The sequence below is a fragment of the Oenanthe melanoleuca genome, chromosome 2, assembly GCF_029582105.1.
Source record: "Oenanthe melanoleuca isolate GR-GAL-2019-014 chromosome 2, OMel1.0, whole genome shotgun sequence".
NCBI classification, from domain to species: domain Eukaryota; kingdom Metazoa; phylum Chordata; class Aves; order Passeriformes; family Muscicapidae; genus Oenanthe; species Oenanthe melanoleuca.
Window position 1 is genome coordinate 127155757 of NC_079335.1, and position 288358 is coordinate 127444114.

Sequence of the window (288358 nt, forward strand, 5' to 3'; positions counted from 1 at the left end):
TGTCCAAGGCAGCCACATTCTTGGTGAAACTGTGTTATCTGTGTCCCTGTCTTGCTTTCCCAAATGCCCTTGACCTCCTTGAGGCTTCTTCCAATGGGAATATCCCACACAGTCTTCAGGACACTTACCTGAAAATAGAGGGATTAAATCCTACAGTTCCTCTTTGCTGTACAAATCCCTATACTGGGATACACATGGATGCACCAAAATATGCCTTTGTTAAGTAAACACACTTAAATATCTGAAGCCTACTTGTTCTTCTCTCTGGATGGGCCCACTTCACATTTCTTATGGAGAACTGATGTTGAGCAATCGTGGCAGCTTCCTGCTGTCATTATAAAAGAATAAAATGATGAAGAAATGAGGAACAAGGAAATCATCCCAAGGGCCATACAGCAGTAATACATTCTATGAATTGGTTTTCAAATTATTTGTAAGGAGGAGGAAGGATAATTAAACTTGTGTATCTCTATTACTCTGCAGCATAATCCCAAGGGCTAGTTTAGGTTAAAGCACACTCCACTCACAGTGTCATGCAGCAGGATTTTGCTTCATGCTGGATTAGATCTCACAGAATCACAGAATATGCTGGAATGGAAGGGACCCACAAGGATCATCAAGTCCAGCTCCTGGCCCTGCACAGCACCATCCCCAGGAGTCACAGCCTGTGCCTGAGAGCATTGTCCAACACTTCCTGAGCTCTGTCAGGCTGGTGCTGTGACCACTGCCCTGGGAAGCTGTTCCAGAGTCCAACCACCCTCTGGGGGAAGAATCTTTGCCTACTATCCAACCTAAACCTCCCCTGACACAATCTCTGGTCCTGTCACTGTCGCCACAGAGCAAAGATCAGTGCCTGCCCCTCCTCTTCCCCTCACAAGGGGGTTCTAGACTTCAGTGAGGTCTCCCCTCAGTCTCCTCTAGGCTGAACAGACCAAGTGACCTCAGTTACTCCTAACAGATCATCTTCTTATTAAAGCCTCCTTTGGATGCTCTTTAATTGCTTAAAGTCTATTGTGAATTGTGGCACCAAAGCTGCCCCCAGCACTGCAGATTCTCCAGCTTGGGGCACTGGGACCCCCTTGGCCCATCTGTTGATGACTGTGGCAATGAATATGTTAAACCTCTGCCTTGTCCATGTCCCTGACTGTGAGGAGACCATCCTCATCCTGTAATGAGCTGATATTAGTTTTACACTGATGCCATTAATATATTTGAAAAAACTCTTTTTATTGTCCCCCACAGTTTTGGCCAGCTTCAGCTCCAGGTTTGACTGCCTGAATTTCCTCTCTGCAGTATCCCTGTATCCTTGCTGTGTTACCTGACCCTGTTTTCACTGGGAATACACCTTCCTTTTTGCCTTTTTTCCAAGAGAAAACTCCTGTTCAACCAAGCTGGCTTTCTGCCTCACCTGCTTGACTTCTGACTTCTGGGAATTGCCTGCTTAGGAAGTGCTGTTTAAAAAGTGACCAGCACTGATGGACTCCAGCATCTGCAAAAACATTTCCAGGGGACATTACTTACTAATTGCCTGAGAAGCCTGGAGTCTTCTCTCCTCATACCCAGAGCTGAGATTTTGCTGGTACTTTTCCTCCATTAACAGAGATTTAAAACTCAATTTCTTCTTGGTCACTGTGGCCAAGACAGCTGCCAATCTCCACTTCACTCACAAGATCCACTCTGTTGACAGGCAGCAGATCAAGCAGGGCATCTTTCTCAGTTGCCTCCCTTAGGACCTGTTCCATTAAGCTGTCATCCAGGTTTTTAGGAATCTCAGAAGGGAATGAGGCAAAGAAGTTCTCTAAAGTGGATGGCAACTGTGTTAGATTCACAGTAAGAAATACCTGCTCTTCACTGTTGACTGTACAAGGGCTTCAATGTTTTGGATGCAGCTGGGTGAGAAAGAAGAATAGTAGAGTTCAGGGCAAATAATAAATATGTACTTTTCTGGTTGTGCTACAGTAATGTAATTGCCACCAGGTTAAACCACATTTCAAGTGTCATATCTGTCTTTTTGCAATGCCTGGGATGCTGAGAAATGCAATTTAACTTGAATAAATTCATAACTTTATTGTCATCTGCAGTAAATCTTAACTGACTCTTTAAGGTTCCTCTTCAGTTCCCTACAAGTGATTATTTGACTGCCTGTCTTCTAATCTCGATCCATACTGAATTTTAAAACAATAAAAATCATTCAGATTGCTGAGTCTGTGATAAGAGAAACATTTCTATAAAGTTCTCAAAGTGCAGATTGCCTGTCCTTATGAATTCTCTTGCTTGCATGGCTTAACCCCAGACAGCAGCTCAGCCCCAAGCAGCTCATTGCTCACCCCCCTCGTGTTGGGATGGAGGAGAGGACTGCAAGACTAAAAATAAGAGAACTCGTGGGTTGAGATAAAGACAGTCTAATGGGGACAGCAAAAGCTGCACATGCAAGCAAAACAAAGCAAGGAAAACATTAATTCAGCACTTCACATGGGAAGGCAGTGGTTAAGCTGTCCCCAGGTAGCACAGCTCCATCACACATAACAGTGACTTGGGAAGACAAACACCATCCCTCCTAACATCCCACTGCTGCATTCTTCCCCAAAGCTTTACATGCCATACATGATGCCATACAGTCTGGAATGTCCCCTGGTTCTGCTGAGGTCAGGTGTCACAGCTGTGTCCTTCTCACCTTCTCATGCACTCCCACTTGCTGATGGGGTGAGGGGCAGAAACAGCCTTGACTCAGTACAAGTGCTGCTCAGCAATAATGAAAATATCCCACTGTTACTAGCACAAAATCAAAAGACAGCCCCACACCAGCTACTGGGAACAAAATTAACTCTATCCCAGTCAATACCAGCACACATCCTTACTTATAAGCATGATTGATCATTGTACTATAGGGCCAAACTAGATGAATTTAAACAGCACTCCATCTATGTGTAGAAAAAAGTGACATAAGACTATATAGTTGTGGTTACAGTTGATAAAGCTAATCCTCCCTGGAGATTTTTATTCTAGGGAAACAATTATGTACTCTGAATAAGCCCATACTTCCACAAGTCTTTAGAGAAAACTTGCTGCTCATTTCGAGGACAGGTTCTGTGAAGGCCATTGCCCACAAATTTAGCTTGTCACTGTATTGAGGTTATTTTTGCTCTTGATGTTCATCCACTTTTTTTTTTTTTTTTTTTTAATATTACAAAATTCTTTAGTACAACACATATTATTTGTAGAAGAAAGGGATTTTTTTTTCATAATTTCCACTCAATTTATAAAAAGTATTTATTGGTTCTTTTATTATGCTTGAAAATATACTGAACTCAGCCAGAAATAAGTGCAAGTTTCAAATGTCTGTCTTAGCTGAGAATGGACACTGGGTAGCTGACAAGTGCTAACCTGAGCACAACAGATTAGTCTAGTCTGCAATTTCCTTTGTGGATTTACACATAATCATTGCAGATAATATCATATACTAATTAAAATTTGATCAGACTTGGGGTTAATTTTTTTTCATCTTGCATATATTTAAAGAGCTCAGCTGACTATAATAGTACATTAATTCCTATCAGTTGACTGTCCGGCAGTTTCTCTTTGCATTTGCTGTTACTGCCAATAATGTATTTTGGAGTCTTAAAAAGTGAGGGAGGAACTGAGACTAAAGCAATCAGTAAAAAGGAAAAAAGATCTCAAAAGCATGATGGCAACCTATTGTTTCAGTCAAAGATCTGGCAGTTGCAGGAACCTGGTTAGCACTGCTGCAAGACAAATGCAGCTGTCCATTCCTGGTCTGCAGGTGTTGCAGGAGGTATTCCATTGTCTGACAGCCAGTGTTTTCAATCAAAGTAATTATCTCCTGTAGGAAAAATAAAGTGTTCACCATGTTGTTCTAACAGCAATTACCCATCTGTAACAAGATGGGCACTTGGAGAATACCATTAAAAACTGAGCTTCTGACCTGTGGTCATTAGATTTTCCTTTTTCCTTTTCCCTTGATGTCAGGTGCCTTCCTCACTCTCTGGCTAATTCTGGCTTCTGATGCTGTGTGCTTTTGAGAGTCCTGGAGACACTGCCTGAGCCTTGAAAGGCAGTTTTGTGCAGAAGTGAGAGAGCTGGCTCTGTTGCCCTGGTGTCAGTGGGCACTGAAATGACAGTGCCCAACCTGTCGTAGCCCAGAGGATCGAATATCAGTGCAGTAGGAAAGAGAAAGCATTCACAGAAACCAAACTGATCTAAAACTGCATGAATGAGGTTTAGTCACACATTAAATGAGTTCTACCTGACAACTTCAGAAACAACAGATTGCAAATCTAGAAGGCAACAGCATGTAGCAAATATGCCAGTTATGTTCATTTCCAGGTAAAGGATTATATGTGTGATTTATTTAATGTCAACCTTGCAGGCAGCCAACCTTTAACCATTTAGTGCAAAAGGGCTTTCTGGACCCTTCTTTTACCATCCACCCTTAGAGCTCTCAGTCAAGTTAACTAGAGGTGGGAGCAGCCACTGTCCCTAGAAAATCACACACCTCTTGTATTTGTCATAGCCATAAAAAATCCACACACTGCATCAAACTGAACAAGGCACTTATAATCTTCCCTAAGTGCAACAGAAGGGGGTTCTCAAGGACCTCTCACTCACAGTTTGAAGTCCAGAGGCAGCTGGCAAAAGAGATGGGAGCAGGGGATTTTATAGAAATGCCTCAGTTCCCAGCCTCTGTGGGGATCACTAAGACACAGAAAATATGTCAGAAGTAAATGATTTCAACATGACAGAATTTGCCGGATTTAGATTTGGTATTAGGAAGAAATTCTTGACTGTGAGGGTGGTGGTACACTGGAACAGGTTTCCCAGAGAAGCTGTGGATGCCCCATCCCTGGAACTGTTTGAGCCCTGGTTGGATGGGTCTCTGAGAAACCTGGTTTAGTGAAAGGGGTCCCTGCCAGTGGCAGGGGGGTGGAACTAGATGGTCTTTAAAGTCCCTTCCAACCCAAGCCATTCTATGGTTTTACAGTCTGGTGTCCACCTGTGCTCCTTGGCTCCTGCCCTCCAGGTGTGTGCCAAGGGTCAATGACTCATGGTGTTCAGACCCTGAAACAACAACAGTGCTCAGCAGCAGGTGGGATACCTTGCAGGGATATGCATTATTTTCTTTTTACATTTGGAATTCCACTCTTACTGTTCTCCTGAGCCAAATTCCGGTCACATTATGTTTTCCACTGTATTTCTTGTGTTAGATAAGTTTGCACAACAATTACAGAAATGTTAATTAAGAAGTAGTACAGATTTTCATTTAGTGAGTTAGGGCTATGAATTTTTTTTTTGTGTGTTGCTTCAGTTCTTAAATTTGATTGCTGCAGGAGACAGATGTTCATATACGTAACAAATGGAAAACTCTGACAAATTAATTGACTGGCAAGCCAGGTTCAGTGTATACATCTGGTTTGTAATGAGTTATAATTAAAAAAAATAATTAACGAGGGAAGTAACTATGATTTGATCATCAAAGTTTAGTCAGGCAAGGTGACCTAGGTGTGAACAGAAGAGTAACAATTTGCTAACTGTGATATCACCTATCCACATCCCTCACATATTCTGTTAAATTAACCTTTGCCATCACAGGCAGGCCATTGTCTGGTCTCTTCAAGCTCAGATGATCATATCTAAACTCCTTACAAGGAGCAGCATCATGGGCTGGCCCACAGGAGTTAGATGGTTCAGCTAACCAAAGGCACAAGGGTTCAACCAAGCACCTTGGCTTCTTCAGAACTATCTCAAAACACCTATTTCCCTCCTGCCAGGTCTCTCCTGCTAGCAAATTTGGTGTAAAGGAGGTGACCAGAAAGATCCAGGTGTCTCTGCCTTGTGCTGTGCTGCAGCATGGAGGTGCCTGCATGGTGGATGCTCAGGCACATCAGTGACTTGCCCAAGATTACTCCTCTAGGTTACAAACAGGGCTCATATTCTTACTGATTGTTTATTTTTATATGTGAAACATATAACATATAACATACATAACATATAACATATAACATATATATATATATAACATATATAACATATATAACATATATAACATATATAACATATATAACATATATAACATAACACATATATAACATATAACATATTTTTCACATGATGAACCTGTTCATTCTCAGAATATGAATTTGATTAGCTGTCCCATTATATTTACACAAAACATTGTGGATGATTCACCCCAGCAAGGTGAGATGAGAACTTCTAATCCTGCCTTCCTAAGAGTAAAGTTCAATGGTGGACATAAGAGATTTATGACCTCAGTTTACAACGTTTAACATTTAAATATAACAAGTTGTGACTTTGGACAAGGAATTTATATCAGGAAAAGAAAATATTTGCTCTAATGTACATAATGGAAATATACTTTTTTCAGCTGGTGGTTCTGGATTGATGAGTAGCAGAGTGTTTATTGTTCTGCACTGAAATACATCCCATCTCAAAACATGGTATTGCTGCTACACTTACCTGCTACTCTTTCCTGCTTACACTTCTCTTGTTTTTTGTTTTTTTTTCTTAAAAGATAAATGACTTTGCTCTCAGAAAGTGCTAGAAACTGGTGACTTCCCCTGATGCACTCATCTCCCTGCATTGAGAATAATAGAGAAAAAAAGACAGACTATGTTTGTATGTTGGACAGAGAGTTGTAGCAAGTATAACCTTTTTGATAAAACCAGGAAAAAAGAGCCACAATTCTGGCCTGAGTGAGATAATGCCTCAGGACTTTATCTCAAAAATTGCATCTTTGGCAAGAATTCTGTGGATTCAGTCCATAGCATCTTGTTCTTTAGTAGGCTACTTTCTAGGAAACTGGAAAACTGTATGCATACCAACGTGTAGAAAGCTGTCAAACTGACCATCCAAATCAAAAAAAAAAAAGAGGTGCTCTTAGTGTCCCAGAGAGGTATTTCTCACTTCTTTCTCACTATATCTCCCTAGTTTCAAGGCTGCATTTTATTTGCACAAAACTTAAATATTCTGTGCTTAGTGCATGTTTGTCTGAAACACTGGCAGTGAGCCTAGAGAAAAATGCCACCTTGAATCATATTACGTGGTGCCATCCTACAGGTACAGCATATTCCAGTGTGACACAGAACAGCCCAATGCACTCCTGCACTAGCTAAACAAGGAAACAGATAACCCATAATTTCATACAAAGTGCCATTGGTAGGAAAGACACTGCAGAAGAAAAAAAAATATTTTTTCTTTTCCAAGAAATAAAGTCTTTGATTCTCTTTCTCTTTTAATCCTTTTATTTAAAGGTACATACTCCATTCAGTGATTTTTTTTTCTAGGAAAAAGACTGGTAGACAAGACCAGAGTAAACTGAATGCAGAAAGATTATCCTCTCATCTGTCATGTCAAGAGTCCAGATATGTGTAAACCAGATTTCTCAATCTAGGCAGTGTCCTTGGGTTGGCTGCTGGTGCAAGAAATGAGAAGGGACTCCTGAGTATACAAACACCTCTGCTTGGGGTGGGTTCCCATGACCTTTTAATTCCATGCCAGGGATCTTCTTGCTTTTACACATCACTGTTTTTGCAATACCTGGTCACTTGCTCAGTTGCTATAGCCTTCTCTCTAGAGAAGATAAATAGTTTAATTCTTGAGAGGTCTTGTGTCTGGAGTCATACTCATTTTGCTGGAAATGTAAAGAGAATGAAAATATATAGCAAAATTTCTTAGAGTAATAGAATCAGAAATAACAAGGGACAAGAAGGTTCAGAACTTAGAAGCAAGAGATGGACACAGATAAGGAAAATGGAATAAAATTAGGTCTAAGAGCTGAAATAATGGAAGGGAAGATATAGTATCTATTTGGGTGAGGAGCCTTTTCTGTTAGAGGAGCTCTTCATGGCCATGGGGTTTCAGTGCTATTTCTGACCTGCAGAGTTATTTTCCAGCCTGCTCCTTGTATTTGAGTGGTTAATTTCCATGTTTCAGGAATCCATGCTTCAGCCAGCTGCTTTCAGGTGTATTGTTCACCAAGTCATCTGAGAGAAAGGTTCCTGCTGAAGCAAAATATCTTCTGGAAATTAAATTAGAAGTCCAAGTTTGGCCATGTCCTGGAGAGAAGAAATGAAAATTTTTGGATGTAATAGTGAGCTGTATTTGAAGAAATACTCAAAGAAGAATATGATTTTTGAGCAGCTCGTGAAATAACTTATGTTAAGTAGCCTCTTCTTAAACAAAATTACTTAAAAAGAATTGCTTAAACAACACCCCCCGCCCCCCACCCCCCACCCCACACCAAGTTTTGTTAATTTTAACTTCCAGTGTATTTGTATGTGTTAGGTTTAAAAAAAAGTTCGGAGTGTTTTGGGTGAAATTTTGGTTCACAAGTGACATCTGGAGCAATGAAAAAATGTCAGAAGTGCCATCATGACATTGTGAGGTATTTATTTATATTTCTATCTCTCTCTGCTCCTTGGGAGTCATCCTCAGTAGTTCACAGCAGGCAGCAAAAGCTTTCTTTGCTGACTAGTTGTGAAAGGAAGGGAGTTTTCATAAGCAATAAAATAATGAGATACCTTTGGAAAACAAGCCCGTAGAATTGTTCCATCTGCCCATAAGATATAAGAATTCATAAAGCATTTCAGTAGAACAATAGGAAATTATTTTAGTGCTATTTTTAATTCTTTCTGCTGTGCTGATTTACTTGTGTGAACAAAGCAACCAGAAAACTGAATAAGTTTGGGCCATCAATAATCTGCATGCCAGCAAAGCCCAGATGCTCATTGTAAGACTTTGCAGAAGATGATAAAATCTATAATTTCCTTTAAATTCATTACAGTTTTGTTTATTGAGCAGAAATGTGCTGCTTAATTATTCATTCTTCTGCAGAATCTAAGGAAGATCCTTTGCCCTGCTTTAAGTAGCAGGTTCAGAGCTCACTTAAAGTGTCTCTACATAGGTGACCCTCTCTAATGATTACCTGGAGCAAGAGGAAATTATTAAGATTCCTATGAGAACAAGTTAAACTTGTTTTTTTTTTTACTTTTAAATAAGAATACTTAATTCTGTTGTTTCTTCTATATATTGTTTAATGCCAGTGAACAGCAGTTTCATTTTAATGCATGAGTACTAGGTCAGTGAGTTTTTCCTGCCAATCTATCCTGCTCTCTCTAACACAAATACCTTCAAACTCACAGTCTAAAATAACATTTCAAATCCCTGACACAATACAGATGAACTTGATTACTTTATATTTAATTGAGATTGGAACTGGTATAAAAAAAGCAATGGAAAATATTTTTGTCACCTGACAACTGATATAAAACAGCATAATTTTAGCTATCACACATAGTTGATTTGTTGTTGATGCCATAGAAAAGTTTATATTTGTACTTACCTACAGATATATGATGAGTGCATCACTCTGATCCACTGATGCAGAAATTTAATAAGATATGTGGAGCTTAGCAGAAGGAAAGGAACTCATCAAAGCCTGCATGTGATCAGTTACCATAATGCAAATTTTATTTTAGCTGTATGCATACATTAGATGTCTTCAAATGCACATGCAAATATGCCCAACTTGGAAGGCTGATATAGTGTAGAATATAAAAGCAAATTCAATTGGTGCATCCTATTTCTGGCAGTAGCAGCCTGATCCTAAAAACCCTTAGGGCCTCAATGTGACAGAAGCTGGCAGTTTATATTTTAAGCATAGATCTAAAATACTGTATATTTTTGCATTATGACAATTTACACTAGAAAGTGAGAGATAGAATCAGTGGATGTCTGTGTTAAAGGATTATTCAGGTGGAAAACATGATCTCCTGAGGAACTCAGCCAGGCAGACAGAAATTTAAACTGGTCACAATGAATTAAAATGGTAAAAATAGAACTGCAGTAGAGCTGCAAAATTTGGATCTGGTCTTAGACTTCAAACACTTCTAAATTCTAAGTCTGTTCTGCACACCTAAAGTGGCAGCAGCAGCAGGCCCAGCTGCCAATGGCACAGTGTGGGAGCCTGGAACGTTCCAGGAGTTGCAGAGCACTCATATACCAGAGTTTATGAGTTGTCCCCGTCAAGTTTTGACAACAGCATCCATAAAATGGCAAAAATGTCAATTCCCCCTCAGTGTGTGACAAGTGTAGATTTAGTTAGATCAGATGACTGATGATGCACTCTAGGGGTTGAGCCATTCAAATTATGGGATCAGGGTGACAGAAAGTAGACAGAAATCTACTTCAGCTGGTGCAGAAATGTGTCTGTAAACAGATACAGACATGTATGAGAACGTTGACATTTTTGATTTTTGAAGTTTTCCACAGGGATTCTGTTGCACACCTATTGCTTGAACCTTATTTTAGAAATTATCATGCTTACATCTTTGCATTAGCAGCTTGGAAATGATCTTGATTACTTATTTCTAAATATAAGACTTCATGTGGTGTAATATATGCTCTGAGCACATTCCAATGAATTGTTGGGTCCTAATGGGAGCTACCTGAGAAGTTTGAATCTTCAGGCACTAACTGTAATGGCTTGGCAGCTTAAGATATCTATAGCTTGGCAGCTTTGAAGATATTATAGCTGATGCCATATCCAACTGCTTTTTATTCTTCCAAGACAGGCATAATGAGTCCCATGTACTGTATGAAGGTCTTCCCCACCTTGGCATGAGCACCATCTGCTACAGCTGTACTCAGTTTATAGTAGCTCTGTAGGTTGCTTAAATGGATTTTTATATACTTCAGTGTCACAGTTTAAAGGTAAAATCTCTAGTTATTTGGCTCTGAAAGTAATACTTCCAGAAATATGGGGTTGAATGAATTAATGCAGTAGAAAGTCTGTGTACAAAGAACAGCATCTACAATAAAGCACAGACGTTAAGGCAATCAGCCCTGATTACATGCCTCCTCCACCATGGGATTTATGTGGATGTGAGAGCTGTCCTTCTCCTAGATTGTGTCTTCATGCTCATTTAAGCACAGCAGCCCACATTAACTAAAGGGGGTTAACATGCCCATCTTTCTTTTGAAGGGCAATTTGCTTTCAGAAGCTGCTTGGTGATCTCCATGCTGTGTTTTTCTCAGCTGGGCCAGGCTCAGCCTTTAAAGCTTTTTTCCATGCAATCTGAGCAGTGCAGCTGCCCCTCTTAGCACATTCCTCTCATTAGCTACAGCCTGGGAGCTTTCCTCAGCTTCCCCTGCTGCATGGAAAACTCAGTTCCAGGACATCTGCTCCCCTGGGGACCCCTCCTGCCTTCACATTTCCTAAAAGCATCCATTCCCCATATTTCCCTGTATTCCCTCTGGTCTGAACTACGTCAGGAAGAGCACAGAGTTGACCAGCATGGGTTGAGAAACATCCTTTGCAGTGTTGTTTGGCCACAGATTTGTGCAATAATGATTCATGGAAGAAGGCCATGACACATCATCATCTTATGTCTATTTATCACTGTCATGCTCTGACATGTCCTTTGCCCAGGATTTGTAGAAGATGCTTTAATGGTTTTTGAGAGAAGAAAAGACCATGATCTGACTATTATTTGCTGTAGCAATTTCAGATTTTCAAAAGAAGAATCTTTGAAGGTTCCCTTTTTTGGCCTGTCATTTTCTTTCTGTGGTTATCATTTTAGCCACATTTGTTACTATGGTTTTTTTTGGACTCTCATCAAGGATAGTCCCACACATTTCTTTGAGAAAATCTTTTAAAATGTTCCATAGCTGCATGTCTCATTCATTTCTAGCAGAATAAGCTGATGAAAATAGAAACTGTAGAGAATGTTAATGTGGCATACAAAAGGTATTAATGACTTTTATTACCAACTAATAGCACTGAAACCAACCAATCTGACAATGAAGCAAGTATCTCTATCTGAATGTGAAGAAAGAAGAAAAATGCATAAATTAAAAAATTAAATGCAAGAAATGAATATGGTTCTGTGTACAAATATATAAGATTTTGTCATTTCAGCTGAAAAAATAATATGAAGCAAATAATCTATTTTAATTTAAGCTTTTTAATTTTATAAGTTGGTTATGAATTGCTTAAAAATATATCTTATATTTTTTGCAAAATATTTCGGTGAATAATTCTCTTTAATCTCAATCTCTTTATAAATAGCTTTCAATAGCTTTTTATAAATAGTTTTTATAAATAGCTTTTTTCTCTCTTTCAATCTCTTTATAAATAGCTGAAAATAAAGGTTTGACATTATTTCCATCTTGCTTTCCTCTTCCACTCTTTAGGCAGGAGTAGTAGCTCCATTATGATGAACTTAGCTTTAACGATTCCAGTTTCCACTTTCAAAAATTTCCAGATGTCCAAAAAAAGCAATATGTATCTTACACTGGTGACCTATTTTGAACTCTCCAATGTAGCTCAAATTGCCATGCAGCCACCTCACAAACTCCCTGGGGAGAGGTAAGCACCTACCAAGGGTGATTCTAGAGATGCTGAGGGAAGTGGGATGAGCCCAGGTTAAGGACTCCAATTTTTGGGAAATACAGGGAGTAGACAGCTAAATTTTATACAGTCCCATTTAGATGGCCAGAGTCTTACATGCTAAATGTAATCAGTAAATTGTGTGTAATATCTACAATGCAGAGAGCTTTCATGGCAGATCTGTTAACACAGAGTGCCAAGGGAGTGCTGAGGTACCTGCAGGAGCCAGGAGTGCCTTTGGCTGCTGCTCTGGGAAACTCTGAGCACTGGGTTATGGAGATGGAAGGAACCAGACACCAGCACTGGGCAGCCTGCAGGCCACTGAGAATTTCAGTGGTTGCACAGGGGCTTGGGTGCCCCATAATCAGCCCTAAGGCTGAGCCGGTATTTCACTCAATGTTGAGTTTCTCCATTAAGTACTGAGTGCTTATATGTGCTTATATGCTTAGACTTGAAAACTGTTCAGCAACATGCTGAGTTTGTTCCTTTATTTATTTATTTATTTTTGAAGACCAAAGAAATTCTGAGAGAAAGTTAAAACTTTTCCAAGGAGTTGACTGATAGGACTGTGCTATAATTTTCGTGCAATGCTTTCAGTTTTCTGAAAGGAGTTTCAGTTTCTGAAGCTGCTAAGGAGGTTTCTCAGTTTGAATCTGTCTGATTCAGCTGTGTTGCAGTGAGAAAACAGAAGCATCTCTGATTTCCTCAGAGAGATAACAGAATACAGGAATTGGATTAAAATCTTCAGGTAAAGATGTATTTATAATGAAACCTTCATTTTTATTATAAAATTATTTAAATATTATAATTTTATATTTAATAATATTATGCAATGATTTTATAATAATTAAAATATATTAAGCCACATAGACATGAAATAGAGGTGTAAGCTTTAGTTTTAATAAGTAAGTAAGTTTAAGTAAGTAAGAATATGTTTTAAGTGTCTTAAAAAACAAAAGCCTTAGAATCTGGTGTAAAAAAGCTTCAAAAACAAGCATCAGTGGGAGCTCAGAAACACAGCTCTAGATTTAATAAAAATATAGAAGAATATTGCTTATATTCTTCAGATAGAACAGATAGGTTATATATACAATTATGAATATTTTCATATTATAGAACCAGAATTCTAATAGGTTTAGAAGAAAATGCTTCAGATTCATGTTTTTAGTTCATCAGGTAATTTGTAAATAAAAATCCATGTATTGTAGTGAGAGCTCTCTCTTGCTCTCTCTCTTCCTTCACCATCATTATCACTTCCACCACAGAGGAAGAGGAAGAACAAGAACAGAAAAGAAAGACCAGGCAGCATCTGCCTCTCGAGACTCTGTACCAGGCTGCAGTTTCTGCTTCTAATTGGGACTCTATGCCAGAAAGCTTTTAGCATGGACTTAAAAACTTTGGACTGTTTGTCTTTTGAGACTTTACAATGAACAACTTTACAGCAACCAACAACTGCTCTGGCCTCTTGAAGATATGAAGCCATAACAATCTCAACACTGCTGGTCATACCTGTTTCTACTACGAATTTCTAAAATAAATCTCCTGAAAGACTTTTAGGAAAAAAAGAAATTCCACATTAACCCATATTCTAACTTCTAAGTTTGTTTGAAAGACAAAGTCTTTGAAATGTATTGCCTATAATGGGATTTATGTAGCTAAAACTCTCTGTGGCACTTCAGAAATAGATCTTTAGCAAAAGTCTAACTCCTCTACTTCCAAATGCAGATGAGTGATCTCTGAAAAAAGAACTGAAGAAACATTAGTAGCTAAACAAGCCTTTGTGTCCATTATGAAATGCTTGTAGTTATTAATATTTTTTCATCATTATCCAGTGTTGTTTGTCCTAGAACTTGACTGGGAGCAGACATGGAACAAAATATCTTTGTAAAAGTTACAGCCTACTCTGTAAAAAAAAACCTACTGGAAATGTTTGTCTTAATTTTATTGACTTCAGTAACTGCAGCTCCTTCTCAGGAGTAATCTCTTGTCTGAGATTACAAGTCTATTTAGCTTTATCCATCACCAGTCTGACCTTTCCTTGGGGTTCTCTGCACCCTTTGGAATGAACATACCCTTTTCTCCAGATGTCAGAAATCTGACATTGCTCTTCAGACTTTGCACTCTTTTATCTTTATTTGCAGGCAGTCCTTGTGCTCATTTCCTTCCTTCTGCTGTCCCATTTCAGCATTCTCACTGGCCCTGAGCATCTCAGGATCTCTCTGGTGAACAGTTAGTGCAGGCTGGCAACACTGAGATGAAAGGCAAATTTATTCTGAACTCATAAGCTCTAATCATAATCCATAATAAGATTTATTATTAAATGACACCCTGACCCATTTAATTTCCAATAAAAATCACGTAGCAACTGCTCATCTAACATATCACTTAAAAATAAAATCAGGGAATGTAGCATTTGAAAAATATGTGGTGCAGAGCTAAGAGAGGGGGACTCATGGTGGGAAAGCTCATTGCTAGGGATTAAATTTATGTCAGCTGTAGACATCAGTACTGCAATTACAGATGATATTGATAAAAGCATTAAGTGCTTTAAGTCACAGAGATCTTTCAAGAAATTACTAGTAAACTAAAAAGGATCACCTCATATTATTGTCAGTGTTTTTTTCCAAATCCAGTTTCTCAAGTGTCTCAGGGAGAGAGAAACTGAAAACTCTCCTAAGTACTTCAGGTGAGGGTTACATGCTAAGGATAAGACAGGGAGAATCCAGTCCTATAAGAAATGGGAACTTGTCTCAGTGGGCAACTAGCAACTAAACATGTAGTCTTAACTTGGTTATCTATCCCTGGATCAAATTTGGTCATCTACCCTGAATTTATATGTCTTTATTTGGAACCTAAATTAAGAAGGTCAACATTTAAGCAGAACAGTCTTTGCAACTCTACCTTCAAACCTGTAGTAGCTGCTCTAGACCTCTGGAGAAAGCAAACTCACTAGAAAATGGAGTGCACTTTCAAGAATACTGTCAGAGAAATCCTGGTATAAGCAAGAAGCAAGTGTTTTGACTTTCTTTGATGCAGATGGGATTTCCAATTCATAACAATGCCTACAGCTGAAAGACAGCATTTCCTCAGCAGCTTACACCTTCTCAGCATGAGGGACAGGAGAAAAAACTCTCCTGTTCCAAGAACTCTGCTGTATTTCACCTGTGAATATAAGTGGCAATTGATAAATGATATTACCTGCTTGTACATCTTTGATTTACATGCAAAATTCTATGCCTTTGGAACAGGTCCATGTTTTTCTGCTGAGAGCCCCAGAGCTGGGTGCTGTGTTCCAGGTGGGGTCTCTCTCACCAGAGCACAGCAGAGGGACAAAACCTCCCTGCCCTGCTGCCCACGCTGCTTTTTTGTCTCTCTGGGCTGTGAGTGCCCATGGCTGGGTCATGTCCAGCCTCTCACCCACCCCTGAGGGCTCTTGACCCATTCCCCACCCAGCCTTCCTTGTGCTTGGAATTACCCCAGCCAGGTGCACAACCTTCACTTGGCCTTGCTGAAGCTCCTGAGGTTGCACAGCTCCACCTCTCAGCTTCAGGGATACAGTTTGTGTCAGATGGAACTGTACAACCTCAACACACACACACACAACTATTTGTAATAAATTTGGTTGGGTTTCCCACTGGGACTGGAAGAAAACAGGCCATAAATTAATTGCAAAAAAAAGATGAATGTGAATTAAAATTCAACCATTTTTGTGTAGAATATATTGCTTTAATAGGAATGGTTGGTTTAAGGTTGTCTGAAACTAATTATCTCATTCTGTTCTTTATGACTTATTTATCAGTGGTGCTGAATTTACTCATAGACAGCTTGGAGTACACAAAATAATGTTATATAAAAATGGATAAATATGTTTAATTTATTGATTTGCAAAGGAAAAATTTATTTGGTCTAAAATTTTTATTGGTTTGTGAGAACGAAATATTGATTTTTTTGTGTAATATAAGTTTCAGATGTGCTCTTAAGCAGAGGCAGCAGAACTGCTTATACCACTTGGTGGAAGTCTAACAAGCTTTTCAATCTTATCTTTATTTTGAGGGTTTCATAGCTAGGTCATAAAAAATGAGTTTGGGCTGAATCTTCTTTTAAGACAGTTGTGTATCTAGTGCTTGGCATCTCAGCCAAGAGTGCTTTTAAACACATTCACAAAAAAGATTGGTCACTGTTAAGCTGTACATGTTTAAACTAAAAGCCCATTAATGTAACTGTAGATTTATTTCTGTCTATAATTTCTGTAATTGGCAGTTTGGTACCTTCTGTGTTTTCTGTTAAAGACAATAATGCATTCATTGAAGAACAGTAAAAAGTGTGTTAACGTTACCACATGCTTTTATAGACAAGCAACCTGTTGACTTACAGCTCATCCTGGTGGTCCTGAAGACAGTGGGAGCATTTTCACAACCTGAAATATTAATGAGTTAATTCCCCCTAGCCCTGGGGCAGGGAAACTTTCAGGCACATCACAACAATCTGCCCCAAACTCAGCATGGCAGCAGAGCAGCTCACTGACGTGCAGATTCCTGTTATTCCCACACACATTGTGCCTAGTGTCTAGAAAGAGAAAGGTAATGAGCTGCATTCACTGTGATTCTTTATTTTTCTGTGTAAAATACATATTAAGATGCTTACTTGGCATAATAAGGTTATACACTTCCCACCAGGAAGTTAGCTTTGCCAAGAATAGGAAGTTGTGGACAACTTTATTTATTCACATATTATATCCCAGTCAAAGTAAGGTGGGTGATTTGTTTTTTGTTTTGGTTTGTTTTTGGTTTTGGTTTTTCCCTGCTTGTACCAAGATTTGCTTAGCAACAAACAGGTGGGATCTGATCTCAACTGGAAGCTTACTAGATTTAACAGTAATGTAATAGAAATTAATTTGCAGGGGATTTCCTTCAGACACACACACTTTTAATATATTTGTCCAATTATGAATTTTGGTTTTATTACGAAATAGCCAGAAGAAAGAACACAATTGAATGGAATTAGATACACTGTGTCAATTATGTCTCTGTCGATTTGCTATGGTTCCAAGATTTTCTAGAATGCCTGAGACATGACATGTCACTGCATGGTAGATTAATTTGGTCCCAGAGACTGGCCAAGGTATTTCCAGCTGCACAGACAGGCTGGACAGAATGTAACCTCTGTCACATCTCAGCTCAAAAAAGAGAGTTTTACTTGCTGCAGACATGCAGACACTTGTTTTTTACCTTCCTTCAGTCTTCAGTGCTCAGCTGGAGACATGGCACTTTTGAAGTATCCACTGATGGGTATAAGTAGCCTTACAAATAGTACAGCAACAGTTCTGGGACCACTGAAGCTGAGTAATTATATGACCAAAAGCCTTGTGCCAGAAAACAATACAAATGAAAGGTAGATGGAAAAGGATGCAATAAAATACAAGGTGACAGGGAAAACAGGGATGAAGTGATACTTATCATGGCTTATCATTGAAGATTTAAAGAATTATTAAAGAGTGAATAAATGACACATTTGTAGATCCTACTGTTAGATTCTTTACCAAAAGACCTGCTATACAATTATTTGGGGAACCTGACAGATGAGTTGTACATGTAATTCTAATAAATTGATCAGTGCATAAAAATACTCAGGAGGATATTAATTCATTCATTGGAAAAACCACATAGATAGAATAATTTTTGTAAGGAATATTTATTTTCAGTTCCATTTAAACAACCCACTTTTTTAACACATACTAAAATTTTTAGGAAACATTCTAAGAAACTTCAGGATTATAACCACAGGAATGAATTTAACGTATTTCAGTTCTGGAGATTAAAATACAGAATATGTTTGCACCATTCTGCATTTTATTAGGTTGCTGCCTTTTGGTATGCTTTACATTAAAAATACATGACTGACACTCTTTATACCAGTAAGCCTTTTTATTGAAAAAAAATATTATTGCATTAAACTACATTCCCAGGGATTCCTTGAATAAGCTAAAAAAAAAGTCGCATTGCATGTACAATAGTGCAATTCACTTAGCTACTGTATAATATAAAACACTTTATACAGAGAATACAAAACAAAATTACTAGTTTACATATTATACTAGCCAGAGTATTATCCAGTTTTAAATATAAACTTGACACTTTTAAAATCAACTTGATCAAATGGCATTTTTATGCAAATCTGCACAACAAATACACGTGTTGAATGTATTCCAGAAGTGCATCAGATTAAAAAAAAAGAGTCCCAAACAACAGCAACAAAAATTTACCATGGTGTAACTCAGGAAATTTTTTAAATTGGAATTTAAAGGTGTGGATGATGTCTTTCCTTGGATTATGTATCAAAAATACACAATCAAGCTAAGATAGATGATGAACTTGGTGTGTGTATATCACTGCCATAATGACACTGTAACTCTTTTAAAAATCTGTTTATATAAACCCAAAATTTAGCACGGCTCCATACATCAGGCTCAATAATGCTTTTAAGAATTATAATGAAATATATTTAAAGTACATTACTGATGAAAAAATATGGCAGCTAGAGAAAAGATATAATTTCAGCTGTGTCAATAGCTTTATTACATTTCTCCAAGAAAATCCCTTCTGTGCACAAAGAATGGTATTGGACATTGCCTTTGTTTGGAAATCAGTGGTTACTGTTTTTCTGTTGTGCTCTTCCTGTTCTTAATGTCTTTTATTCTCCCCATTAAAACATCTTAAAGCTCTAATTTCCATTGTTCCAAGAATTAAATTTAATCTTCATTGCCAATTTATTTGCCTTACCCTGTTGGTATGTACAATGGTGCTCAGAAATCCTATGATTTCATTTCTTTTAGAGTCCCATTTTATGGTGCATACATCAAGGGAAACAAATACATCTATTTTCCATAAATGATCTATGTAGTAGGGGATGGTTAATTTTGATATGTTCAGGTTTCTTGCCACAGAAGTTTCTACAGTATTAACAATGTCTGTTAGAAATGGAATACAAAATAGGTGTACACACATTAAAGATGAGATTAGCCCATCATTCCTTCAGTTGCATATTTTTCTTTTGGTGTTATCTACTCAGGATAGAAATGAACTCTGGTACACAATGAGGACAGCTGGGTTTACTTCAATAGAGATGAAGCTGGACAGAAAAATTTAAAAGCTGGTGGGGCTGGAAATGCATTTTTTATGCTGGTATTAATCCTGGACTGCTGGTGATGGCCATGCAACCCAGTCAGCTCCTTCTAGGGCACAGCTTGACCTGCTACTTTAGATATCCAATTCAGAATGTTTCTACAGAGTTATGACTAGTGTTTCCAAGCGGTCCTTGGAATGAGTGATCTCCACCCAAGCAAGAAATGATTTTTAGAGATGCTAAGTCAGAATAACTGAAATATGTTTGGTTCTCAGAAAATAAAGTATTGGAAGTACAGAAGCTATATGTAAATTCAAATCTTATTTTGGGTAAATTTTCAGCCAAAATTGAAAAGAAGAATTGTTAAACTCTGGAAGCATTTAGTTCTACATCCTTCCCAAATAAAATTTTTGACTTCCTCAATTGTGAAGTAATAATTTCAATTAAAGAATTATTCTATAATTTAAATGAGAAAATTTACAATTTATATGCTACTTACATACAGATAAATACACTAAAATGGCATGAATCCATTTTGTTAATGAGACTAAAAAATAATTTGGGAGTCAAACCAAAATAAGTTTGAGGATGTTTGTGCCACCAATCTTTTGCAACACTGAAATGTTTTGCTTCTGCATAGTCTCCATAATATTTTTTCTGATTTTTTTTTCAAAAAATCAGCTAAACCATCAAATATTTAAAGCTACTTTGAAAATAAAAACCTAGCAATCAAAACTTTTAAAGTGATTGGAAAAGTTTGGCATATTATCAGTTTATGCTGAAGAAGCTCCAGAAAGACAGAAAAACAATTCTATTTTATTGCAATGGATCAATGTATTTTGATTAAAATGAAGAAAATTGGTCCTGTTGTATTTTAAAGACTTATTTGCAATTAGATTTTTCAGCTTCTTCAGGTAGATGAATATAATGGAATAAAATTCCTCCAAAAGTTTTTCAATATGGTCTATATTGATTCTGAGAGATACATTTTGTGCACTACCTTAATTGCAAATGAATTGAAATAATTTCAAGTGTTTTTAATCCAAACAAACAGGTACTGTCTGTTGAATACCTCATGGTCCAATTTTATTGGGAAGCATGCCTGCAGTCTAACCATAATTATGAACTAATTTCATGCTAAATATCCTGTGTTCAGTTAGAAACATTATAAAAAATGTCAAACTATGCCATTCAAAACCTTCACCTCTTTCCAGACACACAGTTATTATGAACAATTTCAGCCACACATTACTCTGAAGGTTGGATACATGCATTCAAACGTTGTGGATTTGTAATTTCAATTTACTTGTTGAGAGTTTGGGAAGCCATGCGAGAATCTTGACACGTTTGTTTAGATTCAATGGACTTTCAAATGCTGAGGACTTCAAAAATATTTCTCTGACTCTGAGCCTGTAGACCCAGTTTTTGATCAGAATGCTACTTCTGCATCTTTATGAATATCAGCATCATTTTATAGGACCAGCCAATTGTTTCTGTTGTTTTTGAAAGGGATGAAAATATTTACACATTCTTTGGGAAAGATTCTGCCACACATGAGCTCAGTTTGGTAGGAAAAACATGTTGCAGTTTTGGCCAAGGACCTCTGAGGTTCAAAGCCAGCGCTGTCTGATTGGCAATTTTGGGCTGCTCTGGCTCACCCTGATGTACCCTGTGACACAGCCAGACACAGGCAGTGCCAAAGAACTTGGCTTCTCAGTGAGCCTTCTTGGATTCTTGGCTCAGGGAGAAAAGAGGCAGCCTGCTTCTGCCAGCACAGAGCTCCCTGTGCTAAGGGAATATTTGTTATGTACCCATGGTCTGACTGCAGTCCCTTTACACTGTCCAAGCAACATTTGCAGTGATGAAATCACTAAAGTTTCTTCAAGATGTTGTTGTGATCCTCATCTTCTAGTTAACTGATCACCCCTCCCTCTGAGACTCCCCAGTTTACTCTGCCCAGGAGACAATCCCAGGGTCTGCTGGTCCCAGGCACCTTATTTTTTGCTCAGTCTAAAATACCTTAACCAAACCCAGCACCATTTCATATACAAAATCAGGAACTCAAATCTTTGAGGTGTGTCAAGATTGCTCAACTTTAAACTGTGCTACTTTAAATCCCTCATCGTGTCAATACTGATACCATTTTGACTGAGTGCTGTGGTCTCTTTCCTACTGACAGCCATAGACTTCACTTCACACTATTCTTTTAAAACATTCTGTAGAATGACACTGGCCACCCATCCTTCTTGTGACAGTATCACCAAAGACTTTATAGCAGCTTTTCCTCAGTGAAACAAGAATAAAATCAACATTCATATGCTCTCAGCCAGATTGTGGACTTCAAAATCATTGCTGTTGTGCTCTCAACAGCACAGCAGATTTCCCCTCAGATGGGATTGAATGTTGAATGTTTAATTCTATTTAAATTTTGGATTGGAGCCATGGTGAAATCATTTGGGCTAATTTAAGTAGCTAGAAACACTGAAAACTTCTTTTGCTGCAGGTAACTGTTGGGTCTGGATGGAACAAGAATAGTGATGGGGCTCTTGTCCTTGGAATAAGGGATGAACCAAGTGATTTGGGTGTAGAGCAGAAGGTGTGGCTGTGTTCAGGTGTGGTGTGAATAAGGCTGGGATGTACGCAGCGTGGGGCAGTGCGGGGAAAGTGAGCGGGGAAGGGTGGAGGGGAGTGGTAGAAACCAAGTGCAGCGGGTGTCCTGTCAGCAATGCAGGATGGGTGGGAATAAGGGCTGGTGCCAGTGGGGACAGCGCTATGGGGCCGAAATGGGCCTGGGAGAGGGGGTGCAGGGGCGGCAGGGAGAGGGGGCTGCCGTGGGGATGCACGGACGCAGAGACAGCGAAGCGCTGCAGCAGCGTGTGCTGGATGGTGGTGACTGCAGCCTGCTGCTGGGCAGGGAGGGCAGCAACTGCTGGTGAGCCAGAGAAGGCAGCTGGTCCCGGGGCAGGCAAAACTTTCAGATGTTTCGCCAGAAGTTGTTTCTGCATGTGCTGCTGGGCTTGCAGCTGCAGCAACCTGTATTTGTCTACTTCTTCTGGAGTAAACGTGATAGGCTGCTGTGTTAAAGGAGGGGAGGTGGATTTACTGTACACTTCTAGGTCATTTAGTGTGTCACCATACTTCTGCATAGCATTGTCACAGAAAGAGTCTGAACTGCCTTCTGCCCGGTTCAAGTCCATGTTTACATCATGTAGTTCTTCTTTGGTCTCTGTTGAATTAGCAACAGAATATCTATTAGAGGGAAAAGCACCAGGGAAATCATTTGGTACTGGATCACAGCTTTGTATAAAGGGCTGCATTTCACTAATGAAGAGATTGGTTTGTTCCTTTATTGCTGTGTTCCTTCTTATGTTTGGGTTCTGATAGCCTGTTTCAATTTGAATTATGTCTTTAAGAACACAATGATCATAATCAGTTCCAGGTGAAAGAGCAACATTGGTTATCTCTGATGCTTCCCAGTTGTTTATCTTCACACTGTTTTCCAATGAACTGATTCCATTATGTCCCATGTCATTTTTACCTATGCTTAGCACTTTCTCTGGCAAAGGTAACATTGCAATGTCATCTACTGATGATGAAAACTGAAGAGCAAAGTGACTTTGTGAGCGATCCTTTAATTCTACTGCACTACTGATTGAAAATCTCTCTGAATCATGCATTTGTTCCTGGGTTTTCTTAGATTGCACTCTTTCTAAAAGCAACTTGGCTGTCATTGACTTTCTTTTTCCCCATATGTCTTTTGCCACGTTTTTGGAAGAGCAGGTGGCAAAGATTTTAGACTGACTATTCCCATTCAGGGAGTTGGAATGTGCAGTTTCAGCTTTTCCTGGTTCAGTGTTAGAACCTTTTTCAGCATCCTCTTTTGTTGTATTGTCACTGTTGTCAGTCTGTTTTGAGAAGGATCCTGAACTGCTGCCTCTTGATATTCTGCTGCTCAATGATCTTTCACTGCTTCTTGAATCACTGGTGGAACCACTTTTGGATTTGTGGTAGCTTCTACTCCTACTATGCACTTTGCCAAAGTGCTGACATCTACATCTGCTGTGTTTACACCTGTCTCTGATTTGCAAAACTTTATGTCTTGAACATCTTCGATATTTAATTGTGCCACTCTGAATGCAGTTTTTAGTTCTGTGACTCCTACTATGACAAAGATAATCCTCATCTGTATCATCTGAAGTGAAAATACACTTGTGCTTTTTGTGTTTACATTTGTGCCTTTCATCTGTCTTGCTTTTTCTTTTACAACAACAAAGTAAATTATTTCTTCTGTGATGGTTTGATGTGGGACTCGTGTAGCTCGTGTAGCTGCTTGTACTGCTAACTGAAGTGTCAGAACAGCTGGAATGTCTGCTAGATGAGGACTTTTGAGGAGATGGGAATCTCCAGCATCTCGTGTAACTTCCACATCCTTCATTATCTGAACACCTGCTGTTTGAACTGGATTTACAACTAAAGTAACTTCCACTAGAGTCTTTTCCACTGTCACTTATGTCACTGCTGCAGCTGACCACATCTTGAAGGGATCTGGAGTCACTTTGGTTCTCATATTTTTCTTCAGAATCAACTAAATGACATTTTGCAGATCCAGATTTTTTAATCCTAGACATGAAAGCAGAAAAGGAAATGCTTTCATTTCTAATGTTCTGAGCTTTTCTTTCACAGCCATGGAAATGATCCTTTAAAGGTCTTCTCAGTGTTGTTGTATAAAGACTTTTTTCTGTTACATAATCCTTTTGTGAGACATCAAGGTAAGCAGGCACTTTGGGTATATTTTCATTCAAATAATCTGCAATGCATTTTTGACCATTTCCATTCATTTCTTTCCCTATGTCTGACTCAGCTTTTTGCTTGGCCTTTCTTGGCTTTAGGGAACCTTTCATCTTCTTTGGTTTCAACAACTGATTATCTCGTTCATTTGACATTTGCTTGTGTTTTATTAAACCTGAGGGTTCATATTCATCTGCAGTCTTATTTTCAGAGAGCTCTTTACAGCTTGCTTTGTTTGTTTCATGCTGTTTACCTTCCCTGTGATTTAAAGAGAGTCTGAAGTCAAAATACAATGGATTACAGCCATATGAAATATGGGGCTCAGTTTTTGTAAACAAAAGTAATTCTGTGGGCCACTGCAGAGCAGTGGTGCCATCTTTGCTCACTACATGGAGGAAAGGCAATGCCTGGGGCTTGACTTCTTTAACCACCTTCTCCTTTGCTAATGTTTCCATATTTCCATCTGTTGTTTCTGTAATCTTCAGAGGTCTTTCCCTTTTTATCACTCCAGAACTGTCATTGATGTTGTTTGAACAGGTCAGCTCAGGTGCTGGCTGTCGTGGGAGCTCAGATGTCTGGTCTGGCAGGTGGGCATTGCTGTGCTTGCAGGTGTTCAGCTGTGCACAAAAATTGCTAGCATGGCATGAAGATGAAATGGGAGTTTCTAAGAATTGTACTTTGCTCTCTTGCTCTGTTTCTTTCAGTGAAGCAGAAAAATTCAAATTTGAAAGTGGTATTTTGACTTTAGAAAATGAAGGATTCGCTCTGAATTTTTCTTCTGATTCCCTATCACTACTTTTATCATTTTCCTTTAGTATTTTAGGTTTTGCAGCTAGGTGACTTGATGCACTGTTATCCAAATCCATTTGGTCTTGTGTAACAGGTGACTCTTTATCCAAGCTTGCTTTCAGCTGTTCCTCCAAAAGTGTGACAGAATGACAGCCCTCAATTGTTTGCTTTTTTTTATGGTTGGGGGACTCACTACAATCATTTCCTTCCTCTGAGTTCTCACTGAAGACTGATGCTGAGGACTCAAGCTTCAAAGGGACCTTTTTGGAGAATGAAAAAGACACTCCTGCCCTTTGAGAGATGTTGTTTCTGTCTGGGAACATTCTGGAGATGTGATTTCCAAGAGCACGGTGTCTTTCAGCTGGGGGATGGTGCCTGCTTATAATAAGCTGCTGTTTTTCTAGGATGCTTTTGGAGAAACCTTGTCCTTCACTTGTGATGGTTCTTTGAGAACTTGCTGTGAACTTGCCACCCTTGTAGAGGAAAATGCCATCTGGGGATTGCTGCTTTTCCAGGACTAATCGGGGGGCTTTAAGCAATGGTCCACTCCCAGTGATGCTTTAAGGTAAAAAAATAAAGAAAAAAAGAAAGCTGTATTAAGTAACAAAGTTATGACAAAAATGCATTTGACAATGTCTGTCTGGTGAAGGAGGGTGACACCCAATTTTTTACAAGGCAAAGCTAAGATTCAACAGGGTAAATGTGCAGTTTATCTTCACTTTGGGCTTCTGTATGGGCAAGATTGTATTTACACATAGAAAACTGCAAGTTTTGACATCAGCACATAAATGTTCTTTTTCGGTTATGGCCATGCACAGGAAGAGCAGATATTGGTTTTACTCTGAATTTATATTTAAAGGAACCTGATCTGTGGTAAGTCTTGGTTTTCTGAAAGGCCTCTGAAAAGGAAATTGTGCCATGTTCCAAAACAGATGCTTCCATCTGGAGCATCTGCAAAATCAGAGTCAAGAAAAGAAAGATAAACATTCTGCTTGCTTAGGAAAGAATGTTTTTGTTTTACTTTTTTAAAGAGTAGATTCTTATTTTGTCTTTAAATTATTCCACAATAAATTACTTTCAAAAATATCTAAAGAGATATTAATACTAAAATGGTCAGCAAACATTGGTGGGGAAAAAAATCTCAACTTCACTGTTCTAATTATCAGCCAAAGTCAATGATTTGACTTTGCCACATTTTCTGTGTTTTACTTCCATTAATTACATTATTCCTCTTTTCAAAATATCTCAGATTTTAAATGTGATTTAATTTTCTTGTCATAAAAAAAAAAAAAAGTTACATACTAGGGCCTTAACAAAAATGGCAAACCACTGATTTCTTGAAACAGATAATTAACTGAGACTGAAATTACTGTTGCCATTTTCCATTAAAGATGTGACATTAAACATAAAAGTGTTTTTCCAAGATATATTTTAAACACACATTTCATTAGACTAATTATCTGTATTTGCTATCAATGCAGTACTAGAGTACACTAACAAGAAAAAAAACTGGAGCAAGATTAAATAAACAGTTTGATAAAAAATATAAAACATTTTAATTAAATGTAAATAAATTAAAACTGTTAGATCTACATATAAGCTATCTATAATTGGCAACCATATTTTATAAATTCTACATAAGTACATTGATCTTCAACAATGGGAAAGGCAGAAACACTCCTTGGAGTAGGGTTAACTCATAATATGAGAATACTTGCACATTTCAGAGAGTATATTTGCATTTGCCAGAAATTCATCATTGGGAGATACAAATTAACCCCTATTTGTACATTAAGAAAAAATTATCTCTTGGAGAAGGCATATAAAAAATAATTTTCAGAGTCCTCTTGGAATAGCAAAATAAATTTTTTCTGTGCACAAGATCAGCAATAACTTTGTTGTCAAATTGAATTAGCTTCCTGTAAGGCACTGTGTTGGAACCTGAGGGGCAGTACCCAGGGATGGTAACAATTGTATGTGTGTAGACTTCTGCTTGCCAAGGCAGATATTCTGTTTTTTCTCAACAATTGGGAGTGCACCCACCAAACCTCCCCACCAAAATCCAGGCACTCAGCCTCCCCTATTAGTGATCACAAGGAGGAGTAGAAAGCTCCTTCTTTCCACCCTCTGTGCAGAATATTATGGACTCCTGGCTCTTTCTAAAAGCAAACCTGCTCTTTCCCTCCCAGATTTATTCTGGCTTTCCAATTATCACCAACATTATGGGTCTGTCTGAGGCTGCATCTTCAGGTGCATGGGCATAAAGGAAACTTCCCACAGGCAGTTATGTTTGTTTCAGCAGATTTGTATGAAAATGGAATTGTAATCATAAAAGTGATGTATTAGCACTAAACTGTTATATTTCAGCAGATTGCTCAAAAGAAATTACATAGGCCAAAAAGAGTTTGTAATAAACTCAAGGCTGTTATTTCCAGGGTACAGTAGTGTTCAGATGAATTTGAAAAACACCAGTTTATTTATCTGATTAACTCATGGTGATATAGATTAATATAAACATTTGGTCTGATGGCAATCTATTCTACTGAAGCATTTGATGTCATTAAACAAAAGAGATTTCTCAAATTCAAAGGTTTGCTACTGCAATCCTTGTCCTCTATCTATTTTGATATCAGTCAATAGAGCTAACAGTATTAGGCCAACTTAATTCAGTTAATTACTTGCTTTTCATTCAAGTTTTCCTGTAGAGAAACTGAAGAATAATCCCAGTATCTTAAAAGTAGTAAAAATTCTCCACAAAGTGTTTATCCTCTCCCATTAACTTATGATCAAATGTTAAGACAGCCATACTAATCTCTTCAGATCAGTTTGGATAAGATAAAATGGTGGTATTATAAAAGTGCCTTCAAAACACTCCATTTAGAAGACATGAGAAGAACTACAGGAGAGAAAATGAATAACTTTCAAACAGCATAAAATTAAGTCAGGGGTTTTCGATGTTTGGTTTGCAGGGCAGGATCATTTGGTGTTAAAGACAGCTGAGAACAGGTCACAGTACACACAATCTCTGTACATTATATTGTGTAGGAGTAAAAATATTATAATTTCTTCTGGAAGGAAGGAAAGAGGACCTTTTAAAACCTCATACAACTTTTAAAAACTTGCCATTCTGATTGCTTCCGTAACTCTGCCAGCTGGTGGAGTCTCTTGAGTGCTTTTTCCTGCTTCTTCTCATCTTTCCATGACTTTGAAGCCACATTTCGAGCAAATTCCCTTTGTTTTAAATCTTTCAATCTCTGTGTGAAAGGAATATAAACAGAAGAGATTAGAGATGTACATAGCAAATACAGTTCCTCTAACTCAATTTATTCACTTTTCATGAAGTTAGTATGTAAATGGAGAGTAAAAGTATACTTAAAATACTACAATAGTGAGAAGAGATTGAAAATGTTAATCTTCCTTAAGAAAAAACATAATTTGTCCTCTGCTATTTAGCTGATAAATGCCTACATACGAATGATAGCTTTTTTGGTTTCTAATGAATACACAAATGTTCTGTTGTGTACAAATACAGACACAGAACTAGAAACCATTCAATGAGGTCAACATTTTCCTATTTTATTCATCCTGTTGAAATGTAATCCCCAGGCATATACTGGAATAAATCTGAGCTCCTATATGTAATATATTTTATAGTTCTCTACTTGCATATGTATACACAGACATGTGGGGGCTTATCTGTTGCTTTTGTACCTTTTTAAGGCTGTATTATTTTCTCAAAGGAAAGAACCACTGTCTGAAATATTTGAAAAGGAAAATCTTTTATAGTTATTTTTACAATTTTTTAATCTCCTCAGTCATCTATAAATCAGGTAATTGCTGTTGGAGAGAGCAACATTCTTTGCCTTTATTGCATTTCTTTATTGCCTAATTTTGCACTAGTGATAACATAAGGAAAACTAAGGAGAAGACATAAACTAGAAAGAGTCAACAGCATCCTCTGTAAAAACAATTGTCTCTGAGTTCACTGTGCTCTCTGAGTCAGCAAGCCACATCTAACCTTACAGCTCCTCAGTTCAGATCCATCTTTCCATACTCCATGGTAGAAATGCCTTCCCCCTTCCTCACTTCTCCAGTTTTTCGGGGAAAAATGTTTAGAAGTTGGGAGGGAGCTCAGGTGTACTCAGCCAGATGCCCAAACTGGAAGCTTTGAGGACTGGAACTGAAACTAAACTGCTCTTTCCCTTTCCCCTTGGTCCAGACAGGGCTGTGCTCATCTGTGTAATTCAGAGCTACTGTATCAACACCATGAAATGCTAAATTTTCTGTGGAGCAATTTTTGCAAAGTAGATTTGAAGAAAGGTTTTGATATCACAGCCATTTTTAATCTGCTGGTCTTTGAGCATCTGTGCCTCTTTGACTGTCCACCAGCACCTAGAGATGAACACCCCAGTCTCTGCCATCATCTCATGCTGTTCTTTCACCCCAGCAGGGCCAAAAGCCAATATGAATCATCAGGATAAACTGAAGGCTGACCAAGCACTGTGAAAGCAAACACTGCTTTCTGCAGCTCAGGCATGGGGAGCAGTCCAGCCATGGCACTGAGCTGTACACTGACCAACATGCACCTGCTCCTGAGAAACAGGGCTGGAGGCAGAGTCCTCAGCTTGTAGAGGTCAAGAAAATTATAAATGCACGAGAGAATTGCTTTCTGGAGAGAGGTCTAGCTTTTGCCAATAGATTACAACAAAGCAAATGGGTGAAAATCACCATCTAGAGATGACAGCTTCTTTTTTGTCCAGATAAGATGAAAGAATCCAGTTAGTGGCAGTGACATAATATGACAGAGAGGTAGAAAAACACTTGGTGGACACAGGCATACAAGGTCTGTGATTTAACCATTTCATCAGAACTATCTACAGTTTGTCAAATGTTTCTCTGTAAAGTTTTTATCAGCCCCAACCTCTAGTACTTCATTGGACTAGACTCTGAAACAGGACAGCTGCAAAACCCTCTTTAAAGCTCTTGGAAAGAAATGGTTGCTCCACCATTTTTAGCTCTTACCTGACCCTTTATGTGCCCTCTCTCACTATTCACTTGTCCCTTGCCAGGCCAGGCTCATAGCACTCCATTCCCTCAACCTCATTGTCTACAATTTACAGTCAAATGGATGAATATGTAAGGCAGTGCTACTTTTGGTTCAAAAAATAAGTTTTTCACATCATATATTAAAGCCAAAGCTGAAAAAAGAAATTAGAGAATCTTCCCAGAAGAAATCCAGATGACCTGTCATCTAGGTAATATTTACATGAGTGTAGAGGTATTTTAGCTGTAAGAATCCTATTCTCCACAGAAAAATATAGGTACTCTTGAGCCTTATTAACATGTCCAATGTGAAGAAAGGGCAGAGAAACACATTTTAAAAATGGCCTTTAGGGTGGCTTGCTATATTTTAGCTGTCACCAGGAGCTGTTCAGCATCACACATAAAGCATTCATGAGGAAAAACAGAAACACTTTCTACCTGACAAGGAAACAAAGAACAGTGTGAAACCACGAACTAGGGAGTGCAGTACTGCAAAGCAATGCCATTTCATTTCTTTGACAGTTAGGATGATAATCAAAAAAGCAAATGGACCAACACTAAGAATAGGAGTTCCAGCAGTACTTTTTGCTCTCTAATGGCATGCAGCATGTGTCAGAGAAGTAGAGAAAAGAAAAAGAAATGTAGGTAAGCAGAGCAGACAACTCATCAACTGGAGCTGAAATCCAAGAAATCAAAAGCTCTACAGTCTGAGGAGAGAAAGGGCTCTCCCTGCACATCCCCTCAGCAAAACAAAACAAAGCTGCACTGCCAGAGCTCCAGTTAGAAGTCATAATGAAATTTGTCAGCTGTGCTGGATAGATCATGGGACTGCCTGCTGAACCTGCAAAGCCCTGGTTTTCTTCACTAATAACCTGTGCCAGACTTCTGACAAGCACACAGATATTTTCTGCAGGTGGGGTACAAGAGCATGCAATTGAGCAGGTATCTGAATGACAGCCCCAAGCTCAGCAGACATGCTTGAAAATTAACACTGCTTTACACAGCAGTTGCATTTTTCACGTAATTAGGTACTTAACAGGGCATCCAAATAGAGCCATGTATAACAAAATATGATTTATTTAATAGCTTCTTTGTGTTCTGTCTTTCACCTGCTACAAATATAGTTGTCATGTAGTTATATTTCATTTTTAGACTCATGTTCTATTCTTTCTAAGTTTTTTGTACACATATGTGTGTATCCATATCTAAAGTAAATCATCCACTTTTTTTTTGTAAACACCTACAGAGAGTACTAGCAGACCAAAAAAATAATGTTCATTGCTATGGAAAGATTTACTTGTAGAACTGGTCTGAGTCCCATTGTCTCTTCTGTCTAAGACTCAGTCAAAAACTGCTGAATCTATGCTTTTCCTCCTGGAACTCTGGTATGAATCACCAGGAGATTTAAATGAGTTAATGGAGCTGCATCTTCACTACCTGCTTTTGCTAGACATCAAACAACAGCAGTCAAATACCTGGAATTAACAATTTATTCTCATTCTTAATGTCAGGGGGTTTGTGTTTTGTTCTTTTTAAAATTGTCACTTTATTTGGACCAGTACTTGCTTTGCACTGACCTGTGAGCACCTGAATACTCACTGCTGGCTGCATTTGCAGAACTGAGTTTGCTTTCTATCCAGAGTTATGATCCTGATATCTCTTCTTCCCTGTGCAGGTAAATGTTTACCTGGATTGCTATGGCTTCAGATGCCTTTCTTCACAACCACTGGGAAGAAATAAGCACTTTAGGGACCTAATCACCTGTTTTTAAAGCAGCTGTCTAAAACAAGAGGGATAAAGTGAAATGTAAAAGTATCTCTTTTTATTGTGTACAGAGATTATTGAGGGTGTCTATCCTAATTTCTACAGGGTGTTCCTCTATGGAGGAGACCCCGCTGACCTCCCAGCCTTTACACCCATGCAAACATGGGCAGCAATCCAGAGGAGCTGGATCCCACTGCTCTGCTGGAAAGTTGGGATCTAATTGCCATCAGTGCAAGGTGGTGGGAGGAATCAAGGGTTTTGTCAATAGCCCACCTGAGAATTTGGGACAAGGGAGCAGATCTTTGGTGTAGGAGGAAAGGAGAATGGCATAGCTAAACCAAATGAAGAGGCAGGAAGGAAATGGAAATGTAGTGGAAGCAGGGCAGGTATCCTGGGAAGAGCATAGTGATGCTGCTGGGCTGTCAGGAAGGTCAGGATGCAGCTGGAGCTGATCTTGGCAAAGGATGAAAAAGAATAATAGAGAGAGCAGTAATTTCAGCCAAATAAATAAGGTTAAAGAAAGCATACTGCCAAATAAAGAAAGCAAACAAGACTGGTGAACTGGTAACAACAAATGAGAAATTTGAGCTACTCAGCAACTGTTTTGCCTCATTCTCAACTGGCAAGTGTCTCAATTTGAGGACCACTGGAGTATGGCCCTGGGAGACAGTATTACTGCTGAGTATTCTGCCAGGGACTGTGTCATTATATAGATTTTACAGGTTCTCAGTGTTAACTGATTCAGATTCTGGGAAAAAGAGCTGTTGTTGCAACTACACTGAGTAGCAAATCCTCTTCTTTTTCAAGCACTGTAACTTCATGGAGGAAAATAGAAGGTATTTTTGAGAAAAAAATAGCTTTTTATGTATTAAGCTAGAAAATGTCAATTTAGTATAAATTATTTTTTCCCCCATTACATTTAGAATATTTTTGTTCTGGAATACCATTCACAATGCACCCTCCTAACTACTCATCATGCATTCCAGCCCCAGGAATAAATGTGTATACCACACTAAGTGTATGTATTCTGTTATATTTAGAGAGCCTTCTTAGAATTGAAGTCCTTGAACTAATGTAAGTGTTTGAGTGCCTGATTTGCTTTAAAGATTTATTTCCACTCAGCAAAAAGGCTCTTTAATTAGTTCTGACCAAATTCACCATAGAAGGGTTAATAGAGGTAAAAAGGAATGTTAATTTCAGTAATTATTCTCTTGCCTGTAACCCTAAAACTGGAACAAATGCAATATTTGTAAAATGATTTCACACTGCAAACCATCAAATGAGAATGGTAGTCACTAGAGAACATAATTAAACTTCATATATAAAGCTTACAGTGTTACCTTGCTAAGTGAAAGTGGGTAAACAGCAATGAAGGAATTTGCCTTTACTATGGTAAGCAATATCCTAAAAATAAATTGGAAAAGCTATTATATAAAGGAATTAACAATAAGAGATGAAGCTCAAAAACTAGCTGATAAATTTTCATTTGTTTTACCCATAAATAGCTACAGAACTCTTTGAAGTGTGTGAAAATAATTATTTGTTAGGGTATTTTATACTGTAGTCAGCTGTAACAGATTTAATATTGGCAGGAGAAGTAAATGAGAATACAAAAAGAAAATATCCTGGTGTGATTGGATTAGGGCTTGAGGTGTTTGAACCTTTCTTAGATCAAAACCACCATCATATATTTTGTTTCTTTTTTCTTCTCCTTTAAGCAGCTAAAAGAGAGAAACTGGCATTACAGATCCTGTGCAAGACTTGCACCTTTCAAAAATTTCAGAATTTATTGTAATCTTATTTTTAAAATATTTAAGACTGCACATGTTTTTAAAGCTTGTCTCACCACTTTGTTTATCTTTGTTTTAACTGTAGCAGGCAGCATAAAAAAAATCACCAACATTTTAATGAAAACAGTGAGAGTCTAAATTATAGAATTCTACAGATGACACGAAAACCTGGCCTCAATCTTTCTTCAATGTGGTCAAAACACTTTCAGAGTAACAAAAATGACAGTAGAAATGTCCATACATGGATTTTAAATAAAACTTTTCATAGACAGACCTCAGATTTCTTACAAAACTTCATTTTAGAAATAAATAAATGAAGGCATAGAGAGATGGAGTGAATTCCAGAAAGAGCAGAGAGGAGACCAAATCAACATTTACAGGTATATGTGCTTAATTATCACCTCTAACTCTTCGTGCACTCATTCAAAAAAAAAAAAAAAGTCAGACATGTGAATTAAACCTAATTTTGATTTATCTGTATAAGAGTCTGATTCTTGGTAACTCTGATAATGCTGAGGAGACATGAACAGACCATAAAGGATGATCCTCTTCCAAATTACTGTGCCATGTTCATAGTTTACACAGAGGAAAAGTTGACACAACCACTGCACAGTGACTTTGAAGTGCTCTACAGGAGAAGAAGTCCATCACTAAAAAGAGATATTTTAATAGGCACTTGAGATAAATATAACCCTACTTATAGTCAACAGTCATTGAACTTTAGCTGAAAAGCTACAGACTGGGCAAATGTTTATGAAGGATATTGGAGGGAGTTGAAGCAGAAGCCTCATCAAATATATGAAGGAAGTAAAATATTGCTTTTTTAATAGCTATCTACAGAAAATATTGTAGATTGTGGCTTTTTTTTTTTTTTTACTCAGTCTAAATCAAAATATTCTTTCTTTTGTATTTGCTTAAAGTAGACAGCTCTTCTGGATGTTAGGATGGTTAAAGATAACCAGGAATCTAGCAGCAATTCTATTAAAAAAATGCCTGCTCAAAGTAAAGGAGCTTTAATACATGACATTTTCTTGCAGTTTTGCTCAATCAGAAAAGACCACCAAGGAATTTTGTAATCATCTAATCAAAATTTCTCACTAACACAAGACAGGGGACATCCAGATAAATTTATGAATTTAAGTCACTTTGACAAGAGCTATTTTCTATAATCCATAATAAATTAAATGAATTACATTAAAATTCTTCAACATTTTATGGAGACCCACATCAGTCATGCCAGTATTTTCCCTGGCACTAATGTGAGAATGACAGATTTTCTTATTTATTCTTTTTAAATCCTAATGCATCATCTATCTTGATGTTTTTTGTTCTAGTGCTCTGAGTCTCATTAAAAATCAAAATTAATTATTTGGAGAGTTTATGTCCTGAACCAGCCGAGACAAAAATATTTATTCTAGAATATGTTGTTTAAGGTCCTTCTTAACTATTGATAGAGTGGTACTTCACAATCACCATAGACATCACAGCTAAGGCATCTAGCTTTGGTCCAAGTATAGAACAGAAATCTCTATTGAATAGTCTTTTCTATATCACTGCTAACAAGTAAACAATTTTGGTTTGAACCAGAAGATACTTTATGTTCTCAATACATTTTCAGAAACTTTCTTGCCCTCACCTCTAATGACTACAGATTTTTCTTTTGCCCTTTTTACTTCCTCCATCACTTCTTTTCCAATTTCTACACTTGTGATTTATAGTATTTACCATCCATTCTTCCTTTCTCTCCTTTATTATAAATTTAAGACAGAGAGAATTGACTTTCCTTCTAAATGAGATTAGCTGTTTATAACCTATTTGGTCTTTTTCTGTTCTGGGATTTGGGTTCTTAAACCATCTGCCAAGTGCTCTTTGAAATTTCTTTATTCTCTCTCACATCTTTCTGTTTGATTTTCTCCTCCTGGTTCATTTTACAAGCTCATCCACCTTTATTATATTAATTCCTGAAAAAAGTGTATGTTACAGTTTGTTATTAATACAGATATATGCAAATATTTTATTTGCATTCATTAAATACAATTGTTCTCTTTTATTTCCTGTATGTCTGTGTTGATCAACAGAATGCTAATAACATATAGACTAAAGATCAGCTTTAATGAATATATTACTATTTTTAGAGATACATAATATGGCTGAAGTGTATTTGTGCTATTCTTGTCATAAGGGTGGCCCACAGAGGCAGCACATTCAGATGGAAGCCTTTGATTGTTGGAGGCAATCTTCTGAGAACACATCTGAGTGTATTGTACTGATTTTTAAAAATGTTATTTTCATTATATTTTATAGTTTATTTAATTATTTTCCAAATTTTCCTTCACATTATTATTGTGTGTTCTCTCCTTTGATGTCAGTGTCCTTTCTTCCCTCCACTTGGCTTATTCTCTCTCTTCCCAGTTAAACAGCTTTTCCTTCTGAAATAATAAGAGCAATAAAGAAGTGCTTCTTAAGAAAATGCAGTGCACCATGGAAAAAAAAGACCAAACCATGAAGAATGAATGCCCTAATTTTCCAGTTTATAAAGGCCAAGATATTTTGGTCCTATCTACCTCCCTTTTTATTGCCATGTGCTTAAAATATTATTTATTTGCAACTTGTGGTTTATATTTTGTCCTTTTGAACTTACTGGTGTGCAACATGTCACTGAGCTGAAACTTGACACACTTCAATTGTGATGCTTTGATTTAAAATTTTTAACAGCATTCTAGGAACTGCTCCCTGAAAAAAGAGTAGAAATGAACACAATATACTTTTATAAGAGCAATCCTGTACTACTTTTCTTACCCACTTATATGTTCTGGAGTTATGGGAGGTAACATTTAATGTTATCCTCTCAGCCATGCTCCAGATAATGTCTGCTTGTATTCACTCCTACATCTAATGATGCTGTGAACACACCTAGACAAGTATTTCATGTAGACATGAGCAAGTTTAATAGTCTAAAGACGATACATCACTCACTGCTTCTGAAATATTATGTCACTTTTCAAATTCTTTCCTATCACTTGACACAAAGAACTTGCTAAGCAAACTTTACTACTCCTATTTTCATTCCTGTAAAATTTAAAGTTGCTCTTTTATTTATACCATGGTTTCTTATCCCAGTAATCCATACTTTTCTACACCCCTGAATTTTAAATCTTTCTTTCAAAAAAAGGAGAAATACCATGATTATATGTACTGAAATTAAAAAGAAACCTCTTAATATATGCACCAATGCAGATACAATATGGTGATAGTGGTTTCACATTCTTTAGACTAGGTGAGTTAAAACAATACTGGGAACTATTCTGGAGACTAGGAGAAGTAGGGCAGCTGGGTTAAATGTTATAATTTTATAATTTCTGAAAAAAAATTGATTGTTATTTCACATATTATAGGTTTAGCTTTTAGAGTGACCTTCCGCAACAATAAAAATAATTGCATAAGAAAAAAAGGTTTCATTTCCCTGAAATAACACAATTTCTATAACAATTGCTGTATACTTCTGATGCACTCCAAATCTAGATGTGTTAGGCTATGACTTGTTTTTTGACATGTGTACTGTTCCAATTTCTTATTATTTTCAAACTTAAAGCCAGGATCTTAATTCTTTTTTTTCCCATTTTTTTTTTTAACTGAGAAAATGGACATTATGGTGTGCTAAATTTCAAAATGGGAAGCAAATCAGAATCTGACACAGTTTATTGAGAGCCAAGATTATGTCAATGAATTGAATGTTTGGTGTAAGTCAGACTCAAATGATATAAAAGTAACAGGGAACTCAGAAAAGATGGTCATTATGAGCTGATGAGAAGAATTAATATTGCTTTGAAGTAAAGATGGGATTAATCTGAATATTCTGGATTCCTTTTGAAAGGTAAAAATTGCATTGCACCTTTTAGGCACTATTTTTGGATGCAAGTATATTTGGATGCAAGTACCACAGGCTCACAGAATGTTCTGAGCCAGATGATTGGGTCCAGCTCTGGCCCTGCAGACTCACATGGGGTGCCTGAGCATTGCCAAAAAATTCCTGAACTCTCAGGCTTTGTGCTGTAACCACTTGCCTGGGGAGATTGTGTTCCTTAATAAACTGCATTGGTTTACCCCTGAACAGGTATTACTTTACCCTACAGTTTCTCAATTAATTATGATTTGATATTCACACAATCTGGGCTAGGATGGGAGGTGCAGGGCAGGTTCAGAACACAAGCCATACTTTGTTTTTCTTCTGCCAGAAATGATTTAATTCTTTATATTCAACCCTGTTGAAATCCACAGATCCCAAGTGGAAAGTGTAAACACACATCAACTGAATGTGACTTTTCAACATAAGTATTTAGGTTTCTCTTTTGAAGGAAGCAGTATTTAGAATCCAACAACATGCTGAGAGCTGAAAACAAGCCAAGAAATACTAACTATAAGCATAATGTATGTCACAGGGTTCCAGGGAGTGTCTGTCCATTCCTCTATACTAACACACTTGTTAAAAGAACTGCTACTGAGCAGAAAGCCTTGATATCTGGGATTTCTTTACTTTTTAGTATTAGTGAGAGAATAAAATTCTGAATATCTATATAAAAAATTACAATATCAAGTGGTTTGATGTTCATGCATCTAAGAGCAATGCAACATAAAGTCTTAAATTGCAATTTTCATAATTTCTGTATCTCAAGAATGAAAAAAAAAAGGTGTGGTTGTGTTATAATTAATATTATGAAAGTATTATTACATACCTTAAAAGAAATTTTGAAACTTATTTTTCTAAAGTAACACTGCTGAAGCAAACTATGGCAATCTTTATGAACCATTTCATATTGATTGAAACTAAATGATGTAAAACTTCTGTATGAACTATAGTTTTGATCTTATCACATTCTTGAGTAACCATTCCACTCTAAAAACATTTCCTGAAAAATTACTGTTTAGGCTTGTTTGGTTTGGTTTGGTTTTGGTTTGGTTCCTTTTCAACAAATATATATTTTTTACTGTCCCATCACCTGCATTAGTATATTTGTTTGATATTCACCTATATTTCTTTATTTATTCCCTTGAAATTTAATCTAAGAATTTGCGTAATGAGCCCTTGTCTTTTTAATGGCTTCTGATGAATTAAATATAAAATATAATATAAAATTGTAAAAAAATGTGAAATGATAACCAGTCTGGTTACCTTCTTTATTTTTCCCTTAGAGATATATTAAAACATGTTAATTAATGTATTAAATAAGAAAGGATAATAAGTTACTAATCTCAGCTTTTTTACTGCTGTCTTGGTGATGCATAGATATGTTTCTATTTTGCTTTAAAATATTTTTTTCTGCTAGGAATGCCCCTTAAAGATGTGCAAGGGACTTTGTAGGGCTCCTTGAACACAAACATAGCTGAGAAGCATGACTTAAAGCTCCACAGGAATCAATTGTGCAGCTCCATTCTTGCATATTAATTACTGCTTGGAAGGTGCAGGCATTTTAGAAATGAACAGAGCTATAATAGATACAGATTCTAGACAGATGTTTATACTGCCAGATATACTTTGTGTATGTCAATGGGATTAAAAGCATTATCATTTTTTTCAGGTGAGGGAAAGTTATCAGCAAGTTTAAAAGTTGTGTAGAAGGCAAGAGAAATGTAATTTGTCTGTGAACATTTAACATTTAACATACAGCTAATTGCTGTATTTCCAAAAAAACTGATTATGGCACAGGAGTGCCTCAGGTAAGATATGTGCATGGGTGGCATGTCCTGTGGAGCAGGTTCCTTAATCTGGTTAACAATACCTTATTCTGAAAGTCATTCCACAAATAGGAGTTCCAGTGGGCACAGGGTCACCACAGGCAATCACAGCATCTGGCAGAGCTTTGCCCCTCTCACCTCACTGTAGACCCTGACCTTAAAATGACACCAGGTATTGCAGATCTAGTGATTTAACACAAAAACCCAGCCAACAGTGCAGGATGTGTGGCCTGTGCCCAGCATTATGCAATGTTTGCCAGTCTCTGGAGCTGGCAGGGAATGCAATGCACATCCTTGTTCAGTCCTGCCCAGTTCCTGTTAGTTCATGGTGAACAGACAGTTTCACATTTTGCATAGAAGTAGAGAGCAAACACTGTTTATTCTGCTTCTTCTGTCCTTGTATCTGGTATTTAAAAAGTGGAAACAGTCTGAATCCCTGAATAGAGAGATGTTTAAAAGGATAGCACCACCCAACAAAAATCATCTTATTTATTAAATAATACACGTATGGCTTCATTCTGGCTGCCCTAAAGGTTGACAGGGAATAATAATCTTAACATAAGTATTTAGGTTCTACATGCCTAGCTCATTTAATTAAGTCATATTCTATGTTGTGTGTGGATTAGCTCTTCAGAACTCAGAACTAAAGAGGAATATGTTCAGTTTGATAATTGTTTTTTGTACTAGGATAAAGAAGTATGACCTGGTCAAAAAATTTATTTTTTAAAAATTTGAATGGAATGTTTTAGGAAGTCTTTTGTTTCAATTTTTTGTTTTTGCTTCAATTTTTTGTTTTTGTTTCAATTAGCATTGGTTACCATATTAAAAAAGTCATAACATATTGTTTTGATTAATTTAGTGTTGGGATCTTTTTCTTTGTCTGTATTTTAAATGGCAGTAAAGTCTGAAGCAATGGGAAATTATTTGAACCAGACATGCTGAGTTTCTAGCAGGTTAATTGCACCTTCTATCTAAAAATTGTAGAATGTATTCCTTCATTTTCTGAGTGAAAATTTATTGAACAAAATTAAAATAAAAAATGACACTTTGAGGGGTAATTTTGTATTTTTCTGTGGTTTGGCATGATCAATTTTAGTTTTGTTACAAACGTAATCCTTAAAATTCCTTGCTTATTTTAATAAGCCATTACACTGCATCAACCATTCCTCCTGCTAGGAAAATTACTTTTAAAACTTTAGTAATTAAAAAGTATACCATCTGAGAAGAATGGAAAGAACAATAACACAGGCATTAATGAAAAGCACTTCCTCTAACTGACATTCTGGTTATTGCTATGTCTTAAATGCCAAAATCTGATAGTGTACTTTTGTAATTCTATATATAATGAAATGCTTAAGAAAAATTCTACAGTCATTGGACCATCATTAACAACTATGAAATTAGGTGTCCCATGGGTTTTTTTCCCAATTTAAAGAGGGTTAAATTGCTAATTTACATGTTAATTAGCATTCACTCTAAAGAACACCAAATGTAATTCCATAGCATCTATCATTTAACAATTTAGCTTATCAAGACATTAAATTTAAAAGAAGCTCTGCATTATTTGCAAGAATTTTTTTTTGGAGGGCTAATGATGAAAGGAATCTCATTATTCTAAGTAACATGCAATTTAAAAAGGATGAATACTGCCAATTTATTTACTTTATCACTGAGTAATAGGAAAGCAGCAGAGCGTTGGCAGGGCAGCATGTTTAACAGTTCTTTCAGAAGCTCACTGATCTGCACAGCCTGGTGAGGTTATAATAAAGAATTGTTTCTGGTGACATTTCTCTGGAATGTGTTGCCTCAGGTCACTCCTAATCACTGGAGTGTGCTCAGTGGTATTTGATAATTCTGCTTCTACTGCTCTCAGCTACTCTGGTACATGCACTTGCTCTGGTGTGCAGTTGAAGCATCTCTGTGTAGCAGACCTATAAATACAAGCCTTCCATCATGCCATTTAATAAAATATTGCATGATATTATAAAATGAGCATTAATTTTGAGAAAATTTCAAACTGGGGAAATAAATGTTCTTAGTTCAGTGAAGCCACAGAATTATTGTGTTCTGTCCTGCTTTTGTGCACATGTTGTACAGTGTTCCTGTACCTAAAAGCTGTTGTCATCATGTTTTGCTTTATGTTACCCTTATTTGCATTAGTTTCTGTGATGTGACACAACCTGGTTGTTCCCCTGAACTCTTACCCTGAACTGCTACTTCAGCATTTCAAAATTGCTGGATTGCAGGTGCTCAGGAGCACAGCAGCTGTGATACAAATATGTTTTTTTGAAAGGCAGGATTTCTCTGTGTCTAAATAACAGGACAAGAAAATTTTATGCTTATATTATCTAGCAGTAGTAAAGGATGAAAATGTAAATGAAAACAGCATTATACATTCCATTTTTTGCTTTTTTTCCAGACCCCAGCCATTTTTATGTTGTGTAAGTCCTTTGTATTATTTCCAATACCACACTGTGTGCCAATACAACATCAATGGTGCTCTCTTTAGCAGAGTTAGAGTTGTGAAATGTGGCAGATTCACCCAGATTCACCAGTTCCTCATCTCTAAATGCAATGGCAGACATTGCCAGCACTAGGTGGCTGACACAGAGTTTCCTGCTATGCTTTATCCTGCTATTTCTCCTCATTTACTGATTTTCTCCTGGTCCTTCCTCTTGTAACTCCTTCTCTCTTGTCTTCTAATTTCTGAGCAATTCTTCCATGCCTTGCTGTTCTTGCAGTTTCTGTCCACACCGATTTCCAAAATTGCTTTCCCAAACCCTCTTGTTCTTCTGTTCCCCCCTCATTTCAATCATCTGTTCTTTTGCAGGCAGCAGCTGCAACCCTTGCACAAAACAGATTAAATTCTAAAGTCCATCTTCAGTACTGGGTCAGGGATGTTTCCTCAGTGAAAACAACATGCAACCTGAGATTAAAGATTTCATTAAAAGGCAGATACATTAAAGCATCACTTTAGGGTGTCCCAAATTGATTCTGAAACCTTCTCACTTTTTTTATTCTTGACTTTGCAAACACTATGTCTTTTTACTGTTATTTGCTAAAGCTTGTGATCCATAAACAACATTTCAGCCCAATAAACAAGAGCAATGGAAAGCTTGTTCTTAAAATACAAAGTGTTTGTAAACCTTAATTATTAGTATCACAATCAGTTGTGTATCTAACAATCCAGCACCACTGGGATAATCTAGTTTGTAATCAAAACTAATTTTGATATAAGAATGATGAATGAAAGGGGTTAATTCACATGAAAAAATTCTGAAAGAGTGAGAAAACTTTTTAAATTTAATTTTGGAAAAGGCAGTGTGAGAAAAGCATAACTATTCAGCAAGAAACTATCAAAAATCTGCTCATTGGGAACAGTTACAGTCAGAGTAGAAGTAATTTTGGGAAGTATGAACAAGAATATGAACTGAAAAATCAGTGCATGATCAACAGCTGAGAAAGTGTGAATCTATAACAGGGATTAGAGAATGCAATAAATGGCACAGGAATAAGTAGCAACAAGAGAATTGCTAGTTTCACAATGAGCAAGAAAAAAGTGTCTCTTTAAGGCAAAAAGACACTGAAATGATAGGATAGACTATAGAAATTCTTTGCTCTTATCTTTGGTCTTCATATAAAAAGAAACCAGACTTGTCTAGAAACGTCAAGAGTATGCTGTTTATGTGCTTAAAAGGGTAGAGCAGAGAAAATGGAATTGTTATTTGTATTGTAGATTAATGAATAAATAAAGTCACAGTTGAAAACCCCACAGCATCCATACCCCCAAATTCAAGAGGAAAAAATGTTGCAAAGAAGCAGAAGTGTCTGACAAATGTTATACTGGAAAGAGGTGATAATTCTAAATAAGTAGTATATAGAGTATAGTGGAGATAGTTAAAATATAAACTGGTAATAGATTTGTCTAAAGTTACAAATGACCAGGCATTTCACTGAAATTAAAGAATACTTTGTGGAAAAAAATCTGCAACACTGTTGACTGTATTGAATCATAATGTCAATTTTCTGAGGTATGTGTCAAAAGCATCCAATCTGACTAAAGATATTTATGGTAAATATTCTGGAGATGGAAAATATAAGTAGTAATAACTTTCATCTCTAACACCCCTCTCTTGTAAAACATATGCTTCATTTTATGAATTAAAATATTTTTATTTCTTTCTGAGGGAAATTTCTTTTGCTTGTAAGGCTATTTCTTAGAAAGTTCACAGTTTTCAGGACTAGATCTAATTTTAAGCCCTCTAAAATTGCACACATATAACAATTTTTGTACATCAAAGTTGCTTTGGAGCATAGACTTACTTTTCCTCCAATAAACATGGAGATGCTGGAAAAACACCCTCAAGATGAACTAACAAGACCTCAGCATTTCCACTCATTCCTGGAGCTTTCTCTGAGTTAACTTATCAGTGTGTTTCTGGGTGGCAGCAGCAATGCTGGCTAAAATGTAAGCATATTTGCTAGCTTTGATGTTTAACAGGAGATAAATCTCTGCCTGAATTAGAGTTTAAATCCACAAGCACCATAAAGGCTTATCAGTAAGTGCCAACAGCTGTACACACTAAATCAGGCTCTCATGCCAAAATATAACCAAATGCTAGTATGCATGGATGTAAATACTAAAATACAGGTATGTGCATGTAAACTAGACTAGACTGAAACTTCTGGTCACTTACTCAGTACTGTCTGCTTCAAGGACACTAAAATTTATATTGTGGGGTGCTTTTTAAAGGTTTTTGTTAGTTTGTGTATTTTTTTTCATGAGAGAATTTAACTGTATGGTTAAATTTTGACAACAAAACTGAATACTTGCTTTGTCATCAGAAACCCCAAGATGGCAATACAGTCTTGTTTTTCTTTACTGCTTATACCTATTATTACTATTATCATCCTCACAATTATTACATTGAAGTACATGGAACAGATTTGTGATTTTCTCATTTGCTGACATCTAAAAGCCTTCCTGATTGCTGACAAAAAATTTGCAGCTCCAACTACTTCCATGTTAACTGAATGAATGAACACTGTGCATGAACTGGAGTGATTAAAAGATCCATTTAATAATGTCAACCAAATAGATATTTCTGCTCAAGTTTGGCTTCATTTTAAAAAGGCACAACCTGGTCAAAAATAGCTGCACTTATATATTATTTTCAGCTCAGCCTACTCTCACCTATATTGCATTTTCAGTAGCAGCCTATCTTGGTTATCTATATACCTATACCCTGATCACTTTTGAGTGAATTCACACCGGGGTCCTTGTGCTTGTCAGTGCTCAGATGGCTTTGGCAGAGCCAAGGACTCTGTTCTGATGCAGTTAACTTTTGCTGCAGAGAATGCAGAGGGCAAGAGAGAGCAAGTGTCCTTCACCTGGATGCTTGAGGAGAGAAACTGCAGATTTATCAAATGGCTGCTCCTTGTGACTGCTGCCCCAGACTTTACAAAGTCATAGGAAAAAACACAAAGTAAAAAGCTGTGAATTCTAGTGGGATAGCTGATATGTGGTGGGCCAATGAGAGATGTATGCACAGGGCTGTATGGTGATGGAAGATTAGATTCTCCCAGGAAAGTCACCCACACCCCTGCCCAGCCTTGTTAAGGATCAGGTTTAACAACAGAGGGCTCAGGTGAAGCTGGGTGGGAGTGCAAACTTCCATCAGACAGATTTTCTGTATTTACTTTATCCAACACTGTGCTGGGAGAAATTAATTTCCAATAGCTGGTAATATCAATGAAAATTTATTGTATTGTGTCAGGGAAAATGTTGGGACTAATGCTGACAAGACAACCAAAGGAATAAGAATTCCTTAATAGTGAGTCAATGTAACTCAAAAATAGATAAATAATATTAGAACTCTCCAGGATTGTTACAGTGTTAGATGATAATGAGGATGTAGGCATTGATCTTTGATGGTCTGTCAAAATTTTATGCATATATCTACACAATACATCATATTTTTGTGTCTATAAATTTGAAGGCACATAGCAGAGAGAGACAAAGTATTTCTGAGTATACTGCTCTAGAATAATCTGACACAGAAAGACAGCAGAAAGGCCATTTATGCAAACAAGGCCAGACTATCATCATAACATTTTTCAGCCTCTAAGGAGAGGGAGGGCAATGGCACCAACTGACAGGTCCAGGGCTCAGCACTGCCTGCTATAACAACTGGTCAAAATCATCTATGACAATGGATCACAAAATAAAATAATATTAAAAATGGATCACAAAATTAATTTTATGATTATGTGGAAATTAAAGCCACAATTCTTTTAATAAAATCTGTTTCCTCTGGAAGGCAAACAAAAGACATGATTAAGCACTCAGTGCAATATCCTTTTTCCTGCCTTTCTATCTTCTCCAAACATCATTGCCACTTTAATACAAATTGTGAAGTAGTAGCATTTGAATGGGAAATCACATGGGAGGACTATACTGTATTGTTACTGAGGTGCAAAGAGTGTCTCGTTTTAATTTACTCTCCTTTAGAAGAATGATGTTTAGAACATATCCATACAGATTAATAAAGCTACCCTCAAATTACTGCTGGGAAACAGGAAACATACCTTCAGAGGAAGAAGCTCTTGTAGTGGCTAATGCTCCTTCCAGAATAAACATTTTGCAACCAAGCTAACTAAACCCACAGGAAACCATAAATTAACTTTTTTCTTCTTCTTTTTTAAGATTACACTAACAAAAGCATGGAGAGTGGAGGCTTTTCTGTGACTGACTATAAAAGTCAGAGAAAAGGGTACACCTACACTATTCCTAGAGACAAGCTAAAGCTTTTCCCAGCCCAGGCTGGCCAGGTAAGAAGTGAGAGGGGAGAAGAGAGTGAATTAGCCTGTCACATCAGGAGGGTAGCCAGCTAATCCTGCACTAACTGAGCTTCTGAGCTGCATCTGAAAGGGCAGGATGAGGTGAGCTTGCACGGCCAGTTGATATTCTGTCTGTGTCGTGCATTTCTGTGCAGACCCTTAGCTTCTAGCACTATGTCTGGCAGCTTTTAAAGCAGTAAATTTATCTGAAAATTAAGAAGAGTTTTATTGCTTAAACAAGCCCTTTTATAACAGAATCCCGCCAAAACCTCCCCTGCCCAACAGCCCAATCATAGCTGGTGCATGAAGCAGGCTGTTTGATTTAGCATAAACTGCTTTTTGCAGGGGAAGTGTGTGAAGAGAAAGAGCACAAATGGCTCCATTTGAGGTCAGATGCATTTCTGATGACTTAAAAAAAAATAAAAAACAGCTGAAGGGTGAAAAAATCTTTTGTGCAGCAAATGGGGATTTATTGGAGTTAGAGTCACAGGTTTAGAATCTGGAAAAGCATTTGTTTTGTGTTTTTATAAACATTTTTATGGATTAATTAATGGAATGGTGATGAGAGGAATTGCTTTTGATTTAATACATAAATGCACATCTCTGGTTTGGGAGTGATGGGACAAAAAAGTCCCATTATTACCCATGGGTAGCTGACTGGGATGCTTCAGCAGGATGGTTCAGCATCTGATAAGTGGGCAAACCTCAGGCAGTTTTTAAATGAAGTGCTGTGATAGATGCACACAGAAAATTCCAGGGTGATTTACCTCCTCTGAGATACTGCAGAAGACAATAAGATTGCTTTCAGGGAGAGAGAGGGGTTTTGCCTTTAGTGTGGCTCATTTTATCCAACATTATAATTTCTAATCCTCTGCCAGAAATGCCTGCAACTTCTAATGGTTTCACATGTTTTTGGGGCAGCTCCTACCCCTGTGAACTCACAAGTGTGATCACACAGAGGACACAAATTCCCTTGCAACTTGGATACATGAGACACACGAGCACTTAATGCAAGCACTAGCAGAAACAGGAGGAAAAGATCCATCTGTGGAATCCAGTTACATGTGCTCAGCAGGCAGGTCAGCAGCTGTGGCCCCTCATTTCAGAAATGTTCACTCCTGTGCAATCCATTTTCTTTAAATTCTGAAGTGTTTATATGAACTGATTGCATTTTCCTTTCATATTGCCAACTGAAACATGGATTTTGCTAAAATTGGAGGAAAAACTGGGATGCAGGAAATAAAGTTAATAGGCACATATGGGTAGAATATACCTACCACATACAAATATGATAAAATTGATAAAAAAAGTGATAAAAAATTACTATTTATTATCTTTTTCCAGGAATCCAACATCTCATTAGGGATTGTTTTATATCTGTGTTCTGGGGACAAGACAAAATGTATTTCACCTGAGAAACATTATGAGAAATAGATTTTAACTTCAGAAACAGGTGGGTTTTCTTAAAAAAAAAAAAAAATACTTTTCTGCCCTTGAAATAGCACAACCAGCTTGAAACAGCATGGTCATATCCTTATTGTAAAAGCATGAAGAATAGAGGCTTTTCTGTGACTGGGAGGGTCAAAAGAGGTCATTTGAGGAAGAGATCTTTTCCCCTGCTTGTGGCTTTTAAGCAATTCCACATTTAAATATATCAAATTAAGTCCAGACATTGATATTAAGCATGTATCTAAAACTACAGCTGGAGGTCTTTCAGTCAGAGTAGCTTAAAAGAAATTGTGATAAAAATGAATATTTTAGTGGAAAGTAGCATTGTAAAGTTGAAAACACCAAATGATGAATTGTCTTCTACTTGGGTGAGTTTAGAAACCTCCCACAATCAATGAGGAGGGAAGAGAGACAGTCACAACACGCAAGACATTTATCAGCTTTACCTGCTTGTGAGCGTGGTCATAAGAATTGATGTGGTTGTCAAATTCCTGGTGCTTGTGGTACTGCTTGTCACACAGTTCACAGTAGAAGTTTGCCTTCACGTCCTCCAGGGCCTTGGCTGCAGCTTTCTCCTTCTCAGCAGGGTCCTGCAAAGGCAGAGCACAGGGAGGCACTTCACCTGGCACGTCAGCTCCTGCTCTTCCCAACAGCCTCACTGCCAGCACGGGAGCTGCAGCACCACATCCTTCCCCAAAGTGCCAAGGAGGCTTTGGGCTTTAACAGGATTCCATAAAAGAGCTGTGTGTCCTGGGGATTTGTTCTTACTACCCATTGTAGGTTCTGCAGTAAGAAAAGCAGAGAGGAGTGGGGTGCAGGGGATGTCATCAGGATTCTGCCCAGGAAAGCTGAGCAGGGAACAGCCCCCAGTGCTGCCCTGTTAACTCTGACACCTGCCCCAATAGCTCTTGCAGGTACTATTGCTCACTAGAAATAAACTAGTTTAATCTGGTGCTGTGACACAATTTCTTTTGTGTTCAGCTTTTTGACTTCTATGAAATATTCACTGGGGCCAGGCAGCAGATTGCTGTGGCTGGATGAGATTTCCCTGGAGCAGAGGCACTTTTGCAAGAACCTTTTCTGTTCTTCCTGACACCTGCATGAAGGGACACACCACCCTGCCCAACCAAACTAAAAGTTACTCTTGCCTGTCTGACACAACCACTGAGGAGGGCACATGTCCAGGCTCATGCAAACACAGCTGAAAACTGGGAAAATACATACATTCCTGCATGTCTGCCTTCAGTACCTTCCCAGTGACACAAGTGAGGGCTATGGAGTCAAACAGTTCAGTTCAATACATAATACTAGGTAAAAAGAGAAAAACTCAAGCATAGGAGCCAAAAGTCACTGAGCTCAAATTAATGCACTTAAATAAAGGGCCTGATATGCAAAATTGGCAGCAGCCTCTGTCAATCTTATTTCTTTTAAAAGTCCTTCATTATACTGTTGTTATTATTATGACACTTTCTTAAACCTTTTGCATTAAATTGCAAACTTCTGATATGGAAAACAAGAACAAAAAAGTTGGTAGAAGCTATTCATTTTATATTCACATTGACAAGCTGATATTTCTTGAGTGTATGTAATATATTGCCAGGGATTGCAGTAATTCATCATTTGCTGTACCATTTTACTCTCCCAAAGAAATGAGTACTTTCTGCTGCCAGGCTTTCCATGCTATGCAGTTAGGTGTTTTTTTTTCCCATGCTATGCAATCAGTGTTGTCTGCTGTCCACATGCTGTCACCACTCTGTGTGACAAACTCAGAGCACACGAAATCCAGGACATGCAGCACATCTGGGACAGCCTGTTCCCAGCACATCCCATTGCCCAGCACTGCTCCAGGGAGCAGAGCAGGTGGAGGATGGTGTTTGGTATGGCAGATTAATAAAAATGTACATTTTGGGCCCTTCAGAGGGGGAGGGACTTTCTAAATGACTGACATGATTCAGATCTGAGACTTGGCCAAGCACCCAAGGCTGGCTGTCAGTGTGAAACACTCAATTTTGCTCAGCTCTGTGCTGTGAGCTCTTCTGTTTTGCCCTGGTCTTCACACCCTCAGACTGCTGTGAGCAGGTCTTTTTTTACACCATAGTTTTGGAGTCTGCCTTTGTTGGTGAGATTAACTTCATCTAAACTTGGCTGTCTAGAAGTTAAGTGTATGGGTAAGACAGTATCATAAGCTTCTTCTGTAAGAAATAGAAAAATGCTAGACATTGCCAAATGGTTATTAATCCCATCTATTTCAAAAACCCATTTTAGGATGAGATTAAATTCTCCAGAGGTTCTATCTCTCTCTGACCACTGCAAGCCTCTAAATTACTTACCTGGCCTACATCCTTAATTCTTAGATTGCTGAACTCAAAGATAATAAATTCCATTTTGTATTTCTTTAGATTCAATTCTAAATCTCCCTATGAAACTTGCATGAACTGACCTACTTGAAGACAGGAAGTCAAAGGGGAACACTATGCCCAGAATTTTGATTTTACATATTATAGGTGATACCAATGACATGCCAGTTCCTCCCAGAGGGGAGACATGCAAATAAATCTCTTTCCTGGAAGCATATAGCTCAAGTGGATCAATACATCATAGCACACTCAGAAAACAACTAACCTGAGCTAACATTTCTCCACTTGAGAGTCTGCTCAATTACGGTAGTTAATCCTTGATTGTATCAGGGAGAAATATTCTCACAATCAAATAGTTAAATAGCTTTCATTAGTTATTTAAATTTACAGAGCCCATTAAAAAGTGATACTTTTCAGCTTATGCTTCAGACCCATTGTTTTGCTAGCATTAATTATTCACCAGGCCTTTGATATAATTAAAATGCATAAATTAGAATGTGGATGCAATAGCATTAATTATGCAGAGACGTCTTCCCTGAAAATCAAGTGTTGGAGGCAACATATTTTTATTCTAAACTGGTAAAAATGTAACTTTTGCACACACTGGAAGCCAGCCAAAGCATAATTACCTTGGAGGAGAGGCTGTTTCCGTTTTTTTTTTTTTTTCCCTTTTTTTTTTTTTTTTCCATTTTTTAATTTTTTTTTTTTCTCTCTGAACTGTCAATAAAATGTTTACAACCTGCTCCATCTTTCCTTCTGCTGAAGGAGAAGTCTAATTGTTTGGGTGAACACACCACATCACTCTGTAAAGCACAACTGAAACTGCTGCTTGTGAGCATTCCAAACTGCAAGTTTATCTTTCTCAGCAGAAATTAATACAGTTCCCTTCACATAAAGATGTTTTAAAATAGCAACAAGGCAGCTCCCAGGTGCATCCTAAGATAATCATGACTACCTCCATTGCCTTATTGCTTAATTATGCTTGTCTACCATGGCAAAAGATGTAACTTCCTGCTTGCTTATCAATCAGATGCAGGGAAATTGAATGCCACATCACATACTTTAGAAAGGTCATGGATTTTTCTTTCCCTACAAAGTCTAAGAACTTCTAGCACTAAGGTAATTGTGCATAGTCAAATGAATTTTCACATCCAGACTTCCAATATCATCTCATTAGGATTGTACAGAGTGATGGTCTGGCATGATAGATGTGATCAGATGAAAGAAAATCCATGGAGTTACACCTGCAGAAAGCAAACATGATTATGGTGGTCTGATCACACAAATGCAGACACAGGCAGGCAGGCAGGAAAGATGCACCAACACACTTTGAACTGTGGATCTTCTGTGGTAGGGAATATATGTGTCACAGTCTCATAAACTTTATTCTGGATCATGCCCTCCTGAGTAATGGCACAAAGCCTGGCTAGACATGTGTACAATTGTAATACAATGGAAGTTAACAGTTCTGTACTTGAGTCATGGACAACAGTGGTGCCATTCCAGAAACCATGGATTAACCAACTTCTGTGCTGCTGGGTGCACTCAGTGCAGTGTATGAGGATAAACAGGCTCAAAATATGTCTCTGAATGCATTTTTTCTAGAAGCTCCAAAATGCTTCCATATTATAGATTGTAATTGCATTCACATCAGTTTGACCCACAGAGACACATAACTGTAATAATTGTTTATATATTGGGTTAATTAAAAAAAAAATACTTTTCTAGCATGTTAGGCTAGAAATGCTTTCACTTAGCAGCTACTTTTGCAGTATGATTCGTATTGTGAAAATGCAATTAATGGTAGCTGACATTTCATTTTCTAATATAGGGGAAATCAATGAAAAATCCCATGTAACTGAGTTTTCTTGAATGTTGCCACTGACATCTAGTCAATTAGAAACCATTTATTAAATCCAGAGTCTGTAATAGATATTTAATAGACTGCATGGCCATTAAAGGATGCTGATCCAGAGAAAACAATACCACAATTCTTGTCTCAGTAACTGACAGTAAATATATCTGAGTGTTCAAATGTACTAAGGTGAAAAGTAGGTCACTTGATACAATAAAACTTAGAGATGCAATTTTCTACAAATCCCTGGATTTCTATAAATATAGTGGAGTAAATGCACGGTGCTTGTAATAGAATATGAGAAAAATGCAGCATCATTAGCCTGCTTTTGATTACCTATTTCTAAATTGGAATGCAAAATTAGTGACAGAAGGGCTAACTCACATTAATGCAGAGCTCAGTAAGTACCAGACTTCTCCCTCTTCTGGGACATAAGCAATCAGAGTTTGGTAGCTTAAATATAATTGTGTGAACCAGATTAGATATGAATGCAAGTTTTAAATACTTAAGCAACTACCAAAGTGCCTCTTGGGGATTCTCAGGCTAGAGGTTAAAGGAGAAATTGGACAAATATAAGCACATGAATTAGCACATGAATAATTTCAAACATATTTTCATTAGTGATTTAGGTGACAAAATGAATTGTGATTATGTATGAAATCTATGAATGATATTAATTAACAGCACAGGGCATACAAATGCTTTAGGGACCAGGATCAAGATTCAAAATTACTGTAATATTTTTCAGATATGATCTTAAATCAGCAAGATAAGATTCAGCAAGATGTGTGTCAAGAGCTGCACTTTGGAGGGAAAAATCACATTCATCAATACAAGATTGGGAATAGCTGAGTAAATGCAAATGGAAGGAAAAAGGTCCAAGAGAAGGAGTAGAAGAAAATCAAATGAAAGTCAACAATGAAAGTCAAGGCAAATCACATTCTGACATGTTAATAGTACTCTTATAAGTAAGATGCTGAGGGTAATTATTCCACTTGATTCAGTATTGGTGAAATGTCAGCTGTAAAATACTATTTGGTACATCTACACTAGCAAATAACTTGGCTTCTAGAGTCTGGCCCTCTGTCATTCCCTGTCCATGTGTGATAGCTCATTCTCAGGCTTTTTCATTTCATAGTTCCCTTTGAGATAAAAATGATTGCAGCTCCAGAATAACATTCAGTGCAGGGACCACACTCTACAGGCAGCAAAGATGAGACACCACCGACCTCTCCATGCCCTGTACAGTCTTATGAAAACCCAAATGATTTTTCTCTAAAAAAGCAACTCTTGCAAGCCATAAAAACACATGCAGCATCATGTCACACAACAACTACCCCAGCAGTGGTGTAACATAGCACTTACACCTCTTCATACAGACTGAAATAAAAACAAATTTAATAATTACACCTAATAGCACCAGACAGACTTGGGGATACTTAGGGCAACATGGACAGTTTGCCCTGGGGAGTATTTGCTTTTTGGGGAAGACCAAAGTGTAGATGAAACCTTTGGGACAGTTTGCTTCCCACAATTCCAGAAAGATATAGACGTACTTGAGAGAACTTTGAGCAGAAGTGTGGGGATAAGGGGTTTTAAAGTAAATTACATGCCTAACTTAGGCAAACTAGACCTCAATCTGTAATTAATATTTTCATTGGATCATTACTGTGAGCACTAGCAAATAACGTTTTTGAAGGAAATATATAGAACTGCTCAGGCTGGCAGAGAACATCTCTGGGTGTTCAAATGTTTCCATAGATGTGTAGAAACAGCAGTTGTAGAACCTTCATTTTGAGTGCTCCTTCAGCACACCTTCCAAATTCATCAGTTTTAGGGATATCTGCACATAATTTTTATGTCCTTATATATTTTCTTCTGCAGCTAGAGTGAGCTAGATTTTAAAAGATCTTTAAAACTCAGCAGGCAGGTGATAGAATGCAGGAAGTAATCAAAGTACTTGTGTGCAGTGTGAGACTTGAGTGCCACAAAAATGTCCTGTTATTAAGATATGTAACTGAACATCAGGCTGGTTAAAATTAATGAACTTTTCCCTGAAAGCTCTCTTTTTTTTTTTTTCCTCTCTGGAGAAGGCTGTTATCTTACATGAAGACTTTCCTAGGGAAAGTTTAGCTGTGGAGATAGAATAAAAAGCAACTGATTTGTTCAGCTGCAATAGCTGGCAGTACAGAACATTTTCATTTATCTCACACGGGTTCTGCCATTCTGCACCCTGAAAACTCAATGCATAGTTTCTGCCACTGCAGGATCTACACTGAGGATTTACAGAGCAATCTAGTGCACAGGATTTTTTTCTTCAGAGGCAGTAAATGCTGCCATTCTCAGCTGACTCACAGAGGGCAACACCTAACTTCTGCAAATAAATACATCTTCATATTTTTCACACTCAGCCAATTACTGCAACATTTTCAATCATATGCACATCCATTTGCTGCTAGAATGCTGAGAAGTGCAATGCTTTTAGCAGCTCCTATATGTCTCTCAGAGTACAGCCCTGCTGGGAATAATAGGACATGTAAAACAATTATTAATCTATTTACTATCAAAATCATCACTGCTGATTGGAACAAACCTTATCAGACAGAAGAATTCAAAAGAAGATGAGCAGACCTAGTCAGATCTTCAGAAAATCTTTTATTTTCTAAGACACATGGTTTCTTCTGGTAACTTTCTAAAGGAATTGAACTTTGAGATTTTCTATACTCATTTTCAACTCATTATAAGTGGAGCATAAAACTGCTAAAACTCTTTGTTGTGGATATAATAGGGCATTTTTCAGACATCCCAATGTGATTCAACATTTTTCTCCTCATTTTCAGAAACCAGTGGAATTGAAGGAGCTGCATGCATTAGTTTTCTGAAAATGTGATCAAGAGTTGACCTGAAAAGGTAATTTGGTACCTAACTGTGAGTTACACACAAAATTATATGTATTCAGTTTAATTTTTGGAAAAATATACAATTAATAAAATTTGAGCATTTACATAATTTTATATTGCAGAGGGAAATATCTAAAAGGAAGTATGTATGTATGTTTTGACTGGGATAAAGTTAATTTTCTTCATGGTAGTTTAGTTTTCAACTGGGGTTAAAGCATGACAGAATAATTATCAATATATAATTTATTTATCTGAGGAAAAACTGCCTGGAATTGCATGCAGTGCAGAAATAAGAGTTCTGGGATAAAGCCAGCTTAAAGAGGATATTAAAAATGGAGTGGAAATAACATAAATGGAAAGAAAGAACAATTTGAGAAAATCAAGGAGTAAAATGGAGATCAGAGATGAGTAGTGTCCCCACAGGTCCAAATTAGGAGCAATTCTGCTGATGAACATCACAGATGACACAGTGGGATGAAGTCACCTGCAGAAGGTGTGCAGATGACAGGAAGCTCAGGGGTGGGGTTGACTTGCCTGAGGGATGGGATGCCATCCAGGGAGAGCTGGACAAGCTCAACAACCTCATGAGGTTCAACAATGCCAAATGGAAGGTCCTGCACCTGAGTGAGGACAGCCCCAATTGTAACAGGAGGTGATAAAGCATCTCCTCCCCTGTATTAGCCAACTACTGAAATGAAGATTAAAAAAAGAAATTAAATTGAATGCAACAAATACACAATTTCCAAATACACTGGGAAATACACTCAGGCATAAATGATATATATAAATGCTGCAATATATTTAGGCTGGAATACATAAGGTTACTCATTATCAGTGGAAAAGACTTAAGGATAACTTTCACATTGAAGTTGCAGGTGTCATTTTAAGATGAAGCAGATATATTTATGAGGAGGAATATATGATGTGATTTGATGACTAAATTTGATTTGAAGATCTAGGAAAATCTAGAGATACACCAAATCTGCTAAATGATTAATGTCTTGCTGCTTGATTTTTATCTCTGGGCCTCATTGCTAATCTATGCCCTATATTAATGCTAGCATTAGCATTTGACTTATGTCTTTGAAAGAGTTTCCAAGCATAAAGTCATTAAAGAACAATTTCAAAATACAAACACTGCCATTAAAGAACAAAAAAAAATTGTTGCAATTCAGTAACTAGAGCAACAGCCCTAAGAAGATGAAGAAATATGACTCAAGGACAGCCTGAGAACACAAAGGGCATCAGGACTGTCAACACTGCTGGTGGTAGAGGCTGAAACAATTCCTGGGGTAACTGGAAACAGATGTGGGTTTCATACACTTAGAATTATATTCCAGGCATTTAAAAGAAAATTTTAAGAGCTTTGTGGGTAGGATTAAAAAGATAAAAATTATAGAAGATCTCAATATATTTCCAACTCCTCTGCAGCTATGGTTCACTGATCTTACATATCAATATGACTGTGGAAAAATGTAGGTAGAATAGAAATGGCTTTTTTAAGTTGGACAGAACTGTTCCTGCTATGGAGAAGAAGAAGAAAAAAAAATCATTTTTTTCCTTGTAGTCCCACTTCTCTGCACAAATGTGAGTCCTTCAGTGAATCTGATTGTGACATTTTTTTCTGCCTCTATTCAAAGTCAATTCCTTCAATTTGTTCACTGATTCATACTCCTTTCTCTCTCCTCCTCTCAGGTGATCATTTCTTTTGCTCCTTTTCTCATGAGTGAGGTATTATCAATTAATCTGAAGAGTTAGTCCTCCATTTATGTCTTGCCATTCTTGCTTTTCCACTTGTGATCTTTAGAGTACAGTGTGTGTTCTAGCACTGCATTTAATGGAGTGATGTGATGTGTTTCTTTGTCTGTCACCTCTTTTCAGACTAAATGTACTTGACATTTTTTAAAGATCTTTGTACATTTTGACCTAAATGCTTCTTCTATAAAGCACATGTATATATAACTTATATGTAGTGTCTTTCATATTTGAGCTAGCTAAAAGTACTTTTCAACAATGATTTTGATCATTGTTTAGGAAATTGTGTAGGAAACAAGTATTTGATGTGAGCATAATAATAGTTACCACACAACTCATTTATGGCTGTTAGAACCATTTTTATTAAGTGCCTTTTTCACAAAATACAGGCTAACCATATCAGATAGCACTTTATAGTCTTTAATAACAATAGCATTAAACATTTAAATCTCTCTCTTTTAACTTTGTTGGACCCTTTCTTTCCAGATACTGCAATATTAAAATCAGTTCTTGTAGACTTATTCAATATCATAAATGATGCAATATATCTAATATCAGTGGATTTCTTTGCTCATAGCACCAGAGAATAATTTTTAATTTTATGATTAAATACTAATATACTATTAGTAAATCTAGATTGGTCAATTTATTTCTTATATTATGTATATTTGCAATCTACTTCAGAAAATGTCTTACAGGGTAAGCATTAATCATATATTTTAAGTATATTTATATCATTCACCTTCACTTAAAACACATCTGTAAGATACTCCATCATTGTTGCATTTTGTAGCATTTGATGACAAGTTTTTAAGCAGAAATCAGGGTATTTCTGGACCTTAGCTTTGCATGGAAGGAAGGAAGGAAGGAAGGAAGGAAGGAAGGAAGGAAGGAAGGAAGGAAGGAAGGAAGGAAGGAGGGAAGGAAGGAGGGAAGGAAGGAGGGAAGGAAGGAAGGAAGGAAGGAATACTTTTTCTATCTCTGTTTTAGCCAAGTGCCTATGGCTTGAAATTCACCCTGCAGCACACAAGGCAATTAAAATTAATAGATTTTTAACACAACTGGACACTCAACTTGTAAATTAATGACATCCTTATGGCAATTTCCAAAGTTAAACTCTCTGTCATCCCATATTCTTCAACCATGATGCAGGAAATAACTGCCTGGAAGGAGTCCCATTATCCAGGTGCCAAGTGGTTCTCTTCAGTTTTCATGCTCAGTGTACAGTCACTCCAGGGGTACATGACAGAATCTACATCCCATGGTATCCCGTTCAATTTACAGATGATCCTGCATGACTTCACATCTTTATTCTCTTGCCCTCTTTTTCTTCTGGTCCTTCCTTTCCTTAATATTAAAACCCAAGACAGAGGATCCTGGTCCCTCCTGCCAGTTTCTGTGTTTACCAGGCTGTATAATTGGTAGTGATCTTCATTAATCACCTGTAAGTCTGCAATAATTTTGATTATTTATTCATAGAAAACATAACTGGCCAGAATACAGCTTTAGAGTAAATTCCTGGCCTTCATGAGGATGTGGAGAAACCCCCATGCTCACAATCATCTGTGATATGTTGTGCCATTTGCCATCTTCTTTTTCTGTGCTGTCACCCAGGTTAAGGACATGTTGCAAAAAGAGCATGAAGGGCTATCAGAAAATGTTGGCCTAAAATGCTCCCCCCTATCCTCCTGTCTTGGGAAGTGCCTTCCCAGGGGCTGCAACAAGCCCCAGCTGTAGCTGCCTCCATCTCCAGCCAGGCTCTAGCATGGCCCAGCATGGCTGGACTCAGTGGAAGCTTTGAAACTGATTCTAATGAGACTGTAATATCCAGCTACAGCAAGCATAATAAATGGGAAAACAAACAAAAAGGAAGATACAATTTAAATCAAGAGGGGTTTACTGATACTATTAAAATTAATAGGAGAAGAGGGTGAGCACATTCTTATAGAGACAGATTTGAAAAAAACCCAGACAAATCAAGATGTGGAAAAGGAAAATAGCTGTTTAAAAGACTACATTCTTTTTCCTGCTGTGGTATTTTGTGAGTAAAATACTAATATGTTACAAAATTGATAGCAGACATCTATGGTGCTGTTGAATTCATCATGTATGACTGTTGGTATTAGGAAAGGAACTGTATCATGTATCATGCAATTTATAATAAAATATCCATTTCTGGGACACAAGAGATCTTAAACAGATACTTTGTTGAACAAATAAAAGATGATCCATCCTTATCTTCCCTCAAATGAATAAACTATATAAGATAGAGCTAATCCTGTCACAAGTACTTGGTTGGGAATATGTTACCCAGATGTAATGAGCACTTCTAGTGCTGCTGTGGAGACCTGAGGCTTCCTGAGACAACAACTCAAGCAGCTGATTGCTGCTTGATGCTGTAAAATGAGCTCTCCTGGGGTGCCCATTAATCCCACGAATTTACTGAACACAGGGCAATGTAGAGGTGCTGGATTTCAGAAAAATGAGCCAGGCTAGCATGTCTTGAAAGAACACTTCTGGCTTCACCATCACCTATTATAAATACAAATAGGGAGTTTCCAGCTCTAAGCATACCATCATTAAATTTCTTGCCTTACTGTGTCACATTTCCAACAAATGAGTCTTGAAGAAGAAGTGACTGAATTATATCCATTACAGACTCTCTGGATTCTTCTTTATTTTTAAACTGTAATTCTGTGTTGAATGTTTTATGATTTTAATGCAACATAAGTGAATAGAAGTCGTTCCTAACTTTGATTTTTATAACCTGTTAGTCCAACCATTTGTATCATGAAACAATGCACAATCTTATTAGGTAGTGGTGAATTTCCTTAATGAATATTAATACAAGTGTGTAAGCTCTCTAACTCTTGATCTAATTAAAATAGATGAATCAATGAATTAATGATGAGACCTTTCCTTCCAGTATTTGAAACCTACATAGTAAACTGTCTGTTCTTAACTAAAATGCAACAAACCAAAAACTTGAATTTAATCTCAATTGTTTGCCAGTGGCTTCACTGGAATGATACTTGGTTACATAACTGTTTGTATGAAAGCAGAAGCAAAGGAACAGCATTTTCATCTGAACACTCAGTCATATGGTCATAGTCCTGAAAAGGGCAGGGAGTCAGGCTTCATCATCCTTCTGGGCCCCTTCAAACTCGAGGTATTATATGACTCTATGATTCTTGCAGAAACACAGTGCTCTAGTGCATTGAGAATTCACTGAATTGCACAAGAGGGTCTGGGGACCACACTCAGTGATTCCTGTAAAGTCATGCATGAGCCCATAATCAATCTGAATGCAATTAATAAACTACTGGGTAACTGTGATTGAGTTGGTATTTAGAATATGAATGAAAAGTTTAACAAAGAATTAATGTGGATGGGCAGAATAAACCCCAACAACTTGGAATAGCAATTATATTAATAAGCCTGGGGGAATGATGTCATATGGTGTTTTTCTTATAATTACTTGCCTTCAGCACAAACTTTTATTGCCACAGTTTCTAAACCTCATTATTTTGTATCCATGCCATTGACACTTCACTGCTTACATTTTGGTTCAAAGCAACCTGCTCTAGTGCATTTTCATGTCTGGTGGTTTGGGTCTAGTGCACTTAACTTTGATCCCTGAACAGCTTTTCACTCCACTGTCAATAGAGTGTCTGGAAGACCCAAAAGGAAATCAGGCATTATGGGATGTGATGTATTAATGTGTAGCTGGATTGTTCTGAGCTGGCTCACACTAATATCAAAAGATTTCTGATGGGACATGTGCTCTCACTAGCACAAGTATTCACAACCATGTCCCACAGATGTGGGGAATAACACAAGTACACTGTAGAAATGTACAGGGAATAATATTTTTGTCAGGTCTCATTACCTGTATTTAGAGATAGTCTCCACCCTTTTTAATATAAATACTATACCAAGGGAAATTTCTAAAAGCAAAAGTTCTGACTCTATTCATTAGGGCTTTGACTAGTTTATTCAGGAAGTTGTCTGTAGTAATTTAAAAGCAATCAGGACTTCATTTGCATCATGACAGGTGTGATCAAGTGAGATTCAAACTTCATAGCAGTTACTGCTAGCCTCAAAATTTACTTTTTCCCCATTTGAGAGGAACACAGCTCCTAAATGCTAGACATTTAGTCGTATTCAGTGACCTCTATACAGAAAATTACAGTTATGAATTCAGTACAAGATATTTCCATATATTCAAAATACTTATCCTGTTCTAGAAGAATAACTCTGACAAGTTTTGCCTTAATTTTGCTCTATATGTTTAACAGAGAGAAATAAAAAAAACCCAATTATATCCATATGTGATATATATGGTCACCTGTGTCTTCATCTTTAAGACAATTTGTCATACGGTTGCATAAACTTATATTTATTATTTAACACATCATTCTGAAGCTTGGCTGTCTTCCACAATGAGTACAGTGCCAGGACTTTGGCCTCATCATGCTCACCTTTACTAGTACACCTGCAATATATACTTGTATACCTTCCTGGAACCTGTAGGGCTGCATTGACCATCTCAGCTGTTTCTTGTGAGCCCAGAGTAAATCCAGCATGTTGAATGTGATATCATTTGGAAAAACATGAGAAAAAATGGGCCTTTATGTGTCCTTCCTCAGGAATTGGGATGCCTTTCTAAAGTAGCTAAACAGTTCCTTGCAAACTTGGCCTTCCTTTCATGTCTTGCCTACTAAAAGGTGAATTTTCTGCTCAATTTGGGAACGTGATGCTACATTTATTCATGTCCCTTTTCTAATCACCAGGAGGACAAAGGAGTTCAGTACAACACTTTATGCTTCCAGCACCATGGAGAAAGTGAAAGCAAGCACTGAATGACAGGAATAAGATTTGCCTATGGGTTTGTGGCTGTGCCAGAAATAGCACCTCATATTCCAGCCTCAGCCCAATGAACAGCATGACTACATCTTCATTAATTTTAGTGACTGAAGATATCTAGAAAGCATGGAAAAATGTGACAAGGATTGGAACATAAAGGAACAAATTACCAAGTACCAGAGGAAATGTACAAGGGAAAAATATAGCCTTGGAAGACGATGGAAAGAAAATCTTCATGCTAATTATCTATCTGAAAAGAAACCTCAGCATGTTGATAAGCATTCTTCAACATTTTTCTGTTTAGTGTCTGCAGCATAGTATGTGTAGCATAACTTCAAATCTATTTCATAGTTCCATCTAATATATGTGGTACATACATCACATTACTATACTATTGCAACAGTAGTAAAATAATGATGCAAATATGCTCTATATAATATCAAATTAATGTTAATATTACATTACTAGATTTTTTACTATGTTATTAATATTTTAATTGATATAGGATATTATTGTATATAAGTGATAAAAATTTGGCATCACTAAATCTAAATAATGGTTCAACATTATACTCTTTTATTATTATTTTATTATTATTATTATTGTTACTCTCCCTGCTACCAATTTGGCTCTCCTAATAACCTGTATTTTCACAAATCACTCCAAGTAAACATATAGTGCCATGGCTTCCTGTATAGTTTTAATATCTTGACATTTACAGCAGAGTGCAAATTTAATAGGAATGAGTATTTGTATTATTTTAAATGTAAAAAAATATGGTTTTCATAATTTTTGATTTTATGGGTAATGTTGAGAAATGTCTTTTTTTCAGTTTGTTTCATTTTTACTGAAGATGCCATAAAAGAGGGGCTACTTACAATAATGGGAGTTTATGACAAGTTAATCTTTTAATAATACATTTTTCCCTAGTTTCTCTGTTCCAGATTTTAACTTGGTCTAATAATAAATATAACTATTTTGGCTGCTACTTAAGATAAAACATGCAGAGGTCCATGAACTAAAGTACTTTCTTCAGTAGATAGTTCTTTAAAATTTCTATTCATAAAAGTCATAGTTAAATCCTGGCAATCCTTATCACAACTGTTCAAGATGTACTGTTCTAAAACAAGCAATTGCTTGGTTATGCATGCATAATAAACCCTCTTACTGAATTTGCTTCTCCTTACCACTTCATTTGCAAATGTAGTACATGCTTGCATGCAGAATAGGATAATGAAATTAATGTCATGCTTATATTTTCAATAAACAAAAAAAGTAGTCAGCATACAATAAAATAATGGAAAATTAAAGTGACAAAGCAAACAAGATATTCATACAGCAGGCATAAACCCAGCCCACTTCGGGCATTATTTAATTCAGAAATTATACTCCTGCCCAGAAAATTTATCATCTATCAAACTTAAAAAAAAAAAAAAAAAAGAAATCTGGATTTTTTTTTTTTTTTTGCTTAAACACTAATTGCCCACCAAGACATTTTCTGAAGTTACTTCATTTCTGCTCAGATCCAGCTTTTGGTAATTATCTGTATAGCCCTGAAATGTAGTGATGTGACACTGGCATCTAATTTTGGAATAAATTCTACCCTGCAGAGAAAACCTACTTATGAATCTCTGCCCTGCCTTGAGCAAAATTTAGGAGCTTGACTAGTGTTCTGCACTGGGTTGAATTCCAATTACAATGAGTGTCAGTGTTCAGATTAAAAAAAAAATAAATAATCAAAAGCTATTGGAGGAAAGGCAAAGGCTGGAGCTTGTCTGAATTAGCCACAGCTTTAAGTGGAGTTTAAACTTATTTTCCCTTTTGTTTGCAAAGTCATGCAAAACAATCTGAAGGGAATTCTGAAAACTCATGCACAACAGTGGCTTCCATGTTTGCATTCCCCTTGGTTTCATTGAAATAAGGCTTCTTTCTTCTAGTCCCTTCAGCTGTCGAGGACATATGGGGCTGGTTGGACTCTAGGATCACAAAAGCTGCTCACATGCTCTTAACAGATTCTGGAACCTTGTGTTTAAGTACAGTGGAATCATTGCTCTGGTATAACACCATCTGTAGTTCAGCCAGGGCACTTCATACAAAAGATTTGAGATTCTGAAAGCAAAATGAAATTAATTGTGGTGCAGGCTTGAGAAACTTAAAATATCTAAATTTCGGGCTATTTACTTTTTAAACCTATTTATAATAATAAAATAAAAAAAAATGAGGTGCCAAGCAGGGGCTCTTCAGGGAATGTGCCCACCTCTTCCTTAATATTTTGGATCAGAGCAGTAGGAATCTTCTGAAGCAAACCCAAAAACCTTCTCCTTTCCTGCAGGTTGGCTTGGTTCACAAAGCAGCTTTATGTGCAGCTGGCTTTCTTTCAAGGAAAACTGCAGCAGCAAAAGAACTGCTCAGGGCACATGCTAAATGTGCCTCAACCACAATGGGAACATAAAGGTGCAGACTAACATTTCACCCTGCAAACACCCTCCAGCCACCTCTGTAGTGGGGACCATGCTCCTAGTGAGCATCCTAAATCTTGTCCAAAGCAAAATGTCTGAAAAAGGTTGGTGTAGGTGTCTCAAAACCAGCCCTTTCAGTACACAGATCCACTCCTACTAAATGGAATTACTTGTCCATGAAGACAAGTCCTGGCTCCATGGTAGTCAGAACAGATCCCCCTTTGTAATTCCCCCCACCAGATTCTCTACCATGTTTGGCCCTGGCTCACCTGATCTCAGTAGAGCACAAAGGTTTTTCTGCATACAAATGCCCCCATACAAATGGGGAATTTGTAAACATATTGTATTGTACACTTCTTCCTTGGGTGACAGTTGGGTTGTTAGACTTCTCTCTACCTTTCTGGATTTCAGGGGTTTATGTTAAAAATAGGAACAATAGCTTGCTGAGTTGTGTTTAAAAAGCTCACTCCATAGTCCACACTGCATTCATCCTGTCAAGAAGATGGGGTCAAACACTGGGGCTGCTCTGTGTAGAAGTGAAGGACAGTCATTAACAGCCTGTAGCTTTAAAATAGCACTGAAAATAATGTGAGCCCCCAAAGTGAATTTTTCCCCTCTTGCACTCAAGAGAAGAATAATCTCTAACTTACACAATAAGTCTCTGTGTTTAGGGGCTGATTTTTCTTTTCCATCAAGAGACACAAATATAGCTTAGGATCTATAAACTGAACATTTTGATAACACTGCAGTCAGGTCAATTGAAGTGGAACTGGTACAGCAACATTATCAAGCATCATTTCAATAGTGTGTGGCTGTCTTCCAGGGGTGCAAATATCATTACAATATAGCAAAGCAGTCTACGAACCAGATTAGCTGAGCAGCCACTATCAGCACTCAGGAAAATAATATCAGTGCCTGACTTCACCTGGTTGAGTGGTTTAAATGTCCTGCCTTTCCATACTGATGACTTTTGGCACCACTTGCACTATGAAAAAAGCATGATTTTGTTTGATGTAATTATAGAACCATAGCAATTTTTGATAGAGAAGAAAAGACATAGAGTCCAGGTCATCTTGTCCATCTCCGTGTGACTACATGAAAGTTGCCTGGCCATGTGCCTGAAGTATATTAGAATAACACCTGCTTTTTTGCCTCTCTGTGGTTTTCTTTATTGGATTTATTGGGTGGATTTCAGATTCAGAGCATCTGAGTTCCCAATAGCAATGCTATTGGAGTCTTTACATAGGGAAAAGACTAGTAATTTGTTTTGGCAGAGAAGAATAAGAAGAGAGATGTTATTTTTAGAAATGTTCAAAAGATTTTCCTCAGGGTTTAATCTCCCCAGCACAGGATGTCTCTATGCAGGAGGACACTTTGGCTTGCTATGGGCAAGTGCTTTCCTGCAGTCCAAAGCTGGCAACCTGGCTTGGAGGCAGTCAGGAAATTTGTACTGCCAGGTGGATTTTGAAGTGATTCAGGTGGATTTTGAAATGATTCAATACAAAGAACCATTTAGAGGCAGAATCCTTCTTAACCAAATTATGCTTTCTGTCCTTAGTTAGCTTCACAGTGTACAGAGTATAAGCTAGATATGCTATATACAAGGCTCATTGTGTCACAGAATTTGGGCTTTTGGGCTGGAAGTGACCCTAGAGATCACACCATTCCAATTCCCTGCTGTGGACAGGGACACCTTCCACTAGACCAGGCTGCCAAAGTCCCATCCAACCTTGACACTGTCAGGGATAGGGCATCCACAACTTCCCAACACAACCTGTTCCAGTGTCTCACCACCCTCACTTTAAAGAATTTCCCCCTATTATCTAAATCTAATTCAAACCTATCCTCTCTCAGGTAAAGCCATTGGCCCTTTTCTAAACATTACATCCTTTCTTGAATCCCCCTTTAGGTACTGGTATGTTCTATATGTTGTCCCTGGAACCTTCTCCAAGCTGAACAATCCCAACTCCTTTTCACAGAAGTGTGCAGTGCTCTGACCATTCCTGTGTCCCTCCCCTGGACTCACTCTTACAGTCCCTGTCCTTCTCGTATACCCTACATACAACATCAGCCTATAGTAAATGAGAATTTTTTAGGTTTCCCATTTGTTCCTGTAGTGTTTTCTTGCTTGGAGCAGTGCTGCAGTAGACATTTGGTTGGTAGTATAACACTAGTTTTACCCTAGTTATAGGAATGAATTTTTACTAGATGTTGTTTTGCCTGGGGTGAATTCTGATGTAAATAATGGTGTGCCACACATACCATGGATAGGTGATACAGCACAGACTTAATTTAGTTATAAGAACATCTACCTCTTTATAAAAGCTTCTACCAATAAAATGTCATCATCAGCTTTGAATTGTATCTTTATATTTTTCCAAGGCCACAGAGAATCATGCTGCAGTACATTATCAGTCTGTAGTCTCCTGCTATTTGCACAGCAGTAAACTTGCATGGTTCCATTAGCTTGCTCGGTTTAGGCACAAAAAGATCCAACTGCAGATTCAATACCAGGGCAAGAAAAGCTAGAAAACAGATGCTGACCTCTGGCACCCACAGAACATTTCCACACTCAGTTTCCCATTATCCTGGAGGGTGTTCTCATTTCCAGCTCCAAGAAAAGTTTTCCTAAGAGCAGTGACACAGAGCACTGTAAGAATGATTGCTCCCATGGACTGCCAAAGAATTACTTGCAGCTGAGTAAGAGAAGATGACTTTAACAAGATAGTCCTACTGAGCACAAACTTGTGTGGTCACTAGTGCAGGCTTTGGAAAGGCATTAACTTCCTATGTCACCTGGGGGCAGGTGTGTGAACGTGCACTGTCCAGACTCTGCTGTTGCACTGAGTCGAGTGCTGGGGCTGGTTCTGCTGCCCACACACATTCACAGCTGCCTGATATGTGCTCAGTCCTGCTCTGTCAGAGCATCAGTGTGCTTCAGATCCTCTCTGCCACCTGAGCAGCAGCTTTCACCTTCCATGCTCTCAAAGGTGAGTGCATCTAACATCTTGTCAGCAGAGTATGGGCTGTGGGAAGCCCTGCACTCAGGATCCCCTTCAGGGCAACATGAGCTGCTCTCTAGACTACATGGTGTGTTGGCCAAATGCTTAATGTGAGATTTCTACTTCCTTTTGAGATTCCTGTGGTATCAGTGCATCCCTACAGGGTTGTTTGATGCACTGGAGTCCACTCAAGACTCACACTTTTCCAGAAGAGTTGTCTGGGAAGCAGATGGAAAATCCTTGGGCATTGGAAAATGTCACCAGATGAGGAAGCTCAGGCAACTGAATCCTGCCAAGAGCCCGGTTCTAGGGAACAGATATTTCTAGATGTTTCAGTCTGGAGATGAATGTAATTTGGAAATGTGGATCCAGTGCTTACTGCAAAGGGAAAAACTGAGACCTTTTCAAATCTTTTCTGCTGGCAAGAGAAAGAGGTCAATTCCATCAGATTAGGACATGAATTTGGAGACCTTTTCATTTTTTGACTCCCAAACTTTAATAACTTCAAACCCTCTTCTGTGTTAGGTTGCAGGTGCCTGTATTCCTAGTAAAGCATGCTAGTGAAAACTTTTTCTTGCACTACCCTTTTAACTTCTCTGACTATCCAGTGAATAGGGGAAAAAACCCCATCTTCTTTATTTTTTTTTAAAAATCCTAATTTCTAGGTCATTTTTTACTTTGAATTTTCTAACATCAGTAGAGACCAAGCATCTCTTCCCAGGTGGGATGTCCCTTGACAGACCTTTTCCCTGGGGATGATGGAACTGTCAACCCAACAATGGGTGAGGGACGACACTTATTCTGCAGCTGGTCCTACACATGCAATTCCCTTTTATGTTAGATTAAAGGAGAATGACCAGTGTGACCCCATCAGTGTTCAAATAATGTGGAAAGCTGGTTCTGCAAGTTATTTTTCATCAGAAAGTCCAGAACTCCTGCTGTTAATTCAGGACGAGTAGGTACTTGTAATGTTCTATCACTATTATGGTAAAGTAAATGATAATAAAAAGGAACTCTTCAGAATTTTTGTTTGTAAGGATAAATTTGTTGGTGTGGCTATATTCTAGCCATGGGGTTTTTTGGTTAAAAGAAGATAATGGACTTTTAACAAATTACAGGTTTTACTGATATTTCATGAAGGTCTGTTGAACTGTTTGAGGGATGCCAGAGTTCAGTGTGTGCTATATAATCACACAGCATACCTGCAATTTTCCTCTGTGAATACTTGCAAGCAGAGCAGAAATGAAGAGAGTGATTACTCTTTGGGCAGGTAATTTTGAGTTACTATGTACAATAGCCCAGATAAAATCAATTCCATATGCATTACTCTAAGAAGTCTGCATGGACAGCTAAAGTCCTGGCCACCTTGACTGCTCAAAACAACATTGTCAAATTTCCTTTTTTAATAACAAGAAAGAAGTGTGACAGTTCATTTTTTTTTAACTCTACCCTCTCTTGGTGTGTAATATTTTGTTCAAATACATTCTAAAAACTCTTCTCTTTCTCTAAAAACTCTTTCTCTTTTTTTCATAAAAAATGACATACAACAAAAAAAAATGAGACTACTTTTGAAAATATAAAATGTTAAGAAAATAGAGAGATAGATAGATAGATGATAGATAGATAGATAGATAGATAGATAGATAGATAGATAGATAGATAGATAGGTTTAGAGATTAATACTAGACATGCTATCTTTAGTGTTCTTTATGTAACTGTGTTCTGAATGAAAATCAACCTCTGCTTCCTCTGCCAAAAATCAAATATTGTTACATGGAGTTGAAAACAATCTGAGAACCTAAAGATTTCTTCATCCCATGCTTCAATAGGGACATATATTCAGAATTCAGGCTTCCAACTGTGAAGTAGCACTGGCTTCAGCATTTCCAAAACTGGTTCTACCAAAGGCTTTAAACACTGACAAATCTTTTGTCTCAGCCTTTCAGTGGTCTGTGGCAAATGGAGCTCTACATAACTTTTATAATAATTCATTAGTGCTATTAATTTGCTGGGCCCCACTAATTTCTCATATCTTCAGAAATACTACATAGACACATTTGTAGAACATTAGAAAGATTATGAAAAAAAACCCCAAAATAATACCAGGAGGCAGGAGCAAAATTTCAATGTAAAAAGTTCTATTTGGAACAACAACAACAGCAAAAAAGGGTAAATAACATATCCTGGGGAAAAAAGTTCAGTTAGCAAACAGAGGGTAATTCAGTCATAAAATAGGTAGAGATTTGCTAAATCTGGAGAGAATATAAATGATCTAATTCTAAAAAGGGAGTGACTGAAATGTACTGAAAGCACCAAAGAAATGGGAAGTTACTGACTCAGTAATTTTTTAAATTTCTGAATATTATCATGCTTTTTAATTTAATCCTTTGTGATCCTGGCACCTTCAAGCATTTTCCCTACCTTCCTCATGAGGTTTCGTTTTTCCTTCCGGATGATTCCAAGACAGGAATATTCTGCCTCTACATCATGACTGGGACAGTTCTTCTTCAGATGCTTTTTATGAGCATTTCCTTACTGTTGGGTTCTAATTTTTATACTTTCTCTGCTCTCTTTAGCACATCTGGGCAAACAACTTGGTGAAAGTATAAGTTTATTTCCAACAGCAGACTGCAAAACTAGCATGCAGCTAGTGAGAGCCCTTTAAAGAGCCCATTCTGCTTTCTGGTTCATAAATCCAGCAAAGTAGACTTAATTGTAAAATCATGCAAGGAGAATTTATCTAGGCTGCTCACAGTGTCTATCCTACCTCCCTATCTCCCTTACATCACTGAATTGAGCATTACACTGGTGGGAGGTAGGGAGAGAGAAAAACTCACTGGTCTTGCTGGTAAAAGTATTTTTACTTGTAGAATGCACGTACTAAAATGAAGATCATTTTAATATAAAGATTATAATTAAAAAAATCTGCATTTCAGAACACAAAAAGGTTCCAACAAAAAAACAAACAAACAAAAAAACCAAGACAACAACAAAAACAAAACAAAACAAAACAAAACAAAACAAAATAAAATAAAATAAAATAAAACCCCAAAAACCCCCCCAAAAACCTCCACTGGCAATATCTCTTCTGTTGCACAGGATTTGGTCTCAGAATTATTATGAATGTTTCTGACACTGTCTTTATCTGCCTCACTGCTTATGATGCAGAGAAAGAAGGACTGATGAGAAAGGGTAATGGAGAGACAGGATCAATAAACTGAATGCTTCCATGTTGCTACATTTTTCAAAATAGGGCTGCCCATTCTACACACTTGCTGATTTCTGTTTGTTTTAGTATAAAATACATGATAACATGCAGTGATTGCTATGATTTTTTCTCCAGTACCTTAGAAAATACTAAAAGTGCTTGAATCAGCACATACAGAGACATGGAAGTACTTCTCTCCTCATACAGATTAGGCAGAGTTTGAAATTATACAGTTTGAAAAACTCACAGCTTTTTATAACTCCATCTTCTTTTCTTCTAAGCAACAATATTTGCCTTCTAAAAAATACATTCCCAAAGCACATTTTTTTCCTGTATGTTCCACAATGCCCACCAAACTTACAAGAGACATGTCTGAACTTTGATGAATGACCAAGCATGAGAGCTTTAACAATAAAGTAATTTCTAAAACTGAAATGTGACCTACAACAGTGCCAGCATGCCAGAGGAACCAGCTCTTAATACTCCTGGAGAAGAACAAAGAGTGGATGAACACACACATTCAGAATGGTCCTATCAAGCTTCTAATGTGTTTGTGTCACCTACATTTTTTGGGCTGCAAAAAGTGAGACCTATTTTAGTATTTGTTTCACTAGCATCAATATCAAATAAAAATATCAAAATAAAATCAAGCATAAAATAAAAATCAAATAAAAATATCAAGCATACCATAATGCTCCACTGCTAATACACACCTAAGCAATGCATTTATAGTTTGTCAGAAACTTTTAGAGATTTAAGGAACCTCGGGTGAGTCAGTACTAGGAAAATTCTCATTAATAAACATCCCTTCTTCATAAGCACTTCTAGTCTGTTCTAGGTGCACATCAAACACAGGAATATAATCAAAATGGCACAGTGGAAGTTCCTACATGTGAAAATATTGGACAACATTATGTGATGCTGCTGCTGTGTAATTACAAAGTCAAACCATCAGCAGTCCAATGTCTTTTTACAGCCAGTTGAAAGAGACAAGGCACAGGGCTGTGCTCAGAAATGGGTGAAACCTTGTGATGACATGGCCATGTTGGCTCTTTGATCCTTTTTGTTTTCACCAGTGCAATACTTACACATTCAGGTGCCAGTACAGAAAATTATACAGGTCTTGTAATTCATATAACTGTTATTACTTCACAGCCAAATCTTGTTCAAGTATCTACCACAACCAAAAAAATGCTGCCATAGAAACCATCTTTTTTTGCTGCCTTAGCAATCCACTACCCAGCAATTTTCCATACTAATATAACAAAGAATATGCAGAAGTCTATACTTTTGCCACAGTGTGTGTTTATTTATAATTAGATGAATGTTAAGAATTGCCTATGAAGACAATGATGTCAAATCAATAAGTGATGCTAAATGGCAAGTAAGACATTGACCTATATAACTATATAATCAAATTGATTATCCCAGCATTTGTTGTTTGTGTAGTTCAATATTTTCAATGAACTAAAATGTGAGATTTTAGTCTAGTATAGTCTTCTGTTATTTGGCCTGCATTTCATTGCTTCCTTTTACTTCTGGAGATTTAACATTAAACCAATAAATACAAGGTAAAAGTACAAGTAAATTTTAAATAGTAATAGTTGATTTTCCGTGCCACTGCTCATGCCCAGTTCTTGTGCCCTCAATACCACAGCCACTGTCACTTCACAGGGCACTCCCAAGCCCCCAGCACCACGACAGCAGAGGATGGCAAGGCACCAAGGAGGGCTCCCTGTGCAGCTCCTCTGCACTCCACAGTCCCTACACAGAGCTAAGCAGGGAGAATCTGATCATGCTCCTAAATATGGAGTCCTCTCCTTGAAATACATCCAGCCCAGAATGGGCCCTTTGTGTGCAGCAATTCCCTCCTGCCAGTCAGTAATTTTGGCTCTTCTGGCAGATGCAAACCACAGTGACACTCTGGAAGGGCTGGATCATGTCTGGAGCTGCACCTGTGCTGGCAGGCAGAAGGTCCTTCACTTGACCAACACAACTGCTGTTGTGAACATTCAGTGAGCCACACCAGGCACTCAAAAGGTGTGTTTTATTCTGCTCTATGATGAACAGTAAGTCCACAGACCTCACCTGCTTTTTTTCCTGGAACTTCAGATACAGCAGATTAAGCTAAAGTTACATGTTCTGTACATGCTATAGCCAAGCATGTCTTCATCACCTTTGTTGAATTTCTTATTTCACCTTCCTTCCCTGCTCAGATGTGAGAAATAACAACACTGCACAAGATAATATTAATTTCATTTGCTTTCCATTTTAAAATGAGGACAAACACTACCTAAAACAAGTTCCCAGTGCTTTCACTGTTTGAACTACAAGTGAAAGGAAAGTCACTTATTAATCTTAAATAACTTGACATTTCAGTTTTAATAATCAAAGTCTTGTCAATTAAATAATATTTCATCATACTTTACAGATTTCAACAGTACACAGTACTCTTTAAAAAGTCATGGAAGTTCAGATGGAGAAAATGCAATCTGCAAGATGGGCAGTGCTATTTAAGCCACTGCTGCTTAATTTGCATGTTTGTTTAATTGTACATTGTTTGTACAATTTTAACAATCAGGAGAATTTTAATGAAGAAATAGAACATATTTACTCTGTTTTACCATTTTAACCATCTAATGTTATACCTCTGACTATTTTCCCTCTGTCATTAATAAAGACTAAAGGATTCAGATAAAAATAGAAGGAAGAAATGCAACAGAATGCCTTCTGTTTATTATTTTATTAGAGTATAATGTGTCTGTTGTACTAGAGCCATTGGTAGTAAAGCAGGTGATTCCTTATATTCTATTTGATATTAGACATTCCATCCTAATCTACCACTTTACTTACAGAGACAAAATCAGAAGCTCACCCTGCAGGAGCAATGCTTATAATTTTCTGAAGGGCCTCTATTGTATTCCCTTTTTTCAGATGTGCAAGGATTTGTGTGTCAAAATTGTCCAACATAGGAGAGGCGTGTTTTAAAAATTCACCCCAAGCTTTTAGTGCCTCGGGCCCCTTTATCTAACAGCTTTGAATTACCTTGTGTCATTGGTGTCACAGGATGTTCTTGAGGGTATAACTGATTAAATGGCACAAAATCTAGCAGTGATGGAGCAGCTTCCAATGCAAGGCCATTAAATGGATTCTCGTGCTGTCAGGGTTTCTCTGAAGAAACTCTGAAGACCAGAACAGATTTTCAGTAAGTTTTAAAAAACTTTAATGTTTTCACTCTTGGTTTATAATGAAGCTATTGAAGTTGGCCCATTTAATCATCCTTCAATTATATAACTCTTTCTTTATTTGCCTCTCCTGGGGTGACTTTATGATGCTGAATTGTATCCCCATTTGTCTATTTAGCACAGAAATAAGTTTTGCACCTTTGATAGTGAATCTGAGAGTGAAGAGGGGAGAAGGAGAAGCACTGGAATGTCTGAGGTGGCTGTATCAAAAACACAGAGATAAGAGCTCCAGCATTTTTTTTCTGGTCATGGGCTGTGTTGTCTGCAGTATGGACAGCAAGAGAGAGAGCTCTTTTAGTTAGTTTTTAGCTAGTTTTTTTTTTTTTAGTTCCCTGGACTGTGGCTTTTCTTTTTCTTGGAACTGACTGGCCTGCTCTGGACTGAAAACCCAGAACACTGGGAGCTCACACCTGTGTCCCACCTGGGCTGGGATGTGGCATTTTCCAGAGCAGGAGGGACTGAGAGAGACTGAGTGAGCTGAGCTGCATCCCATGGCAAGGACTTTCTGCATCTGCCATCTCTTCAGAACAGTGAGAGGTTTTATTGTTTAATATAATTCATTTTTTTAATGCTTGTTAAATAAACAGGTTTTTTTCCACTTTTCTCCAAGGAAATCTTTTTTTGAACCAACTGGGGGAGGGGCTGCTTGAATCTGCTTTCTAGAGGGAAGTTTCCTCCCTTTGGAAGTATCCTCCCAAATTTGCCCTAAAACAAATCAAAAACAAATTTCAGAGCATGATAACTCACAGTGATTATACAAGTGGAAAACAAGCTGAAGTGCTTTCAAGGTATTGGTTTGGCAGACCTCCTCTTTCAGTTCTTGAAAGAAAAGAAATAATTATAATTATGTGGCAATAAACACATTTGTTTGGATGTGTTTGAGCATAGTGTCTGTTGAATGACACTCATGAAATATCTGTTGTTACTGTTAAAGCTCAGCACAGCTTATGCTCCTGTTAGATATTATCTCTCAGGAGATCTCATTCTTCTTTGCTTTAAGCCACATTCTGACCTCATCAATGTCTATCTCTTAGTTACTTGGATTTCAAACTACTTTCACACTTACTTTCAGGATCTCCCATTTGTTGGGAGATGGTTACCTCTAAGCATGTAACATCAGCATCCTTGCCTCAGGAAACCTCTCCTTTGCTGTAATGTATAATAAATAAATAGATAATAAATAAATAAATAATGAACAATAAATAAATAGATGTTTTGGCTACAGATGAGGTATTACCTCACTGCCCTTTCCCTGCCCCCTTTTTAAAAATTGTTTTCCTTTTTCTCTCTCTGTCTCTACATATACATATACATATACATATACATATACATATACATATACATATACATATACATACATATAAATGCTGTTTTTTTTATTTAAATTTGAATTATAACAAATGCAGGGCAGACACCTTCTGGCTGTTTGCATGCAATTTGCCTCAGAAGCCTCCAGCTCCAAGCCTGGTAGTCCCAGATGGTACTGTAATAAAAACAATAAAGATAATCTCATAATTCCCCAGGGCATCAGCCACAGATTCCACATGCAGGATGGACTCTCTTCCTCAGCATTGATCAGACTTTTCTGTCGAGACAAATGCTCTGAGGAGACCAGGAATTTTCAATGTTTTTATGCCTTTTGCTGAACCTGTGCATGGTAAGTGACAGACAAGGGTGGCTATCACAAATCCACATGCACACACACACACAGATACATGTATACACATTTTCTGAGCCTTGAGTGCTATGAGAATTTACTGCTCCAGCCCAGGTGTTCAGCTTCTGCACCACTTCAGACATTTCCCTCAAATCCCTACAAATACCTGCCTACTACTTGCATATCTAATAGAAAACTGCTGAGTCCTGAAGCTAATCCTCAATGCTACACCTACAGACCCAGGGTGAAAATTAATTCAACATAATTCCACTATAAGCAAATTGCAATTGATGGAAAGATCTAATTGTTCTGATTCAACCATCCAAAAACACATTTGGCTGCAGACTGGGCACTGAGTGGATACTCACTTTGGACTGCCTTTACAGTCAATGAAGAAATAGTTCTTCCTTTGTGAAACAGGGGTCCTAAAATAGATGAGATAAACTGTTCTTAGTGCTTGGGGCCTGGAATGAAAAAAAATTAAATGCTTGATTTTAGGTAACTAAAGTTAAATGAGATTGATCATTCTGGGATTGTTGTTTGCCTGGATTGGTCTCTCCCCTGAAGATGTGTGCCATTATTTCAGTGCTGCTCCTGAATGTCAAGTTGTGAGGGTGGCCTGTGGGGAGATTATGACTTTTTGTTTACTGTGCTCTGTAGGGAAATTGTGACTTTTTGTTTACCACTGCATGGCTAGGTTTTATAGATGATTATCAAACCTGCCTTCTCAGTCAGTTTATTTTGGTTTTTTCTTTTTTTCCTAGTAGAGTCTTTTAATTACATCTTATCCCTAGAGCTCAGTAAACCTTCAAATTCCTAATACTCTTACAACAAGTTTTGCAGTCTAACAAGTATTTAATTTTGATCCTCTGTAAGGAATTATATCTCCTTCTGTGATAACAAATGTGAAAAAAAATTAATTTTTACCCTCAAATTTTCTACCTCTCTTTCTGGATGATTATGTTGTAAAACATAGATCATCTCAGCATTTCTGTCCACACCTTGATGTCCATAAATGTGGAATGTCAGGGCTGAAAAAATGTTAGTAATGGATAATAATTTAATACTTCATGGATAGCAGGTTGAAACACATAATTTGGAAACTTAATGGCCTCTGTAGGTCAAGACTGAGACAAAGCACACTGACTGTCCCCATTTATTCTGGTACCTTGCCAGCACCTTCATAGATGTGTTCATAGATTGCAGTGGTGAGGAAGGACCAAATCATCCAGGAGAACATGGCTTTGGCCTGGATATCAGCACCAACCTGAATTAAGAATTCAACTTTCTGTGATTTAATTTGTTTTAAATCAATCAGAAAGAAGGAGACATTTTTTGGGAGATAGGTATATGAGCTCTAGTCTTTGATTAAATACCTCTGATAGGTACCATTAACCAGTGGTTGTAGAATTAAGGGATTCCTTTAAATGGCCTGTATGATATGAAGAAGATTATTCATAATGAGACAAATATAGCTTTTTGTTGTTGTTGTTGTTGTTGTTGAAATTGTTCAAAATAGTTTGTCTGATCATCCTTTATCATTTTGGGGTAAACAGAGAACAGTAGCAATGACAAACTCATTTGTGACCTCTAAGATTGCAGGAATATCTATTTCCACCAATAATGAGCTTGTCATCTGGGTAATCTGCAGCAATTACATGTAAATGCACTTTTTCTATTGAAAATTCTAATCAATATTTGCATATTTAAGAAAAAATGGTCCATGAAAGCCCAGAAATTAATGAGCAAGTTGGCCAGAAATGTAACTCCAATATGTCAGGAAAGCAATAAGTTCTCTTGCAGAATTAATACCTTCTCTGAAATCAACTAAAACCCACTGTTACAATTTTTAATAGCTCAGTATACCCAGTGGTTTTAGGAAAATTTGAAAAGAGACTAATATCAGTGCACTTCTTTAAATAAATATTTAATCCATGACAATAACTGGAGATATTTTTTCTCTGTAGAAATTCTCAAAGGAGAAAAATGCTACATTGATTCTCTTATTTGTTATGAAGTGTAGTTTGTCAATTGCCATAGCCTAAAGTTTCAATTTAATGTTTTTGGATTTAGAATCTTCTGTGTTTCTGACATTATTAATTTATTAAGGTTTTGAGACTTTCCATTGAAAGTATTTACCAAACTGGCAATACTCTAACTTTCTATTTCCTTTCATAATCTGTACTGTCTGCAACTGCCAAATCAAATTAGATGTGCAAATATTTTGGTTCTAAGCACTACATGACACACTGAAGTGCAAGTCAAACAGTAAATAAAAATAGACATTTTTTGCCAGTTTTTAGTGCCAGACTTTAATGACATCATAAACCTATTGCTCATCCTGCATGCTGCTGCCATATCAAAATAAAATACAACTTTATAAGAAATAAGCATTTTGGGAGGTTTTTTTCCCCCCAAGGGCAGAAATTATCAAAAAAAAATAAATCACAAACTCTTTTGCCAAAAGAATGATATTGATTATACTTTTCATTTCACAGTTTTTTCCAGAAGACATAATTGCTAAATGGATCGACAGTAAATTGAATATCAGTGTTCCCCTCCCTGTACATTCAAAGCTCTACAATTAACATAATTAAACTCATTAATTATTTAATTGTTTATATTGCAGCAGTACTCCAGAGTCTTTATCAAAATCTGGCATAAACACAGATGAGCAGAGTGTTCTTGCCTAAGAAAGCTTAGGTAAATATTGTGAAGAAAGAGTAATAACTACAGAAACTTTTTCCTGGAATTTGGGAAACACATTGACTTTCTGGGATTTTCTCTAGACTTAAACTTGTGTCCAAGTGCAGTCAGATGAAGTCCAGTCCAGTTTATCATTCTTCCTTATTTGTCTTGCAAAGAGTACCTTTGCCACATCCAGGATTAAAATGATAACAGCAAACATCAAAGTTAAACTGAAAGTTCTTTAAAAATTCTGATCCTGTGGTAGATGAGAAAATTCTATCTTCTGTTCATTCAGGCAAATAATATTTTCTAGGATAAGTAAGGGAAGATAAACTTGGTCTATGCAAAGAGTAAATTTCAATGAAATTTGACATAACAGAAATATTATATGATAATTATTGCTACCTTTACTGAATAATTCTGGGAGACATTGAGCACTGAAGTGAATTATTTTGTGAGATGAATGGAATGATTTTGTCTCATCTGTCAAACCAAGAAATTGATTTTACTCTTGGACTAGAAGATATGATCTTAATTGATTATCATTTTAGTATAAGGTACAGCTCAGTCTTAAAATACTTGGCAAAGTTTTATTTTTCATTGAACAGAAACTTTTTGAATGTATCTCTAACTAAGATAAATTTAACTAGTTATAAACTAAGTTTATAACTAGTTAAATAAGTCATTCACCTGAAATTTTCATTCACCATGAAAATGGATTAGTAGACAGTACACTAAGCAACTCAATATTTTTGTACATTGCCCTTGCCATAAAAATCTACATACTTCATGACACCCTTAGTGATTTCTAAAATGTGAACCAAAGATCTCTTAAATACTTTTCCAGTTATTGCTGAAACCAGTTCAAATATTCTCTTTCTCAGAATTTCAAAGTGAAAAATAAGATCACAATAGAGCCATCACCCAATGGAGAGGGACTAGTAGTGAAAAGAAGAGCTGCTAATGTTCTCTTATGTAATAAATCTGAAGTACCTTAGCAATGTGGCTTATCACACCACCAGGGCAATTCCAGAGATTTTCACTACCTAATTACAAGAGATTTCCTTGCTGGGTGAGGGCACCCAGGATGGTCAAGTTGGATCTCTTTCCCTGTAAGGAGAGGTGAAGGACCTTGGCTTGGAACCCTGGAGGAACCTGGCAGCAGCTCTCCACAAAGGGCTGATGGAGGAGATGGATTTGGCTGCTTGCAGAGGTGTGGGGTGGGAGGCTGAAAGGCAGTGGGCACAAGCTGAAAGAAGGGAAGTTCAAACTGAACGAAATGAAAAACTTTTTCCCAAAGAAAGGGATAAAACAGTGCCACAAGCTACCCAGAGAGGTTGAAAGTTCTATATCTTTGATATTTTCAATACCAGAATGGACAAGCACTGTGCAACCTGGTCTGGACTCATATCTGACCCTGCTTGAGCAGGAGATTGGACCAGACACCTCCTGAGGTCTCTTCCAGACTGAATTACCTTGTGGTCCTACGGTTCTGTGATGCCAGCCTTCACATGCAGATATCAGAAACCACAGGAAATTCATCAAACAACTTAAAACTGAGATAAATACTTCAATCCTACTTGAATCCTGCATGGCTATGGCACTGAGCAGATATATTATGTAGGCTTAACTATTATCTGACATTTTTATACATTCAGTGAGACATTATTATAAATACAAAAGGCAATTAAGCTTCAAAGAAAATTATTTACAAAAGAGGAACAAATACAGTTAGTGAGATATATGGATTAGTAAAAGAAAGTCTATATCACTTAGAAGCATGGCTGTATATAATAGGGCTGTTTGTGTTCTTTATGGCCTACATAAAGTTAAGTCTGTTTGGGTATCTTAGCTAAGTATTTGCATATACAAACATTTTAGATTTTTGAAAGTGCTGGTTCTATATAATAATTTCGTTTTATGTATTTTAAACTGCATCTCTATGCTACTGTTTCTTCTAGATTTAAAATATGGATTTTAGCTCTTCCATTTAAATTATTCTAAGAGCTAAGGAAGACATTATTGCAGTATTGCTTTAAGCATTTGCTTGCTAACAGAAGGCTGTAAGAGGCCAACATGCATTTGGTACTATTGTGAAATTCTTATAGAATGCATCTGTCTCAGCTATTAACCATATGAGATTGGTTCAGCAGAGATTGCTGAAAAAGAGCATATTGATTGCTTAGCTCTGCTGTCAAAGGAGTACACTGCACAGTATTATAATGGATGCAGATTACAGTGATTGCTGTTGAACAAGAAACTTTTGAGTGGCTCTATTTATTTCAAATGCTTTAACAAAAGCAATTTGAATGAGCCAAAACACAGGTATTTTCCCTAAATTACTTTCAGTGTTCTAGTTTTTAATAGATTATATTTCAGAAAGTTCTGACAAGTAGAGTGCTGATGACTTCTGTACAGAATGGTAACTATGTTTTTGTGTGATAAAGCTACAAAAAATGTATTCAGCTTAATTGAGAATAAAATTCAGTATTCTTTCAATAACTCCTCCTCCACCATCCCACATTTCAACAACATTATTTTGATAGCATCTTTAAAAATATGGATTTATTTAAGGTAGCACTAAACCACATATTTTTGTAATGTAATTAAACTGTAAATATTACTGTAAAATTAACTATAACTATATGCCCAACTTTTTATCAAACAGTGGGAAAGGGACAGTTCTAAATATATTTAACATTTGGCTTTGTACTTTGAACAATCCTAAGTTATCAGAATATAATATGAAACATGACTTTATGTATCTCAGCCTCATTATCCTGGAGGTTCAGAACTGGCAATGAGCTCCATGTGAATTTCCATGCCTATGTAGTAAAAAAAATAGAAGTTTTTTTAAGAATTAAGATAAGGAAACTGTCAGGAGAAAAAAAAATTCCTTTGCATGTTTTCCATGTCCACACATGCAGAAATCTGTCCTTAGCTAAGAAACTCGTGGTTGACTTGACCTGCTCTCCTAAAAATCTTGATAAAAAAATAATTAATTATGGTACTGTGTCAAATTAATTGTCTTCTCTAACCAGAGCTGTAGCAAAGGGAGTTAGATGGAGTCCACCAGAAGCATCCTATGGATAGGAGAAGCAAGAAAAAAAATACATTCCACCACTCCTTGTTCCTCTGCTCTGATAACACAAAGAAGGAATGCTGGTCTCTAGTGACAGCATAAACCAAAGCAATGTTTGCTCTTGGAGAGAAACAAAGGAAAACAGAAGAAAAGCTGAGGAGATGAACATCTTTGCACACTGGCTTTTGCATTAATCTGCTAAGAAGTGAAGTTGGCTTTATGGTTTTAGGTTTATCAGCCTTGTTGAATTCTGATAAAATATCTGGACTCCTTCAGCTTTCTGGAATTTCCCTCATCACCCAATAGTCACTTAAATATTTCACAGCTTCAGCAAGACTGAAGACTTTTAGCAATGAGTGGGCTAGGTCTGGTGGTCAAAAAAACCCTTCTTTTTTGTAGATTACATCTTAGTGTTTCGATTAATGATTGATAAAAGAAGAGATGGACTTTCTTATCTCACTTTCACTTCCTTCATACTCATTTGTTTTACTCAAATAGGTGTTTATTACATTTGTCTTCTTTGCATATTTTTAATATACAAATTTAAAATATATTCAAAATGTGATTTTTGTATACTTACATGTTATACAACATTAACAAAATGTATTCTATTTATAATGTATTTTTCAAAGCTTGTAGGCCTTCAATCAACAAGCTGCCTTTTTTTCTGCTTCTTTGATCTTCCTTAAAAGACTCTGTAATTTATATTCCCATACTTATTTGTTAATTTTTATGACCTCTCTTTCCCATTTTTTCCCTATTGCTTTTCATTGACAATTACTGTCCTTTCTATTGCCACTGGGCTGCAAAGGACTTTTTGAAGAAGATATCTCAATAAGACAATGCAGTTTTCTATCTATTAGACAAATCCCTTTTCATACCCACTTGCACTCAAAATTTTCCATATGCTATTTTGTTGGTATTCACAATTTTTTCTCCATTTTCTTTGGGTGTGGTAAGCTTTTCTGGAGTACCAAATATACCTTTATCTGGCTAAAACGATCTTTATTTTCCTCTTCCTACCATAATCATATCTTTATCATCAATGTCTAGGCTGCCACTAAGTTCCATCCAGGGATTAGTTAGTTTTTGCCCATTAGGATACTGAAATCAACTTTAAAAAAAATTTTAACAGCAAATTGTACTAATATAGCTAGTGAGGCTAGAAAGAAAAATACATTTTCTTGCTTGTCTCCTATAAAAAAGAACCAAATCAATTTCATCATACTTGTTATGATAAAATGTGGGCCAAGGACCAGCTCTGAGTCTGTGTATATACTGTGTATATTTTACCCATTTTTAGTTGAATATTATTCATTGAATACATTATTTAGAAAATGTTGCTGGTTTTCAATGAATAATTTATTCAGTTTGGTTGCTATCTTAGACCAGCTTTAATTATAACCCACAGTGCAGTGCTGAAGCAAAGAGAGATGAAAAAAGATAAGCCCATCTATTGCTGGGATGCTTAGAGACTTAGGGCATTAAATATCATCCATCTAAGCTGAAATAATAATCCTGATATTTTCAACTTGCATATATTCTCTATTGTCACTTTTAAGTATTTTTGATTTAGTCTCTTTCTCCTTTTTTCCCCTTCCTCCCTGCCTTCTGCCAATTTTTGCCTCCTATTTTCCCTAAATGTCTATTCTGTCTTTCCTGTCTCTTTTGTATTTCACCTACCCCTGTCAACACACCCTCATTTTAGATATAGATTAAGGGTAGTCCAGCAGACTTCTTGAGAGTAAGTGAATCCTTCATAAACAACTTCTAAATTTAATAATTTTTCTCTGCTGATTCAGCTCAGTGGAGTGAATCTACAGAAAAACATTTCTAGGAGATATTTTATTTCTTTGTACGCTTCTGGTAAATGAAAATGGTTCTATGGCCAGTGTATTTTAATAGTTCCCATATGAAACCATCATCTGCTCTTGTCCATCATTTAACTCAGACTAGAAAAAGAGTAAATTTAATGAGTTAGTCTGGCAACATCCACGAATTTATAGAGGAGAGAAAGAAATGCCAACACATACAGAGATCTATGTGCCAATCTTTAGGCAAGCTATAAAGACAGCTTTTCTGAAGCAAGTAGGTATAGAAAACAGGACAGGCTGATTCCAAGTCAAGCAGCAATCTGTGTAACTGATGGCATATTGGCTTAGAAAATTACTTAGGTAGTTGGTGCAATATTAGAAATAATTAAAAATTACAAGAGAATAGGAATGCCTGTGAACCAGAAGAATGTCTTGATTCATCACAGTGCTTTTAAATGAACTTCTGTGCAATATCCTAGTGCTGATGTGGATACTGCTACATTTACCCAATAAGGGAAATCTAAAGCAAAGACCCAGGATGACAAGCACAGTGATTTGAAAATATTCATATTTTAAATGTTTTCCAATGTGGACAGCTGGCTACTATAAAAAGCCTCCACAAATCTTGTTCTTGCCCTCAATGGAACGCAATTTGTAAAGTTTTGTAATTTTTGAACCTTTCTCTGTGCTAGAAACATTTCATACTGGATTGTTCTTATGCAGGAATAATATAGGAGAACTCAAATGCAATGCCTACCTAGATCAGGTTCCTGGGCACTGTAAGAATGCAAATAATAATAGAAATTAGATAAAACCACCATTAAAAATGGTGGTTCTCTGGTGGTTCCAGGAGAATAATATAGAGGTGATTCTTCTGGAGACTCAGTAACTGGTTAGAACAGTTAAATATAGTTGCACCTGGAAGTTGCAAAGTACCAGCAACAGCACATGATTTATTAAGCTCTTAACACCTGCAATTTAATGCATTGGAAGGCAAAAGAACCAAGGTCACAGTCCCATATCTGTTATATGTTAAAAGTCTGCCAATAATGTAGCATGTGAAATTGTGCCTTAAAGGAAAACTTAATTGATTAAAATAAAATAAATGTTTCATTCCCCCTCTCTGATTAAACAGTTAATTGCAAGAGCACTGAGCATAAAAAACATATATCAATATGTAGATATGAATATATACATATTGAGAGGCACAGCACTTTTCTTATACTATACTTAGAAATAGATTTGAGAAACTCAAGATCTATAAGAAGCCCTCTCCAAGAAAATGCTGTTTAACACTACAAACTCTACCTCAAAAATAATCTATAATTTTTCTTTCTAGAAAACAGATTTTTCCTATTTCTTATCTGGAAAACCTGACCTACTGATACAGCACATTGCTAGCATATGTCTGATTCTTCATCAACATTTTTTTGACAATAAATATAAGTACTATTGTTCTTGGAAAACCTCACCTCATTTCAGAAAGTCTCTACAAAGATGGGAAAATTGAAATGGTTACACAGAAATTGAAACAGAAATATATGAGTTTAGGTAGCTATTTTCCACATTTCTTCTTTATTTCCTAACTTGATGCCAAGGTTTTCATATAAGCCGTGCTCTAGTAACTCTACAAAAATAAATCATAAAATGTTGCCTATTTTAATTATGACATCTGTTCTGCAGCAGAGTATTATTTAGGTCAATAACAACAGCATGGCTTGGTGTCACAGCTGGATTTGTATCATGAATATAATCATCAGTAATTTATTAATGGATTTTCTTTAATAATTTGCTGATATTGCTTCTCTTGACCTAAAAAGAAGAAAAACACTCTTGTCCATCCAAACATTATTCTATGTGCAACCAGCTACCGTTTATAGTTTGCAATTAAAAATGTAATCATGAGCTCCCCAATCCATGTCCCACAATTATTAAATGGTATTTTCTTTAAAATTGGCAGTTTATCAGACTCCTCAACATCATAGAAAAAATACAGTACCTTGCACACTAATTTTTATAAGACAAGTAAATGAAGCATAAAGATCTAAATATCACACATTCTACAGCTGTAGAGTTGTAATTGAGAACACAAGACAGTAATAAATCTGCTTTAATAGAAGTATTATGAGACCACAGGTAATTTTTGAATAATATTCGAGTACCTGTATCATCTGTTAGGAAAAGTGCAGTGCAGGCATGTAGCTTTTAAACAGAAAGCCAAAATCCCAGCTGAAGAGCAGGACAGAAAATGAGAACAGTCCTTTTCTGGCTGCCTCACCAACTGGCTGTTGAATTTTATGGGTAGATTAAGTCATGGAAGATTAAGACAGAAGCTTTGCTCAGAGAACCTACCAGGCAAGAGAAAGCAAAATACAGCACTCCATTTACAATAATGTACCATGTAAAACCAGAAAAGCTGATTGGCAAAGCAATCATGTTTAAAATGTCCCTAAAGACTATAAATAAAACACTATTATATTTTATACCAGAGCTCTGTGGTATGACACCAACCCATTAACTCAATCAGAATAACGACAGGAGGGCCAGCAGAATGATAAAGCCATTCTAATGAAATGCAGACTAAGATTAAAAAGAATTAAAAGTGACAAGTAAAATCCATTAAAGGACAGCCTTTAGCTACTGTAATCAAAGGATTATTACTTTTCTTGTCAATTAACAGCTGTGTGTCTATTTTTTCAGGCAACATAAAAGACTATGCCAAGTGTCAAAAAATTATTATTAATAGGAGGCCTTTATTTTTATTTATTTGGCTCGTGCAAGTATGTTGCAAGATCTCCAAATGAATCATGTACACAATTTTAGAAGCCATAACACATAATTAACCACAGCATTCTGATTCTGTGTTATTATTGCCCTTAAAACTGAGTTTTACTGAAGAAAGAAAGCAATTACAAATGGAATAAACTGCAAATGTATTAATAAATGCCTTTAATTTATGTAGAATATTAGAAGCATACACATGCAGAAATGTTCTGTTTTTCATTCCTTGGCATTATTTTATCTACACTTTGCCACAATGTTTCACATGGCAGGACATTCCACCAAGGTTGGATTTTGCAAATTGCATAGGCAAATTAATTTTGTGTTAATTAATGTTGAAAATAATTAACAGTAAGAAATAAAACTAAAAAAAGTTTAAGAGGAAATAAAATTCTTGAACACAACAAATCAATTTGCACCTTTGCTTGGAAAATGTCATCCACAGGTCCACACAGATTTTTATAAACATAAAAAAATTAATTGCAAAGTATTTTATAATTAATATTAGACAATTAATACAATTAATAATGCTAATAATGTTAGCAGATGAGGTCAAAGAAGAGGTCGCATAAAAATGTTTTTCTTCTTTCTTATGTATTTATATTAGTGGCCATCATCTGTTTCCATCATCTTTATCAAATTTCCTTTACTTTACACTACTTCCAAATTGCTCTAACTGCTTTCAGAATGGGAAAAATTGTGTTGTAGTTTCATGTTTAAAGACATATGTCCTTTCCTCAGACAGATTATGGCAGTTTTTTGCCATTCATCCAGATTTTTTTCACCATTACAACTTTAAATAGATGAATGAATGTCCAAACTGATTCATCTTCTACTAATTCTGCATTTCTGAAACAAGCAAAAGAGTTTGCAAAGTTCTGTAGAGACTAAGAGAGAAAATTAAGACACTGTAACATTTCAATTACATCCACTTCAATCTACCCTGATGAAACAAGAGTAATCATGAACAAAACATCACCCCAGCCCCATCTGCACTCTCTAAATAAATGTCAGGATACTTTGTTCCCCCAGTACTTATCAAAGAGCACAAGTTCCTCAAGGGCTGATAGACTACATTCAGAATTATGCATAATCACATCAATTGCAAGATTGATAGTTGCTCCTGTGAGAGGCATCTGAAAAAGTAAGTACAAGTAAGAACCTTTATATATTTTCTTACTATCCTTACTTAAATCCTATCAATATGTTGAAGATTATCAGTGAGCCACAAGATTGAATTTTAGGTAAATTGATTGTTCAGATGATTTATTTGTCTTGTATTTTTAAAATTTAAAACCATTGAAAGGAAGTGTGCATTGCAGTGAAGCAGGTGATGGAATCCTACTTCTTTACATAGTATTTAAATCCAGGGTGGAAATTTGTCAGTTCAGAATGATAGGACATTATTTATTATAGAAATTATTTATTTTTGCTGAAACAATTAATGAAAATGTTTTCTATGGCATCATAGGAAGAAAAAAAAACCCAAAAAGCTTTTTTAATCATTAGCATCTCCCTGCAAGCAAAACGAAAAAAATCTGGCATTTTTATGAATTATTATTTTCTTTCACTTCACCTAAGAAGCAAAGGGAATGAAGGAATGATATAAATTCAAGTAAGATTCCTGAGGGAGCTCTGTCTTTTATCACATCATCTGTGTCTAATACTGTCAGCAGGCAATGTTATATTTTTTCCTGTTTTCCTGTACATTATCCTCCAAATTCTCCTTTCCTGGGTTGTTTAAAGTGTTCTGCTTGCTCTGCTCTTGGATAGTTGTTTTCTGTGGCTCACTGATTTTACCATATAGTGCCATGACCTTTGGAAATCTTTTTTCCCCTCTTTGAGTCTATTCTCACAGCTGCTTTGGAGAGGTCTGTTCATAGTCTTTTCAGACTGCCCAGAGGAGTTTGTTCAAATCTCTGGAGACAAGCACAGCACAGTTCTGGTGAGAAGCACATCTCTTAGCTGTGTGACATGTTTCACAGACAAATACTACAGAGAGTTTTCCATGCTCTACACAGAGCAAGTAGATAGGAGAGTATCAAAGATGTGTGTTCCAGGAGCTCCTGGAGATGCTTTTGTAGAATAAAACACTTTGCAGCTTCTCTTCCTGGGATCTAGGTATGTCAACTTTCCCTAGCATGTCCCATTTATTTTCAAAACAATGGCAAGGATAAGTGTTCTCTGACAGTTATAAAATAATGTGTAATTGTACTAAAGTGTGGCATATAATGTGAGAAAATGAATAACAGGAATATGAATAAAGTCTAGCTATGCCTAGTTGCTGCAAAAAAAATGATATTATTTTCCATTTTGTAGGACCAGCTTTGCTACCAGTTCCAAAGTTATTCATATCAGAATATTTTGCACTACTTCATCTGTAATTTCTTTTTCCTAATCCTACAAGAAACTGTTTGAATAGCATCTGGACAAGAGAAATATCTAAAAAGAGAGGGCAAAGAGTATTTATAGATCCAGTCTTCCAGTGATGGAAGTTACTTGGTCTTTTGCCACAATTGCAATGGCAGTAAGACCAGACCATAGCTGTAAATTATTTTCTATGAATCCTGAAGAATTGGAAATCATTTCAAATGGCACTAGTAAAAGTTCAGTCTCACAAGGAGCAAAATTTGATTTGAACATGTCTAGAAAGATCCTAGGTGTTTATAATTCATTTTCTCCATTATCTCATGCATAATTTTTTCCTTTACTTTTTTTCTAGAATTCTCTTAATAACCACCACCTAATATGGATGGATGGATGGATGGATGGATGGATGGATGGATGGATGGATGGATGGATTGATGGATGGATTGATGGATGGATGGATGGATGGATGGATGGATGGATGGATGGATGGATGGATGGATGGATGGATGAATTTGTTGACCTTCCATCACATCAGTTTTCATGCACCAAAACATGTTCTATTGTTTTAATATAGAGTTGCATGACATTTTTCCCCTACCAGAAATCTAATTAATATCAGTGGCAGATATTTTCAGATTTATTGTGCCAGATTTTTTTTTTTTTTTTGACAGACGGTTTTCTTCCCATCTTTGTTTTACTTCAGAAGGATTAAAGTTTCTATTTATACAGGGGCTTTTATAGATTATGTGTTTTCTTGCTGATTAAGTTTATATACCATTTTGTAGGTCAGATGCCTACTTGGTCCTAACTGAACTCTCTGAGAAATCTGGTCTCCTAAGGACAAATTCAGGCCAATGCAAAACAAAGTGTCTTCAGACATTGCCACATTATATTTACTGGGTGGCCATCCTTTGTGTATTTCAACACATTTTCCCTTTCTCTGGCAGAAAAAAAAAAGGCATGCAGTAACAGAGGAAAAAAGCTTGACATTTATCTGAGGGTTTATAAATATAATGAAAGGTTTGAAAATCTGGATCAATAATTATTCATTCCTGCATCATTGTCAACCCAAACTGCCCTTCTTAGGCCCTTCAAACACATCCTAAATACAAAGACAAACATCCTTATTCTGCTCAGCAAGGCAATCTACAGAACAATCTGCATGTAAAGTGCTGAAGGGTGTTCATCACTAGCAGCAATCAGCTTGTACCCAGTCTACTTCTGCAAGAAGTGCTTTGAATTACTAAGTTGAACTTCTGTGAAAGGGACCTGCTCTTACTTTCAGCCACCTGCTGTTGGGAAAGGAGCTGGGGACACCACAAGCAATCAGGATTTGGGATGATTTCCCCACACTAGACAAGAACCTGTTTTCTGCCAAGCAGTGAGGAGCCTGCAGACAGCAGACCCTCACTCAGATGAAGCTGTGGGTTGATGGCTGGGCTCTGTGGGTGTCAGAATGAGATCCTGTACCTGGAGCACCTTTACCACCTCCTGCCAAATCACCTGACAATGAAATTGTCATCCACTGCTCAGACTCTTTTCTTCAGAAGTGTCATAATTTTTACACAGGTGAGAAATTAAACCTCTACCTGTCTCAAAAATTTTAAAAGTGCCCAGCTTTGCTTGAGAAGATATTTTTTTCCTGCCATTTCACTGAAACTCAAAGTGAAACAGATGTCCAAGGTCCACACACAGTTGACACAGAAGCAAATTTCTCTGAAAATCCGTTCAATATCTAGCTATTTGGTTTAAGTATGCCTGTAATATTTATAAATGTTTTAATCTTCATATCAAACAGGAAAAAATTGTGAGTGAGGATAATCCTTACTCTTCTTGAAGAAATTGAAGTGTGATCTGGGCTTCTGTCCTTTTTTATTATTTAATTTTAATATTCCTACAGTGCTTGTGACTTCCTATGACCTACCAAGAACATACTGCAAGATAATATTGAAATGCAGTAGCCATATCCCAAATACAAGACAGAAACTAACACTGATACAGGCAAGAAAAGCTGTTTTAGCTTGTCCTGACAGTCAGAAATATTGTCTGTCTTAAAGTCTCAATGCAGCTCCTATGTTTAATTTTATCACACAACTTCACAGAGAAAAGTATTTCAGTATATCCAAGTTCCTTGCACAGTGCAACAAGTAGTGAGCATGAGATGACTGAGGTCCCAACACAGCAACATGCTCATTGAATATGGTCCAGAGCATTCTGTAACTGATGAACCTTTTTGTGTTTGGAGTTGAGATTTGTCTCTCTTGCAATTTTTTGGAAAGATGAGTCATTCTCAAGCAAATGAAACACTTTGCACACCATTTCACTTCTGTCATCCACTATTAAGGGCTGGCATATCTTTATCCATACATTTTGTGTAATTCAGCTATTCCTTATGTTCCTTTCCATAAAACACACTTGTGCTGTTGTCACCATCAGAATCCCATAAACTGTGATAGTGATGAAAGGGTCAGCAAATAACAGGGAATGAGGATAAGCCTCATGTTCAGCAAGATGAATGATTTATTTACCTAATATTACTCCATGAAAGTGTAAATACACAGGCTATTATTTATTAGGGTCCACTTTACAGTTAACAAAAAACATTTACTTGAGTGCTAGGACTGATTTTGAATACCATTGCTAAGAAGAATCCCTTTACTGCTCTCTCATCCTATATATACATGGCAGGAGAGATGCCTAAAGGCAACTTTTAGATGGCTAAATCCATATTACATAAATCCTCCCCTACCTGCATGCATCTCTAGGCATGTACTTTGCAGTGGAAGAACTTTCATGTCACACTTGAAAGTTATCAATGAAATTATGTTGCCTAACACTTTCTGATTACCCATGAATTATTTCAGGTATACTGATCAGTTAACTTATTGGAAAGACTTGAGCTTTAAGCTGGCAGAAATCATGTTCATATTATTCCAGCTCAAATTTGCTGGCCTTCCATAGGCAATTTTTCTACTTAGTTTGACCATGCTAACTGAGCTGTATTCTCTGAACTTTCTGATAATGATTTTAACAACTTTTGAAACACTGAATATTTTCTGGCTGGAATAGGTGCTGTAGCATGTGAATGTTCCAACACTGACTTTTATGTCTCATCTTGCATTTTTTAAGTCATGCACATAGAATTGCTGCCCATTTCCCAGAATGCACAAACCCCAAATATTCTTGCAGGATATCTGATATCAAGTCTTATTTGAGGATAAGGAGGTTAGCTTTCTCAGCTCCCATCAGACTCAGTGATACAATACAGAAGAGAAGGGTGACAAGACATAACAAAAGGTTCAGCAATGGCCTGTCAAGTGCCAATCACTTCAGCAATTTTGGACCAAGCTTTGAAAGAGACTAAGGAACTAAATGCATCAAGATCATATTTTTGACTAACATAATGTTGTCTTATTGTTTTGTTGACAGGAAAAGTTTCTGGCAGCTCTTTGGCATAAAAAGTTTTACTCCTTACATCTCTCTGAAGGTTCACTTGCAGCAGTTCCTCCTCCTCTGTGGTTCATAGCAAAGGTAAAACTGGTGACTAGGATTTATTGCCAGAGGAGAGAAAGGCAGCACACTGTTTTATACAGAGGTAAACTTCAAATTGAACTGCATTATAAAGCTCATACATTTGCAGATGGTTATAGATATATTTAGCAAAAACAGATTATGAGTGGGAAGGAAGCTGGTCATTATTTGGTTGTACCAAAATGATTGATGTGGCTGGAGGGGGGTGTTAGGGAAATCTCAGGGTGCTCATGGGCTGGGAGTGATGGGCATCAGCAGCCATGAGGGCTTTCCTGAAGGGGCAAAGCAGGATCCCACAGCTTGGGCCCATCCCATCCCAGGATTCAGGGCACTGGGGCAGCCCCAGGCTTTGGGCACTGAGCTGGGACTGGGCTCAGCTGGGATATGGGCTCACAGGCAGAGCTGGGAGGAAAAGGAGCCCAGAGCTGCCACAGGGTGGCTCTGGCAGGGAATGATGCTCCTGGGAGTGAAATGAGCCCCAGCAGGAGCTGGGCAGGACCATCAGGACTCTTGATGCCCTCCAGACTGGGACAGCATGGACCAGCTGAAAACCTGACCTTGTTAGATATCTTCACTTAAAGTTGAAGCCCAACAGGTAACAATGTGGTAAGGAAACTTGGAAGCTTATCATTCATATATTACATTTATATTACATATAAAAAACTTATGTGCATGTCATATGAAATTTATATCCAAATGGTACAGCTGGACTATCCTGAGGATAGGAAAGCTGGAAACAGGATGAAAAACAAAAGCAGCTATGCTACACAAAACAGTTTGGAACCTGTGGCAGACGAAAAAGGCCAGAGTTTAATAATAGTCATAAATTATGTTTGTCATCAGTTTGGATATGATAACATAAAGATGGAACAGAGAAAACTTTTCAAATTTTCAGCTGGCCAGCCAGTGTTACACGAATAGTTACAATGGTTAGCCCACCTGGACCCAAAGCCAGGCTCTACTTGCCTCAAGGCATCTCATTGGAATAACAGGATTAAAGTTTGCCATTTCAGTTGCCACAAGGAAGAAAATGAAAGTCATTACAACTTCTTTGTGTTTCATATCCTTAAGGGAAGGTAAAAACTATTTGAACTGAAGGGCAGTGCTAGACTTCTAAATGTGAGTACTAATAAAGGTCTAATGCCTAATAAAATTGTTGTGGGGTAAAAGAAAGTTGGATATTGATGGTAAAATACTTTACAATGAAAAAAAAATTATGGAGATATTCACTAATAGCAGTGGCAAAACAAAATTCAACTCTTTTTTACGTTATAAAATCTATCCCACACACAATGATTACTAGAATAACTAGAATTTAAAGTGAGGAAATTCAAAACATACCTTTCTTTAAGAAGCACTTTAAAGTATGAAGTTGGAACTGTTAATTTGAGCAGGAGTACATTAAATTGCCAATTGTAAGATGAGAGTAAACATTTATGTGCATTTTTCAGAAAGAAATATATTGCCTTTAAAAAAAGATTAACAGGCTGGTAGATGAGTCATTCAGCTCTTGCACTGATGAAACCATAAGTCATAAGATGATTTATGGCATCTATGGGGTGAATACCAACAAAATAACATTTTCATATCTTGAAGATTTTGTCTATATTTTAAAAAGAAACATTAGAAGCTTTTCAGAATGTTATAAATTTCCTACTCTTTTCCCACAGGTTTTGGTGGCCTCATTTAAAAATTGATGTTATAGAAAGCAATATCAGAACAGTTTTTCCTCGTTTTTGCTTTCTGAGAAGTTTAAGGTGTTCTCAAATTGCTTTGGCATCAGTGTTAGCAGAAACACACTTTCAGACAATATCTTAAAAATAAAAAATTAGTAACATTGTGCCTGACATGAAAAGGGTTATTAATATACTTAAATTACACTCGAACTTTGTAATATATTAGGTGTCCCATAAAGAAGGAATAAGACATGTACCAGAACAAAAAAAAAAAAAAAATTATCTTGTCCACATCTGTTTTGCAAGGACAAGGGCAGCTATGCCTGAAATGAATTTTTTTTCCCTATAAAAATTACAAAAAACTGTCAATATTGCTCATTGCATCTCTTTCAGCAAGCTTATTCCAAATGGTTACTCATTTTAGAATTCTTTTCCTTTGTATTTTATTTTGTGGTAATTTAAGCTCATCTTTTAGATTAAAACATGAACAAATAAGTTTGCCACTTTCCTCTCCACTGCAGCCTCTAAAAGATTGTCCCAATATTCAAAATATTTAAAGAAATATATTTGTCTTCTAATAAAAAAAAAGAATAGAACTAAAATGTTGACCCCATGTAGACACTCACAACACTAATTCATACATGTGCTACCATTTTGTTGCAAATGGTCCAACTTACCATAGACTGAAAGTAACTTACTTGATTTTAATTTAAATTTTCAGCTGAAGAACTTGATAACAACCTTGACCAAAGTAATATTTCCTCACTTGTGGGCTCCAATATAATTTTGACACATGTCAGTATAATACTCTGAGCTCTGTCATGTTACCAATAGTGTGGCCAGCAGGAGCAGGGCAGTGATTGTCCCTTGGCACCTGAGAGGAGTAGCCAGGGGGGGATCCGTCCCTTCTCCCAGGTAACCAGGGACAAGGAGACAGAAATGGCCTCAAGCTGCACCAGGAAAGCTTAGACTGGATTTAAGGAAAGATCTCTTCACTGAAGGAGCTGTCAAGAACTGGCACAGCCTTCCCAGGGGAGTGGTGGAGCCACCACCCCTGGAGGTGTTTAAAAGCTGTCCAAATGCAGCACTAGGGACAAGGTTTAGTGATGGATGTGGAAGTGTGAGGTTAATGGTTGGACTAGATGACCTATAAGGACTTTTCCAGCTTAATTGATTCTGTGATCCTCTGATTCAATATTTGAATACTATCAATGAGATTTCCTCTTTCAGGAAACTTCTAAGCAATCTTAACTTATTACTTGTTTCAGAGTTGCTGTATTGACTTACTGAAGCACATATTTTTACTTCTTATTGTTCATGGTCCTGTGTAGCATGCTCTGCATGTAATCTTATTACGGAACTTAAAATAAAAAGCTGAAATCATTTAGCATTGTTCATTATTTTACTAAAAATTTAAAATGAATATGATTCTTTCAAAGTAAATATTTCTCTATAAAAATAGAATCACTTTAGGATTTTGACATCAACTGGAAAAATAATTATTAATATTTCTATTTTCACTAGATGCTTCTTTCCATCATATTGATTTACACTCATTTTAGAAATACTCTAATTCTAGAGTACAGTAAAAGATTTTCATTAAAGAGATATGACTTTTCATACTGGAATCCTAAAAGAAAGGGAAAGAAGATCTAAAAGGCACTCTTAAAAACTCATGCTTTTATCTTGTTCTATTATCTTGACATGAGCTGAGCACAGAAAATGGATGATATGATCTGAGCAGGGTCAGGGTTTGATCTGACCAGGGCAGGCTGTAGTTCTACTTTTCTTTCTTTCTGCAACACCCCCATGACTAAATGATCTTTTATTTTGTTAAAAATAGCCACCTCCCTTTGATTTTAGGTGTCTGACAATTTCTGCTTCATGTTCTGCCTTTTGCTATTGAGGTGTTGCTGGTTCCTCTTGAATTTTAGGAGCTATTTCAGTACATTCAAATTGTTCAAGACTAGGTTGTCTTGTCTCAACCCTATTTATCAATATCTGTCTGTCTGTCTATCTACCTATCTGTCTGTCTGTATATCTATCTATTTATCTATCTATCTATCTATCTATCTATCTATCTATCTATCTATCTATCTATCTATCTGTCTATTCTTCCATGATTCTGCTGCCCACAGAACATCTTTGTTTAACTAATACACTACCTTCTATACCTGCTCCAGTAATTTGCATATTAAGGTTCACTTCTTTGGTTTTGTCTAAAAGAAACTATTTAAAAATAACAAAAAACCTGCCATTTTAATCCTACTTGTCTTTCAAGCATAAATTAATTATGTCTTTTGATCATAATCTGCTCTTTCTGACCAATTTTTTTTTTTCTTATATTAGAGCAGAGAATAAACAGTGCTCTCACCAGAAAACCTGAGATAGATTTAAGCAGAACAATAGCAAGATTATGGGTTTTGAAGTCTCAGGAGTATTCCTGACCATATATGTAACATTTATACGAAACCAATTCTAAGGTCGTAAGTCAACTTTTTCTGGAAATTTCACATTCCTCTTGTTATGGAATTATATATATATATATTTTTTTTTTACTTTCCCTAGGCTTATTTTAACCCAAGCAGTTTTGAAATACTGATAAAATATACAATTGCAGCTTTCTTCTGCTTAAGCTGACGAATTTTAGCAAGCAATTTGGGATAAGGTTTCTTTCTTGTTTTTCATAAATAATTGGTCAAACATTACTATTTTATTTCTTAAAAATTCCCAGGAATTTCACACTTGATTAAGTAAATCTTCATAAGTGCAACAGCTGAATGAAAATATCTCAAAGTCATTACTTACCTGTTTATTCTAAAAAAAGCATATTAATAATTTGCTATAATGAAAAAATAATTAAAATGTATTTTCCCCAAGAACAACTGAGCCACCACCATAACTGAGCCACCACCACTTCACAGGATAATGCTGCCAATAAAATGTTTTGGTGTAGTAAATGGCTGAATGAGGTGCACCCATTGCTCCCAGGCCATTTCCAGATCTCCTTGGCACCCTTAATGGTGACTTTGCTATGTTCCACCTTCATGAAGGGCTTGCAGAGCCCCACACTCCCCCTGACCTGCAGAACTAAAGTCTTGTTTAAATTTCTTTCAAGCTCATAGCAAACTGCAGAGCAGTTTGAGACTGAACAGTACCAGATTTTTTGTGGTAGTATTAGGGAAAAGTTAAAGTAGCCAGAGATTTTCATGCAGGAGAAGGATTTAACTTCTGCACATTCTTTCACAGACATGTAGCTCTTCATCTCCTTATCAACCTTGAGTTACACAGGCTGCATTTATTAGTGTGTAAGACTCCTCTATGCATATCTTTAAAATGACCCTCATTTTACTTCAAGACATTCAATTGTTCCTTGTTTTTCCTATTAGTATGCCCCAGTGAACACAAGCATTCATCACTAGAAATGTCAGACATAACTGAGAATTTCTTCAAAAGCCATTTTTTATTACACACAGACAGAGAGAAAAGAAAAAAAAAAAAGAAATTGATATTTTATATAGCTTCAGTTTTCTTCAATGTGTCCTTGATTTATGGTACAGCTGTCCTTGATTCCTTTGTTTGAGTTTTAAATGAATACCTGCTATTTAAAGAGTGCACAATATTATGTACATGTAGATAGCTACAGATCCTCCCACATGCTGCTTAAAAGAGAATTATAAAACAATGACAAAATGCACTGTCCTTTCACACTGAAAATCTCACTGTATAATCAAGACTGACTTCCCTCATGTATGCAGTGTGCATTTTGTTAATTAGCTTCCTTCTGGCACCTCTGAAGCAAAAATCAATTTTTCACAGGATCATTTTTCCCTCCTTGTAATAAGTAACACTTAATATTTGCTGGTACTGTGATAAAATGTATTTCGAGGTATTTTTATGGAGTACTAAATTAAATGTTTCAATTAGAGCTTCAGTGAGCTGCTCAGCAAAGATTTGAATGATCCTCTGCAGGCCAACCTTAAAAAAATCCCCAGGCCGATATTTTCATGCACTCTATAAAGATGTGTCAGACTTGCAATTAAAATAATTCCTTTTTCTAAATGAGCTGAGAGAGATCATATCTCTTTTGCTCAATTATTCCTATTTCTACTACTTTTTCTTCTATGCTCTTATACCTATGTGACTCTGGAGCAAAAAAATAATGTGGGAGTTTGGAGAGTAAGATTGGAAGTTAGGATCTGTGAGCTCCAACTTTGGAATATGCAAAATAAAAGGTATTTTTGATTGTTTTGTTGAGTTTTCCCAATGGGCAGGACTCTCCTACACCCATCAGCTGAACATCTCTTTAGACTTTCTCTACGAGCATCCTCAGGGTCCTGCCATAAATCCTTATCCTAAGACTATTGTTTCTTGCCTGATCTCTTTTCTTTGGTCTTTAGACTTGTCATTGCCCCCTTGAAACTGTTTTTATCTGCTGTCATTAGGAATCTTCCACATCTGTCGAATTTGAGCTTTGAACACTGCAAGTCTGATGAGAGAGTGTTTCTAAACCTTTGCTTACTGAAGACTGGGAATATTTATGACATCTTTTTTTAGTTTCTTTATTCTTTGGGTTTTTTTCCTTCTTGGTGGCTAAGGACTGTGATAAAGCAGATGGTTCCTGTAAAAGTCCTAATCAATTTGATAGGAAAACAGCCACAACATTTTTTTCTATTACACAAGGTATGCAACCTACTCATAATAAAACTGAAAGTAGCTCAAAACATTTTCACTTCTCCCAGTCATGCCTTTCAGGATTCAATCTCATAAGTCTTCAGAAACACAAAGCAAAACTTTTTTTTTTTCAAGCAACTTTTCCTTTATAAAATTGATTCCCAAATGAGAAACATTAGCAATGCAAGAAGCAGAAAAAAATGGACAGAACTATTGTGCAAAACTTTATGCAATTTTACTGATTTTACATTAGACCCCTTAAGTGTAAGATAAATTTCTGAGATGACCCAGTGCCACGAGTTCAGATCTCTTAGATAGCTCTGAGGATCAAATTCATCATTCATTGGTAGTATGTGTATTTAAAGGATGCAAATATTAACCATTTATCAATAATTTTGTGGGGTATTTTTTGTAAGATCAGATTTTGGTGGGGTATTTTGACCTGTTTTACATTAATTGTGCTTTAGACAAGCACTCAGACACACACAGCTAATGGATTCTACAGGACACTGGCATATACTTAAATATGTGCTTTATTGCTGCCCTAAAAAGTCAAATTGGAAAACAAAACAAAGGAAGTAAAAGGGAGAAAGAGAAAAATTACTGTACATTTCCTCTCCCCATAAAAGGACATTTTCTAAACTAGTATGAAAAAATCAAAAGTATACACAACTTTATAATCATGAGGTCAATAAAATGCAGCAATTTTTACAGGATACTCAAGAGACATTGCAGAATGAGAAATTTTTATGAATGAAATTATATGGAAGTAAATCAGTAGCTTTCATAATGATCTGAGAAAGATTCTTATCTGAAGCAATTATAAAGGAAAACAGTCATAAGGACAAAATCTCCTAATAAACATAAAACATAAGCTAAAGACAAACAAAATGTCCAGAATAAACACCAGTGTTTTTAGACAAATAATACTCTACCATGTAATATTTTCTGACACTGACTAATGTTTTCTTTTTTGCATGGGTAGCTCATAGGCACTCTCTAAGAAATTATTCTGTTTAGAGAGACTCAAGCAGCAAATAAACTTCAGTTGAGTGCACTTAGCTCTCAAGAACTGCACTAGAAATAAAAACAAACATTATTTAAATATCTAATCAGATAGATATCTAGTAAATGTGTGCTGCACTGTTAAATTGGCTACATCATACATATAATATATATCCTGTTTACCTTGTATGCAAATGTTAATGTGTTATTTTAGTGCACTCATTTAATCTACACAGTAGAAAATATGCACAAGAAACAATTTTCCACTTTGATGAAATATTGGGTTCAATTCCATTTTTTTGTGATCTAGGCAATTACACCAATCCTGAGAATGTCTTAGTCATTATCTCTCTCAACTTTAGCATTTAATTTACAAAAATAATTATATTTATATTATTTCAGTATCTATGTTGAGAGAAGAGCTGTTGCATTTTTCAATGAAACACTATTTTCATTGGTTAGTTTCTAAAATTCTGCTAGCAATATGGCTGAAATCAAATTAATTATAAATGTAACTAAAAGGATGTCACAAGGTTAGAAACACCAGTAAACCATGTGTCACAGCAAACATCACATTAAACATGCTTTCAGGATTTAATTCTGAAGATTTATGTCACTTGACTTATCTCTTCCATTTCAAAGTCTGCATATATTTCCCAAGACATAAGCATTATAAAAACCGATTATTGCTGCTAAAAACAATAGAGGATTTTTTTTTTGCTAATAGCACAATTGGTTTCCCAAACAGGAAATTAGAAACAGCACCCTTAGGAGTATTTTTGAACTACAGTGAAATGAAATAAAACTCCCTTCATTGCTATTGACAGAACCTAATAAAATGCTTCACACTAAATTGCCTTTGATGCATCTGAACATAAAATTAATTATGCAAATAGTATAATATCTTATCTCTATGGATAATTACAACTGTAATCATACTTATGCTGGGGTTTTCTCTTTTCACAGGTGAGTCTGTCCCCAAAGTGGTGTGAAATAAAACTCTGCTTTTACCTGCCTTGTAAGTGCCTGGTGTATCAGAGAGGGGCTGAGCCAGGAGAGCCCCTGAAGCCCATCCAGTTCAGAGCTCTGCTCTGGACAGGCTCAGCTGGGCAGGACACTCAGGACAGTGCTGTCTGTCAGTGTGTCCAGGGATGGACACAACTGAGCAACCTCTGCCAGTACTCAGTTACCCACACAGCAGAAAAAGATTTTCATAATGTTCAGACAGAACTTCCTGTGTTTGAGTTTGTGCCCACAAACTGAGAAGACCCTGACTTCACTATCTTCACAGCCTCTCTTCAGATACTTATACACATTGACCAGATTCCCTCTGACCTTTTCTTCTCCATGATGACCAGTCCCAGCTCTCTCAGCCTTTCCTCTTGAGAAAGATGCTCCAGTCCTTGCAACATTTTTGTGCCCCTTTGTTGGACTCTTTATACATCTCTTTTGTACTGAGGTATCCAGAACTGGACACTGTACTTCCAGCAATGAGGCAAAGCAGGACATTGAGGAACTCCTCCTTTTACATGACATCTGTCATCCATGCCCATTCACAGAAAGCCTCTATTTTCTATTTTCTAGCCTTTCTTTTCCTTCTAGCATAGCTGGATGGTGTCTGTGATAACTCTTGCCAAGATTCAGCTCCAGGTGGGCTTTACCTTTCTAATTCCATTCCTGCATGCTCAGACAGTGTCTCTATTTCCTTCTGGCTGCTTTGATCCTACTGCCTCTGTTGTATGATTATTTTTTTTTGTTTCAGTTTAGTCAAAACCTGCAGACTCTCTGCACCTGTGCTAGACTTCATTTTTGATTGTTCTTGGTCTTAGATTGTCTTTTCCTGCTTCTCAGCACTAAAGCAGTTCCCAAGCATATGGCAGGAAGGCTTGTGCAGGTGATGTTGCAAACACATGATCTCATGAAGAACACAACTCTCCACTGTGCTGAGAGAGCAGGTCATCCAGGGCAGAAATTTTCTGCCCTTTTTTACCACAAAGACCATCTCATATCTCTTCCTCCAGAGTTCTCCAACTCAAACACAAATGGTTCCAATATGCTGCCATTCCAGACACTGTTTGCACATTTTCCTGTGTCTCATGCACTCATTTTAAAAGACAGCAAAGAAGAAATAGGAGCAAACAAGATACCTTGAACAAACAAATGCATGTCTCACAATCATGGAACTTTTGCCTTCTGCATTCCCCAACATGCTGTCCTTGTTTATTGCCATCCCTTACTGTGTTATGTGCAATTTAGATTGCATGCTGCTTGAGGTAAGGATCTGTCAGATTTTATTTGTCTGTACAATGGTATGCACACCTATGGCACCATAGAAATAATTAATAATAACAATTTATGACAGAGCACATGGTTACTAATCATCACATATTGTGCTCACTCTGGTAAGACAAAAAAAGCTTTTCTAATGTAAGTGGAATAACATGCACTATTTCTTGATAGTTGTCTTTTTAATATATTATATGTATAAGCATGAAGGATTTCTGAAAAAGGGTTCATTCTTCCAAAGCTGATCTGTATTTCCAACTTTTATACTTAAAAAATATTGAGATTTTCTTCAAAATGTACTTTTTGCTTTATGTCCTGAGACTGACAAACCAGTTCTGGTAATGCAAAGATTCTACTGTAATCACTGTGACACATAACATGAATTTTCCACACAAAATCCTTTACTTAACAGGACAGGAGAAATTATTTGATATTTGCAGACATAAACAAAAACACAGGAGTCTCTTCTCTATATTAAATTAATTTGTTACAAAAATTAGCCAAGTATCTGGTGTACTTCAGCAAAGAAAAAAAGCAAATGTAAAAGGTCACCTATAGATTTTACTATCCTTTTTCCAATATGAAAAGAAGATACTGAGTTACTCTTGTAGGTAAGAAACTTTTACATTTACACCTTAAAATTTACCTGAAGTCACAACTCTGGAAAACAACTATATACACAATGTATCTGAATCTCCTTTGCAGTTCATAATTTGCCCACTAGTCTAGAAAAAGAATGTTTAGATTTTTGTAATTACAAATATATTAAAGAAACTACTGTACCAAGGAAAACCTGGTTTACCAATTCTTAGGATGGAGTTCGTGGAATGGAAATTTCCACAACACAACCAAAGCTGAGATGTTTCTTTCAGAAACACTGTGCAACTATATCAACAGAAAAATCTCTGAACTAAAGAGCTCCAAAATTTTCTAGATGTGCAATAAGCTGTTTAGAAGGAAACAACATTTTCCCAGACAACCTGATAAGAAAATCAAATTGCTGAGAATGGTCTGCAAGTACCTCTGGAGTTTATTTCCTGTGGACCTACATATTGTGTTTTCAGGCTACGAAGAAGAAAGAAGAAAGAAGAAAGAAGAAAGAAGAAAGAAGAAAGAAGAAAGAAGAAAGAAGAAAGAAGAAAGAAGAAAGAAGAAAGAAGAAAGAAGAAAGAAGAAAGGAGAAGAGGAGAAGAAGAAGAAGAAGAAGAAGAAGAAGAAGAAGAAGAAGAAGAAGAAGAAGAAGAAGAAGAAGAAGAATGAGAAGAAGGAGAAGAAGAAGAATAATTTTTTTTTTAATAATTACATCTGTAATCCACTAAGTATACATCTTACAATTATTTTTCATCTCTCCAGAATTAAAAATATTAAAAATGCATCACAGGTATGTAACACTGCAGAGGAAAGTCCAGCTACCAAAACTGGTGAAGTATAAAGAGCAAACATCTTTAGATAAAAAATTTTGTGCATTATTTGTGGTTGTATTATTTGTTTTTACATGTTTCCATTGTGTGGAATTCTATAGTGCAGTTTGTACTGAGTTTTTTAAGCTGCAGATTCACTGTTTACTGACAGTTTGCTCTTGATAGCACATAATGTTGTTTCCTTGGTTAGACTTCTCAGGACAATGTCTTTTCATATTTCAACACCCTTTGCAATCTTTTGTAACACCAATAAAAATGAATAATACTGACCTTTATGAAGTACTTTGACTTCTGCCAAGGCATGAAGGTTGTTCTCTACAGAAGTCCCATGTGCTGCTTGTACACCACTAACAGAGATTTATTTTAGCTCCTTTACATGGACCGAGTTTCACACCAAATTAATTTTACTAACTCATTACATAAATTTTATCTTGTTCAAATGATATTTAATGTCTCTCATTTTTGTGGCATAGATTGTAATAACTTTAGTCACACAAACGTCTGCTCTATTATGTTTTGGTTTTGGTTTGGGCATGACCAAATTTGCTTTTCAACTATCCATCAATTCCTTGCTAACTGCTAAACAAGATATGTAATATAATACATGTCAATCTTTGAGAACAAACTCATCAAAAATATGAAAGGAAACAGTCCCATTTTTTCCTTGTTAGGTTGATCAATGTACACATCCATAGCTTGGAGTGAGGAAGGGAAATGGCAGGAGAGCTTTGTGCAAGCTGCAGTCTTGAGGGACAACCTTAGGAGCAACAGCCATCCTGTTATGCTGGGCAGAGAGGTCCCTTCCCTTCCCTTCCCTTCCCTTCCCTTCCCTTCCCTTCCCTTCCCTTCCCTTCCCTTCCCTTCCCTTCCCTTCCCTTCCCTTCCCTTCCCTTCCCTTCCCTTCCCTTCCCTTCCCTTCCCTTCCCTTCCCTTCCCTTCCCTTCCCTTCCCTTCCCTTCCCTTCCCTTCCCTTCCCTTCCCTTCCCTTCCCTTCCCTTCCCTTCCCTTCCCTTCCCTTCCCTTCCCTTCCCTTCCCTTCCCTTCCCTTCCCTTCCCTTCCCTTCCCTTCCCTTCCCTGAAACTTCCCTTCCCTTCCCTTCCCTTCCCTTCCCTTCCCTTCCCTTCCCTTCCCTTCCCTGAAACTTCCCTGAAACTTCCCTGAAACTTCCCTGAAACTTCCCTGAAACTTCCCTGAAACTTCCCTGAAACTTCCCTTCCCTTGCCTGTCACTTCCCTGAAACTTCCCTGCCCTGAAACTTCCCTGAAACTTCCCTGAAACTTCCCTGAAACTTCCCTGAAACTTCCCTGAAACTTCCCTGAAACTTCCCTGAAACTTCCCTGAAACTTCCCTTCCCTGAAACTTCCCTTCCCTTCCCTGAAACTTCCCTTCCCTGAAACTTCCCTTCCCTGAAACTTCCCTTCCCTGAAACTTCCCTGAAACTTCCCTTCCCTTCCCTGAAACTTCCCTTCCCTGAAACTTCCCTGAAACTTCCCTTCCCTTCCCTGAAACTTCCCTTCCCTTCCCTGAAACTTCCCTTCCCTGAAACTTCCCTGAAACTTCCCTGAAACTTCCCTGAAACTTCCCTGAAACTTCCCTTCCCTGAAACTTCCCTGAAACTTCCCTGAAACTTCCCTGAAACTTCCCTGAAACTTCCCTGAAACTTCCCTTCCCTGAAACTTCCCTTCCCTTCCCTTCCCTGAAACTTCCCTTCCCTGAAACTTCCCTTCCCTGAAACTTCCCTGAAACTTCCCTGAAACTTCCCTGAAACTTCCCTGAAACTTCCCTGAAACTTCCCTTCCCTGAAACTTCCCTTCCCTGAAACTTCCCTTCCCTTCCCTTCCCTGAAACTTCCCTTCCCTGAAACTTCCCTTCCCTTCCCTGAAACTTCCCTTCCCTGAAACTTCCCTTCCCTTCCCTGAAACTTCCCTTCCCTGAAACTTCCCTCTCTGCTCCCTCTCTTCTCCCTGTGTGGCCTTTCAGGAGCCACAAGTTCTTGTCAGTGTAATTTTTCAAGTTATGATTTACAGTCTTGATTATCAGAATTTGGTATGTTATTTTCAAATTGAATGTATTATTAAAAGTATTTTAAAAAGCAGTTTGTCTTTCTAACTGTGTGGCATCTTTCATATAGGGATTGTATTATTTATTGGTTTTTTTTCTTGATGTTTTACAAAGAAAAAACAGCTCAGAAGTGAGGGGTGATATGCAGGTATCTTTAAGACTTGAGCACAAATTTCATGAATACTGAAGATGGACAAACATGCAAGAACTTTAAAAATGTCTGTTTATAAATTGAAATTTATTTATGACTCAATTCCAAAAGAAGGGGAAAACAGTGTCCTCAGAACAAAAGTCTGAACCAAAATAACATATGCAATATAAATATCAGATTTGACCCATGCTAGCAAGATCTTTTTCCTGAAGGAGATAGAAACTTAAAAACAACTATGACATTTACATCTCTTTCCTAACTGGAATCTTTGCTGCTTTTTGGACAAAGCCACCTCAGGGCAAGAACCAAAGAGGTGTTCAATCATATACACAAATACTCACAAATGAGAGAGGATGGGAATTGGATACTTTACTCAAATTGGAGTAAAGTAAGGTAACTACAGAAGGACTACCTGTATTTAATGTAGGAACATTCTCTGTCACTCAAAACTAGCTTGAATGCACCCATACCCATACTAACAAATACCTTTTTTTCCAAGACAGAAAAAATGTTTTCTTCTCCTTTTAATAACTCTCCAATTGTGCTCTGGAACTGTACAGGAAAATACAAGCTGGCCTGGGCCCAAATGGGTTCCAGGAATAATTCTAAAATTTAATAGCAGAGATAATTGTGATCCAGTGCCTATGGATGTTTCCTGACACTACTTTCTGTATGTGTACAAACACAGACAAAATGTCTGGTTTATGTTTCTCAGGGCTCCTGTGGAAATTGGAATAAGGTCTTTTAGATTTGACAGTGCACATGGATTAAGTGACTGGACACTGGACTTCCAAAAAAAAAAAAAGGATATACATTTCCAAGAATATTATAATAAATAGGCTGCTGAATAGAGAACACAAGTTTAATAATAATAGGTCTGTTTCTTTCTTGTGTTCTCCTCATAGTATCTGTAAATAGTCCTTAGACCTGTCAGTCTGCATGTCAGAAGCTGAAAAACACTGTTTCAAAATAATCTGACATTCATAAACAGACTGACATAAGAGAAATTATGTGTCACATATATGGTAGATGATTAAGTGGAAAGCTACTGTACATGTTCAGCTCTTAAGTTTGATCACTTGATATAGGATTTGATATCAAAATCATAATTTGGTGCTGCTTTGCACATGCTGTGCCATATTTAGAAAATGGCTGGTGGTCAAAACAAATGAGAGGAGACATGAATAGGTGAATATAGGTGCTTGGCAGCAACAATTTGCCATTTAAAAACTTAGGAAGACATAATTAGCTAACTGTAACCATAGCTATTATCTTCTTCTGAATAGTATATTTGCATGCAGTTGCAGAATTTATTAGCTTTTTTCTAAACCATGGTTCAGATCTTTAGCAGAAGGTAAGTTTAATCTTTTTCAAACTCTGCTCTCAAAATGGACTGTTTCAGGGCTGTCTGTCTGAAAGGCAGAATTAAGCAAGGAAAGATTAATCCAAATTTTTGTGAGGGCAGAAGCAGAAGATTCACATCGAGCTACAGGCAGGGGATTTTATTGGCATTTGTGTAGTTACACAAAAATCAGTGTTGTTTAATTGCATGTTTCTCACTAATAAGAAGCCTTAACTTAATAGCTTTTTTCCCTGACCCTGTTAAAGAGTTAAAGATTCACAAAGGACCTTATTTCAAAACCCTGTACTCTGATGCAGTGTAATTAATAACCATAAGTTAAACACACTGCTCCCATTTACACCCTCAGCAGAACATCCATGGAAATGGGAAACATTTACACAAACCAACAAGAGGTACACAGTAGAAAGTCCAGCCTCAGCTGATGTGCAAATATTTCCACTATATTTTAATTTTGCATTTGCAATGTAGAACAGGTAAGGCCTGTCCTCAAATAATGAAGGCAGAGGCATCAGAGAGAGTGATCAAAGTGGAATGAGACATCTGGGGTCAAAGCCATTCTCTAAATCAGACTAAGTGAGGACCTGATCCTGTGACTCCTCTTCAAGGAGAGATACTAATCAAGTTACATGGGATAAAAATCTTCTGCTCTTTTAGGTTTCTTTTAAAAATAAATTACTTTGGCACCCAACTCAAGTTAGAGGACAGAACAGTGATCTTAGATGGAGGAGGTTTTACCCCCAGGAATATCATTCAGGTACAATCTTGTCTCCTTAAAGAGGCCAGCACACAAGTAACACCCCTCTGAAAATATTTTCTTTTGGTGAGCTAAATTCACTTCTAAGAATGTCCTCTCCAGTCATCCAGCTCTTTCCAGGTATTGTGAGGAGCCTGGAGTCTAATGGGAGATGGAAAACTACATGATGGGTGAGTATGAAAATTAGTAAGCTTGGAACTTAGAGAGGATTTGGCAGTAAAACTCTTGTTATTCCTATTCTATAGCCATTTCTGAAATTTCAGCAATATATAAGCACTCATTTTCATGAAAATCATAGTGCTCCTTAGTGCAAGCAAGACTGAAGGCTCCAGCAGCAGCAGATTGCAACGCTTGGCTTTGATGGACTTGCACACTTTTTCTCCAGGATGACAGAATGAAATGGTTGTCATATTTCTGGGTGTTATTTGAACAAAAATGCCATATTATATCCAGCTTTTCTGCTTATCACAGCTCCTCCTATCAAAAAGAAAGAGCTGCTGATGTGTGGTACTGCCAGGGTTAGAAATATCTTGAAGGAAATATCTTCTTATCTCTGCCACATACACCAAGTACTTTTTTGTGTCTGTGTACAGAGACATAGCATTCATAGCACTTATCTACACATTTTCTTATTCTTAATAAGCCTCAGCATTTGTTTGTGGTATCCCAAGCTTTGGTTGACTCACTAGAGGCAGAGGGGCTCTGCGTGGCAGGACCAAGAGTGCTGATCTCCTGCCGGCCCCTCTTGGTGTCAGTGTCCAGAACACTGCAGCACAGCACACAAAACAGGAAAAAGCAGGGATTCTATGGTTTAGGCCCATTGTTTACTGACCAGTAAGTTTATTAAGTTTAGTAAGTTCACTGTGGAATGCAGAGTTATAAAACCCCTGAGCTTATGGAACTGAGTGTAACACATCACTGTTGTCTGCTTCATGTTGTTAAGATCCCCAAAAGAAACAGATACTTATACAAAGACCTTTTCTGTAGTGAAACCCCACCTGGGTAATTACCCCTCAAAGCTGATTATCTCTGTCACTTCAGTCACAGGACTCCACTGAACCTTTCATAATGGCAATTTTGTGGAGAAAATAGTGTTAAGGTCCAGGGTGTCTTTACTACATATTGAATGCTCTGTGGCATTTTAGGGTGTTAGGGCTCAGCTGCAGCAATGTCACATGCCTGAGACAAGCATTTCATACAAACCAGTTGTAACAAAACCCTGTAAAAAGTACCTGTGTGGCTGTTTGAGTTCACAGACCCACAGTGTCACTACCTTTGCTCCATCAGCCACAGATGAGTGCACTGTCACATTTTGCACTGCAGCAGCAGGTTTCTCCGACCAAGAAAATCCATATAGAAGGCATTTGCTGACTTTGATTTTTTCCCTTCTAATATCTATAGCAAGATTCATCTTTATTATTTGGTATTACACAAGCTCTCAGTTACCCAGGTATAGATCTAAAGGGTCAAGTTGTGAGGCACACTGAAATATTAATATCTTTCTTTACAAACACATATACTCTCAGGGTATATCCAACTGTAATAATTTATATTACATCTACATTCACTGATCAAAGAGCTACAGGCAGTAAACCTGTACTGATTCCATGAATCCCACACTAATTGATTCAATAGCAGCAGTTACTGTTTTCACAGCCAAAGCAGAAGAGGATCTGACATCTCTCCAGCCATAATGCTCATGGTTTGGGGCAAACTTCTTACTTTAGTAGCTGAAATCAAGCCCTTAAACTTTGTGCTGAAACTTATTATGGAGGCTTAACAATGCAGCCACTAGCTCACACTTTCCAGTGGGATAGAGGGAAAGAATTGGAAGGGTAAGAGGTTGAAAAGCAATGGGGAAGATAAAATCAGTTTAATAGGGAAAGCAAAACAAGGAATTGATTCATCATTTCCCATGGGCAGGAAAGTTGTCAGCCATTTCCAGGAAAGCAGGGCCCCATCACACATGGTGGTTACTTTTGGAGACAAACTTCATCACTCCAAATGTCCCTTTCCTTCCTGGTTTATATGCTGAGAGCATCACCATATAGTCTGAGATATCCGTGGGTGAGCTGAGGCTAACTGTCCCAGCAGTGTCCTCTCCCAGCTCCTTGTGCATCCCCAGCCTGCTTGCTGCTGTGGTAGCACAAGAAGCAGAAAAGGCTTTCATGCTGTGTAGCACTGCTCAGCAATAACCAAAATATCCCTGAGTTATAACCCTGTGTTTTCATCACAAATCCAAAACACAGCCCCGTAGCAGCTACTGTGAAGAAAGCAAAACTTGTCATAGCAAAAACCAGCATGCTGATAAACACTTCCCAGTTCATTTTCTTTAAAATTAATGTGTGTTTGTGCCTCAAGAAAGGCAAACCACTCTACACTAAAGCAGGTGAGTGAAGCACATACATACATGGTCCAGTACTAGTCTTCAGATATGGAAAGGTGGTTTTATTCCTGTAATTTCTGTGATGCTGAAAAGCAGGAATAACACACGGTCCCCCATTTTCAACAAGATGAGTCTAAATTTCTTCAGAAAGTGTGGTTAGCCCTTTTAAAAATGGTATTAACTCTAATAAATAAACCAAAATATATAAATATCTACTTGAAAAATTTCTATAGGTTCTTTAAAAAATTTCATAGGTTTTTTCTGCCTGAATAATTAGAGGATTTTCTTCAAGGAAAGCAATTTCCCAAACTAACTTTTGAAATTTGGTCTCATTATACAAAGTTGAAATTTAGAAAACTTCAGTAGGATTTAGTGAGGACAATGCAGACTTTTACCTGTGCAAGACAAAATAAATTGTGACTCATATCTAAATATAAAGACATATTTTTGAGTGCTTAATATAGACATTTTTTCCTATTACATCTCCCATAAAACCAGTAGGAATTAAAAGGAATTTTAGCCATGAAAATGAGTTCCCAGTTTGTACAAATATTTAAATTTTTGGGTTTTTTTAATTTAATCTCTATTCTGAGAAAACAATGTCATCTTAAGAAAGGAGGAAAACAGCCCAGGAACAATTTCAGGATCTGACTCTACAGCTTAGATCCAAAAAATGCTTTGACACCTATACCCCACTGATTTAGGTCAGACTTATGTGTGACAATATCTTTGAACATACTTTGTGTCTTCCTGTATAAAAAAAATTTGTTGCCATCCAGGTATTTCCAAAAGGTTCAAATTTTGGTGATATTCTGTACAACTGAAAGAAGCAGGAAGTTCTTTTATGGCTCTATTGATTTCAGTGGAATTTCAATCACTTTTAATCTTCCATGGACTTTTCCCTTTAAAAAATAGGAAACTCTAGGAATAAAAATGTTTCAAATAATAAGAGAGCAATGGAATTAATTGACTGAAAATAATACTATTGATTTCTAGGGAAAGTACTGTAGTATTTTGATATTTTCTTTAGCCTCCCAATTTATATGAATAGGGGAAATTAAATGGCACAAGCTGACATTTAATACATGTAGTAGTGTTCTGAAACTGATGCCTTTTTAAGCAAACTGCAGAACACCAAAAATAGTTAAATAATTAATGAATTATGAAACAAAAAGATGGTTGCCACTGAGAAATACCTTGAGCTTAGGTAGTCTACTGATAAACATATCAGGAGTGGTTTGTATGGGTGGTGGCTCTCACACTGAGCCCAATGCTCCTTTTCCCCTTCAGCTTCCACCACCTCTCATGAGCAGAAAACCTGTCACCATGCCCCAGCTCTGCAGTTTCTTGTCTGGTCACCTTGTCCCTGCTGTCCTACTCTCAGCTTGGTCATGCTCTGGTGGAAATGGCAGACTGAGATTTGTGACCTGCCATTGTCATTAAAGTTAGAACCTGACCTGATTTCTCATAGTTTACCAAAGGAATCTTCTACCTCCTGAAAGGTTTCTGCACATCTCTGAGGTGGAGGGGCAGCTTGACCTGGGTAAATATTGTCTCCCTTTGGAGCAGCTGGTAGTCTGGGCAGAGCTAATACATAGCCCAACAGCTTAGGAAATCACTTTTTGTGTCTGGAAAGGGTGGCAGGGGAAAAGACTGAAAAGCAGATACACTCTTGAATCAATCATAAGGACATATTTATTTATGCTGCTGGCAAGTGTCCAAATCCACCTGGGCTCTGAATGAATTATGCTCTCCAAAGCTTTTGCACAAACCTCTAGATTAGTCATGCTCTAAATGAATTGCCCATTCAGCACCACAGGCTCTACCTGGCTGCTTTCTAGTTAGAAAATGTGTGTGGCAGCCTGAATGGACAGAGTAGGTTCAGCTGGCCTGCCTTAGCACTCTTAGTGTCCCTGCATCTCCATAAATTACAATTTATCATGCCATGAACTGACTTTGGCATGGTTTATCTCAAAAACTCTTTCATATACCTGGGCAGAAACATTTTCCACTTGCACTTAAGGAAACTGAGCAATTTGGTGCTTATTCACTTATATGTTTACTTTACCACTCAGAGTGGGCTAGCAAGATACATCTGTCTGAAAACTTATATTACAATCCACCCTCTGATATCACAACATTTAGTATTCTTCCCTTGAATCATAAAGTCTAGTCAGCCTCAGATGGGAAAAAAGTTTTGGGAGAAAAAAATCAGACAGTTTCTGTAGTGGAAAGGAAAGTTGAAAGAAAAATTGATGGTAGTAAAAATACTGAGAAATACCTGGGAATGGGGGAAGTCTTCAGTGTCTGAAAAGTCAGAACTTTGTTCTGAGAAGGAGGGAGACAAAGATACTTGAGAAAAAAAATATGGAATGCAAGAGCCAGTTATGAGATACTCACTAAGACAGAAAGAAAGGGGGGATTATGGGTGAAAAGAACATATTTAGGGATGAATTTATATGGAAAGTAGGACTAAAAGAAGGTTCCCCAATAGCATGAATTTAAAAAATCACATAAAATGGCATCTTGAATGGCTCATCATTCTGGAACTGACATTATGCACAAAATGAAGGATTGTTTTGGCTGTGGCAGAAGAGAGACACAGACCTAGAGTTAGATTCCTTGGCTCTATCCACACCACTGCTAAAGAGCAGTCTAGAGATGAGGTAAGGGCACAGATGCTCCTTCACCTCCAGCCCCACAGCTGCTTCCCAGAGTGCCTTCAGCAGGCTCTGGGGTTGTGATGTGGTGGGGTCTGGGTGCTGCAGGGTGTGTGCACATGGGATACCCACACTGGGACATGGCCCATCAGGGCCAGGCAGCTGGGCTGCTGCCTGAGGTGTCTGTACAGCTGGGGCTCAAATGTCAGAGCAGCTCTCAAGGGACAGCAGAAGCAAATTCACATGGCCCCAGGGTCAGGGTGTTTGAAAGTTAGCTATAACTAACCAGCAGTTTTCTCTACACTTCTCCTGAGCATTGATTAAAATACTAAGGAGGGTAGCATGAACTGTGAGAAAACAGACTGTGTGAAAAGCAAATGTGACTTGAGAAGAGTGCATCAAAGCAAAAAGCTGTGCTGATAACCAATCACTCAGACAGCAATACTGTCTCCATAGTGTGTGAGCAGAATAGAAAATTCTATATGTAAAGTTAATTCTGGCTTCATGTCATATCACAAACATGCCTGTTGTCAGCAATCGTAAGTGGTGATAAGGAGAGCTTAGATGGTTCTGGCATTTTAATGTCTCACTCTTGTATTTACCAGAACAGTGAGGTTTTATGCCAGTTATTAATCACTTCTTAGCCAGAAGCAGCAGACTCCTTATTCCCCAAAGTCTGTTCTCAGTTAATTGCACTCATGAGTATGGCAAATTTAGAATTATTATTCTTCAACAAATCCTTCCAACTCCCTGGCCAGGAAGCTGGTATGAGAGCCAGGCCATATAAGCTACATTATCACCTCAAACTGGTCTAATACTTTAATGGTGCTTTTCTAGCTGTTGGTAACTGACATCTGTCCTGTCAAAAGGTGGGATTGAACATATGTATAAATAAAGTAAAAACTAGTCCTCTATTAAAGCAGAATGAAAATTGATGCTACAATCTATTTAGCACTTTAGCTTTATAGAGTGTGCTTTATGAATCCACACACAGAGCACATTTCAGGAGAAGCTGTGCCCAATCAGGGCAGCTAATGGTAATAACTGATTAACTCCATTTCTTTTGAAGGAAATACATTATCTCTACACTTTGGAACTGGCTATTTCCATTAGCCATTGTTGTCATGGATTGTTCTTAATAGTCAGCCTGAAAAAAATTAGTTATTGGTTTCAAAGTATGCCTTTGGGGCCAGATTCACAGTTGGAAGAGGTCTGCAGATTTTTTATAGGCTTATACTGCTTTGCTCTGATGTTTACATGAAGTCTCATTCTGATTTAAATGATCTGAAGGAAGCAGTGGCAGTCATTAAACCAGCAGAATTTTCTTTAGTGCTCTCAGTATTTTTCTGTCAGAGGTTAGATAGCTTTGCTGCTTGACTGAGTTGTAAGAACTGGTTTTTCTTTTTTTTTTTTTTTCTTTTTTTTTTTTTTTTGTGAAGATAAGTGACAGTGTCTTTTACATCCAAGGAAGAAAAACAGGTTTTAAGAGACCAATTCTAACTCTTAGATAGGGTCTCCCAAGTGACATTCTCTCTGAATGTACTGACAGACCTCACAGCACTGAACTCTATCCCCACACTTCTGCATTACCACAGCTCAGATCCTCCTGCTTGCTGCTTAACAGTGGGAAAGACTCACTTACTGTAGGGCTTGAACAATAACACTGCAGTAGATGAAAAGATTCATCTGATGTTGGCAGACTTTGGCTCAGGACCTGCTCCCACTGCACACTGTGATAAAAGGGGTGAAGGTTGCTTCGCTGGGCTTTATCTTGAGCAAGGATGCTTTTCCTGAAGGGTGTCACAAACAGCAGCTCTCAGTGTCAGTAGGAGACATGAGCTTGGAGAATTGCCTAGAAGTGATCAACTTTTAAAAGGTTCAGTCAAATTGTAAAAAATTCAACCCTAACCTCTTTTCACAAAGTCAGGAAGACAGGAGATGGTGGAAAACTCTGCATCAGGGAAGACTTCTGTTTCAAAGGCTCCTGCTCAGAAATAAAACCCAAATAGCATAACCCCAAAAGTATGACTGCAGCAATGTAAAAGAAAAATCTGGTCTGAAAGATGGTAGTAGCCATGGTTACACACACATACACACCCCATCACAACACAATGGTCCTGTCACCCACTGCATTGAAAAGCTCTTATATCCCCACATAATGCAAGTCTTGGGAGGAAAAACAAGAGGCAAAACACTGAAGCTGTTCAAATCAACAAGGCACCCAGCACCACTTAAAAACTCAAGAGTTTCAACTATTTGGAGGAGGAGATTGACTGTTCTGTAGGTCCACCCTCAATTTTAGAAGCACATCTTAAGAAACACAAGTACTGCTTACTTAAGCAGTAATATTGCAAGCTATTATAGGGAAGCAAACTGAGGAAGAAACCCCAGGATTGCCTTTTACATATCAGGTAACTCCACTAATGGGTAGTGCCAAACATTTCTATTTGGACTGTATAAGGCCTAAGAGCTTTGCACGTGTCTGGAATTGCTGGTTTTTTATAGCTTTGCATAATAAATCAGGGCATCTACAGAATACTTCAGAAATGCACTCTGCAACAACTCTCAGGGCTTGTACAGCTGCTGAGCACTTTCTAAAGTAATTTTCCCTAGACTTTCAATGAACACAGATGGGCATACTGCTCCTCCAAAGTACAAGATGTGCCTGAGTTGGTCCAGATCTTCCATAGACTGCATGGGTGGTTGGGAAATCCCAGATGGGGATGCTGCTGACCCAAGGGCAGCCAGTGCAAGTCTTTTTCTGTCCATGTTTCATCCCTGAGGGCCATGGCACAGCTGCAATCTGGCCATCAGGAATCCAAGCTTTTACCAGGCACATCCTTTTCTCAGCTGGGCCCTGCTGATGGCTCCCAGCCACAGGAATGCAGCTGTACAGATTTGGGACTGTGCCTGGCTCAGGGCTGGGTTTGGAGCATCTGTATATCTGCTTCTGCTGTATTGGCTGTATTGGGAAGCTTTAACCTTTTCTGTACTTCAATTAACATCGGTGAAAACACAGATTAAAGAAGTTTCCTGCTCTCCCTGAGTGTTCTCAGGCAAAATATATGAAATACTGGATGTACTTTTCTTATGAAGCACAGACTTCTGTTGGCATGCCTGAATCAAGAAGAATATTTCAGTGGCATCCTGAAGCAAGTGTTCAAAATCCTGTGACATATGGAGGTGTGAGGTTTTGCTTATATGAAAAAGCCAGAATGGACTGTTTTCCTTGGGACTGAGTTGCTACCACCACCAGGAATCTTTTATTTAATTCAGCAGAGCTTGGATCACTCAAGAGTCTTAACTGTGAAAGAAAATAATTGGCAAAATCCCCAAGTTTTGCTGTCACAGTCTGACAATAGCACTGCAAACTGCAGTCTTTATGCAGAATAGTACAAATCAGAAGTTTAGTTCTTGCTGTAATTCTCTGGAGTATAATGTGGCATCAGGGGTCCCAATTATACTCAGAGAGAGCAGTTTTCTGAATGGAATTAGAGAGGAAGCCATAGAACAAGGTTAAGGGTATTTAGATTCTACAGTTCAAGAAAAATTACATCTATCATATATGGCTCCTGGGAAAAGAGTAATTGATCAGAAAACATGTTTTTCTAAAGCTTAGTCTCCCCATGACTTTGTTTAATTTTGAAACATAATCCACCCTTAAAGAACATCCAGAAAGAAGAAGAGCCAACACCCTCACCAGCTAATCAAGATTCTTAATACTGTGTTTGCTGAAGATCAGGCAATTGCTTGGATTTAGGTAATTATCTGACTTATGAGCCTAAAGACATTAGGACAAAATCAAAAGTGGTGCAAACACAGGTACAGGGGAGCCAATGTTTTAAATTTTTTAAAATATAAGCCCACAAGAGGAATGCAATAGATGGAATATAAAAGGAAAATAAACAAAATAAAGCCTTTTTATTTATTTTCTGGCAACTCTAAAATAGTGTAAATTAAAATAATGCTTCCTTCCCACCATCTACTCAAATCCAAACAATCTCATAATAGTTTTTTGATTGTAACTACTTAGTCACTCTCTTGCAGTAGTAATAAATAAATTATTTCTGAATTTGGGTCCATAGTGGATGAGACTTCAGACAACTAAATGTTCTGTCAAAGTCTAAACTAGTTGTTGTAACACATTTCCTAATCAGTGCAGGGGAGTTATCATCTCTGGCTGATGATTTATCACAACAGTGTGAAAAATCTATTTCAGAAACATTTTCTGGATGTGCCTGCTGCTCCTAAGTGATGGCTAGCTGCCTCCCAATAGTATCAGAGTCACAACAGGGTCCAATCCATAAATGGAATTTCCTTTAGATGAAAAAATTTTACAAATAAAAAAATGTTTTCACTCTAAATCAGAAAGAAATGTCAAAGTGTCATCAGTTTTCACAGCGTGGGAGCTACAAGAAATATAGAATAAGAAATATTGAACTGTTTGTTTTGATCATATCAAATTGTCACACTTTGCTAATTTTAAAATATCTCAGAAAGTCAAAAGCATTTAAATAGCACTGGAAAAATAAAAATTAATATGAATTACTGGAGGTGAACAATGTGGTCTGCCAATGTGAAATAATCTCTAAATATGTGATATAGCAACTAAAATAAAACTATATTGGTTTGAAGAGTCCTAGCAAAATTATGTTTTTTTTCTATTGCACATTTTGAAGTACAAAGAGCATTAGTTGCAAAACGTGTCTGAAAATTTTATCAAAATAAGAAATAAAAAAAAAAAAAATGCAAACAAAGTGCAGTTACCCATTTCCCAGTAAGTTTTGGTTATAGCTCATAGAAGGCTCTTTGCTGTGTGGATGGCAGCTGCCTGTGCAGAAAAACTCAATTTTTGGTGCATGTTTCAGCTCTAACTGCTTCCACAAGCTGTGGCAATACTTCTGCATCTGCCATCCCTGTAAGCAGGAAATCTCACCTTGTTATGAAGCATCATTATTTTGAGAAGCGAATGGGACAGGGATTCCAGTGGTCTGTGTTTCCAGCTCTAGAAACTACTGTTAAGTGCCAACCAACAGGTCCTTCCTTTACAGCTGCCCTGCAGCAGCAGAGGGAGGGCTCTGTGCAAAACCTTGACCTTGCTCATGACACCACCATGCCAAGCAGAAATGCATTCCTTGCTCCCTTGGAATTTGTATGAATACACATTACCTGACTTTTAACCAATCCATGGAGTCTTAATTCAATGCTTCCTATTAATGAAAAATATTTGACTAATAAACATTGTTGCAACAATAAAATTGAGACTACAAGGCTAACTCTTTTTCAAACTAGATTTAAGTCTTGATGAGATTGAATTTCATGTTTTCTGTGTATTACTAAAGGTCTACAGCATAGAATTTCCAGCCAAAGATTTCCTATATAACCTTATTTTTTAATCAAACTTTTGTACTGATTAACCAAGAATGTGAATTAGTATTTTTGATTTTCAAGCAGCTCAGGTGAAAAGCAGCTGTTTTCTGCTGGAAGAAGACACTTGATATGAGAAATTTCACTAAAGAGACAGTGTTCCACATAAAATAAAGGTGAGACAATCTGAAATAATTCACTGAAACACATTTGACAAACCTGACATATTGCCTTTGATGAGGACATCTTTCCCAAGCTACAGGACATAAAGCCATGTGCGCTGACAGGGATGAAGAATATTTAATAATTGTGCTAGAAAAAAATATAATAGTTTACAGCTCCCAGCTGCATGTCCTGTTTTATCCCTTTTTACTCAGTGAATGGATGTAACAACAATGGAGCTAGAGCCATCTCTCTCAGCTATCTAAATGCCAAGTCCTCATCCATGAATAAGTGATGGGTGTTAAGTACTTATCTAAGTAGGGACAAAGTCCACATTTCTAGGTGTCATAATAATTCTCTCTTTAGCCTTACATCTTTTACATTAAAAGTATTCTTTTGAAATTAAATTTCTACTGTAGATCTGGGGACTGCCTTAGATGACCCTGAGCTTGTCCTTTTCTTACAGCTACATTGGATGGTCTTATAGGGAATATTACCTTTCCCCACCAAGCTTTTCTTCCATTATTATTCTTAGAACACTACAACTGCAAAAGCACTAGAGCTAGTTTCAATTATTTCAGACAGCATGAAACAGCTTTCATGGGACTGAGAAAGCCTTTACTCAGAGCAGCCTATAGTGTGGCCATTATGATGTTCTTTTGGGACATGAGGGAGTGGGTTGAATCCTATTAAGTAGAGGAGACAATTGAATCTGCACTTCCTGCAACCTGGGTGAGTACTTTAATCACAACTTATTGAATAAAAGGTTAGGGGAGGATCACCATTGGCTTCTCCAGGTGCATTTCATGAGAAATGAATAATAGCTCCCTGTGTAGTAGAGTTTCAGTTTTGTGAGTCCCATTGGCACTAAAGTTGCAAGTATTGGTGGACAGCTTAAGTCCAGGCACCAAACTCAGGGCAACCATCTAAAAATTTAGTGACTGAGCGACTAACTAGGAAACCTAAGACTAAATTCTCCAAAAATGTTAAATTATGCATAATTTTCTGGTAAGCTGCTAACTTCAATATCCTCCTTTCTGTTCTGAAATAAAATATGTAACCCATGCTCTTTGGGATCTAATGCTACTGAGTACTGCTAGTGGATACAATTCAGACAATTGAAAACATAGATTTTTTTTTTGCCATTACAACGAAAGACACCACTTTTGTTCACAATTCTCTTTATCTATTAAGTAAATTAAAATAATCTTCTTTACATAGATTTTTACTTCAGAGATTCTGTGATAGCAACTTAAAATACAATTTAATTTCATTAACTTGATCTTCATAACTTAAACAATTGGAGATGGATTTATGGGTCATGTGTACATAATTTATTGTTGTATATTGCATAACTTGTAACCAAGTAAATAAGCACAAAAGTGCAAATCCAATAGTACCAGACATATACATGCTTTTTCCTATCTAGCCATATATTTTCACCATAATCATACAAACAGGCAGAGATTGCAACCAATGACACTCACACAATTAAACATTCTGTGCGCTCCAGTAATAGGACCAAATGCTTACAATAGTCCAGTTTTCAATAAATTATTTAAAATATTTTGCTCCAGTATTGCTCAGAATTGCAGAGAAAACTCTGCAGATGCCAGGGTGTAACCATGGAATTCAGCCTTCTGTTTCCTAAAAGGCAACAAAGACACATTTTCAAAGCTGTTCTAGCTCGATGTTTGAAATGCAATGGAATACATTGAGACATAAGTTTTTTTAAAATCTCACACTTTCATCCAGCCCTAAAATGTATTTGACATGCACTGAAATGTCAGTAGCATTATATGAGATAACTTGATATCACAAGCCATGGTGCCATAATAGTAAACAACCTGGGAATGGGAACTGGAGCAGCACGCATATCTTAAACTGCAGAGTGTCCTTCAGCTGCTTACAGCTAGTTATTTTCTTTGCTGTCATAGAGATATTCAGCCTAGATACAAGCTCAGCTTTTGAATTTACCGATTATTTTATCACTCCTACACTTTTCTATACCAAATTTCTTTATAATTTCAGTTGCATGCAGCTATACTTGCTCCATTGGGAGTAAAGACACAGGAGCTTGTAGTTAGACCATTAGTGTGAAGGTAGACTTGAGTGCTCAGCACCATGCTGCCACAGAACCCTCTGATGAGTGTGGAAAACTCACTCTGGAGGTTTCAGTTCACAAATTATATGCAAATGAGGCTACTGTGAGGTTTGTGAGGTGTTTAGCTAGTTCACTAAAAGGGCCTTCTAAATATCATAAATCAAATTTTATTTCTAAATTGAGTCAGGATTTAATTTAGTTAACAATTTCATTGATGGATTATATGGTCCAAAGCTGTCTATACTGGAAACTAAGAGAGCAAATGTTTTATAATAACCCCACTGGAAACATTACACTGCCACTTTACATCTGTTTCCAAACCTATTGGTCAATTACTCATTGTCACATCAAAACAGCTCAACTAGCAGTGGTAAATTAGTGTACATCTTGTCTTGCAATGTCATAGCCACACTGGGAGACTGAAAAATATGCATTGCATTTAGATATTTTTATTCTATGTATGTCCAGTATTGATGAAAAGCATCTGAATATAGTCAGCAAGGTATGACTCTTGAAAATATCATTTTTCAGCATTGAAAAAAATTGTTTTGGTTTTCTATCAAATCTGCAGAAATACTCTGAATTTCATGCTCTATTTTCCCTGAAACTCTGTTAGAATGCTACATCGTTCACATCTGTGACTCAGATTCCCTCATCTACAGAAAAGACAAGGCAAAATATTTGTTTTACACAGAATTCTATGAAAACTGTAACTCTCACTTGCAAGAAATTGAGAAAAAACTATATCCTTAAAAAAAAAGGAAAATCAATGACAAAATCTCCCAACATATACCCAAATGTAACTGTAATAATAAATATAAACATATATAAGACTTTATATGTCATTTTGGGAAGAATTCTTCTGTTCCAGCTTTCCTGTCTAAAAGTTTATATTTGTATATAATTTAGGCTTTTTTGGAAGGATGCAGTCATTCCCAAAGGATGATCCCTTTTTGCTGAAGAAAAGTACCCTAAAAAAGAAAAAAATGAAACCATTCTCTGGCATACCCATTTTCTACAAAGAGTGCTATACGTAGCTTTAAGTCAACTTTCTTTAGACAAGGAAAACACTCTGAAATCAATCCTATTCTTTGACTTTCTCTAATTTCCCCTCAAGGTCAAGGTTTCAGAGCTTCATGTGCTCAAAGGTGGGATTCTAGGCAGCATCAGGGTGGTTGAAGTTGGGATAGGTGCCCAGTGGTGAACAAGCTGAGCTTCCCCCAGGTGCCACACTCCAAAGGAACATTTCTTCCTGATAAATCGGAATCTTTGGAGGACAAAACCTTCCAGCAAAAAATTTCTGATCAGTTCTAGTCTTCAACAGCACTGATTCCTTTTTGTTCATTAATTGCAAGGCATCCTAGATAGATTAAATGCTTTGATTGAGCCTTATAGGTGCCCTAAAGACCATAAAGCAGCTGATCTCAAACCTGACATCTCTTGCATCACAATTAATCGAATTTCAGTGTAAGCTGAAAACCTGGCTGGCCAACACTCCCAACAGAAGTGATTCCCCAGTTAAGATGTCTGTGTGTAAACTGTTAATTGGCTTTTCTAACTGTGTTCAGACAGCAAAGGAAAGATCTCACATCAGCAGGGGTCGGATTGAGTGATGATACTGAAAAAGGCAAAACTAAATAGCAAATGTGGGAAGAAACAGGCATTACAGTTAGACATTATATGAATAAAGGAAGAAAAAAGATGCTGAATGCACACAAAAATTAGTCTAGATAGTCTACCCAAAAGAGACATCAAGATGATCTTTTTAAGGGAAAAACTGAATCTCTAAAGAAAGACTGTAAGGGAAAGAAATTTCCTCTGAATCAGTAGTTGTTTGCATGCTGATGACAGCTGCATTTATAGTTAATTACTATTGGTTCCAAGTTTAATATTTCTTAGTCTCCTTGACTGCCCTCTGGTTCCCTTTACAACTGTGCAAAATACATAACTAGTGTTCCCAGATGAAAAAAAAAGTGAGCTGAAATATTGATTTTTCAGTTTCCTTTTCCTCTAGTAAAAGATAATGAGCAAAATTCATCACAGGAATAATTAGTAGAAATTATTCCTATTGTATTGTAAAGCCAAGTGACATTTCATTGTTTATCTGGAGGCTTAATGATGATTTCTAGTGATAATTACTGAGCTTTCAAAGTTTTTTGTTAATGTGCACCAGATTTCTCCGTTTATCAAAACTCAGAAAGTATACGACTGTATAAAAATACTTTAAAATAGGTCTCAACAGTTGAGCTGTCCTGAATGGAAAAGTAGTTTTCATTTTTATATTTTTTTAATGTTTCCAACCCTCAAATCCTTCTCTTGAAATCTAGGTGTAAGAATTAAAGCTCTACAAATTTTATTACAAAAATTTAAGAACGGGCCTTGATGATGTACATCATGAATAATGGCAATGAACAACCACAAGAACATGAATAGCTAAAGAAAAAATAAAAATAAATAGGAAATGTTTAAATTCTTTCATGCTTCTAAACTTTTTCTGATTTAGTCACACACATCTGCAGTACCAATACAGTAACAGGTAAATCTTATTTCACGAGTTCCTGCAGCACAGATGGTGCAGAAATGCTTGAGACAGGACTGATGAAGCCAACTGTAAAACTCCTGCAGCATGCTCAGTTCAGGTGCAATGCAGCTTCCACCTGAGTGTGACTGCTTTCAGGGCAGTACTGCACATGTACTGGGTTACAGACCACTACCCATCTGAGGAACTTCTAAGGTAAAATGGGGAGAAGTTTACTTATCTAAATTTTAGAATCATGCTCCTAGAGGGACAGTTATGGAGGTGAAATAGAGATCATTAAAAATTAAATTGAAGAAAAATGTGTAAAACTGTGTAGTAATACTGCTTTATACGTATTTCCCCAGTTATTTTTTTAACTATTTTTTTTAATCTATTGGAGATTTTAAGGTCAGACAGATTCATCATCCAGTGTGATCTGTTGCTTAACTCAAGCCAGAGAAACTTTTAAAGGATGCTTCTTAAAGCAGTATCTTTACTTTTTTCCTATGGAAACTGAAATAAAACTTTACTGGTTTTGGAAAAAAATATCAACATCAGTAGGACTCCATTATAGTTGTCACCAGTTCCAAGTCAGCTTCTGTCTTTGTTATTCTCATTTTCATTTTGATCCATCTAATTAGCATGCTATTTCTCTCTGTACTTTCAAGGTCAACAGTTATACTACTTTCTCCTTTTTCTCATTTGTATCCTTCCAACTTTTTTCAAGGTCTTAATTAGTGGCTGAATAGTCTTAGATTTAAAGGCTACTCTGATTACAAATTTGGTTATCACAGTAAGAATAAAGTGTTTTTCAAAATCTCAAAACATTGTCAGTGGCTCATCCCATCCATTTTGGAACAACTCAAGTCCAAAAAAGTGACATGTTGTTGTCCAGAAGTTCCAGATTTTATATACATCAAGTTAAAGCATAGAATCATAGAACACTTTGAATTGGAAGGGACCTTAAAGGTTCTCTATTCCTAGCTGCCTTGCCATGAGCAGGGACACTTTCCTCTAGGCCAGGTTGCTCAGGCCCCCATCCAACCTGACACTGAACATTTCCAGGGATGAGGCATCCATAACTTCTCTAGGCAAATTGTTCCAACATCTTACCACTCTCACAGTAAAATATTTATTCTTAATACCCAATCTAAATCTACTCTTTTTCTGTCTAAAGTCAAGATCCCTCTGAAGGGTTGCACAGCACTCGGGGGCATCCGCCACTCCTCTCAGCTTTGTGTCACCAGTGAACTTGCTGAGGAGGCATCTGTCTCTTCAAGTTAAGCAATTCTGGGCCCAGTATCGAACCTTGGGAGATACCAGCCATGCCAGGCCTCCAACTAGACTCTGTGCCACCAATTACAACACTCTGGGATCTGCCATTCAGCCAGTTCTCAATCCACCTCACACTCACCCAGTCCACGCTTCCTGAGCTTGCCTATGGGAGGCAATGAATTTGTCTGTGGAAGGATGTTGTGAGACTGTGTTGAAAACCTTGCTGAAGTAGAGGTAAACAGTATCCACTGCTCCTCCCTTGTCCATCCAGGTAGTTGTTCCATTGTAGAAGATGATCAGGTTGGTCAAGCATGATTTCCCATTAGTGGTGCTGTGCTGACTTCTGATCACCTTCTTGTGACCCATGAGGACAGAGAGAGCCACCAGAATGAGGTGCTCCCTCACTTTTCCAGGAAATGAGGTGAAGCTGACTGGATGGTAATTCCACAAGTCATCCTTTTTTGCCCCTTTTTGAAGACTGAGGTGACTTTTGCTCTCTGCCAGTCTTCAGATACTTGTCATGATTGTGGCTGTCTCACCATGGTATCCACCAAGTCTCTCAGGACTCATGAATGTGTCTCATCAAGGCCAAATCACATCAGTTAAATTTATTGCAAGAACATCACATTGTTCATTGGTGCCAGTAAAAGCACATGTTCTAGGGACAGTACTGTATAAACTATCCATCCTAATACTGGGATCAAGGAAATTCTAATCATGCTTTTTTTAAATCTGCATCAAGTGGACATATTTGCTATCCACCCAGAGCATGGCAAGTGGTACAATACACCACACACATAGCACACAAACTGAGGCCAAACTTTGAACTTTTGAATACAATTTTTGAATTATTTTAGTTTGAATTTAAGAATTTAAGACAGCACAAGGACATTTTGATGTGCCTAACTTCACAGGCACAGCTAGATGTTTATCATTAGAGGGAAGGCACACCAGTTATGGGAATCCTGAAATAGCTGTGTTTATCTTCCTGTTTATGCATTATTCAGATCCCAAAACCCATTTTAGCAGAAAATTAACACCAAGGTGAAAAATCATTAGAGGACACCTAGCACTAGGATCTGGGACTGTCACCTGACTGTCTGAAGAGACACAAGTCCCTGGTTAAAATCAATACCTCTCACACACTTATCTGTTCATTTCTGAAATAATTAATATTCTCTGCATCCATGGATTGGTGACCATGCTCATCAGGAGGAAGCAGTAGCAAACCTTTTGATGAAGCCAAAAATGGGATATCCTTATATCTCATTTTAGACAAGCTTCTTGCTTTGACTCTCCATTTAAGAACACATGAGCTGGTAGATATGGTTGCAGTAAAAACATTTAAACAAGTACAAAGAAATTCACTCACATAGAGATCCAACAGAATTCTTGCTCTAAACAATCATATGAATTCCAACAAATTGTAATTACTAAAAACCAGTGCAATAAGGGAAGATATTAGCTCTTACATTTCATTGACCTCTCAAGCCATTCAAGCATATTGAACTTGATTCACATGCTTAGGAGTTTACTGTGAACTATAATATCATCTCACTTACTTCTAATTTTCATTACATGTATATTAAAATTAGACATAAATACAAGAGCTGCTTTCAAGCCAATAATTGTTTTTTGATGTTAGGCCCACTATCATCATAGCCTCAAACAGTAAACTTTGATGAGATTTAGCCAACTATTAAGGCTATTAGCTGAAACGTGAAATTGATTTCTTTTTCCCATTACATTAACCTTCTCCTTTACATTCAGTGGTTTCTTACACAGGGCAAAGTAAAAGCAACTTGATATTTAAACATGGCAAAAATGAATATAGGACATCTTGTTATAAGCCACATGTTACTGTAATAACAAGTTAACAAAGACTTCTTCAGGATATTCAGTGCTAGCAACAAAATGAAATATTTGTAACAGCACTGTAGTGGAAAATGAATTGGATGGCACTGAGAGAGCAAATGTAATTACTAATAAGCAGGATTTATTTGAAAAGTTTATGAGATATATGACCTGCAATGCAAAGATATGTGAACAGAAAAGAAATGTTCTTGTGACTATAAGGCAGGGCAGAATTAAATCAATTTGTTCTGCCCATTTATCTGAGGCTTTTATAATTAGATTGATGTATTAATATCGAGGAGGAAAGCTTCTATCTTGAATGTGGAAGGATTCCCATAACTACAGAAGGGAGCCTGTAACCCTGTCATTATTAACAGGGAATTATTTCATTAAAATAGAATGCTAATTTAAATGCATACTGCTTTTACACACACAAAAAAAAAAAAAAAAACCAAAAAAAAAAACCCTAAGAGCAGAATATGAACAATGATTTCATACATACTAAAGCTGTAGGTGTTTTGACAGGATAACGTACCTTCACCAGCAGAAACTGTGTCTTGAACTTCAGCATAGTATCCATACAGCTGCTGTCCTCACATTAATATCACAAAGATATCTCCATAGAAATATGTGAATTCATGAATCCAAAATGTATTTAGTGTTGATTTCTTATGTGTACAAAAGACATCCTTGAAATGTCAGCTCCTCCACCTTCTAATTCTGTTTCCACAACCTCTCAAAAATTCCACTGATCCAATAACCTCGGTCAAAACATAAAGCCGCAGGTTAATTTCATTTTTTTCAGTACCTAGAGACCTTTTTTTTTCTCCTTAAGAAAATATCTAAGGGGAAATAGTGCTTGTGAAGAAACGTGCCCTAACCTTTGCATCTAGAGAGAGGAGACCCCAGTTTTGGCTAGACTGATGCAGTTGCCCTAGTGATGCCAGGAAAACACGTGTGAACAAACTTTGAACAAACGTGTGTCCCCAGCTCGTGTCCCCTGCAGCACTCCCATGCACACACAGACAGCCACAAAGGCACCAGCCCATGCTCTGAGCATGCATCTGCAGGTGAGGGCAGCTGTTAAACCAGACAAAATGCTGCTCTCTGAGTGCCATGGTGAGAAGGGAGACATGCAGAGCTCTGCACATCAGATGAGAGGGTGAAGCTGCCAGCTGGACCATGTTGCTCCATGATACCAGCAACACTGGAGCTGAAATAAATTCATAAAAGGCATTTTCTACTCCACCATCAACCTGTTCATGCACAAGCTGAGTATGAAGAGGGAAAAGCACTATATTTTGCAGGAAAATAATTTTTTTCATTTTCTCAAGCATCACTCAGAGACAGTGTTTCTAAGATTTCTGAGTATGATGAAGGGTATTGGTACTCACTGTACCATTTGCAATTACCAAATGTCACTATTCAGAATTTTTCCCATGTTCCCCTTTCCTTGCTGCAGTCTATGATTAACACATGGTGTTTTCAGAGAATACCCAGCCTACACTTACTGTTTTGCTTTCATATTTTTCTCCTTATTTATCTTGTTGTATTCCTGAAATTGCTTTGCTATTTGGGGACTTAGAAAAATTTAGTTTAATGGAGGTATTTTAAAAAGAGGTTAGCTGGGCTTCCTGGGCCTGTGATAGAGTGAACTCAGACATAATGTGTTTTCCAGTGACTCACTGCTGGTGTTCCAGTGGTTATCTCTAAATACCAATAAGGCTGTGGGACCACTTCCAACTGGAAGATGACATGCCAGCAGGGAATACATGGAAGCAAGTTTGCCATCAGGGATACCATGCCATTCCTTAAAATAAGCTGTGAGGGATCTAAACTAATGCTGTAGTGTTTTGGGTGCCCTTAACACACACCTTATGCCATCAATGCTAATAGGCAGAGTCTCATTTGTAAACCCATGCCAGCTTTCACATGGAAGAAACACACATTAATGTGAGGAAAGAAGAAAAAGATCTTACTGACAATGTCACAGCTTAGAGTTTTGTCAGAGCTAGGGAAAACAGCATGAATGTTCAGTCACATTTTCAAACAATCTGCTTTTGACCTTGTTTAACTTTGCATGAACATTTGGATAACCCATAACACCATATTTTACTATTATCAATATTCATGTAAAGCAAGCACTAAGTTTTTATGCTCAAATATTTATAGAAAGTGGATTTTATGTTTGTTTTCTATAAACATTAGTAGAGTCCTGGTTGTTAATGTTAATGCTTCCCCATCAAGAATGAGAAACAGCACTATGTGTCTTGTGCAACCATCACAGTTAAACAATACAGACAATACTCCAAAAGAGGTCTGTAGACCAAATGAATCATAGAATAACAGAACAAATCTGCAGAAATAGTCAACTTATATGAGCTTTCTGTCAATGGAGAGAAAAGCAAAATGTATCAGATTCAATTTAAGTATTAATTATTCAGCCAACTCTTTTTGCAGACTTGGCTTTCAGCATTATTATTTTTCATGTTAGACTATACTAACTCACTTCGTACAAGTTAGGAAGCATCTGATCTATTATTTTTATAAATTATGTGAACACAGTGGTAGTGCTGAGGGCTTCTGTTCTTCTGCTACTAGCAATTAGTTAAGAAAAAGACTTCTGTTGAGGCAGTAAATAAAGCCAACTAAATATGAGATGACACTAATATTATTATTTCCATTTTACTGTCGGTAAAAGAAAACCTTTAAAAATCGACCATTACCATGTTTTTAAATAGCATGGTGGTAGATCTAAAGATCTAACCAAGTTTTCTAATTATTAATAAGGTGTATCTAGACAGATTCCATTTTCCTAATATGTTTTATAGTAATTTTAAAGATCCATTTCATCTTTTCTACAGAAGCTTCTTGAAATCACAGGCATTGAATAAAATTCTGCAAAATTATGTTGCTTCCTCTAGAGGTTACATTTTTTAAAACAATTGCCTCCACTTCATCCCACAGTATCTATGAGGAGTATTCACCCTGACCTCTGTACCAGGCTGATTGTTGTACACCCTGATGGGGTTTCAGAGCTCCTTTCCAAAGCCAGTCCCATGCACAGGCAGGACATTTTTGGCTGTGGTCACACAGCTTTTCGAGCCCTGCTCACTAGACTTGCACTGTCACAAGCACCCCTGTAACCAGATTCAGGTGACAGAGCCCCAGTGAACCTGCAGAGCTTCAGAAGAGTGATACAGGACAGCAAAACCAGCACCGAGCAGGGAGAAGGAAGCTGGAATGAGAGTAGCCAAATCTGTATCCTCATCCAGGTTTGTCCTTCAAAAGAAATTTTTGGAGTAACTTCCATGTTGCCTCATCAGCAGCTTCACTGAGATTCTGTTAAAAATTTCCCTTTGCACGGTGTTGTCATAGGTTAAAAACCATCATCACATGATGTGTTGGCACAGTCACTTTATCTCAGCTAGATGGACATCATTTTGGACTGCATTTCCCACAAGATGTTTCTTGTCCCATTTTTGCACTATCCCCAGATCATGTTCAATTTCAAATTTAAACAAAAAACTATTTTTAAATCTTAACTTCATACTGATGGCAAAGCCTACATATCCAATGAAGGATCTTAAAATCTGACTGTACAGCCTTGCAGACCCTTTATTGCTAAGACCATTCTTGTTAAAATTCAGGAAGAGGCAGTTATTGGCCCCCTGGATCTATTTGAGTTTTACAGCATGGGGCAGATTTTCTGACTGGAGAGGGGAGTTATTTTGGTAGCAGATCAGAATCCCAATTTACAGGGACCATGCTACATCAAATATCTTCTCACACTGGTGAATTCCATTGTGTTTGCACACTGCTTATTTTTAGCTGCTGTCATTGATATTATTACTAGAGACAACATAGGTCCAAAATGTCCCTTGCACTTAAGGAAAAATAATCCTGGGATTCCCTGCACTAGGAGTTTTGCCCTTATTTTTTTCCCATGTATTAGTGCATTCTCAATCAGTCATCCCCAATTAGTCCTGCTGATTTCACACACTTGTGAAAGTCACACTTCTTATATCAAATTTCCATAGTTCCTGCATCTTTGTAAATACTGACTTTTACAGAAAGGGAATTTTTTATGTGTAACCAAGTTCTCACTTGGGAGTTCATTTTATTTTAATAGTCTTCACATTTCTCAAATAAGCTTCTCAATTTTCACCCTTAATTAGTACATTATCCAAGTAACAGATCACTCTACTTAAAACTGTTATTAAGCAGGCTGCTAAAATGCAGAAAGATTGGTAGCCATTGCTGAAAGCTGCCTGATGAGAAAAAAATAGGAGGTAGTAAATAATATGGAGATTCAATCAAATAGAAAGCATTAAACATTCACTGAGCAAATTGATCACTATTCAGCCAATATCTTATTTTTATTTATCTGCCATTAAATAAAGTGAGAATTAATCATTTTTCCATTGTGCCTGAAAACATTTGGAGAGTCAGAGCTGCTGCACCAGCTGCTCAGCTAGCAGGGTGGGAAGGTGAAATGAAGTTGCTGGGCATGGCTGGAGGCAGCACTGACCTATACACAGGCTGTGCTCTCCCTCAAGTGTTCTGTACAGGGTTAGGTAGATGCCATTCCACCCAGGCTTATCAGGAAAACATGAATTAAACCTCTGAGCATCCCTTCCCCTCCCTGGGCATGACACCACAAACATCCCAGAGGAGCAGTGGCTGCTGTGGCTGCTGTGACCATCAGGGCACAGCAGACCCTGGTGCCTGCACTGTGATCCTCTTCACAGCTGCTGCCAGCTCTGCCAGCTCAGAGGAAAGTTTGCCCTCCAATTCCAGCTCCTTCACTGTGTCTTTGCTGGTGGACACATGGTGTCCTTTTTTCCCATTTGTTTTTCCTCTGCAATCTTTTCAGGATTTCAGCGCTAAGCGGTGGTTGCTTTTAGTCACAAAATGCATTAGTGGCTCTGTGCAGATCATAGTGGAAATGATTTTGTAGCCAATGGCAGTCATGAGGGAGGCATAAGGAATTATTTTTGGGAAGTAACTCTGGTAAGGAAGTCACTTGTGCTGTTGCTCAAGTGTTTTTAGTACTCAGGAGCAGGCTATGTGAGGGAAAAGCTTTTCTTTGCATGGGGTGCAATACTACAGGGGACAGAAGAGCTACTGAATATATTAAGGCAGGTGATCTATCCTTCTCTCACCATGTACTAGCTACTATGTCATACATGCCAATTAGTGTGATCAGTTCACATGAAGACTGATCTCCTACACCACTGAAGTCTTTGAGAGGAACATATATAACAAGTTAGGTTATCTGCTATCTACTCCAGATAGAAGACAAAGAAATCTTTGGGGTGGGCAGGGGAAGGGGGCTTTGGGGCAGGGGTCTGGGTGGGTGAGGGATGCCACAGAGAAGCACTTCCCACTGTCAAACAGTGCTGCTGCTGAAACACTCCAAATGCAAGCCCTGTATTGAATATACGCCATACCCTGGGATTTCCCACCCTGCTATGCTCCTCAGACCTTACATGTGCACACATCTGCTCTCAGCTGTCTCAAAGGAAGGCTGAGATATACTGTGGTGCTTGCATGAAGGAACTGGCATTGCAGGACACACAGAGCTCCAGAGCTGGCTGCAAAGGCAGAGCCAAGAGCCATCCATGTTTCCAGGGAGGGTCATGGAGTGCTGGGGTCTGAGCACACAGCTGGGCTGAGAGATGGCAGGGGATATTTCCACCTTGCTGGCATGGGACCAGCTTTCAGACAACTCTCTGCTGTGGCACTCAAGCCTGGCAGGGAGAACCTTTTATCAAAGGGTACAGGTGTTGTTTTAAAGGTAAATGGCTCTGAGAAGCAGGACTCTCCTTTGCAGTCAGCAGACATTTAGTGCTACTCTATACGATGCTACTTCCTTCCATGGGTTGCATTTTGAAGCAAAATATAAAAACAGTATCCTCTGAAATGGGTACCTGTTTGGTATTCCCTCAGCGACTGTGAAGTCCTTTTCACAGGAGATATTGCTCAGAAAAGATTTATGAAATGTGGCAGGGCAACATCAAGGCCTTAGAATCATTAATTTAAAATGCCTTTCCCCTTCATCCTCCCGTGTAAATTGCTGAGCAATCATGATTTCTTCTTACCTTCTGCTCTCAGTGATACAGCTCGTGTCATGCCAGGATCACAGTTCCATGACATTAATTATACACAGCCAAGATACACTTTTTATTTTGTGCCCCAAATGGAAAATAGTGCAAAGGAGCACTGGAGACACTGGCTGTGCTTAGGGAATTTAATTTCAGCTCTATACCTTTTTAAAAAACCTGTGGCTTGAGAGATCTTTCATTTTGAAAGTTGTAAAGGGGTCACTGCTACATTCAGAGCTGCTTACAGTGGAATAGCTTGAAATACAGAATAATAATATCATGAGAAAATTTCTTGGACCTGCTTACTTTTGTGTAAGTGAAGGTAGATGCCACGGCCAAGATAACAATCTGACCCTAACCTACCCCCCTTGGTGCAGTAAAATAGAACCATGTAACTCAGGTGTAACAGAGCCAGAACACCAGGTCAGCTAGTCTGTCTCTTCCTAAGAGAAGAGACATCTGTGGCATCTGGTACATCCTGCAGAGTGAACAACTTGCATCATTTTAACTACAAATTCATATTTTCAGGTTCTACCTGTACAGCTGCAAAAATTTTCACAGTGCATTAGTCTGAATTAAATATGTTATATAGAAAGAGACCTTTACAGGGCCAAATTCAGACACACACCCAGAGCAGGACAGATGCTGCATGGAGAGCAGCTGACTATGCACACAGGCACTGGACTATCATGCACCTTCTCTCTCCTGTAATGATCCCAGCTCAAGGGCAGCACCTCCTGAGAAGTCTCCCCTGGATCAGCATGGCAGCAGTTTTCAAGATCCACTGTGGTCCCTGAGACAACTCTGCCTAGGATGCAGCTTCCAAAGAGGTGCTGGTGCTCATCCAAATGCCTTCAGGTGCTAGGTGGGGGAGAGCCCTCAGCAAAGCTGGAAAAAGCAACTTGAACCTCAGATGCCACAGGCATCTACACCTCATCTGCAGCCCCAGGGCTCACACAAAGGCCAGCACCAGCCAGGTCCTGCTGCTCCCACAAGGAAACAGGAACTGGCAAAAAGAAAACAGTGACCTGAGATGCTCCCAGAGTACAGGCTACGAGCTCACACAGCTTGGCACATCCTCAAGCACAGCCTTGTCTCTGAAGGTGATTTTTCACCTGGGGAGCTACACAGAGCTGTGTATGGCTCTGTAGCATCCTTTGCTTTGAGGGTGGTACAAATGGAGAATGAATATTTTCACTTCAGCAACCATGACAATCTAGATAATACCACATAACTTTCTTCCTGAGCTCCTTTTTCTGAACTTCTTTTCCAGTTCTGTCAACATCTATCCCAGGCTACTCTGAAAAATGAAGAGTGCTGCTGCACACAGAACTAGATGCTTTCTAGATGAGGATTTAAAAAGAAATTATAGACCTCTCAGCTTTCTAAAAATCTATTTGTAGTGTTTTCAAGAAACATTGGTGACTTTTAATTACTTTTTATATAAATATTTTCCAATTAATTTTTCATTATTTATGGATCTTCTTTAGCTTTTGCCTTCCTTTAATTCTGTGAGCTTAATGAAACTCTTTTGTAATTGATCTATGAAAGCAGGTTTATCACAGTGTTTTATGAATCTGACATTTCCACACACATGAAATCCCAGGCACTGAAAATGCAGTGATTTACTGGCAATCTATATTTTATAAAAGAATAACAGGAAGGAATATAATGGCATAAGAAGGAATCACACACAGCCAAGACCTGATCTATTGAATTACCTTCTGAAATTTCTTAAAACATATAAGTAGCCCATTCTAATAGATCATCAGAACCAGCCACAGATTTTGCTTATTAGAAGGTCTTTCCTACCTGGTTATTACATGTGCCTTTAAAGTTAGCTAGTAGAAGAAAAAAAAATAAATTCTGCTTTCCTAGAAAAAAATTGAGATAATTTTCCTTAGAAATATTGGTTTCAGACTCCTAGATGTGCCCAGAGGTCACACCCACAGAAGCAGGCTGCTCCTGGCTCTGGCTGTGACAACATCCCTGTGATCCCAAGGGAGCCTGGAGGGAGCTGAGGGCAGGGACTTGAGGGTCATGGATGGGCACAGGAGGGGGAGGAGGTGAAATTCTGTGGGCCTGGGACAAACCAAGCAAAGTAATCCCACCCTGTCCTCAGGAGAGGCTGCAAATCCCAGGCACAATTCAGGCCTGGAGACAGCAGTTGCTAGAGGGAAGAGCTAAAATTTATGGTAAAGATTCAATTGCAGAGTAACCAACCTTACCTTTTTAACCTGTGCATGTGTACTTTATGTCTTATTGAGCAGATTCAAATTTCTTCAACTTTTCAAGAGCAACCAGTTGTTCTCTGCAATAACACAAGAACAACCAAATTTGATATGTAATGAAAACAACAAATGCTATAATGGTGTTATGCCAGTTTAGCTATGCTAAGCTTTTACTGCATCCTTTATTCCTACATTATATTATAGGGTTTTATTTATTGGTGATTCATATTCTTTCTTGTTATGATGCATATGATAAAATGTCTATGTATGGGGAAAAAAAATTAGAAGCCTGCACACTATTTATCTCACATACAACACTAGACTCTGAGATGTTTAATGAACTGAAGGATGTCAGACCAGATAGTAAATTTCCCAGTTGCTCAAGTAGCAGTTGTTTTTTCTGATTTGTGTTTATCTGCCAAGCTCAAAGTAGCCATGATCAGCTCCCTTGCCTGCTGTATGTGCTTGGGTACCCCTGATGTAACAAGTCACAGACATTCAGACTGTCACTGATCACACCAGAGAATGGCATTTAGACTGCTTTGAAGAAAAAGCACTAGCTGTTCTTCAACTTTGAGTAGACCTATTCCTATAGAATATAAAAGAGCAGCATGAAGTCATAAGCCAAATAGAAGAACCACTGACTACTGAAGAGCAGCTGCCTTACAAAAATCCCCAGGCTGGCTCTGCTGGGGATGCTGTCTAGTCCACTGCATCCTGAAAATTTCAGAAAGAAAGATCAACTAACAACTTTAGAGAGCTCATATGAAAGAAGAATGGAGAGCAGAACCAACAATCACCAGGACATTGTGGTATATTGAGAACTCAAAATAAATAGATTTGAGTGCAAAAGAAATAACTGCAGTAATTTGTCATCTGCTCTCTTCACATAACTGTAGCATAGGACTGTGATCATAGAGAACTTATGTTCTCTACCTGCAGTCCAATGCTTGGAATTACATTTCTTTATATTGGGGACATATTTTTAGTTAAAGATCTAGCACTTCTCTGAGGAACCAGTACTTATCTTACCTCTTTAAAAGTACTAAAAATACTTATTTAAAGTTTGAATTTCACAAGCCACAGCTTCCAGGTACTGGCTTACTTTGTGCAGCTTGCTAGATTAAAAAGCCTACCATTATCCATTGAAAAGGTTAATCTACCTGTGTTCTTATGTTTGTGCAGCAGAAAGGGAGAGTTTTATCTTCAGACCAAGATAATAGTGCTATTTAAAAAATATAGGTAGCATAGAAAACCAGAAAATTATATTCAGAACATTTGTCCAAGATTCCCTTCATAAATAAGTTGGTAACATAGCACAAATGCTTTTCATGGACTGAACATGATACTATTATGAAAACCTCCCTTTTTTTCTTTTTTTTTTTTTTTTTTTTTTTTTTTTTTTTTTTTTTTTTGCATATATTCTCTAAGAGAGGTGAAAAACCTGCAATTTTCTCCCTGACAATGCAGAACAAAGAAAGGAATTTTTAACGGTGATAGGACTCATGGAAATTATCTCCACTCATCATCCTAAGATAAAATACAGGCTTATTGTAATTAAAAAGCATATTCTCATAAATAAACCTATTGCAATGCTATTAACTCTCAGATTTCTTTAATACAAATATTTGAAATGTTTATTAATGCATAATGCTGACAAATTTTGCTTTTGTGTCAAGGTTCAGTATCAAATACAAACTTCAAAGAAGATGTATGCAAATTACAGTCAATTAGTGTATTAGTCTTTTGCAGCCAGGTTTTGCAAAAAAAAAGTCTCATTAATGTGTTGAGGCAATAGGAAGCCATGTTATACATGTTGTCTCCAAAACATATTAGTTACTGAAAAAAGCAAGAAAATAACCACAAGTGCATGATACCTATTGCCATCTAAAAATGTTCCATAGACACTCACTGCTCCTTATTTTGTACACCTGTTGAATTGTTTATTGTGTGATTTATCTCTTGCAAAAACCTAACTTATTCCAAGGCTGTGGTTGCTAACTGTCTTTGCCATGTGTAAGTAAAGCAAATGCCTAAATCTGCTGTCTTTTCATGGCATGGTGACTGTTCTCTGTCAGCCTCGGGCAGTGGTGGCAGCTCACACCACAGGGACAGCAGATGAGAGCTGTGTCCCCATGGCCACTGTGCTGAGGGCAGCTGGCACTGGGCTGCTTTGCTGGCTGGGGTCCCCAGCTCCAGCACATCATCAGAAAGACCATGCCAGGTGTCTTCTGCCACTGCCTGTGAGTGAGAAAAGAGCAGTTTTGCCTGTGCCCTGGTGCCAAGAACACCTGCAAGTTTCAGCAAACTCTGTCTTCTCGATATTGGGAAGTCAGATGCAGCTCCCCTTTTCTGAGATTCCTTACAGGTCTAGGATGGGAGTAACTTCAGCAGCAAGTCAGGGAAATCTAGAAGGAAAGCACAACTTCAAGGCAATGTCTTTTTCTTTGATCTTTCACATCCTTTCCTCAGACTCTGGGTAAAACAATTGAATTTGCTTTTATCCTGCAGTGATTTTGGGAGCTCCCCCAGGTTCATGCACAGAGGGGGTTGCTCACTAGTACACACCATGGCTCTGCACAATGTCACCAAAGCCCCCTGGCTAAGGGGCAGCAGCAGCACAGCACACTCTGGTGACAATGCTCTGCTGTCCCTGGAGATACATCCCAAACAGCTGCCAAGTGAGGGAGACAAGCAGTCTCTGTCTGCTGTTGTAGCCTCCTTCTGCAACACCCATTTGTATTCACTTCTGTGATCCACTTGGGCTGTAATTAAACCAGCATCTCTAACTGGGTACATTTAACTATATGCTCTGATGTTTTTGGAGTTAATAAGCTGAAACAATTTTGACAGCATTTGCACTATACAGGCTGAGCTGTCAAAAGGTGACCACAGTCCTCAAAAGACAAGAAAAAAGAACGAGTCCCTCTTTTAGGTATACCTGCTTCTTTTCCTTCTTCCAGCTGAAACTAGAGGCCTGGTTTCAAGCCACATTTGAAAGCATGAAGGCAGTGCTACAGGACAGGCCACTAAATACTTCCAATGCCTCAAATCTGCTCCAACATGTGTAGTAAACATGAGCAAGACACAGCACCTGTTAAAAGAAAAGGTGCCTACCTGCTTACTCTGTACTATGAGCTCATTAACCACTGGTTGCTGCACAGGCTGAGTTTGATCTCTTAACTTTAGCATGTAGAATTTAAAAGGACAGGATTAATAGAATACATGGGAGATACCCATGACTGATGCTCTGCTTCAGACTTCTGATTGGAAGAGAGCAAGTTTTTAATGAGAGTATTTTCCAGCCAAGAAGAATAGCTTCATGCTCAAAGAAGAAACAAGAAGTTTAAAACTTCTGGTTTACTCATTTTTTTCAGAAATAAAGCTTAGCTGAGACAAAGCACCTATAGCCTAAAAAAATTAATTCAATAAACTCACTTTCCTTTCTAGTAATCTAAATGACCTGTCCTTCCTGTGTGAGACAAAGCCATATACTCAGAGCTTCTTACACCTAAAATATCTTTGAGAGCACAGAGGACAGTATCCAGATTTCTCATTTGCTGTTTTTTCAAATTGCCAACTAGACCAAGTGGAATGTACCCAGCAGCAGCCACACTGCTGCAGACAGATCCCTCTCAGCTGCCTTTGGATGACGGCAGCACTGATTTGGGAGAGCCCTGCTGACATGACCAGGAAGGGCTGAACCATGTAGGCACTTCTATTACACACTGCATAGGTATTTTTCTGAGGGAGTTTGCAGCAGCCCAAGCTCAGATATTCTCCATCATTCTCAGGCTATTGGATCAGCAGTGCTCTTGCAAGGAAAAGCACTGAGAGAAGATTGAGTAAAGTTATTGCAGAGAGGTAGCCAGAAAGACTGTGACCTCCTGCTGCAAATTTCAAATCTGAGGCAGCACATCCATTCTCCTCTTGACACCAGCCATATATTTTCAGGAGGTGTGCTGTATTCCAAGAGACAGAAAAGAAGGACAAGCTGGAACTTCCACCAATACCTTCCACCTGTGAGATTTTCACACTTGGCAGCTCCTGTTATTCCTTCACAACCACCTCTTCTCAATGCAGTTAGTTGCAAAGCCCTCTGAACCATAACCTGGAGGACAGCCAGGCTGTTGAAGGAAAGTCCCTTTGTGCAAGCAATTAACCATATCTCACATAAAAGGTAGTTTTAATGTGGTTCCATCTGACTTTTTTGGGTTATTGTTCAGATAGGGCATTAAGATCTAACAAATTGTCATCATTTGCATTAATTGGCATTTATATTAGAGTTAAATGCAGATGGCAAGTGCCTGCAGGCTGGTTTCCTTATCTACATTTGCCATTCCACTATGGCTTTGTAAATCATTGCTTTCTAACTGTTGGAGAAACAAAGAATTGAAGAAGCATCTTCTAAAGATGGTGTACTTACTTTCATGAAATAGTTGATTTTTACAAGGACAAAAGAAATATATTTTTTAAAGAATCCTGCACAATTTCACTGAAGAAGAGTCAGAGAGAGGATACTGTACTCAGCAAAAGCAAAATCTTTAAAATGAATAAACTGTGTGTCCTGGTGCAGGTTCTGCTGACAATTCTCCACACAGAACAAACTCCATTTCCCCAGCTGACACAAACTGGGAGCAGCAGCATTCCTCAAGTGAGCAGCATAAGGGACACTGGGTAACTCTGGGTGAGCCTGAAGACTGAATTCCCCAGACCCCTTGGGAAATTGTGGGTTTGCTGAAAGCACAAAATCTGAAATTCAGAAGCCTGGAGTAGGCAGAAAGGCAGAGGACATGATCAAAATAATAACTCATTGTCTTGTCACAGGGGGAGTCTGGGCAGTCCTGTGCTGCATCTGCAGCTGAAGAGCAGCAACTGCCACACATTCCCATTGCTCAAATCCCCAGCTTTTCACCCCTTTTTCTGTTTCAAATATGTGATGATACTAAATATTTTCAGCCAAATGAAAGTTTGCCTTTACTAGCAGAACAGATGTTATATGCTCATCAATTTAAATTACTAGATACCTAAGGAAGAAATATAGTCATCCACAGTATCTAAAAGCAGATGAGTTATTTACCATATTGCTAGTTGAAACATGTTACTGTCCTCCCCATCTCTTTATTACCTGTGCAAAAGTTTCTGATAAATTAGTTGTGTTACAATGGCAGAACATAAATATTTCGGCTAGGAATTCTTAAACTAGATGAGCCTGTCTGTAAATTCCCCCAAATGTGGGAGCCACTCCCTAAAAAAATTTTGTTAAATCTCAGCACATAGATAGCACAGGTCATATAGCTATGGATGTAAATATTCCAAAGAACCAGAGCATTGCTGATTACCACCAAAAGCTCCTAATGCTTTTAATCCTCTTTGCTGCTCACAAGGGTGTTACCTCTGTGATCCTCACCTTCATCAGTGATTTATTACCCTGAAATCTTCTGTCAGGTATGATTCAAAGTCTGCAGTCCTCCGAAGCTTGGTTTTGTAATAAATTTATCACATTTTTGGAATGGTAAGTTGTACAGCAAAAAGTTCTTCAGGATTGGTTTTGAGGACATTTTTGTTAGAAATTAAAAAAAAAAAAATTAGAGACTTCTTTTAACAAGACTGAGACAGTATTTTGATTCCCCATTTTTATTTCTAAGCTCATTCTCTCCTACTATTTTGGAATTACTGTTATTAAAAGAGTGCCTGGCACCGCTCACTGAGCTCAGAGCCTCATTTATTGCCATTAGCCCAGCAAAGGTGTATTGAAAAGTGTGGCATTCATCAAATGCAATTTGCCCATCTTAGTTCTTTATTCTTTCCCTACAAATGCTCTGAGTAACTCTGATTTTTCCCACAATTTTCTCTGAATCACTAATTATTACATTTGATTTCCATTAATATGAGCAGCTAATATTATTTGAAACAGTCTGTCAGTAGGGCAGACCATCTTATTTTATAGATCTCATATTTGTATGTTTTCCAAATATAGGTGTAGGTAATTGTAGCTAATTAGTGTTTAGTGCCAGGTACCAGCGTTACAGCTCTATAATATGTATATATATATGTGTGTATATATTATATATATTTGCACTTAGCTGTAAGGAACCAGTTCTTTTCAAAGCATTTAAACTCCTGCCTCAGACCTTTGGTGCTTTCCTAGCTAAAGCCTAATTCTGTGTATTTGTTCTCCAGACATGTTTTCTAGATGCTAAGGCAATGGGAATAATGTCAAATTGGGATGTTGAGAAACTGATAGCAAATCCACTCTCTCTGAAATTAAATTTAATCTGAGCTTAATAGAAACCCTCCTGCAAGAAGGTTTTTCTCTGTTCCCACTGCCTCAGATCCCACTGCACTAACACTGCACTCAAAGCTTGTTTCCCACTGTAGGAAACATCCATCAGGAAGTGGAATAGTGCACAAATAAGCAACTTCCATTACTTATTCTAGTACCAAGTCAAGATTTAGATGACATTAACAATGACAAAATTCTCTAAATTTTTGTGCTCTTGTGAGAATAGAGGGATGCAAACATTGTCCTTGGAAACAGCAGCTTCACAAGAATGGGCTCTGTAGATCTGTGTAACTTATCCTCATCCCTCTGAGCTGATGGAAAATTTCAAGTGCATTTCAATCAAACAAGTTTTTCATTAGAACTATCAGAACAAAACCACAAAGGTTTCAAATTGGAAATGCTTCCTTCAAGTAATGAAGACATGAAGTTTAGCTGCCTGGTGATTCCAGGTGTAGCTTAGCACAATGACTTCTGTGAGGACCAGGCACAGCATCTGCACCAGCTAGAGGCAGTGACACATGGGGTAAGATGAGCTGGCCAAGAATCTCACCTGCAGGTAGGACTACAGAGGGGATGCAGCTGAAAAATAGCTCAGTGTTTCTCAGGAAAATAATTTCTAAACTGACAAATCTCACATGACAATTCAGAGTTGGAGGATGAAAAGGCTGGTCATTGTATTTCCCTTACTAAATACTGTTAAAAATTATTTTCTTTGTTTTCCTTGGGCAGGTGGGATATACCATAAAGATTTTAAAATTAAAATAAGGTCTCCATTATAGACAGAATAAAAAGAGTGGTGTGTAAAAAATGATACATTTTAAAAAACAAAAACAAATCAACAACCTTACTAGAAGTGTAAAGCATAGTAAGAAAGTGAGTCATTAGAGAAAAAAATATTGCAATTTAACTGGTAATTTGTTTCTTGAATTCTTCTTTGTAGGAAAGAAAGACACTATCATTGACTAAATTCAGGTTAATAAAATAATTGTTTGCTCACTCTTTATGGAAGAAGTTTGATTGATGTTCTGAGAAGCACAATTCATCATCTGAATTTTCTGCTCAGGATTATATTGCCAATAGGTCCCTCTAGCAGGAGGCATAGTTTCTGTTTGTTTTCCCCCAAGCTGTTTGAAATTATAAACATATGGTGAAAACATATAACTATATTATGTCAACCCAAACTGGAATGTGAGTTTGTAACAGAATCTTCTCTAAAATAATTTAAACAATCTCTGTGACTTCAGTCTGACTTAATCATCTTTTGGACTTGCCTTTCCCTTTTGTAAATGAGATCCAGTGTCTAAAGAGGCAATATATGCCAAGTTCCCCATACAGACACTGACATGCTGCCAAATGCTGCCCAAAGCAAAGTAAGTTGCCTTCCATGGAAGTTCACCCACACTAAAGAGAATTATGTTTTTCTACTTTCACTGAAACTGCCATACGATCCTTCTGTTTAATTTGAGAAGACAGGAATAACTTTGTAGCATAACCCATGTAATAAAGGAAACAACTTCTGTTGGGAGTCCTTCATCTTGTAGATGTAGTTTAGAGAATAAAGACAGCTGACTTTCTTAAAAAAAGAAAAAAAAAAAAAAAAAGGCAAGTTAAATCTGCCTGATATAGTGGCTCAGCAGAGGAGAGCACAGACTCTACTGAATTATAAGCATCATGGTTGATTTACCAAGCCACTGCCTGGATTTGGGAAGTAAAGCAGTGGTTAGTCCTGGCAGAGCTGCATTATCTGCTGATGCATCTGCTGTGCTCCATCAGAGCTGGACACTCAGCACCATCCTCAGCCACCAGCACCTCTGGAGAGCAGTGACTTCCATAGGAGCCCTGTCTGCTCCCCCAGGATGGTGAATGTTAGGCTTTTCATTTTAGATTAACAACAGGCCAATAGGGCCCTGGGGGAAAAAAAACCAACCTTAGCAGAAAAATAAACAGAACTTTAAAGCAGAAACCAACTGGGAGCAGACAAATGCTGTCATTGCCAGGTTGACCAGCACTGAGAGTGGCCACAATGCAAGACAGCCACAGAATGTCACAGACAAGGGACCAGGACCAGCTGCAGCTCACAGACCTTGCTGAGGTCTCTGGCTGCAGAGAACTGGGGGATGAGGGTGGAACAGTGTGGTTTATGGTGAGCTGAAAGCTCTGTTTGAGCAGCTTCTGCCATGTACCCACACTTGATACAGACAGCTTCCTCCAAGGTGGTCCCAAGCCCAGTCTCTGCTCCAGCTGCTCCTGAAGCACTGCTCTGGACCCTGGGACATGGAGGAGAGAGGACAAGGGTCTGTCACCACAGTGGATCATGTGGGAGTGTGCAGACAAAGTGTTTGTCCAAAAGGAGAAAAAGCACAGAAACCCCCTGGTCTCTGTCCTCCAGTCAATCTGCAAAACAGGGATGAAAACAAAGGAAATTTTCTAAGATTTGGCTTTTCTTATAAACATTTTGCAAAACAAATTGCAGAGATTCTTTTGTTGTCTTTGCAAGTGAATGGCAAGGCTTTTACAATTTTGCTGGGTGTTTTTCCCTTAGTCTTTTCTTCAGTCATACCTGCACACAAGAGAATTAGTGGAAGTGAAGCTGGTCTAGCAGCAGGAAAGTTGCTGCTTTACCTGTGTGTGCCCTGTCTGCACACAGGGAGGGATGCTGAAGGCTGATAACTGAGCTGCCTGCCTCTTGGGCTCCCCATCCTACAGCACCATGGAGACCAGGTGCATGGAGGTTACTGAACAGCAGGAAAGATATTTTTGTCACCTAACTTGAAGCATTTTGTCACCTTCCTCTTCACACAGGAATAGCAGCAGGTAGAAGAGCATTTGTCAAAATTAGGGTAAAACTTGTTAAGGGCTTGAGTGCCTTTTATATGGTAAATTTGATACCCTGTGACAGATATAAAACACTACAGATTAGCATTTTAAATCTAGGAGTCACTTTCTACACAATTGAAAACTTAGCTACATCACACAGTGTCTTGCAAACTCTCAGGCATTCTGTAGCAGCTTGATTTGTTCAAAATCTGGTGCACAAGAGCCACATTTTGCAGAAGGGCCCTACTGTTATGGTTTGTTAACCTGCAAATAAGTTTCAAGATGTGAAAAAAACATTTCAAGATATACCCTCTATTAATTTGACATGAATTTTTGCACCATTTTATCGAATGATGATCTGCCCAGTTTAATTTATTGTACAGAATTTAGCCTAGTGGCCAGAGTTATTTTTGCTTATTTTATTGCCAAATTCTTCAAAGATGGTTTGGAATATACCAAAGATTACTGCAACAAATGTTTTTGTGTATTAGTGCACACATGTGAGACAATATTCTTCAAACCTTCTTTCCTAAAATTATGGTTCTGTTCTTCATGTACCTTTACTTTACAGGACTTCACAATCCCTATAATGAATGGGTTTGCAATGACTTGGAAAAGTCAAGCCAGTTTTGTTTCATTTTCTTAATAGTTACTTTTGAATCTAACCTTTGGTATAAGCTGTAAACATGCTGTCTCCCAGAAAATGTCTGATATTTTCAAAGATGTTTAGGTTAGCCTAACTCTACATCACTGTTTAGTGAAAACATTAAGGGCATATTGATTTCCATAGTTATGGATAAACTTGTGAGAATCTCATCTTCATCACTTATTAGGTTGTAACTCTGACTTTAACTCCGTTATTGAAATGGAAAATAAAGCTTCTCTCAGAAATTTAAGATTGGACATGCACAACTCTATTTCAAGCCAACAGATGAAGTGGCTGAGTCAGAGACACGGAGAGCAGCACAGGTGGCAGCATGGGTAGTGCCTGAGGATGCAGGGGGAGTACCTAACCCTGGAAGAGTCTCTTGGGGAGCTCAGAGCACCTTGAACCATAGGAAGGGCAGGGTTGGGGATCACCAGGCACCCCTTGGTTTGGGGAACAAAGCCACCCCTGTTCTGCTGCTGCTCTACTGAGTGCCAGGCTGCACTGCCTTTCCAGAGCAAAGCTTTTGAAGTCCAGTTTGTGAAGGCTGTTTTGATGGTGCCAAATCCATCATTATTTCCATGATTTATATGGCTGTCAGTGACAGGGGTAGTGTGCTATGAAAAGCTCTGTTCCATGGATGGGACATAGTCAGTGACAGCAATAGCTTCCTCCTGATGATTCTTTCATTTAACCAGATTTCCACTTACACCCTAAATTAGCACTTGTTTCCCAAGAGTCTTCACTACACCCCACCATAGCTCCTATTGGCTAGGACATTTTCTTAGTGCAGCTGAAAAGAGTCTTCAAATATGGAAAATTACACCTGATCAATTTTTTAATTTTGTCGTTTGATGCCAAAATTTCACACAGTAGAATAAATCCCAAGTAAAAACCAAAAAAATCAGCATGAAATAAGATAGTCAAGGTGTCCTTGCTGATTGCAGGGGGTTGTAACTTGATCACTTCTCAAAGTCCCTTCCAATCCAAACTATTCTATGGTTCTGTAATATGCTAATTGAAATAATAGACATCATCAACTTCCTCTATGTTCATACCAAGTTTTCCTATTAGAATGTAAAGATTATGGGAGACCATACACAGTGTAGTTACATTACATCAAATGATTCAACACATTAAGGTAAAAACGTTCTGAATTTGATATGGTTTGGTTTGGGTTTATATTTTGCCAGGAATTAAATGAAGTTTTTAACAACCATTTTAAGCTAATGCTTTGTAAAAACATCCTTGATGACACAAATTAAGGGGTATCCCATAAAAGTCTCAAGTCATGTTGCAAAGCCACACAGAAATTCATCTGAATGTATGTTTTTTATATGAAAGAGAAAAATTACTGGATTCTACAACCACAGTGAAGGAGAAAAGCAAAATCATCTCATTATAGGTTAACCAAGATAAACTGGAAGAAAAAAGCTCAATTACTTCCTATTTTTTCTCCCTCAGTGCTGTTATACTTTCTCTTCTAATCTATCCTGGGTGTTTTCTTGTTTGTAACATTTCTAATCCAGTATCTGGCATACCTATAGATGGAAAATACTTACATTGAGAAGTGAATAATCCAGCCCTGATACAACTGAACCTAGCAGCAGAATAGATATAATTCCCAGAGAAGATAAATGGTGTACAACCCTGGGCTTATTTGTATATTTATATTTATTTATATGCTTTGGGCTCTACCCCCTCACCATTTCCAGCAGCACACACAGCCCAGCAGGACCTGCCTCTTCCATAGCCCAGACTTCTGCATGCAGACAGCAGTGTCAGATTTGCTCACAGAAATGTTCCTCCAACCTCTGTGTTGGCCAATGTAACATGAGGTTTTCCAAAATAAATAAGCTCTTCTACTATAATTTTATGTGTATTTTTCACACATTGAAATACCATTGCCCTCTTGACTCCATGGCGTATCACAAATGCAAGTTTTGCCCTTTAAACAACCTTTTGCTGTTTTTCTTCTCTCCCCTTTCTGTTTTCCCTTGTCAGTTTAGCAGGGACTTGATTTACTTTCTTTTTTCCATTCAATATTTGTCTTTCTTCCCACTTCACAAGTGTCACAGCATCTACAGTTCATTGTATTTGATCAAGTTAGATCACATATACATAGTGAAGTCCCTGAAACACACAGGCACTGCAAGATGAATTAAGGAGGTCACACAAGCTCTTAAAATCATATTTTATGAAACCAGCAGAAAAGCCAGTGGTAATAAAAGGCAGTGAAACCACAGATTCTGCAGAAAGTGACTGCTATGAGGCAGCAGGCTGACCACTGCTTATTGCCTGCCAGCTAAACAAAATGGGATGCAATTTATTATTTGCTGGCTTTTCTGCCAGTCTGATAAGATGCAATCCACATTTCAAGTGGTGAGGCTGTGATCTCCTTCAACTGTAACATTTCCATTGCAATCACTGAATCTGTCCCTCTGCCTCACTCCAAACACTCATGTGCTAATGGGAAAATGTTGAGGGCCAATTCCCATATGAGTGTCTAGAAACTTGCTACTGATGTTGAGAATAGCACTGTTTTCAGCAAATTACCAGATCCTTTCCACACCCCAGGAAAAAACTGAGGAGTTTTATCCCATCTCTGACTTATTCTACTTAACACAAGAAAGTAAAACCTTTTTTGCTTTTCTGAGTTAAGAGAACAGGGAACCAGGAAGTGCCTCAGCTTACAAATGTGTCAAAACCAAACCCACATTTCTGGCTGGAAGTGCTGCCCTGGGGGAGGAGGTTGCTTCCCACAGTGACTGCAGCACCTGCTGTGTCTGGAGTGTGTGAACAGTAAATGTGAACATTTCCTGAGATTTAGTTCAAGCTCCAGACATCACAAAGCAAACACAAGTCACTGCACTTTGTGCACAAAAGAAGGGTAGGTAGGGTTTATACAGATGTTAAAGGAGATTGTTGAGAGGAGTTTGTCTGTGGTACAATTATTGTGCAGCAGCTGGAAAGAGAGGTGGTGTCCATTTATGTGCACATGGATTTTTGCTTGTGTTTGCAAAGTGGGGCAAGTGCAGAAAGATGTATTTGCCTCTCCTCAGCTTTTGGAAGTCCAAAAGCTGCAAGTCCTCAAAGTCCCAGGGGACCTCAGAGAACACAGGACCTCTGGGGCTGGGGGGTCTCTACACCACCACAGCTTTTCTAGAGCACATGGAGTGGGGCCAGGCAGACATACTTACCTTATTGTTGAATTAGCAGTAAAAGTAAAGTAAAAAAGTAAAAATAAAAAAAAAGTAAAAATTCAACGTAAAAAAAGCAGTCATCACAACCAAAAAATGACAGGGTTTGAGCCCAAAAGACCAACACTTCTTTGTGCAAAAATGAATATTCAGTAACAACAAACACTGCTCTCACCCTTAATGGGAAGTATTCAAAGATCAAACTGTATACCAAAATTCCATAGACTCAGAAATAGTCAACAAAAGTAACTGTTCTCCCAAGACACAAATCAGTAACAAAATGAGCCAAGATGGAATTGACAGCTGCTAATGGAGAGTGCAATCCTTCTCACAAAATTCAACACAGAGAGGAAATTTAGCTCTCAGGAATAGGTGCTATTTATCATTTGCTTGCAGTTCCCCAGCTGATCAACTCCCAGCTGTACACCAACTAAACACCAGGGAATTAACTCAGCTTTGATATGGAGTAATCAGTCTATTTGGTCTTTGAGCTGCCTCTCCCATAATCACAATTCCTTAGAAACACATAGTATTATTTCACTATTGCACCAACAAACTCTAAAAATTGAATTTAAGCCAAAATATTGGACGGATATATAGCACTGGATTAGATTAGAGACCACAAGCATCTCTAGCATCACTAGTCATAGATGTACTAGTTAATAATGTGCTGCTCAAAACACAGAGAAATTTCTGAATGGCTGAACTGCCATAGTGTGAAATAGTCAACATTGCTATGGACTACTTGAATGACAAAGAACAAGCCCAGTCATGGGAAAATATTCTAGTTTCCTGGTGTTCATCTGCTTTCACTGAGATTCTGTCTGGTTTTACAGAAGGTCAAATGCTTCAGCCAGAGTGTATTTGATATACATTTCCTACTGTGATTATGTAATATATTCACAATGATTTAGAGGGATTGCAAACACAGAGCTTCAGTTCTCTGCCATTTATATGTGACACCAACTTGCACAGAATGAAAATATCAACTACATGTCAGCAGTCAGTGCAGGTTTACAAAACTTCAGACACTGCTGTAGGCTGACTCTGTTTTTACATTTATACACATAGACACCCCAACCAGGCACCTTATGGCTCCATCCTCTGACACCACGACAGACATCTCAATTTTCCTCTGACACAGCACAGTAAACCTGTGGCCATCTCAGTCATAGGCTCCAATGCTAGTGAAAAAGAAAAGAGTCACAGAGGCCAAAGGAAAACAATCCATTTGGATGTCTTCCATGTATAAGTACCAGCTGTTGCAGCAGGGAGGTATTAGGATTTTCTGCAGAAAAAGAGCTGCTAAAATGTGTCTTACTTCCCATTTTTACCTGTAAATACAGGCTTGGGTCTCATTTGTTTGTTTGCTTTTCTTACATGGGCTCCTATTCTGTCATGCACTGACAGTCTTGCTCAAAAAGTTAATTAAATGCTTAATATATATTACAGCTTCCTTCCATTAGTATTCATTTGTAAAAGCCTGAGTCAACTCACCCATTAAGTTCAGATACGTATAATTTGTTCTTAATGTATGCTCATTATTCGCTATGAAAATAGGAAAGAGATTTCTACATAAGCCTTTTATTCAATACAATTTCATGCACAGCCAAATAGGCAGAGCAAATAGCACCAGTTCTGTTTTTGAGTCCTTGCATCATGGGGGTTAGGGTTACAGGCACATGCATTGCTACAGTGCAACCTGAAAACTCGTACATCAGCAGATCACTCGAGAGCATACATTAAATTGTGAGCTGTCAAATGTGTGTCAAGTGTTCCTGAGGCAAGATGGCTCGTGTCTTTGTACTTCCTATTTCCAACCCAGTAATATCTTGAATAAATACTTTATTAAATATGTTAACTAATATTTTGCTCTAAAATTACAGGCAGTTATTTAAAGATTAAAATAATTTAGTAATTATAGTAATTTTACAATTTAAAGGATACATAATTGCTATTTTGACAACCAGACAGAAACATTATTCCAGGGGAGAAAAGTATTTCTTCTCACCTATCTTATGTTCTATCTGAATTCAATAATTCTCCAGCAGTGAACATTGGCTAACAGTCCTTTGCCAAAAATAAATCAATGAATCCCCTTAATTAACTAGTAATGCCCATGGTAAGTTAAGGCTTCTACATCTGCATATTTTAGACAGTGACAGCCAAAGATTAATGTTCTTGTCCTTACCAGCAGCCTCATTCAGAAAAAGAGCAAGGTGCATGCTAAACTGAATTTCTCCCTCTCCTCATTCACTTCACTACCCCTAGGCACTCAAGGCAGTCCTGCCATAATTTTTCAGACCAAAATTTCAGAGTTCATGAGACTTCTGCTTTTATAGAACAAACATCAACCACATAATATGAATGATCGACCCAGAATAGTACTCCTCTTATATGAATCCGAAGTTTCCATCCTTGCCAAGGAAGTTCAGGACAATCAATGCACAAAGCTTGGTGTGATTTTAGTTATTACTTTGGACAGCAAAGATAAAAGAATGTAGAGTGAATTAGTCAACTTTTTTTTATTTTTTTCAAAAGAGAAGGGGATTTTGTTTTTTAATTTTTGGATAAGAACTATTTTATAGTCTGGATGTACCAACCCTTCCCTTTGAACCTGTCTGAAGTGTTAATTTAAAAATAATCATATTGGTAGGTGCAGAAGTGACAGGTCTCAAACTGTCAGTTAAAAGGACCATAAAAAACCCTTAGAAATTAGACAGCTACAACTACTTCTTGAAATTTCCTTTTATCTATGTATTTCCAGTAAGTTCAGTGGTCATAGAGGTACTGCAATTACAGTCTTGAATTTTAAACCCCTCCTTGTTTGTAAGACAAGAGTGACTGAAATAGCCCTATCCAGCTGAATCTCCCAACCAGAAGAAAACCCAAACAGCTTTCCTAACAGTTGTTTCCAAACTTTTGTGAATCCTTTACTCACATTTTTGGGTTTTTTTACTCCTGAATGTATAAAAATTTACTAGGTAGGAAAAATTAATTCAGAATAAAAGGACATCTTTCAATTTAAGCAATAAGGAGATACCACATACACTAATGTCTTAAAGGGTGATGCTCTTGGGTTTTATTTAGAGTATGGTCTAGAAGAGCGGCCACAAGATGAATGAATGCCCAGCAAAAGAATACTTCAGGCTGAGGTGGCTAAACTGGGATATACTCATGTGTTGACTCTTTCAAGCTACACCTAACACAGAATTGAGGGTGAGATGTGAAAGGGTGCGTGTGAGAGAAACCAAAGTTGGCTGGAGGGGAGAAGGATGTTGCATGGTCTCTTCCCTCTGCACTGTAAAAATCTCACTTCCTACTGCAGGAGCTTTTTCCCAGCTGCTTTGTTTGCTCTGTGATTACATGTGTGAGCAGCCAGAATTTATGAGTTCACACAGGTCAAGTGAAAGGCTAAAATTTTTTCATTCCAAGAAAATGACAGGAGAGAGGGTCAAGTGAAAGTTCAAGTCAAAGGCTGTGAGAAGTTAAACACAGATGAGCCAATAGCTCACATGTGGACATATCCCAACAACAAAATGCTTCTACACTTCCTCACTAAATTTTTCAGTTTTCTGACTGAAACATTTTAGACCCATTAACGTGATTCCTCTAGTAGTGCAGACAGGCTTTTTATGCAGGGATGCCTCTGGAGATAGGCTTGCTGGAGGAATATTCCTCTCTATCAGGAGAACTGTCAGAGGAAATTACTCTAATACATGTGCACAGAGCTCCTCCAGAAGAGGAAGGCTGCTCCCTTATGGGGAGATGAATGGAACCTCAAGGATGTTGTAGGCTTTGGTTATTCCCTTTTATTTCTTGCTTGAAGCACTTTTAGATCATGTTAGGAGATTTTAAGAACTAGAAGTAAATGAGAGCTTCCATTTACTTTTCTGGTAATTTAATGTTTGGCAAACTGGAAAATATACAGATTAATAGATCTGCCAGGTTCAGAAACATCTGGTTTAGCAAATTAATGAGTCTGCATGGAAAAGAGGAAAAACTGCACTGCCATTACAAGCTATCCTTCCCTAACAGGTTACATACACATTAGCTGAGAGTCCTGTCCTTCCTCTCCAGTGGGGGTTTAGAAGTTCAGCAATGCAAGTAAGAGGATTTTTATTGACATCAGTGATTTCTGTGGTCTTTGAATAAATTGTCTTGATGCTGCCCCAAGAAGATCAAAATAGCTTTAGAAAATTCTTTTTCTTTTGAAGTTAAAACAGTAACGGTCCACCAGTGCCTTTCATATTTCCAGTTTGCTACACATGCCTGGAAAAGGGGAGAGCAGGATCCAGAAAGGCTGTAATTGTTTTCCTGCTGAAGTTTCACAGGTAGACCCACAGAGACTAGTACAGAGGAAACTGGGAGGGCCCTGAAAAATATCATAAGCATTGTGAAGACCTGCAGACCTGTTGTGTCCTGTGAGGTTAAGACCTCCAGTGCTCTGGGCACCAACTTCACCAGGTTATGTTCTTAAATGAATGAAAGAGTTGCTAAAAGGTTATTTATTGCAGGAGCACATCAGTGTCAAAGGCACAGTCACAGACATCAAAATCCATGCTAAGTTTTGGTATGAAGTCCCAAAGAGAAGCAGAAGCTGCTCCTGCCAAGGTCCTGAGAAGCTGATGTTGCTGCAGCAGCTCCTGTCTTCTTCTTGGGTGTTGGTGATGGTGGAGAGAGAGCAAAGCAAAGCAAAAGCAAATGGCAGAGCCAAAAAGCAGTAGCAAAAAGCAAAAGCACTAGCTCTCCCCAATGCATGCTCTTATATAGAATCTTCCCAACAAGCTAAGACACAAACTTGGACCACCACTCCTTAACCTGTTAGGATTCTGGTTTCTTAGCACACCAGGTTACTTATAAACTACGCATACAACCTATCTTGTTCTATCTGAAAAATGTAAGCAATATTCTAACTACAGCTCTATTATGTCTAAGTACTGTCTAAAACTATATTCCTGGAGCCACTGAAAACACCAGTATGTTTTTCAACCTTCACTGGAACTCACACTGCTACTCTGGCATTTGAACCTTTCACTTACTAAAAGCACTAGAGCTCCTACTAAAACTTACTGATTCACTTACTTATCCTAAAACTGAAACTTACACCTCTACTTTATGTATGAATGGCTTAATATACTTCAATCCATCCAAAGGCTTTAAAACAATCCCTGCACTCTGATTTCTCTTTGAAGAATTCAGAGACCCACGACTCACTGACTCCAACAGCGTCCCTTGCACAAATGCACTCTCCTCGTGCTGGTGTGATGCTCATTTCCTTCCCACCTCTGGGTCAGTAGCTCCTCAGTCTCACACCTTTCCAGGGGAGCTGCCCCTCAGTCTGTGCCCAGCTCTGCCAGGCACACAGAGCAGCAGCTGCTGGCTCACTGAGCAGGAGCTCCAAGGGTGCCCATCCCAGGTGTGTGTTCCCACCACAGCCCTGCTCCACAGGTGTCTCTGCTGGCACTTAACCTGCTGCTACAGGGTTACAAACAAAGAGAATAAGGGCAAAAAGTCTGAGGCTGGATCACACCCAGGACCTTCCCCTTCCAAGCCCCTGTGTGACTGCTGCAGGCATCCTTGGGAAGGCTGGGTCTGTCACTGCAGGGAAAGCCTCTAAAACACTTAAAAAGATGCTCTTTTGCATGATTCAAATGGGTTTTTTTTTTTTTGCATCACAGACAGTACATCTTTCCAACTCTTCTTTGGAATTGTTGGCATGTTTAAATATGCATTATAAACTAATATGACACTTCAGTGAGATAAACACAGTATTTATCTCACCTAACAGACAAGAAGACAGTTACTCAAGCACATTCCGGAGCCATTAAAAGTTCAGGGTCTGGAAAGGGATCCTCTTCTCCTGCTCATCAGCTTGCAGGTGGTGCAGAGTCAGCAGCTTGCCTCTCTGGGAGCAGGAGCAGGTCTGGTCTGCTCACATCCCACCACCTCCAGTTACATTTCCAAACTAACAGAAATATTGGGAAAAATTACTCTGCTTATCACCAGTGACTGAAAATTACTTTTAGAAGCAGAGAATGTCATTAGTGACCTCACAGAAAAAAAAAAAAAAAAAAAAAAAAAAAAGAGATAAATATGATGGGTGGGTTAAGCCTGCACCATGCAGAGATAGCCTAAGGCAGTGTCTGCACTTTATCAGCTTCCACTGACTCAGTATGTTTATTTTTTTTAATCTGCTTGTTTTATAGTAGCTAAAACATTTGTTTATAGCAGCATTTTTATACCAAAATGTTAATTTCCATACATAGGATCTGAGCTTTAAATTACATAAACACAAAGAAGGGAGAAAGCATTCTGAGAAAGACAAACACAAGAGATACATGGAGGTCAACAGATTGCAACTGTAAAATGATTAACCATGTCCAAGGTGCCCAGGCAAGCAAAGTAAGGCCTCCCTGCCCACACAGACAAGTGACAACAGGGGCAAGGTAGAGGCATGACATCCACATTTTATGATCCAAATGGAAATCAAGCCAGACTGCATTTTAGAGATATAAAGCAAGATGCAACAACATAATTTAAAACCCAAGAAAAATAAACTTTATTGGGTCACATAAATATCAATGCAGATTGATTACAGGGGAGCTAGAATATTAACAAGCCAAGCAAGTTCACTGTCTGCTCTAAACAGACACAACTGCAGGTTAGCATGCAAATTCCTTCTATTATTTATACAGTCCCAGACAGTTGTAGGATATTGCACACTGCACAGAATATTAGCAAAGTCATAGTCACGCAGAAAAAATGAAGAAAAAAATACCCTCTAGATTTTAACTCTGGCTGAAACCTTCAAAGCAGACCTGAGAAGTGACAACAGAGCTCTGTGAGTTCCACACAATGTGGCCACACATGCTCCAGCTCCCCAGCCAGGTTAGTTTGTGCTCAGGTTCTTTACATCAGCTAATTATCCCATTAGGAGAAGTGAAGAATGGAATGATGACTCCAAGACTTGGCCTACTCAGTGAGAGAATGGGTAAGTGAAAAACAGTGACCAAAACCTCCAAAATATGAACAGAGCTATAAGGTCTTTTCAGGACATTTTCTTCAGCTATTGCTTATTTCTGGCACTGGGCAATTAAAAAAAAAAAAAAAAAAAAGAAGAAAAAAAATATAACAACATTCCTAGAAAGCTCAGAAGAGCTTACAAGAATTAGAACATTAGAAGCACTTTAATGTGAGGCTGTGTATCAGCCTTGGACTGAACCAGTGAAAGCATAACACTCCCATCTGCTTTTTCTGTATCTCTTACTAAGATAGCTCTGTATATCTTAATAGTCTGAGACTTTACAGTGACTAAAAGTCATTAATAAAAGAAGAATGGCATAGATTTTTTTGTGCTTATCAAAGCTACTATGAGCATTTCTATTCTGGCAGGTGAGAAAATGTTGAAAGATAAATAATTAAATTAATCCATTAATTTATGTATTATGTACAGGAGGTGGCATTATAATGGCTTTCACATTTCCCACCAGGATACAGTCTCTGCAGTTTACATTGCAAGTACACATTTTTTCCTTGCAGTCATAATTTATCTCACAATTTCTGCCTTCTGACTAATGGGCACAGAATCCTTATTCCCTTCCTTGCTGTCACCACTCAGCCTTGGAAGGGCTGGAACTGCTCTGCTATCCTCACTGCCCAAATAATCCAGCTGTTTACCCAGACCTCATGTTCTTATGGTACACGTGGGAAAGGCTCTTACATGAGACTCAAAGTGCTTTAAACCCTGCTCAGTTTGCTCAGTACTGCTGCAGCTCAAGCTAGATCATGGTAACTTTGAAGAAAACCAAAAGCAAATTCCACAGAAGCCTGACAGCAAGAAAAAAAACCTCCTCTTATTCCTTTTAAATTATTTAGGAAATAAATCTCAAAATATTTTTTCTTTTCTTTATGGAAACTCTGAGATCTTTTTTTATGTCGTTTTACTGTAAGTGACCTAAAAAACTGGACAATGTGTTTATAGGATGATATAACCATTATTCCTTTAAAATACAGTGCTGATGGCAATGCCCAGCAGCCCTTCTGGACTAGACACCTCTTGTACAGTTACCTATGATGCACAGGGAATGGACCCAACTCCCTCATTTGCTGTGTTACCAACCCAAAAGAATTCCTCAGTTCTGAAAACTTGATGCCAATTAAAATACAGTGTGTGGAAAGTCTTATTTCTGTTATTTTTCCAGTGGCAGAGAAACCCTGAGAATGAAACAGTTAAAAAGGAGGCTTCATGAAAACAAAACTTTCACCTCAAAAATATATATTTTTGTTTTATTTAATGAAAGTGTGGCAAAGCAAGGGTGGTGGAAGACAGAAGAACTTTAAAGATAATGCTTCTTCCAATGAAAAAAACCTAGAGGGAGAAACTAAAAAAAAATTTTATATATATATATATATATATATATATATATGTTTTACACCAACAGAATATTTTCCAGATAAGCTTTCAGAATAAACTTCCAGATCTAATTAGGAAGGCTCTCCTGCCCTTGACACTAAGAAGGGCAGTCAATAACCTGCTGGTAGAGAGCTCCTGAAGTCACAAGGGCAGCAATAACAGCAACAACATTAGGGTCCCAAAAAGCAGTAGGAAGCCAGCATTCATTGATTTTGGGAGCAATAAGGCTCATTGACTTTACTGCTTGACACAACTAAAGGCAAAAGAAAAATCCTCTTCAAGGAAGATATGTCATGTGTGTTCCCTGAATACATTAACAAAAGAGGCCCTTTGGAGCATATTAATATTCTACAAAAGCCAGAGATGGTGCTGAAGGGTCTGAGACATAACCAAGGAGGAGTGGCAGCCTCCCAGGACACTTCTCACCATGATCACAACTTCCAGAACTTTGTCAGGTGATTTCAGAGCCTCCTCTAGGTACTGGGAAAGGAAGAGCAGAAGAAATGGCAGTGTGCTGATACCAAAGGGTGAACATCAGGTTAAAATCTTCTGGATTATCTGCATCTCATCCAATAAAAAGTAGTTCCAATAAGAGCAATATCAGGCCCTGTATTGGCTGTGAAATAAAGCACTTGAAGATCTGCTCTAGGAGGAAGAGCAGAGTGTAGCTCACTGACATTAAAACAATGTACCTGTGCATTGCTACCACCTTTCTTCTCTTCACATATCAGTCTGCAACTCCATTTCTCCTAGAGGTAATGTAATCTGACTGAAAACCAAATAAACAAGTACATTTCATCATTTTCCTTACCCCACTTAGATAGCATAGGTTGCAATTTTGGCAGAGTAAAGCATTTCTTGGGTATTATATACCATTGTATGATTTGCTATATAAGAATCTTAAAATATTAACAGAATTAACAGATTACTATGTTCAAGAGTCTTGGCAGTTACAGATTTTTGATATATTCCCTCTTAAAAAAGAAAGGAAAAAGTAATGAAGATAAATTATATGGCTTGTTCAAAGGCACTCTGATATATTCTTTAAACAGGAATTGAACAACAGCCCTTTGAATACCAGAGGAAAATAACAAAATATTGTTTCTGGTTGACAAATGAGTACAGTTTTGATTAGCTGATAATGTTAAAACATAACCAGTCCAAAGGAAATATTTTGCTCTACCCAAATCACACCATTTTGGATGTTTATATTTTCTGGTGCATGTCAACATTATTCAGCAGTTATTTTTAAAATATAAATTATTTCTTAACAATGTAAGTCAAGCATTTAAATTAGAAAATGTGTTTAAAAAATACATGGGGTTTTCAAATAATTTGCAGAAGTGTACATTTTAAAAACATTTCACATGACCCAAATTTGAATACCTGGGGAAAAAATGTCTAGTTATGTTCACTCTACACAGTCCTATTCACTACATTGTCCTTTTCATATATTTCAGGACTGAATCAGAAAAGTCTGAAAGTCAAATGAACCAGAATAGGATTGTTTTCCCTATTTAAAAGCTACATTGCCAGAATGAAGGGATATAATTAAGGACCATCAATTATTATTATTTCTCCCAAAGAGAGAAAAAAGAGCCTTGCCTTTTCACTGCATAATGTGATCACCAAAGAGAAAATTCCAAAATAATTTTCTTAAGAGTTTTCCAACATTATTTAGTCACCTTAGAAGCTAAAAATCGTCTTTGGCAATAACATTGCAAAAGAATCTGGAGCTATCTCCAAGTCACTTTTATCACCAAAGTGGGTTACTCTTTTACAAAATAAAAGAGTTTTACAGATTTTAGCCTAAGAATTTAGAAGCCTGTTATATTGTGCATACATCTTACCAAGCCTTTATCTGCTTGACATAGCTAAACAACAAAAAAAATTAGTCAACATTATCCAAAGTGTACCAGATACAAACCAAAAGTCTATTTAGCAAAGGTGTGTATAAATTAAAATTATTCAGTCCTGTTTCAATTATTCTACTTCTGAAGTGGCTGGAAATGCTGGTCAAGACATGTGAAATCAATCAATCATGCAGAAGATTAAGACACAGGCTGGAAAATAAAACTTTAAAGCTGGAAGAACTTATCAAGCTTGTCTGTGCCTTATTCTGTAACAGATCAGCACTGGAAATAAACACTCAGACTGGTCAACGTAGACAAGACTTCCAAAAAGTAATCTGGCATAAAAACTTGAAAATGAAAAAACTTGAAAAATCTTCAGAAAGCCTTCTCCTAACAGCATGAAAAATATTCTCAACATCCTTTCAAGCCTCAAGGTCATGGGTGGAAAAAATCCCACAACTTTGGAGGTTCAAGGATCTGAGTATCTAAAGCAATCAAGTTAGCATTCAACCATATCTAAATTTGCAGTTATTGGATGGAATTGTGCAATGTTAATATTTGGCAGATAACACTCACATTATTATTATTTTTAGCTATAAATTAAAAAAGGCAGGATACAAACAGCAGCACTGGCTAGCAGTGTGAGGAAAGACAGAATCCCAAGGGTAAGGTAGAATGCATTTTCATCAACAATTACACTGCTGAAATATAAAGGACCATAGCACACCCTGCACCCCAAGTGCAAATGTCCATAATTAGATATAAAACTGGAATAGGGTACAAGAAGCCCTCCCACACTCAAACTTTTCATAGCAGGGATAAAAATGCTCTGAAGTAAAAGAGCAACTACATCACAATACATACCAACTCACTGATGAGTAGGGGGAAACACCTCCTGAGCTCATCTAAATCTGGCACTGGCCAGAAGAGAATTCTTAAATTTGACATGGGCTCAAAAGCTATTCATTAGCAAGTCTCAAACATCTACCATGCAACTAACATGTCTTCCCAAAGGATGCTTCATGTTCCTCATCTTCATCATGTGCATGTGAGGTGTAGAACCAAACTGAACCCCTACAGATCCAGGCTCACCAGCTTCCCAAAAAATCACATGGTTCATCCCAAACATTTTAGATCAAATGGGTCCAAGGCAGAACTCTACTTATTACCTGACACATGTGCCCCCAGCTTTTCTTCCAGGACCCTACACAATTTCTCTTTGGCACAGGAATTCAAGCTGGTATCTGAGCTAGCACTGAGCACAGGGCCACAGGAGCAAGCACTTGCTGTGGCTTAATGTGTGAACTGACACATCCCCTCCGTGTGCTTTACAGGTCTGAACAACCCTATGCCCTGCCAACACTGCTCCAGCCTTTAAATTGTGCATTTCACAGACTGAACTAGATGATTGACCTTCCATCATCCTCACCCCTTTAGTAGGAATAGAAGAAAATCCCAGTACTGCCTGTGAGAGTGGCTGTGGTACAAGGAAAGAGGGATATGTCCCAGCCAGTTTCTTATAGACCACTTTGGAAATTAAAGCTACTTGGTCTGAATGGCTGGTGAGAGATCACCTGTAAATACAACACATTTGCACTCTAAACAAAACAATACTAGAGCAACAACAGTGTTAGTTCCTGTGTGAGAGGAATGAGCTCTATGCCTTCCCCTACCAGAGACAAGGGGATGGGCACGCTTCTGATGTGAATATGTGCACAGATGAGCAGCTTTTCAGGTAGCCCTCAGTGTTGTGTTTCCTTTTTTCTACAGTCTAAAGATGCCATACACACTCAATGCAAATTACAGAAAAAATGTACCATTAGGAGTCACAGATTTCCAAACCACTTTGGCAAAGAAAACAGTTTTCTAAATTATAGAGATAGGCTGTGATCTGTATTTGCATAAAAACATGAAAATGTCTACTGTGTGATTCAAATACTTCTAGCACTTTAGCATAATTACTGCTCCTGCTTAAAAATCACCCATGGAGAAATGGATGAGGCCTTAAAATATAGCACAATACAAAATGCATCTTATAAACTGTACAGCTTCTAAAGTGCTCTTGAAACTCAAGAGGTGGCATGATTTAAGGTATAGTCTCAATTTCTTCTATATTATAGACTACACCTTTCACCTCAAACAGTGGGATGTCATTAGCCCTAAAACTTTATGAGGTTCATGACCTAGTAGAAGATTTCATACTGTGCATCTGCATTAAAATTTTCATTCTGTTCAGGAATGCACTTTTGAAACAGATTTGGTCACAGAATGAGCTTAGGTTCACTGAGTCTCAAAGCACATGGACTTGAAGACACATTGCAGGAGTGCCTGCATTGCACTCCAGCCTCTGGTGGATGAAAACACCCACTCAACCAGACCACAGCTTTCTTCCTTTAAAATTCCTGATATTTTTGTAGTGTGGATATTGTGTCTGTAGCACCAGTAGCTTTACTCCACTAATGCACTTCCATTGGTTTAACTTCTGGCTGATGTAGACATGGTGTACAGCCGTGCAGATGTTAGATTAGACCCTTAAACCCCTATTGGAAAACAGGATTCACAGAGAGCAGGTAGCCTTAAGCAATATCTGACATTGTGTGTTTGACTTGGCTCTCAAACCTTCATGGCCCAATGTTCTCACTTCCTGTGCTTTTTCTCCAGCAGTGGCTCTGTTCTACTAAGAGAACAAATTGCCAGAATGTGAGGTGCCTTTGGAAACCAGGAATGGGTGCACAGACAGATGAAATTGTAAGATTATATATTTCTATCTTATTTCCCAATATACGGAAACTGGACCACACATCGCCATTTTCATTAAATTATTTTAAAAAATATTTTTTGCTTCCAAATCCTTACATTCATAGCTTTGATTTTAAATGTTCTCCTCTTGTCTGTGCTGCAAGCTGTAGTGCAGAACCCAAAAACTGGAAGCAAAGGTCTCATTTCTTCAAAGCTTTAGGGATACCTGTATATATGTACTGCAGGCTAAGATAATGTACAGTTAAAAGAGAGATTAATGAAAATGGTTCCAGCTTTGGCTGTGGTCATAATACATACATCTGGAATGCAATTACTGGGAAATAAAAAATTACAATAACATAGGCAGCAGATTTTTTCTAACTGTATGTACAGACAGCAAAGATGTTATCAAACACATATATCTGCATTCAGCACCTTTCATTTCTTCAAATAAAGGGAAGCAAGATACTTGTAGGTTGAACAGTGACTGCAGTGCTCTGACTTGATATTAAAACAAAATCACCCACATACATCATTCTGTAAAAAAAAAAAAAAGAATAAGTGATAAAAATAAATGACAGTACAGGTACTGCGACTAAGATGGAAAAGCACCAGTCACCAAACAAAATTGAATGTTGCAAAATGGATGATACAGAGTGTAGTTTATAAAATCCAGGAAGAGATCAACTTCTCAGTACAGGTCAGGCAGTGTAGTTTGGCATTAAGAAGCATGGAACTAAATCAGATGAAAATATAAAATTAATGTAGTCACAAGTGAAAAGGAAAAAAAAAAAAAAAAAAAAAAAAAAAAACATTCCCTAGGAAGTTTCTCCCATTTCTCTACTAGAGAGAAGAAGAGGCTCAAATCATAGCCAGTGATTGCCATTAAGGTTTTCTTTAAGAGAGAATAAGGAAATGTAATATAATAGAAATAAAATCATGCTTCTCAAGTGGTCCAACAGTTCTTACTTTGTCCTGTCTACAACAGGAGAAGAAGCAAGGATGGAAAGTCCAGGCAGGAAGAGGGCCCTGGAGAAGTGTGTAGAGGAGAGTTTGGTATGGGAAGGAGGCACTGTGAGAAGGTGCTCAAGCTCTGGCTCTGGTCCCACCAGCTGCCATCTGTGGCCAGCAAACCCACACCTCTCTTGGGCAAGTCCCTCAGCCACCTTGGGCACAATTCAGTCTTCTCTCTGGCCAGGCTTCCCTTTCCATCCTCAGGTGTCCCTGTCATCAGTGTCTGTGTGTGGAGCAGGGGTAAGGACTGCAACCCATGTCTGAAGCTGCAGGTGGCTGCCCTGCTCCTGCTTCACTGCAGTTTGGTGGGATGAGCCAAAGGAGCCTCCACATCCCCAGCTCTCACCCTTCCCTGAGCTCTCCTGCATGGGGAACCTGGATTAGGAGTTCTGCTCCTTTCACTTTTCAAACACAGAGAGAGAACTAGCTCACAGGAATGTTGACAATACTACAGTACTGTCACTAGCTGGACAAAGGGATTACAGAAAAAGATATTGAGCACCTCTTCTTTTTTCTGAGATGAAACACAAAGTACTTTTTTGCTGTCTTTTTCTTAGAATGTTTTACTTATTTGTTATATGCAAAAATAATATATGGTAGACTAACCGTTTAAAATAAACTATAATAATTAAAGTGAAAATTTTATGAACTTTCCTAATAGAAATGGTCTTATATGGTCTATTTTACAAAGAGCCCTTAATAATGTCTTTCTCACCAGAATTTATCTAACACACATTATCAAATTGGTTGTATTAATCTAAGTAATAACATCATCTAAGCTTCCATGTTTTTATTTATCCTGTTACAAAAAAAATTTAAACTTTTAGCATGCTTCTTTGAAATTACAGATTATTTTAATAAATATTTTAATATTTAACATAACAAGAATTTCATTTTCCTTTGTAATACTGGCACTACTACATCACAAAATAATGTTGTTCATTCAGTGGTTACTTGCATGTGAGCAGAAAACGTGAAGCTCAATTCCAACTACCACATGAATGACAGTTCAATCTATTTAAAAGGTCTGAGCATTCCCAGATTTTCGATAAATGAATTTGAGTTAAGGTAAATTAAACTTTCAAGAAGCATTTAAAACACAGTTCTTACTACATTACAACTCCCATTCTTTATTTGTTACTAGACAGTCAGTGAATAAAATCAACAATATGATCTCAAGTACAAAGTGAAGACAGAAATTGATTCTTTGGTATAGGGCAGTTTGATATGTGAGCATTGCAGAATTTTGGACATAAGATGTTTAAGTGCTATTTAAGTATCAGGTCTGTCAATCAAGCTACTTTGACAAGTGACAAATTCTGAAAGTGGTAATCAGCCAATATCCCAGGAAGCAATTGTTTACTTTAGCACTTCATCTAGATAGTTGAATTTGGTTTAGGCAACAAAAGCTTTTCTTGAGTGATGCCAGCACAGCTGGTGAAATATTAAGCATTTTCCCTTAACAAGATTTTCTTATTTGGGAAAGACTTCATCATCAAAAGACAAAAAATTGTGAGTTTTATCAAATGCTTGTTTAAGAATACTGCTAAACAGAATGATACAGTAAACACCAGATAGAAGGTGTGTGCTTCAGGCAAGAGAATAGAGGCCTGTAAATTCTGGAAAAGTGAAGGGAAAGAATGAACACAATAATACTATATGAAATTTTAACCCCTTTTCAATCCCAAAATTCAGTTTAAAATAGTTTAAACTAGCTAGTGCACAAACCAAGTTTTATAGTTTAATGCAATTCCATAAATCTTTTTCAGGGGGCAGAATCTCAAAGGCATTGCTGGCAGAAGAATCAACATTCAGCAATGAGAATTTCTTGACAAAACATAATGAAATTCCATCAATCAATGGAAATACTCTTGCACAAAGTACTGGAAATCTTGAAATAAAAAACATTAAATAATTCATTATATAAATATCACCATGTTGCTGATTATAAGACAATATTCTAAGAGAACATGGGAAGACTTTTGATTTTTAACGCATGTAAAAAATTATTCTCCTCAAATCTTATCCAAGAGATAAATATTTCTTCAAGTGATACCAGGAATACAAAATTATATTTGACATGTTATCAGAATACAAGTAAGTTCTGGTCCTGAACCAAAAGGATATTGTGCCTACAGGCTTGTCTTAAATGTATAGATTATGTTTTAATATCTGTTTTCAGTTCACAGCCACATGTACAAAGTGTTTGCCCCCTTCACCTCTGCAGAGCAGCTGTTTAGTGCATCTGCTGAGCATCACATCATTCCTGCAGACACCTCTGATATCTGCATACATGCAAAGGTACACTGGGGTGTATTGAACTGAATTTTCAATGCCTTTCTCCAACTCAGGCAGCCAGCTATTTATCTCAGAATTCATGTGAATCAATTGTTCCAATCAAAATCAAATGCTGTACCTTAAGCATGTAAATTGGATCTTTGGGAGGGCAATAACACAAAAAAGACTCCTTAGGGGAAAAAAAATACAAAACTCTTTCCCTGTATACCCAGTCATTTTAATGAATTTACAGCTGAGATGCAGGAAATAACAAAAGTTGAAGGAGAACACAAAAGGTAAAACAATATTGCAGTATGGTATTACTGAGGAAAACTGTTTAACTACAATAAAAACATAAAAACAAACAATAAAGAGAGGCTTATGACACCAAGCTTTGATGTTTGACCTTATTAATTGTGTTTTCCTAGAGAAAAGTGTCCATTGATGAGGACTAAAACTTCCTACCTTTAACTGACCGAGATGTTTTAAGAGTGACAGTGCACAAGTAGTAAGTTATATGAGAAGAAAATGGCAAATTGACTTACAATGAAAAATACATGGGGTACCAGAGGAATAATTGTCCTGGACCTAAAGGCTTGGTAACAGTGAGAGGTAACAGGGGAGATCACAACCTAAAGTGATCACACTGAAATGAAAAGAAACTTTGTTGGACAGTGCAACTGACCCACGACATGGTTGTGGAAACCAGCTCTATATCCTTTAACATCCTCTGCAAAGTAACCCAGTACAGCAAATAAAAACACTTTTATGTTTCTATTTAGCTGGACAAAGCATTTTTCAAGCCATGGGCCAGGCTCAGATGAGAGATGCTGCAGCTGAACAAGCAGAACAGCACATCGGAGCATCTCTCCTCTAATCCAAAGCATTGCAGTGTGGTGGTGGAGCTGACTTGGGAGGCTTGCTGGAGCTTCATGGGGACTGAACCCCTGGAGGAGGCTCAGGAGTACCACAGATGGTGCAGGGAAGGCAGTGGAAAGACATGAGCACAAGGCATGCTGAAGCAGCAGGAGGCTCCCATACCACTAATGGCATGAATTCATGGGACACAAGAACTTTGAGGGGCCAATTTGGAAACAAAGTCAGGACAGAAGAATACAGTACATTATTGAAAAATCAAGTATGAATTGCAATAATTGTTCGTACAGCAAGGAAAGAACTTATGGGAACTCATGGGTCTGAGATAATGAACAAGGCAGAAGGGCAGAATAAAGTGAGTTAGGCAAAACAGAAACTGATTTAAAACTGCTGCTAGGAAAGCTACAATAAAGTGTACTGTAGTCTCCTGCAGCCTAGAAAAGATTGCTTAGCAATTACATTAATAATTAATCAGTTCTGCCTCACCAACCTGCCTGCCACTGTCTCTGCTGTAATCTGCCATCTCGAGTAGCATGGTGCTGGACAGATTGAAACTGGACACACAGTGGGACATAAAATCTCTGGCTGGTACCAGCACATTCTACAGCCATTTCTGTGTGGATATGGTGAACATCTGTATCTGTTTAATGCTAGATAAAGCACCAATCCTTGAATGCACTTTGCAGTTTGCCTGAACTGCATTAATAATTACTCTTCAATTGTGGTTAGTCAGCCATCTGTCTAACAATTTCAAAAGCATTAACTACATTGCTTTTTTCTGATGTGGAGTAATGTCAAATGCTCTGCTGAAGTCAAGAGATATGTCCTTTTTATTCCTCTTTTCTATGAAGCTTATTATCTCATCAAAGGCAGAAATCAAGTTAGCTTGACATGATTTATTTTTATGAATCCATACTGCCTTTCTGCATTAATCTCCTTTAAAAACTTTCAGACCATCCACTTCATTGTTTGTTCTAGTATTTCAGCTTCTTCTTCTAGCCTATACCTTACATTATTTGATATTTTATTCATCTTTCCTGAAGATAAATAGTTTTAATTGATGTTTTGTACCACTTCAGAGAAGCTGTTTATCTTCAAATTGAGTCCTGGCCATTTCTTCTCCTATCCAGGTAAACCAGATGCATCAAAGCCAGGTTTGAGAAATTTCTGGCCATGCTTCAATTGTATCATCATAATGGAAATCTCTGGCATCAGACTTCCTACCACTGCTAGAGACAGGTCTGTTCCCTGCTGATTCCTGTACTGTGCTGATAGAGAAGGGATCTTTCTATCTGACCAATGATTTCTGCCTGTTAAAGAACATATTTTCCCAGTGCTCTCACTCTCACACCATTTAACATTGTTGAGTGAAATTCACTATGAAAAGAGAAATATAATCCAAGCAAGGATGTTCAGCAAAGCTCTATTCTCTGAAGAGAGTCTGGAAGCCATGGGGCAGCTGCAGCCACACTTCACCATTTCTTTCACCAAGAGCAGAATTGTCTGACTGCAATCTTCCCTCACTAAGTGCCTTTCTGACCCATGGGAGCTCAGGGCTGCTCCTCCCATGCCTTGGGTAAAGCCAGGTGCAATTTTACCATCAAGGTTAGGTTTTGGCTAAGAGCTGCCAGCAATTCTTGACTTCAGACAGTAACTCTTGGAGTCAGGGACTGCAGCCAGACAGAGGAGACAGTATAACCTGATTTGAATACAGGATAAAATTATGGAAGAAAGTTGAAAGATAAGATACAACTACATCACCCAAATCTAATGGGAACCCACATTATCTGTCATCTCTGTCATATTACTTGTCAACATGGACAAGAGCATGGAAGGCATCTCTGGCAAGATTTATTTTACTTGAATGACAGCTAATTTGTCATATAAATTGATCTCTAGAGCTATATGATGTCCAGTGTATAAAAGTCAGTGACTCATTTTAACTGAAAAATATGGCACATTTAGTGAGGCCAGTATATTAATACCAATATTTTTAATATTCAAGGAACATAGGGCAGAAAAGAAAACATCTAAGCTGACATTTCAGTATTACAGACATACAAATGTGGAACTGTGGCTGTTTGCCATAGCAAATAATGGCAGAGTGCTAAATTTTGTATTATTTTCTCACTGCTGGGGATTCAGGGCTTCAAAAACAAAATAATTTTAATATAAAGACACACAAAATTCTGTCATCATTTCTGTGTAGGTTTATTGGTGAGATTCCCTGTATCATTCTCTAGACTTCAGCATTAGAGAAAGCAAATGAGGTCACACAAATGAAAACAATCATAACTATTTTTCTTAATTTTCATCACCATTATGTTACTGAATTTATTTAATAAATGCATTAGCACTAATTAATAGTGCAATTAGAGCAATATCTTTTTTAACATTTATTACCCAAACCCATTCCTTCTGTCAATCTCATATGGTAATGTTAAATATGACAGATTTGTGCAATGAATTCCATTCAAAAGTTATATGTCATTTGGAGAATTATGATGCTTTTCTTTGTAACCCAGTCAAAACTTTGACCTAAACCACATCTTGTGTATCCTACTTTCCTAAAAGCTGGGCAGTGTTTAAGCACACATTTAGATGTATTTACATGTTGGAGAGACATAAGTGCCATCCATGCAGTGCAACCATTACTTTTTCTGAATTTCTTGTCCATGTAACCACTGTAGTGCAACTCCAAATTCAAGCTAATAAACTGAGATAAACTCTCCTGCCAATAATAATTAGATTTATCTTGGCAATTGCACAAATTCAGGTCAGTTCAAAGAGAGCTCTCATTTGCCCAGAGAACATTTTATAAACATACTATAAAGAGACAAAATAATTAACAGCTACTTTCAGGGAAAGATATGTGTCTTTTCCCTCATTGCTCCCTGATGAAAATTGTATGATGTTTCATTTTTTCTAGACTAGCCCAATTTAACAAGAAAGCAGTTTGATAGCTCAGTTTATTTAAAAGTATATTACACTGTTAATTTTAGTGCCACAACTTGGTTTATCCACTCAGTATTTAACTTCAAAAACATTCAAGCAGCATCTGTGCTTTCTCATACACTGAGTCTCAGATACTTGGAAGAGATCAAAGGAAAAGCTATAGCTTTAAACCTAAAGTAAATTTTCAGGGTAATCTTGTTGCTCTGAAATGGATTTTTAAAACCCATATCATGTTGATCTGAAGTGCCATCAGAAATCTCAAAATGCTGCAATTTTAGATGAAGTTTTAGAAGAAAAAATTCTCTCGTTCCTACACACAGCTCAAAACACAGGAATTTAAGGTAAAGGTCTTTCAAGGAATGTATCTTCTGCACAGTTAATAGAGAATGTCTCACATTGAAGTAAAAGCTTCAGTATAGACTACACGAATATTTATTTAAGAGAATCAAAAGCTCAAAAAGGGAAATAAGTTATTGAGCACGAAAAATTAACATTCATTTATCGTTTTGGGGTTACAGTCCCAAAAATGTGCAATTCAATTGAACAGAACATGTGTTTTTGTGAATAAAATAGGCAGTTACTCATATAATTTATAGTCTATAATTAGGAATGATGAACAATTACAGGTCTGGAACAGAAAAGGTGACCTTAAAAAATGCAAATCCCTGATCATGCTTCTTTTCCCCCAGTTTGAAACATTTGCAAATAGAAAACTATAGCATGATTGTAGGTTTCCAGTAAATAATTAAATTTCTAGGTGAACAAAGAGAAAAAATCTGGAATTTCCTGCAGCACTTGTAAAAGGCAATGTAAGTGACTGCATAATATCCTATTGCCATCAAGATACTATTTCTCAAGAATATTAATTACTTCTTTTACATGTGTAGCAACATACATCCCTTCTCACATCTGGCCCTTAGAATAATTGTGTATCTGGGAAAGATATACAAAAGCTCTTTCAGCCATCTATCTAAATCAGCAAGGTCCTTATGAAATTTTGGGTGTGTTAGCTTTACATGAGACAGGTCTGTGTCTGTCAGAGATACCAGAGAGGCAGTCCCTTCTGCTCTTTCCCTCTAACTGTCTAGCTGGCAATCAAAACTTTCAAGGGCATCCAAGTATTCCTCACATATCTTTTCTCTCCACTAATGTGGAAAAAATGTAAGGCTTTTTTTTTTTTTTTTTTTAATAGGTTTTATAGTTTGTATGTTGCGGCTCCAACAATATGTTTTCATGGTATTCTAGATATTATGTTAAAAAAAGAAATAGTTGCCTGTGATAGATCTGTATCTTATTTGCATCAGGAGTTTCTCAGAAGAGTTTTGCCAGATGAAAGCTGAGTAGTTTAGTTTGTCCTTTGTTATGTATGCATTTTGTACTTCTGTTGAGGTTTCCTCCCCATGCTGCTGTTTCTCATGTTGCTCACCATCCTCTCTTGTCTCCTGGTGCTTTTCTAGATCTCTTTACCCCCATCTTCACATGTCAGATATCCAAGCAGAGTTTCTGCTGCGCCTCGAGCTACTGAGTCCTGACCCATCAACAATGTCCCAGCTAAGCACAATACCTTGTAGAACATTTGATTTATCTGATCAAAAGTGGTTTAGAAGCTCAAACCAACATTCTGCAACACTTGACAGGTTGACACACATGTCCACATGTCCTGAGAGCCATAGCTACAGTACCATTAATAGGCACAGCCTGAAAATGCTCAGCTCCTTTCCAGAACTAGACCATTTCTAAGAGACCTTCTGGCTCTTAACCAGTTGGCCTGGCTGTTCAAGATACATAAAGCTCTGGAATCCAAAATTTGCAATGAAAATACACTGAGAATCCATTAGGAAAAGACAAATGAATCTGACATTTGTATCCTGTGAAAAGATGTGGCAGTAGCATATCTAAAGAAGGAGGGAGAGCCTTAATGAGCTACAAACTGAGAGCAGACAACACACTGCCTGACACATTTCAAGCTGGCTTCCATGCACAAATTAAAGGCAGCAGATTAAATACAGGACTGCAATTTACTGGAATTTCGATATCTGTGCATGATAAATGAGATAATATATGTCTGTGATACAAAGAGGGAAGGCTTGAGGGCCTTGCAGCTGAATAAAAAAAAAATGGGATTCAGGAAAAAGTTGAAAGATGAGAGGGCAAAAGTAAGGTGAGGGGGGGAATAAGAGGTAACACGGAATAAAAAATACCCCATTTTCAAGAGTATAGCTTTGAAAAATTCTATTCAGATGGTAGTGAAAATTTCAAGACTTCATAAAGGCAAGACAAAAGGGGAGGTACAGGGGACCATGACAAAGTACAGGCAACCATGGAATACACAGATCAAACAGTATCAAATTGATCAGACTTAAATCTGAAATGTGATGTCACTCCAAAGAAAGCTTTTAAGGCAGGGAAGATGAAGTGGCAAGGCAGGAATTGAATACACCCTTCTAAGAAAGTTGTTGACAATAAGCATCCAGAAGACCTTACAGAGCCAGGAGGATTATTTATAATTCAGAAACACTGAATTTGCTAACCTCATAAAGGCTAAGTGACAGCACAGTGGGAGGCTGAGGGCAAGACATTTCTTCATATTTCACAGAGTGTAAATGCCACAGGGTAGATCCTGTGCAACCCAACGTGAAGTTTGAACTAATGGAAGTGTGAAGAAGTTTTTATAAATGGCAAATATTTTTGACTGACCTAACATTTTCACAGGAGAAAACAACACAATTTTCACTTATTCTGCTTTATTTTTCTCGACAACCTTATTCCTATTACAGAAGAACAGGAAATTCTTGCAGTTTCTGTGCTACATGCAAATTTTACAAGCTAACATATCTCAAGCAGACCACAGACCGCAGGGGTGAGCATTTTTCTGTACAGCTTTGTTCAGTCCTGATATCATGGCCCATTTCAGAGGAACAGCCTAGCCTTTAGTGCAGTGGATCTTTAGAGGTGAAGCATTTTTAGAAGCATTTGCTGCTGGGAGAGTGAATAGAAAGAATGTTGAAAGTACCACACTCTACAATAAATCAGTTCCTGAAAGCAGACTAGGAAGGCAGCTTAGAAAAATTGTGAATAGTCTAAATAAAATAAACCAGCTAAGAAGATGAGTTTTGTCCTTTCCCTAATCCTTCCTTAATTTTCCATGTTCAATCTCCTTTTCTGCATCATTTGTCTGTTTATATTTCCCTGTTTCTCTTATCTCATTTTCTTTTACTTTTCTTATTTTCTCCTTTCTCTTGCCTGTTTTATGATCTTGTTCTCTGTGTCTCTCTAACAGCACTTCTATATTCTTACTCACCTGACTCATTAGCCATCTTCCTTCATGCTCTGTGCTCTGACAATTTCTTGGAGAAATGTTTTTTATGAACAAGACATTAAGAACTTGTTCCTTTTTTTTTTAGTAAGTAATATTCAAAGAACTGTTCCAAAGTTGTCACTAAATATTTCCAGTTTAAAAATTGGCAAACAGAAGCACTTGGTCTACAGTAAGTAAAACTTGTGTTTTCCAGGTAAAGTTTTTATGCTTTTAAGTATTAACTGTCTCTATCTTTATTCTGTGTTTCAGGTTCCTCTACCTCATCTGTAGCTCTTCTTTACTCCCCACATTTTATTTCTCCTTAAAGGTTTTTTCCCTTTCAGCCACCAGAAATATTCTGCTACACATGCATACAAATATATATATATATGTGTGTGTTTATATCTAGATATATATATATATGTAAGTACTTATATGTGGTACTGCTATATTCCCATATATAGCTGAACAACCAGAGAACTGTGATAAAAAGATGTTCAGCAAGGTATCAGTCACATGGATTAGTGATGACTGAGACACACTGGAAACCAGCAGATATAAATATCTGAAAGCTTAAATTATTTTTGTTCATTATTTCATATAGTGTTCATCACTAACTGAGGATTTGAGCATTTATCTCAAATACCATGACACAAGTAATAAGTAGCTGTTCTATGTATGGTTTTCTTTTTATGAACCTATTTGGTCCTGGGATATGTTTTTTCCTAGTTTTCATTTAACCAGTTATTTTTATCCTATACGACACAACATTGGTGTCTTAATTGGAATTTAATATGTCCTACATCTAATGCCTCCTCTTTAATTTCTCATTAGCAGTTATACTGAAAAAAAAAAAAAAGCCATTTTTCATTTGACCTAATTTTTTATGCATTTTCTTCCTATTAGAGATTTTTTTGCCCGAAATATTAGGTCTCAGCTTTCTATCACGATTTGAAACACTTTCTTTATACACCTTCTGAATTCTAGTTGTTCTCACAAAGAAATTGTGCCACTCAGTGCCTCATTGCACATGTCAGTCACATGTCAGGGTTGGGATCAGGGAAGTCTGATAAATATTAACAATTATCCATCCAAATGGGAATAGCTTGAGGCACTAACACGATCACTTTGCAGCTGAGGTTAGATTTGTCCAACTTTGATCCCAGTGATTGAAACCCACAAGGTTTAAAACTCCTCTCAAAAGCAGGGAGGTGTTTTAGCCTAGACTTGGAAAATCAGAATCCCCAAGATATGGGGAACTTGTACAGAAGGAAAGCACATGCAAGCACGATAGTGCACTTCCTTTCTAAGTCCAACCAGAAGAATAAAATGAAGCAGCAAAAAACGCTGTGACAATGGGCAGTGGTTTTGAACCAAAAGAGCATAAGTTTATGTTAGACATAGAGAAGAAATTCTTTACAATGAAGGTGATGAGACACTGGATCAGGTTGCCCAGAGAAGTAATTTCTCTAAGTGTTCAAGGCCAGGTGGGATGGGGCTCTGAGCATGTCCCTGCCCATGGAAGGGGGGTTGGACCAGATTATTTTAATCATAGAATCACAGAATGTTTTGGGTTGCAAGGAAATTCAAAAGATCATCTAGTTCCAACTCCTCTGATCCAGTGACTCACCACCCTCATTGTAAAGAATTTCTTCCTAATATCTAATTCAAACCTATTGTCTTGCAGTTTAAATCCACTCCCCCTTGTCCTGTCACTCCCTCTTGTACATGGTCTTCCTCCATCTCTCTTGTAAGCTCCCTTCAGGTCCTGGAAGGCCACAATCAGACCACCCCATAGCCTTCTCTTTTCCAGGCTAAACAATCCCAGTTCTCTCAGTTCTTTGTCATGAGAGGTGCTTTATCCCTGTGACCATCTTTGTGGCCTCCCATGGACTTGCTCCAACAGGTCCATGTCCTTCCTGTGCTGGACATCCCAGACCAGGGTGCAGTGCTTCAGGTGGGATCCCACGAGAGCACAGCATTGTTTTGGACCACAAGAGCTGCTGTTTTGGGTAATCTCCTTGTCCCTGAGCATAGCTTCTGGGAGGATTTGTTACATGATTTCACCAGGCACAAAGGTGAGGTTGACAAGTTGGTTGTTCTCAGGGTCCTCCTTTCTACCCTTTTTGAAGATGGCAACTTTTCCCTTTTTCCAGTCACCTGGGACTTCACCTGACTGCCATAACTTTTCAAGTATCATGGAGAGTGGCTTGGGAACTCCATCAACCAATTCTCTCAGGATTTTGGGATGTATCTCATGGGCTCCCATGATTTGTTCATGTTGTTCAGGTGGTCATGTACCTGATCTTTACTTATGGTGTGGGGAACTTTGTTCCCACATTCTCCATCCTGCTGTCCATCCACTCTGTCCATCCACTCAAGAGGTGTGGGAAGAGAGTTTGCCAGTGAAGGCTAGAGGCAGACTTCTCACCCATTGTTATCAGTTTGCTAGTGTCCATTACTGGGAGGTAAACCTTCTCTGACCTTCCTTTTCTGGTTAACATATGTATAGAAGCCTTTCCTTTTATTCTTGTCCCTTACCAGGATTAGTTCCACCTTTGCCTTGGCTTTTCTTACCCCATCCTTACACAACCCAACTTCTATTCTCTTCTCAGCCCACCTATTCTGTCTTGAACTGCCTGTGCATTTGCTGCTTTCCCTTTACTTTGACCAGCAGGTCCCTACTCAGCCTTGCCCATCTCTTGTCTTCCTTGCCTGATTTCTTGCCAGCTCTTATACTCTTTGGAAGACTTCCTTAAAGGGCTGCCAGCTCTGTTCTGATTCCTTGTCCCTGAAGGAAGCCTCCTAGGGAATCTTACTGATCATCTCCTTGAAGAGCTGAAATCTTGCTTTCTTAAAGTTCAGGGGTCTAATTTTGCCCCTTACCTGACCCATATTTCTCATAGTCCCCAACTCCATCAGTGCATGATCTTTGCAGGTCCAGTCATGGCAACCATTCCCTAGAAGCTGCACTCCAGAAGAATTTTTTCAGTCTGCACAGAGAAAAATAACCACAAAAACTATCCACAGGCATACTTTAAAGAACATTTATGTTCTCTGCTAAATAACTATGAAACTAAACACCTATTAAAGGTAAATATGGGCCTACAGGGTTTTCTTAACTAGATTGTGAGTATGGTTAATTGCATATAGTTGTTCATTCCTTTTTAATGGGAAGCTGTTTAATTCTTGCATATGCAGGTTTGAAAGGTTGATTATATTATAAATTACCATGTTCACCACCACTTATTTCCTTTTGATAATTCACAAATAGTGTATGCATTTCAGTGTTGAAAAATTTAACTTTAAACTCACAGAATTTCTGTCTATAACCAGAATAAGTTTTCTATACCATAAATTCATGGTATACATTTATAGTTTTACAGTATCTTGGTTAATAATCAAGTCAACACTTCCTAAGATGCTATATGGCTTAATAACATTCTTTGAATGGATATATTTAAGTCAATGAAGAAAAAGTTTAGCAACAATTTTTATTTAATGAGGTCTACCTTAAAATGTTTTAATCATTTGTGTACATGATGTCTTAATTTTCAAGGGTTTGGCCACTCAGTCATTTCCTGTGTACCACAGCTGCAATCCTGTCAAATCACTGTGTCAAAATACATAAGATTTTATACCAAAAGCTGATGCATCAGAGAAAGCACAACCTGAAACACACATGCTATTGCTATCTTTTAAAAGAGCATTTCTAATCATGGCTACAGTTCACAGGGAATCTTCTATCCACTCAAGCCACCTAAGAAATCCTATTGCAAACTGAAATGATACTTGCTTTTTGCTATGGCTGGTTGATTTCACCTGTCACTCACTAGTACAATCAGCTGCTTCTTAATCCCTAAAAAGAGTTTCACACTATTGTTTCAGCCAGATGTTAAACCATGAGAACCATAATATGAATGGGAATTTTTATGCCAAATGCATTGTTAAGAAGTCTTATGTTTGCAACAGGACCTACATGTGCTCAGAATTTCAAGGTACAATAAAAAGCTTAGATATAAACAGATACTGTTGATAAAATCCCAAAGTTATCTAAAACTTATATGCAATAATTCAGCTTAAGAGCTATTGTACTGTGGCTGAATAGCAAAAGATCTGGAAAAAAGCTTTCATATTGACTTTTTTATATATCTATTCTATACTTGCATAGACAATTAGAAATGAAAGGATTTTAATAACACAAATTATCATAATGTTTAAATTTTTTTTTAGATTTTCATGGATTAATAATTGAAAACATATTGTTTTAAACATATTCCATATTACCTGCTGCTGGAGACAATACCCAGGAATCAATAACACCAATTTCCTGACAGTATAAGTTCTAATGAAAAAAGAGCTTATTACAATCAAGGCAGTGAATCTACATGTATTCATTTCCATTCCAGGGATATGCAAATAGATATTAAAATAGAAACGAATTTGATCCTTTCTCCTGGGTATTTTTCTATAGTAATGAATCAGACTGTAGCATACCAAGTGCTGTAGAACATCACATTGCTGCATACACAGTTTAATCCCACAGTCAGAAAATACCCAGACTAAAGCTAAATATAGTCTCAGTTCTGTTCTGATGTATTGGAAGCATGACAAAGACAATAATTTTGTTGCCATTTGCTTTATCATGTTTGTAATGTTTTTGGGTGTCTCTCAATATTATTTTTAATGTAAATTGTTCTTTGAGACACCACACATCACAGCTTCCAGGCTGCTCTGGATACCTAGGTGATCTCCAGAGCCTTCAGAGCTGGGCAGTGAGAATTCCCTCCCTTGAGGGTATAAGAAAAGGTTCTGTGAGACATCCTGTGAAAGGATGGAAAAGCATTCTCCTTTCTGTGAGGAATCTGGACAAGTCTATGGCCATATAGGAACAAGCCACACCAGTAAAGCATTTTTTCCAGCTGTTTGTGGCTTGAGGTTTACATGAGAAGGATGCCTGGAAGTTCCAAAGCCTGCAACACCCCTGCAAGGATCCCACATCCTCATCCCCAGTTCTTCCACCTTTTTGTGCTGGCACAAGCAATTGTGAAGCTGTGCTGCCATCAAGGAGTGAATCTTAGTAGAATTAGACATGGCTAGAAAAGAATTAGATCTGGTCAGAAAAAAAAAGTTGAATCACTTTGCTGGTTTTTTTGGACACTAACATTAGAATTCTTAAAAAGATGGGCACATGAGCTGGAGGAAGGATAAAGCTGATGGATTCTCCAGATCACAATGCCCAAGGTACAATACTCTGACAAGCTCCCAGAACTACTTATTGATAATGCAGTCATAGGAGAATCAACACTGTCCACTAATCCAATATCTTATCTACCTATTAGGAAAAAAAAGGTAATCCTGAGTTATAACTCCACCCGAAATGCACTAGGACTCTGTAAGTAGCCAGTGGAAGTCATTACCAATTAAATCAGCTAACAAGTTCTCTTGCTATTTAGGGTCTTATTTAAAATATTGAAATTATCCATCAAAAGAAAATCCCCACAGTAAGACTCAAAAACTTCATCTTTCCACCCAAGCCACAGCTTAACACGAACGTGGGCATTTTATGAAACTTTGTAATTTAATATCTGTTCCATATATAAATATTCCCCCATCCCTGGAAGCATTCAAAGACAGGTTGGATGTGGTCTTGAGCATCCTGATCCAGTGATGTCCTTGCTCATGTTGAGGGGGCTGGCACTAGATGATCATTAGGGTCCTTTCCAGCCAAAACCATTCTATGATTCTGTGCACATTTGGATCATTATTCAGCACTGTGGGACCATCAGCCTCACTCCTCACTCATAGGTAGTGCTCTGCTCTACAGGATGCTTTTCCTCTGAAAGGACTGTAGTCCCACAGTAAACCTGCACTCTTGCCAGTTGACTCTTGCTGGACTGCTGAAGTTCCAAGGAGCCAGTCTAGGAAAAACAAGACTGTAGGTGCTGGGTGGGAAACTAGGCTCACAGCCCTTCTCTGCTTCAATGACTCTCCTCCACTCACACTACACTTTACAATCCCACAGATTCCAGCCATGAACTCTAGACACAGTTGTGAGTAGATCTAATTTTTTATCTTGCCTATCCTTTTCTTTGTTGCACAGATATTCTGGATACTTATTCAAAGCACTCTTCAGTCTTCCTGATTTGCAAGTCAAATATGAAAACTCTTTACCCCCTTCTGGTTCCAGACTTGACAGTTTACTCATACCTTTAAAGCCAGCTAAAGCTGAGCAAGATTTTAAAGGCTACAGTAGTTTTCTCCATCAAATTAGTGAGGGAAAAAAAGAAAAAATGTATTAGTCAATGTCAGAACTACTTATTAAATCTGCTGCCCTGTTGATATGAAATGAGCTCTACTGCAAGGGGTTAGCTCAAAAGCCTAACAAGAATTGCATTATTTCTAGAATACCAATTTAACACACACAGCTCTAAAGCATTAAACATGACAGAGACCATACACAAAGGGTGGTAATTGAATTACAATTGAGTTATAAAGCAGTAAATGGGAGGTCAAATTTTGCTCTCTCAAACTACACCAGCATTGTATGACACTGCAGTGGCATTAAAAGAAGTATCAGACAAAACAGAATGGTTTAAGATGTGTCTAAAATAAAGTTTTTGCATTTTACTAGAGGTTAATCTCTTCTTTCATTTTAAATGCAGAAGGCATTCTTAGATAATCTAGGTTGACATTCTGATTAATTAAGGCCACTGAATGATCCTCTGGCTGCTGTCTTCCATACTGTAAGTCAGAGAGTCCAGCCCTGAAATAATTTCAAATATACCCAAGGGACAGAGTTTAAAATTAGTCTAATCATCCAGTCAGTAAGACATTTCCCATTATGACTGGGAGTGATAAATTTCAGTTTGTTCAAAACTAGGGTTTTGGAGTCTAAAAAAACCCCAAAACCAAACACTTAAAGGAAATTATAAAGTATGACCAAAGGCTACACATCCTCTTGGCATCAGGCATGTTGGTTGTGAAGGTTTCTGGAGACCTTCAGGTTAAGTGCCATGTTTTTAACTACAGAACATCTACCCTCTCATGTTTTCTCCAGAGGAAAAGGAGATCCCTGAACATCTGGCCTCCAACAAAGGGAGCAATTCTGTGACCAGATAGTCAAAGCTGGTTGCTCTTGGATGAAAGCAAGAAACTGTCTGTAAAAAGGGACAAGGAAAAAACTGAGGTTCAAAGTCAGTAGAGGGATTTGGAAATGCTAAATCATGAAGAGCATGTTGAAGAAATCAAAGATATCTTCAAAGCCTGGCTAGGACATCAAACTTTCTGACTGGTTATCCATATGTGGATGTGGAGACCCCCACAATTTAGAGGTTTGCTCACAAAGGCACTAAATTAAAAAGAATCAGACAAGCAGTTCAAGCTCATATCTGAGTCCTTTTGCTTTGGCAAGTGACCAGCCTAAGAGCAGGTTTAAGTGGGGAGTCCTACTCAGAGGCAGAAGACAGGCAGAGAGCAGATTTGGGTTAAAGAAACCCTGCTGTTCCACCAGAAGTACAAGGTGGAGTTGGATCTCCTCACAGATGCTCTCACAGAGCTGACAGCAATCCAAATGCCAGTGAAGTGTGGTGTGTCCCAGTCTGGCACTAGCAGTGTAAAGAAAGTGAACAGTCTCTCATATCTTCTGGCTGCTGCAGGTGCTCAATGACAACCAAAAGGAATTGGAAGCTGGTATTTGAAGCTTGCATTCAAGGCAGACCAACAAAGGGCAGATTTCAATGTCCTCCACAACAATAAACTCAGAACAGGATCTCAATGTTAATATTATTGAGGATACCACCCACTGCAAACTGTAGCATCCACAAGTGGGTAGGACCCTCAAAAGCTGCTGATGAAATTATCCACCATGACCAAATCATTAGCATGTGGACCCTGGAGCACAGGCAGGCAACCTCCTTATTTTGTCAAAACAACTTTCTGTGGTTAGCCAGATTAAAAATACAAGGAATCAAATAATAAAAATGATGCATCTAATGAATATATTTAATAAGCATTACAAAATTATTTATGCCTCTGAAAGTAGCAGAATCAAAAGGAAAGCATCATTCTGATAGTTCTGAAAAAATCCAGTACACTCTTAGGCACCAAGACTTGAACACATGTAAATACACAAGGGACTCAAGTCAGCTCAAAAGAAGCCAATCCATCAGAATACTTTTGGGAAAAGAGTCTTGAATTATTGTTAAGTAAAATAGCAGTAGATTTTAAATGGCACTATATGACAATGAAGCCTTTTATGATTTCATGTAACAAGATGATTAAAGAAAAAAAAAAAAAAAAAGAAGCAGAGGAAAAATAAACCTCAGAGAACTCAAAACCCTGCAGGTGCCACCAGTAAAACTGGTATCACAATATTCCAGCCCAACTGAGAGGGGAAGTGCTGGGTGTCTTGCAGAACAGTGAGATTCAATGAGGCCACCTAAGATTCTCCATATTCCCTCTGAAGAATTCAACAAATTCCTTCAACATAACATCTGAACAACATACATATCTGAAGGAGCAAATGTAGGTAAGGAAAAAGCAACTAGGATCATGGCAAATTAAGTGGTAAGTTAATTCCATGTTTTGTGAAAACCAATAAATGTGTATCTTTAGTGGCATCTGCCAATATGCAGCAAAAAGCAGAGCTCCCAGCTGATGATGGGTTAATTTAAATGAGCAAAACCAGGCTAAGTAGGAAATGTATTTTGTAATTTAGAATATAGTTTTCAATTTTCAGTTGTAACAAAAAGAAAAAAAAAAGCTAAGGGCAGGGTTTGGAGTGTGTATTAGGAGCTTTTTTGATGAAATAGTATAGCTGAATTCATCATGTCTAACACACAAGGGTTTCAAGCATGACTAATGTGATTGTCAATCTGGTTTCAGTAAAATTATAGTAATAATAATAGAAAACTCCCTTACCTTTGAAGAGAATCCAAAATTGCTATTCTCTGCAAAGACTTGCAAAATAACATCCTATCTCCAGCAATGAGAATGTAATGCAATCTCTTATGGATGAACAAAAGGCATTTCTTGGAACATCACTGTGAGCTGTCTCCAGATAACCTGAGGATCTCAAGTCCTCCAAACCATAAATCCTGATATCTTACCAGGATGGGGTAGTTAAGCAAACTTATTTCCACAGCTGACCATTAAGATGAAGCATGTCTCTTCTAGACATAAATTATTAAGATACAGCCAGAAATATCAAAGCTAGTGTCAGCATTTCAGTTAAATTTAGGATGCAGAGCATAAATAAGGTAGGCAAAGCTGTCACATGCCATCAAATGTGTGTCTTCAGATGTGGGCAGAAATTTGCTCCATGCTTGGACCTGTATGAGACCCAAACTCAGCAATATGCCACAGACACATCTTGAGGCAGGGAACATCTTGGAGAATAGGCTGCTGCAAAGAAAACAACATAAAATCCTCCAAGATCCTGCAGAAGGATCACTGAAAATCCAGGTTATACCCATACAATTTCAATACTGTCAAAGTATCTCAGTGTTTATACTTGCTTGTGTTTACCCAAACTAACTATAAGTATCTAGAAACACCATCCATTTGTCTGTGCTTCATCAGCTTGTCTATGAGGATGATAAAAATCTAGCTGAAGTCAAGATAAAAAACATCCCCTACTCTTCCCTCATCCATCACCCCATCATAGAAGACTATCAGGTTGGTTAAGCTTGATTTGCCCTTCACAAACCCTAGCTCACTACTTCCAGTCACTTGCCCTTTTTCATATCTTTGGAAATGGTTTTTCAGCTTCCATCAGCTCCATCAGCTTCCCAGAGGTCAAGTGGGGCTGACTATGTGGTGGGTCCCAAATCCTTCTTGTTGCCTGTCACAACCTGAGATTATCAGTTTTTAATTTTCCTAGCAGTCCATGATCCTCAAAGATGGTCCCATGGTCATACACCCCCAAATATCTGGTGTCAACAGCAGCTGTGCAGCCAGTTTTTAGATTTCAACATTTCCTGGAGCTCTTGCCTCTCAGTAACAGGATGAAGGAGAGACCATCTGTGCCTGCCTGCCCTTGAAAATCACCCAGAACCCTGCAGCCATGCTTTATACACTCCAGATCTCTCCTGCCAGAGTCCCAAGAACAGAAAAGTCTCTGAAGTCTCTCTACATCCTGGATTTGAGTTCCAAGCAAGCAGCAAACTCTCCAGATAGCAGATCAAGCCAGACCTCCATCCTGCATAGCAGGGAATTATTCAAAAAAAGTGCAAACAATTCTGCATGCCTGAGTTCACACACACAGATGACCTCAAAGCCAATGGGACTCGTGTGTGACATCAAATATCAGCCAAGAGTTTGTGATGCTGGGGATCCAGTCTAATGTTGGGAGAAATGCTCTGTCAAAATAAAATCAATTTCAGTGCAAATGACAGTTTTACAGTGAAACAGAAAAATCCATTCTGAAGCTAACAGGTTAATTTTTAGCTGAAGTCTTTCCTAAAACTGTTCTAAATGCAATTATTATTTTTTGTGCCATATGTAAAAGACAGAAGGCTGCAGTTAATAAACAGCATTTCTCATTCTATTTTCCAAGCCTCCCAGGGGAAAACTTTGGCCTCTTCAAAGGGGGTGAAATCCATGCAAGGCAAAAACTGAAAAGAAAGAAGTATTTTTCATTTTATGCTTCTTCATTTTTGCCTCACATTTAGCAAAAAAATAGAACAATCTATTAAATACAGGCAACTAAATACATGGTCTCTGAATATCCAGTTTCTAGTATGAGTTTTGCTAAAATGTTCATGGAAATTATCCACCAAATAATAATAATCATACATTGTTGAACATATATATTTTTCTTCCAAAAATTTTATTAAAATATTGATATTGAAAAGACAATAATTGCAAGAAAACACAGCCATAATTCAGAATCTTTCTACACATTTAAGGATTTTAGTTATGGAAAGATATGATGGAGTAATGACACAGAACTGTGTTTGAAACAGCTCTTTTTATGACATTCTTTTTGAAAGACTTTTGGTAAGGCACCCAATTTTCTTTATCCTATTATTACATTAAGAGGTCAGATTTGAATGGCTGAAGAAAATACCCAGCTCTTTCTGCAGATTCCCCAACCTTAGTGTTGGAACACCACTGTGTCCTTGCTCTGAGCACATCTTTTTACAGCCCAAAGGTATTTTCAAGATAGATTTTTAGATTGATTTACCACAGGAGACAAACTTACACTGTCATATCTAATACCACTTTTTTGTCTCTTAATAAATTTGAACTCACAGATCAAGCTTAAAAAAAATTGGCACCATGGTAAAGATGCCAAAACTTCCTACAAATGTCATGAAAAAGGACATGGAAGGAAAAAAGATGAGAACAGTGTTGCAGTAAAGGAAAAATGCACGTTTTCCAGCAATTATTGTAGCAATGCAGTTATAACTGTGTGTTTGTATTAATTGAAATCTAAGAGACTCTGTATGAAGCTATTAGACCCCAAGTAAATCAGATTATTAAAAATGACCATGTATAGGCACAATGCACTAGAGCACTTCAGATGCTTTAAGCAGAGCCACAGAGCATCAAGGAAAATCTCACTCATCCTCTTCCACAGAGATGTTCTTCCAGCCTCTCTCTCCACTGCACCATGTGAGCAGTTTGATTGTGGCCTGTGTTTGGTGTGGGGGTCCAAGGGTACCAGGCAGGGCTCAGCAGGGCATCACTCCCCCTGCTGCACAAGGGCAGCACCCAGGGCTCAGGGAATGCATTTCTGCCACCTGCTCCCTCTGGACAAAGTGGTGATGCTCAGAGGCAGTAAAACAACTGTAAACTTAAAAAAGGATAATCACCATAGACTGGTGTTATTTCATGGTCTTTGATGGGTAAGGATATCTGAACAGTGCAACAGGTTTCTTAGTGTTTTCTCTTGCTGAGGTGCAGACTGGTTTAGAAATTAACATTCCATAAAAACCTCATTGAACTTAGGTATTTCTCATCTTCAAATCACTACAAGTACCATACAGTATCATTCTGTTTACAGTTCTAGTACATTATATATGTAAAGCAAACATTCCAAACTCCACGTGAATAGAGTTTTCTGTCAGGAAATTTTTGCTGCTCAAGGGTGGCAGTAGTACAATCCAATTATCCTAGGCTCAGATATTTTATACTCAGGAAAATCTAATATTGAAAAGGAAAAAAAAAAATAGTTCCTATGCAGAAACAGTCATAATTCAATCTAACCTTGAGTAGAAAGTATATGGAAAAACCGTCTTAAACAGTTGGTTTAACTGTCTTTAACAGTTGGTTACTATAATCTGGAATTAAAAAGTTGTAATTCAAAATATATGAGGAGCATATAACTTTCCAGTATTATTGGTGGTTTTCTGGGACTTTTTAAGGCTGGCTCTCATATAAATATTAAATGCTAAATCTCAGATTCTGAAACATCTTCTTATCCTGAGGAGTCAGGTGAACTGATCATCCCCTCAATAGGATGTCTTTTTAAGAATGAGGAACAGACTGGCCTACTTTGGAGGCACTGACATTTTGAGCTAGTTTGATTTGGAGAAGGGGACCACAAGGTAAAAGAGTTACTCTATCCCTTTCTAGCTGCCTTTCAGAGCCAAGGACTGAGAGCATAATTTTTTCACATGGAAGTAAAACTTGAAAGCAAAGAAGGGGAACTGAGCCCTGACAGTTGATACCTTTTCATTCACATTGAAGAAAGAGCACCTAGCATTTTACAGCTTATGAACTGATAAATCCTTTTGCTTAACTCTGAAAGGATAATTCTCCAATTGTGCTATTACCTCATAAAGATAAAAAAGTTATTTTATATATTCCATAATATTAAGAAGTTTTAACAGACTTTAATTATAATATTATAATACCAGGATTTTTTTATGTTTTGATGAACTTGTTAAGAATGGTTTAATTGTTAACTACTGTTGGTTTAGATTTTTTTTTTTTTTCAATTAACTGAAAGATTTTATAGGTAACATATAAACTGACAAAGAAAAATGTTATTTACACTCACTGGCCTGCAGACAGAAAATATACTTGAATATTTATGTTTGCAACCAGTGAAACTGCTGAGAACCAAGCACGTGAGAAACACAGCAGAAAAGATCCAGAAATAGCAGTGAGGAATGGATGACTATATTATCTTTATTTATTAATTTAATATACACAATATAAGTAAACAAGGATTGCATGAATGAGTAACAACTGGAAATTTGCCTTAGAGATAAACATGCTCATGAAAACTGATTAGAAAAATCAGATCAAGGTGCAGAGAGCAGACAATGTTAAAAGCTTCAAAAGCAAACAAAACAGAAGAATATCTGAACAGACAGCAAACAACAAATTAAAGAGGCATCCTGGGAAACTGCACCTAGATTAGAGTATGTAATTACAGGATTTGCAGCTTGATAAAGCAATTGATTATAGCAGTGGATTAATTTTAAGTCATGAGTGAATACCAGGATCTGAAAAAGAGCCAGTTACTTTCTTTGTCAATCTTGTGCTCAGAAGTTGTAAGTTACAGTTTCACCCACTTGGTGATCAGGGCAAAACTAGAAAGGCCCTTGAGGTATGTGTTATATAAAATATACTCAGTGAATAATGTATTCATATAAGCACAATCATCAATGCATCAAAAACCTGATTTCTTCACTGCCTGTTTTATTTAATACAACTGTGTTCTGTCCTTGTCTTGCATGTTTACACATAAAGATTGGCATCTGTGGACTGATCACTCTGTACTTCCTGAAAATCCAGTTTTCCCTCAGCAAGACCATCTGTGAGGCCCAGCCCAGTGGGATTTAGTTTCAGAGTGAATCAGGACAGCTGCATACATAATTGCCTTTATTACAGAAGAACAATTATAATTCTATTGATCAAAGCTGCAAATACAGATAGCTCAAAGGAACTTGACTTAAATTATAAAAACCTTTTCATCATCTGTTGTAGAAATCTGAGAACTTCACCACTCACTCAGGTTAAATTCCTAAGCATACTTCACAAGATTTAAGACAATTGTTTTCAAATGCTTATTATTTCTTCACTTCAAATGGCAAGACTCAGTGCTTTATGTGATCTGGATGACCTCTCCAGTGATGCTCACCATCTGCTGCTATCTCCTGACTTTTCAAAGCAGCTTCAATTGTTCATAAACCCACAAACAAAAAATATGAACATGAAGAGAAACTGTCACATTATACCAAACTATGCAAACAGCTCTTATTAGTTTGTGGAAGATCACCATGAGCCCTGTTTGCAGTTCTGGGCACTGCAATATAAAAAAGACATGAAGCTATTGGAGAGTGTACAAAGGAGAGCTATGAAGATGGTGAAGGGCCTGCAGGAGGAGCCTTAAGAGGAGCAGATGAGCTCACTTGGTCTGTTCAGCCTGGAGGAGACTGAGGAGAGACCTCATTGCAGTCTGCAATTTCATCATGAGGGCAAGAGGAGGGGCAGACACTGACTTCATCACTCCTGTGACCAGTGATGGCACTTGAGGGAATGGCATGAAGCTGAGTCAGGGGAGATTGAGCTTGGGTGTCAGGAAAAGGTTTGAAAAACCAGAGGGTATTTGAGCCTTGGAACAGACACCCAGGGCAGTGGTCACAGCACCAGCCTGAATTCAAGAAGTGTTTGGACAATGCTCTCAGGCACATGGTGGGATTCTTGGGGGATCCTGTGCAGGACCATGATTTGGACCCAATGATGCTGATGGTGTATTCCAACACAGTATATTGTATACAACCCCCTACACAGCTGACAAAGGAACCTTCCTGGAGTGGCTGACTGCTAGACCTGCTGTTTATGAACAGAGAAGAGCTCATGGGAGAGGTGGTGGTGGGAGCTGTCTGGGGCATAGCCACCACAAAATTAGTTTTCAGTTCTCAGTGAAGAAAGGAAGGGAGTCAACAAAACCTCTGCCTTGGACTTGCAGGGTTGAAAACAATGGGATCAGGCTCAGCCACCAGGGGTTTAGGAAACGCAGGTCCTGCTTCACCAGCTGATCTCCTTTTACAACCAGGTAACCTGCCTAGTGGATGAGGGAAACTGGGGATGTGTCCACCTGGGCTTCAGTAAAGTCTTCTATACTCTTCCCACGGCACTGACCTGGTGGAGCTGGCAGCCTGTGGCTGGGACACTCCTCAGTGGGTTACAGAGTGCCTGGATGCCAGGTCCAGAGTGGGGGTGAATGGTGCTGTGCCCAGTGTTGGCTGGTCACCCGTGCGGGTCCCCAAGGCTCAGCACTGGGGCCAGTCCTGCTCAGCATCATCATCAGTGGTTTTCTAAGGGGACCCAATGTGCCCTCAGTCAGTGTCAGACACACCAAGTTGGGTGAGAATGTCCATCTCTTGGAGGGCAGATCCACCCTCCCTTGCATAGGGATCAGGGCCAGTTATATGGGATTCAGCAAAGCCAAGTGCCAAGTCCTGCTCTTGGCTCACAGCAACCTCATGCTGTAGACTGACACATCTTGGCTAGGCAAAAAAAGTGAAAATATTTCTGAAGATTGCAAAATTGCATTAAGCATTTCATGAGGATTATCTGGTCTGGTTTATCTGCAGTAACTAGAAGAGGAAAATAAAATGCCAAAAAAAAATGGCTATGGTAAACAATATTAATCTCATTCACTTGTGAAAAAAAATTAGGTAAAATTTAGTTTGTGTTTAATCAAAACATATCACTCTCAAGCTTTTTAATGAAAATATTCTTCATTCTGCAAAAAATATTTAGGAGTAAACCTACAAAATTTCATTTGATGTGGGTAAAGAGCCTTGCTTCATGTTTAGAATAATCTAGGTAATTACGCAATTTTTGTTTGTTTGCATTTCCTCATCACTGAAAAAAATCTTTCCAGTTTTAATCACACTTTTTTCTTTAAATTGTGACACAGGAAGAAAAAATAAGGACTTTATCCTCATTTCTTTTTACTGACTTCATTTACATTGATGTACTGTATGAAAAATTGTGCCAGATAGCATGACCCAATGTGCTTTGACAATATGCAAATATATTCAAATGTATGTATTATGCAAATAATTCCTATACTTCAGGAAGTCTAGACATATTCCTACAGGATTGCTAGCTACTGGAAACAATATTTGAGCAAATATGCAAATCTGATTCGTTCTTCAAAATACACACTTGGAACACATACAGTGCCTAGTTTGAGCTGTATTATTCTATAAATTCTCTTATGATCCACATCTGATGTATATGCTATCCAAATGAAAAAGAAACATGGAATCAGGAAAGTAGGAAACACTTGTAGTCCAAGAGAAGTACCATTGCTGAGATATCAATTGTACTTGATCATGATTTTTAATAAAAATATTCTTATTGCAGGCTACAGAACATTGAACTTGGTTAGTCTCTTAGAATTTGCTTTATTCACTTACCTATGCTACTACAAAAAGAAGAAAGATAGTTCAGAGAAATGTACACACTAATCTGTAGTCAAACCTTCTCTTGACAATAAAAATGAGTAAGATTCAAAACTCTTTTCCACCGTTTAAAGATGCATAACAATCTTTGCCCCTTTTTAATGAAGAATTCAAATAATGCTGTTAATGGGGAAGTAGAAAACATAAGAAAATAGCTTTTTCAATCAATTGTTCTAATTCTATTTCATATCATTCTATTAGGAGTTTCATGCTCTTTAAAATTTTATAACTTCCTTTATAAGTGTCTTGAATTGCAAAGGAGAAACTGCTTCAAGACCAGAAATAGAAATCTGAATATGAGAGAAATAAAACTGTCTGGTTTCCTTGAGTTTTGGCAGAAAATGCACAGACAGAAACTGTGTACATATTTACATGTTTACTCTGCATACACAATGACCATGATTACAGTCAACCAACCATTAATTTATCACATTGATCATTGGTACAGGAGTTCCTTAGCAAAATATCATTAAGTTACAAAAGCAAATTCTCATACATTTTTGCATGCACGCTTGCATGTCTGACATTTTAAATATCAGGCCTATTTTTACTGTTATTTATATATCATGTACATGATCATTAGGTACTGGGTTGGAATCTTAATGACTGAAGCTTGCTCAATACTAGTTTAAGTAATTTAGTGCTCACCTGGCAGGATTTGGCACACACACAGGTGAATGTTTTTGCTGATACACAAAATGATCAGGGACAAAGGGATTCAAAAGTCTGCAGCAAAAATACACAGTTAAATAATCAGAGTATAAAGATAAGTTTGAAACATTCCAAAATGTACAGCTGACTTGCTGTATCTACCTAGGTGGGAAAATTAATACACTGACATCTGTCAGTGCTGCTCAGGGGCAGGGCCAACACAATCTTGATTTCAGCTCTGGCTCTCCACAAAGGTGTGCAAACCTTCAAAAATCATTGTTCTAGGGTTTGTGTACCCTTGCCCAGGAAGCTCTGAACAGAAATTGGGCAGAGTCTGTGGAAGTTAGTCACCAGTCTTGTAGAAATATAAATGTGGCTTTAGCAGCAGCAGTAGTGACAAGACATTAGGGAGGTCAATCAGTCTTTATATGAAGTCCACATCACAGAACAACTCAATCACAGGAATTCCTGTGCCAGCAAAACAGCTACTCTAGAATACAAACAGCACTGTGGAGGGACAACCATCTTCTCTGCCTTTCCCAAGACCTAACCATGGTGCTGGTACAAATCACTCACAGGAGTTCTGGAGGGTCAAACGGGTAAGGAAAGTAAAAATTTTGGACAACAAACGAAGCTAACAGCACAGACTGAGTTTAGTATGGGCAGGCAGCTTAAACCTACAGAGAATGGGAGGGAAAGAGACTGGCATTGGAAACTCCTCTTAAATACCCCAGATTAAATTCCACAGATCTTTCAAGAAAAATATATTTCCCTTCCACTTCAGAGAAAGAAACATAGGAAGTCCAAATGAAGTTATCAGAATGTCCTCAAATTCTTATGTAGTAAGCCTACACAAAGCAGGATATAGAAATACACCACTACACCAAGAGCTGAGCAGGACACCCCCACCGTCTGCCCAGGCTGCAGAAGGGATGCATACTTAGTTATATCATATACATGTCACTCCAGCCTTAAAAAACTGAGGGCACACAGCAGACTTTTGGTGAGACTGATGTATGATTCTAGTGTTATGCTGGTTAAAGTCTCTACTATTACAAGTTGAAACACTTTAGTGCAAACCTCTACTCCACCATGTCTTTCTTCCCACCCTGTTTCCATTTACTCCTCCTTCATAGGGCAGGCAAAGTAAATTTAAGGTTTGCTAGCACAGCTAACAAATTAGAAATTATATAGATAATTTATACTTCATTTGCCCCTAACATTATCATTGGTACTAGTAATTTCATCATGAAACATGTTGCTGGTCAGAGTTTCATCTCTGAGGTAAAGCAAGGTAAAAGTAAACTAACTTGAACAGCTTTTTTTATTTCAGAGCATGAAAATATGAAGCTTACACTTCACAATCAGCAGCCAGTTATTGCAGACAGAAAAGTAGGCTCTTCTATGACATCTGAACTGTTGAAAATAGTCAGACCATTTATTCCAGTGCATTACCTCCTTAGTTTTTCTTTTACCAATACATCTGGAAAACAGTATAAAAAATTTCAAGCAGTCAAAAAGAAGAATAGTGAACTTTCTTTCTTATTTCTACTTAGCTGATGGAACAGCAATCTCAGCAAAAAATCTCATTATTAATGCCACAAGTGACAAATTTCTAGCTCTCTTGAAAAATCTGCCTATCTTAGGAAGAAATGTTACTCATTTATGCTATATTATTGATAGGCAATTAATAAAATCCCCATATAATATATAATGCCAAATATTCCCAGAACAGCATACAGGTTCATTTGTGACATTTGAAGTAACTGCATTTTGTATTACACATTAGACAGGGGAAAAGTGGGCTTCACAAAATAGCTACCAATAATCTTGTACAACAACAGAACAATATATATCACTAAACCTCAAATATCAACATGGATTATGACACAAGGCTTAAAAACCCATACAGCTTCTGCAGAAGTAATACAATATTATCTCTCTACAGACCTCAAGAGACCCTCCAAAATCAAAGGACTGCTATACTGCTAGTCCCATGTGCAATAATATTATCAAGTCTCCCCAGCCCCTAAAATCTAGGTCTAAAAATCATGAGATTTAAAGATAAGAATCAACACTATCCCTTATCTTCCCATGAAAGAGCTTACAATTCTTCTTTTCCACAATAGAAAAGGTTATTTATTTTCTAGGGAAGCTTGGCTTCTCAGAACATAATCTGATTTCATAGCTGGAGCTCTGGAGAAACACTGAATATTGGTATGTGATATTGTGAAAGCATGGAGCACAGAATGTGGTACACTTGATTTTTTACCCATCATCCACCTACCACAAATCCTCAGAGATGTAGCCAGGTGGGCTCTTTCAAGGAAAAACACTTCATCTTCCATGGACAAATACCACCCCTGCATAATTTCATTGTGATGTATGACTCAATTACACACACCTCTACTGGAAGGGCTCCTGTGGCAGCATGGCCACAGGAGATGCTCTTGCATCACTTAGCATGCAGCACCAGCAGGTACAGCAGATATTAGTTTGGAGTGGTCTGTCCCTGCAGGGCAGGAAGGTCCATGCCCCATCTGCAGAGCTGGCCCCTTCCCTCATGGAATTAGGGCTGCAGGCTCAATGTGGGCATCACTTGGAGGGAAAGACAGTGAGCAAAAGTGCAAAGCAAAATCCTGCCTTTTCCAGGATCTGTGCATTTCCACACTTCATGGCCAGGAGAAATACAGCTCAGAGTTTTCCATCTGTATTTCCACCTGGGATGCTGTGGGTGGAGGAGTGGGGATTGGGAAGGAGAAGGACAGGACAGAGGGAAGAAAAAGGAGGAGAATGGAGGAAGAGAGTTCTGTTGGGAAAGAGATCTCAGGAAAATGCACCCAGTCATTACTTCTCTTAGACTGTCTCAGACTGGGGTGGAGAAGAAATTCTTATACAGTTCTGCTGCCTGCTGTTTTGTATGCCCTGGTTTTGCAAGTGGACACTTGCAATATGGTATTTAAATGTAAAAGACAGTCAGGGCTTTTACATAAATTATTTTAGACACAAATATTGTAAGATAGTGAACCAAATTTGTAGCAATTACTACTTAAAGTACGGATTCCTTTCAAATCCCACCTTTGACCAGTCTTTGAATAAAAAGATTCTAAATAAATATTAGTGTTCAAACTTCATCACTAACTTCCAACCATATTTAGAAAATCAGGGTTAATTTCCCCTGCCTATATTGATCAAGTGTGTGCTTTCCACAAGATAACCATCCAGATTTATTTTTTGAACCACTGAGCCAATGGATTCTGTACAATTCCCAACCTGAGCACTAATATAGCCAGTTTAGCAAGTGAGCAGCTCAGCTAGAAATGTGCAACAGGGCTCAGTTAGATAAATTAGATGTCATTCAGTCAGTGACCTTATTTATTTTTTACATGGCTTGTTAATAATTAATCAAGTGTGCATCCTCTAGCAAAACTGATAAGAATGGATATACATTTCCATTCTATTTTCTCATTTCAGGGTATTACAACTTCACCATAAAATCTGGCTTTTGGCTGAAACTTGGTGTTGAAGGACTCAAAAGATGTACATAATAAAGTTTTTAAATGTAGAGACTAATGACCTTAAAAATAATTAAAAGCATATTTAACCAATTTTACACATTTGTGTGCGCAGATCCCAAAACATAAGCATACTGAAATGACAACATAACCTCTTTTCCTTAAATTGCAACACAATAAATGTGCAGAAACTCTTCTGCTTACCTAAATTTAGTACAGAAAATGTTTAGGATATCTACAATGTTAATGTGCAATCACAGCTGCAAACAATTTTCTATGTTCTAATACTAACCTCAGCAATGTAGAATAAAACACTGAAAAAGAAAACCCCACTAAGGATGTTATTGATATTGTTCTTACAGCACTGAAAACAGTCCCCATAGAAGTCTCAGTGTACCTGTGTAGATCAAGTGCATTGAAACACATGCTGGGGGGGAAATAGGAAGTATCTGTATGACATTTGCATTAACAAGTGAGTGGCTCTACTAGAAACTTTCAGACTTTATCATTGACCATGAGAACTGGGGACCACATGAATTATTTTTTAGTGTATTCAAGCTTATTTCTGCTGCCATTTCCAGGAAATGCATGATCAGGAACCTACACTCTATCCACAAACACTAGGACTCAAAATCAGATTATTTCATTGAATGATGCATGAGCCTCTGCCTCTGTATTCCACTTTTACATGCCTGTGTCTCTTTTAACAGCAACTTTCTAGTTGCAGATGTGAAGTAAAGTTTACTTCTATAATAGCCTGCAATTTATTTTAAACATCAGGTTTTTAAAGGATTTTAACAAATTCTACAAGTAACACCCAAGTGCAGAGGGTCATTGAAGAACCAGGATCCCTGTAGTCCAGACTACAGACTACAGTAGAGACAGGTAAGGTGGCAGATTAAAGAAATATTATAGCATTTTTTAAAAAAGAAGACTGAAAAGACTGGGGTAGAATCAAGAACCAAATCAAGACAGGTTTCTACAATCCAGACATATATTTATTACGCTTTCACACCAAGGGATCACTGTAGTCATTGAAGGACAATAAATACTAGTAAATGTTACCTAAGATGAAATGCATTTCATGTAGGAGTCAAACAAGTGGATTGCAGCCCTTGTTCTTCCATTCCAGTAACCAAAAAGGGAAGCCAAGATGATGAGCTCAGTGGGTAGATATCTACATCTATGATGCCTTACAATAAGCCCTGTATGAATTTCTGAATCCTTTTTCTTTCCTTTCACACTTTGCACTTGGGGATTTTTCTGAACTGTTTATTTCTACTAATCTACTTCAGAAATGCTTGATGGATGTTACAAGTAAAAACTGTATGTTATATACAGTTGAGTTTTTCATGATTATATTTCTTCTGTGCTTTTACATAAATTTTAAAAACCTCAACAACACAGTCTTTCCATGGCATTTTCATAAAATAGCTGTCATTTCAATTACACTTTTTGCTTTAGGCCACATTCTGCATTTTCTGTCTTCCATAAAATATGGACAATGTAGTTGAACTCAGTTTTCCAAAAATAATGACACGTTCAGATGTCAAAAAAACACCCCTGAAGTTTTATCAGCAAATCAGTTGCAATTATAAAGTCTATGTACACAACACACAGCTGCTGGCTCTTTGAAAAATAGCCAAGAATTACAAAGTGATAGACTGTAGGAGAAATTAAATTTTAGAAAAGAATCTTTTATTACATTCAATCTTATAAAGTTTTAAACTTGAATTCAGTTAGGAAAACATAGCTGTCTGGAAACCCTGGCTTCCCTCTGTGTGTTTTGTTCTCCAGGTGTCTGAAGCTTGATGTTTCCAGTCTTCCTCTTTTTTGATGGACCAAAGGAAAGGAGTAACACATTATGATGATTGGTTCACATCCATACCACAGGTTCCAGCTGCCATGTGTATCAATAAATATTCCAGGGACTTTTAATCTCATTTGATTTTACTGGTACTCAGAGAAGAAGAATAAATAGCAGGTATCTGTTTCATTTTCACATTACTTTAAAAATTGTCTCTGAAACAGCCTCTCTACTTTCTGTCATTTGTCACCTGCATGCCGAATCACAAGACACAGCAAAGCTGCTTGGCTGTTTATTCAGCTGTGTATGGCACCTCTGCTTTAAGTATCTGATTTTATCCTCTACTCCTCACAGGTGCTGATGTTGACCTCAAGTTTTGTGGGAAAAGCCTGGGATACTTCACACAGATCTTAAATAGGTCTCAAAGTGTTTCACCTGCTTTGATCTTTGCTGGTAATCAACACAGATTGATTCAGACTTATATCTGAGATAACTGCAACCAGGGAAAATGTGAAGGGATTATGAAGCAACTGCAAATGAGAAGCTGGAAAGTCCATTGTGCAAAAGGACCTGGGGTCCTTGTCAATGGCAGGTTGGACATGAGTCAGCCCTGGCAGCCAGCAGGGAGGGGCATCAGGCACAGCATCCCCAGCCAGGCAAGGAGGGGATTGTCCCACTCTGCTCTGCACTGGGGCAGCCTCACCTTGAGTACTGTGTGCAGTGTTGGGTGCCACAATATAAGAAAGTTGTTGGGCACTGGAACAGCTCCCCAGGGAAGTGGTCCCAGCCCTAAACCTGACAGAGTTCAAGAAGTGTTTGGACAATGTCCTCAGGTGCATGGTGTGACCCTTGATGGGTCCTGTGCAGGACAGGAGTTCGATTCAATGATCCTGATGGGGTGTTCCAACTCAGCATTCCTTCAATTATATTTTATGGTTTTACAGCACCAGTTATCAGACATTCATTTCCAACTAGCATTTTTTTTCTAATACCTAGTGTCTTCTTCTGATCCCTCATTTCCCTAGTTAGAGGCCAATTAAGCTATAGATCTGCCATGAAGAGCAATGTTTCTCATCTTGCTCTTTCTGACTATATGGAAGAAACAATTCCTGCATGCTGGACACTCACCACAGGCAACAAGACTGCAAACCATGCCCTGAGGGCTAGCTTGATTACATTTGCCTTTACTAACATTTTATAAGCACAGAAATTCAGGTAATACACTTGGGTTTTTTTTCTCCAGGCTAATCTTCCATGTATAAAGCTTCTGACATAGCTTATTTATTGTTCCATTAAGCTCAGGCCCATTTACAGACTGCACTCAAGAGAGCTCCTTCCTCCTCTGCCTCACTAGCATAGGCAAGGAACCTCCAGCAGTAGTCTGCTCCATGCAGAAGGAGCTTCCAGGGCTCCAAGGACAATGGTCAGGTTGCCACTGACCTGTCCTTCCCTCAAAGCCTGCCCTATGTTTCATGGTTTCAGCCTTCACACACAGCACTGCTCTGACATGACTTGAAGAGCTCTGGCTTCCTTTATTTTGCTCTCCTGTCAGCAGACAGCAGCTCTGTGCCAGCCAGGAGACCCCAGCATCCACTGGATCACCTGCAGGAAGCACAGCACAGGCTCCCTTGCCCAGCTCCAGAATGGGGAAGAGGAGCCACTTGTGCTCTCTCAGCAGCCCCCAGATCATCTTCTCCCACTTTGAAAAAACCCATCAAGGGAGCAGGTTAAAAACCCAACACAATGGCACTTATCTGGCCACTTCCCTTCACTTCATTAGCAACAAGAGTATTTCCACACCTATGTTTAAATACAGGTGGCAACCTGAAATGAGCTCTTTACTGCAAAATAAGACACCATAAATGTTCTATTAAAATGTAAATATATTGTCTTTATTATACCCCTTTCCTCCATTAATTTTATAATTTGATCATGGTTTGTTTTTTCTGCTTTCTTTCTTAAAAAACCTATGCCAGTACTGGCTCAGTTTTCCTCTAATTATCTATATAAATGACAGTGTCTTTAGAGATATTAATACCTGTTCTGATAGTTTATTAGGGACTGAATTTACCATCCGCTGAAAACAGCACAGAAAGTTGTATGCAGCAATCATGTACCTTACACTTTAAAAGCTGACAATGAATTAGCCTGAATTGATACCAATTATTTTCCATACCACTGAAAGACTTGGTGAGTGTAATAAGCATTTTTGCTTGAACAACAGCCCCTGAAACTCTTAAAATCACTAAGTCTCTCCAACCCTCACAATGTTGTGGAAAGTTTTACAACCAATATTAGTGATGCCTACAGTGGTGATATCCTAAAACTGTTTTTTATAAAAATAAAAAACCAAGAGAAAAAACTCTCCAGCAACAACACAAAAAGCTGTTCATGACTAAGTTTTAAACTTCATAAATAGATATAAAACAGTGAAACATTACAAGTGTACTGGCAGTTTTATTTTTAAAAATCCTTTGCGTTGTATTATTGAAAAATAATTAAAATACATTGCATGAATTACATTCAGCAGTTCTCACCATGAAGCTGCAAAGGTTCTTCTATGTAAAGGAGAGGAAAAATACAGAGTTTATGACAGAATTTTCACTTCTCATTCTTTGCCATCCCTTGAAAGAACCACAGAAACAGGAAAGCAGAAAAGTGTTCAGCTGTACTTTCCATGTCCATTTCCTTTTCAGAGGTTGCTGCCTTCTGGAGATCTTAGCTGGAATAACTGATCAGAGCTTTGTTCATTGATAGCTATCAGTATATCCTTCCACAGTATATTCTTTGCCTTGTAACACATGAGATTTCACAGAGAGAAAAGAAAAACAGGTTTTCTCTGTGGTTTAGTAAATCTTTGGATTTTAATCAAATATAAAATTGTGAGTTAACCAAACACTCCTTGACATGGCTTTTATAAAAGCTTATAAAGTAAATATGCAAAACCAAAGCCTGACTTGCATTACCATGAGTTAGTAATTTCTTCATTTCTGAATATAATATCAATATTTGCATACCTGCAATTAAGAGTCATAAATTCCTTTCTTCAGTTTGTGCTTCTAATTCAATTGATAATTTATTATCAGCTGAAAGCCAAACACAACTTACTAATAGTATATAAACAACATTCTGCCTTAATTGCTCCAAATTTAAACAAGATGACAATTAGGAAATCCTGATTTTCTCTAAACATCCTATTCTAGGACAGAATTAACTCTTTACACCAGGGAGGCCAGACTAATAATTTTGAAGAAAATATCTGCAGCAGACTTCATTAACATCAAAATAAAAAATACTGTATTACTGAAACAAAAACACACTCAGATCCAAATCAAGGTACAAGGCACCCACAGCAGAGAGCTTAAAGGAGGACAGAGCACAAAACCTAAGCCAGAGAAAAGAAGCACAGAAAACAACAGAAAATTATATATCTTAAATCCAGGAAGATACACACTCACACAGCTAGAAGAAAACATTAGGACATTTAGATGAGAACAAGAAATAAAGGAAAAAGCTAAAGCAAATTGGATTCTACAGGAAGAAGTAGTGAATCAGAAGATATGGTAGTGTTAGTGCATAAAGCAATAACATAGTATGTCAAGTACACTCTGTTTCTTTGATTACCTCATCATAGCAAGATTATTACAATGTTTGAAATAATGCTGCACAAACCAGGCAGAACAATATTAGGGCTCAAGGTTAAGACTCAGAAATTACAGATACATTCTCCTTTTACTCTTGAGATAGTAGTAAATTAGATGAAGAAGTGAAGTATATACTAGAAGAAAAAGTACAAAATAAAGAGAAAACAACAACCACAACAAAAACCCAACTCAAAAAAAAAAAAACCAAAAAAACCAACAAAAAAACCCCCAGCAAACACCAAGCAAAATCCAGATGTTTTAACAAAGGCAGGAAGCAAAATGCATAAATTTAATTTTCTAAACATGTATTTTTCTGAAGTACATGTTTTACAATCAGTACATGAAATGATCTGGTGAGCTCAATCCATCTTTCCTTCAGAGCTTTAATAAAAGTTACCAAACTAAATCTAATCTTTTTAAGAATACTTGATAAAGTGTATATATAAATATATATGATTCAGTGCTATGTAAAGAATTCTTGCATTATTCTGATCATCTGGGTAGGATTTAAGAAACGAGAAGTGGCACCATGTATTTTTGAAGAAGAAAACAAACCAGTCACCCTTTTCACAGGCTGAAGGGGCTGGACAGGGACTGAACAGAAGGAAGCGAGGCAGAGGAACAATTTGCTGTGATAACCACCTGGTCTAAGAGCAAGAGTAGCTGGAGGGAAAAGTCACAGAGTACATTAACAACTAGAGGATGGCTGTGAGAGAGAGCAGACTGCTGGGCTGTGAGACCTGAGTGCTGGCAGGGAGGCACTGCTCCTCCTGGCTGCTGAAGCTTAGAGTGATGGAGATATCCCTGGGGTAAATGCAGCCCTTGTTTTCCAAGCTGGAATGGCCCATCCTCAGTTTAAACCTGGTACTGTGGAAGTTTCCAGAGTTTGCAAAAGGTGTACTACAAACATATTTTGATTTATATTAAAAATATCTTGTAATTAAGCAGCAGTTTGGATTGTGTGCATGTATCATTAAAACAAGCAGGATTTTCCTCAGAACATTTGGTATCCCAAGCCCTTCACTTCAGGCTGCCATTGCTTTCCCTCTGTGCTTTCATTCCTCTGTACATTCAAGTTCTCCTTATGTCTGCTTCTCCTTTTCTTTGTGTTTTCTGGAGATGAGAATTACCTCAAAAGCAAGGTAGCTTGTCACCATTGAAAACACACAAATACCAGACTCTGGATATAAACTTATTAATTTCACTAAGTCTAGTGGAAATAAACATAAATTATTCCTTCTCATACTTCTCCATAGAATCACAGTATCATTTAGGCTGAAAAAAACCCTTGAAATCATCGAGTCCAACCATTAAACTAATGTTCATAAGTGAACATTTCAGGTCTTCCTATCAAAAAGTAACTCATGCTGATATTTACAATTACTAGTTTACATGTACTAGACTCAAACATATAAAAAGGAAAAAAAAAAGAAAGAAAAAGGAAAAAGAAGAAAGGAAGATGACTGTTTTTACTGCTTTTCACAATGCTTGTAAGTGCAAAACTGATATGCTTAGAAAAAATACATCTGGCAAAAAATTAAACACATGAGCTAAAAATTTTATCAAGAAAATACATTGATAGAAAATTATGGAAACATACTGTTACAGTTTCAAAATAGGGTTCATTTAGGAAGCATTTATCTCAGTGGAGAAAAACCATTATCAGTAGTAAGAAGTACTCAGGCCACTCAAAAGCCTAACCATATCAGAAAATTATATGAATTACAGACAAAAGTCCCATTAGTCCATCTTGAAGCACCCAGGTATTACAGCAATACATGTGGGTGCTTTAGAAAGAAAGTAGGAGAAAGAGTCATTGCCTGTCAAAATAGAATTTTTCCCTGATGTTTCCTACTATAATTTTAAATGTCTTAAAGGATGGCGCTTTTAATTTTTATATTTTTTTAAGTGAGGTCTTCTGGAATTGTATAGCTCTCCATGTCAGGTAGTTGTCTTGTTATTGATCTAAACTGTTTTTTCACTAAATTATATCCCATTACATCAAGTCACATTCTTTTTGGCACATTTTACATGCAGCAAGTACAGAGACAATCTTATCTTAATAAATGCAAAGCATTTAACCATATTTTTGCTGCCTCCCAGTACTTACATAATTCCTGTTTCTCTAGGTGCATTTATTCACTATTTAGACAAACTATACAGAATCATAGAATCACAGAATCACCAATGTTGGTAAAGATCACAGAGTCCCCTGGCAAACCCAGCACCACCATAATGACCCCTAAACCAAATCCCAAGTGTCACACCTTGATGCCTCTTGAACACTTCCAGAAATGGTGAGTCTACCCCCTCTCTGGAGAACTCATTGAGGTGTCTAACCACTCTTTCACTGGAATTTTTTTTTTTATATCTAATCTGAACCTTTCGCAAACTTCCTCTCATTCTTTCACTTTGAGACATGGCAGAAGAGACCAAGCCCCACCTCACTACAACCTTTTTAAAGTAGTTGTAAAGACTGATAAGATCTTCCCTAAGCCTCTTCCAGACAAAACACCCCCAGTTAACTCATCTGTTCCTCATGGGATATATTTCCTGGACCTTTCTCCAGCTTAGTTGCCCTTCTCTGGACATGCTCCAGCCCCTCTGGAGCTGTTTGAAGTGAGTGACCAAAATCAAATCCAGAACTCGAAAACCTCACCAGTGTCAAGTACAGAAGGACAATAACTGTCTTAGTCCTGCTGGCCACACTATTCTTGACACAAACCAAGATGCCATTGGCCTTGTTGGCCACCTGGGCACACTGTTGGTTGGTGTTCAGCTGCTGCCAACCAGCAGCCCCAGTCCCACTCTGCCTCTCCTCCCCAGCCTCCAGCACTGCAGAGGGTTGTTGGGACCCAAGGGCAGAGCACTTCTCTTTCTTGAATCTCATGCAGTTGTCTTCAGCATATGCAGGTTTTGCTTTCCTCTTTCAGTCCTGTCAGACCACCCTCTTTACAGTACCTGGAAGTGATAAGGAACTGCAATTCCAGGAGTTTTCTCACCAGTATGCTGTAGAATATCCCAGCTGGTACCTTCTGTAAATGCTGCTACCACTCCTTATGGGGTGAGAACATCTTTTCTATCATTATAGTTGTTGATTGGCTGATAATGTGGAGTAGGTGAATATATATATATAAGTAATTGAGTCTCTACTGTGTGTTTGCTTGGTGTGCAAGTAAAAAAAAAAAAGCCCTGTATGTATATTTAATGACATTCTTTGGATCCTTCTCCTTGCTTTTCTTGTATGAAGTTAAATACAGCCTAAGCTTGGGATCATTTTCAGGATTATCTTGACCCCAAAAGTGATTTTGAAGCATACAGCAGAAAACACAAGGCTGTCACACTGTAGAGCAGATATGGGACAGTCACTAAGTTAGAGCAGTTTTAGGGACAGTCACTAAGTTAGACACCAAATCTGAGAATCACCACTGCAGCAGGGGCTGCTCAGAAGTGTAAGGCAGGGATTGTGGAAGGGAGGCACAGCCTCACTGACAGAGACAACCATTCTCTCCATCCCAAATGACAAACCTCTCCCTGGATGACTGGTAGAGCCAGGATAGGAACAGGACCCTAACCAAGGGCTAGAAACACCCTCTATGTGAATGACTCTTCCCAAGGATACAAATAAAAAAACTTAGTCCTTACTCCTCCAATGAAGCAGGTGCAACTCTCCACTTGTACAGAATTACTTTCATCCATTGAAAATTGGATTTTTGAGCTTTCTGCCTAGTCAACCAGATAAAAATGAAAAAAAAAAAAAGAAAGATTACACTTCAGAAGATGAAGCCCAAAGCAATATTCCAAGCATGAAATGGCAGAAATTCTCTGTACCTTAGAGGAATAAAGTTTTTCTGAAAATTAGGAATCAGGGGACACTACTCCTGCAGTTAGTTTCACTTAACTTGGCCAGCCACTTTGAAATCTTCCTCCACAATCTCTTCATCACACTCATACAACATTAGCTGTATTCTCCCTCTAAATCAACCCCTCAAAAGGGTCATCAATTGCTAGAGTTTTCTTGAGATATGAAGTCCAAAAACTCTTCAGCCACCAATGTAGTGAATAATGTCATATACTGCACATGCTATGTGGCACCTTCTGGGTCCTGAAATTGTTAGGTGCTGTAGCTACAAGTTCTATGCAAATACAATTAAGGAGATAAAAGAATTAAAAAAAAATAAAAAATAAAAAAATAAAAAAAGAAAAAGAAGAAAAAGAAAAAATTATGACTCATTTTATATCAAGACTGAAAACAACACCAACAATGGAAAAATTTTTAAGCAATTATACATTTAAACATCATCTGTAACAAAGCATCAGAGAGGGAATTTCACTGGTGCCAATGCTGGAGTATAAATACAAACTTCTCTGCATTGTTGCACTGTCTGCCTCACCAGAAAAAAAATTATTCTGTTTTAATTTTTTTTATTTTTCAGTTGATAAAGGAAAAAACTTTGAGTTTGTATTGGGTTTTAAAATATTTCATGCAACAATCCTGGTTTTCCTCTGAGTGTGTTTTCACCAAGATCCTTTCATATGTATAAGCCTCTCAATAAACTTAGTATGATTTGTATGTTTGGTAAATGCCAAAGAAAAGGTCTTGGCTCACTGTAATTTACCATACTGGATTATTAGGTACAGAAAAAGTCATGTTTACTTTTTGTTCAATTATTGAGTATGCAAGAAATAAAAATAACAATAAATAAAATAATTATCTAATAAAAATTTTAAAAAGGTCCATAAAATGGAAAAATATTTCTTTAACTTCAAATAATATCTTAATCAAATAGCTGCTACTGCAGTTGCAGTGGCATATGAAGCTTTTCATAAAGGTGATCAAGATGAGGATTTTACATCTCTGAATTCCTCAGTTTTTTCTTTAGAAACAGCCCATTTCCTACAAAGGGTTTCTGAGGCTCCTAGGGAAGACCTTGACACCAACAGGAGCATATTGGGTTTGCAGAATGAACAAACTTCATAAAATTGCCTCTCTCTCCTTTCCTTATCCTGAAGAACAACTGAAAACATCAACTTCTATGTTTTACCCAACAGACATTATTACACATTCCTGCACCAATCCCTTCCTTGGAAATAGGGCTGGAAAGGCCAAGGTGTGTGTATGAATAAGAGCCCTTGAGCTTCAGGAAATTAAGAATGGTATTATGAAAAGATGAGGAGGTTGGATAAAAAAATATAGCAAAAGAATTAGTTTTCTGGCTACCTAATCTGGTTAGTGTTGCTTTTATGAGGAGGAAGAAGAGGTTTTGTTGTTATAATACACATGGAAGAAAGAAGGATGTGTTGTCTACACAAACAAGGCCATGAGAGGAGGATGGGAATCTGAAAAACACCCATGAGAGTCAGAAAAAACCCAGGGACTATCCACCATATGGGCAAAGCTGACAAAATAAAACTCATGTTAAAGGGGCTACACATTATGCCTCTGGGAATCCTGGGCAATTGTAATTGAAATTCTTGTCATTTTTCTCAAATGAAAGAAGAAGCACAGCAAAATAATGAAGATCAAGATTTAGTGCTGTGGAAAAATGATAGTAATAGATCAGAAAACATTAGAATGAGTGCTGATTGAATGGGTATCTGCTCCATGGATGTGAATCCACAGAGAAGGTTGAATCAAGATGAAATGCTGGGTTAATGAGTTGAGTTTTAAATCAAGGAGTACAGGGGGAAATTAGAAAGAGATCTGCCTTATTTGCATTAGCTTGGTTTTTCAGTGTGGAGGGAAAAGAAAAACACATGAAGCTCTAAAAGCAGATGAAGGTCTGTGCTCGGCTGTAGTTTACAGAAAGAGGAAAATGAGTAAGTCAGAATATGACAGTAGAAGAATGATTACCAGGGAAAATTTGAAAGTGCAATAAGGAGAAGGAAACTATTAATGCTGATGAGAACAGCAAATATGCAATCAACATGGATAACGAAAGGAATGAGCTGGCCTAGCCTGCACTGCTGAAAGAAGCTGGATTTGCTACTTCCTAAAGGAAGTAACTGAACTGCTGAAAGGGAAAAGCAACAAGATGGAGGTGTTCAAATTACTGATACAGACCTCAAGGCAGCTAGTGTAAGCATAATAAAAATATTAGGGTAAGCCTGTCAGGAATAAAAAACATTGTGGAAAGGTGCCAGTGATGAAAGACACATTTTTTCCTATGAAAGAGAGAAATATTATGCTGTAAGCTAGCATTGTAGTTTATTGACATGGCAGTACATTAGAAGGCATAACATCCACTTGGCAGCAAGTCAGCAGGGATGTCCCCCTGGGATCAGTGTTGGGCTCAGTCCTGTTTAACACCTTTACTGATGATCTGGATGGGGGATTGAGTCTGGCATCAGCAATCTTGCAGATGACACCAAGTGGGATGGGAGTGTTGATCTGAAGGAGGGAAGGAGGGCTCTGCAGAGGGATCTGGACAGGCTGGAAAGATGGGCTCCAAAAATATGAGATTCAACAAGACCAAGTGCCAAATCCTGCACGTGGCCACAATAACCCCCTGCAGCACTATAGGCTGGGGACAGAGTGGGGACAATGGCCAGGCAGAAAGGGACCTGGGGTGCTGGCTGACAGGCTGAACATGAGCCAGCAGTGTCCCTGGTGGCCAGGATGGCCAATGGCCCCTGGCCTGTATCAGGAACAGTGTGGCCAGCAGGAGCAGGGAGCTCATTCTTCCCCTGCACTCAGCACTGCTGAGGCCACACCTTGGGTGCTGTGTCCAGCCTCACAGCTTAGGAAGGATGTTGAGCTGCTGGAGCATGTCCAGAGAAAGGCAACAAGGGAAGGGTCCTACAAGGAGCAGCTGAGGGAGCTGGGGGGTTTAGCCTGGAGAAAAGGAGGCTCAGGGAGAACTCACTTACCACAATAACCTTAAAGAAGGTTGTAGCCAGGTGATTGTAGGTCTCTTCTTCCAGGCAACCTTCAATAGGACAAGAGGACACAGCCTTAAGCTGTGCCAGGGGAGGTTTAGGAGGAATTTCATCACAGAAAGGGTGACTGGAATGGGCTGCTCAGGGAGGTGGCAGAGACACCATCCCTGGAAGTGTTTAGGAAAAGAATGGATGTGGCACTGAGTGCCATGGTCTAGTTGACAAGGTCATAGGCTGCTCTAGGATCTCAAAGGTCTTTTCCCACCTAACTGATTCTGTGATTCTATGAAGAAAGAATAATTCCAGATCCACATGAATACAACAATTAGGTTTCAATATCAGCAGAGTTAATGAGCACTGTATCCAAGTATGAGGGCTAATTGTGCAGAAGGTACAGAAAGGTTTTATCCAACCTAAACTGCAAACAAATCTTAAGCAGTTTAATGGTCTCATATACTTCAAATTATTGTCAGCCTTGCTTACCAAGTCACTGTGAAATTCAGAATGCAATGGAACAAAATAAGCCAGAAACAACACCTAAGAAAAGGGAGGAGGAAGGAGCGAGAAAAGCATCATCCAGAATATGAAAAGCAACTTCCCATTTTTTTAATGGGGAGAAGAGGTAAAAAGAGTTAAAAATCAAAGATGCTATTTCAGCAGCTTTGAAGAGAAAACTACTTTTATGTCTGTGCTGAAATTTGAACTGAAGTACAAATGGCCTTGGTGCTTAATTAATAAGCTAGAAGAGGAAAATCCTTTAGTATTATGCTCTCTCTATATTTTAAAAATTTGCTTTAATGCAAGTTCTGAGTGCATGATACAGTGCTATCATCAAGGTAATAAACTACACATGATGAGACCCTGCTACCTGCTTGTGAGGAATGACAAACAGCATATGACTGTGGCAGTTCTGCTGACTCAAGTTAGCAAGAGATCAGATTTTATGCTGGTAATTCTTCTGAAAAGAATAGTATCTGCATATCATGAGCTTAGTGGATAAGAACAGATATGAAAAAAACAAACAAATAAACAAAAGCCAAACATATTAATACTTAATCATTTGAAGGAAAAGTTTGGCTGAGACTTCCTTCAGCATAAATAGACAATATATAACACCTGTTAAAAACAACATGTACAATGGGGTCAGTATCCCAATATAAAATTATCTAATCATTTCATTATGTCAGAAATTAAGTTCTCTTAGTTTTGGCAAAATCTATAGCACAATTGGTATAATACACACAATATGACCATGTTTCTTGATGCAAGAATTTGAAACTGCATCTAGCCAGTAAACAGCATTTGATGTGAAGCTTGAATGTTTAACAAAATTATAAAATAGGTACACAATATTTACAGGTTTGGGGGGGCATTTTTGTCATTATTTAGTACTTACTTCCAAACCTGTGAAAGATGCTTTTCTTTCTGTATGTTTAAAAATTGTCAAAAAAAAATGTACTGACAGAAAGGACTGAGCAAGTTAAAGCACTAAATTTAAATAAATGTTTTATAATATAAAAATACAAAAAATCATGTATCAATTTTAAATATAATTCAACACAGGTGTGAGTAACAGGATATGCCACATCCATCAATTCATAATAAATCAATTGAGCAGAAACTTATTTCACAGTAAACAATATATATATATATATGAGTATATCAAATGCCACCCCTAAAGTAACCCATAACAATAATCATTTAAGATTCCACTGCAAGCACTTAATTTTAACAAAATTTTCCCAGGCAAAACAGTTTATCTAGTATTTATTTCAGTATTTTAAGATGCTTATGCCAGTTTTAATGTACCTTGAACTCACAGGTGTTTCACATGAAAGATTTTGGCTAGTAGGATGACTCTGACTCACTAATAAGGATTTCAGATTTTGCATATTTTGGCAACACCACAAATTAGACCCTTGTTATGCAACAAAATACACTAAATAATTCCATATTGCCAGAAGCTTATTTTTTAGCTCTTTCTCTTTAGCCTTTAATATTGGACCTCTTATTCCAATTATTCCCTTTGTGCTTTTGTAAAAATTTGGCATAAGCTCATGTTATTAAACCAGGAAAATAATTTAGTGAACCGATGTTGAATTTACATAATAGCATGGATAGCCCTGCTGACAGAGCTAAGTCAAAAATGTAAGTTTCTATTTACTCAAATTACTAGAAAAACTTCTAATTGAAGTACATTTGCACAACTGGCTCAAAAAGGACAAAGCACATGCATTTTTATTCTTGCCTCTTAAAGGACAAAAAACAAAGGCTGTACCTACAAATCTATTCATCTATAACATCCTCAATCTGCCAAGAAATTATGATATTCTTATCTTCCACCCAATTCCTACTTCCTATAGATACTCTCCCATGAGCTTTAGCAGTGGAATCCAACTAGTGGCTGAATCAGAGGAGTGTCTGTGTAATATCCAGCAGGCAGAACCCATGATAAGGTTGTGCTGGTGCTGCCTCAACAAGCCCTGCTCTTGCAGAATTAATTACAGGATCATTGTGCATGCTGCCACACACATGGAGGTGCTTTGGGAAAGCAGTTTAGAAGCTACAATGGAATTAACACGCCACCAGAGATGTCACCTTCAAAGGTGCGTGAAAGAGAGTGGAAATGTAAAGGTGGATCTGCCTTGAAGTGTTCTTCAACACAACATATGGAACAACACTGTCCTGGGGGGAATATTAATTTTAGTACTTATTTTGTCACTAAAAGCTACATTGAGAACTACATAGACAGGGCAGGTATTCTTACAGACAGAAAACATAAAAGCAGTAAATCAGGTTACACTAACTCCTCTATCACACTGCAAGAATTGTCACTCAGACTTCTGGAAATTCATACAATTCATATTTATAAACATAGGCCCTTTTTATATTAACAAATTTTTACTGAATTTTTTTTTGTTTCATTGTTGAATTTTCCTCTTATAATTCCATTACATTAAGGAGGCATCAGACAAGTAGAATCATAAGCATGGCATTTTTCACAAGTTGAATATTTTGACAAATCAGTTTTATGTATGCAGCAGGCTTCAAATACTTTTTACATTAACTAAATCTTCCACTATATTTACATGTATTCATAATTTTTAAAAATATGTTTATTCCAACTAATTGAGGTTTCTGTTTAAGCTTTACATTCTAAAAGTTTTAACAGGTCTTCTATTTTTTCTTCCCTCATGCTAAGAAAAAAATAGAACACTCAGACAAAATAATTAATTCTGAATACTTGAGTTCATTTCCTTTTCAGCCTTTGTGTTCCTGCTAGAAACTGGGTTTCATTATTTTTTATATTAAAGATCCCTATCTAAAGTACCTGTGCAATATTTAGAGGTCTGGGTAAGAAGTGATGGAAAGCACTGAGGAGCAAGCCATCCTCTCTCACTCTCTTAAGCTGTGGTCCTGCCAGAAAGGCAGGAGGGTTGTTAGGGGCTGGTGGTGATGTGGTTTCCAGCCCATGGCAAGCCCAATTGGGATGAGGGGAAGAAAGACCACAGCACCAACTTTGCTAGCAATTTAGAAATATTTCTGAGGCTGGACTTCTGATTTTCTTCTCCCTCTCCCAGAGAGAGGACCACGGAGGAAGTTACAATTTTGATGTTTCACAGATCCCAAGCTGATCTGATTTGAAAGTCTCTCTGGTTCAAAGACCATTCTGATTCCTTTGGATCAGTGGCTCATTTTTTAGTGAACTAATGCAGGCCATTTATCAGAACTCTCCCTGGCCTTTGAAACCTGGATCACAGGTTTCCTCACGCATTTCCAGATCTCAGCAGGACACAGAGAGTGGCACCACTGCACCACTTCAGTGGCTTTATCCCTGGTGAAATTGAGATGTTAGTTGAGCTGGCTTAACAGAATTAGTCCCACAGCCTGCCCTTCTGGTTTAACATGTGGGAGAAGCCTTTCCAAGGGACAGTGAGGCAAGCACAGCCGTGCTGTCTTCAGCTGGCATCTCTCTGACTCTGCCACCATCCAGCATGTGCAGAGGTTGGCACAAAAACTACAGGACTTGGTTATGAAGCTCTGGGGGAAAGGTCAACAGACTAGAGAAAGGGTGTAAGCCATGCCCTATGTTTAAATTAAAATATTTCCTCTGTTCTCCATAAAATTCAGAATATTTTATAAAAAGAAAAAAAAAGGAGAAAAAAAGAAAATAAATGAAGAAAAAAAGAAAATAAATAAAGAAAAAAATCAACATAGACACCTCCACATCAGCTTGCTCTTGAATATATAATCTACCATTTATAACATTAAATGTACTATTTTACTTCTGACTATCAACACAGGGTTGCAACATTTCATCCAGTCAGCATAAATTCATAATGGAAGGGGGCCCTCTAAAATAAAGTATAAAAAAAAAATTATATCCATTTCTTAAGAACATGGTGAAGATCAACAGTATGAAGAAACTTTTAAGCACTGTTTTCAACACTTTCTCAACTCAAGCAAAAAGTCCCTCTCTGTCATTCAGCACTGACTTAAATTTTGAGATTACTGCAGTATTTTATTTCTAGGCTCAAACTGCCTGAACAAATTGTATGATGCTATTGAACAGAGTATTACAAAAGATCAACACGAATTTTAAGTCCATTCAACTTCACAGACTTTGAAATCAATACATAAGTAAGTAAAATTATGCTACACAGAGTAATTTGCTAAGCAAGTCTTACAGACAGTCATTGCAAAGTTCATTAAATCCCTTTTTTACTAATCCCTTTTCTAAGGTTTTGAAAAAACAGTTAATATAGGAAAGTTTTTCAAGAAGTAATTCTGAAAAATTAATATTTTTCATAATCTTACTTCTTAATTCTAATACTAATTGCAACATGGGAAAACGTATGAACTAGGAAGTAACTTTAAAAAGTGGAAAAAAAGTGAAATCAAATGACAAAAACTTTGCTACTAAAAAAATATTTCTTTAATATACTAAGAGAGCAATAAAAATGTTTTCTGGAGACCTTTGTAAATCATATCAAAGAAAAGGGAAAAGACATCCTTGTTTATTTCTTAAGGTATTTCTTATTCGTGGTCAATAGGTTCTGAAATGATACTGTGCTTGCCCTTTCAGATATATTTTAGCTTTATAGCCTCAAATTCTAAATTTAAGGCTTTTTTGACCAACAACATAAAGAAGTCAAAATTAATTTCAAGGAAAATTATTTTGAAGCCAAAAACAAGGCTTCAGACCTTTTCAAGACCTGAACAACTGGGTAGTGTTGTCATTCAATTCTTTGCCAGAGAAAAAAGGAATGGGACAAATTATTTTATTGGTGCTGATACTACTTTATTTTTACCATTTCATCTTTTGTAATAGTTTAGATCAACCCTAAAGACAAGAAGGATTCAGAATAATGTTCAGACCTTGGAGATAGCCTCCAGCTTCTGCTGCCAAATAATACCATGAGAAAGAATGAGACATACTCAGAAAAAGATATTTTGTTTAAATACTTTATGGAGGGGAAAAAATTCTTTTTTCTTCTTTTTCTTCACACAGGCACACAAATGTAGGTGTTAAAAAACACTCTAAAAGCAGAAAAGGAAAAAGCAAGACAAGACTTTTCATGGAAAAAGCCTTCCTTACAAAATACATCTGGCATTGGCCAAGTAGTCAGTTTAAATTTCCTGAAAAATTAATGGTTTCAACTTCAGTCTGTACTTGCAGGGACTGAAAAGGCTTTGTGTGAAAGTAATTTTTCATAGTTACAGCTGAATAGGTGTCAGACAAAGGAGCTGGGCTGGAAGGTGCATAAGTTATTAATGACTCTTATGCAAACTACAAAGCTATCACAAGAGTAGGCTCCCTTTAATTTTTGAAAAAAAACAAAATACACAGGAAATTTTGCAGCACATTACAAAAAAAAAAAAAAAAAAAAAAAAAAAAGGGAAAGAAAAAAAGAAAAAAGATACAGTATTTTTTATTTTTTTCCTGTGTTTTGCCATGTTTGTTTGGGTCTTACAGCAGATTTCAGGATTTCAAGTTCTAAACCAGATTTTGACTTATATCTTGTAAAAGGTCTGCATTCACCTTTCAGATGACTATTTTGAGCTATTGATCCTCAGAGCCTTATCCATATGAACAGATTAAACTTTCCTTTGCTGCTGTTTTTAACACCAAGCTGTTCAAATGAGAAAAGGTGTGCACATGTATATGAGGTGAATGCCTTGACTTCCTACAGCAGCCTTGCATCTTCCAAAATATTTTCTCTTCTATATGCTTTCTACTACATTCCCACATATTTTTAACATTTTTTCCTCTTTCTTATGCTTTAACTTTAGTGACTATTTTCCAATATTTTGCTTATATTTGGAAATGCTTCTTTTTTCTCCTGTAAAAGATCTTTTTTCAACCCAACCTTTTCTGAGAGCACACTACTTGTATAAAGTAGATGTTAACCATCTATATGTACATGCCATATTTGAAGCTGATTAATTTGTATTTGATTGTATTTGTATTTGATTGGTTTATTCTGCTGTGTTTTGGCAAAGGCAATCATTGTGATTAGAAAACTTGGGGCTGAATTAGACACCCCCAATAAAGAATGAGAATAACAAGTCTCTAAACTGAGTTTACACCTATTCCTGTGACAAATCCACACTCTAGGTCCATAGGCAAGAGTCAGGCTTCTGGAAGACACTCCACATGGCATGGGTGTCTTGAAGGATTTCTTCAACTGAAACATCAACTGCACTGCTTATCATGCTCCATAAGAGTAACACAAACACATGTGTACTGCAGAAATGTATGACTGTTGGTAGGGCATTAGGCTGAGCAAGAAGTAGAACAGCATTAATTGGAAAAAAGATAATGTTTTCAGAAAGAAGTGTGTTTTGCAGGCTGGTTGGGCATACAGAGCACAGCAGTGAGTTTACTCCCAGCTGTCTCTGTTGCTGTGACCCTTTCATTGTGCCAGCATTAGAATAAGCATTCAAATTAAATGTATTTTGTATGTTAATACTCTGTTTAATGCATCACAGTATATTTCAACAATCAAAGATTTTTTTCTTTAAGGTCTTTCTTGACAGCTGCACCAGCTCTGAAGCATTAAGATATTCCCATATCTGCCAAAATCTTTTTAACAAAAATCCACCAGACCACCACTATTAAAGAGTGTGAGATACTATCTTCTGACAGCAAGGGCTTCCTCACATTAGAAAACACTTCCAGATGAGCTGTATCCTGAACTTTCAGTCATCAGAGGTGGATTGGTTATATTTCACTAGCACCAAGCCAATGGAGACTGACTCAAAGACAGCAGTGAGCACCTCAGCTCTATCCCTGCCTGCTGCCACTAATTTCCCATCCTTTTAGCAACAGGCCACATTTTCCTCATTTAGTTCTAACTAGTATTACAGTGGTAGAAGCTCTGCTTGACACCTTTACAAGCTTCAATCACTGTTGAGTGTTGCTCCTCCTAAAATCCTCCTGCATATCCAGACAATCTTTCTAAATCCCTCTTTGAATGCTGTCCTTTTTTCCATCTTCCAGTTTTGCAGGATACATTTCAACTTCATAAACAGAACTTATGGAAGGGAAAAAAAAAAATAAAAAAAAATCAGGGAATTTTTTTGACCATCTGGGCAGAGGAACATCATTGGTGCATCCAGACACAGGCCCATGTTATGGAACTGAATCTTCCTGTGCAGCCATTGACACTGAAGGCATCACACTGTGCACTATCAGTAACCATTACACCTCATGAGATCTGACAGGTGGGTATCCCAATTTATGGCTCTATCCCCTAAGATAATATTTTTGCCTTGAATGGGGCTTTCTGGTAATACAAGCATTATATATTAAAACCATACTTTCAAAAGGTAGGATGAATCTTCATTCTTTTTTCTTTATAATTCAGTGTTACCATAGATAGGCAATCCAAACCCAGTCCACAATTCATTACTGATAACACAACACAGTTTGCATCTGGAAAAACTGCTGCATTCACCTTTTTAAACCTGCCATGTTAGAATTTGCATGAGGAAATAAATGTTCTCTTATGTGTATCTAGAGTCTCAGAGACTCCTAAAGGACTCAGTGCCATACACACACTCACCTATGTAACCATAAGAAAGGAGTACTTACCATTTGTTGGAGAACTAAGAAAACAAGTAATTCACTTGATTGGCCAGATGATGGATATTTTGGTTTTTCTAGTTGTCTCATTGTCTAAACCTACATTATATCCTAGGTTTGTCAGCAGAAAATATTCCAGACAGATCTCCCCCCAAGACCCTAGCCAGAAACATTATCTGTTTTTTCAAACAAAATAAACTGATTAATAGTACGTTTAGCAAGTTTTTAAAATTCTCCTAAATTTGTATGATCTTTCATGATATTTTTGGTAATTTAGACTAAATCTTTGTCCTTTTTGACAAGAGAAATCTTCCTCTGGTATTTATCTTCCCAGAGAAGCTCACAAAAGGTGTGAGCTTTCTCCCTCTTTTCTAACTCTGCTAATTTTACCCTTGCACAGGCACTGATGTATCAGTAAATAATTATGTCTGTTTTATTCTGTTGAAATACAGTGGCTCCTTACTGTTGGGCAGTATTTGTAGCATCGTGTTCTTGTACAGTTTTTCCTTCACACAACATTTGCATTTTATTCATTACAGATTCTCCATGACAAGCAGAGCATTGCAGACTCATATCTTTGGGTGCATTATGCTCAGTCATATAAACAAGAGCTGCATATTCATCTCCACTCAATTTATCTAGAGCTCTGACCTCTCTACCCTCAGTAAATATATAATCTATGCTTATATATACAACAATACTGGTATCACATACAAAAACATTATATGTTTTGCTGGATTCAAGCCTGACATTCTATTCTATTCTATTCTATTCTATTCTATTCTATTCTATTCTATTCTATTCTATTCTATTCTATTCTATTCTATTCTATTCTATTCTATTCTATTCTATTCTATTCTATTCTATTCTATATATTATATTATATTATATTATATTATATGACATTACATTACATTACATTACATTATATTATATTATATTATATTATATTATATTGCATTACATTACATTACATTACATTACATTACATTATATTAATTATATTACAGAAGGTGTCAAACCACAAGAATTTTGTTATGACCTCAAGCAACCATATGATATAGGGAAAAGAATAAACAAACACACTTAACAGAACAAAGTGACTGTTACCATTGAAATTATTATTTGCATAACACCAAACTGTCCCTGATTCCTTGTAGACCTTTTAGGTCTAATGCCTGAAACTGTATAGAAGCTGTACCAGAAGCACTGTCATACCAGCACTGGAAATATTCTCAAAAGGGGCTCTGGACAGGAGTTGTGGAAGAGGGAAATTGGAGAATGAGAAGTGAAAGACTTTCAATGGCAGAAAGTGCTCATTTAAAAGCAAGGGAGAGAATGCAAACAACTATTACACTGATAATTTAATGGAGAAAGTTGTTTTCTGGACAGCAGACTGGCTCTAACCTACACAATGCAATATTCCTGTGCACCATTCCGGAACAGGGGCACGTTTACACCATGACATTCAAGTTTCTGTGCCAAAGGCTTTGACATACTTGGCATGAAAGCCACACTTGGAGTAATCATGCCAGAGCCATTATTTCACATATTGTTCTGGGTAAATCTGAGCTACCAGACAGGGGAAGGTAAATGCTACCCTACAGGAGGTTTTCTGTGCAGTACAGTCACTGGCCAAGCATAAGCAAACCCTAACCTATATCAGAAAAATATTTATTAGAAGCATTTTGGGACTTCTTTTCCCTTTAACAGAAAGCAGAGAGGGCTTATATATGCACCACTGTGTGGATGACACTGACTTGAGCAGGATGCAGAAGTCATAACTTCTCATTCTTCAGGACAGCTGGGAGAGCTTGACACCTCCTGATGCATTTTACACTGTCTGAGGAAACAGTCTGATCTCCTGAAAAAACAGTGGCTTAGGAAGACTTCATAGGAAAAATTATTAATAAAGAATCCATTTATTCTTTTTTCAAAAACTGACAGGCAACATCCCACCAAAAAAAAAAAAAAAAAAAAAAAAAAAAAAAAAAAAACACCATGGCGTATCACAAGGATCAGATTATGAGAAGGAGTATGAGAAGGAGTAACAGAAATTGTAATAGTGTAAAGTGTTTCACTAATGCCTTGCAAAAATTTATTGAAGGAAGCTTCACCTTCTTGTCCACAGGCAGTGAGAGAAGAAAACACGCATGCCTACCATGAAATGCTGTTTGACACATCATAGTGGAAGACAGAATAGTGTTCACCTACATGCTGTGGTGGGCTGACTGTGGCTGGAGAGCTGGTGCCCACCAAGCCCACTCTAGCACTCCTTCTCCTCAGCTGGACAGTGGAAAAACATATAATGAAAGGCTCTGGGTCAAGATAAGGACAAGGTGAGATCATCATCAAATACAATTTCACCCCCACTATTCTCTACCTCCTCCCCTCCAGTGGCACTGGAGGACAGGAAATGCGGTTCTGGTCAGTTCATTACGAGCATCTTTGCTGCTCCTTCCTCCTCAGGGGGAGGGCCCATCTCAGTCTTCCCCTCCTCCATAGAGGAGTTCTTCATTGACTGCTCCAGGTGGGTCCCTTCCAAGGGGACACAAATCCTGCCAGCACACCTGCTCCAGAGTGGGCTGCTCTCTCCGTGTGTCCACCAGGTCCTGCCAGGAGCCTGCTGCAGCAGGGGCTTCCTGTGGGGTGACAACCTCCTTGCACCCACCCTGGCCGCAGGTGATCTCTGCTCCAGCATGGACCTCATGCAGGCACAGCCTGGCTGCCCGTGTCTGCAGCACAGACTGCAGGACAATCCCTGCTCTGGAGCCTGGGCACGTCCTGCCCCTCCTTCTGCGCTGCCTTTGGTGTCTGAAGAGTTGCTTTTCCTCACATATTCTCACTCCTCTCACCTGGCTGCTGTTGCTGCTGTGCAGCAATTTTTCCCCCTTTTCTTACCTGTGTTATACCGAAGGCAGCTCCACCACCCTGGATGGGTTTGGCCCTGGCCAGCAGTGGGTCTGGCATTGGATTTGTTGGACATGGGGGAAGCTTCTGGCAGCTTCTCACACAAAACATCCCAGTAGCCCCCTGGCTACCAAAACCTTGCCTCACAAACCCAATAGACACATTTAGCCACACCATGACTTTCCTATAGCTCAGAGAAAAGCAAGGCTGCTTTCCCGTATTTTCTTCTGAAACTTTGGCAGCTCTGCTTGGTTTAGGATTTTATTAAGCTGTAAAGTACTTCTTCTAATCAGAGTGAGGAATGCTGTTGACAGTGGACTTAGTTTTATGAGGAAACATTTAAAAAGCTATCCTGACATTCTAAAGACATAAATGTTAGTACAAATTGAACTGCAGCACTCTGCGTTTCTGATTCATTTTGTGAGGTACTCTGAGACGATTTGCCTGGGGAAATGAAGCAATAATGTCTGAAGGCTTGATTTTTCAGAGATCTTAAGACATACAGCTCCAGATGTTGTCATAGAAATCTAGGGTACTCACTGATTCTGAAAATTTGGTTGTGGATGTATAAAGCCTTACCTTGTGCTTGTCTGAAAGGTACATAGTGGAGGACAAAAAGTAAATATGGTGTTTTCAAAATAAAACTTGTCTTGCTTCCCCTTGGAGTGTAAAATTACAAATTACAAAATGACAGCTGAAATGAAAACTTTAGGAAGTAAATTTTTCTAAGCTTTCTTTTAATGTCCATCTGTTCACAGAACAGGCCTTTACTTATACTTCAGATATAAGGAAAAGGTCTTCAATTAGTGTAAGAATTCTAAACTTTATAAGGAGTTGCCCTGGAAATGTAAGACTTGACTGTGGCCATACAGTTACTCCTGCCTGAACTATCTATGCTCCCTGGTCTGGCAAAACCTTGTCTTGCTTTGACATATTGCAGTGTTCTATGTGCTTTATGTCCTGTATGCACCAAAGAAAATGCAGGTATAAATCTTTCATTATATACAGAAGTCTCAAATAGAGTCTAGCAAATAGACTCACAAGGGTATTCTTGCTACTAGGAAGTACATATACATACCTACCTTTGCTTTCAAAGTATCATTGCTAGGCAAAACACATTCAATCTACATTTTCATCACAAAAAAAAAGTTTGCTTCTAAGCACATGAAAAACTATGTGATTTTCATTTACAAATGGATAAGGAGTTTCCTTGAACTGGATGCTAAAAGTTTTTTTCTTTGCATCACTGTGAGTAGTAATGCTTTGCAGGCTTCTGACACCCTTTATGTCTTGGTAGGACCATTCAGGAGTGCTAAAGTTAAATCTGTCAGCATTTCCATTTAAGTCTCTCTTTTCAAAAGTCTCAAGACTGGTGAAAAGGTTCTCATTATTTCTCTCTTTTAAGCAAGTGGGTCTTCATAAATCAGACCTCTTGTATCTTAATCTGCTTTTAATTGTACTTGGCTATTGCAATACTAATTTGAGTACTTCATTTTCTGCTCTGCCTCAGTCAACTGTGTTGTGTCCCTGTATGGATACCAGATATCTATATCTATATAGATAGAGAGCAGAGCAGCCCAATGAGGGGTGCAGTTTGCTGCCTTTTCTGAGAGCAGCCTCCAGCATAAGCAAAAGAAATACCACAGTGAACAGCTGCAGAATGACAGACTTTAAGTGGCTTTGCACACTCAGTCACAATTGGCCTGCCTGGGTACTGGATGATAAAATTCCATTGTAGGTTTTTCCACTTCCAATGGGTTGCTTCCTTGGAATGTGCTTCTAACAAATGGAAATTTTTACTCTTTTAATCCACATCCAGTTTTTTTTTAACAACATCCTTGTATATGTAAAAATCCAGAAGTCAAAATAAAGACATTCGCCCCTCTCATTTAATTGGGTTTTTCATCAAACTCTAAACAACCTATTTTTTCAAATCCTTTGCAGATAGAGTAGTTCCACTTATAGCTCCACTTGCTTCCAAACTCTGGATACTAAACTGGAATGGAATGGAATGGAATGGAATGGAATGGAATGGAATGGAATAGAATAGAATAGAATAGAATAGAATAGAATAGAATAGAATAGAATAGAATAGAATAGAATAGAATAGAATAGAATAGAATAGAATAGAATAGAATAGAATGTTCTTCAGTTGAATAGGCAGCAATCACCTACACCCAACTTAAGGGCTGACCAAGTTGAAGCATGTTGCTAAGGGTATTGTCCAAATACCCCTTAAACAGTCCCAGGCTGGGAGTATGGACCAGCTTTCTGGGATGACTGTTCCAGTGTTTGACAACCCTCTCAGTAAAGAGATGCTTCCAAATGCCCAGTCAAAATCTCCTATGGAAGGTTAAAAATCTGGGGGTGGCAAGTCCTTCAAAACTGTTACAGTGTGGAGCGTCTAAAGAGTGGTCAGGATTGGAAGAGTGAGTATCTGTGGGAGCTTATATAGCTCAATGCAAACTTCCCTGTAAAATGAGAATTTGTGTGCATGCATACTGCATGGCATAGATAAAAAGCTGCTGAAAATAGTAAAAGATAAAATAATGTTAAAAAATTGCCACTTAGGATTTCTAAATCCTACTTTCTTTTTTTTTTTTTAATCAAAGTAGCTTTGATTTAAAACCAAAAACAAAGAAAACTTGGAAGAGGAAGATTTCAAAAAAGGTGTGATGATTTAAGAATCAACAAAAATAAGACTCCAGCTGCAATAATTTTGTTGGCAGGCAATTACTGTCAGATATCATCAATATTTAAGAGAAAAAAAATGGTGCTTTAAGAGAAAATGTCTGCTAAATTTCCTGCTTTTTGCTTAATGATGAGTCTCCTCTTCCCTTTAGTTTCTTCTAATTACTACATCTGCAGTAGGACACAGTAAATTATCATATTATTTCATTTGTTCTTATGACATTTGAGGTCAAATCCAACAAAACCTCAGGCTCTGTCCTAGAATGAAATTAAAATTTAAATGCTTTGGAGAAACTGTGCCTCAAAGGCAGGTCTCCCTTTAGCATTGCTATTGACTGAATTATTTTTTTCTTGAATTACACTATATGTATCCAAACTAAAACAGAAAAAAAAATAGTCCTTCTGTTATTCAATTTGTTCCTCGCAAATTCAAACACTAGAAATAAGTCTGAGATTTTTGTTTGTTAACATATAAGATCAAAACTAAATTTCATTGAACTAAAAAGCACAAATAAAAAATGTTCTAGCTTGAAATGTACCCATAGCTTTTTTTTCTCTATTTAAATATCATAAAACTAATTTTTATTCTTGTGAAAGCTGCTAGAATTTTGTAAGTATATCTGTTTCCAAGTGTCTAATAATTTTAAGTATTAAAAGAAAAAATATTAATACAGTTTAATTGCCAACTGAACATACAGAAGTGTTAGTGTATTTTTAAACATTTACAATCTGTGTGCTGCAATATATTTCAGCTCCTACAATAACAGCTCTTTGGTTTAATGTGTGCTGCATGAATGTAAAAAAGGATGGCACACAGCACTAGGATATCAACTGCCTACTTGGAGAATGATTAATTTAAGATAAACAGATGCCTGGCTTCAGCTACACTGATTGTATTTCCTATCCCATGCTGCAGAATCAGTGGTTCCACTCAGAGGTTGTAAAACATATGCAGGAATCATTCTTTTCCACTCACCAACCACAGTGCATCACAGATTTAATCTTCCTCTTCTGCACTCTGGCTGAATTTAATTTTACTTCTGCCATCAGCCTAATAGACAAAAAATGTTTCCTATTTATTTTAATACATAAACTTTAAACTCATGTTATTCTGATTTCATCCCACTTCAATTTCTTGGTTTGATGGCATATAACAAAAAGCTTAACTCTTCCTACAAGTACACTACAAGTACATAATAGAATCACCAGGAAGAAATAAAAAAAATAAAATAAAAAAAAAAGCACAACATACCTTACTGGAAAGATATCTGATTTCATAATGATCATGGGATTTACCAGGCATGAAAAACACAGAAAGACACAGAAAAAAGGTCTCTTTTTTTTTTTTTTTTTTTTTTTTCAGTGCTGCAAAACAAGACTATTTATTCCCTCCATTGTAAAATGCATTTTTTAAAAGACTCCTAGAAAAATTAATGGCTTGGTCTTATGAGATTGTGCATCCCTAAAACCCCCAACCTATGGGTTTAAAGCAAACAGCATCTCCTGCTTCACTCAGCAGTGTCTGCATCTGTTTTCCTCTTTGAGTAGGCACTGTCCTACTCACAATAAACAATTACTCCCCTCAGCAAGCCAGGGTGGAACTCAGCCTTCCTCAGGCACCACCCATTGCCTGTGTGGAGGAATTGGGTTGGATGGAGTGTAGTGACCTACAGTGAACATAAAGGAATTGCAGACTAGGAAGGGGCAGGTTGGGTGTCTGGCTTAGACTAAACCTGGGGGAGAGGAAGGACAGGTTTCACTCAACAGTTTGCTAATGACCCTCAACATGTCTTAGAGGAGGTTCTTAAAAGCACTGATTAGTAAGCCTGTTCTCAAGCATGCTACTGGAGAGATTTTCTACAACTACAGAGGAGTCACAGAATTAAAAAAAAAAAAAATCAGACTGACCTTAAGTTGTAGCAGCTTGTCATATCAGTCAATAAGCAATAAGTCAGATAAGCATCCCTTGAGTTGGATGAAAAGAAAAAGAGAAAAAATATCTATGTGCATTTTAGTATTAAATTTCTCTTTTATTATGCATATGGATTCTAATAACTAACTTCAACATTTTTATTTCCTCTATGTAAACATTAAAGCGGATGTAAATTATTCAGGAGAACAGCCTGGAAATTTGTCTACCCCACCACAGAAAACATAGCAATAAATATGTGAACTGCCTAAGAGATCAGAGATGATTTTACTCCTCGTTCCCATTTATTTTCTTCCCCAACAGAATTCCAGTCAGGGGACCAATTAGTGCTGCACAATGATCGAGAGTTCTAAGCTTTTGTCCTCAAGAATCAACCTGCAATTACTATTCCATGTTATGTAAGCTATCAGCATCTAGCAGATGATGACAAACTTAACTGAAACTGCTTCTTTTAATTGCAAAACATATTTAGTACACACACAGCAGTTTTTAATTATGAGCATGACTTTATTGCTTCTAGTGGGGTTTTTTTTGTAAAGAGTGGAAGCTTACATCTGGAAAACACCAAAAGGTTTTGTTGTATCTGTTGTAAATCCTTGACAGTAAATGGTGTGAGGAGTAGCTCTTACCTTTACCCTGCAAATTTCTCTGTCTAAATGACTTGAAAAGATTGCTGGCATGTTACCCTGTCTTAAAAGGATGAATATTCTTCTGCTATATCACGCCTTGCAAAGAATCCATGAAAGGACATTGTACAGCTCCCAACTCATGTCCTCAGGCAGAAGCAGGCTCCTTTCCCAACTCCAGAGTAATCTAAATCCCTTAGAGTATCTCCTTAGTGCTCTTCTCCTGCCTGGTACCAGCTGAGAGTTGCAGACTGTGTGCACATTTGGAGGAAGTTTCTTTATCCACGGTTTAACCCGCGCAGCCGCTCGCTCATTCCTCCAAGGATAGGGGAGACACTTGCAAAGGGTAAACGTGGGAAAACTCATCAGTTGCAATAAAATCAGGTTAAAAGGGAAAGCAAAAGCCAAAGACACAAACAAAGCAAAATGAGGGATTAATTTACTCTTCCCGTGGGCAGGCAGGTGCTCGGCCATCTCCAGGGAAATCAGGCTCCATCACATGAATGGTGGCTTGGGAAGACAAATGCCATAACTCCGAATGTTGTGCCCTTCCTTCTTCCTCCCCTAGCTTTATATGCTGGCCATGACACCACGTGTTATGGGATATCTGTCTGGTCCTGGCTGTGTCCCTTCCCAGTTTTCCATGAAAAATTTTTCACTCGTGGGTTGGGGTGAGAGACAGAAAAGCCTTGGCTCTGTGCAAGCCCCACTCAGAAATAAAACAGCCCTGAATGCTCAACTGTTCTCAGCACAAACCCAAAATGCCTCCCCATGCTAGCCACTGAGAACAAACTCTACCCCAGCCAAACCAGCCTAGTCAGAATGTTTTGCATATACAGATTAGCTGTATAAAAATGTAAAAATGCCCACAATGATGGCACAGCAGCAGCAACCCATATTCTTTCACATGCTACACAGGCACCAGTATGCCAGATTAAGGACAGGTAATAATACTCTGATGTAAGTTATATGAGTAGGGTGCATGTCACACTGTCCAAACTTAAGACACAGTCATAATATTCTTGAAAAACAGCTGTGGCATCCACAGAGATACAAGGTTATAAAAGTGGAAGAAGCAAGATGAGATTCTGGACATGTGTTTTCTATCTGGACATAAGTTCATTTCTAAGAAATATTACATGTTTAAGTGTCGAGACCATTTGGCACAAAGAACTTTTCATATTCACAACATTAAACATTCTGTATATTCAGCAATTATGATTTAAAGTGATGAGTGAGTCCCTGTTTCAAGTCTTGCTGGAAAAGGAAAAGATAGAACACGTCACAACCACATCTGAATCACTCAGATGTCATCAATATGAAGGCAGATACACTGCTGGTTAGGCTATAGAAAAATGATGAATTGAGGAATTGTATCACAAGCAAAATACAAATTATTTTTATGATATAGCAAATAAAAAGCTGCCCTAAAACCATATGCAAGTTAAAATGTAAAATTTAACATCCAGACTACTGACACTCATATATTAAAGTCTGGCCTGCATGAGGTTCCTTTCATGGCATACATTTAAAAAGTAATTATTCAGAAAAATGTGCCTTAATTTAATTTCCTTAGGTAATATGGAGGAGAAATCATATTAAAAAATAAAAATAAAAATATAAAACCCACCACAGAATATAGCCATAGAAATATCTCCTGGTGCAGCTCCATTTCACCTAACTTCATCAAATGGGATCTAATACACCAAATTGTCCTCAAAAGTTTAAACCTGAAAGGAGGTTTAAAATAATTAAACAAATTCTAGAACATCTTTCATGGCATCAAGAAAATATCAAATACAATTTTCTGCAGCTTAATGACACACCTTGACATTGCACGTCCATGCACATGGGAGATTTTTAAATCTCTTACTGTACAAGCTGGAAAGTGAAATTTAAGTTGTAATGCATGCAATTTTGTAAATTGGTTAATTTGAAGCTATATGAAAAAGAAATGTTTCAGACTTTGGTTTAAAACATATTTGCATATATCTGATTTACAAGTAGGAGATAATTAGTCCTTAAAAAGAAATTATGGAAAATGCTGTAAGTAGGAGTTAGGATTATACCAAAACTAATGATTTCACACATTGACTATGTGCTTCTAAGTAATAATTTAACTTTGATTTGTGCCAGTAAAGCTATTGATTCAGGTAATGTTTTCAAGGCTGAATCCTATTTTCAAAAACTACAGTAAGAAAGTATCCTGAGGCATAGAGAATATATGACAACAACCTGTTACAGAAATACCCTTTTCTGAAGCACAAAGTCAAACCCTGTGGCAGTGGAAGTGCATGGAGCTGCTCCACTGGTAAGGAGAAGTAAGGAAGCAGGAAGATGCAGACCCCATATAGGTCACAAGGCAGTCTTGCTGGTTTTGGCTGTATTATGAATTTCTATGCATAATACTTCATTAATTCTTGAGCCCTTCCTTCTGCTGTGTGAGGTAGCAGGACCCTGTACCTGCCAGCCTGCAGAAAGCAAAAAGGCTGTGTCAGAGACACACAGAACCCAAGCCTGTGTATTGCACATTTAACCAGCTCTGTGATTAGTCATTTTCCAGTTTTTCACCATCATGAGCAGCACAGAGGTCTCTAAACAGCTCACCTCTCAGGCAAGCCTGAAGCATGTGCCTGCACTGAATTTCAAACTCAGTCTGTTTTTACCCATTACTATTTCCATGAAAAGCATTCTTACCATACAGGCTGACTTAAGCAGTCTGCTGCTATTGATAATCTTTAATGTTTAGGACACAAGAAGAAACATTTACTTCCAGATTTCCAAAGCTCTAATTAGAGATGACCTGGGAATGTAATACTTAAAAAATGAGATGTGTCTGGGTATCTGCTTCTCATCACAAACTGAGTCACTTTTAGATCTCATTTACAAATGAGCTGCATAAGTGATTCATTGAGATTGTCTGCATATAAATAACTATTGAACTTTTGTTTTCAAAACCAGGTTTTCCCCACTCCCCAAACCACATATATCCCAAACACATGATCCTGAGCTGTGACTGATCTCCTGGATCACAGCAGCCAAGAAGTTCTCTTGATAAATCTGATTTCAGTTTTTGATTGTAAAAAAAACCAAAAAAAAATCTCTTAAAGTTCTTTGCATTGAAAACTATTTATACCTCATTCTGTTTAAAGCAGAAGCTCACTGGAGGATGTCCATAGCAAGGACAGTTCAGTGCAGTCCTGAGAGGCAAACCATGGGATAAAGCCATAAGCTGTAGCCTGTGATCACACTGCAGCTCTCCTCCTGTGAAGCCTTAGGAAAAGGCTTTGGAAGAGCACATCTCATATCCTGATTCTTTGCTTAAAAGGGTCTCTGCAGAGAGCAGAATACCTCAGCACCCTGTATGGTGTGTCAGTATAATCATGCTATATCCACATAAGCTGAACAGAGTTTATGTTTGATTATAGTTATATCTGAAATGCATTAAAACTGTGGCTTGCTGCCTGAGTCCACACCATGCATTCATATCATCTCTGCCTGTGTGTGCAGCAACAGATACATCTCAGTTCCTGTAAGTGACATTTAGACACCTGCTGAACATGGGAAGAATGCCTGAGCCTCAAAGGCCATTGCTGCTGTGAATCAAAGACCATTTGCCATCTCAGAAATTAGCTGCTTTTGAAGACAGCACGTCCAGATGCAATGACATCTGTAGCTGTTGAGCCCACACCAAAGGCAGCAATGAAACCAAGGGCAAGCATTCTTTACTGTAGTATTTGATCCTGTTTTCCAGTTATCACAGATCAGAGTAATGCGTACATTTAGGGAAAAAAAATCTAAAATCTCAGATAAAAGACAGATTTAGTGAAGTTAAAACAAGACAACACAAAAATCTCAACCCCTACACAAAGTATTAAGTATCTAAAAGAGAATTTAGATAGAAGTCAGTCCAAATTCTCCTAATCAGTCTTAAGCCTGGAGATACCAAAAATGTGCTTGAACTTCAAGATTGTCTAAGAGCATTGCCAAGAAGATGCCCAGGACTCCCTGTCAGCCAGCACTGACCCTTTGGCTGAGCTCCCCATGTTTGCCAAACCAGGCACCATTGCTTGAAAGTGCCTGGAAATGCAGGGTGGGAGCAGGATAAACACACAGAGACATAGACTCGTAGGATCAGGACAGCCTGGGTCAGAAGGAACATTAAAGGTCATCTAGTTCCAATGCCTCTGCTGTAGACAGGGTCACCTTTCAGTAGACCAAATTGCTCAGAGTTCCATCCAGCCTGCCCTTGAAATATGATTACACTTTGGCATCCAGAAGCACAGGAAGAGAAGGAAAGCCTTTATGGATTTCAATGGGTAAGAAACTTGCCAGAAATTGAGAGCAGTGTGTTTTGTGTCCTCCTAACTGACCAAATCCCAAACCTAATCTACAGCTTCCCACAAGTGCCCTAAGCATCACGCAGATGTTTGTACTTTAGGATTTTTTCACCATTTTTCTTTTTCAAGATTTTAGGAACACTATGAAAATGGGAAAGCTAGATGATGATTGTTGAATTTCCTCATCTTTAAAAGCACACATGTGCCTATTTCACAGAGGCACTGCAGGAATGCATTACTTAAAGTATCATGAACAGGCAAGAGCAGTATAAATGACAAGTGCTGTTACTACTGCTGGTAGCAATAATAATAATACTTGACACTAGTATAGTGCCTTTCATCTGAGAATCCCAAAGCACTTTACAAAAATCAATTATAAAGATGCTACAAGGTAGGTAAGTATAATCTGCCTTTTATAGATGATGAAACACAGGCTCATATCGGTTAATTGAATTGCTGAAGTTATCCAGGAGGCAGGCACAGAACCACAATAGATAGTGCACATAAGACCTCCTCTGTCATCTCTAACTATCAGGAATTCTTCTTTCCAATGTGTCACCTATTTGCTCTCGCTTATCATTTTTGTGAGCTGTCTTCAACAAGTAGTTTTCATTACCTTTCCTATCATTATAAATGACAGAATTAAGGATAGAACGCTAGAAAATATACCCCTGTCCTTTCATTTCCAGGATAGGTGCCACGTAGCATTACATGAACAATCCATTTACATGTTGTAATGTCCATTAAAATTTACTCTTTTTTTTTACTGTTTTGGAGAAGAAATAAAGTATAGCCCATCACAACAACAAAAATATCTGGTAGATTTTACAAAACTGTTCACTTATTCTCATGCAAACTCTACATAATTGAACTGCCTTCTCTTTTGCCCACTGATTAAGAGGGAGTAGGTTTTTTTATTTTTTAAATACCATAAAATGATGCCTATATGGTCAGGAACAATCACATGCTACCCCTCCTTATGATCTCACCCAGCAAGCTGCTCAAAGACACTCCCTGTTAAATGCACCTGCACAAGTGAATCCCACCTGCAACTGCAACTTCTGAGTTCAAGCACAACCCAGGCTGAGGGACATGAGCTGAAAGGCCCCAGCCTGGAACTGCACCTCACCATGTAAACTTAAAACAGTTGATTTAAGACAGACTGTTCACAATAACTATTTTGAATAATAAATAACAGTATCAGTGGCCTGCCATTTTTAGATTATCCTGAGCTTAACACAGGTGACTAACACCTAAACTCTGCCAGATTTTTCTCCTTCATTAAGGTTGATGTATTAGTATTTTTTTTTTAAAGTCAAGTGCCAGCTAGACATTTAGGTGCACAAAAAGTTTGACTGGAAAAGGAAGAAATCTCATTAAAATTTTCAGAGCCAAGATGTGTCAAGTGAAGTACAGATATGTTACCACTGGACCCAGGGAAAAATTGTCCTCATAATATTAACATGATAAATTTTTATTCTTTTTAATATTAACACAAAATGAATGTATAGAAATGTAATATACATTTTTAATTTAAACATTAATTTTCCCACACACATTCCCTCCCTCTCCAGTAACAGTATCACATTTTATCAGGAAAATACTAGATCACATCTTCTCTAGCTTTAGTGAAAATTTACTTCCTTCTATTTTTATATCTTGTAAAGACATCAGCAGTATTTAGATATTGTAGCTTAGGACCTGGATCATGTTAAGTGTCTACATGCACATGGACATTAATCTCTCCTGACTTCAGGGAGTGTCCCTTTACCTTCTGCAAGCAGTTCATAAACAGGAAGCCAAGGGCAGCCTCTATTTGCCTCTTACTTCCCTTCAGGATCAGGGGAGGAGCTTCCCCACTAGTGCATCGTGCAGCCCTGTCTGCACAGGTGCTCTTGGAGGAAGGGGACATGGTCACCTCTGCCTCCTTGTGCCTTCCTTTCCTGACCCAGTGCTGTTTCCCTGCTGTGCCAGCCTCTCTCCATGGCTGCACTCTGCCCTGATCCATCGCGCAGCAGAGGGCAAAGCGCGCTGGAGCTTCCCGGGGGAACTGGGGACATGTGGGCATGGGGAAAAACTCCTTCATACAGCATCCACTGAACCTCCCTTTTCTTCTGACTTTCCCTTTCCATGCCTGCTGAATGTATTGACCCTATCACTCTTTACAGCTCCCTGAAAGGTGGCTGTGGTCAGGACGGGGTTGGTCTCTCTCTACAGGCAACACTGACAGAATGAGAGGACACAATCTCAAACTGTGCCAAGGGAAATACAGATTGGATATCAGGAAAAAGTTTTTCATGGAAAGACTGATAAAGTACTGGGATGGTCTGCCGAGGGAGGTGGTGGAGTCACCATCCCTGGATGCATTTAAAAAAAGACTGGATGTGGCACTTGGTTCCATGGTCTAGTTGAGGTGTTAGGTTGGACTGGATCTTGAAGGTCTCTTCCAACCTGGTAATTCTGTGATTCTGTGAATTTTTACCATATTACTGCATAAATACAGAAGGAAAGGAAGATGGCCAAATGTCCATAAGATTTCTCATATTCTGTGAAAACACCACATATCCTACTCCTATCCTCAGGCTGCAGTAAGGAAAGCAAAAATCAAATTTAGGTTCAAAGCTCTTTCTGCCACAGAACATTCAGCAACTTTAATTCAAACTGACTTAGCATGGGAAGTGTACATGTGAAAAAGACATTGTTCCCCCTTCATGAGAGAACACAGCAACCCTATTTCAACAATTGGCCAAAAGACGCTGGCCTCAATTTTGAGCTGAAACTGCCATAATTTTGAGCCTTCCTTCTTCTGAGAGAGTAAAAAGGAGAAAAAAAATAAAAGTAGTTCCAAAAATTTCTTTATTAAGGGTAGAGAGAAATAGTCAGCTATTGGTCACAAAAACTCTCAATAAATTAATTAACCAACCTCTGTAATGTGTTAAGCTTGTTCAGTTTTGAAAAATGACAAAATATTAGCAAAGGTACAGCAGTTTTTAAATGTGCTATAATGGAAAATGTTTGGTGTTCGAACTCTTATACACAGCCCTTCACCCCAATCATTTTCCCTGCACATTTATTTTTAATGTATAATGACACCAACTGCCCAAACACACACTCTTTAATAGCCTAACCATGCAGAGTAAAAACTCACATCACTTACAATATCCTATGTAATCCCAAATTTTCCATGTTTTCAATCCAGTACCTTCCAATACCCTCCCATTTACATACATGTAAATCTTTGAAATCAACTTGTATTAAATTTTATACATTTCTAAATTTAAAAAGACACAGTTCTGCTGTTGATTCTGAATATTGAATTACAGCTTCTAACCTTTCTGTAGGAGAAATCTAATTATACATCAGATCACATTCAAAACACAAGCCCCATTTAGCTTCCTTTAAAGGCATTTCAGCCTTAATATCTCAGCCTGAAAGATCATTTAAAATTAACTCAGCTGTACAACCACTTATGTTAACCTTGTTTGCTGTTAAGCCAAACCTGATAGAAACTCAGTAATCCCCAATTACTACTTTCTAACACAGATAATATAATGACCCGAAAGTAATCTGACTGAATTTCTGTTTCAGAACATAATTATAGGATTGCAAATGTATTTTTTCTACATGAAAAGAAAAAAATATATGCTGTTTAAAATTTTGTATTATATTCTTTATGGAGGAACTTGAAGCATTCCTCATTTGCCATTGTTTTTTGTTTATATGCTATGCCTATATTTATTTAATAACATGGGGTCTTATACAACTAGAAAAAAATCAAGACCTTTATGTGCCAATCATAAACCAAAATATCACCAAGAAATCTTCTCTACTTCAACATATGCAGGATCAAGCCCTGAACTGACATTATCCATCACTCTGTGTGTATAACACAAAATTAATTTGATATTTTAAGTTTTTACTTGTGGTTGTATTTACTCCTAAATCCCCTTGGGAGCATAAAACATTCATAGAATGAGTCAGATGTGTCACTGCATATGGCAGAGTAATTGCACGGGAGCCAGGATTCTCTATAAACATTTTTTTCAAGAGATTTTGCTGAAAATCATGAAATTCAAACTCGGTAAAACCCTTTGAGAGAGCTTAGAGAAGCACAGATTCATGGCTGTACTGGCTGTGGGTAAATAATGTGCCTTTCTAACCTCTTGCTGTGTAAAATGCCAGCCCTTGGTGCAGGGATGGAGCAGTGACCTGCTGCTGCCTTCTTGTCCCCAGCCTGCCATCAGCACTTGAGCACCTGTGACACTTTGCCAATATTAACAAATGGCTCAGACATAAATTATTGCACATGCCTGCCTAAAACCCACGCTTCCTAGGGACATCCTACCATTAAAAGTTGTGGTCCTGCAACTAGAAAATACACTGATTCATTCCCTCCTTTACTCAAAACCATTCTCAGCACCATACCTGAAGAGGGGAAGTCTTCTTTTTTCCCTGACAAAATCTGCATTTTTTCAACTTGTAGTTTGTGATAGACACGCTCATGGTGATAAAAGAGCACCAGTTTATAATTTACACACACTGATAAAACACTGGAGTTACAGTCATGCAGTTCACCCATCTGCATCCTAAAACCAACCCTACTTCCATCCCATTGCCATAAACACAAAGTACACACAAATTAACTAAAGTCCTATGTAATCTGTATCTGTGTTTCAGTTGCTTTGGGGATGGGATTAAACCAGTGCCAGAAGGCTAAATATCACAGTGAAAGAACTGACTTGATTTCCAGCTGCAGTTGTGGACTAATTCATTAACCAGCTACAGGGAGAGCAAAAATATCCTCATTTAAAATTGCCAAAATTCTGCTTTCCAAAGCTTTTACTTCTTTTTGTCAATTATTTTAGGTCTGCTATCATATTGCAGACCTTTGGCCATGGATGAATACCTTTTCTCTAGCTTGCTAGCATTATGAAAACTAAAACAATGGGAAAAGAAATGTTTTTCCATAATTTGCTTCCCCTTTTTTTTCCTTTCCCTTTGACCTCCCCAAGGCAGCTCTTCACATCCCCCCCTGGCTGCTGAACCATGATGAACTCCAAGTGCATCTGTGTCAGGATGAACAACCCAGCCCTTCACCACTCCATCCTCATTATTCTTATGCTGGTTTCCTCCTGAACTTTTGGACAGAGAGCACTGCCTTGTAGGTACCATGGGTACCACTGTGGAGCTTTTTCTCTTCTGGAAAGATGGAAAGTGATTTATATTTGTCTTTTACTAAGATCTGATTTATTTCAACCAGAAATCTGGATCCTAAAAGTAAGTGGCTATGATAACACTATCTAGTATAACACTATCCCACAGTGAATAGCAAATAATTGTCCTTCTTAATGAACATCAACCTGCTGTGAGGATAAGGATTGTGGCAGCAAGTTCTGAGTCAAAGTGTGTGCTTTACCTCAGGGAAGTGTGCAAATCAGATGTGCTCCATAAAGAGAAAGGTGTTGTGTTAACTGATGGAATACATTTGCTATAGCAGCATGGTTTGTATTTAACCAGCATTGTTTGTGTTTCAGTAATACAGAAAAGACAGTCACTTTATAGGGCCCAGCAAAAATATACCAGACTTTATGTTTGGAGCACAGTTGTATTTTCCTTCTAATTAAAATTCTGTGACTGAATCACAGTGAGGCTTCCACCCTGGAGGTCCTAGCAACTAGTATTCACTAACTTTAGCCACATTACTTACTAAACAAAATCTAAATAAAATCTGAGGACCAAATCCTGCTGGCATAAAATAGCCTTAGAAGATGCAATCAATTTAAGAGATTGATTTACACAGGCTAAAATTCTGCCCTGAACAGTCACTGTGCATGTCTGCTTCCTGTGAATTTTAAGAATGCTTGAAGAAACTATAGAAAGTACTCCAAGAAGCTCATTATGATTCACCAATACTCTCTCATCTGCTCTTTATCTTTGAAGTTTGCTGTCTGAATGGTGAAGCTGGACTTTTTCTGCCCCAGTCAGCATATGCACATCACATTTATTTGGAATTATCCTGTCAGGAGCACGAGACATTTGTAATGGGATTTGTGAGGAAAGCCAGCCACTTCATCTGATCCAACCAAGAGACTGCTGTCAGGAGATCCAGCCACTTCCCTTCAATCCTCAGAAGTCCCAACAGCCCAAGACACTGCACTATTTTCTGCAGAGCTTGATGGAGCTGGAGCCCAGGCTGCACTTATTCTGGTAACAGAACAGAGCCCGGACATAGGCTCAAGCACTAGTGGTGCCATCAATTCTGTTTTTTCATAGTGCTTCCCAACACAATTTTGACCTATGACACCCACTATTCTGTCAATGCAGTTACAGTTTTGGGAACAACAATGTCTGAGCAGTTTGCCCTGCAGGTGGTTTGCAGTTCCATACACGGGTAGGATTTCAAAGCCAGCGAAAAAAGGAGGTTTTACCTGTCACTGAGCAGTTTATCAATGCTGTTAAACTCTCTTAGAATTGAAACTGCATTGATGTTAATGTTTCTGCCCTATCCTAGTTCCCAAACTCTCCTCAAGAAATATTTGGGGCAGTGGTACTTGTCCAACAGCACAAACATACTGGGAACAGTGCTCACAATTCCACTGTTTAGCTGATTAAGCTCCAATGCCTGGCACAGCCCCTGGTGTTGTTTACCAATGCACACACACTGTCTTTGAGGATCTGAGCCTCAGTGCTTTCTGTAGCAAACTCATTTACTTTGCAATTAACCTCCCTGGTCACATCCACTATCCCCCTTCAATTCCTCTTGCCAGTCTCTTCTGAAAACCAAGTCCTCTCCATGCAGGTGCAATGCCTACAAGTCTTTGTTCACTGTCCTTCAGAGCAGAGGCAAGGATTCACATTTTCATTGTTTGCTCTCACTGTGAAGTAGTGTACAATTGCAGTACTAAATCACTGTATTTGAGAGCTCATTCTTAATATGCAGATCTTATCAAAATATATTAGTACCATCAACTAGAAAATTGACACCTTTATGTTTCTTCAGACACCACATATCCTTTTAACTCTGTGAGAGATTTGAACCCTACAATTTATCCTATAGTATGCTGTAATCAGAAGCATCAATCTCTGTAAGGCTAACACCTAATGCCTGCAGTCACCATCCTTATTAGCCAGAGGTTAGAAGAATAAACATAGAGAAGTACCCTAACAATGATGAAAAGGAACATTTTCTTTTGTATCATGTAACTTGAGCAGACATGCCTTTTTTTTTCTGTAGGTAGAGGCTCAGAAGCCTTTAAGTATTTAAAACACTTCAGCATAAGGTGCTACAATTACTTAATCAGTTATTACTCTTAAAAGGCCATCAGGAAGCTCATTAGGGTTTCTATAATGGCTCCCAGGCGAGCAGAAGGTCAAGATCTGAACTTTACCTGAGCAGACATAGGAAGAAAGGCTGTCAGTGATTCATCAATTCATGGTGATCTCACATGCTGGTTATTTGGCTATGTTTGGGGGCATGGTTTGGAGTGTCTTTGGGTGTTGCTGAGTTGGGGATTTATTTTTTTTATATTATTATTGAAGGTTATTGTTTTGCCTGGTACAATAATAAAGCACAGAATTTAAAACAGTTTTAAAATTTACATATTTCAAGCACTTTTTAAATCATAATTTTGTTCTTCAGACAGTGCTACTCAGAACATCAGGAAAAATATTTCAGGAAATGTTTGGGATAAGGAGCTGTATTTCAGTAGAGGCAAAAGGTGTTCAATGTCCTTATTAGTGAAGTTTACAGATGAAATCCAGATTTAAAAAGAAAGGCCTTGAAAACTGTTTTTCTACTGGAATATTTCTAAGTGTACATATTCAGTAAATCTCATTTGCTAGAGCTTAAAGAGCAAGTTTTTGGGAATACACAGTGGAAACATTTTTGGTGAAGATTTTAAGCACTTTTCTCTGCCTTTGGTTTTTATTGACTGTGAAGATTATGCAAGCTCTGTTAAGTCATTCTGTAAACTTGTTTAAATCCCTTTTAAGGAGAGGAATTTTCTAACTTCTTCCAATTTGCTGTTCATAATGATCTTTACTGATGAAAGCTGTCATGTATGCAAATCAACATAAATATTTAAAGGCTGATTCCACAACCCACAGATATCAAATTCAAGCACGTACAACATCAGTGATCCTTTAAGGTGGAGAAATAATATAAACAGGAGATAGCTGTCAAAAGAAAAAAAAAAAAAAACAAACAATGAATTTATTTGCTCTATTATCCCTTCCCCATTAAAAGTAATAACTTTGTATATGGATACAACCTTCTATTTCAAGTCAGCATATCTTCTTTATATAATAAAAATCCCAGTCCACAGATTTATTAACCCAGCCAAAATGAAAGGCATATCTTTCTCCACCAAGTGTTATCATTTTCAAATAAGACATGTCCTCTAGGGAATAAATTTGAAGGCCATTTTTTGTTTATTTTTTGGAAGGGTTTACTTTTGAGATAAATAACCACAGTATTGGATGTGTATTTCTTAACTTATAAAAGATGCTTATTATAATGCTGAGCAATAAAACATATCTATTGTGCAGTATATATACACAATAAGAATCTCCTGTTGCACATGTTATAGAATACACTGGTTATAAATAGGTCTTCAGCAAAATACAAGCAAAGTATAAAATCAGCAAGTTTACATATTCAATACTTATTTCAATGTAATTTCTGGTTTCTAGGATATTAATTCATCTGCATCAAAGAGCACAAATCTGCGATTTTTCCATTATTAGTCATCACAAGAATTTATCACACACTCCCAGAATAAGAACTTTTAAAAAGTGATGCTTTTTTGTGAATAAGCAGTGTCTCCAACATTGTTCAGCATATTACCTCTTTTCCATATTTAATAGCCAAGGATATATTTATCATTCAAATGAAAATTGAAATCTTTGTGTGTAGTACCAACCTGATTTTCCTTCATTTGTCTGACTAAAGGATTTTCTCATATGGGTTTTGCTATCCTCTCTTTAAAGTGAAGTAAGTGTACATTGAAACATTTTTAAAGAAGGGAAAAAAGTCCATCCTGTAGATGTACACAACAAAGCAGCTTTGGACTTCTGCTGGGAAGAGCAGCAGTACAGCTTTGTAAGGACAGCAGCTAAGCATTCAGACAGCTTGGAGAAGCTGCCTATGCATTCAGTGATGGGATGTTTATTTGCTATTATTTATTTACACAAACTGCTTGCATGCCCATCACCTGGTGAGTTTGTTTCCTGTGGGGACCTGCACGATTGTTTTTCCAGTTTCATTTCCTGCACTCGCCCTCGGTAGATGTGTGAGCTCCTGGTCTGTGCCCATCAGAGCAGGCAGCCACTCCCTGTTGAGATGGCTCTGTGGCTCTCAGCTGCTCTTTGGCACAGACCTGTGCCCACCTGGGCTCTGGGAATCCTGGATATTGTGTTCCTACACTGTAATTCCTCCCAGCACAGAGAAGCCACCAGTGCAGCATCTGGAAGGAAGCACTGCCTTTCCCATGCTGAGAAATCTTTGTTATCATCCAGTCCACCAACCACTCATCTCAGCCAGCATTGGGACCACAATACTCACCAAGGAACTGATGAGAGGATCCTGCAAAGTCATTTTCTGTCCACTGTAATGCATCACCAGAAGCTCCTTGCAATCAAAGACAAGGGCTCAAGAGCAGGCTCAATACATCAAGATCATAACTCGGTTTTTCAGTGTCTAACAAAGAGTGGCATAAATATACACGTTCTGCTTTGTCTTAGATGTCCCAATAAAATCCATGGTCAAAGTTTACACACCTCACAGAAGTCACACTTAAACTGTAAATGTAATGATTGGCAGAGAAAAATGAAGATTGGTTCAGATGAATAATTTATACTGGTTGCTTCTTGAATGCACAAAACCTAATAAAATTAGAGCTATAAATATTCGAATATGAAAACTTTTATTGGAAAAAAGTACTCAGAACACCTTAATAAGAATTTGTATTTCTAGCAGACCTCCTGATCATAATATTCAAACAGATTTCATTTATCATTTTAATCCCAAAATATAATCTAGCAAATATTTTACTATCAAAGGGTGCATTTTAGGGAACTCTCTCCTTACACTTTCTAATCTCGTTTCACAAGCATTCCTCACAGGTTGCAGTCTAAGTTGGAAATGAGGGCTGCAGATTTATGACTGATTACAACTGAGAATGTTCTCAAAAACACCAAATACAGCTCTCCAGTTCAGTCTGAGCAGAATATTGATAGAATATTTCTGTTGACACAAAAGCACTAAATCTGTTTTAGAATGTGTTCCACGGAAAACATCAATTGAAAAATTGATATCAACTGGAGTTGATTAATGTATGAATTGTTTCAGAGCAGCATGCATTCTCCCAGCAATAGTCCTATTTCTTTACTTGAACCAGCTTGCCAATTATCATTATGCATAACTACGAAACTAGGACAAAATTTTGATGATGTTTACATCTTATCTAGTATGCACATAAATTTAGTCTAGTATTAAAAAAAAAAAAAAAAAAACCAAAAAGGAAAAAGCTGTTGTTAAAGTGCCTTATGACTAGGCAGAGAACAATATGTTGTGCACAGTGAAGAGCATTTTCAGGTATGTGTACCTACCCCATGACTAGTCTTGACACTTGAGCACTGCAGTTGATTGTGCAAGACAAGCAGTGATATGTGCCCATACAAAATACAGAAATGCAAGACTGAACTCTGTATGTCTGGCTCTAATATTGCAGTAGCCATATCACCTATGCATATTATCAACATAATTCAAATCATTTTAATACTGTTAATTCAGTTTGGTAGGTTCAAAGGCTAAGAGCAGAGCAGGTTGAATTTTCAGAAAACTGTGCTTACAACTGCCAGTGTGGATGCTAAAAAGTTCTTTTAAAGGATCTTCTTATTGCTATTCAGAAATGTGTACATGTATAGATTGCTGCATGCACATGTGTTTGCAAAATGACTTCTTCTCCAGTGAAGACTGCTTAACTCTTGGGAGGGTCACACTGTATTTTAATGGTACTGCATGTTATGTTGGGAATTCTGGTTCCTCCAACTGCATGCATCTGAAATTCTCCTTAACTTGATGTTGTAATAAATTTAATTTGACCTTCTATGCAAATTATTCCTAATCATTTTTTTTATCATGGTAGGTATACAAAACTTAGATAGTAAGATCCTAACTCTTGAGCTCTAAAGAGGGTCTACAGCTTATGTTCTGTTTTGTAACAAATGTGATACACTGTTTTTCGTGGATAGACACAAAATGCAGTAAGATTAAAGCTCTCACAGTGTACCACAGTGGCATTTTAAAATAAAAGTATTTCAGCATGTAGATAAAAACATTTTGAATGTCTTTTTTTTTTTACCACAGAGAATTCAATATTTTCCTCAGGACAAGTGAGTAAAATTACCTTTGCAGGTAATGATTGAGTCTTCTAAAGTGATCAGTTGTGACATAATAAAAAGGCTTATCAAAGGTCCTTCATGTTAAATGAAAAAAAAACCAAAACACCCACACCCCAAAAAGAAACAAACAAGACACCAAAAACAAAACAAACAACAAAAACCAAAACAAATAAAATCACAACTCCCCCCAAAAAACCTTAAAATAAAACCAAAACAAAAAAGAAAAACACACCAAAAACAAAACAAAACAAAACAAAACAAAACAAAACAAAACAAACAAAAACAGAAAAAACAAAAAAAAAAACAAAAAAAAAACAAAAAAAAAAAAACAAACAAACAAACAAAAAAAACCTCTCAAACTAAAAACCTCCTTGGCCTTGCAGCCATAGGATACGCAGTCCACTAGAAAAGCTCAAGTAGGTAAAAATCCCTACATTCTGGCCAGCCTTTAAAAGCTTTCTTTTCCTTCTCCATTTAGGTACCTTTTACAGGGGACTTTTGCAAAGCTTTGGTAAGGAATAAGTAGACTCAGATGATGAGATTTTTTGGACCACCATTTTCTTTTCAAGGAATCTAATCTCACATGCAAGCATTTGTATAAATGAAGTTACTCAGTTTCTTTAGTTGCAAAGTGGGCAAAACAAAACATTCATTTAGATAGAGGAAGGAACTGGAGCATCCTCCCCAGCAAAGCCAGGCAAGTGCTTACCATGGACAGCACATGTGGGCAAGAGTCCAGAAAACAGGGCTGAGCAGGCAGAGGAACAGCCTTTAATGCTTAGAGCCTGGGTAAGAGCTCAAACCACCATCCAAGGGAGCACCTGGTTCACAAACACTGGGTCCCTGCATTCACTTTCAAATTTGTACACAGTGCAGAATTAAAAAAAAAATAGAAATAAAATAAGCAAACCCACTAAATGCTCTGGGTGAGTAAAATGCATATGAACTGAAAGTGAGAATGTAAATGGATGTAATGGCAATAATTCTGGAACTAATGGACAAACAAAATTGCCAAATGCAAAATAACAGAGAAATTGATCTGAGTTTACGAACTCAATTGAGGGACCAATAAAAATATTAGACTGCTGGAAAGGTGCTGTCAGACATAAAGCACCTGTTTAACATTACTGCTAATTGTGGTGAAGGAAATGGCCCCAGCAGAAATTGGTTGAAGATGATTAAATTTAATTGCAATGCTATATACAAAGTGCTACCCACTCACTGAATTAGAATCAAAATATGCTCAGAAGTGATAAATTCCACAAAACCAGGTTTAATACAAGGCATGAGCAACAAGGCTACATGTGGAAAAAAGCATATTCCCATTTTCTGAAAGTTCTGTCTCTCACATGTAGAATTGCACAAAAAGCACCATAATAGGAACCATGAAATCAGGAAATAAGGTCACTGTAAGGTGGAGTGTGGGCTGCAGGAATGTTCACATTCTCCAGCACAGTGGAGGCAGAAGGGTTGGTGGGAAACATGCTCAGCCCACTCTGAGACACAGAGTGCCAGGAATCAATGAGATCAGAAACAGCTGAGCAGGAGTGCCTGCCCTTGGTTTGTGTAAGGCAGATACCTCTGTAAGCCAGCTCCAAGCTTTCAGAAGAGTGCACAGAATCCCCCCTGGCAGGCAGCCACTTCTGCTGGAGGCAGCTGCCAGAGACTTTTGGCACAGAATAGTGATAGTACAGTTTTCCATTTTCTGTACAATTTTTCCCTTTTTTTCTTTCCACAAAATTTTGTTAGTGCTGTTGGGGTTTCCCCCCCCACACAATTGTGGAAGGACTATCTGTTTGAGTCACTGGTTTATTATCAGCCCCTCTAGACTATATTTCTTTACTTAAATTTTACTTTCCATGCATTTTTCTTGTAATGCCCCAGCATACCCTTCCTCTCTGCTTTCAGTGCTGTTGAGAGTGCAGTCACAGTGCTAAAAGATGACTTGCTTACAGTCAGAAACTCACAAGTTTATTTGGGCTTCCAGTAATCACTCAGGTACATGGTCTTTAACCTATTTCACATGGTACACATCCACCATGCCTAGCCTCTAAATTGCTTTCTGACAATGTGCTAGGCACATGTTCGCCACTGGCTGGTGGCAAACACAGCACTGTCACTTTGTGGCAGATTTGGTCGTGCCAGTGTTTCTAGCATTGATCTCAGGCAGACAGACAGCTGCCCATGCTGTGGTCCTCGTGTTCTCTATTTACAGTCATTCAGTCCTCAGGCTCACTTAAGTTTTCAAAGTTTCCAAGTGCCTAGAGTTGTTATCTGCTGCAGAGTGCTAAGGTACTACTCAGTCCTGATTATATTTGCTTTAGTGCTAAAACAGCTTGCATATGGCTCAGTATCAACTAAACCATCATCATTTTCAAGTACCTGCAATGTACTTAATTAGAATTACTGGAGCCTCTGGACATGTCCCATGGGGTAAGAACTGTGCTTTTTTAAAGGTAACTCTGTGTAACAGAAAAGCCTTTCCCACCCCCAACAACCCAAAGAACTCAGGCAAGCACCAAGTGCAATGGAGCAGCTGCTTGACAGCTTTATTTGAGAACAGCTTAGAGCAGTACATGAAAAATACTGTATTCAGCTGAAGCTGCAGGGAACAACGGAAGAAAAATAATTAGCCAAGTCAGAAATTGGCTAAGGCACTGGGTCTTCCAAGCCTTCTATTTCCTTCAAAATACAAAGGGATCTTTAAATACTGAGTAGTAAACGAGACTTTGTTTATATCTTATCTTAAAAAGCCACAGGAAGAACAGTGCACCTTAATAACATCCTTGGCTTAGAAATGATTCAGAAGCAAGGGGGCCATCTGCTGAATTCCCAGTACCATTTTCTGCTGGAAGTTCCTTTAAAAGTTTTGCAGGCAAGTCCTTCTCAGTGTCAGCTTTTTCAGACTTGTGAAGCATGGCAATAAACCTCTGAGCAGGCTAAGCTGCAGGTCAGTATGACAGCATTATCTATCACAACTTAAAACCAGTACACTGATCAATGTAATCTATTCAGCCTCAAAATTCCTGTAGACAATATCATCACTCTGAAGTGTAAGTAATATCTCTGTATCATAATGCTTTTCCTTAAATAGCAATTTTCAGACAGAAAATTTGCTCATAATATGTTCCTGAACATAATTTTTCAGATAAAATATAAAAGCCTAAAGCAGAGAATCAGGTCTCTCAAATAAGCAGCTTCCTTCATTGGCTTACTGTCCATTATCCTTAGTAATGCTGGCATCATGTTCAAACTCAGCATTTCCTTCCCCATGTAACTCCATCAGACTACACTGATAAAGGATACACTGGTGACTGCTGCTAATTCCACTCTTTCTGAATTCCTTACCACTGACTTAATGATATTCATAGCTAGTCCCTTCTCCAATATGTAAAATGGGCAAAGGAAAGGTAAACTTTCTAAAGGATTTTATGACAACATCATGACAAATTCATTACATACCCAAAGTATGTTATCCTTGTAGTTCTACATATCTTGTTCTCATTAGAACTGCTGCAGCTAAAGGTCTCTCTGCATACTAGGAAGAAGGACCAGAATTGTTTCTGCCACAATAATAGCAAAGTATGCTAAATAAATACTACATAAACACCCAGACTGAAAAAATCCTTATTCATAAAACCATGAAATTTGATAAAGGTATTTAAAATATTCACCATTGTTCTTATTCTTAAAGCATAGCCTTAAGTCTACTGACATTTCATGGTCTGTTAATACAGAACACTTTAAATATAGAAAGGTACATATTATCCATTAAAGGCTATGTAGACTCATGCATAAGATCACTCATAGTGTACAAACAGAAGATTGTTTAATGGTACAAATGATGAAATCAAATCTTCAAGGCTGCTTCCAATTCAACATTTCAAAAATGACTCCAACACATAACTTGTATCTTTCAAAGTTATAATCAGGAGGGATTAAATAAAAGCACAGCACAGGGATTACAAATAAATGCCACTTGCTTAAGATTTCCTCAAGTATAAGAAGAAGTCCCGAGTTTAACTCAATAGTTGGAGAGTTTGTATTGTGTGGGGCATTTTTCATGTTCAAAACAATTTTATTATCTCAGTCAATACTAAATCTCAGTATGCATAACTCCCACATCCATAATGTAAAATGTATCCAGGTGGTGTTGTTTGCTGTTCACTGTTCCCAGCTTTATGCACACGGAGAAGCATGAAGGATATGGTCTGGAAAGTTATAAATTTGTAAGCACATGCAAATTACTCACTGCTTTCATTATTTGATAGCAAACTATTACCCTCTGTGCCAACTGAGCATCCTTTATTTACCTCTTAAAATCTGAACTTCCATATCAAAATATGAAAATAGCATCTATAAACCAATAGAAATTCAAAATATCAAATACATGAAAAAGTTACAGAGTTACAATTACCCAGCATTAATAAAACTTTGTCATGCAACTTTACTCCCATGAGCTGTCCAACACTCCCTTTCCAAAGGGCTTAGCCTATGACCTCAAAAGCCTGACTAGCTTCAAAGAGTTGCCACTGAAAAAAGGCAAAATAAAAGAAAGCTTTTTTTAAAGAAAAAGAAACATATAGAGAGAAATAAAAGTTTTCCCTCAAGAATTCAGAATGAAAGCTAAGGATTGCTAAAATTCAGTCCTTTCTGTAGAAATGGCCCCAAAACATATAAAACATACCAACTCCTGGTAATGCAAATATAGGAAACAAGACTTTCCATCTTGGTGAAAAAGCAACACAAAGTGCCCTTGCTACTTTTTCCAAACTCTGCAAAGCTCACATGAAAGAGAATTTCTATATAGTGAAAGAGACTTGAGATTAATTTTCAACTTCGTAGCTTTATTCCTTTTCCTCTAAACTATAGATGGCTGGCTTAAGATGCTTCAATTTTAGACAAAATCCTTTACAAAATTCACCTTTAAAGAACTAGGAACATCAATTTTCATTGGTCTTCTTCTCTGTTACTTACATGCAAACAAAAAAATGACTCCCACCCAGTAGCAGAATTATGATTAAAATTACTGTTTGTCAGTGGAATTGTGTTTGAAGTGATGATTTGTTAGTCGATTCAGACAAATTTATTTCATGAAGTATTTAGATGGAGAGGAGTGGTGTGCATACTCATTAGGCAGTTAAAAGGGGAAAGAAATTGGAAAGTGAAGTATTTGGAGCATAACAGTGGGAGGGTAATATCTCCCCATGCTTCTGATACTACTCAACTTGAACATCAGTTGTTAAAGCTCTACTAAATCCGAAGTATTTACAACCAAGGTTGTTCTCATTTTAGATCTTTGAGATCTTTTCCTTTTGACCTAGTTTTGAACACAGACCTCAGTAAATGTTGCCTGCGTTTCAGGGGGTTCCACACACGAAAGTGGAAAGTGGATCAGCTTCGTGGGTCAAAGAACACAAAGCAGCTGAGCCAATGACTGGTCAATGATACCCGCGGCACAGTTGTGTTCTATTGCACACAGTACAAGGGAAGAACCTGCAGGTGCTCCATCAGAGCGCTGGTGCACAGCACAGAAGGGATTTTGGAAGCACGGTGATATATTTGTCATTTTTGGTCATGGAAAGTCAAGAAAGGGAAAGCAGAATTTAGTTCCTGAAGGTTATTTAGGTGTGACCCATGTCACACGCAGCTGACACCCGGCACAGCGACAGGGAAAGTTGTGTCGCGACAGCGGAGGCGGTGAGGATCGCACAGCCACCGCGGAGAGGCGGAGGAGAGGCAGCGGGGCACGGTCCCGGCCGGGGCACTGCGCTACCCTGTCCCCAATGCCCCCAAAGCGCAGGACCCCCGGCCGCCCCTACGAAACGCCCTTAGCGACCCACGGACACCGTCTAGGGCAGCCCGACGGGTCTGCAGCGCCGCAGGACTGCCCCAAACTTCGCGGGGCTCTACCTAGTGTCGGTCTCGACAGGCAGCTCCCAACGCGCGGCAGACAAACTCGCAAGCGCATCTTTTGGCAGACGAAACCACAAGGACGATCGCTTCCCTCCTCCGCCGCGTCAAAACCTTGGACAGGGTACTAAACCGCGACACCTGGAGCCGACACGGCGCCTTCCTCTGTACCAGCCTCCGAGTTCTCACCAAAGCGTCAGAAATTAACCTCTCCCGGGCAGGAGCCCGCCACGCTGTCCGGGGATAACCCGGCTAAGCCGCAGCCCCCCGTCCCGCCGCCGAGCGCCAGCACCGCCCCCAACCCCGTCCCCGCGGCCCCGCGCCGGCCGCCGCCGACCCAGAAACTTTTCCGAGGCTCCCGGAGAGGCAGCGCCCGCAGCGGGGCCCCGCAGAGCGGGACGGAGCCGCGCCCGCGCCCCGCGCCCCGCAGCCGCGCCGGCCGCCCCAGCGCGGGCATCGCCCGCCGCTCCTACCGTGCGGGGGGCAAGTGAGGGAGGGGGCGAGGAGGTGGCAGTTACCGGCGAGCGAGCGCCCTTCTTGCAGAGCGGTCCCCTGAAGACGCCTTTGATGCCGCGGTAGTGCCCGTTGCTGAGGTGCCGGGAGCTGATGACCAGGTAGCACGCCATGCGGGGCCCCCGGGCGGGCGGGCGCGGGCCGCCAGGGCAGCGCGGCTCCTCCGCGGCCGCGGTGCTCGCTCCGCCCGAGCAGAAGCCCGCATGAAGGAGCGGGCGGAACCGCAGCAGCGAGCTCCCTGCTCCCGTCTCATCCAGCGCCCGGGTGAGCGCTGCCAGCAGCAGGATGCACTGAAGGCGGCGGCAGCCTGAGCACATCGGAGGGAGCGCGGAGGCCAGTCCGCATGCTGCTCCGCGGGTGGGAGACGGGCCGGCGAGTAGAAGGGCAGAGCGCAACTTGCACAGTTCGCCGGTGCTACGGCCCTTCCTCCTGCTGCTGCTGCTGCTGCTGCCGCTGCTCAGAGCAGGCCACCCGCAGCCGACATCCGGAGGGGAGTTTCTCCGCGGCGGCTGGAGCGGCGGCTGCTCCCCATGGCTGTGCCCAGCTGCGCGGGCTGGGTGGCGGATGCCGCGGGCACGGTCCCCGCACCCCGCTGCTCGTTCGGCCGCCGCAGCCGGCGCTGCGCCTCCCTCACCTCCGCCGGGGGGGGGGGGAGGCGGTGCGAGGGGCGGAGGAGGGGTAGGAGGGGTAGGGCCGGAGCGGGGGCGGCGGGAGGCAGGCAGGAGCGAGGGGAGGAGGGCATTGCCCCTCGCCGCCGCGGGGAGGGCAGCGATGCCCGCAACCCCGGGCGGAGCGGCCGGGAATGGGGGGAAGGCGGCGGGATGCACTGACCGCCCTCCTTCTCTTCGCCCAACTTTCCCGTCCTGGATGCCGGCAGGTAACTCCCTTCCCCGCCTGCCTCCGGCTCCGCTTCCATTCCACCTGTCCCCGGCATCCCCTCAGCCCTCCCCTCCGCTGTCCCGGGCAGGGGACGCTCCGCGCCCAGGCGCGGTGCCGGGAAGCGCGGCTGGGAGCAAGGGCTGGCCCCGACACCCCGCATTGTGCCTGGGCTTGTCTCCATCGTCCCCCCGAAAGCGCGTGAATTTTGGTCCGTGGCGTCATTTACCACCTAAATGATTTACACACGATCGCAGGTATGAAAATCTTCCACCACTAAACAGCTGGAACAGGTTGTTCCTCTCCCCTTCTGCAAGGCAGAGGTACCTCGGACCCGCTTGTGCAGACTCAGTTTCTTCTCATCAGGTCACAACTATCGTCTCTGCTCTGCTGCTTGCCAAGTCGATAAAATACATCAATAAATCACACAGCCTTAGTAGTGACCTGCAGATCATTCATTTCTTCGAAGAAGATTGGTTTAAACTGTAGATAAGAATTGTTTCCGTTTTTTCACTAAGTCTCCTAAAAGCTTATACTTTCAGTTATTTAATGAATGAAACTGATACACCACAATCATTCTAATTTTAGATTCTCTAGAGCTTTTTTCTATTAACCTAATGTAAATAAAAGAAAAATCTCACACAATCCACCAAACTGATAAAGAGATAATGACAAATCAAATGTTATTTTTTGATTGCATATGTAAAATAGTGTAGTACAGTCCTAGTGTTCAGCATTGTACAGTGTTTCACATACCATATTGTTTTACTATGTGTGTATATGTGCATATATACAAACCATCAAATATATTATTATGTGTTTTATTAATAAATACACAATGTTATAAATAAAACATAATAATTCTGAATTTGGAATAACCAGAGGTGTAAGAACATCCATATGTAAACCATAATACAGTGTTTTACAATGTAAAAAACTTTTAGGTGGGAGGTGAAATTAAGCTGGTAAAACTGAGGTAGGAAATAAATGAAAGGACTTGGCTCTTTGCATTATGTGTGGTTGAGCTGTGGGGCTCCATACCAAAGGGTGTTGTGGATCATAGGTTAAACAGTCCTATGAATCAGTACAGATCAGGCTTTGAAGCCTGGTAGCAATACAATGCCTGCAAAAGACCTCTGGAGGATTTTTCTGAAGGAAGAAATCGCACTGTAAAGTGGAGTTTGAGAATTTGTGATACCCTACTGAAAAAAAATAGTTCACTGTTAATTTGGTGATGCAAAGGAGTTTTTATGATTTCCTCCTACAAGTCACAGAAGTCACATCTACATGAAAGACTTGAAATTTATTTGTTGGCATATATATTTTGTTAACTGCAAGTTCTCCCTGAAATAATTCCTCTGCAAGCCTGCTAAAGATAAAAGTATTGTCTTCACTTTGAATTTTGGTCTGCATCTTAACTTTCTGACTCCACACTGAATATGTATCTGGAAGTAAAGACAAGCACCTTTTCTCTTTGGCAATGAAATGAACTCCCAAAAACTTTGCTTCTCTGTGATGCAGCTGGTGTTTCTCAGAATAGAAACAGAAAAGAGAATTTACATCTCAACTCAACAACTTGCATAGAGGTCTCTGTTCCTTTTCTGTTGTGGAGACATGAAAATTCCTTTGCTCCGTGAGGCTGCTGATGCTCTGTTACAAGGTGAGGGAGAGGGTGCAAAGGACCCAGGCCATGTGCATAGGCTGGGGATGTGATGGTGTGTTGCAGCCATGTGGCCAGACTGGCCATGCCACCTGCAGAGGAGGTTCAGCACAAGCTGAAATGGTGAAGTGCTTTGCTGTAGATTTAAGAGACAGTACTTTCCTCCTTACACTTACAGAATCTTCCCCAGTTCATTTCCTAGTACTGTACGAAACAGAAATTATTTTCCCCAGAGTAGACTGCACAGTATTCATTTTATCCTGCTGAGGAGGATGATGTGCTCAATTGACCCTGCTGTGAAAAGTAGAAGTCATTTTGGGCTCCCTTCACTTTGCAAACTCAGGGGAATAGTTACTATGACCACCAATCTAATTTATAAATAATCTGTAGGACGCAAGCCTGAGAAAATGAGATTAAGAGTTGTCAAATGGAATAGTTAGTTATTAATTATATCACTCCCTGAACATTCCCCAAAGTCTCTGGAGAAGCAGCACCTTCTTGTCTTCCATCACAGGTCATGTAGAAATATGAGCCTTAACTATTAGTACTTTCATCTGGGTCCAATCCTTCACTACCTTAGATCTCATAAAGTAATTTTCAGCTGAGCACAGTGAATGTAAAATACTACCCTTCAGAAAATTATGCTTTCTTTGCAGAAGTGTTAGTGACTTTTCAAGATGCAAGGAAGTAGAGAAGCAGGCCAGCTGTCACTAAAAGATGATGGTTAGAAATAATTAAAGGTTCTCCAGTTCATCTACCCACTGCTTACAAACATTTTATCATCAATAAAGATTACTTAGCATGTATTGTCCCCCCAAAACATGTGTAAGCATTTCCTAATGATTCTTTGTGGTGATTATCTTTATTGCACAATACCCAGCCTAGATCTAAGGATGCTAGATCTGAAATAAATATTCTCTGAATATCAGAACTATGTTAATACAGACAATTTTAATGGTTGAGCTAATTAATATGTTTCTTTGCAGCATTAGACAGTACTGTATAGACATACCCATAAAACCTTGCCTGCTTTGTGAATTTTACTTAAATTGTAATTCAAGTGTTGCTCTTGATCTGAGTTTCACACACAGTCCATTGTACTGATACTCTCTGCTGTATAGCTAAAAACTATACTTAGCATGATTTGCCAGCTGCTAACCTAAGCATTCCTCACCGTGGATTCAGGCTAGGTCTGCTTAAGGGCCCAAGTTCTAAAATGTTTTCCACAATCCCTTTACTGCGCCTGGAAAGAACAAAGACATCCTTCCCCACCCAGATATGAGAAAATCCGAAGAGTGCAAAGCATCTTCTGGCACTACACCTCTAGAAATTTTACTTTCACAAGCAAACAAGGACAGAAGGTGTGTAGACATACAGCTTGAGTACTGTTTTACAGTCTGATTATTCTCACTTAAGTTAATTTAACATGTTTTCCAATGTGGAAGAATCCAAATTAACACTACAGTAAAAACATACTCTAATACTAATGTGATTTTTACAGGTCTTCCCCATGTTAGAGATGGAGGGATGGAAGCGGGGGAAATCAACATCTTGGCAAGACAATTCAGGTATAAAAACACACAGTGAGGTTCCTGACACATAACAGAAAGGTCTTAGTAGCTTTACAGTATATTCGGACATAAAGGAGATTTTAAAACTGTCAGTTAAGTCCTGGAAATATGTGTGCAGATCTTTGGGTTATAATGGACTGAACTTTCCCTCCACTGTTTCCCTAACCCATTCATCCAGCCTCTGACTCCTCTCCATTCCAGTGGTCCATAGCTACAGCTAACTCCACTGGGTTCACATGAAAAATGACCTCCTGTCCCACTGAAACCAGTGACACTTTTTGAGGTCAACAGAATCAGAGTTTCTTCAGAAACTTTCAGCTATTAAGTATGTTGGTGATGGTAACAAGCCTTAAATGTATTACTTGCCTTAAAACATTAGTTGTCTTTTTCTTTTACTTAAATAAATAATCTAATATCCCAAAAGAGTAATAATTATTTGAAAGTGAGAACCATATATTAGAAACAGTCAGCATTTCTGTGGATCTCATGAATAAATTTTAGTCTGAATGTTTAATTTGTTTTTCATAGTGAACCATATATTTAGGGGAACATTTTATGAAGTTTCATCCTGGTGAATGTAAAAAATACAAGGTAAGCTGATCTGCACAAAGCTCTGTTTTGTTTTCACTGAAATGGCAACTTCAAACCTCCATTCTTTTTAACTCTGAATCTTAAAACACAGGAATTATATTTTTTTCCTGAAATAAGTAATAAAAAATCTTCATTGTATCCATCTTTATTTCATTAATTAGTTAGGATATTTTAGTCCTTCTCTATTTTATTCCATTTGAAGTAATCATAATACTGCTTATCCAAGCATCTTTAAACCCAGGCTGACTATTTTAATCTAAATAGCTACATTTGTCTTGTAAATTGCTTATGCAAGCAGCTTGCTGTTACACAAAAGTTGAATCTGTCAAAGTTTATACACTTAAAGCATTGATGGTTAAGTTATTCTAGTCTCTAGTCCATGCAGAATCAATGACACCATTTTACTTTGGATGGAGCTTTTTGGAATGTCTTAAGTGCTGAACAGTCACTTTATAGTCTACAGCTTGCTATTAATTGTGCAGCCAGCAAACACAGCATGGTGGTCAAACCAAAGTGTGTGTGTCTACATCAGTGAAGAGCAGTAAATCATGCCCTGCTTTCCCTGTAGGCTCATGCACCACTGGTTTTAAGAAAGTCATATAGTTGAACAAGAATCTCATTCTCACTCATGATTCATCCTTACTCTAACTTGACTTAGATACACCTTTTATGTGACATTCAGAGCCCTTCTGCATTACTTTATCACTAAAAAACAATATAATGTTTCCTTTGGAGATATTGTGAGAATTACTCAATACTGTCACTGCAGTCACAAAGAAGAATCTTAAGTATTACTAGTACTGATATCTGTACTAGTACAGGGATATCAGAAAAACTACTGATTTCATAATCAGTTAAAAATATGCAATAGATCTATTATTTTCAGAATGTTGCTGGACATGCCATTCACTCTAATTTGTAGCTCAGTGGTGCAAACAAGACATTAATCCTGTATTAACAACAGCTCAGTATTTCCAGAGTAAGTGACCAACAATGTAAATATGTGTTCCATTGTCTGTCAGAAATAGTATCCATTGGTTTCTTCTTATTGTTAGCTATATAATCTTCACCTATACTAGGATGGATATAGAAAGAATAATGACAAGTAGCTACTGTTATGAAAATTATATAGCAGAACACCAATTCTATTTTAACAGCAAATCCTTTTCTTCAGGAAGATGATATATGGAAGAAATGAAGATGTAGCAGTGCTTTCATACACTTGCCAATTTATTATGTTTGCATAAATATTTAATACATCAATCTCTTTCTAAAGGAAGAATATGGTTTGCATCTTGTAGTTTTGTTAGATTTTCTTTCTGCTAAATCTTATCAAAACTTTAATTATATGCTAGACATCCACAACACAGGTGATTCATATTTTTTGTTGTTTGTTGATGGTCATCAGACTGATCTCCTGAGTTTAGCACTGTATGTGCTAGTGGCCTTAAAATCTAGAAGGTGAGTGAAGTTATTTCATTTTTGTTATTAGGGATCAGAATTGAATATTAACTGAAAAACCTGAAAAAGACATATTGAAATTATTTTAAAATAATGCAGAGATAGAAAATACTGCCTTAACTCTCCATAGTTACCCATGATATCCACAGTCAGTGAGGCTGCCAGCCTATGCATCAGCCACAGTTACTTTCAATAACCACCATAACCACAGCTGTCAATCCCTTTTCCAACTCATACTCATTTACTTCAAGGAGAGCTCCAAGGACAACTGGAATGAAGCAGCCTAGAAACAGGAGAGGATGCTCATTGCAGAGGAATGATGGAGGCACGTGGTTATTTCCATTCACATCTCCTCACTCCCAGTTGCTGTCTGCAAAAGTATTTTATCTTACACTTCCACAAGTAACATTCTTACATGCTTGCACCTGCTGTGTGCAAATACATACATCTCAGTGACACCCACAATTCCAGCTGGGCAAGTTACTGTCACCCTTTTTGTCTGCCTCTACCATTGCCATAATTCACTCAGAGACTGTCAGCACATACTTTTTAATTACTTTTTAATCTGGCTGCATCTTCAGCCTTTGAAGACTATCATTTGGCATAAGATCATGTAGAGTTTACAAAGGACTCTTAAGTCACATTTGTCAAGAGAAAAACTCATATTGCTTTTTACGAAGTAAAAGAGAATTCCTTTTTTCTTGGGAGAAGAGGGTCAAGGCAGAATTGTGAGATGTCACACAAGTTGGATAAAGATCAGTGATCTGGGAACTCTACATGCTGAACATAAGAAGCAAGTGATATTCTATGTCCATGTTCTATAACTATATCTATATTCTATTCTGTATCTATATTCTACAACTATATTCTCCATGTAGAGGGCCACTTAGTGTGGTAGTTCACTAAGCTATTCCAGGTACAAAAAATAGAAGGAGAATACTCTTTTGCATAACTTGAGAAGAAATAAATAGATATAAGTTCTGCAGAACTGCCAGCAATAAAATACATTGTTATAGATTTATATACCTTTTATATAAATATATAAATATCTTTATTACATATGGATTATTTTTATAGATATATAAATGTGTCTAGTGTCCATATATTAATGGAATAATACAAATATTTAAATGCTTTAAATGTCAACACCTATACCAATTTATTTCCCATGCTGTTTTTCTTTTTCCCCACTTCTGCAAAGTGACAATTTATTCTATTATTTTAGGGAGGTTAGTGACAGAGAAGTGATTTAGCAGTCTTCAGTAAAGCAGTACAGAACCTGAGTCTGAGCTGTTCACACCCATTAAACCACTGTACTACCTAAGGGATCTCAGATCCTCATGTTTCCATGGAAGTATTTATTATGCACTACCTCAAGATCACCCTGTTAGCTCTGTATATATCCTATTGTCAGTATTTCATCATCTGTCCACATTAATACTTCAGCAGGCAACCTTTAAAGAGGCTTTTAAAAAAAGATATGAAAGGTGTAGGAGAAATTTCAAACTGACAGTAGCATTTGTCAGCTGGAATCCTCTGGAATTCAGGAGTTACTCATGTTATTAGGTATCTGTGAAGCAATAGTACTGACTATTTTGAGACTGACAGCTATATACTTTCTCTAAAATAGACAAATACACTAAGAAGTTTGTGAATGTAGTTTAAATATTTCGAGAATTCTGTAACATCCACTCAAGTAATAGCAAAATTCTATGTACCTTAAAGAAAATGGGTAATACTGTTATAATCACATGCATTTCAGTGATAAATTATAATAGAGAAGGGAAATATGCATTAAAATCAAAAGGTGAAGTTCACTCCTTAGTAAAAATCTAGCACCAGAACTGTACATCTATCTTCCCATGATATCCCCTGAGCTGTCTCATGGGCTTCTGCCACCTGCAGAGGTATGGCTATCACCTGATTTCTCCAAAGTATGGTGTCTAGCACTTGCTTATGGCCAAAAATGTCAGAGCTTTCTGTGCAGAAATAAAATAGATGTTTGTTTCAAATATAAATTCAGTCTCTATTTTTACAGTCATTTGGTGTTCTAATTATAACAATCTAATTTGTAAACAACACATGCTGAGGTTTGGCAGTGAATTTCTGATGAAACACAGAGCACAAATTTTAATTACATACAGTTCTAATACAGTGAGCACTGCAGTATTTCTGTCATCTTTGAAATGGTAGCAAAATGTAAAAAAAAAGATTTTTTGAAATATGAGCATGAAGGTAATGAGATCAATAAATGTCAGCTAGAAAAAGTAATCATAACTCTAGAGACTCACTAACCTTTCTACAAATTCCAGAAATAACAGACTAGTCTGGATGAAGAATCTTTAACAATGGGAAACAGACACCATTATAAGGGGAAAGTGAGCCAAAGACTGCTGAATAATACCAGAAGTATTGCCTTTTAAGTAAATGAGAGAAAAACAATCAATATTTTTGCTTTTCCACCTGTGATCCCCACCAATGCACTTCCCTTCACACCTTCTCTTTTTGAGTGAAATACAATGCAAACACATATGTAAACCCAGAGCAGAAATGTGAAATATGGCACAAAGTGCAGTAAGCCATCATGGTTTTCAAACTGATGGCCTGATCCTTCTCTTGGGCAGACAGGGATGTCACAACATTCATTGACCTCCATGCAAATTACAGATGCTTAACACTCCAAAGATTTGGTGGTGTATGGTTTCTAGATATAATTTATGCAAACCCAGAACTTGGGCATGAATTAATTCAAGACAAGAAACTTTGTGTGCTATGTTTTAATGCCCCTTGGTAGAATTGAACTTCTGTAAGAGAAAACATATTTTGTATGTGAAAGATTAAGTAATATTTGAAAGGATAATGTTGGTATTTTTAATTCATTTTTATTAAAAGTGAAAGAGACATTGAACCTGAGGTTAAAATGGAAGAGAATAAAATACTTTGTCAAACCCATTCAGAAGGGGAATAAATTTCTTTTTGAATGATGCATACAATTTTTCTGAAAACATATAAACATTTTATGAAGGATATGCAAAATGTACTAATGATTTATATATATAAAAAAACTTATTTGTGTAAGTTGACTTTAAAAAAGAAGGGTAGAGATAACATGGAAACCAAGTCTTACTTTATCATGAATTCCGCCCCCCACCCAAGCATTGACTAAACATTTTTGGATGTGGATATCAAAACAGGGAGATTGGGATCCAGTCATTAGAGTCCACTCAGCAAGTGTGTGCCATTCTTTAATTATGATTTTCAAATGGTAGCACTGGTGTAAAACCAACTGGAGATATTAGCAATTTACATTTCATCACTCAGGTGCTAATCTGAAGTAATAAATGGAGCAAAAGGGCTCCAGGTAGAACATAAAAAGTATTGCAATGTCACCATTAACTTTTATGATGAAGTTTCTACTTTCTATCAGTCTGTATATCCTGTTAAAATTAAAGGACCTGAAGAACCAAAGTGCTTTGAAATTGTCTAATTTCACACACACACACACACACACACACACACACACACACACATTTTCTTTGTTTTGTTTCCAGCTGCTCTTTTGAGTCTGAGCATTTGTATATGTGTTCATATAATGTTTTTTTACACATAACATTTTACATATATTCACATATATATAGTATTTTACATATTTATGTGTTTATGTACCATTTTGCAGGACTGGAGTTCTGGAGTTGCTGGAGGTAAATAACTCTGGTACTAGTGTGTAATTCAATATAAAGTAGCAGATGCCTGTGATGACAGCTTTTTTTTTTTTTTTTTTTTTTTTTTTTTTTTTTTTCTTCTCAGCACAGAGCTAAAGAAATGTGTATTATGAAAGATGGTTGTTGAGGGCTGCTGCAGGAGCACAAACTGCATTTCAAGTCAGTTCTGTTACCTTAAGTGTGCTGCAGCACCAGGAATAGAGGAGTGCAGGATGGGAAGGACAGGAGTTTTCCTGCTGTGGGAGCAGCTGTGGGTGTCCATCAGGTGCCTCACAAGTGATGTTGGTGCTATGTTAAGAGACCATGCATGTGTTTATGGACATAGGAACAGCCCAAAGCCAGCAGCAGCTGCTGGAAACAGGTTGAATCCAGGTAAGGAAGAAGGTTTCAGCCTTCAGAAAAACAGGAGAAACAGGCAGGTTATGTTGTGTTTTACAATTGTTGCCTGCAGGGCAGCAGAATGGCAGGTTAAACTCAGTGCCAATAAACAGAAAACAGCAGGTAGAGGGGAAAATAAAGTACACACCCAAGATGTTCATTGATCACCTATTGCCACACCTGGGGGAAATGTTAAAGTTCCTGGATAGGGTTATACAAAAATGCCAGTTCATTGCACAGAAACAGTCAAAAATGCCAGTCTGATGTTGGAAACTTCAAGGAGAGCATTGAAGAACAAAACAGAAAACATTTCAACACATTCTGCTCTAAAAGCAAGGGGGAACTAGGCTGGGACTGGAGAAGCATGAATGGTGCATGAGTTGAAATGTGGATTAATTCTTCCAATATCCCAGTACAAAGAGGTATGAGAAAAACATTTTGATGAAGCATGCCTTAATTAAACAATAAGAAAGTTTCTTTGCACAATCCATCACCATCTAGCATTATGAATTAATGAGGTGTGTCAGCAAAAAAATATAAATAAAGTTCTTTTCCTGCTATTGAAGACAAAAGGTTGAAATGCACATACCAAATTAAAAGGTTTCTAAACTACTGATTTGCTAGGGATAGTAGCTCATAGAAGAGCACATATAATTTTAAATTTTCTTAGTTTGTGGTAGTTTTCTCTGATGACCATGGCCAGAGATAAACTATTGGACATCATAGCACAGAAGTTTTTAAGTTCTTAAATTAATATGCAATTATAATTTTGGTCCAAATTATTTGCTACTCCTTCTGTGAGTACTGGTTAAGATTGCCACTTAAGTGGCTTTGACAGACTGAAAACAGAATCTGACAGAAATCCCATGAAGTTTACCAGTGACAAAATCCCATCCAACAGCACAGACTGGAAACCAAAAGGCTGAAAAGGAGCTCTGCAGAAAAGGACCTGGAGGTCCCAGGGAAGAAAGCTGAACTGAGCCAGCAGTGTGTCCCTGTGGTGATGAAGACTACCAGCACACTCCTCCCCAAGCAAGACTGGGGGCAACAGATCAATGGATGTGATTAATTCCATCTACTTTTCTCTTCTGAGACACACTGACAAGTGCCTAGTTTTGGACTTCCCAAAATAAGCAAGAATTTATTATACTGGGGTAAATCCAAGGCAGTCAGGGCACTGTAGCACACAGGGCACAGTGAGGGGGAGAGGGCACTGGGTATGATGACACAAATTGTCCTGTAAAACAGGGCACTGCTGGGATAGCTCAGTACAAAGTGGGAGGATTTTCATTTTGGCAGCCAGCTGACTTGCCTGCTAAGTGTTTCACTTTCTGCATTCACAGCTCACAGTATCTTAGGGTAGAAAACCAGAAAAACCAATGGAAACAAAGCAGAAAGAGTAAATTAGACTTTCATCTGATAACCCAGTGCAGGTATTTGAACTGTGTGTTCAGTGGCTTTCAGAAGTGCAGACAGGACCAGTGATTAGCTAAGTTTTGGAAAGTCATGAAGGATCTCTTCTTGAACTTGAAAATCATTTCTCTTTTCAGATTAGATTTCTCCAAATTATAAAATTTAACTTTAAACCCAACATACACACACATGCATATTCACACTCATAGTCAACTATGGCAGTGGAAAACTGCTTTGATATTTTACCTTCAGGAAACAAACCCTTTACAACTGCACCAGAATTATGGTAATTGAAAGTGTCCTCTGTGTCAGGTACTGTGTGTAAAACAGAAGCATCTCTGAGTCCCTCAGAGAGAGAAAAAAATGCAGGGATTGAATTAAAGCTTTTAGAGAAATTAAAATATAAGTCACATAGAAGTGAAATAGAAGTGTAAGTCTTAGTTTTAAGTAAGTAAGGATAGCTTTAAGTGCCTTAAGAGAATTTAAAGCTCTAGAATGTAGTGTAAAGTTTAGGCCTAGTTAAACTTTCAGGAAATCAGTCCCACACATAATGAAAATATAGTAAGAATATTGCTTACATTTTTAGATAGAACAGATAGAACCATTTACATTAACAGAGCTATATGTGCAAATTTTGCATAAGAATGAACACTGCTTTTTAGAACTGGAGTTCTAATAGATTCAGAAGAAATGTTTTTAGCTCATTGGATGATTTACAAATAAAAACCTTCTATTGGGGTGAAAAATTCATGCTCCACCATCCACCACCATAATCATCACTACCACCTCACATATGGAAGAAGAAGAAAGAAGAAGAAGGAGAAGAAGGAGAAGAAGAAGAAGAAGAAGGAGAAGAAGAAGAAGACGAAGAAGAAGAAGAAGAAGAAGAAGAAGAAGAAGAAGAAGAAGAAGAAGAAGAAGAAGAAGAAGAAGAAGAAGAAGAAGAAAGCTTTTAGCATGGACTTTAATACTCTAAACTGCTTGCCTTTGAGACTGATGCAATAAACAACTTTACAGCAACCAACAACTGCTCTTGTTTCTTTGAAGACCTAAACCCATGAATAACTCTACAGCATGCCACGTGGAGGTAAAGAGAAATCACACTAAAGTCCCTGAAGGACCTGGAGCCATGATCCCATCTGGATAGATCTATATTACCATAGTGTTTTCAGAGGTGACTTTCTGGCAGAGAGCATTAAATACAATCTGTTTCTCCAGTTTACCACAAGATGGAGGTGCTGTCACTCAGAATCACTCATTAAGGACTCAGGAAAATGATGGGTATTGTACAATAGGCACTGTAAAATTTTATGGATGTATTTAAGAAAGTAATAAAAAATAATGGTATGCAACTGTGACATATTATATTATTAATTTATTTTAAGCCAACTGAGTAATAACATAGCCAACCATCTTTGAACCAATGTTATTTCAAAATGCAGCAGCTTCACATTTGCATTTGAATTACTGAAAGCTGCAGATATTGTTTTGAATCACGTATCTGTTAGAAGTGGAGATGTCTGATAATATTCTGCAAAAGCACACAAAGTGATGTCTGCCAGAGTCAGATGGGTGCCACCTTCTTGGATATAATACCCTGAAATTATCTTTCCCTATATTAAGCCTTCTGGAATTTATTGCCAACAAAAATAAAGCATATTTTCATCTGAAACAGATGCAGGTCTGATTGTTCTCAGAGGCATGCACTCTGACCTCCATCAGAAAACACAGGATGATATTTGCCACCAAAAGGCTTTAAAATTGATTATTTAGTCATGTTTATAGTATTGTTTACTTTTTTGATGCAGAAACTGAGACAAATAAGGGAGCTCTCATCTGAGCTTTTTGCATGAGCCAACAAACCATGGACATGACCTCTTCCTCTCTGCCAAAAGCTCAAAAACTTTATCCCTTGTGTCTGCATGCACAGGTTCTTATCCTGTGCTTTCTTCTTTTATGTAAAATTTCAAAGGAAAAAAGTTTATTTTTTTCTGCAGATTCTTTTTTTTTCCCCTCACATCTTCTTTGCTACTGATTATTTTGCTGTTTTGAGGAGAATTTGAAACGCTTTGGTTTAAAATAGGTTTTTTTAGGTTTACCTCATTGGTTTACAATAAGACAGGCATGGAAGTAATCAGAATGGAGAGACTATGAAGACCTCAATACTTTTGATACTCAGTGATGCTGTGTTTGCATTGAACAAGTTTGATAATACAGAGAAGTGAAAATCTCTTTAGATGTACTGTTAAGCCATGGATAAACACCCTGTCTGGGACCCACTCAGCAAATACTGACTTATCTGCACATCACTCCTTTGCTGCTTGGAGCCACCATACAGTGGTTACATGGTTTGTGTGACTACAGTTTACTTGGGTTTATTTATTTATCTATTTATTTATTTGTTTACTTGTTTATTTATTTATTTATTTAAACAGATCCCAAGGTTTGAAAACCCATATAAAGCTCCCTAATGTAAAAGAGAAGCCAGAGGAACAGCCAGACTGTGAGGAGGAACTGGGTCAGAGTTGTAGACAGTATCTCAAGACAGAACAACTACTGCATGTCTTCACTAGTGAGAGTGGATTAAATTTGAAGTTCTTAATGTACTTCTCACTGTATATGAAATAATGGATGCTGTTTTTCTGTAGGAAAAAAGGATACATAGGAAATTGACATCCTATTTCATATATAGTTATAGAGTTGTTTAGGATCCACATAATCTTTAATTTCAATTAGTTCTTTAAAATGTGAGCTAAATTGAGAGATGTATAGCTGACAAAAGTGATATTTAGGAAATAAAAAGAAATGACAATGTATCAGAGATTTCAGCTGTAATACATCTATTGTATAAAAACAGAGTTGGTGAGCAAGCTTATGACATACCACAAATACTTCATTTAATTTCTCCTAATCCCAAAAAATTCCAGATAATAAACTAAATCCAGAAAGATTAACTGAGTTTCTAAATAAAATTCTGCATAGTTCATTGCCGTCAGAATAAAATATTTCAAATCATAATTTGTCCTGCCTGGGGTTGGACTAGAAAATATCCAGAGGTCACTTGCAACTCAAAAGATCCTATGATTCTGTGTTCTGACATATTGAATAATTTTTCAGTCTACAAATACTTGTAAAATAACTTAGTCAAGCTGAATCTGTATTTATTAACTTTTAAAACACTTCCCAAAAAACAACCAAACTTAGCCAGAGAAGTTTGTCAGTGCTTTGAGTCTCTAAACTTAAAAATTACAGTTAACAGCAAAAGGAGCATATATTGAAAATACATTAACATTATATGCTATATAATTGTCAAGAGGACATTCTTTATCATAGCTGATTTTTACACACTACATTTTCAACACTGCATTGTTTTTAGGAAAGTATTTGGCAGAGATCTTTTCATCTTGTTTAGAAGAAAGCACAAAACACAGCACTGATTTTTGATGGGCACATGTTCTCTGTAGCTCCCAGTCTGAAACTGCTGGCATATAAATGTATTTATAGTAGTGAAGAAGGATGTGTTCTGTGTCAAAAGAAATCTGTGGCAAAGGCAAAGGTGGCTCTTGTTCAGGTGCTGAATACAACTTCTGTGTCTCCCCAAAACTTTTCTTGCTATACCTTGACTTGCTTTACCACTGAAATGTTGAAGAAGCTCAAGAAGACCACTCATGGAGCAGCAGGATCTGAAATAAGTTAACCCTTTTGTGGTCTGCAATTGAGTGCTAAACAAAAACACATGTGTTTAATTACAGACATGGCAAGTAGTTCATTAATCCAGCCACTTGAGAATTATAAATTCATAGATCCTAAGTGTGGGCACAGGTATAATTGAGAATAAGACTGCTGTGGTTTTGATTGTTCCCATTAAATAGATACCATGTGCTCTTTATATCGAGATTTTCATTCATTCTAAATGGAGGGTTATTTCTGAATTGAGGGTTCAATTACTTAAATTCTACTGACAAAGATAAAATGCTATACAATTAGGGGAAGACAAGCCCTTCAGATTTATTTATATCCTATCTAATGCAAATGTGAAGGTTCTTCTATTCTACATAAATATGCAAACACTTCCTTGAAACTTGCTAAGCTGTCTGCATCAGCAATTTCTCATGAGCTATACAACTTGCTTGTCTTCAAAAAAAATTCACTGCCTCCCCTTCACTATCAAAAAACCCCCACACTAATGAAAATTGCAGCTTCTGGCAGCCATAGGTGAGCATCAAACAACACAAGTTACATAATTACAATTTTTGATGCTAGAAGAAGTCAGCTAAATCCTAATATTCTTTCCCATTTTTATTCCATTTTCAACAGACATTCCTATAAACTTAATCCTAAAAGGGCTCAAGGAAGAATGAAGCAGAAGGAGCAGAAGGAATCAACATTGGTCCACTTTTAGGAAAGTGAAAAATATAGGGTAGGAAATTGAAGCAGCATCCTCCCTATAAATTCATTCTCAGACTTTAATTGTGAATTAAACAAAATATTTCATTTCTTTGGGGATGTAGTATCTTCTTAATTTTTTTTTTTTCAAAGCAAAATTAGTCTTTCTGTCTTTTTTTTTGGGGGGGGGATGGGGGGGTGGATGGCACGGTGGAAAGGGAGGGGAGATCAAATTTCAATAACATGTATTACACATTTATTATTTTTTAAAACCTACATAATCTTTCTACTGAAAAAATATTTGTTATGTTCCACACAATTTTTTGTACTGTGTTGTCCACCTCAAGTTATTTCACCAGCTGTAATCCAAAATGGAATTATAGATCCTGTAGATTTCTTTTATTGATTTCTTTTTTATTACTGTTACACATTTATAGTAACTTGAGACACAGTTTAAAATATCATGCCACTGATATTTTTCTTGGTTTTTAAGGTCAAGAGATTTATGTCTTCAACTGGAGATAGTTTAAAAGTTGTTTTTTACCACATCTCTGAAAGAATAGGATTTAGGTATCATCCTTTTATTCTGATGCATCTCTGAAAAAGATATGGCATCCTTCTTACATTTTACTTAAGTGGGATAAGAAAGATTTGGTACTTTTGTCTGAATTCTGTTTCTGTTACAGTACAGAAGTATCACTTAAAATTAATATGAGAACAGAGTCAACATGAGACCAGCTTTTGGTTTTCAGAAAATTCTGTTCATTCCTATGAAATAAATAAAGTAAACATGGGAGACAATTCAATAATGACTTTGACTTAGTAATCTCTTTGAAAGTTTCTTACTCAGAATTCTGTGTCTGAAATGCAGAGACTGATATTAAAATTACTTGTTGAAGCAGCAAAGGGCACGAGGTTACAAAGGAGTAATGCAGAACACATCTCAAGACCTTTTTGTCCCAAAGTCACAGCTGAGAGCAGCCAGAAAAGCAGTGCACAGAGCTCTGGCACTGCCCCCATGGAAACACATGGGTAAGGTGCACATACACTCCAAGGGAAGGTGCCAAGAGCCTCCTGAGCTCACCTACTGCAAATGGAAGAATCTCAAGACACTCTTTGAAGATCAGTCATTGCAAACCTTAATATAATTAACATTTACACAACTCATTTGGCAAAAGTATGCTACATACCATTCCAAGAACCCTGAGCTTATATAATGTTACTGTTAGTTAAAGAAATATTTCCGCAGAAAAACAGCTGTGTATTGCTACAGTTCTGCTTTGGCACATGCACTAAGCCTTAATGCAATTATCAAGATGACCAAAGCCCTTGTCAAGAACAGGATGCCACTGTGTTAAGCAGCTCAATAGCTATTTGATTGTGCAGGTTAAATTTCTGCTTTACTCAAATTGACAGTAAAGCATCATTATGTGGTGGATACAGATTTATTTACACTTCATAATGAGCTTTTAAAATTAAGTGGTTGTTCACAGTATGCAGGAGTATTTTGTATTTTGAGGATTTAAAAGGCAATATGCTAATAAAGATGAGAGCTGTAGACAGTGGTGGGGTTTTTTCCTGAAATGGAAGTTCTGTTGCAGAAATAGTTCTGTCTTATTGAATTACAAGATACCATCCTGATTTAAATTAAGGAACACTGTCAGGAAGTCTTCTGCCTGAAGAAGTAATGCAATATTAGTAGTACCACAGGAGGGTTTTTAATTTGTGAGTTACATCATTAGAATATGGTGGTATCAGCTGGGTTAGAGTTTTTTCTTCATGCTAGCTGTCATGGAACTGGGTTTTGGATTTATGCTGAACACAGGGTTGATAATATAGAGATGTTTTTGTTGTTGCAGAGCTTACACAGAGCCAAGGCCTTTTCTGCTTTCATACAGCCACACTGGCAATGGAGCTGGGAGTGCATGGGAGGCTGGGAGGAGACACAGCAGGACAGGTGACCCAAAGTGACCAAAGGGACATTCCATGTGACATCACGCTCAGGATACAGAATGCAGGGAAGAAAGAGGAAGTGGACATTTGGAGTGATGGTGTTTGTCTTCCCAAGTAATTGTTACACGTGCTGGGGCCGTGCCCTCCTGGGGATGGCTGAACACCTACCTGCCTGTGGGAAATAGTGACTGAATTCCTTGGCTTGTTTTGTTTGTGTGTGTGGCTCTTCTTTCCCTATTAAACTGTCTTTATGTCAACATTTTTCTCTACTTTTTACTCTTCCAAATCTATGCAATCTCACTGGTGGGGGTGTAAACCAGTGATTGCCTGGGGTTTGGCTGCTGGCTGGGGTTAAACCATGACATCTTGTAACTCTGGTAGGAATTTACGTTGTTTGAGAGGTTTTTTTTTTCCAAAGTAGACTATTTAAGTTTCTATAAATATTCAAGGAGTGTTAGAAAATATACATTTTTATAAAGTAGAAGTCTCAAAGGTAACCAATAACATTTTAGTCTGTTTTCTTCAATTCTGTCAGGTAAAAAATATGAGGATGAAGATTAATGAGATTAAAGTGGCTCTCCTATGTGCTTTGCAAAACTGGAAAATCAAGGGCAGAAGTATTGGCTGTGATTCCTCCCACAGAAGAGGAATTACATTAAAGAGAGAATCTCCTGAATAAAAAAAATCACAGGGAAATGGCTGGCACAGAAGAAGGACTGAATTTCCTACTGAAAACAGTGTTTAATTTAACCAACACCCCTGCTAAGTTGTCCTGAAATGCTGTGTTGGGTAATCATTGGCACCTTTTGTTAGAAACATACAGTTACCTAATTAATAGGCCTTATATTAAATATAGTCAATTATGAATTTTCATCCATAGTATAGTGTCTCATGGGAAAAGCATGAGAGCTGGAAAACTGGCAAGTAAAGGCACAGAGGAGCAAACCATAGTATTATTCAGTTTTTTGAGTGTTTAAAATGGCAATGTTGAGAGAAACTGAGGAAATGCTGTTTTAACTGGAGAAAAAATAGTCTACCTAACCAGTACTTTGAAAACAGAAGAACTTTGAAAATTTGAGTTTTGTGAACTGGGCAGTTGAATCTTCTATAACCATGGTAAGAAATAGTATGGATTTGCACAAATCTTGGAGAACCAGCTGTGCTTTGGAAATTATATTTTGCCTTTCTCACTCCAATACCATCTGTATTTGCCAGTTCACTTGCATAAACAGAAAGAAGATAGAGTTTGTAGACAGTAACTACCTCTCCCCACACATCTGGCAATTTGCAAGAGCACACATTAGACACAATCTTGAGAGAATATATTTAAATTGTTTTTATAAGGTTTTTTTTTTCTTCTTTTTCTGTTTTGAGCCTAAAGGAACAAGGATCAGGAGAAGGAATATGGTATGCAGTTACATTTAATAAAATAAGAGAATTGTTTGCTAACAGCTTGTTAACAGTTTCCTAACTGCATTAGGCTTCTTCCTGCAGCCCCAGAGAGCAGCAAATCTAGGTTAGCTATTGTCTGCAGCCAAAAGCATGGGCAGACACAGATGGCTCCTATGGGACACTGATGGCATGCACCTGCTCCAGAAACTGCTCCAGCTGCTCTGGGGCGAGTGGGATAAACTGGGAGGCAGAGCCATGGCTCCATCAAGGGTGGAAAATGTCTCCTGTGCACCCCAGGAACCTGGATGTGGAGCATGAGGGTGGATTGCAGACAGTCCAGAGCCACCAGCTAGTGGCAAACAGAGTGTGCTTCCAGGCTAGGGCCACTCACAGACTTCTTGGCTCATGCATGGCTGTGCATGCTGTTGATACCTGCCACAGTTATGTGTTAAATGGTGAAAAATACTTCATTTCCCACAGTAAGTTTTGTATTTAATCTTGGGGATAATGAGGCAAACTTAACTGTGAAAACCACAATTCTACCCTGACAAATAATCTTCACAAAAAGCTGGGACTGAAATAGCATTTTGCTGAGACTATGTGTTCAAAAATTGTTGATTTGTGAAGAATCTGGGGCAGGAGTCATTGCCAAACATTTAACTTAAGAAAGAGTTTTCTTAGACTTCTTGCTTTTAATTCAGAAATATTTCTTCTGCATCCTAGTAAATATATATTTAGCAACACCATCTACCACATCAAGATACATTTTTGCATGTTTACAGTATTTTTAACATTGGAATTTTAAAGCAATGCTGTCTGATTGCATAGTACTGCACCATACCAAAAGAAAAACAAACAAAACAACTAATTAAAAAGTCTAAGCTTTCCATCCTTAGTGATTGTCATATATGTCAGCAAAAAGATCACCAGCCCCATAATAATTCACCCCACGTTCCCCTTTTGTGACTTGAAGTGTTTGGAAAGGGATCATTCTGCAATAAATGTCAAATACCTGTTTTATCTAAATATCTCAACATACTCTACTGACAAAATTTAGTTAGGGATAATTTATACTCTTCAGTAGCCAAAGTAATCTATGGGTTCTTTTAAATTGCCTTTGTTACTGAAATAAACTCAGTTGGCTGTGAAGCATGAAGCAGAATTTAAAGCAATATTTCATAAATCTGTCACTGAAGATTAAAGAAATCTTTAATTTACAAATGCTGTAACTATCCTGTATGTTTACTTTGCAGAGCTTTGAAAATTCAAGCATCGCTCGTGCCTCTAACCAGAGCTTCTCACAGCCTCACAGAACAACAGCCAGGGCCAGAAAATCTCAGTGTGGCTTCTGTAATCTCCATTTACTGGCATTTTTCAGTACAGCTGAGCTCAGCAGCATGCAAGGGAAGCCTATGAGCACAGGAGAGGGAACACAGACCTCTTTTTCTTCCTGCCCTTTACTGGAAGCTAGAAACTGTCCCATGCTCCATACACACTGACTGAAGGTAAATATGGACCACTGCCACTAGGACCTGTCAGCCCCTCCTTTCCTGTTCACCCATTAAACACCCAGCTCACCCAGACTCTCACAATGCCAAGTCTTCCCTCTGCCTTTCCTTTTCCTTGCTCATGCCCTGTGGGAACTTTGGCATTAAGGCCATTTTTTCTTGCTGAGCTTTAGCTCAGTGTCCCAACATTGCTCTTCCTCCCTGCTCAGACAATAGTTAAATCCTCCTCCCCCGTGGCCCCATGGATTATCAATACCTTGTTTATGTATCATATGGTTGAGAATATAATATATATATAATAATGTTGATTTCTAAGAAGAGATGGTTGTTGTTTTCAGTGAAACAGCAGGCAAATGCTTTCAGTTTAGTGTTGAGGTAAAGCAATTTAAAGCAAACAAAATATAATCAACATATTTAAATGGAAGAAAATAATTTTGACTTGAATATGCTTCGAAGTAGGCATTTTAATAAAGAAAGAGCTAGGCTGATTTAAAGTCAATTAAAACAATATTTACAAACCCAAGTTCAGCAGTTCCTTGTCTGTGAATCTTCTCCACATACAAGTACCCACCCTATGCAGACCACCATTTTCATCATTCTGTATCACATTGCTGGAACAGCCTTTGACATTAGTCTTGCATTTTGATAGAAGAGTTAAATGCTGTTTTAGACAAAGAAAAAAAAAAAGAATAAAATAAAATTATTCATTCATCATTCACCTACAAGTGATTTGACGTAAAGCTCCATCTGCACAGGGAGTGTGTGTCATAATTACTGAACACAAAAGTTTCTGTTGCTTGAATGCCTCTTAAATCTTCTTCTGAATTTAATGTAAAAAGTCCAAAAAAACCTTTTCAACATTTTGTCCACCTCTGTTTTTCCTCTCTTCCCAAAATATTTACTGAAATTTTGTGCTTAACTTTGTAGACAAATAAACTTTGCATCCAAAGAAAAAGCACTCTGCCCACCTGCATTTCCAAAACAGATTTTTGGGGTTTTATGTTACCATTACACCACCATGGCAATTCCCTGTATTTTCTAGGGAAATATCTCACAGAATGCATTCCTTAGTCTTTTGTCTACAATTTAGTCACAATGCATAGGAAAATAGCTTTATTTAGATTAAGTTGCTGGTATGCCAAGATCATTGCCAGTCAGTGTGATCTCATTGTTTCCTTGCAGTTTCTCCTGTGTGGCTGTGTTATAAGGAAATGGAAGGAACTTCAGAGCAAGAACTCTTATTTATTCTGTGCTTGCACATCACCTCACATTATGTGACAAGCTCAGGAATAGACAATAATAGAATAAACAACTATACTGAGTTTGACAGATGATATTAAGTCATCATGCACTGCACTTAATTACTGAAAGCCACTGAATGAATGCAATGGTTCTGTGAAATGGGTTCTAAGTTTATTAAAGTTCAAACATAATTACAAATATTGTTTACAAGAGTCTTGTCTTGTTATGTGGGAGAATAGACCAGCCCCCTAATCTCACAACAGCCTCCTTTGAGGGAGCTGTGGAGAGCAGTAATGTTTTCCTGAGCCTCTTTTCTCCAGGCTAAACAACCCTAGTACTCTCATAGGAATTGTGCTCCAGACCCTTCACCAGCCTTGTTGCCCTTCTCTGGACTCACTCCAACATCCCAATGTTCTTCCTGAGTGAGCCCAGGACTGGATGCAGTACTCAAGGTGTGGCCAAGTGCAGGGGGCAGTCCCTGCCCTGCCTCTGCTGGCCACACCATTGCTGACACAGGCCAGGATGCCACTGGCCTTCTTGGCCACCTGGGCACACACTGGGTCATGTTCATGTTCAGCATCCCCAGGTCCTTCTCCACTGGGCCAGTTTCCATTCACTCTGCCCCATCCTGCAGCAGTCCATGGGGTTATTGTGGGCAAAGTGCAGGACCTGGCACAGGGTGCTGTTGAACCTCATCTCCTTGATCTTGACACTTTTACCCAGCCTGTCCAGGTGGCTCTGCAGAGCCCTCCTACCCTCCAGCAGATCAACACTCCCACCAGCCTGGTGTCATCTGCAGACTGACTGATGGTGCCCCTGACCCCCTCATCTGGATCATTGATAATGATCCATGTCACAAGAAGCTAGTTTTTCCAGGAGAATACTGTGAGAAATGGTGTTAAAGGCTTTACTGAAGTCCAGGTAGACACATCCACAGCCTTCCCCTCACTCACAGCCTGCTGTCATGTAAGGAGATCAGGTTTGTCCAGCAGGATCTGCCTTCCACAAACCCATGCTGGCTGAGCCAGGCTCCCTGGTGTCCTGCATGTGCTAGATGATGGCACTGGAGATGATCCTGCCTTGTGACCTTCCCCAGCCAGGTCAAGCTCACAGGTGTACAGCTCCCCAGATACTCCTCTGGCCCTTCTTCCACACACTCCAGAACCTCCCAGACTGTCCCCTCTCTGCTGTATCATACCTCCAGAAGACATTTCTAAATCCCCCATGAGAAAAAAGGCCAGCAATTGTGAGAATTTTCCCAGCTGCTTACAGAATATTTTGTCTGCCTCTTCCTCTTGTTGTGTGGTCTATGCATTACCTGCATAAGGATAGGTTAGTGATAACAACTCCACAGTAGTGTCTTAATGGACAGAATTATCCATGTCCAAGGCTGGGTTTCTAAACTTATGGCCTATTACTCATTGTACAAAACTTCCCTGTTTATGGCTCCATGGATATTAATTCCCAATGTTCACATCCTTTAAGATAGTTAGTGATAGTTAGTCATCATTTTGGATGCTAGTGAGACATTGAAATCCTCTCTACAATACCAAACTTTGATGATGTTGAAAAATTCTCATCTTCTGTCTTCAAGTTGCACAAATAATGCCAATAACATGGGAAAACTGTTTCTGTTTATGCCATTCTGCCTTCAGCTTACATAATTTAACAGCAGCTAAAAAAACCAGGTTGGGTGGACTAAATCCCAGGTGAGACAGACTCTATGAAGATCTGCCTTTTGATACTGCCAGTTAAATGGCATGGGGAAGAAGATGTAGATGATAGCAGCTATAATGCAGTTACAGCTTTCTGTCAATCCTTTTTCAGTGCAAAAGCCTCGTGGAACAAAGGAGCTCAGAGAAGGGAGTTCATAATGGTCTTTGTCTGGAGGGAAATAGAAACCAACTATCACCACAACCAATTAAGTAATTGTCTTCCAAAAAGCACTGATGTATGATGTCACATAATGGAGGTAAGTGGCAGAACCTAACAGCATCTGAAGATTATTTCAGTAATTACACCTACCTTTTAAAAAATTACATTCTCACACTCAAAGATACAGAAAACTTAATTTACAACTTTGTGAAACTACCTTGTTATAATAGAACTACTAGTACAACCTTCAATTTGCTTAGCACTTATTGTAATACAAATAGGTATCTTTTAAGTAGGTAATTTTCATAGAATGAAAATTATGTATCAAGCCTTTAAAGTGCCAAATTAAAACTTACATGACAGATATTCACTAGGGTGGTTTGTTTATTTTTAATTTTCTATTTGTACAGAGCTCTGTTGTTTAAAAAAGTGAAATTCTAGGACCTTTTCCTTTGTTATAGGAGGTAGAAAATAGCAATTTAATTTTTTACAAGTGAAAAAACCTCATCCTGCTAGTTTGAGGTAGAATAATGGTCCTGTCAGGGAAGGAATATTCAAGCATGGACAATACACAATATATTCAAAATACACCTGTTCATTACTGTAAGTATCAGAAACCAGATTGTTTTAAAAATGAGCATGATTTAAACACTGTCTACTTCATTGCTTTAAGCATTTTAGGCAGTACCTTCCCAGATTAAATTCTATGAGATAATTACAGGGCACAAAAAGACCTTTTCACAAATTCACTGGGGCTTTTTTTTAAAGTAATTTATTCATGGAAACTGCTGCAGATGAAAAAACGAACATCTCAAAGGCAACACTGTTATAAAGACAGCATTGTGACTCAGCACACTGTGAAACATATTCTCTTTTCCTCTCAAAGCAGGTTGCACCTGTACAAATGGCAAGACCAAGAGAAGAAATCTAAGCACAGGAGCAAGTCAGAAAATTGTCTTGTCAGCAGTGGGAGAGTACAGTGAATCATCGATTAATCCAACTCTAAACTTCTTTTCTATTATTTTTTTCTTAAATATATAGATATAGATATATTTAATTCCAAATTATTTTTGAAATAACTGATATTTTCTATTAAAACCAGAGCTATGCCTTAAGCCACAGTGTTCACTTTCTTAATTGACTTTGAATCAGAAAGCAATGACAGCTAAAAGAAAGGTGATTGTCTTATAGTTTATAATGCAGGACCGTGTAAGTACAAAAGTTGGTTCAGGTTTTTACACACATGAGTCAGTTCAGATCTTAGCCCTTTTTGGCATTTGATACCTCTAGAGGTATTCATTAATCCCTTGCAAAGTTATAAATCCTGTGCACTGTGACAATGTGTTGCTGAGACTTCATGGCTTCAAGGCCACTGAATCCCAGGAGTCAGCTGTGGCCACAGGTGAGTTTTTCAGGTCTGCCAAATATTTGGAACTCCTGGAGTTTGTGGTTACCTCCTTGACAACAAATAAGTGCCTATTATATACTAGGTGGGAATGGATTAAAGCACAAAGAAATAAGTAAAATAAAAACACTCAGAATGAATCAAGATGAAATACTTTAAATAAAGAGATAAACTGCAAAATGCAAAGAACATTCAAACTATTATTTCATAAATCACCTATGAAGACTGTTCAAAGTTGACTACTATTTGGTGAAATGATTCAGTTGAAGTAAATGGTGCAGCACTATTATTAAAAATCTGAAAGGATCATTTATGTGTCAAAAGGATTACTAGCAAGGAGAAAGGCAATTTCACAAGTAAAAGATTTGTTGCATGCTGATTCTTTACAAACTTATGCAAAACAATCATTATACAAAAACCCTGTGAATGTGCAAATGTACACAGAGTATTTTAAGAGCATTATGCAGTACTTGTAATAAATATGACCTTGGCACTTTACAGTACAGGTTGAGGGAGAGCATGCACTAAAAATACCATTCTTGCCTAGAACAGTCACAACCACATACAGTAGAACAAACAGAAATACCTGGTGATGTGATGAGTCCAACTATGTATTAAAGCAACATAACCAAATTACGATAAAAGTTTAGATTTATTACTATATAGGGAATGGCAAAGCAAGGTTACCATTCCAAAATCTGCTCAGCTGCAGCAGTGTACACTGATACTAGAGCAATAACCAGCATTTGCTTAGAGAACACAATTGAACAAAAATGGTCTGAGTTGCTCAGATCAAAGGTTCACCTCAGTGCACCCTGTCCCTGAGAGTGGCTGATAATGAATGATTAGAGAATAAAAAGCGAGGAAGAATATAACAATATTTCCTCCTGTAATCCTCCTGTGATTTAGGGATTTCTTGAAGCAGTAGTAGCATCTTTGCTCTTCACAGCTCCTGAGGTTTCACACTCTCACAGAATTATTTCTTCACCTCTGTTGGCTTGCCTACACACTTGGAAAGCAGAAGAGTGAACAAGCAAATAAGGAGCTGTTTCTCCCCTGAGTTTTCTGTAGGAACATGATCTTGTAAAACATATTACAAACTGGGATTTGCAAGCTTAGTGTTAGCATGGATTCCCACCCTGCAGGCTTCAGGGATGCAGGATGTGGGCCAGGGCTGTGCTCACACCTGCAGAGGTGACTCAGGACATGGTAACTTGAGTGGAGGGGAATCAGCCTACTAAGGAATTTGTGCCTTTCCAGGTTTACCCTTGCAAACTGATGAAATGAGCTTAAAAAAAAAATAGACTGAGAATGTGCTGTGTTCTATTTAAATTTAAAGTCATGTGAGATCTGGGCCAAGGACAGCCTATGAGAACAGATAAAACTAAGCAGTGAAAAACTGCAGGACATTAATTAAAACCAGAAAAAATATTACCCAAGTGCTAGTATTAATAGGAATTAGCTAGACATGTGAGGAGCAAGTAATCTGCTTTTTTAACTAGCCTAAAATATTTATTTCTCATTCTTATTTTTTTCTCATTTTAATGTTGTTAAAGGAAACTGAGTTTCTTATGAATTCCAAATAGTGTCTTGAATGTCTAAGCTTCAGATTTTAAGTTCTACTTTCTCAACCATTTATTAAATAGCAAAATTCTTCTTGTTCTTTTGCACAAAGTTTGAATTTGTAAAACAACCACTTTTTCTGGGGCATGTCAAAAAGACAAATTAATTACTCCTGTAATTTCTTCTATGTAGTACCAAAATAACATTAAAGTAATAGATAATACAGTATTTATCTTCACTGAGATTCAGCAAAACACTCAAGCTAATCCCATTCACTTTAAAATAATGAAACAGAGAAAAAATCCAACAAAAAAGAAAAAAAAAAAAAAAAAGAGAGAAAATGCCTATCTCAGATGAGGTACTCTAACATAATTAACACTTAAATGGAATCTCAGAAGAATTAAGTGATCAATTCACCAGGAATCTAGCCAGCCACATCCAGAAAGGTCTGCAGGTCTGCCCTGTCAGAGATGTCCTTTGCCCAAGAAGGTCACCAACTTCAGCATGCTTTGGAACCAGCTGGGGAAGAACTTGTTCCAGAGTCTGAAGCCATCTCCAATGGTGCCCTGCCAGTCACCTTTAAAAAATAACTAGAGGGATCCAGCCACAGTGGTCCTGCTGACTGCAGCTGCTGCTGTCTGGCCTGGAGAAAGAGGTGATTCCTCATCCATTCCCACTGATTTCTGAAAACCACAGGATCACACAGTGAAACTACTCAGAATTCATGTCTCCAAACACAAACTGAAGTGCTGACAAACATCAACCAAGCTGCTAGAAGTAGTTAGTAAAATTATATTTAGCACTTTAAAAGAAACCTCCCTTTTTGATGACTATTTCCATTAACATCATTCGGTCTACCTGCATGAACTACAGCAGGCAAATTCATTCTGCTCATGCAGAAATGTGATTAGGCAATGTCTTTTGTCTATTTATAAATATAAAGGCTTTATAAGATAAGTTAAATGCATGGGGTTTTATGTTTTTTTTCTTGATGTTTGTTTTTAAAATATCAAGGAGTCCTCCAAGCTGAACTAACAACTTGCAACTACAAATTTCTTCAAATTCAATTATGTATGCAAGCCTTGGCTCAGAAAAACACTTGAGCACTTGCCCAAATCCCACTGACATTGAGATAAAAAATCTACTAAGAAAAGAAAACTTTCATCTGTGTCTAGAAGCAGCTTCCACATGGTTTGAGCAGCCCTTACTGCTGGTTTTAAGCTTTGACTCTGCACGTGGTGATGGAGAAGGGAACAGTAATTGTTCTGGTACCAGGGAGACTGATGGCAGAAAGAAAGAGGAGCCTGGAGACCTGTGGAGGGCTGAAGGGAGAGTGATGGGGATGATGTTGTTTGCCAACATCTGGGCACCATCCAGCTGTTTGCTGCTAAATATGGTGTATAAGTAGAGAAAGCAAGACCTGTTGTTATTCACTAGATCATAAATTAATTAATGGCCCAAAGTGAAGATAAGATTAACCATGTTAGCCTCCTTCATTGCTCTGCCTTATCTCTGCTTGCCAGTGGAAAGCAAGGGCTGAAGTACAGCACTTAGACCTTTAATTACAGCATTTCTCTTGGTGAGCAATAAAAACACCCCTTTTCCAAAGGCAGCATTAGAATAAGGGACCAGCAGAAGCCTTTCCAGCAGGAGTTCAGTAACAACCACTGCAACCAGTAACATCTTGCTACACTTGCACACAATTTTAGCCAAAGTTAGCTGTTTTCTGGGGAAAAAGGACAATTGAAAGGAGTTTTGAAGGTATTTGGAGATGTTTCCATCACTCTCAATTACAAAACTCGTGTTCATGCAGTGCCTGTGACTCAGGTGAAGAGTTTGCAGATGATTGCTGCAGTTTCCTGCTACAAACTACAAGCCAAATATCAAACCAAATATTATTTTAGCCATCAACAAAGCCATGTCTCCAACTACTGGATTTCAAGACACAAAAAAAGCTGCTTATATATAGGAGAGTGAATCCTCTTAATCGGTTCCTCTGTCTGTATCCTCGCAGGTTTTATGAGTGGGTTTTTTCCTTCATTTTTGTTTTTGTTTTTAATTTTTTCAGGTTTTTTTTGTTTGTTTGTTTGTTTGTTTTTGGGGGTGTTTGGGTTTTTGTTTTGTGCCATTGTCTTGGGCTTACCTGGTAAGGTTTTTGTAGCTGGAGGACTGCAGGAGTAGTCTTTGTGGAAGTATAATAGCATCTGCCCATATGCCAGACTGAGCCTGTTCCAGCTGGGTCTAAGTCAGACCCTGCTGGCCAAAACTGAGTCCATGAACAATGTCAGAACTGTCTCTGTGACCTATATTAGGAAATTAGAATATATGCAAATACTAGAGTATTAAGGAAAGGGTAAAAAATGCTGTACAAGGCAACAGGGAGAGAAGAGTGAGAATATGTGACAGAAAGAGCTCTGCAGGTGCCAAGGTCAGTGCAGGAGGGCAGATTCCCCTGCAGCCCCTGGTGCAGACTGTGGTGAGCCAAGGCTGTGCTCCTGCAGCCCTGAAGGTCCTCACAGAGCAGAGATGAAGCTCTGTGCTCTTCTCCAGCCCTGAAGATCCTCACAGAGCAGAGATGAAGCTCTGTGCCCTCCTGCAGCCCTGAAGGTCCTCACAGAGCAGAGATGAAGCTCTGTGCCCTCCTGCAGCTGGGAAGGTCCTCACAGAGCAGAGATGAAGCTCTGTGCTCCTGCAGCCCCTGAAGGTCCTCACAGAGCAGAGATGAAGCTCTGTGCCCTCCTGCAGCTGGGAAGGTCCTCACAGAGCAGAGATGAAGCTCTGTGCTCTCCTGCAGCTGGGAAGGTCCTCACAGAGCAGAGATGAAGCTCTGTGCCCTCCTGCAGCTGGGAAGGTCCTCACAGAGCAGAGATGAAGCTCTGTGCTCCTGCAGCCCCTGAAGGTCCTCACAGAGCAGAGATGAAGCTCTGTGCCCTCCTGCAGCCCTGAAGGTCCTCACAGAGCAGAGATGAAGCTCTGTGCCCTCCTGCAGCCCCTGAAGGTCCTCACAGAGCAGAGATGAAGCTCTGTGCCCTCCTGCAGCTGGGAAGGTCCTCACAGAGCAGAGATGAAGCTCTGTGCCCTCCTGCAGCCCTGAAGGTCCTCACAGAGCAGAGATGAAGCTCTGTGCCCTCCTGCAGCCCTGAAGGACCCGGTGCTGGGGGAGCTGGATGTGCCCCAAAGGAAGATGTGAGCCCATGGAGACCACACTGCAGCAGTCTGTTCCTGAAGGACTGCACCCCATGGAAATGACCCAGGCTGGAACAGTTCTTGGAGAAATGCAGAAACCCATTTTGGAGACGTTTGTATATAACTGGAATAGGGAAAGAGTGTGAGGGGGAAGGAGTGGCAGAGACTGCAGCTTTCTTTTCCCATTCCCTTGCATTGCTTGGAAGTGGGAGACAGAACTGGGAATGAAAGTGAGCCTGGAAAGAAAGGAGTGATTACAGACTTGTTCTTATTTCTCATTATCCTACTCTGTTTATTTGGCAAGAAATGAAATTAATCTTCCTCAAGCTGAATCTGTTTTGCCCATGATGATACTTCCTAAGTGATTTCACTGTTTTTTCTCTCCTTTTTTTTATTTTCTCCCCCATCCTGTTGATGGAGGGGGGAGTGAGAGAATGATTTGGTGGGTAACTGGCAGCCAACCAAGGTCAAGCCACCACAACCATTAAAAAAATAAAAGAATAATAATTATTACAATGAATTTTAATTACATATGTGAACACCCAGAGAAAAACAGACCCCATGTCAACACCTGAAACTTTAAGCATTTGTTAAGCAGCAGTCACTAACTAAATCAATGGGTTGGGTTATTGTCGATTAACCCAGGGCAGCATCCTACTTCTGTATGTCAGTAAGAAACAACATGAGTGATCAGATGAGCCATTTATCACACACAGCAGAATGAATTATTAAGTTTGAGGGTTGTGTTTTATGCTAGGCAAATGCTGCTCAACAGCATGTCTCAAAAAGAAAATACCCAAAATGCAGAAACCCCAAAACATATTCTTAATTTAAGTGTATTGGTAACATCATTAATTGTTTCCAGTTGCCTTCTGTTTTGCTGCTTTGCTCTGTAGTTTTCCTGAGTCCTTAAGACTGTGGAGAAATCAGATCATACATCAAAACCTTCCTTTTGTTTCTCAAACTGGTGGAGAAAAAATCAGCTGGGAAGGAAACTCATTATTCAGGCAAAAAACTGACATCAGCATACCCTGATCTCATTTGTGCCATTCCCTGTCAAGCTATAATTTGTCTTTCCCTATCTTCATTGTCAGCAGGGATTAATTTCTATGCTGGAGGTTTTTCCATTCCTTGTGGAGCTTGATGTTTTCTTCTTCCAGCTTTTGGCATAAGTATATTTGAAATTTGCAAGGGGGACTTCCAAATCAGTTTTAAATTTCTGTCATGTTGGGAATCCTTGGGAATGTGCCTCTATTTGCTGAAAAAAAATAGTTCAGATACAGCTACCACAAGGAGCACAAAGAATAAAGGAAATATTTGGACATTCTGGGTGGCTAAGGTTCTACCAGTAATTTAACAGAATCTGTAGAGATGGTCCTCAATCTCCCATACACTTCTCACACTTTTCAGATGGCTTTTTTGGTTCTGTGGTAGATAAATCTCTTTGCTAACATGATCATCATGTTACATAAATGAAGGTTTTAAATGACAAGAATAGTTCTATTAAAAAGAATGTATCCTGATCAAGTTGGCTCTTGAGCCAAAATTGTTTATCCTTCTGCAGATTTTTGGCATGAAGAAGTATCAGCAGGTGTATAATTAACATCCCTCATCCATTATGACAAAAATATGCATGCCCTCTAAAATGCTTTTCTGCATTGGTTTGCTGTTTAACAGAATATATTACACACAATACAAGGCCAACTGCAAATACAATGTCTTGAAAAAACACCACGTACTCCTACTCTTTCCCCAAAAGCAGTGCCTCAAAATATCATATTAACATTATAATATCACTTTGTCAAAGGATTTTGAAATAGGATAATACTCATTTTTGCACACTTCACATGCAGAAATGTGATGTATTAATTCTATGTATACACACAGAACACACAGACATACTTGTATAGTTGTCATATACAAATAATTACATGCTTCATTAGATTGGCTGCAATTGTCTCATATTTTGGAGTCTGCAGGGGGATTAAAATAGGATTGAGACAAAAATGGTGTTAAGGTGATGTCTTTCTTATACCTGCACTTCAATTAACAATTGGCATGAACAGAGTATCACACTTCAGTTGCACAATCATTAAACCAACAGTGCTGTTGTAAGACCCTGGTTTTTTTACATTTAACAAACATATAAAGTAAATATATATCATAAAGAAATACAAACTTGCAACTTGGCAGCCTAATGAGAGTGTTTTGCTGGCTTGGAGAACGTGTGGCTGAACAAAGAGCAGAAGCCAGGGCAAGGCTGTGAAAGGCAATGCCTTTTGTGGAACCCTCTCTCAGCCAAGTGAATACTCTATCAGATAAAGGAAGCCAGCAGGATTATACTTTGTCATGTCTAAGATTAAACTTACTTAATACACTTCCTTCTGAAAGCAAATATTACAGCTAAAACCTTTAAGAAAGTAGACTGTTTAAATATTTAATCTTTCATGTGTTTTGCATATAGCAATAGATGTAAGTTCTCCAAGTTCCAGCAAGAACTGTGTCAGTTTAATTTTTTTAAAAAAAACAAAAAAAATTGTACTGAGTATGTTTGCTTTAATCACACTTCCACCTCTTTGGGGAAAGTCAGTTAAAGGAGGAAATTACATTTAATTTTTGATAGGGATCAAAGGGGGAAAAGTCAGTTCCATAACCACTATTTATAGTTTATTACCTATCACAAGTTACAATCTGTTACTTTCATCATAAGATATTTGTAAAGAAAAATATCTGATATTTTTTAATAAATATAGTAATAACTAATTCTAATAAAGCAAGTACAAATACTTAATATTTTATTATATTATAAAATACTATGAAATCTAATCTGATTATCCTAAGTTTGAGTAATTTTACTATATGGGGTTGTATATATTATATACACATATTTAAATGCAAACACACATATTTATTAATATATGGATGGAATTGCAGAGTTTGAAATTACAGAAACCTTTTCACTTGCTCAGTCCAGAACCTCCAAAAATTAATTACACCATGGAATCTCTTTCAAATTCCTTATAATGTTTCTGGTGTGATAAAAAGAAGCAAGGTCTTTTAGAGTACTACAGAAGGGAGGGAGGTATTCTGAAAACATTTGATAAGCATGGCCTTTGAGAGACACTCAGAAGTGTTTTAAACTGCAATTTTTCACTTTTAAAAATGCCTCACATCTTAACTTTGAAATCTGGATCCAGAGTCAAATAAAACTTCCAGAAGTTGGGTGAATTTGTAGTTTCACAAGGAAATAAGACATTTACCTGGCACTTCAGTTCCAGACTGATCCAGAGACCAGGAAACATTACTGTATATGGTTTTGGTTCAGAATTAAATAATTCACAAAAGAAAATAAAAACCAACTCTTTTTACAGTGAATGGTTTTGAAACAAATCACTGCTTCTTTGTCAAAGCCCTGAATTGAAGATGGAAAAATCCATTAAAAACTACAGTAATCTTTATTGTAAATGACAGTAGATAAAAAATGTAACATAATTTTTATAAGTTAAAGGAAGAGTTGAGATTCTATGTTTTCCTTTGGAAAAATAATAGATTTCTGGATGTATATTACTGATATTTTTATCTAAGACAGTAAAGACTGAAAATATCTTTCCAGGGCACACTCAATCTTCCTATAATCTTATAGTGGAAAGTGTTCAATGCTAGAAGAATACTTCTTAAGGTACAATCAAAATCACTGATCAGCTTGGAATTAATAACAGGAATTATTATCTGGCACAACAGATTTATAGAGATTTTATGAGAATTTGTGGGGGGTTTCTGATGCTGAACAGAGCATCACTTCTGAAAAAACGCTTCAAACAACATAAGCACTTGTGAAACCTCATGGAGCAAATCTTAAGCCTGAACTTCTCTGCATTCAAGAAATCTCTCCCATGTCCATGTGTTCAGAGTTTGTTTTCAATCTTCTTTTATCCCTTCTTTACCCCCATACTTCTTCAAATGCCTATCTATTCTCTTCCAGCACTTTTAACAAATTAAGGTATTTTTGCCCCTCAAATCAAAGCTGTAACTCTAACGCCTGCTGTGAGTCTTGATGAGCTAAATTTGTATTTGAATGTAAAATTTAGCCACATTGCTTTTATTTACAACTTATTATTCCTTGATAATATGCAATCAACACATGCAGATATTTTTCTTTCATTCTAGTATTCCTGCAAGGAACAACAAAAAAGGCTTAAATCACTAAATTGGAGATATACGTGTATGGCAGCAAGAATCAATTATTTCTATTCCACTATAGAAACATTTAACCATTTCTTCATCGTGAGAATACAGGCTAGTGCTTAAAGCAATAAACTACATTATAGGAAGGAATAGTTTAGAAGCCATCAGGCAGAGAGAACTATTTGGGGTTCTCCCATCCCCAGAAGAGCTCAGGGTTCTCTGCTTCAGCCAAGCCAGAGAGTTCAATGACAACCTTTTGCTGATTAGTTCTTCCACAGCTTTGGCTTTTTAGAGAAAAATTATTTCTAAAGTTAACTTAGAATTTGATTCAAGACTAAACAGTTCTGACTTCTTGGGACAAAGAAGAGTCACACTGGATCTTTTCACGGATCTTTTCAGAGGATTTTTTTCACTTTTAGTACAGATCCAATCAATCCAGACAACAGTGGGAGGGCCGTGGTTTTGAGTTTCACCTTCTATAAATCATAAACACACAATGTCTCTGTAGTGACCATCCATAGCAAAAATATTCTGGGCTGCAAAGAGAGCTCTGCAAGCGCAGAGGCGGCTTCTCATGGCTTTGGCACAGAGCAGAACCTGCAGAACAGGCTCTGACTGGAGGTGAACAGGCAGAACAGGCTCTGACTGGGGCAGAACCTGCAGAACAGGCTTTGATTTCGAGCAGAACCTGCAGAACAGGCTCTGACTGGAGGTGAACAGGCAGAACAGGCTCTGACTGGAGGTGAACAGGCAGAACAGGCTCTGACTGGGGCAGAACAGGCAGAACAGGCTCTGATTTGGAGCAGGACAAGCAGAACAGGCTCTGATATTGAGCAGAACAGGCAGAACAGGCTCTGACTCCACCATGTGGTCTGTCACCGACACAGAAGGATCAACAGCAAAGAAAACTCTCAGAACTGCTGGATAAACCTTCCCCTTTAAGCACAGTATTTCACTCAAATACTGTAATACAGTTTGCATGTGAAGCACAACTCCAGAAGATGACATTTATTATATTAATAGAGAAGACAGCAACTTTTTTTTTTTTTACTGAAGACAAATGTCTTCTTCCATTATGGTCTCTGCAGGGGGGAAAAAAAAGTGCAATGTATATATTTTGCCATCTTTTAACCAGGTCTTCACAAATTTTGGGGATTCTTCTGACTATAACATATCCCCCCAGGTTTCAGATTGGTACTTCAAAATAATATCCTGGTTGTCCATGTAAAATTACCTGGCAGTTCAAATGCAACCAACAAGAAATCAGTTGGATTAATTCTGCCCTAATCAACAGCTGCTTCTGTCTTCACTGGGAGATGGAGATTAAAGGCTACAGACAATAGAGCAAGAAGTGATGAGTGGAAGAACACAGGGGATGAGACAGTAAAGGCCACAATCACAAGAAGAAAGCTGGATGACCAGAAGCCTATCTCATACAACAGAAATACAAACAATGCAGAAAAAAACCCAAACATCTGTATGCAGATGTGGAGCAATGACACAATCAGAAACACAGAGACACACTGTGAGTCAGCACAAAGCTGGAGTGCTGGCTGGGTAAGGAAAATCAGGATGATCAGTCAGGGAGGATGAGTGGGATGAGTATATTGTGTGTGAAACAGTGGCTCAAATGCATAATTCTCTGGGATGGGAGGCATGACTGTCCATAGGCAATGAGTCAGAATCTGATCCAGGAGATCAACAAAGAGAACATCTTGGTGGGCATGTGCTACAGATCACCATATCAATAACCAGAATGGGGCTCTCTTTTTTTGTGTGGGTTTTTTTTTGTTTTGTTTTGTTTTGTTTTTTTGGTTGGGTTTTTTTGTTATTTTGGGTTTGTTTTTGTTTTTGTTTTTGTTTTTGTTTTGGTTTTGGTTTTGGTTTTGGTTTGGGTTTTTTTGTGCTTTAGTGCTCATGGGAGCCTCTAACCATATGGAGTTTCATTGGTTACAAGTAATATTATATATTTCTAATTTGTGCAGGTGACTGCTTTTCAGCAAAGGTGCAGACCAGACTAATAAAAGCAGGATGTTTACAAACACATAACAGGTCAAGGATGTAACAGTCTGGTAATTTTGGCTGCAATGATTATCCATGTGGAGTAGTCCCAGCCAGAATATCTTGAGAGCAGTAAGTAAGACAAGTACTAGAATAAATATATTGGAATTCAGAGCAGGCTTTTCCTTGTTTAGGGGGACACAAAGGCAGGAAGGATTCTGTGAGTACCAAGTCACAGAAAGTTCAGGGAAGTTGGTTAATGCTTAAGGACAATATGTTTCCTCAAAGCATAAGTTAAACAAAAATCTATCCCAGTATCCATAAAAACAAGCAGATGAGGAAAAGGATGAGACTGCCTCAGCTGGAAACTCATGTCTGAGTTCAAACCCAAAGGGAGGGAACTGTAATGAAAGAGACAGAAAAGGCTGACAGACTAAAAATCCTCTGCCACAGACTTTTCTGGCAAGGTCTGTTCTTCTAGGGAAGATTGTGTACCTACCAGAAGGATTTCTTCAATACCCCTCCCAAGCTAGTCAGTAAGTCCTGCCTGTCCAGTGAGATCCTTTTAGTTATGGAGAAAGCCTTCACTAAACCCTGAGTGATCTGCAGACACTTTCCTATTGAGTGAAATGGCCATTTATGTTTGAAACATTGCTCATTGTCTATCTATGAAGCCCTTGGCTAACTGGGATTATTAAACAAATGCTCAGTTTGCAATTTGCTTTTTTTGTGTTCATGGAAGTTATAAAAAGTTGAAAGTTTTATAAAACTAAAAGATCTGGCTTTGTAAAAATACTTGTATTACAAATTAAGCCTCCTTTTCTTGGTGAGATGCTGGGTTGGGATTTTAAAGTCCTGATACTAACTCTAAAATCCAGCAAGAATGAATTATTGCATTTTTGGTAGCAGACATGCTGCTTTGTGTTTGAGGGAAGACAGCCATGAAACTGAAATTATGTTAATTTAATAAAATCAAGGTTCTTCTGTTTATTTGAGCTTTAACATCATCAATACTTTAGCCATTCTAAAGCAAATCAGTTTTGAACTTATATCCAAGAGATTTTTGTTTTCACATTTTAACAATACTGAGTGTACTTTCTTAATTAAGTAGAAGGATTAATTCCTCTACTTCTTTTTTGTTCCTCCATTTCTGCCATATTTTTACTATTAACATACACACAATCATATGGAGCACATGCCTCACATGAGGCCTTTTACATTTTGAAAGGATTACTTTTAGGATTATCCTAAACCTCTTAGAAAACAAAATGAGGGTTATGACTAGAAACTTCTTCTCAGTTTGCTCAAATATTTGCTTTTTGAGAAAATAGCGTATGCAGTTACAAATGGAGGTTTTTCTTTCTCCTTTCTTTCAACACATATATAATTTTCTTTTTTTTCACTTGTGGTTCTCATTTTAAAATGGACAGATAGACTGAACATTAAAACTAACTCATACAAAAAACAGCTGAAGTCACAACTGGGAAAGAAGTGAAAGCAAAAAATAATCACAGACATTGACAAGGAGAACAACATTTTGGTTTTTTATTTTAACGGCTCACAGAAAACTCATCATCACTGTTTTCATCAAAGACAACATGGTATGAGAGATCCCAAACTGTAAGAATGTTGTCCCTCTGCTTTAGTTTTAATTTAGCCACTTATAAAAAAATTATCTCAGCATTTGGGTCTTGGGATGTTTTCCAGGCTGTTGCTCAAAGCTCTTTTTTGCCGGGTTAATTAGAGCTTAGTCCAGAGCAGGAAAGGAGAGGAGAAGACCAGCATTGCCCTCCAGGACAATTCCAGCACCAGCTGTCACACAGGCTGCTGGCTCTTGGCTCTCCAATTGCTCATGCAGAAGGAGAGTGATGTGTTTTCCTTCACTGCTCCTCTCAACAGGGCAGCGTGACCAACCCCTTTCCTTCGCTGCCATGAGAATCTTCAGCCACCTGCTCCAGTTCTTAACAATTATCCTGCTCACAGCACAGCAGCTCCTTTGTGCTTTCACCCCAAGATGGGCTGAGGGCCTGCATTTCAGGCAATCCCGTGCAGAAAACAAGGTTTGCTCTGGAAACCTCAGAAGAGTTGTTTCCTGAACTCCAGAACCCTGAACTCAGCTTAATGCCCCTTTTCAAGTCACTTCCAAATAACCACCTCCACCACTTCTAACCAAGGACTGCAGGCAGGCAAAGAAGTGTTGAATTTGTAAAACAATGAAACAAAAGTTCCACCAACCAAGTCTAAGGAGGTAAAAATATGTTAGTGTAGAAAAAAAGCAGAACACCCTGGCTAGTCCTTTTAACCATGCTGTTAATGGAATGGCAATGCAGGCTTATGTTTGCTATTTGTGACAAAAAAGAATAACTTAACAGGGAACTGCTCTTCCATTATAACTTTGAAAAAATTGCTAAGTAGAAATATATTTCCCTGCAGAGCTGTATCAAACATTTATGCTTTTACAGCTTTGCTCTTGTCAAACAATACAGAGCAGCATTCCCAAGTTCCACTTGATGGAGAAAATCATGCTGTAAAGATTGGCCCCAACACAAAAAATTAATGATATCATTGTAATTAATAAAACATTCACTAAAATAAAAATGTAAAATGACTGCAATTTAATATAACCATGCTAATATTTCTGCATTTATTCAATTCCTTTGGTATGGGACTCTGTGAGAATTTTAATGATGTAGACAATAGTAATCAAATATACAGGTGCAGAAAAATGACACGTTTCTCTAAGCAGCCACTTTCTCATTCTAAGAAGATTCTTTGTAGTAGAGTCAGGTCTGCAGATTAAAAATCTAATGGAAACACTCTTTTTAGAGTTTTTTATTCTCAATTGAACAAATGTTAGTGTTTATCAAAACAGAAGAAATGTACTGATGTGGTTTAACTGGGAGGATAAATCATTTCAGAGCTGGGATACACATGCATTGGAGACATCTTAAATAAAAGTACGTATTTTTCTCTTTCAGTACCATTGACAAAAACCAGTCAGAGATTTGGGAATTTAGCTGCCTTGTGAAAAGCTAAAATTTCCCTCTGGTGCATTCATTAAAAGAGTACTTTTTTTTTCTAAATGGATAATCTTCTTGATTATCTGCAAAAGCTACTTTTCTGCATTCCTATCAGTTACCACATCACTAATGCTATTTCAATGCTCATCATGCTGCAGATGAGCCCACCAATGGCTCCTGTGTCATTTCTGGTGCCTGATGCTCACCCCTGGTGGTGTCACAGCACTGGGAATGATGTCAAGCAGGATTTCCAGAAGGAAGAATTCATGTCCTGGACAGGGCAAGGTGCAGCAAGGCTCAGAGCACTGCAGGTGAACATGCAGCTGGCAACAGGACAAAGGGGGAGCCTCCAGCAGTCTCCCTGGCCAGCAGGTAGGTTTGTCTCACCCTGAGCTCTCCAGGAGGCCAAGTGAGTCCCTTTGTTAGAATTTTCCCTAAAAAAAATATGACTTGGAAGCCTGGATTCAAATTTGCACTTCTGTATGCTCGTAGCCAAGAAGAGAACATAACCCAGGAACATGCATATGGGAAGGATAGCACTGTCATGGCCAGAAAAAATGGGCAAGACCATTTCTCACCTTCATAGAAACAAATTCCAGTGATCCAGAGCCTCCTCTTGGGCTCCTTCTCTTTTTCTGAGGCACAGCCAAGAATCTGAGCCAAAGTTTAAGATACAGCGAATTGCAGTTATGTTTAGCAAATGGAGCTTTGTTCCTTTTTTATAACTGTTACACAGAAGGATGTGCCAATGGTACAGCTCATGAAGAAGGAGTAAGAGATGCTGTCAGCTCCCTAGAAGTGCTGCAAACAGAGGATCACTATATATAAAGACTTTACTTGGCTACAGTCATACTTAAATTGTCATAAAAAGGAAATATGAGGTCAGAAGTCTTAGTCCCTAAACCCTGCTGAAGAAAATTGAGTTGCCAGTATGACCACTAGCAACTTGGCTTTAGATCAACAGACAACTTTGCTACTTACCTGATACCAGCAATGTTTAGTGAAGCAAACAAAATTCAGGCACAAACATCCAAAATACAGGGAATAGACCATACTCATACTACTCCAGTGGAGCTTGTTACCAAATTCACCTTGCCAGGTGAAACAGTTGGAATATTTGCCTTTTGTTTCTCTGCAATCAAAAGTGACTTAAAAATATATTATTCTGTCTTGGATTTTAATTTTTTTCTGCAGTTTTCATATAATTTATTATAGGCACTAATAGTATTTTTTTCCTAGCAAAATCCTATTTGATTTCCCTTATATAACTATAGAATAATCCTGGGAACACTGAGAGCAGTAGTTTGGTGTGTTTATCTACCACAGTACATTTAATACACTCTAATCTTTCTCTGACCCAACTATACATTCAGAGGTTGTGACTTCACTGGGGCAGAGACTCTCTGAAGTGCCTTCAGACAAGTTTAACTTTTATCCAATGCCTGATTTGTTTTAGAGCCAAATGATTCATGATGCAGCATAATTTTGTGTCAGGAAAGCAGGACCCTTTTTTATTGCTGTGACTTGATAATTTAGCCAAAGGATAATTTGAGTGGGTTTTTTGTTTATTGTTTTGGTTTTTTTCCCCTGGTGCTCTAAATGAAAATTTGATATCAATTTGAATCTAGGAAGTATTTAATTTTAGATACTGAGTATTAATGCATACTTTTTAAACTAGTTATCCTTGTGCACTACAAGGTGCCCATGCAGTATTGCCTTTCTTTGGCATCATTGATATTTAAAGCTGCCTTTGCAAGCTGGAACAGAAGACAGACTGTATTCTGCCTTTCTACATGTATAAAAAAAAAATCTTTCTATTATGCTCATTTCACAGATTTGCACAGTTTAGTAATGCAGAGCAAGAACTATATTTACAGGAAAACAAGATATTTCTCAATTGGTAACTGTCATATCCTAGATGCACAGATTTATAGTGATGTCAACCAGATCCTATATATTGCTTTGGAATAAAATGTTTTCCATAGGCTTTTTTTCATTACAGTACTTACTTAAATAGCAATAGCTTATCTCTACAGGCAAGTCAACTGCTTTCCAGTTGCAGCATTCATATTCCCTCAGTAAATTATAGCAAGTAGTTTTAAAATTACTTCATTCTGTCAAGGATCTCATCTTGTTGCACATGCACAAATATATTTTTTGAAAACCTCTAGGTCAAGAGGTTAATTATGCAAGACAGTAATTTGTAAAAATATTAGAGCATAATGCTACTCCACAGTTTGAAAAAAATGCCTAAGCTTGCCAGTCTTTCCAGTCCTAGGGGCTAGATATGGCAGGGTGAGCTTTGTCCAGTGTACTCTAGCTGTCTCAACAAAGCCACACAGACTTCTAAAAATGGAGAGGGATAAATACCCTCAGAAGGTGATCCCTTCTATTTGCATTTTTAGCAGAAACATAGACTTTAGGGAGCTAAAACTGGATCAGTGTAATCTCATTAATAAATAGATGACAGGACCGGAGTTATGAGGTCATCATTTCAATTTACCAAAAAACTCACTCTCTCCCTCTCCTCTGTCTACAAAAATACCTGTTTATAATGGCATATCTCTGGAAAATTAATTATATTCTTTTCTCATTAGGATCTAGACCATTACAGACATGTCTTTCCTTCCTAAACAGGACAAGTAAGTCTACAACATTTTATTATGTGCAGAGAGGTTTGTATTCTGGATCATGTGAAGTGTGGGGCAGAACCATTTTTTCTTGAAGTACCTTTGTTGTGAAGAGGTCCTTTTTGAAATTACAGAAAAAAAAAAAAAAAGCAAACTACATTCACTGCATTGACACAGAGATGAAGGCATGGCCAGGAGAACAAGTTTTCTGGTAGTTCATTGTTCAGACAGTTAAGACACTGGAAGCCACCAGTGGTGAGTCAGGTTTTTCTAGAGACACTGAGTGCAACATGCTCACCAAAATGAGCCCAAAATCTTCCTCTCCCACTGACTGAGCTGCTACCTGCCCACCCTCCACAGGCTTCTGCTGTTGTGGACAATCTCTGATGATGAGGATAATATCAGCACTTTTCCAAAGAAAACCCTTCCAATGCCTTAAATGCAATGGCACTACCAAGGCTGATGCATTTACTGAGTGTTCCTGAGACTTCTTACACAGCTCCCAAGATCAGCCAGCACAGCAAAAACCCACATGAAGAGGTTAAATTACAGGCAGCATTCTTTCATTTCTCACTGCTGACTGAGGAGTAGTTAATATGTACCTATTGCTGGAAGAGATAGAAGAAAACTCAGGCAATATTTTCTCTCAGCACCTTGCATAAACAGGTCAGTCTCCAAGACAGTCTGAATTTATTGCTGGAGCAAAGTAGCATCATTGCTTGCTTACTCACACCAAGATGGACATTTTAATCTAGCATTCTGCAATCCTTGCAGGATGTACTTATTCTATCTGCTGGTTCACAGCCATCACCAGATAGTTATTTTGGGGTTTTTTTGCTGGAAATAGAAACTCTTGGCTCACCTGCAAAGGGATGAGGAAAAATAACAGAGGTTCATTTCCTTTTCCAAAACATTGCCAAATATTTTTAATCTAAATTCTTTTCTCAGTTAATAAAACTTTTCCAGCTTCTTCTAGTATAAATTCTATTATAAAACTTCTATGTATATTTACTCTTTCTGCCTAGGATGCTTCTGTGCATGCAGCAGTTAACCTAAAGATGAATAAACCCCATACAAAGCTTTAAAAATTGCAAGCTTATCTCTGTACTGTACTGGTTCTCTTTCTACACAGAAATGATGTCTAGAGTTTTGCATGGCAAAAGCACAGAACTACATGGTCTTCACTATGGTTAGGTCAATTGTTATGTCTTGGAAGTTTTCCCAGGGGATATTGCTGGGGGCAGAGACCATTGCTTGATGCTTCTCTTGAAGTCACCTGTTGTCTTGCTGGGAGTGCTGTTGGCCAGACACTGATTCATCTGGCAGTAGTAATTTGGGAATTGAGCTACCAGTAAAAGAGATGTTAAGGGACGACTGCTGAAGACTATTTTATTACTAATAAGGAACACACACTGAGTCCTATCCATCCTCTGGCCTTTAAAATAAGCAATGTTGGATTGCCTTTGCTTACATATAACTCTAAGTCCAATGCATTCACATTTTGCTATTGGAAGTTATCTCCAGCCTCTATTAATGCCCTTGAACTGAGGTTCAGGGTTCAGTGGCTGAATGGCTACTGATCAGTCTGGATCAAACCTGGGGTGAGGAATCTGGCAACAATTAGCTGTTTAAATGATTAAGGCTCTCATTTGTCCTTTGGCTTGCTGGTTCACCACTACCAATTTAGACCAGAGAAACTGGGCAGAGCCATGGCCTTTTGAAAGCAGTCTGAGAAGCCTGGCAAGCTTGTGTTACACATGCAACACATGGAGATTCATATCTGGTGGGACCTGATTGACCTGGTGCAAGGGAAATTAATGTTCTTTGTGAAGAGTCAAAGTCATTGTTTAGTTCCAGTGTAATATTTGTCATTCTTGTAGTCTGGACTGCTTTTGTCTCCTTGGAAACAGATATTCTTCCTCACTTTTGATCTAAAGGCCACACAGTTATCAGAGATATTACTCAGAGGAGACTTGAAACACACATTTGAACAAGTCGTCTCCTAAAGTTACACAACTATCATTCCATTTCTTCAGCACCTGCTTCAAATCTACAGTGCAGGTGCAGAGAAGTGGACACAAGTCAGCCATGTGTTAAACACCCCATCCATTTCACACAGCCAGAACCCTCTGTGACCATTCTCCAGCTCCTGCAGCTGCTTATCCACTGCTGATGACTCCAGACAGGACTGTGAGCTTTCTACCAGTGAGTAGCAGAAGAAGAAAATAGGAATGTCCAAGCTGTTCAAGGTCAGAAGTCTACTCTGTTTTATACACTTCTCAAAGACAGAGCACTCTGTCCTCACAACTTAGCCTGAAACACCTCCTGTGATTGCTGAGACATTCCCTGAGCAAGAAACCCTCTTACAGCAGCTTTGCCTTTGCTCAGTGTCTGCTAACACTCATTTGAATGCCAAGTGACTATTCAGTTCAACCATGTTTACAACTCTTATGATTTTTTATTTATGAGCATTCATATAAATGGGCCTTTTGTTCACACAAATGCTTGCTGAAGGGCTATTTTTCATATGAATACCTGCACTCAGAAAGAAACAAGGGTATTCTCTCAGAGCAAAAACAATTGCTACCTGTTGCTATTTGTTGGTTCTTACCTATTCTAAAACCTGCCATCATGCATTTTTCAAAACAATATCTGGAAATTAGATGGCCAGTCACATGCAAAACTGAAATGTCAGTGGATTCTGGCACTTCTGCTTCAACTAGTAATATCTCATGACCAACTCTGTTTACTGCTGTGGAACAATTCAAAATAAGGAATTACTCCACCAGGTAAAGGCACAGAATCTAGCCCAAACTAAAAAATAACTGTAGAATACATGCAAACAGCAGCAACTCATGCTCTACAGAAACTACCTAAGGACAGTGGAGTTTGGGGTTTTTTGGGTCTGTTGTGGTTTGTTTTATTCCCAGAATGTTAGTCTCGTTTTCTAAGCATTTTCTATGCAGCAGCAAAGCTTTGTACATTCACAAAAAAATCTGTCTGCCATAAATAATATCACAATCTCTGCATCCTTCCTTTGTTTTCCCCAAAGGACAACAATCCTTAAAACACCAATGTCACCTTGTGCCATACTTAAAGTTTGTATGAAGCTAAAAGCATGTTGTTGTTAAACAAAGGATGCAAGTGAGTAAGTGACAGGTTTTGAGATGTAAACTGTTGAAAAATCTCATGCTATGGTGAAGGAAATCCAGAATCTGATGCTGTAAATGAGAAGGGCATCTGCAACCCCTTACATCAGCATTTGGTCCCTACATAACATCTACACTGCAAAAGCTCCAGACTGTTTTTTTCTTACAGTCCAAATAGTTTGCATGTAAAAAAGATAGGATTAAGGAAAAGTCTGTTTTTGCACACTGGGAATATTTTTTACCTTATAACTTGGAGCCAAGTAAATCAAATTTTATTTCCAATCTTGTTTTTCTGGTTCTGGAGAAGAGGATTATAAACTTCTTTTGTCAGTGCCTGCCTTCCTGTCCCATAGCCTTCTGCTCTTCTTGCAGCCTCACTTTCTAGAACTATTCACCTCCAGCTGGTCCTGCTTCCACCCAGTGAGCACAAGGAGCTACCCTACACAACCCTACAGGTCAGGAATCTGTTCTGTCCTTTCTTCCCATACAAATTTCCCTTTCTAGACCCTTTCTCAATCCTCAGTGGAGTGAGACACTTCACTAGACACTCCCTCCTCTTCCTCCCAGCTGAGCATGGCTGTGCTCCCCATCCTGCATCTCTCCCACACCCTGCCTGTGCCTTGGGGGTACCCAGCTCTGTCTCCTGAGGGCATCTTACAATAGGATATATCCCCTCAAAACATACATAGGATTATGAGATCATTTCAACACAATCACTAAAGCATGGGAAATTAGGAAGAGTTTAAGTTTTGCTGATTCCTCTAAAAATTGTAAAATATCATCAGTTTTAAAAGCTATGCTTTATCACATTCCCAACATGATCATAATTAAATGGATGGATTTGCTTGTGTTTGATACAGAAGATTAAGTTTAATTATTGTTTTGTGCTGAGAAAAACATTGGGGGGTGGGGGACACACTATAGGTGCAAGTGTGGTACTAAATTTCAGCCTTCTAAAAGCATAACTTTAGCCCCCTGCAGTTGCCAGATAACATTTCTGAAGTTGTGGAGATATTAAAAGGGTGGCAGTTCATTATGAAGCCATTTATATTTTGTCAGACTGTTAACAAGATTTGTGTTATCTGTACCATGCAACAGGAAGGCTGCTGCAGAATCCATAATAACTTCTTACTATGCATGCCAAATTGTTGGTGCAATTGGAAAAGAGAGGGATGGAATTAGAAGATTATATTAGTAACAGCCTACATGAGTTGAGAGCCAAGTTACCCAGCCCTCTTAGTGCTGTTGTTTGATTAAATTCATACTACATCATTAACCCATCTAATATTCAAATTATCACAAACTTTAACATTATACTAAATTCTTGGAGTTAACAGAAGTCAAGGTACATGTACTTCTGATTCCAAACATGAAATTGGTTTTTTTAATGTATTTAGCACACTTTGATCTACATATATTTAACCAATAATTCCTTGCATGACAATACAAATATATTAAAAATTACAGTGTACTACTACTGCTGTCTATACCTACACATGCAATGGTTTTTCTAGACTCTCAAGAATAACTGTTTCAGCCATTCTCCTATTGCTCCTTTCTCTCCAATATAGCTTCTGAAAGACCTCATTTGTCACCAGCTTCCACTGTCTGCAGTCATTATTTGAAGTGTTAAGTGCATCACAGTGAGACCCTTCAGAAGGTGATAATATATCAACAGGGAGGGAATATATTGATAGTCAGAGAAATTGAAACTCAAAGCTAAATAGAGCTGACAAGCCATTGCTAAAATTATTTAACTCTTTTTGAAACAGGGATCATGTGAAGATGAAATCCTGACACTGAGCACTTTCACCATAAAGGCACTTACAGAAATGTTGTGTTTTTTATACATCCTGTGCTTTCAAAGTGCCATCTTTTAGGATTTTAAAAGCCATGCTAAATATGGTTTAGGATACTCAGCACTTTTCAAAATTTATCTCATAGAAAGGAAGTTAAAAATTTTACATGCTAACTTTCCAGTTTAATGGCACAAATTGTACAAACCAAGAAAGAGTGGCAGGCACAGAACATAACATAGGTACAAGGAAATTTTCCAGAATGAAACATAACATTAATCTGTCAGATTATGTGTGGGGATC

At 38.0% G+C, this 288358-nt stretch overlaps 1 protein-coding gene across 1 annotated transcript; it reads right to left on the bottom strand.

Annotated features, from left to right (window-relative positions):
* Positions 1–21907: 21907 nt before the first annotated feature.
* Positions 21908–241692, bottom strand: ZNF804B (zinc finger protein 804B). The gene is made up of 4 exons (XM_056484807.1): positions 241053–241692; positions 48189–48332; positions 28247–28377; positions 21908–25681 (listed from the first exon to the last, which is right to left on the bottom strand). The coding sequence occupies exons 1-4, from the start codon at positions 241407–241409 to the stop codon at positions 22006–22008; spliced, it is 4308 nt and encodes a 1435-aa protein (XP_056340782.1). The 5' UTR covers positions 241410–241692; the 3' UTR covers positions 21908–22005.
* Positions 241693–288358: the final 46666 nt, after the last annotated feature.

Bases quoted from the DNA above. Each gene is read 5' to 3' on its own strand.
- ZNF804B (XM_056484807.1), bottom strand. From the start codon at position 241,409: ATGTGCTCAGGCTGCCGCCGCCTTCAGTGCATCCTGCTGCTGGCAGCG. The intron at 28,378-48,188 runs GTAAAGCTGATA...CCTTTCACACAG, and splicing joins ATGACCACGCTCACAAGCAG to AGATTGAAAGATTTAAAACA. The intron at 25,682-28,246 runs GCAAGTTTTTAA...TTTACCTTAAAG, and splicing joins TTACGGAAGCAATCAGAATG to CATCACTGGGAGTGGACCAT.